General features: G+C 40.5%; 15 protein-coding genes and 1 long non-coding RNA gene across 28 annotated transcripts; 6 read left to right on the plus strand and 10 right to left on the minus strand.

Annotated features, from left to right (window-relative positions):
- Nucleotides 1-14,463: 14,463 nt before the first annotated feature.
- Nucleotides 14,464-22,056, minus strand: LOC120441654. Its single transcript, XR_005614160.1, has 3 exons — nt 21,965-22,056; nt 18,385-18,621; nt 14,464-14,518 (listed from the first exon to the last, which is right to left on the minus strand). It is a non-coding gene; the product is annotated as an uncharacterized LOC120441654 (long non-coding RNA).
- A 13,637-nt stretch (nt 22,057-35,693) lies between these two features.
- LOC116322157 (bucky ball-like) lies at nt 35,694-41,016 on the minus strand. The gene is made up of 5 exons (XM_031742170.2): nt 40,861-41,016; nt 40,522-40,779; nt 36,688-38,787; nt 36,520-36,612; nt 35,694-35,872 (listed from the first exon to the last, which is right to left on the minus strand). Exons 2-5 carry the CDS (start codon nt 40,775-40,777, stop codon nt 35,844-35,846), a joined length of 2,478 nt encoding a protein of 825 aa, XP_031598030.1. The 5' UTR covers nt 40,778-40,779; nt 40,861-41,016; the 3' UTR covers nt 35,694-35,843.
- Nucleotides 41,017-43,010: 1,994 nt separating this feature from the next.
- Nucleotides 43,011-46,158, minus strand: LOC116322156 (bucky ball-like). Of its 2 annotated transcripts, none has more exons than XM_039617050.1 (7): nt 45,922-46,158; nt 45,666-45,818; nt 44,117-45,571; nt 43,975-44,031; nt 43,571-43,657; nt 43,406-43,479; nt 43,011-43,245 (listed from the first exon to the last, which is right to left on the minus strand). In XM_039617050.1, the coding sequence occupies exons 1-6, from the start codon at nt 45,926-45,928 to the stop codon at nt 43,448-43,450; spliced, it is 1,791 nt and encodes a 596-aa protein (XP_039472984.1). In that variant the 5' UTR covers nt 45,929-46,158; the 3' UTR covers nt 43,011-43,245; nt 43,406-43,447. The 2 variants fall into 2 exon arrangements, with proteins under 2 accessions (XP_039472984.1, XP_031598029.1); XM_031742169.2 differs by having other exon boundaries at nt 43,410-43,479; nt 45,922-46,157.
- A 1,320-nt stretch (nt 46,159-47,478) lies between these two features.
- Nucleotides 47,479-59,765, plus strand: kbtbd2 (kelch repeat and BTB (POZ) domain containing 2). 3 transcript variants are annotated; one of them, XM_031742171.2, is made up of 4 exons: nt 47,479-47,735; nt 50,487-51,050; nt 54,795-54,960; nt 55,172-59,765. In XM_031742171.2, exons 2-4 carry the CDS (start codon nt 50,878-50,880, stop codon nt 56,729-56,731), a joined length of 1,899 nt encoding a protein of 632 aa, XP_031598031.1. In that variant the 5' UTR covers nt 47,479-47,735; nt 50,487-50,877; the 3' UTR covers nt 56,732-59,765. The 3 variants fall into 3 exon arrangements, with proteins under 3 accessions (XP_031598031.1, XP_039473580.1, XP_031598032.1); XM_039617646.1 differs by lacking the exon at nt 47,479-47,735 and adding an exon at nt 47,766-48,555; XM_031742172.2 differs by lacking the exon at nt 47,479-47,735 and adding an exon at nt 48,600-48,812.
- A 3,736-nt stretch (nt 59,766-63,501) lies between these two features.
- avl9 (AVL9 homolog (S. cerevisiase)) lies at nt 63,502-90,883 on the minus strand. Of its 2 annotated transcripts, XM_039617253.1 has the most exons (17): nt 90,829-90,883; nt 89,674-90,007; nt 84,689-84,809; nt 78,898-78,983; nt 77,966-78,037; nt 77,176-77,265; nt 77,016-77,082; nt 76,878-76,918; nt 76,741-76,779; nt 75,634-75,703; nt 74,822-75,297; nt 74,348-74,482; nt 74,038-74,257; nt 73,538-73,655; nt 73,281-73,334; nt 65,916-66,004; nt 63,502-64,803 (listed from the first exon to the last, which is right to left on the minus strand). In XM_039617253.1, the coding sequence occupies exons 2-17, from the start codon at nt 89,755-89,757 to the stop codon at nt 64,676-64,678; spliced, it is 1,890 nt and encodes a 629-aa protein (XP_039473187.1). In that variant the 5' UTR covers nt 89,758-90,007; nt 90,829-90,883; the 3' UTR covers nt 63,502-64,675. The 2 variants fall into 2 exon arrangements, with proteins under 2 accessions (XP_039473187.1, XP_031598035.1); XM_031742175.2 differs by lacking the exon at nt 90,829-90,883 and having other exon boundaries at nt 89,674-90,758.
- A 5-nt stretch (nt 90,884-90,888) lies between these two features.
- Nucleotides 90,889-93,432, plus strand: lsm5 (LSM5 homolog, U6 small nuclear RNA and mRNA degradation associated). Of its 2 annotated transcripts, XM_031742162.2 has the most exons (6): nt 90,889-91,010; nt 91,122-91,257; nt 91,965-92,060; nt 92,912-92,939; nt 93,025-93,097; nt 93,192-93,432. In XM_031742162.2, the coding sequence occupies exons 2-6, from the start codon at nt 91,221-91,223 to the stop codon at nt 93,222-93,224; spliced, it is 267 nt and encodes an 88-aa protein (XP_031598022.1). In that variant the 5' UTR covers nt 90,889-91,010; nt 91,122-91,220; the 3' UTR covers nt 93,225-93,432. The 2 variants fall into 2 exon arrangements, with proteins under 2 accessions (XP_031598022.1, XP_039473188.1); XM_039617254.1 differs by lacking the exons at nt 90,889-91,010; nt 91,122-91,257 and adding an exon at nt 91,302-91,415 and having other exon boundaries at nt 93,192-93,426.
- Nucleotide 93,433: 1 nt separating this feature from the next.
- Nucleotides 93,434-98,362, minus strand: psme2 (proteasome activator subunit 2). The gene is made up of 11 exons (XM_031742161.2): nt 98,174-98,362; nt 97,857-97,889; nt 97,625-97,687; nt 97,439-97,525; nt 96,045-96,093; nt 95,846-95,943; nt 95,673-95,741; nt 95,478-95,545; nt 95,317-95,371; nt 93,953-94,039; nt 93,434-93,764 (listed from the first exon to the last, which is right to left on the minus strand). The coding sequence occupies exons 1-11, from the start codon at nt 98,219-98,221 to the stop codon at nt 93,684-93,686; spliced, it is 738 nt and encodes a 245-aa protein (XP_031598021.1). The 5' UTR covers nt 98,222-98,362; the 3' UTR covers nt 93,434-93,683.
- Nucleotides 98,363-100,297: 1,935 nt separating this feature from the next.
- Nucleotides 100,298-122,584, plus strand: LOC116322153 (E3 ubiquitin-protein ligase RNF31). Of its 2 annotated transcripts, none has more exons than XM_031742165.2 (24): nt 100,298-100,492; nt 102,419-102,624; nt 103,364-103,510; nt 103,602-103,757; nt 103,845-103,901; nt 104,065-104,194; nt 105,152-105,313; nt 105,406-105,556; nt 105,838-105,989; nt 106,811-106,947; nt 108,030-108,257; nt 108,382-108,723; nt 109,227-109,412; nt 109,499-109,705; nt 109,816-109,989; nt 111,126-111,224; nt 112,751-112,840; nt 113,011-113,125; nt 113,309-113,421; nt 113,781-113,891; nt 115,827-115,875; nt 117,104-117,200; nt 119,649-119,814; nt 120,852-122,584. In XM_031742165.2, exons 2-24 carry the CDS (start codon nt 102,421-102,423, stop codon nt 120,897-120,899), a joined length of 3,321 nt encoding a protein of 1,106 aa, XP_031598025.1. In that variant the 5' UTR covers nt 100,298-100,492; nt 102,419-102,420; the 3' UTR covers nt 120,900-122,584. The 2 variants fall into 2 exon arrangements, with proteins under 2 accessions (XP_031598025.1, XP_031598026.1); XM_031742166.2 differs by having other exon boundaries at nt 108,033-108,257.
- A 2,484-nt stretch (nt 122,585-125,068) lies between these two features.
- irf9 (interferon regulatory factor 9) lies at nt 125,069-140,373 on the plus strand. Its single transcript, XM_031742159.2, has 10 exons — nt 125,069-125,199; nt 125,640-125,715; nt 127,046-127,168; nt 127,258-127,438; nt 133,117-133,247; nt 133,558-133,624; nt 134,946-135,005; nt 135,146-135,535; nt 136,788-136,903; nt 137,605-140,373. The coding sequence occupies exons 2-10, from the start codon at nt 125,659-125,661 to the stop codon at nt 137,770-137,772; spliced, it is 1,293 nt and encodes a 430-aa protein (XP_031598019.1). The 5' UTR covers nt 125,069-125,199; nt 125,640-125,658; the 3' UTR covers nt 137,773-140,373.
- emc9 (ER membrane protein complex subunit 9) lies at nt 139,755-142,574 on the minus strand. Its single transcript, XM_031742167.2, has 6 exons — nt 142,362-142,574; nt 141,918-142,120; nt 141,605-141,681; nt 141,062-141,131; nt 140,797-140,891; nt 139,755-140,623 (listed from the first exon to the last, which is right to left on the minus strand). Exons 2-6 carry the CDS (start codon nt 142,110-142,112, stop codon nt 140,443-140,445), a joined length of 618 nt encoding a protein of 205 aa, XP_031598027.1. The 5' UTR covers nt 142,113-142,120; nt 142,362-142,574; the 3' UTR covers nt 139,755-140,442.
- On the plus strand, nt 142,116-164,168 carry LOC116322155 (neutral cholesterol ester hydrolase 1-like). Of its 6 annotated transcripts, XM_031742168.2 has the most exons (6): nt 153,339-153,464; nt 154,291-154,535; nt 157,080-157,302; nt 157,941-158,010; nt 159,109-159,280; nt 160,143-164,168. In XM_031742168.2, the coding sequence occupies exons 2-6, from the start codon at nt 154,401-154,403 to the stop codon at nt 160,761-160,763; spliced, it is 1,221 nt and encodes a 406-aa protein (XP_031598028.1). In that variant the 5' UTR covers nt 153,339-153,464; nt 154,291-154,400; the 3' UTR covers nt 160,764-164,168. The 6 variants fall into 6 exon arrangements, with proteins under 6 accessions (XP_039473345.1, XP_039473343.1, XP_031598028.1 ...); XM_039617411.1 differs by lacking the exons at nt 153,339-153,464; nt 154,291-154,535 and adding an exon at nt 142,116-142,173; XM_039617409.1 differs by lacking the exon at nt 154,291-154,535 and having other exon boundaries at nt 153,337-153,464.
- Nucleotides 143,673-145,496, minus strand: LOC116322148 (splicing factor 3A subunit 2). The gene is made up of 3 exons (XM_039617415.1): nt 144,688-145,496; nt 144,573-144,614; nt 143,673-144,503 (listed from the first exon to the last, which is right to left on the minus strand). The coding sequence occupies exons 1-3, from the start codon at nt 145,494-145,496 to the stop codon at nt 144,467-144,469; spliced, it is 888 nt and encodes a 295-aa protein (XP_039473349.1). The 3' UTR covers nt 143,673-144,466.
- Nucleotides 149,438-150,752, minus strand: LOC116322162. Of its 2 annotated transcripts, XM_031742174.2 has the most exons (5): nt 150,628-150,752; nt 150,510-150,556; nt 150,338-150,420; nt 149,745-150,252; nt 149,438-149,625 (listed from the first exon to the last, which is right to left on the minus strand). In XM_031742174.2, exons 1-5 carry the CDS (start codon nt 150,642-150,644, stop codon nt 149,546-149,548), a joined length of 735 nt encoding a protein of 244 aa, XP_031598034.1. In that variant the 5' UTR covers nt 150,645-150,752; the 3' UTR covers nt 149,438-149,545. The 2 variants fall into 2 exon arrangements, with proteins under 2 accessions (XP_031598034.1, XP_039473347.1); XM_039617413.1 differs by having other exon boundaries at nt 149,438-150,252.
- On the minus strand, nt 151,730-153,275 carry LOC116322159 (putative uncharacterized protein DDB_G0294196). The gene is made up of 3 exons (XM_031742173.2): nt 153,134-153,275; nt 152,998-153,044; nt 151,730-152,926 (listed from the first exon to the last, which is right to left on the minus strand). Exons 1-3 carry the CDS (start codon nt 153,148-153,150, stop codon nt 152,073-152,075), a joined length of 918 nt encoding a protein of 305 aa, XP_031598033.1. The 5' UTR covers nt 153,151-153,275; the 3' UTR covers nt 151,730-152,072.
- A 28,568-nt stretch (nt 164,169-192,736) lies between the features above and the next one.
- Nucleotides 192,737-203,858, plus strand: LOC116322151 (tumor necrosis factor ligand superfamily member 10-like). The gene is made up of 6 exons (XM_031742163.2): nt 192,737-192,953; nt 193,964-194,089; nt 198,424-198,493; nt 198,607-198,702; nt 199,207-199,448; nt 201,646-203,858. The coding sequence occupies exons 1-6, from the start codon at nt 192,846-192,848 to the stop codon at nt 201,853-201,855; spliced, it is 852 nt and encodes a 283-aa protein (XP_031598023.1). The 5' UTR covers nt 192,737-192,845; the 3' UTR covers nt 201,856-203,858.
- A 6,097-nt stretch (nt 203,859-209,955) lies between these two features.
- Nucleotides 209,956-217,825, minus strand: msl2b (MSL complex subunit 2b). The gene is made up of 3 exons (XM_031742164.2): nt 216,504-217,825; nt 212,780-214,140; nt 209,956-211,567 (listed from the first exon to the last, which is right to left on the minus strand). Exons 1-3 carry the CDS (start codon nt 216,643-216,645, stop codon nt 211,268-211,270), a joined length of 1,803 nt encoding a protein of 600 aa, XP_031598024.1. The 5' UTR covers nt 216,646-217,825; the 3' UTR covers nt 209,956-211,267.
- Between the last annotated feature and the right edge of the window lie 68,959 nt (nt 217,826-286,784).

A 286,784-nucleotide genomic window follows, 5' to 3' on the forward strand; every position in this document is an offset into this window, starting at 1 on the left:
GAAGTGAGAAGTATGGTTGTTTTCCTTAAGACTTTAATACCATCTTTTTTATGATCAGAGGAGTCGCCCCCTGCTGGACATAAGAAAGAATGCAGGTTTATGGCTCTCACTTTAAACGTTTACTCTTTGGCCGCTCTGCTTCCAGCGTTTTTTTCGGCAAAATTATCCACACCCACCGCCGCGCTATGCAATCTGGGATATGTTGGGCCACGAAGTCTACACCGCCACATCCTTAAAATTCAGGGAAATGAAGGACGCATTTGAGGGCCGCATTTCGAGCAGCCTTCGAATTGGGACAACCTTCGTCGCGATGCTGCCTAAAATGCGGCCTTTAAGGCTGCAGACCCTGAATTGGGATACAGCCCAGGAGTGACATGTTTAGCCACATGTTCTCCTTAAGTTGCTGGCTGTCTGAGTGGTGTCCAAGAAACAATGTGGGCTTCATAGATAATTGGCAAACCTTCTGGAGGAAACCTGGTCTTGTTAGGAAAGACGACATCCATCCCACTTTGGATGGAGCAGCTCTCATTTCTAGAAATATGGACAAATTTATTAAACCCCCTAAAATATGACTATCCAGAGTTGGGACCAGGAAGCAGAGCTGCAGTCTTACACGCCTCTCTGCAGCTTCTCTCCTCCTGAAACGACAGCCTCAACACAGCATTTAATCTGTTATTAGACTATTAAATATTTCACTTTAATGTTGTAACTATGCGGTCACTTCTGTCTTTAAACAAAATAATATTTTCCAGTTACAGAAATCATGAAATCCAAACTAAAGTGTTACTGTTGCTATATGCATTTTATATAAATAATCGATGATGGTACTGACATGAAGGAAGAGAAAGTTACAGGTTGCATCCTTTGAGTTTGTCTCTGTGCCTTTGGGCGATTTTTAGGACAGATGTTTCTGTTCAATTTTTAAATCCATTTTTTCAAACACAAACACTATTTTAAAGCTTCCAAAGAGTAAAATATTAATGATAATTATAATAACAGTAATAAAAACAAAAGCTCTCAGATCCATCAAACAAAGCAGCAGAGAGAACAATAAGTGAAGAGAAAACTTAAACCTGTAGACTTTATTATGTTCCAGCTGCTCTACAGACGCTGTGACCTCGAACTTAAGCAGGTCGTAAAGTATGTGCAGCTCAATAACTTCATAATTACACCCTGTGGTATTTAGGCAGCAGAACAACTAAGAATAACAACTACAAATAATGTTTTTAGGTTTCTGTTGTACTGCAAGGTTCTGTACAGGAGAACCAAACCAAGAGCAAATATTACGTCTCATTTACACCCGAGCACGAAGAGCCATCAAAATTTATCAAGTTGAATCATCTTTGTTTAGATGCAAGAAGAATCATATAGAAATGAAAAAGTATAAATATAAATCCAGAGCAAAGATATCCTCTAAATCAGCGTAGCACATGTGCAGCTGCTGGGATTCACTTAAGCATTCGGCTCGTTGCTGTTGCAGATTTTTCTCTCGCTGTTCTGGCTCACAGCGCTGCAAGCACAAAAATAAATATCCCCAAAGGTGTGAAAGGTAACTAATTAGTAAGAGTATTGTTACTCTCCCCAGGAGTAGTCCAGCAGTAGAAATCAGTCCAATAACAAGGTGTGTAACATCTAGCAGGGTGACAGAAAAACCCAGGGTAACTTCTAAGGACCTCAACGTCTCTCTCACATTACGTTTTTTAAACATGTTTCCATTTGTCACTTCAGTCTTTACTCTGAAATACAGGAAGAGAAATCATGGCTGAAACAATTTCTCATGAAACCAGGGGTGTGGTCCAACAGTCAGTTTTGGTGAGGAAGGTTCCTAACTGAGAGAAGTGACCCAGAAGTATCTGTGTAGCAGCCACAATGAATCAAGACCATGAGCTTTATTAACTGATCAAAGTCTATTCTTTCATCTTCTGTATTATTCAGTTTGCATTGGTAATGCCCATTATTGTAATGCTTTTTTAAGATGATCAAAACTTTATTTTACTTTGGGTTAGCTGGGATCAGTGATGGATGGAGGGAATTTTACTCCAGTCACAGAAATCCTAAACAGGAAGGAGGAGCAGAGTTACAGTGGATCACTATCCAGCAGGGAAACAAGATTTATTTCAATTTCTTGGCCATGAGTGAGATTTACTAAGTGGGCAAATTAGGGTGATGATACCGTTTCAGAGTGATCTATTAGTAGTGCACCAATTTACATTCAGAGATGCATGCAGCCAGTTCATTTCAGTATTAACCGGCTTTCTACCAACAGCAGCACAAAAACAGCAGATTCAATCATGGAGACACTGAATCTGCTAAACTAATTAAAACATTGTAAGTTCAGGTCTTCAGTTTACGTTTCTTTGTGAAAACAGCACAGCAAAGGAGACTCTGATGTTTTGGTATAAGGGATAAATCTTCTGACCGAACCTGCTGGGACTGTGTGAGGTCCTGAGGCTAAGAGTAAGGATTTATCCACAGGAGAGCTGCGTTCTTACAAACCATCCCACTGTGTAAACCTGACATCTGTGGAACAGCTGAGCTGTATGATGTGTACAAGGACACAAAACATTATTTAGCATCAGATCCCGAGCCCTCCATGTGTTAAGAAACTGCTGCTGTGCTACATCCATAAATAATGAATAAATTAGGAGCTAAAGCTAAAAGGACAGTTTATTTGTACCATCTTCATGTGAACACATTCAAGAACATCACAGATGAAAGAAACATTAAAAACTTCCACACTACATAAAGCAAGAAAAATAGTTTCTTCCTTTATGTAGAAAAAACAGAAACATCAAACAGCTCCAAGACTCTCTTTGAAAGAACTAAAAACCTTTATTCTCATGGTCCAATCATGAGTGAACTCCCCGATGAAGCCTTGTGTGCTAAAACATGTCAGAGTTTTAAAGGTTAAACATGAGTTTTATTAAATCCGGTTCTTTAGATTCTTTACGGCGAAAAAGACACAGGGCTCAAAGTGGTCTTATAACTTTAAAAAATGATCTTTATTTTACATATCCGGATATGGAGACCTGAACACACACACAAAACCCCGGGTCTGAAGCACAAACGGAAGCCTAGGTATTTATATACTTGCTCTACGTCACATACACTTTAAGTTTCGATCAAACAGCCTAGTTGGTTTCACTTTGGCCTGCAAAAGCATGCTTCTGCAGAAGCATGTGTTTCCTGTCAGCCTGTCGGCACAAACTGTACTAAGAGTTGGGCCTTTATTATATAAACCAATATAATCAGCGTATTAGCATTTAAGATTATATATTCAAACTCAACAGTTTCCAAAACGTTTTGCTGGAGAACAATGAACTATTTGACTGAGTTTCAATTATTTACAGACGAGCAAAACCAGGACAGAGAAAAAAGGACAAAACTGACTCAGTAAAACGACAGAAAATAAGATCCCATGTAAATCTGTATTATGTCGAAGTTCAGCCCAGCAACCAGTTCAGTTCAACACAAGTTTAAATGATTCTATCTGAACTCTGTGGAGCCTGATCTCAAGCTTTTTGAGTCTGACACTGAAACCAGAGGATCTTTCTGTCTCTTCAGATTCACTGTGATCCAGTGATGGGAGTGATTTCAGCCCTGAGTGATCACGCTGATGTTTGCACAGAGCAGACAATGAGGTGAATGTTTTGGCACATTGGTAACAGTGAAACAGTTTATTAGTAACGTGGGATCGTTTGTGTGTGGAGTATGAACTGAGATTCCTGAAGCTCTTGTCACACTGGTCACAGCTGTAGTTTCCTTCCATGTGTGCACGTTCATGATTGTTACAATTTCTTGACTGTGAGAAGCTTTTGTCACAGTGTCTGCACTTGTATGGTTTCTCTCCTGTGTGGACTCGTTTGTGTGTTTTAAGCTGACTTGCAGTGATGAAGGATGACCCACACTGATCACAGAAGTGCTTTTTAACCCCACTGTGAATCAGTTCATGTTTTTTTAAGTCACTTGATGTGGTGAAGCTTCTCCCACATTCTTTGCAGTATTTCAGTTTGTCTCCAGTGTGTATACGTTGATGTCTTTTTAGGGTCTTTTGCCAACTGAAAGTTTTTCCACAGAGGTCACAACGAAAGTCTTTCCCACCACCACAGTGATGACAGGGTTGAGAACTGGATCCATCTGTGTCGCTCTGCTTCTAAACAAAGACACAAAGACAGTGTAAGTCAGTCCTTCAACATTTTATCCTGAACATCGCCTGAAATAAAGAGCATCTCTGCAGACGTCCAATTACATTTTACTGTTTCAGTTAACACACTCAGTTTACTGGGCTGCAATGACTACAATACTACCACCATAATACTACAGTAATACTAAAATCATAACTGACATGAAAATCTGAATAATCACTCAGAGCTGCTTTTCCATGCAGTAGAATTGCTAACATGCTAACACAGTTTAAGGAGCAGAGTTGTTCCAAACAGTCAGGCTAAAATGACAAGATAACAATATAAATACATACCTCACAGTAACTGCACTTGTAGAGTCTCTTTCTGGTGTGGATCTGTTGGTGTAGTCTCAGGTAATATGGAGATTTAAAAGTCTTCTCACACAGGTCACATTTATAAGGTCGTCCCTCAGTGTGGGTAAACATGTGTCGTTGTAACTGTGCGTCTATAGCAAAGTATTTGCCACACTGTTCACAGCAGTACACATCATGTCTGGTGTGAATGCGTAGGTGTGTATTTCGGTACCATCTATGGCTGAAAGTTTTTCCACAAATGTCACAGCTGTATGCCTTAATTCCAGAGTGGGTAACTAGATGACTCTGTAAGTGGCTACTGCGAGTAAAAGCTCTGCCACACTGATCACAGCTGTACGCTTTAACTCCACTGTGGATGAGTTGGTGTTGTTTTAGGGAACCCTTCAAGGAAAAAGACTTTCCACACAAGTCACAGCTGAACAGTCTCTCTCCAGTGTGGATGACCTGATGATGTTTTAGTGACTTCTTCACAGTAAAATCCTTCCCACACTCGTCACAGCTGTATGTTTTCTCTCTCTTTCTTCTGTGAGGTTTGTCGGCCTCCTGAGAGCGCTGACTTCTCGCTCCATGTTGGTCCTGCAGTGACAGAGATACAAACAGAGGCAGTGAGTGAAATGCAGTCGTAGAACAAACTCAACCTTCAAACTCCCTCCATTAACACCAGTGTTGGGTAAGTTACTTTAAATTAGTAACTTAGTTACATTACTAGTTACTTCTATCAAAAGTAACTCAGTTACTTCAAGTTACTCGTTACTTTCAGAGTAACTAGTTACTAGGGAAAGTAACTTTGGTTTTACTCAGAATTCTCTTGTTAATGTGTTGCTTCCGTAACTGGATACCCAGCAAGATTGCCAGTCTTCTAGCTTGCTTACTTGCCACAAGTGCACTGTGCCACCTACCAATAGAAAGGAAAAAATAATGTGCACATTTCCACGAGAGAAATCCCACGCCTGGACCGTCGTTGACCGCCGCATGATTCTAGCCTGCTTTTTACATCCAACACAAAAACTGCAGTCGTGGTGCTTTCGATTGTACTCAGAACTTGGAAATTCTGCCTTCTGAATAGGAAGATGTAGGTAACACCAGACTGCAGATGAGCTGCATACAGAGCTGGACTGGGACAAGAAAATCGTCCCGGGCATTTTGACTAGAGACCGGCCCACCATTATAGGAAAAATCATAAAGCCTTTGAATGAAAATAAACACTGTTGTGACAGTGATGTACACTGTTCTGATGGTATATACAGTTAAGCCCATAATTATTCATACCCCTGCCAAATATTGACTTAAAGTTACTTTTGTTGAACAAGCAAGTTCTTTTTTGAGCAGAAATGACACAGGTGTCTCCCCAAAGATAATAAGACAATGTACAAGAGAGGCATCATTGTGGAAAAAAATATTTCTCAGGTTTTATTTATATTTTAGCAAAAGTATCATGTCCAGAATTATTCATACCCTTCTCAATAATCAATAGAAAAAAGCCTTTATTGGCTATTACAGCAATCAAACGCTTCCTATAATTGCAGACCAGCTTTCTGCATGTCTCCACAGGCATTTTGCCCATTCATCTTTAGCAATGAGCTCCAAATCTTTCAGGTTGGAGGGTCTTCTTGCCATCACCCTGATCTTTAGCTCCCTCCACAGATTCTCAATTGGATTCAAGTCAGGACTCTGGCTAGCCACTGCAAAACGTTACTGGTGTTGTCTGCTAACCATTTCTTCACCACGTTTGCTGTATGTTTTGGGTTATTGTCGTGCTAAAATGTCCACTGGTTCCCAAGGCCAAGTTTTTCTGCAGACTGCCTGATGTTGTTGTTGAGAATCTTCATGTATTGCTCTTTTTTTCATGGTGCTGTTTACTGTGATTAGGTTCCATGGTCCATTGGCTAAAAAAACACCCCCAAAGCATTAGGTTCCCACCACTATGTTTGACAGTGGGGATGGTGTTCTTTGGGTTGAAGGCTTCTCCATTTTATGCCAAATGATCACAATGATGCCAACATCATTGTGACCAAATAATTCAATTTTTGTTTCATCTGACCATAACACTGAAGACCAGAAACCTTCTTCTTTGTCCAGATGAGCATTTGCAAAGGCCAAATGAGCTTTTGCATGCCTTAGAAGTGCCTGGAGAAGTGACGTTTTCCTTGGTCTGCATCCGTGGAACCCAACATTGTCCGTTGGACTGTCTGGCTTGAGACATTGCCACCAGCAGAGCCCAGATTCACCAGAATGGCCTTGGTGGTGATCCTTGGATTCTTTTTCACCTCTCTCACTATTCTCCTGGCCAGCACAGGTTTCACTTTTGGCTTCCGACAACGTCCTCTGAGATTTTCCACAGTGCGGAACATCTTGTATTTTTAATAATACTTTGCACTGTAGCCACTGGAACTTGAAAACATTTGGATATGGCCTTGTAGCCCATTCCTCACTTGTGAGCAGCCACAATGCGCAGCTGCAGGTCCTCACTCAGTTCCTTTGTCTTAGCCATGAATGTCCACAGACCACCTGCAGAGAGCTGCTGTTTTTCACCTGTTGAGTTGATCAAAACAGCTATTTCCAATTAATCAGGGTAATTAGGATTCTTTAGAACAGCTTTGACTATTTGGAATGGATGGAACTTTGGATTTTCCCAGAGACTGTGACAGTTTGTAAAGGGTATGAATAATTCTGGACATGATACTTTTTGCTCAAATGTAAATAAAAGCTGAGAAATATTTTTTTTCCACAATGATGCGTCTTGTACATCATCTTATTATCTTTTGTGATACGCCTGTGTCATTTCCAGTCAAAAAATAACTTGCTAGTTGAATAAAAGTAACTTTAAGTCAAAATTTGCCAGGGGTATGAATAATTTTGGGCTTAACTGTATGTATCAATCTATCAATTGTTTGTTGTAAGACTCAGATAATTATTTTTTTTTAAAAGCGAGACATTTTAAATGAGAATAATAAAGAAAAGTATTTCCTTGTCCCCCCCTTTCCCTGTTAATGCCCTACCTGGCCCCCTGGCAACACTTTGCTAGACCCGCCCCTGCACAGTTACCAGCTGTCAGCTACGTAGAAAAGGATCCTGGTGTTATTTGTCTCTCAGAAACAGTTCATAACTTCCCTTCAACTCATTCATGTGACCTAAAAGGTAAACCTGTTTCTCCATCACCTGTTCAGCTCTGATGATTCAGTAAGGACATCTCCTGGTTTCATCTGCATGTTTCCCTCTCACCAGATAACCAAACCGATATCACGACCAGCAGCTTTTACAGCTGTGGCTCCAGCAAACATCAGCTGATACTAGAAATTAATATTAAATAAATTCTAACAACAGCTGATCAAGCTTAAACGTGCTGCTGTTGTTTAGCGCGACATCCGCTGGTTTCCTCTTTCTGGCGCAAAGTGGGCGATAAACAAACAAGAGAGAATGATCAGCTGATCATTGATCAGTTTCATGATCGAAGTAGAAACAGGAGAGGGAGGGGGAGAGAATGAGAGAAGAAGAGGCAGCTGTGCAGCTTCAGCTTTGTGTCTTTTTCATTGTAGCTGAAGTCCGGGACAAACTGTGTTCCTTTTCACCTCAGTACGAAACGCGTAATATTTTCTCTGAATACCAGACGATTCTGTTTTTTACAGGACGGTTGGCAACTCTACTAACTAACCTTATGAATAAAATAAAGTTCAACATCAGTAACATAGCACCCACCCAGCTGTATAGAAACTCCGTCATGCTAGCTAGCACGCAGTACGAAAATGTCAGCATACCGAAAATAAACTGCACCTAAACTTGGTTTATATCTGACCCAGATAGACTGCAGGTCATAACTTCTTACCTGAAGTTCAGTTCACCTGACACGCGGACCGCGGCCGCTCGGGTCTCTCCTCTTGCCTCCCTTTTCCTTCATCCACCTGCTGGCTTCCACCACTTGCTAATGTTACTGAATCTGTGGAAGCTCCGCGATAGGCTCGTTATTCGTTACTTCGTGTGGTGGCTATCTAAATCCCAGTAACGAGTAACGCGTTCCTGGTTTTGGCATAATAACTAGTTACCGTGCTCATTACCACAATAATAACGTAGTTACTGTAACGCGTTACTTAATAACGCGTTAGTCCCAACACTGATTAACACTAGTTTTAAACCTGAAGGTGGAGTGTGGCACCAAACACCTTAAAGGTCTCTTATCCCCACCTGCTGGTAGTTCTAACACATTACATCCAACCTGGTGTTAAAAATAATTCATGACTGTTCAAACACTAAAATCATGCCCATCCCTCCTGATTGTACACACACACACACACACACACACACATATTTTTTAATTTAAATTATTATTTTTATAATTTATATTATTTTGTTGTTTCCTATTACATATTTCTATAATTTTTATAGATATATCCATAATTATTCAGTGATAATAAATCCTATGTTTGTTTATTCAAAAGGAACCTCATTAGCTTCCACAACAGATGTTGCTCGTCTTCCGTCAAATACAATCACATAAATTATTACACAATAAAGTGGATTCAAGATATCCACATAATTTGGCTCTTACATCCACAGTGAGGTTTCACAATTGTTAAAATATAAGCAATCAATAATAATAATAATAATAATAATAATAATATCAATAACATTGAGACACATTACACAAATTTCAAAAACAACTAATCTCTTACAATATTTACAACAACTAAAAGCTCTATAAATCGGCTTTTAAGTGTTCATTGAAGTTTTGAATAGTTGCTAATTCTCTAATTTTATAAGGCAATTTATTCCACTTAAAAGATGCTCTAAATATAACAGTTTTACAAAAAGTTACTTTTAACTCGAGCATTTACTAAATTGCAGTTTGTTGAAAACTGTGTAATATGATTATGTATTTCATCAGGATACTGCAGCTGAGCAGAATAAATGTGGTGTGTTTAACAGAATTGCTTTCTTTATAACTACAAGTAAGCCATAGAATATTTTAGCCTGTACAAGAAAGTTGATTATGCATTTTATCGATATTAGTATAGTATGAACATCTTAACACTAATCTGGACGTCTTATTCTGGACTAACTGAAGTCTGTTAAGATCTGTCTTATTAGCTGCTGACCAAATGATTGAACAATACTCCAGATGAGACATTACTAGTGCATTAATGACATCTTTCATAATTGATGGTGCCTGTGTTTGGCTCTGCCGCTGCCGGTTGCTGTGTGTTGCGCTCTACTACTGCTGCGTTGTTTTTTTCTGCTCTACTGTTCTCACTTAGTTTTAATGATGTATTTGCTACCCTGGTGTATGATCGCCTGGCTTTGCTATCCATCCGATCTTCTATGATGCCACACAATGTCTCGTCGTCCTCTGGCACTTTCCATCCTCCTCCATTAGCTGGATCCTCGTCAGGTGTTTTCAGTGGTCCCTCTAGACCACGGAGAAGGAGAGGGAGAAGAGGAGGTATTCAGGTGAAGCTCAGGATGTACTGGTGGCGTGGTTTGGCTGGTAAGCGACGTCGAGCGTGCGTTGTCTCCTGTGTCCAGAAAAGCTCCATGGAGGGGAACTTGTTTTCCACGGCCCTGTTTGGATATGCTGGGCCCGGCTCTTTGAGACCGTGCCACCTTAGGAGGGTTTATCCAGACTCTTCTTCGGGCTGGCTTTTTCTTCCCTCGGTGAGTGGATTCTACGAGCGTGACGGCTCGAACCCTGTGTATTTACGTCCCTTAACTCGAGCCTCTGCAAATAATGAGGCTTCTAGCTCACTGAATATGGCGCTTTTTAACGCTCGATCTCTCTCTAATAAATCATTCTTGTTGAATGATTTTATATTATCTAAAAAACTCAATCTTTTATTCCTGGCTGAGATCTGGCAGCGGGATGTAGACTACTCCTCACTTATTGAACTCTGCCCGGATGGCTATAGTTTTATAACCCAGCCTCGGTTGTCTGGTCGGGGTGGCGGGCTTGCCGTGGCTTTCCAGGACCGTTTCTCCTGCCGCTCCGTGAAAACTGGATTTTTTCGCTCGTTTGAGCTGCAGCTGCTCAAAATTGGTAAAAAGGATCCTTTTTTCTGTGCTGTGTTGTATCGCCCACCTGGATATAACAGGTTATTTTTGTCGGAGCTCAGCGACTTCTTATCCGCTACTATGAAGCTGTCTCGGGTGCTTATAGTTGGGGACTTCAACATTCACGTTGATGATGACTCCGACCCGTTCGCCAGAGACTTTATGAACATTATGGATTCTTTTCATTTTGCTCAGCATGTGTCCGGTCCTACACACAGCAAAGGTCACACACTGGACCTTGTTTTTACTTTGGGTTTAAATATTGATTTTATTTGCTCTGAGGACATTTTTATTTCTGATCATTATGTTATTGTTTTTAACCTGTCTTTTAATGAGCCTTTGTCCCCTGTTAGACGGAGGGTTAAGTCTCGCATCTTAAACTCCTCCACAGTGGAGAAATTTGTGGATGCCTTTAACTTACAGCTATCTCCTCAAAATGGTGTTGACTTCTTAACTAGTCTTTTTAATAATTATTGCCGTTCTATTTTAGACGAAATCTGTCTGGTTAAAACGAGGAGTGTTTCTGCCTCTAAATCTCCTCCTTGGCTAAATGACAGTATTCGCTGTCTAAAACATGATTGTCGTAAAGCGGAGCGCAGGTGGAGAAAAACTCATCTAAATGTTCACCTCCTCTATCTTAAGGACCTTTTAGCTTCTTTTAATAATGTGATCAGAGATGCGAGGGCTGCCCATTTCTCACACTTGGTTACAAAGAGCAGAGGCAATCCTAAGGTGCTATTCAACACCATTAGTGACATTGTTACTCCTCCTCTGCCTGCGGCCACTATTTCATCTAACGAGGACTGTGAAAATTTTCTCTCTTTTTTGCTGGCAAAAATTCACAACGTGAGAATGAGTTTTACATACTCAGCACCTGCTATCTCAATCTCTACCCCATCCCGGCCCATTGTCTTGGATACTTTCTCTCCGGTTTCACTACCTGAGCTGGTGAAATTAGTGAATTCAGTGAAAGCATCCTCCTGCTTACTTGACATTATACCTGCATCATTATTTAAAAATGTCTTCCAGTCTATTGGTTCATGTGTGCTCACTTTAATCAACTCGTCATTGGCATCTGGTATAGTTCCGGTTTATTTTAAAAACACTGCTATCCTCCCACTTTTAAAAAAACCTCAACTTGACCCCTCTCTTTGGAGCAGCTGCCGACCTATTTCTAAATTACCGTTAATTGCTAAGCTTCTAGAAAAGGTTGTGGCTAAGCAGCTTAGGGCAGCTCTAGATAAACATAGCATTTATGATAAGTTTCAGTCTGGTTTTCGTCAATTTCACTCCACGGAGACAGCTCTTCTTAGGGTCTCAAGTGACATCTTGGTGAATAATGATGCAGGAAAATGCTCTGTTCTACTTATGTTGGACCTCACATCAGCTTTCGACACAGTTGACCATCACATCCTCATTGAAAGGCTAAAAAATTGGGTTGGTGTATCTGGAACTGCTTTAGATTGGTTCTCCTCTTATCTCCATCACCGATCCTTTTCTGTGGCAGTTTCCGATTATAGGTCATCCTCTACTTCCCTTGCTTATGGTGTCCCTCAAGGGTCAGTTTTGGGGCCTTTATTGTTTTTAATTTATCTTCTCCCCCTCCAGCATATAATGGGCTCTTTTGAGGATATTTCTTATCATTGTTATACTGATGATATTCAGTTGTACGTTTCTTTTATGCCTGAGGATTTGTCTAAGCTTCAGCGGCTGAATGATTGCTTAGATTCGATCAAACGTTGGATGGCTGCAAATTTCCTCCAACTCAACGAGGGGAAAACCGAAGTCCTCGTATGCGCCCCTGATAGATTTCTATCGCAGATAGTGAAAGCCCTGGGTCCTCTCTCACTCTATGTTAAATCCTCTATCAGGAATCTAGGTGTCACCTTTGACACCAGTCTCACATTGGATGGGCATGTCAATTCTCTGGTTCAGTCTTGTTTTTATCATTTAAGAAATGTGGCTAGGCTAAGCCCGATTTTATCTCGTTCTGAACTGGAGATTGCTATACATGCATTTATTTCGTCACGGTTGGATTATTGTAATTCGCTGTCCATGTGTCTTAGCAAAGGTTCTCTGGATCGTCTGCAGGTTGTGCAAAACGCTGCAGCGAGGCTTTTGACAAAATCCTCCAAGTACTCGCATGTGACACCATTGTTATCTCAGTTACACTGGCTTCCTGTTAAATTTAGAGTTGATTTTAAGATCCTGGTCTTGACCTACAGAGCTGTGCATGGACTAGCACCTGCCTACATCTTTGATCTGCTACAGCCCTATGTCCCTTGCAGGTCTTTGAGGTCATCTGATCAGGGCTTACTTGCTATAAAAAATACTAAGAGGAGGACTAAGGGTGACAGAGCCTTTGCCAATGTGGCCCCGAGACTGTGGAACTCTCTCCCCCAAGCATTAAGAACTGTGGACTCAGTAGCTGTTTTTAAAAAACAACTCAAAACGTACCTTTTTAAAACTGCTTTTGGTTAATTATTTGCCTGTTTTATTTTCTCTTTTTAAATCTTTTTATGACTTTTAATCTTATGTGCAGCACTTTGTGATTCTGTCTTGAAAGGTGCTATATAAATAAAAATTTATTATTATTATTATTATTAATTGAAGAAGTGATACAGAAAGAGCATTTCATAGCCATAGCTATGCCTTGTCCCATTTTCTTAATAACAGAGTCGATGTGCTGAGACCATGAAAGGTGGTGATTTATGATAACGCCGAGTAGTTTAATCTGGGTGACGTGTTCTAACACTGGCTATGGAAAGACTCAGTTGCAGGCTGTTGACTAATCTGCTTCTAATTAACATAGATTTGGATTTAGATACATTTAAAATCATGTTATTTTTACTTATCCAGTCAAACACATTCAGCAAATTTTGTTGTGACATGCTGGTCAATTCAGAGTTGTCACTGGCTGAATAAAACATGGTGGAATCATTGGCATACCCAAGATTAAGCCAAGACATATTGCAGATCGTTTGTGAAAACTGAATAGAGAAGTGAGGCAGCTGCCTTGGGGTAAACCACAGTTCATGTCGCAGCCCTCGGAGAAATAACCAGTTTAATAAACCCTTTGTTATCTTCTGTCCAAATAATTTTTCATCCAGCACAGAGCAGCTGGTGAAAATCAATAACATTTTAGTTTATCAATCAAAAGATCAAAATTTATCAAATCAAATGCAGCACTAAAGTCCAAGAATACCACTTTCCCATCATCTAGATGTTTATACCATATATTATCTGTCATATGAATTAGAGCTGAGCTGGTAAAATGACCAGCTTGGTCCAGTGAAGAAAAATGTCTGATTGTAACCTGAGGGGTTTTTTTACATTAAGAAAAAGGCACCAAACATCAAACCAATTTAAGCCTAAACAGTAACACATGAAAGTAGAGCAGGGCGATATGACCAAAAATATTTATCACGATATACATTTGAAAGTTTGCGATAACGATATAACTGATGATATAATTGAGGCGAGACAAAATTTACAACTCCACAACTTTATTAGTGCAAAAAAGCCATCAATGTATTTTCACTTAAACAAGCAGCTGTTTTTATGTGCATTAAAGTTATATAAAAATTTAACAGTGCAAATGCAAATTGCTTGCTGACAGTTTAACCAAAAGGCATTTCCAGTGGAAACTGGCCAACATTTGCTCCGAGGAATTTGCATTTGCACTGTTAATATTTTTATATAACTTTAATGCACATAAAAAACAGCTTCTTTAGGTGAAAATACATTGATTTTTTTTTTTTTTTGCACTAATAAAGTTGCGGAGCTGTAAAGTATTTTGTCTAGTGTCAATTATATCGTCAGCTATATCGTTATCGCAAATATTTTTGGTCATATCGCCCTGCTCTGTCTGTCACCTTCTGTGTTGAGCTCATTGTTTTCTCTGTAGTGGCTGAGCTGAGTCCAGATGGCTGAAAATGTTCCTCTGCTGCTCCGTCAGACTCTTCTCCTCCTGCTGATCAGCTGGGACACAAAACAGATCTTTGTTAGGCTCCACACTGCACTGAAGAGTCAAAGTGTCTCATATGTTCATCTGACAACAAAAAACAACAAATTTTTGCTTCCCGAGGTGGGCAAACAGACACAAAATGTTTGAACGATGATACCAAATTTAGCAGTATGGCAGACCAGTAGCAGGAGAGACTGAGGCCTGTTATTGGAATCAAATGCCCAGTGGGCCGACACAACGATTTGCACCGATAAGACAAAGACAGCTGTGTTTTATCTTGGAATACATTTTTTTTACATTTCCTTGAAATGTTTTTCATTGTAGCACTTTTACCGTCAACTAGGGGTGCAACGATAAACAAAATTCACAGTTCAGTTCGGTTCGATACTTTGGTGTCACGGTTCGATAGTTTTTTAGATACAAAAAAATGTTCATGCCTTTTTAATTTGTCATTTATTAAAATTATAAATATATATTTTAACTCAAAAGTACAGTTTTTAAAATTAATGTTGCCGAAACAACAAAAAATAAATAAATCTATCGAGAAATCACTGATCTTTGGAAAGGAGAGTTTATTACAGAGAAATGGCTCTTTCCCAAATAAAAGCTATACTATATGCTTCTTCTGGGCTATATTCTCAGCAGCATATTAAACATATCAGGTCCCCATAAGGAGAATCATGTGCTAACGGCTGTCTAATTGACTCGGTAAAGTTTGTGGCATGCGTGCTTGTTGTTTTTGTCTGCTTCCACTTGTCTTTGCACTAGGATGATGTCGGCGTAAATGCGCAGTCATATTCGTTGTGTTCCCACTAGTGCTGTCAGCGTTAATCTCGTTAAAATGACACTAAAGCCATAACGCCGCAAATCTCCGTTAACGAGTTACTGCGGATCGCCCCGTGCATGGGGCTGGACGGCGTCAACACGTTAACAAGCTAACTGCGCTAACGCACTAGTTCCCACCAATTGAACATCCGACATACTGTTTTACTTTTGTCCATGACACGCTTACCATCAGGGTCATGCTTCACATGAAAACCAAGATAGTTCCAAACGCCAGATCTGAATGAGGGTGGGGGAGGTTCAATTTCAGGTAGCGTTGAGGCAGTTGCCGTGTTGCAACGAGCTTAGCTTCTGGCCGTTTCTCAATTCTCAAGTACGCGAGTACGTACTCGCGTTCTCGGTGAGTACGTACTCGCTGAGAACGCACTGGAGTACGTACCCTCCGAGAAGCCGCGAGCACGGACTCGCAATTTGTACAATTGGAACACCTGCATACGTGATGATGTCACAGGTCCGGAGTTTCTACTGCCGTCCCCTCTTAATTTAACTGTGAGTAACATGTTATGAAGCTTAACTTTAATGACAGCCAAACCGGTTTACTCAGGAACAAATAAAACACTGAAATAAACCAAACATTAACATTTAGAAGTGATCTAAGTGACTTATATATCATTTTTAACCTCAGTAGTGAAACCTCTATTAATAAAAATAGTGTACATGTACATACGTGTACATACTAGAGATGGACCGATCTGATATTACGTATCGGTATCGGTCCGATACTGACGTAAATTACTGGATCGGATATCGGAGGGAAATAAAAAATGTAATCGATCCATTAAATATCAAAAAAGCACCTCACAAAACTTGCGACATGGCGTAACTCGGCTCATAACCGTAGCACGTTGGAGCAGTGTGATCACGTGATTGAGCGGCTGTGTGTATTTGTAGCCTCTAGCAATCCGGCATTTCATCTCCGAGGAAGTGATCCCAGAGAGAAGTAAAACAAGTGTGTAAGTTCATCTCTGAATGTTTGTAAAGCGTTCCCACGTTAAGCTTAACAACCGATATATGGAGCGACTGCCTCTCTCTCTCCCTCTCCTGCGGCTACTTCAATCCTGAAACTGATTAATGATCAGCTGATCGGCTTTTCTGTCGCAAGTCCGTCTCTCTTCTTTGTGTTTGGCCCACTTTGCACCAGAAAGAGGAAACCAGCGGCTGAACAACAGCAGCACGTTTAACCTTGATAAGCTGTTGTTAGAATTTATTTAATATTACTTTCTACACCAGGATCTTTTTTGAAGTAGCTGACGGCTGATAACTGTGCAGGGGCGGATCTAGCAAAGTTTAGCCAGGGGGGCCAATAGGGCATGAACAGGGAAAAGGGGGCACAAAGACATACTTTTCTTTCTTATTCTCATTTAAAATGTCTAGCTTTTATTAAATAATTATCTGAATCTTACACCCAAAGTTTTAATCTGATGTAAAATGTATAGAAGTCCATTACTGTATATATTAACTATAAAGTCTAATATACCCTAGTAAGCTATAGTACTTTTTCCTTTGGGAAGGTACCATCTGTGCAGTCTGCAATTCTGTAGAAGAAAGATGTTGAATCTATTTAATTATTCTTGAAAAATAATTTATTTCTGTGCATTTTTTTTTCACACTGCATCAAATTAAAGTTGATTACTTCGATTAAGCATCATGAGGTGGAGGGTGGGGGGTGGTTCCCTATTTTTTTTTGCTAGGAGTTTGCAACCTTATGAGTTAGGTTTTTTCAATATTTCTGCTAAGTACTCTTTAAAATACTAGAATAGGAAGGATGGAGTAGGTTTAAGTTTATTAGATTGATCAGTATTGCTGAACTATGAAATATTTTGGGTGCAGTGTATTTTTTACATACAGGTATAACAGAATAGCTTTAGTGTTGTTGTTTATTTAAACTTGAGTATGAACTTATACAAAATCCAGCAAGATATTAAAAAAACAGTTTTATTGATTAAAAAACACACTATATCGGATTCATATCGGTATTGGCAGATATCCAAATTTATGATATCGGTATCGGTATCGGACATAAAAAAGTGGTATCGTGCCATCTCTAGTACATACCTTAATAAAAACAAGCAGGTGAGATGTTAGAACGCTTTTATTTCTATTCTAGTGGACACTCAATACTATAGACAGCTGCTGGGGTTTCTTTAACCTGAGTAGTGAGAAGACATGAGCGGGGGTTGAAAACGATGTGCCGGGAGTCCGCTGTTGAGTTTTGGACGAAATGCATTCTGGGATATTTAGCTGTACCAAGTCCACACCGATGCATGCTCGATAAAACGGGCGGAGCGAGAACACATCCGGGACTTTTTCGCTCGGCTTGATGCGCATTTCCAATTGGAACAGTACTTGGTCTCCGACTGATGACGATCACACAGTACACGAGAACGCAAATACGCACAAGCACGCATATTGAGAAACGCCTCTGTCTCGCTAGTTTGCGCTGCGTTCAGTGGATCTGCACTCGACAGTGCAGCCTAGGCGGAGTAGTAGAACACAGATCCACTGAGCGCTCAACACAGAGAGCATCGCCGAGCAAAAGTTGATAAAACAAATAAACATTTTTGTATTGTTCGATATATATGCGCATCGAACCGAAAGCACTGTATCGAGCGGTTCAATACGAGTATTGTTGCACCCCTACCGCCAACATACTGTTTTTTTTTTGTTTTGTTTTGTTTTTTTTTTTTTAAAACACACTCCCTTCACCTCTTCTACATTCCTATGTTTCTCCCAGAGCAGATCTGAGGGCAGTCCTCAGTCATACACATATACTTTTAATCTCACCCTTAAGGGGTGGTCCCCAGGAGTTTCACAGCATGGTTTAGAACAGTGGTTCTCAAACTGTGGTACACATACCACTAAACTTAGTCTCTCTCTGGTGGTACATGGAAAATCTAAAAAAAAATTTAAAGACTAAACAATATGTAATTGTGGAGGTATGCAAAGACGACACAAGCGTTCCCGGGGCTCTTCTGGGAGAGAGGGTGGACCAGAAAACTTTTCCCCGAGCATGAGTCCTCTATAAAGAGCAGCTTACTGCCAGTGGTCGCGGCCGCTTCTGCAAGTGAGTAGTAATCCTTTGCAGCCAGCAACAGTGAATTGGCGAAGCCAGCTGTCGGAGGAAGACTTGAGTGAAGAGGAATCCGCCGTCATCCGTCCCTAGCAAGGACAGTGTGCTCTACATGAGCTCAAGAGCAATACCATCACCCAGAGAGAGAGAAGTTTCTCGGTCCAAGGGAGTAGCGCCGTAGACGTGGACAAAATTGTTGGTACCCTTCAGTCAATGAAAGAAGAACTCACAATGGTTACAGAAATAACTTTAATCTGACAAAAGTAATAATAAATAAAATTCTATAAATCTTAACCAATGAAAGTCAGACATTGCTTGTCAACTATGCTTCAACTGAATTATTTAAATAATAGATAGATAGATAGATAGATAGATAGATAGATAGATAGATAGATAGATAGATAGATAGATAGATAGATAGATAGATAGATAGATAGATAGATAGATAGATAGATAGAATTTTTATTTCGAACATGCAAATATAATTGAAATAACAACAGAAAAAAAAACAAACAAACTTAAAAATCATCAAGTTTTCATGTATATATCTTTGTCTACAGAATGCGTGTGCTCGAAACGGCTCGAAACAGGTCTGGACTAAAATGATGGTACCCCTAGAAAAGAATGAAAACAATGTGACAAAAGCGACATGTTAATCCAAGGTGTGTCCACTAATCAGCATCACAGGTGTCAACAATTTTGTAATCAGTCAGTGAGCCTATATATAGGACTCCAGGTGTTCTTTGGTGACATGGTGAGTACCACACTCAACATGGACCAGAGGAAGCAAAGCAAAGAGTTGTCTCAGGAGAGCAGAAAGAAAATCATAGACAAGCATGTTAAAGCTAAAGGCTATAAGACCATCTCCAAGCAGCTAGATGTTCCTGTCACTACAGTTGCACATGTTATTCAGAAGTTTCAGATCCATGGAACTGTAGCCAACCTCCCTGGATGTGGCCACAGGAGGAAAATTGATGACAGATCAAAGAGACGGAAAATCCGAATGGTAACAAAAGAGCCCAGAAAGACTTCTAAAGAGATCCAAGCTGAAGTTCATGCTCAAGGAACATCAGTGTCAGATCGCACGAGCCGTCGTTGTTTCAGCCAAAGTGGGCTACATGGGAGACGACCAAGGAGGACACCACTGTTAAAAACATATCACAAAAAATCCAGACTGGAAAATGCCAAACTACGTGTTGACAAGCCACAAAGCTTCTGGGAGAATGTTGTGTGGACAGATGAGAGTGCAGCCCCCTCTGACTTCTGCTCCGTGGCTACTGAGTGACCCCTCATCTGGGGCTCTCCTCAGGTCTTCCCAGGAGGGTGGCACGGATGCCCCTCCGGTGGTCCTCCTTGGGCTCTCGCACTCTGGGGCCTGGATCTCCTCCATGCCTGCTTCATGCCCTGGGGGACGGGGCTATGGCTCTCTACATCCTCTAGCAGACCGTTACATGGGGAAACCTTTTGAATACAAGCGCGCTGATCCACACAGGTGTGCACACGGATGTTCACTGTTCATAGACAGAAATTATACTTTATTGGCTGCTATTTCCAAGCACAATGTGCGCTATCGGTCCTGCTTGCTACACAACAACATTCAATATTTAGTATTTACTGCTGTTTACACTAAGCTAGATTAACGTGATGGTGTTGTGTTTAGTATGTTGCTTGTTTTCTCTTCTTTTTCTCTCAACAGGTGATCCAGGAGATTTTTTTTCTCATCTTTCTCTTTTTAAGTGCCCTTTCTCACTGTCCCTCTTCCCTTTTGTTTTTCTTTTCCTTCATCTTTCTTTCTTTCTCCCTTTCCTATCCCTCAGTCATGTCTGTCCCGCCTGTAACAACTGAAAATAAAATAAAATAAATAATTACAACAAAGGTTGATCAAATGGAGCAATACGGCAAGGCCGTGATGATCCATTTGGCAAAGTAAATCCATTGGGTATCCTTGTTGGTCTTCAGACAACAATTCTGACGGCTAAAGAACCAAATGGGACAAAAAAAAAAAAAAAAAAAAAAAGAACACTGTCCCAACTGTGAAACATGGGGGAGGCTCAGTTATGTTCTGGGGCTGCTTTGCTGCATCTGGCACAGGGTGTCTTGAGTCTGTGCAGGGTACAATGAAATCTCAAGACTATCAACGGATTCTAGAGAGAAATGTGCCGGGCAGTGTCAGAAAGATAGGTCTCAGTCGCAGGTCATGGGTTTTACAACAGGACAATGAACCAAAATACACAGCTAAAACCCAGGAATGGCTAAGAGGAAAACATTGGACTACGCCAACCCTCCCAATTTTTCTGGGAGAATCCAGAATTTCATTAAACTTTCAATAAACTTTTAAAATATTTTCAGGTCAGATGTAGCTGTGTAAACTTCAAATATCTGAGCCGGCGAGAACAGCGAACTCCTGGCTTCATCGTTTTCAAACCCCCTGTGGTCTTTTGCTACTCAGGTTAAACATGATATATAAGTCACTTAGACAACTTAAAAATATTATTGTTTGGCTTTTTTCAGTGTTTTGTTTGTTCCTGAGTAAATCGGTTAGGCTGAGATCAAAGTTATTAGATTAGATTAAATAAAACATTATTATTCCCTCGGGAGGGTTCCTCCGGGGTTTTCACACAGCTGAAAAGACGTCAAACAGGAAACTGATTAAACAAAAGTGCGAGATGGTCAAGAATTTATGCCAACGTCCTGTTATATTTTAGATAGCAAGGAGCAGACGGCAGAGTTTCACTCCACTGAGAGAGGTCGTGACGTAATTCTGAAGGCTAGACCGTCCAACTTCACAATCGCTCACTTCCAGCCTACCCGACTTTCGAAGGACCCGGGCCACGTGTATACACACACACACACACACACACACACACACACACACACACACACAGAGTGCCCTTTTGAATGTTGGCAAATATGTGTATGTGGTGTCTGTGAAGGTTCTCAGTCATCCAGGTCATCATAGTCTAAGGAGCTTGGAAAGAAAAGCGTCTGGACTTCTTTAAGTAGCTTGAAATACATTTAAATCTGGGACTCTCCACCATCTGACCCTTAGAACGGAAGAAGCTTCTCGGATAAGAGGTGAAACGTCTTCATGTGTATGTGGTGTTAAATAGGCCTATACTACTGCGCTTTGATGTCGCTCGTAAGGGTGAAACTCATTGTGAAACGTTTGAGAACCACTGCTACAGAACAATGGAGATTTCCGTTATATGGTAACACCTGCAACTCACGTGACGCCCAGAATTGTACAATACTGATGCTTGAGAGCGCGCGTGTGATGCAAGTATGTGTAGAGTGTTGAGCGCGTGATCAGTGGTGAGAAAAACAACTCACGAAACTTGACCTTTCTATACTCGTGGCTCACTTGCACTTCTAATCTATTCGTTTGCACACTTACACACACACAGCTGTGGTTTCCTGTTTTGCTACACTCTGGAGAGCCTCGCCTTTAACGGTCTTCTCTCACAGAGAGCAACAGAAAACTTCATTCAGAAAACTTCGAAAAACTCAAGATTGACTGAACTCAGTTCAAAGTTACCTTGGCACTTACCTTTAGATGTGAGAGGTAGTGATGGTCCGCTTGACGCTGACGCTCCGGTGCGTGTGTCAAAAAGATCAACACGCTGCTTCAGAAGCACTGTGTCGAGGCTTGATTCGTTTGGCCAGAGTCACGTGATTAGTGACGTCTGAAGCTTCATTTGGAACATACTTTATTGAACTTTATTGAAACACAATGAGTATACAACATACAAACAGATGAAGTTTACGAAAGAACAGAACATGAACATACAAAACCAGGGGTAAAAAAAATTATTATATGAGTACGCGCAAAAATCAACATATAAATATTGTTCTGAGAGGCTTTTTGTTGGTTGAGTCTGATATTGATTGTATGTATAATTCCATATCCTTATAAAAAAGGCAGAAATATGGTGTTTTATTAATAAACTTACATTTATGGATAGAAAATTTAGCTAAAAGTATTAAGAAATGTATTATAAAAACATTTATCATTCTGGGGAACTTCAAGAAACAGAATAAAACATTTTCCCATCATTAAGAAAACTCCCTTAAAATATGGACAATAACAAAACTGCTAAATTCCTTCCAGAATCTCTGTGTAGAGGAACAGTACCAAAAAAGATGTGCCACAGTTTGTGGATGATCCCCACAGAAAGTGCAATTAGTATTTATGTCTCTTTTAAATGTTACCATATAGTGACTGGCTGGGTAACATTTATGAAGAATTTTATATGAGATTTCCTTCACCTTGTTTACAATTAGATATTTATGGGGGGTCATCCAGACTGTCTTCCAGGTGATATCTGGAACATGTCGGTTCACTGCTGACTCAGCTGGATCAGGGAGAGTGACTGAGGTAGATATTGAACTGTCAGTGTTTTTATATAACATTAAAGTACCTGAGGGTATGGCACTTACGGGAAAATTATATAGTGTAAGGAATTCATTGTAAGTAAGCAGTACTCCCTCTTTATTAACCAGCTGAGCCACCAATAGGATCCCATTTTGGACCCAAGTTTCCAGGAAAAGTGATTTATTTTGAAATAAAATATCTCTGTTGTTCCAGATGAGGTATTTGTGTGGTGAGAAGTTGTGTTTATAAATGAGGGTCCACGCTAAGAGGACCTGCTTATGGTTTCTGCGGTCAATGTCTTTACTAATTTTCTTATCCAGATGTAAGGAGAGAGCAGCATATGCCAGTCGGGATATCCCTTCAGCTTTAGTAATTAACACTCTACCTGTCAGAGATAAATCCCTTTGCAGCCACTGGTTGAACTTTTTTTGTGTTTTTTGTATAAGCGGATTGAAGTTTGACGAGCATCTTGACTTTTGGTCTTTGGATATTAACAGTCCTGGGTATGTGACTTCTTGTTTAACAGAAAAGTTACAGATAGCATTTGCAGTGCAGCCTTTAATTGCTAGCAATTCACATTTTTTTAGATTTAGACATAAATCAGATGCCTCAGAGAAATCACTAATAACACTAAGGGCTGGACGGATTTGATTTGCATTCTTCAAGAAGAGTGGTGTCATCAGCTAGCTGGCTGATGATGAGCTCCTTATCAGCTATGGTGATTCCTTGTATAACAGGTCAAATCTTGGGGTGGAGCCCTTAATCGTTTTAACTGAGCTATTGCCATTCATGTTCAAGGTTTTAACAGCTTTACAGAAAAATTCTCCAAAGCCAAATTTTTCCAAAGAGTGTAAAATAAATTGATGTTCAATTGTATCAAAAGCCTTTTAAAAATCCAGGAAGAGAATGAAGCTATTGTCAGATACCAAATCAGAGTAATCAAGTAGATCCAAAACCAGTCTAATGTTATTAGAAATGTGTCTATTTCTCATTAAGACTGATTGTGTCTCATTGATAATTGTATCCAAGAACTCTTTAATTCTGTTAGCAAGTACTAAAGCCATAATCTCATAGTCATTATTGAGCAGACAGATGGGTCTCCAATTATCAATAAGAAGTAAGTCTTTGTTTGGTTTTGGAATAAGTGTTATGAGACCCTGAGTAAGAGTAGGAGGGAGGGTGTTATTCTCTATACTTTCTATCAAAACCTGCAGTAAGAACGGAGCCAGGAGATTAGAAAATGATTTATAAAACTCTGCAGTTAAACCATCTGTGCCAGGAGATTTGTTGGCCTTAAGTGCAGAAATAGAATTACAAACTTCCTCCACAGTCAGAGGGCTGTCACAGTGACTTCTATCTTCCACAACAATAGCTTTTAGGTTTTTAATATTATTGAGACACAGTGTTGAGACATCCTCATTATATTTTGAGTTGTACAGTTTAGTATAGAATTTGGCACAAAACTTTGAAATTTCTCTAGGATTGTCAGAGACAATGCCATTAATATTTAGTTGATTTTGGATCTGTATTTTCAAGCCTGAAAAGCAGAATTTTGTTCTCCCTCCTCCAGCCACCTCTTCCTGGATCTTACAAAAGCACCCTCAGCCTTGTGTCGATATAAACTGTCCAATTTACTTTGAAGGTCTAATAAAGTTAATTTATCTTCCTCTGAGATTTCTTCTGGGGAATTCTGGTAATAACCCACATAGAAAAGATAAATATAAATCTTATAAAGTTTGTATCTATCTTGTGTGAAACTTGTATGAAAAGCATACAATAGTGAAAACAGATACAAGATCCCTAGAAAAATTATATAAATGAAACTTGTATGTTTTGGATACTTACAAAAACAATATATGAAAGCGGCCACTTTCATGAGTAAATCATATAAGCCTTGTATGATTCACTATAATGAAGTAGGCCACATCTTATGCAAGTCTTTTATAAGTTTTTTCTATTTCTTTTCCATATGGGAAGAGGCAATTTTCCTTATCACTTCTTCCTCTTCAGCTTTCCCTGATTTAGTAATTTGACTCCCATATCTTCTCAAAAATTTGCATGCTTCAAATTTAAAAAGTTCCCAATTGGTACAAAAGGACTTCTCTGTGTTAGCTTTATTCCAATAATGAGCCATTAATTTATTAATCTGCGTGTTAACCATTTTATCTTTTAGTAAGGAGTTATTTAACTTCCAATGAGAATTTATAAGTTATATTATCCAGTGTAAGCATTTGGATGTTAATGTAAATTGCTCTATGATCAGTGAGGGGGTGGTGAGTATATTAACAGTAATATTATCTTTATCAATGCAGTCAGAAACAATCCAGAAGTCAATACGTGATTGCCTGGATCCTGTCTTATTGCTCCAGGTAAAAAGTCTATCATCTGGAAATTTTTCTCACCAAATATCCATAACATTAAATTTTCCCATGAATTTTTTTAAGTTTGCACAGTATGAAGATTGGTGCCCTGGAGGCCATCTATCAACTGCATTATCTAAAGCGATGTTAAAGTCTCCACCAATTAAGAGGATTGAGTTTGGGTATTTGGAGAGACAGAAATTAATTCTTTCTTCTAAGGAGTCAAGTAATTTATCATTTTCAGTTTTATTATTGTAACCATATATATTTGCTGTAATGAAAGTACTGTTATTGTGTCTAATTATTGAACAAAGGTAGTGTCCTAAGGTGTCACAGTCAGAGCACATCTCCAGAAAATAAATTTTTAAGCGTGGCAACTCCAGCAGAACGCTCAGAGCCATGGGACAACCAAAAACTGTATCAGCAGGTGTGGAATGACTCTCTTGGAAAAACAAAAGTCAGTTCTAAATTGTTTGGCAAACAAAAACAAAGCTTTGTGTTTACAGGTTTGTCTAAACCCCCTGGTATTGTTAGAACTTAATATTAGAAAAAGAAACTTATTACAAACTTATTACAAACTTATTAGAAAAAGATAAAGAGAAAAAGTAAGTTCTAAACTTCCACAGCTATAGGATAAGGGGACCGGGTGCTGCACAATTAACGTAATAGAACAGTAAAAACCCTGAGTAACTAAGCTTATAAAAAAGTATAGTATTTAACTGCCTGCTTTGGTTTGGACCTAGCTATTTATAGATTTATAGATAGATAGATAAATACACTCTTCAACACAAAATAATACTTTAACCTGAGGGTGAATAAAAAAAAAAAAACACCCAGCACGCCCCTCACGGGCGGTTTATCCTTCAAGCTCGGGTCCTCTACCAGAGGCCTGGGAGCTTGAGGGTCCTGCGCAGTATCTTAGCTGTTCCCAGGACTGCGCTCCTCTGGACAGAGATCTCCAATGTTGTTCCCATGATCTGCTGGAGCCACTCGCCTAGCTTGGGAGTCACCGCACCTAGTGCTCCGATTACCACGGGGACCACCGTTACCTTCACCCTCCACATCCTCTCGAGCTCTTCTCTGAGCCCTTGGTATTTCTCTAGCTTCTCGTGTTCCTTCTTTCTGATGTTGCTGTCATTCGGAACCGCTACATCGAACATCAGCCACCTCCACTATCTGCCGGTGGTACATACCGTGCAGGGGCCTGTCCTTCCATGATGGTTCCTCGCCTTCCTCCTCTTTCTTGGGTTTCTACTGCCTGAGGTATTCACTGAGCACTCGGTCAGTTGGGGCCATCTTTGTGATGTATTCGTGGATGTTCCTTGTGTCATCCTGGACTGTGGTGCTGACACTCAGCAGTCCCCGGCCTCCTTCCTTCCGCTTAGCGTACAGCCTCAGGATGCTGGACTTGGGGTGAAACCCTCCATGCATGGTAAGGAGCTTTCTTGTCTTTATGTCAGTGGCTTCTATCTCCTCCTTTGGCCAGCCTATTACCCCAGCAGGGTACCTGATCACAGGTAGGGGCGTGGGTGTTGATAGCCCGGATCTTGTTCTTACCGTTCAGCTGACTCCTCAGGACTTGCCTGACCCTCTGCAGGTACTTGGTGGTTGCAGCTTTCCTAGCGGCCTCTTCATGGTTCCCATTCGCCTGCGGGATGCCCAGGTACTTGTAACTGTCCTCTATGTCTGCAATGTTGCCTTCTGGTAGCTCGATCCCCTCAGTTCTGACTACCTTCTCTCTCTTTGTTATCATCTGACTACACTTCTCCAGCCCGAATGACATCCCGATGTCATTGCTGTATATCCTGGTAGTGTGGATCAGTGAATCGATGTCTCGTTCACTCTTGGCATACAGCTTGATGTCATCCATGTACAGGAGGTGGCTGACAACTGCTCCGTTCCGTAGTCGGTATCCGTAGCCAGTCTTGTCAATTATCTCACTGAGGGGGTTCAGGCCTATGCAGAACAGCAGTGGGGACAGAGCATCTCCTTGGTAGATCCTGCACTTGATGGTGACTTGTGCTATGGGCTTGGAGTTGGCCTCCAGTGTTGTCCGCCACATCCCCATTGAGTTCCTGATGAAGGCTCTCAGGGTCCTGTTGATCTTATATAGTTCTAGGCATTCCAGGATCCAGCTGTGGGGCATTGAGTCATAGGCCTTCTTGTAATCAATCCAGGCAGTGCACAGGTTGGTCAGTCTGGTCCTGCAGTCTCGGCTGACTGCTTGGTCTGTATCTGTATCGTCCGTAGTGCTGCATTAACATCATCTAGCAGACCTTCTGAGGGTACTTCACGTAATCTTGGTAACCAGCTACGGGGGGTCCAGGTTTCAAGTTTGGCCATGATCCTATCTTTCAGGTCAGTTCCTCTCGCACTCAACAATCCTTCTCCTATCGTACTTGGGGCTTGGTACCCAATCTCGGGTGGGGGTGATGATATCTCCCTCCTGACCTGGCGTCCTGTACCTCGTCAATCTCTAGCTGTGAGAGCAGTCCCTTCTTTCGAATGTTGGAACACTGAGCTACTAGTTGTTTCGCCGTCATTGTGGATGTTGGGTATCGAAGAATCCATAGGTCCCTCAGCCTATTCATGTAACCCCTTCCGCCAGGGTTACTTGCGTAGTAGCATTCCAACAACGCCCTTCGTCTCTTGCTCACCGATGCCTTCTTGTTCCAGTAGCCCACTTGTCGTCAGGGTGCCCTGGTTCCTCAACACCTGACGCGGACCTTGTTGAACAGCTGGATATATATATATATATATATATATATATATATATATATATATATATATGAAGGAGGAAAACTTTTGATCCACTGATGAATCCTCGAACTCCCATGAAATAAGCCGGCTTACCCTCCTTACGGGCGTTGTCTATCATGGGCCACAGTTTGTCACGACGTTCTCTGTCCTCCCTAGACAGATCTTCAGCGGACCTCAAATGATTGTCCTGCAGGTAAGGGGATGTTTTGGCCGCTTTCCATACAGCATCTCTGTAGATTCGGGAGGTGAACTGCATGATGATGCCTCTGGGTCTGGTGCTACCTTGTCGCTTGGGTCTGAGTCGGTGTACGGTGTCAATGGCGTCAGGCAGCCTGTGATTTTGTTCTGCCAGAACAGATTGGCATATCTCTATCACCTTTCCCCTTACGTCTTCTTTCTCAGTCTCCTTGACTCCATGTAGTCTCAGATTCTACCTCCTGGAATATCTTTCCAGCTCAGATATTCTCTGATGGCCGTTGTCCACCCGGCCTTCCTCTTTAGTTACTTTTTTTTCCAGGTCGCAAACTTTCCCCTTCATGTCTTTCATTTCCGCGCACACAAAATCAATCATGTTTTTGAGACCCTCAATCTTGATCGTATTCTCGAGTTCTCTCTCACCATGCTCTCGATGTTATCAGACCTGGTGTTTATTAGTGCCGATAAACTGGAAATTATCTGGTTTACATCAACTGGGTCAAAGCTGTGTTCGTACATCACCTTCTTCGGAGCTGGTGATTTAAGAGGTTAAGAGGGAGAGGTGGAAACTCATCCATTTCCTCTTCGGCTAACGTGAGTGTTACTGCAGTAGCTGCGTAGTTATGGCAGCTATCCATTAGCACGTTGCTGGGCATAGCATTCTCCTCCTTAGCATTCTCAGGCGTTGTTTTAGACTTGGAACTTTCCAGTCCCCTTTTTGCTTCTTTCTGATTCTGCATTTTGCTGCTTCTTGCCTTATGATTGTTGTATCTTCTCTTGTTTAGTGAATTGTTAGTGTTAGCAGCATAAATTTGAGGTTTTACCATTGCTCACGAACTTTCTGTGCAGAACTCGGTAGAGAGCGTCTATTCACTCCGCCATCTTGGCACGGCCCCCATTTAGAACGTACCTGATTCGGTGGTTTATAAGCAGCTAATGGCATTACTTTTTTCCAGTAACAAGTAATCTAACTAATTACTATCTCTATCGTTACAACGCTGTTACCGTTACTAACAAGAAAATGCGGTGTGGTCACGTTACTATTTTTCAACAAACAGACGGTTGAAGCTGTGTTCAGCTTACCTCATCTGATATCAGTTGCACGGAAGTAGCTGTAAGTAATCTTGGCGCTACAGTTTTAAGCAGCTGCTTGCGCTCCCGCAGAAGGCAATCTATTTCTGTCCGATGTTCACTTTTTGGCACAACACCTGGAGCTAAGGGGGCAAAACAATCACATGAGTGCTGCTGTTTGACTGAGGAAGAATAAAGTAGTCGTGGTAAGCCAATCACATGACCCCTTCAAGATGACAAAGCAACAAGGTGATATATACCAGTTTTTAAATTGTGTTGATAGGCCACGTAAAACCAGAGTCATGATAAACAATATATACGCAGCGTTTTTTCCTCAATAGTTTCCTCACGTTTACTGTCTAAGGACAGCGCTGGGAAGCACTCTCTGCTTATGAACAGCAACAAAAAAACAGCCCGTTCGTGTTGTTGGAAAAATTCCCTGTTCACTTTTCTAAGCAAGGGCTCCCTAGAGCTTCTGCAGATTTAAGTTTGAGAACCACTGCCCTAAACCATGATTAGTGGTGCAACGGATCACGGTTGATCCGAAATCCGAACCGATCCTACTCCACGGTTCAGTACGCATACGATCCGAAGATTCGAAAAAGAAAAAAAAAGTATGTGTATGGTGCGCGTGGTCAGTCTGTCAAGGTATAGTTATGGTCAGCGCTACCGGTCCAAGTGGAGGAGCAGAGGAGTTTGCGGCATTTAAGCTACATTCATCTTTTATTCGTGGTCATCCAGGTCTCTCGTGTTACTGTCAAGAATAGTGCGATTAAACCGATGTTATTGTAAAAAGGAAAAGAACATTTAAATCACCTCTTTTTGATTCTCTTTTATTTGTCACTTCAAAGTTCCTCTTTAATATTAATAACACTCGAGCTGTTTGATTCAATATTAATAATATTTAAGCTTTTTCATCCTTTAGCCTTAGAAATAAAGAATCATTTTCAGATGATAAATCCTGGCTGCTGCATTAAAAAAAACTGTCAGCGCTGACAGTCTTCAGGCTGTGCTTCTATTTACCGATGTATAAATCGCTCACTGTAATTCTCTGCAGGTCTAATTTTATATTTCTCTGTAAACGGAGCAGGGAGCACTTGAGGAAACTCTCCTCAAAGTAATCTCGTGCTCTGATACCACTTAGTCATCTCCGAGCCGTCGGCTGATGATGAACATTTCAAAACACTTGAACCGTGTGACACGTTCTCCGCCGTTCTCGGGGAAAAACCATCTCGACAGCTTGACAGAATCGCTCCAAACCGTTAAGGAGGCTGGATGGATGCTCTTAACCTCCTACAGCTTTTATAGGAATCTAAAGCGGCTATGCACACAGAGGCACTGACATTAAAGCAGGCTGCTTGAACACAGTCAGAGACAGTGTGGAGGGATGTATGCACACATGATAAAAGAACACGGTTCAATCACAGTTTAGATACAAGAATACTTATATACTTATATTTTACCTTTCTTTTTGCAGCCTAAAACATTTGCATTGTGCCATACATGCATATACAAGAGCCAAAAACATAATACACCATCATTTTCAAGCCCCAGTAGTCAAAAAACTTTAAATACTCCCTCATTCTTGGCTCTCGAATGATGATTTGGTTGTTAGCACATTAATGGAAGCAGTGTAGGGGTATTTTAGATAATATTTTGATATTTCAGTCAGTCAAAAATTATTATTCCTAGTCACACCCCTAATGCTGCTGTATGGCAATTACATAGAAAGCCTATGCAATTGTGAAAATTCATGAGCTGGGATTCTCCTGACACTGCCGACAGTCAAAAATCAAGGGCTTGGCTTAGTGATGCCGTTTGAGGGCAGCTGGAACTGTATGATTCAACTTCACTCTTAGACAGAGACAGGGAAGAAAAGTAGTGGGCTAAGAGTAAAGGAAGTCAAATTTCACTGTGGGTTTTACTGCAACTTCATTCAGGGCATCAGATGGATTTCCATTGTCCTGTTACCTGTTACTGGAGGGAAGAAAATTTAATGGTAACCAATGCGGGTACCACCAGGGGAAGCTTAACTTCGCATTTGGTGTAAAAGTCCCCAAACTGCCTTTTTCATGACTTGTAAACCTAATTTAGACACTTCAAGGAACATGTGTCCATCCAGTCAGGCCAGGGCAGCAGACTAAGGATCCTTCATGCCAGCCACACTTTCTACTTCCTCCTGGGGGATTCCAAAGTGATCCCAGGGTGGAGGAGACATACAAAATCTCTCAGCAAGTTCTGTGTCTACAATGGGGCCTCCAACCAGTTAGAAGTGCTTGGAAAATCTCCAAAGTGAGGCGCCCAGGAGAAGTCCTAAGCAGATTGCCAAACCTCCACAACTAGATCCTTTCAACATGCAGTTGAATTCAATTTAATTCAATTCATTTCAGTTTATACAGCACCAAATCACAACTACAGTTGCCTCAAGGTGCAGACAGACGAGTGACTTCATCCCAAGACCCCTCCAGATGTCTGAGCTCCTCACCTTTAAAGGAACATTCAAACAATTTAATTCTCAGTTCTATGCAGTAGTGCAGAGACATAGCTTATCATAAATGCTGCAAATTTTCCTGAAACTGGCATTTTAAAGGGGAGTTGGGAGATGTGACTGTTTCTCACTGCTGAAATAGTCCTTTAAAGAAGCTTTCCTGCCTGGATATAGATTTTAAAACTCTAACAGAAATCTAAGTTATCCCCAGGCTTTAACATGAGTTAGGAGCAGCTGTGGTTCAGAAGGAAGCATGGTCATCAACTGATCTGAAAGTCAGGGGTTCAGTCCCTGAATCTTTTGCCCTACTGAACCCCAAATTAGATGAATGCGTCAGCAGTTAAGGTGTAAAGGGTTCAATAAAGGTTTCTGAGACACCAAGTTTTGCATTAGTACAAAGCTGGGCTAAAACCAAAAGCATGACAACTGGAAGCCAGTAAGAGATATCTGAGAGAGTTATCCTCCACATTCATCCTGAGTAGTGGCTAAACTCACAGCTGCATTTAAATCCTAAAAACCATACATCCCTTAGTATTGGCAAAACCTAAAGCATAGAATAAACTGCTCAATGACCCTTAAAATAATGCATTGCATTATTACAAAGCTGAGCTTGGTATAAAGACTGGAAGATAGAGGAATCCATATTTGAAAAGAACAGGAGTATAATTATTATAATTTTTGTGATAGGAGTCGTGACAATCTTTTAATAAACTGTTGAACTAATCCTTTAAGGGTCTGTTCTTATTTTGCATTTCACATTTTACAAGCCTTCCTATCTGCCACCATCACAGGCGGCAGCTTGTTTCTGATCATCACCTCACTTTTCCTCAATGATAAGAAAGTAATAAGCGACCTTGTAAAGCAATAAATTAATTATAATAATATTTTGTTCACACTTTGTGTACTTAGAAGATCAGAGTTGCAAACTGCAACACAGAGAAGTAAGAGAGAGTAAAAACATGAAGAAATCCTGAAGTGCACTACAATCTAAGAGCAAAAATGATGAATAGAAGCAATAAAAACATGTGAACCAGCGTTAAAATAAGCAAAACTCAAAGCTGGATGAGCAGGTAGGTTTTATGTGCCTTTGGTTTCTGTTGCCAAGTGAACACAATGGACCTAACTTGTTTTATGACCTACCCCGCGACACTGACAAAGGGTTTCTTTAAAAATAAAACACCACCAACTTTAAATTCTCATCAGTTTATCCTTTATTTTCAGATTCTGAAGCTCATAAATGACTGTTTTGCAGCAAGTAGAGAAAGTGAAGAACCGTAAAATGCCCTCACATCAGAGGTTTTCTTCATCGTTCTGTCCTTAAGAGGGCATTTCGGTGCACTTTGTGTACTGGAATACATCAGCTCACACCCGGCCTGTGAAGGGAAATCATCCCTGCATAACGTTTTACCCGCAGAGACCCCAAACATTTACGTGCCTCTTCCGGCTTGATATCAGACACCCTGCCACCACCACCTCATCATGGAAGTACCTCTGGGAGACAGTCACGTCTAAGCCTTTCACATTTACCCATAATGCAGGTGTCATGAAGATGGAACGATGGTACAAAGCAGGAGTCTGCAAGATATGAGCTCTGAGACCAGCCGGGCCGAGCTGTCCATCCCTGCCCTGAAACTGACGAATCTGGGGGGAAATCACGAGTTGCGTTCCACTTACTGCAACTTTCCTCATCCCATCTGGCCTCCCTCACCACGCTGTTAGCTTCAAAGAGCCCCTGCTCCCGGTTAGCCAGAAATCACTTAAGAGGGTTGTTTTAAATTGCGAAAGCTTTCAACCGTCTCTGTTTGAAACAATGCACAAAAGCGGGCCTTTCTCTGCCTTTGAAGACAGCATTGTGTGGGCTTTCTGTGTGCATCTCTCCACGGAGGACGAGCAGAAGAAAGGAAAGCAGTCAGAGGCAAAGCAAGCAGTTACTGGCCTGTTGCAGGACCCTGAAAGTCACAAACACACGTGGACTCCCACAATTCCTTTATATAAAGTGGCTCACAAAAACATGCGCTCTGCATTTCAGTGCTTACCTCCCCTCCAGCAAGGAAAGCTATTATTATGGCACATTACATGTCAGTAAGACTGGTTTCAAAGGCCCACTGAACACTGCATAAATGCTAATGGTCTGTTTCCAACATGATTCATTACTTATTCAGTCCGTTTGAGTACTATTCCTCTTGGGGAGTGACATTGTGTACTAATGGTCAAGAGTGGGCTTCACAGACATATTTTTGTCTCTTGACAGCAAATTCAGCAAAGCATGCAAGTGCTTTTCTCAGAAACAAACCCTTCTGCACCACGTTTTCATGATTTCCCTGAAATAATCATCCACAGGATCAACAGTCAAGCTGGCTGCTCTTTGAGCTAAATGTATCTCCAGACTTTTGAACACCTTTTTACAGTTATCTGCTACTTTCCTTCTCTCTAATTTAGTTCTTCCTGTCGTATATTTCCTGCTAATGTGGCTACTGTGGCTCTGCGGTTAATGCTGGCTTTGCACCACTCCACTGGGAATTCTGGGAAACAAGCAGTTGCATAAAACAGACCAAGATGGTCCTAACAAGGGTTAAAAGTCAAAGTGAGAATGAAAATGAACAGAAATTCGCCACCGCAGGCCTCATCAGGAAGCGTGGCGATGCACTCACTGAAGTACATCGCCATGGTAACTTGTGCTGCAGACTTGTCCAGCTCCAGAGTCGGTTTTGTTTGAGATTAGAGATGAACAGGTATGTAATCACTGCCTACTCTTAACTAATATAATATATAGTACTTTTTATTTTTACTCTGTGAAAAGTTTTCATTTTCTCTTCGCATCTGAAGGTGTAGCTGCTCTGCATTTTTGTTATATACTGTATAAAGACAATTAAAGGCTTCTAATTCTCGTGATCATAAAACCGTTTGTATTTGCAGACCTTATATCAATATGTGTATTCTGTTTTTAGTGTTTTCCTTTACCTGCTCTCAGGTAACCAGGTCTGCAGCTGAAAGAATAAACCTGTCTTACAGACTTTAAATATTCATTAATTGGAATAATAATGACATCTGACATTCTTTCATGTTTAAATGACAGATGTGAGCTATTGCAAGTCCATTGTACACAGCTGGTATTATTGACAGCTTTTTTCCAGTCTTACTGAGCAAACATTCAAACAACACTCTGGTCTGTCTGCTGCAGCTGTGTCACTTTCAGCCTGTACTGGTCTGTTAGCATCTTCATAGTTTAGTTTCAGCTTTGCTGCCTCTACCCACCAATGTTTGTGACTACTGAGATGTGGCCAGCACCCACTTCTTTCATGTGAACATGTTTATAGCTAGTCTAACAAACCCTGTGGGTTTAATTACCTTTATGTGTCCACTTGGCCTGATTCAGGTAAGTGAAGCCAGCTAGTACAGGCCATTCTACTCACTTCATTAAGAGTACTCCATATTCATCCTGATAGCCTAAGCTGGTCACAGTAGCCACATAATAGCCAAAAATGTTATTAGTTCACCTTTGTGCTAATAGCTCATTAGTACAAATGAGAGCCAACTGCTTGCAGTTCAGCTCAAGGTCATTCATTCACCAGGTCATTCATTCACCAGGTCTGTCAAAACAGGTCAGACCTTCATAAAAATTTGCTGTGCTGATCAGAGTAATATTTGTGTTTTTGTAGTATTTGGAAGCTCAGTTATTGAAAGCTAATAGTCTTGCCTGTAAATGCTGACTGCATAACTCAGCAAAAAGTTGCAGGTTTTATTCCCCAGTGACTGCTGAGACAACCAGTACTCATCTGAACACGATATATCAAGTCTCCACTTGATAGATGAAAAAATTCGAATTACCTCAAATCTTTTAAGATGTTGAATCTTTAAATCTGATGAGCAAGTCTACTTTCCAAGAAATTTTAATTTTAAACTGCTGCTCTTTAGAGAAGCGTCATTTCTGATCGAGTGTCAAGGGATTGTGTCGTTAGCATAGAAATGGTTCCATCTAGTGGACACATTCATAACTGCAGCCTGAAAACCACAAAGCAAGCGCAGGACAAAAACTTAATTCTGTGTTTATTCAACAGTAATAAATAGTGAATAATGTGATTATATACAGACAATTAAAGTGGGAAACATTTAAATTAAGTGTACATCAATTTCTAAAAAGTGCTTTTTCACTTTGTGAGATTTGTGCTAGTCGTGCAGATCAGCATCGTGTGTCTCTGGTACGAGTTCCTGCAAAAAAAAAAAAGGACACAAAGTTAACACTTCATTTGTTCATATTTGACCATCTTTCCTTTTCCTAAATAAGGAATAAATGATACTGTTTATATTTAAAGTTCTTATTTTGAGCACTTAAGACTGCTTTTGTAAACCAACACAAATATTCAGAATTAAGGGCTAATCAACTGTCAGACATCCCAGCAAAATAAGTGACCGTTACATCATCCTTGCCATTCATCTGAGCTGCAAAACTCCAAGAGGACATATGGACAAGAGATCCTTCATCTCCTGTTTTCCTGCCGATAACCCTGAAATCACCTGTGCACCATGCTGAAAGATGCCTCAATGCCTACAAAGCATCAGGTGGACAAAGGCTACAAGAGCAGCTATAGTAAAGGATGCACTTCTGTGGAGTGTTTTACCTTCAGGTTAACCGGCTTCGAACACAGCCGAACTCCATACTCCTCTTTAAGTGCACAAATTACTTCAGTTATTTAAGATGATCGTTCTGCCCTTTACAGTTTGTGTGTGTCAAACAAACACCCCACGACCGACATCTTGTCACACTGCAGCCTGTTCCCCGTTTTGAATTTAAAAATCAACCCTGAATGTAAAGGTATGTCAAATAAAACTGAAACATGGTAAAACATGAGGCAAACCTTGTGATTGTGGCTGTGATTTCTTGTGTCTGTTCAAGTGTTGTGATCTGGTTTCATTCTTGGAGCCATCTGTGTCACTGATCCATGATTTCTCTTTTGGAAGAAAACAGTTATTATAAATGTGGACCAGCATGTAAGGAGAGAGTTCTAGATAAATTGTGTGCTCACCAGTTTGCCACCTGTGCATCGGGTATCTCTGGTCCACATTCCTCCACCTGTCCTGAAGAGGCACAGCAGAGTTCTCATCCATTTCCTGGATGGCATTCCCGTGGGTGCAGTGGTGTAGCCTCTCCCAAGCAACAGGCTGATGCTGTAGCTCATTGCACACACAGTTCTTCTCCCTCAGCTTTGGATACATCGCTGCAGGACTCTTCTCCAGGTTCTGCTTACATGCCAGCGGCCTCTTAAGGTCTGCGAGCTTCCTGGGATCGTCACCCGGCCTCCACCTTTGACCTTTGCGACACGAGCTGTTTTCAGAGGATTCTCCCTCAGTGTCATGGCCCCGACGAGGACTGTGCAGATCAGGATTAGAATTTTTCCTCATCAGCCGCCTCTTTGTGTGAGATTTACACGCGTCACATGTCGGTAAGGGGGCGTCATTCCACTGCTGGAAGGGAAGCGCTTTTCTTTTTAAGCTGTGCCCGTCAAGTCCAGGGCTGGCAGACATACAGATTCTACGTTTTGTCAGACATCTGGAGCAGAGTCTTTCCCTCTTTGGCACACGAGTACTGAAAACGTTCTCATTGAAGCTTCTGCTGACGCAGCATTCATGGTCGGAAAGGCTTCTTCGATCCGCTTTGCCTTTGGGTTTGTACTTCTCCTTTGGCTTGCGAATATTTAGTTCTTTGTATTCGAGGTCTAGTTTTCGTCTTCGAGCAGAAACATCTAAACCCTGAGGTCGGGTCTGCTTCTTGGGAGCTTGTGGCAACTTGTTGCAGTAGTAGATATTCTCAAAATCAGCTAGCCAGTTAGTTGAGGGGAGGTAGGCGGGTAATGATTCGAAGGATGTGTCCTGAGAATCCTGGACACTGGTTTCTGTTCTGCATTGGCTTCGATCTGTCTCAAGAGGAGAGCTCTCCAACCGCTGCACATTGGATACAGCCGCCATCTCTGTGTACATTAGATTTGGTTTAGAAGGTTCTTCTGAAACAGGTTCATCCATCATAGGGCAGATATCAGCTTCAACCATCATTTCATCCCCTACATCCTGCTCAGTGGAGACTACTCCCAGGTCATCCTCTTCCAACTGAGGCATGTCAGTCATAGCTGTGCCATCTTCTGCAGGAGCCTCCTCTTCCAGCATCATGTCTGCAGAAGTCACCTCATTAGTAGTCAGCGTTTCCTCGAGAGACTCTGCAGGACCATTTTGGATCAACGACTCTGAGGAAGGAACCAAGGTGTCCTCCACTGACCAAACTGAAGACTCCATCTTCCTCAACTCATCCAGGTAGCTTGTATCAAACGGCAGGTGAACAACTTTGAGTTGGGGATTCTTAGTCATACTCTGCTCTCTCTCGCTCATCACCCCAGCTTCCCCACATTCTGCCTCTTGAGACCCCAAACTGGAAACGACAGGGACCATCTGGTTCCCGGATTCTTCTAGAGCAGGGATATTCTCGCCTGTGCTGGGTGTTCCAACTAACAGGATATCAGGACAAACCTGGAGTGCCTGCTCCGACTGGTCTGCAGGGAGGCAGAGTCCCTCGTCCTGCAGGACGCGACCCTGGAGAATGGAGCTACACTGGACCATGTCTTGGGAAAAACTATGGGATACTTCTGCGGTCTCGTGAGCGTGCAGCAGCTGGAGTCCCACAGGTGTGGTGCAGCATTCAATCCTCACCTCTTCAGTTTGAATCACAAAGCTGCCATTTGATGGCGTCCTAATGGTGGAGGAGGGCACCATGTCATTAGTCTCTGGAGAACTCTGCACAGTCAAGGCTGACGAGAGCACCCGACCGTTGGAGACACTGGTGCTGCTGCTACTAACTGGGAAGACACTGGATGACTCCATGTCTCTGGAATTTGGGGTGCTGGTGTTCTGTGTCACTGAGAGTGGCTCAGTTTGCACCTCAGAGCTGGTCATTTCTCTGGTTGGGGGGTTGTGTTGGTAGCGCAACCTGCGGGCATGATAGGCCATGGTCTGGTAATATTGGGGGTTAAGCATGCGCCTGTAGTCCATGAGATGAAGGTGGGTATGTGGGACAACAAAGCCAGGTGGCTCCATGTATGGATTAGGCTGATAGTGTGGCATCATTGGCATCCCAAAACCTGTAACAAGACACAAGAGGATGATGTGAATACCTCAGATTTTAATTAAAGGCCACCACTACAATGGTTTACTACTGCTCGTGGGGGCCAGTGAGTGCATGGCTACAACATAGAAACCACAGCTGCTGCTGTAGGTGTTAATAAAAATAATTTTTAAAAAAAACTACATTGCTTAAAATACAATACAAACAGAACTACAGCTGTGTAGGGCAATTTATAATGCATACCCTCCTAGTTTAGCATTTTGGCACTTAAATTTTAATGACAAGGCTTTGACTGTAGTAGTAAATACTGGGCTGCTGAACAAATGAGATTGCCTAGTGTCATCCTGTGTGGGACTGCACAGCATTTTACCCTCCTCGTCTCCCCATTCTGCATAAAAATGACCAATATACAGGTGAAGCCACACAAAGGAGAGTGCCAAAGAAATCATCCCATGTGTAAATCTCACAGCTGGCAAAACATTGTTACATTTTTTTAAGATATGATTCAAAAGAGACAGGTCTGACGCAGCCTTCCTGAAACCAAAGATTACCACCAGAAAAAAACTACAGCTCAAAGAGCTACGTTTAATCATCAGTGGGAAAGAAGGTCATTGCTGATTAAGACTGTTGCATAAATCAGACTTCAGACTCCTTTAATGCATATCTACTGAGCAGTTGGAGAAGTTTTCCAAATTAAATAAACTCAACACTTTCAGGTACAGCTGGTCAGCTGCTCGTTAATGCAAATATCTAATGAGCCAATAACAAGCTTCTGAGCAATGTTTAAACACCACAGTCTACCTGAATATTGTTGCTGACCATGTAGAAAAAGAAAAAAAACCTGCACACATCTTCTAATTGATGCTTCCAAAAGGATACCACCACATCAAAGCTCAAATCAACTCAAATTGCCTTCTTGAACATGGCATTGAGTTGCATGTACTTAAATGGCCTCCACATTCCCCAGATCCACATCCAACAGAACCTTTGGGATGCGATGGATCAGGAGATTCTTACCCTGGATGTGCAGCTGTACGATGCCATCATGTTAATGGGCTAAAATCTCTGAGGAGTGTTTCCAGCACTTTAATCTACACATTAGCTATTAATGCAGCACTATATTGTTTTTTTTTTAAGTGACTAAGTACTAGCAAGGTGTACTTAATGAGATGAGTGGATTAGCGATAAATCTAACGCCAGCTTGTGGGGTTGTGTCTTTTGGGGGGCGGGGCAGGGGGCAAGGCGTTCCCTTATAGTTGAGACAAAGGCTCATGTTGGCACTTGAGGGAAAGAAAAGTTCCAGGATTTAGCATTTGAAGATGTTTAAATGCACATTGTGAAAAATAAAGTCTAGACAGCTTGCCAAATACAAATTTCTGAACCCTAAAATATAATTACACACGTTTTGTGCAATAAGCAGTGTTATTTAATGAGGATTTTAAGCAGACAGCTACAGGATTAAGTAAGAAAACAATTTAGATACAGGGGATTAGATTTCACTCCTCTCAATTATTCTCTAACATTTAATTTTTAACTAATTTCACCATATTATATACATCATATCACTTAATTCCACCATATTCAGAAACAAGCAGAAAACCCATTTATTAAACAGGTTCTGAGAAACTGGCAGCATTTAGAAGACCTTCAGTTTCAGTCTTGAATAATGTTCAGCATCTACACAGGACCTTGAGTCCCAAAACTCCCATTAGTCACATTAAAAAGCACTAACAGTTTGAGTTAAGCTTACCTAAACCTGGGTAACCATAGTATGGATTGTAGGACACAGGCATGGGCATCGGTACAGGCCACTGCAGACTCTGCATGGGCATGTATGGCTGCGAGGGCTGTATGTAGAAGAAAGGTTTGTGTTGCTGCTCCTCAGCACGTGGAGCCCCTGGAGCCGGTTGTTGGGGCCCCTGGGATGGCTGAGCTGCATTCAGTGGGTTTGGACCTCGAGGGCCCAAACCGTGCGAATGTTGCATGGTAGACGTTGCTGCCTCCATATCTGAGCAAAGAGAAGAAAGTCAGAAGAATTACTTAATACCTCGTCATTGTTTTTGACAGAATAAAGGTGAATAGTACCTACATGCATAAAGGTTATCCACTAAGAAACCAATACAACTCCTCTGCGGGTTAAATAGGAAATCAAAAGTGTGCAGGGTGCGTGATTAAGGCCAGGCTGGCATGTTAGTGCCAGGTGACATTTGTCCAATTAAAGTTAAGCAATTTGCATTAAAAGCCAATGAGAAATGTTTGTTTCCAACAGATTCCCTCCCACTCTGCATCAGCTCACCTGTGAAAAAGGCAGATAATAGATCAGAGATGTGGAGAAAGTAAGACTGATGACTTCCACTGACTTACAGTGACCCAAAACAGGTGGCAGGGAGGTGAGAAGCTGATTGGCTCTAATGAAACAAAGCTGCTGCTTGTTGACGTGATCTACCTGATGAGAGAAGAATTGATAAAAGACACAAAGCAGCTCGTCTTGTCATTTTTAGCATCTTTGTTAAGCTCCTCCTTATTTGGAGCTGAGCAGAAGTAAAATGCAAAGCACACATCTACAAGCGCTGTGTGATATTCTTGTTTGACCCCTGAAGAGTCAATTATGAGTTTAGATGGGAGCTCATTAAGTAGCCTAGAGCAGTGTTTAAAGATGGCATTATCCATGAAGAATAAACTAACAGACCATTTTGTTGACTTTGCAGTGATTTTAAATCAGCACTGCTGCTGGAAGAGGCGTTCTACGAAGCCCAGAAGGCATTAAAGAAAAAATGTACCCCCTTTTTCTCACATGGGCATGTGGAGACTGAAAAGCTAACTGATAATTCACAGAAGCTGCTTTGTATTGTATTGAAAGGTTGTAAATGTTGACACCGACAGTAGTGTTTTTACACAGTCTTCAAAGGACCAACCAAGACGGGACAAATTCTAAATGCAGTTGATCGCTAAACAGTTGTAGGTTTTGCTGAAACTTTGAACATCTTGTATTGCACAAGATGAATAAAACCCCCAGCAGAGTCTGCTGATTTTAATTTAGATGTACAATATTATTTCCAGTTCACACTCCTGGCCTGGAGAACCCAATACAGCCAGGACCATCACCAAAAAACAGGGAGGCATTCCCGAGGTCACCAGGCTGCACACACTCCAGCTCTCAGCTCTGCATCAATGCCACAGCTACATTCAAATAATTGTTTTTTTTTTTTTTATGAAAGCTTCTGAGTGAAATATGTCTGTGCAGCCATAATGAGAATAAACTCAAGGACAGAGAGCAAAGGGGAACCATCATTTTCTTAAGTCCTTGACTCCTCTTCCCACCACAGGTGCCAGCAGAAGAGGTGAAAAGGGGATACAAGGAAAAAGGAGTCAAAGCAACAGGTGCTTGGTATATTGTCTCATTTTAAAGTGACTTAAATGAAATGACATTTCACACACAGTTTTGGTTGTCTAGACCAAAATACTAAATTTTGCTCTACAATGGCTTGGTATCCACTTACGAGGACATTATACTGCCTCTGTTTTATCAAAATGGAAAACAAATATCCTCATATGTGGCTTTCATTTTTCTTAGAAACAAAAATCAGGTAAAAAAAAAAAAAAAAAAAAAACAGAAAACAGAAAAATCTGTTTATTCTTTGTTTTTACATTCATCGGGTCCCAGTAAGCCCAAATATCAAAGAGAAATTAAAAATGCATGCCGTGGAAGAACTCGGGTCTTAGGTTCAATAACAAACATGAACAGATGAGCTGCTTAAACGGTCCTCCGTCCACCAATGCTTGTATAATCCAGCTGTGTACCGTGTCTCCTTTATCCAGTGAAGGTAAAAACCACTTGCACAACTATACATCCTCCCAATGCTTTTAAGGAATACAGAAATTAATTTCAGGTTCACAGGCAGGACAGAGGAAACAAGGAGGTACAAACTAGTGAATGAGATTTCAGTGATTTCAAGGGTCTGCAAATACAATTTGACATTATTTAGATAATAACAGGTCAATATTAATAGTCTTCAGAACAATACTGAGAAAAATCCAACAATCTTTTGAAAAACCTCAGAAAGAGATTGAGGGGAGCAGAACATCAGCCTCGAACGGATTGGCTGATTGGAAAGTGAAAAGAATATTTTCCATACCAACATAATACAGCCAGCTTTGGTTAAACTTTGTGTTTTGTATGGAGGTAATTCGTTCCTACCTCTATTCACAATATTAAAAACAAAAGAGTCACCACAAAGATTAAATAATGACATTTTATTGGACTGGCCCCAAACAATGGCACACCACCGGGTGTTACAACCTCTGAAATCTGTTAATCATGAATAGTGCAAGACAGTGTCACTGAGGTTTACTTTTTTGATTTTTTTTACTTTTTTCACCAAACATAAATCGGCCTCCTGTGCAGTGCATTTCACCTAGTGCTCTAAATATCTCCAAACACATTATCCTTGAACATTTACACCCTTTGGGGGACCTGAGGGGGGGCAAAAAAAGAAACAAAATTAACACACTTTAATAAATCACATAACCAGTTGTCAGTCACTATAAATATATTAGACCCCCACAGCAGTACAGAGTACTGCAACTGGGTGAAAAAAATATCCCATCAAATGAAGCATTTTCCTGAATTTCACCTACAGATCCACAAACTTTGTTCAAAAGTCGGTCGAGGGACATTAACATCTCGGTTCCCCTCTCACTGTAGAGCCTGAATAAACAACAGGGTAGTTTCTGTCAAATATTCACACGGGAAATCCAAATAAAATAAATAACCACCTACTAAAGAAAAACACATTAACCTCTCTCCCAGTGTGGTGGCAGCTCGTCGTCATCACGGGCCTCATCTCTGGGCCTGTGGTACATCACTTTCCACTGAGCACTTGTTTCTTTTCAACCCATGCAAGCAGGAGACAACAGCGCGAGTGAAAGTTTAGTAAAACAACATGCACACAGTAGAAACGTATGAAAACTGAAACTGCACCACAGTAAAACCACACCTTATTTAGTCAATTAGACTAAAGAGTTTATGGTTTATTTGGTATTTGCATTTTTTTAAATTCTATTTTATTGTTTGGCTCTTCTTAAATCCTAAAATATGACAAACATTGCTCACATCATAAGAAAAACAAACTATGAAAACCTGAACCACTCAGCTGATGCTGGTGAGAATTTAAAACCAAGCAACAATAAAACTTCGGCACACCTTGTCTCCTCCTGGGAATCACATCGCCTTCAGTCAGATCTTCTCTGCAGAGCCTCTCTGTGAGAGATGGTTCAGAGTCACTATAATAAACAGAAACAATTTAAAAATATCACAGGAGAAGATGTTCTTGGCTCAGACTTACCTTGACATGTCCTACACTGCAGCTCACCACTGTCCATCTCTCCAGCCTCACCTTCACCCGGCTCTTGCTTGCAACCATCTCTCTCTTTGTCCTGCTCCACTGCATCCGCGGGCTCTTTGTACAGGCCTCTCTTATACCAAGACTTGGCTGCATGCCTTTGTGGTAAGGGGTGAGACTTCCTCGGTGAAGAATGCTTCCTCACAACCACCCTGATAGGCTGCTCGCACCCTCGTCCATATCTGCCCTCATCCTCCGAGTCTCCAGCTTCGTCCATGTACATCTTTGAGCTGTGAACTTTGCTCCTGCCCGTCCCTTTAGCGAGGCTCTTCCCACAACACGCGCACACATACCTCTTCGTACCTGGCCGCCACACTTCCTCTACATCTTCAGAAGCACGGGGGGATCCACCAATCACCTCGGTGAGCCGCCTTCCTGTGTACATGTGCTGGGGAAAGAGGTCCACGTCGTCCAGATCCGTGGAGAACATTTCATCTCTGGAGGAGAGCTCATCCAGAGACGGACTGAGGACGCTCATGCGCTCGTGTGTTGGTTGCATGGACAGGTAGTTGTAGTAGTAAGGAGCAGTCGGGGAGCAGAGGTGGCCAGGTCCAGCAGACCCAGGTGTTAAAACATCATCGAACGGCAGCTTGAGGATCCGGTAGCTCCGATCAGCTTTGGCTTCATCCAAAGACGCTGCTGGATGTTCCACCTTTGAGACGTGGTCACTGTTTTTAGGCTCCTTTACCGATGGCTGAATGGAGGAAAGGGCAAGTGAAACTGGAGTGGAGTTACGTGGCTCCTCAGCATCACATCTGGGAACACATTGATCAGTCACTGAGACATCTGACTGGATATCCATGACCTCTTCTTTCCCAAGATGGAGGAAGCCTTCATCTGCTGCTGACCGCTTGCCCTCAGGACACTCCTCATGGACAGAGGAGCTATCGAGGGGCAGTTCCTCTTCCAGTCTTCCTGCCCAACATCCCTGAGAGCTCAGGGTGTCTAAGATCATTTGGCTGGACTCATTGGCTGCAGTGGATTCGCCGAAGGTCACAGTAGGGGACTCTGAATGCAAGATGTGAGCCTGCTCTTCATTCTTCTTTTCTTCTTCTGAAGAAAACATTCCTGAGGACTGGGACGCAATTCCGGAGTCGAGTTCTCGTTCGGTGCCATGCAGTTCATTGGCTCGAATTTTATCCAGGCACTCTATGAGCTTGGTTATGGCGTCGCTGGGGTCAGTTTGGGCCTCCGAGCAGGCCGTTTCCCGACGGCCATGAGGCTGTGGATTGTAGTGATGCTGCTGCTGGCGAGGTACGTCGCCCCAGACAGGGCCGTGGAAGCGAGGCTCAAACATTCGCCTGTAATCCATTGGGTAAATTGGAGCATGTGGTAAAACAAAGCCAGGGTATTGCATGTACTGGTAAGGGTGCATGCAGGGGCGGCCAAAGTTAAAAGCTGGGTGGATGGTGAGAAGATAAAGGGAATGAATGGCAATGAAGCTGCACGCACCATCTGCAGGTTTAATGCAACAGTGGATGAGTTTACCTACCTCCAGGCAGACCAAAGTGACTGTATGGGTTGTTGAGCTGCCATTGTGGATAGAGGTAGTAGGGCTGAGATGGTGGCTGGACATAGAAAAAAGGTCTGGGATGGTGATTTCTCTGTTGTCCACTCCCAAATGATTGTGGCTGTTTGCTTGCATCTACAAAAATGTGTTTTAAGATCATTAACAAGTAAATAATCTATTATTAAATTAAAGGTTTCATCAGCATGACATGAGATGAGATATTTAAGGTTGCCTTTACCGTCCATTTTCTTTCTCCTTCGTGCTCAGCCTGTCAGAAATAAAACCTCCAGAGGGATTAAAACAGCCACATAAACATCCCCAAACTTCTGGAAATCAAACTCGTTCGTTTGTTTGCTTTCCCTTCTATAGTTAAAGTTCCTCTAAACAAACAAAGGTAAAGACGCTTCCCTCTCAGGTCCACAAGACGCGACCACAAACCAAAGCTGAAACATCTCCGTTAATCAGTCATATAGGAAACAGCTGAAGCTCCTGCAGGGCTGCCTGCTTCAAGTGCAAACGGAGAAATCAGCATCGCGACCTGCTCGGGTTAAAGTAAAGCGAATAAAAAAATAAAAAAATAAATTGTTAGGAGTTATTTTAGGGGGTTATAACCTAAAACGGACACACAAAATAAAGAGTCGGCATCAGTGAGTAAGTCAGTTAAATTATGTTACACCGGACAGTTACGTCTGAACCTGCCAAATTCAGACCAACACCTGACATCAAAATGACAGTTATTTTATTTTATTTTATTTTATTTTATTTTATTTTATTTTATTTTATTTTATTTTATTTTATGTTATTTTATTTTATTTTATTTTATTTTATTTTATTAGCCGAAGGGAGACATAATTAAACAAAAATCTAACAAAGTCAGTTAAAGAAAATATCGATTTTAAAAAGGGCTCGAATAGTAGGCTACAAAGAGATCATGGCTAATGAATACTAAAACTCACGAATAAATATGGTTAATATGATATCCTTTAAAAACTTAAATACAGGATTTACATCATTTAGATATAAACTCAGCTGTGAATTAATTGAATAATTTTCATGCATGCATGTGTACAATACAATATGAAGTCATTTTGAAATCTAAAAGAAATTTAATAAATCATAAACGTTCCTAGTAATTTCAATAATTATTAAAATCATTACATTTTAAAGTGGCATGTTTGTTAAGTATTATTCATATTTGTTGATTTTTCTTTTTTTGGCTGTATTATTATTTTTTACTACAGAATTATGAACTTCTTATCTTATAATTATTTAGTTTTTAATTTTTAATTAAGAAATCTTTAATTAAAAAAATACTATTCAAAGATGGAAGGGCCGCCCACAGTAAAATGTGCTGAATAATGAATATCAAATATGTATCAAAAAGTAAACAGGTATAAGAAAATATACCCAGTAAGTATGAAAAATATTAAAGGAAGTTCATTTGTTCTATTTATCTATTTATCTATTTTTGTGTTTTGTTTTTTTTGTTTTTGATTCTGTGTATTTATTTGCTTATTTGATTGTTTCTTTGTAGAGCCAAATGTTTGATTAAAAGCTTAATTTTGATGTCACATAATTATTTGCCTACATATTTGAATCTGTAAGATTAATGAAAATTATATTATCTATTATTGTAAATATCAGTAAAATACTAGGGTTTTATTGTTAAGTGTTAGACTTTAATAAAGAAATGTTTTTGGGTTTTTTTTAATAAATAAGAATGCAGGGGACTTTGCTGCTGTCAGTGGTTCTAAAATAATAAATGTCCGTAATTATTTTTCTCGGGTGCAGTGTCTCTCTCAGTCCTGCAGGGGTCGCTGTTTGTCTCGTCACCACAGGACGCGTCTCGCTTGATTCCGGCGCAGGCGCTGTATCCTCTGTTGGCCTCTGGTCTTGGAGGCGCTTATGATGCGTTAAAAGATTGTCCGCTGCTCGGACCTTCCACACAGCTACTCAGCCTCTCAGCTCGGCTCGGGGAGATAACTGCACGCTATCTGCTGCTGGGAAGAGATCCCGTGACGGTTTAGAGTGTGGAGCCTGCTAAGGTTTACAGTAAGCTAAATTTGTGTTATTTTTTAGGCGTTCTGCCCGAGAAGTGGCTCAGCTTATTTAGCTCTTTTAGCAGTTAGCCTAGCAGTTTGTGTTTGTGTGCGTGTTAGCAACATGACCACTCTCGTTAGCTACTGCTATAACGCCCTTTTTTTTTTTTTTTTAATAACAGTTTCTTTGCTGAGTTGATGATATTATATCCGTGATTTTCTAACTATAACTGCCGGCTCATCCTTCTCGCTAGCTAACAGCTAAGGTACACCGGAACTGCGAAGCTAATGGGGAAGCTATAGTTGCTAACTTGCCGCGGGTGACTACTTGAGTCAGTGATATAACGTTACATAGAGGCTAGATGTCTAGGTGCCGTAATCAACAGACTGGGGACCACCTCTGTGTACGTACACGTAAGAAACATAGCCCCAGAGGCGATGGTATTTGCCAACTTCAACATCTGGCTAACGGCTGCGTGTTTTAGACAGCACCGGGGTTTGTTTTGGACGTGGTGGAACGTGCTAACGAAGCTAGCATTCCAGTTTCAGTCTGGTCCGCAAAATGTTTGATCGGACTGAAAAAAAATCTCAGCATTTATCTGCAGGATAACCTGTTAGCAGGCTGTGAGGCTGATTGCGTCCTCGGTGGCTGGCTAGCTGCGTAAAAAGCACGTTTTCCAAGGTGTTGCGTGCAGATTGGGCCCGCATTAGGTGGAAGAAACCCTGTAGACGCATAAATGTGGATGGAGTTGTATCAATCTTGACAGTTGACAGCTGTTAATAAAGATAGATGGATGATCGTCGATCTGGCATCAGCAGAGTGATTTTCCGCGGTATGAGGAAAGTGCTAGTAAATTGCACCGATGCTTAACCCCGAATCTGTTAGCCTGCAGACTGATGTAACACATGATGTTAGGTAAAGATTATTAGCGGGTTGTTTTTTTTCCAAGGGGAGGTATCTTCTGAGCATTTTAGTAACATCACCTTTGCGGCTTATACTCCAGGCTAGATTTTCATAGACCTGGATGAGGTTGAGATTCAAGACAGGTGACTAATTGGAGCTGGAAAACCCCTGCTTCAGTGTGGCTTAGTAAGGCTTTTTTTTCTTTCTTTCTTTTTTTTTTTTGGCAAAATGTGGTGACCCATCTTCCTTGCTTCTTGGCAGTGCTGCTGGTGACGTTACTGCACATAGAACATTTTTTAAAACCCTGTTATTTCCTGAGGATTTTCACTTATTTTTTGTTTAATTGACAGCTGTGAACAAAGGTGAAATGAGATCAGATCAGGCAAAATGTTCCCTCGTTTGATTATTGAGAGTCCTTTAAAATCCAGAATCTCTTTAAGCTATTAGGTAGAGTTGGGATCTGGTGACTGGTGAAGACTGTAACGCATTCATCTAACTCAGGGGTCCCCAATCTCAGTCCACGAGGGCCGGTGTCCCTGCAGGTTTTAGATCTCACCCTGGGTCAACACACCTGAATCACGTGATTAGCTCATTACCAGGCCTCTGGAGAACTTCAAGATATGTTGAGAAGGTAATTTATCCATTTAAATCAGCTGTGATGGATCAAGGACACATCTAAAACCTGTAGGGACACCGGCCCTCGTGGACTGAGATTGGGGACCCCTGATCTAACTATTCGGTGACCCTTGAGGTCTGTTCCGTAAACCAGTTGCTCTTATCCAGGTAACTTCAGAGTACTGCCATGCTGTACACCAGCAAACAACAAAACATGTCTTTTGTGACTGCTACACCTGGAGTTACAAAGGGACTATTAAAAATTGATGCATTGTAGCCTCTGAATAAGAATTTTACAAGACAACCCTGTGAATCCATCTAATTCAGATGCTGTCTTGTTTCATAGAAGGGTTTTGGGTAGTTTCAAGCCAGGCTGTTTTCTGTAGGGATGCAACGGCCCTACTCTTTCCAGTTCCAGTGCGATACAGATGCTTGGCTTTAGGCATCTGTCAATGTTGAGTAGCCATTCGATACCAGTGTTAAATTAAATTGAGTGACTGGGAATCTTTTTGTAAGTTAATATCAGACTCAGTTAAATTGCACTCTCTCTAGTTTTGTAATATAACATGTCTATCCAGCCCAATCTTTTGACTCAGACCAATATTCAATACAAATATTAGATCTATGCATCTCTTGTTGTTTCATCACCTAAGTCACTAAACAGTGATCTGTCTTGCATATTTTTGTGAATTTTGGGGTGTGACGGGTGTAATTATTTACCATCTTCACCATCATCATGTCATGTCACCAAATCGTTTCATACAACAGAATTTAGTTTCGGAAAGAGTCCCTTTGCACAAAAAATAAAAACCCTCACAGATTTTGAAACCTATATGTTCATCGGGTGGGGATATTTTCCACTGTTAACCTTTCCCACCCAGCAGGAAATGGTCTGCTTCAACTGATAATACTCTTTAGTGTGAGATCACACAGGCTGTGCAGGTTAAAGACCAACTAATGTCAGAGTTATTTGCGCTCTCACTGAAGAGCTCCTCAGAATTCAAGGCTGCAGTGCATGTGGGAAAACGGCTGTACTCGCTGACCAGCTGCCAGCGCAGTTTCTGGACGAGAGGGTGAAGTGAGTGCTGAGACTCTGACAGGAAATGCAATTTTTCAGGGTGTTCAATGCTCAGACAACCTGAAGAAAATCAGAGCAATGTAAAGAGTTTGTAGATTTATTTTTCCTCTACTACTGGTTTCTCTGCATGTGAGACTCATGCTTCCTCTTTTTTTCTTTTTTTACAGACAAGCACTGATGTAGCAGCTCGCTCACTCGCTCGCTCTCTACCTCCGCTCCCCAGTGCCTCACTGCATGACCTCAGACAACAAATAGGAAGCCCACAAGGGGGAAACAGCCCCTTCCTCAACCCAGACCCCCTTCCTTTGGAAGCCTCATGGTGATGCTCAACGTTTGGCACATCTCTAGCAGAAGGAGCAACAGATATTTTTTGACATAGGTGTTGTACGCCTCCACTTGGGCTTGGGGAGTCATTAAAGAGTTGGCCCCTGCCCGCCCCCTTCCCCATTTATCCTCTTGAATCTTTAAGATTGTAACTTTTTCTCCTGGTTGGCTGGAGTCCGGTTCTGCCGGCTGCGTTACTTTTCAAAACTGGGGCGGGATTCATGGGATGCGACCATGTCAGATCTCAGTGAGCGCAGGCCGGTCAACACGGACTACGCTGTCTCCCTGCTGGAGCAGCTCAAGTTCTTCTATGAACAGAAGTTACTGACTGACGTTGTGCTGCTGGTGGAGGACACAGAGTTCCCGTGTCACAAGATGGTCCTGGCCACGTGTAGCTCCTATTTCAGGTGAGTGCGCCTCACGGGGATGGAATAACTCACGTTGTGCACTTCTGTTTTTAACAGCCTCGGGCTGCTTGTGACTCTAAATGCGAAGAGATGTATGCATGCTGTCTTTATGTAGCCTGGTGACGCCTGTGGGTGCTCACCTCCCTCGGTTTTAATGAATAATGCATCTTGTAGTAGAGCAAGTGTTACCATCCACTTGTTTTGTATAGAGCAGGTGTTTCCTTGAGTGCTGGAATGTCCTCTACACCAATTGAGGGTTTGACATAACCAGGAAAAAAGTATGTCAAGCAAGCACAAGCTGAAGGAAGTCCAATTCCTTGTTTGTGTGAACGAACTTGGCCAAAAAAAAGATGATTCTGTTAACGAAAATGTGGTAATTAAAATAAAGAGGCTCATCTTGGTGGCATTAAAAATATGAAAGAAGGCATGTTTTTGAGACGCCTTCTTTTTTATTAAAATGCATGCTGTCGTCAGGACTAGACAGCATGCATTTTTAAAATGGGTGATTACGGACTGTAAAATGCATTTCAGTTTCAGCCTGTTCGACAGAAGTGGTCTGTTTTATCAACAAAAAGGTTTTATTTGGCCGCAATTTCTGATTAAAGCCTTCACCAGCAAGACAGAGGTACAAAAGATGGTCTGCTTGAGCACAAACTAAGGAACTGCACTGCTCTGGTCTGCACTATGTACCACGGCCGAGCTGAAAGAGAAGGATCTGACAGGGGAGGGAGCCAACATGTAGCCTGGGACAGACACAGATGGAGGCAGAGAGTTGATGCTGATGAACCAGTAAAGATGATGTAGCTGTCAGCAGAGATGGAGACAATCTACACAATTTCTGGAGTTGACAGTAGCAAAGCTCATGACTGTATTTCAAGTCAAACATTTGAAGGTTAAAAAGTTCGCAAGACCCCATAAATCAAACCACCTGCTCAGCTAACTCAAACACTAGGAGATGCATGTCTTCAATTTCTCACACGGTGACAAACCTGCAGAAGTAGGAACAGGTTAAAATAAAGCTGCAAGCAGTGATGATTGTCGAGGCTTATCCTGCAAGTATGTGGATGTCCTTAGCCATGGATTCTACTTGGATGTTGGACAAACATCACTTCCTAGGTGGTGCTGGTGGATACCCCCTCATTATGTGTTTAACCTGCAGTGGAAGTGTTATGTGCATGTTCGTCATGTTGTCCAGATTTCCTGTTGCTACTAGTAGTAACTGAGAATTATTACTGGCACATAGATAGCTGTTATCACACGTAGTGCCTGTAATGAACAAAATTGCTTAATTTGATAAATCATTTCCTGCTTTTTCTTCTTCTCTTGTCATTTTTTCAAATCAACCGGAAGAGAATGAATTTAAAGAGAAACTCCACTGTGAACCAGGGTTTGAGTGGTGAATTTTTAGAGCAGTGTTGGCCATTTACAGAAGTTGCATCATGAACTCTAGATGGATTCGGTGTAGAAATAGAAATTGAGCTTTTGCCTGATTGTTGATGTTAAGCTAAGTTCAGTGATAAGGTAGCTAGATGCTGGCTTTGAACCTGCTTTGTGGTACGGGCACTGAAATATTTATGCATGAGGGGAAAAAATGAAGCAAACATTATCACTCAAAGCCCCCCCGATGCCTCATTTGTACACACAACATTGGATGATAAAGGGATAAAGGGTGTGCACTGTAGTGAATAAGATTCTGTGCATGATGGGAGCTCCTGCAGCATTTGAACACACCATCTACCTCCTTCCTGTCTCATTGCACGCACTCCTAGAAAAACCTCCCATCAATTCAGCCTCCCGCCGCTGTTTCCTATGCACTCGTTATCTGGTGTGAACATGGGAAATGTTTCCCCTTCAGGGTGTAGAGGTGTCGCAGCACTTTCGCTTTAAAGTGGAGCCTATTCCTCCTTTTTCTCTCCACGCATGCCTCTCTTCAAGGAATGGAGGGTGGCTGTGCAGAGCGCTTGTGTTTATAGGGGGAAAGTCTGGTCACGTAGGTCGTGGTGAGAGATGGAGAGCAAAAAGTGGGAAAACAAGGGAGGTGGGGGTGTGCAGGGGTATGCCTGCAGGATTGCGTAATACAGGCTGGCAGGTTTGGTCGCTGGTGTGATCAGCACACAGACACACAGCCCCCAAAAACCAGTCTTCAGGTGGGTTCTTTCTTTTTCATACAGTGATTGCTTTGAAAAATAAAAATTAGAGCAGCATGTTGTAGTCAACTGTTTATCAGACCTTATCACCCTTGAACATGTCAAAAAGCATTCACCAGTGCTCACCAGAATGTTAAAAAGCTGATATATTCATGTTTTGTTTGTTTGCCCACCCACCCCATTTGATTGGTTTTCTAACTGAAAATCAGTAAGGAAATTAAGTGTTGGTGCTTTTGGTCCCACAAAAATGGTAGTTGTGCAGTAATACACAGTGCCTCTGAACACTCTGTATCTAGCACAGAATCCAAATAAATGTAAATTACCATCTCAAGCCACTAACTGTTCCTCAGATGTGTAAATCTGAAGGAACTGATGCAGTAAAGGAGGCTAAAGAGGCTGAGATTCACACCAGCCGCTGATGAATGGCAGCATGGGCATCCCACCGAGGCTGCTGATGCACTGTGGGCGTTGGAGACTACCAGCCATGTGCTGGGTGTTGCTTGTTGCCGTTTGTCATCCGGTACTAGTGAAACAAGCTTATTGGTGTTCAACAAGACAGCAGTAACATCTGCTTCAGATAAACCAGTGATGATGCAGTGTTTACCACAGATTATGAACTCCAAACTTTGGAGCTGTTTTGTCAAAGGTACTTGGTGAAAATAACTTAAAGCTGGTCTGCTCTTCGGCCTTGGTGACTTCATGTAAAAAAAAAAAAAAAAAAAAAAGTACATGAAGGAGGTTGGAGTGATGCTCCAGAGCAGAGGCAGCCCAAGATGATAAAGTTGGACAGAATCAGCTGACCTGAAATTCTATCATTGTGTTTTTAACATTCTGATGATGTTCTTGTAGGTCATGAGATCTTTAATGTGACTTTTGGATAAGTTATTCTTCATATAATTTTATAATATAAAAATGCATGACATAACACAGCCAGTTGTTAGTTAGTGTTACCCAGCATGCATGTGCCGTTACTGGTGTAAGAAATGGTTTGTTTCACCGATTTTTATGTCTCAAGATGTTTGCCCCGTTAAAGAGGATCAGTTTTGGATTAATAATTGTTTTCGCATTAATGACTCATGATTAGAACCTGACAGATGGATAAAGAATTATCAGTCCTGTGTTTCAATCAGACAGAAATTGAACAGAAATGTTAAAATGAGGTGACAAACATACTTTAAAGTGAAGCCTTTGTGTGGGAAATGCTGAATTTAGCCAAGTTCTGACATTTTATACAGATATTAAGAAGTATTATTAAACTGGTGTTATATCAGTATTTTATCTGGCAGCTATAATGCCAGAGGTACCTCTAAAAAGAGAGGAAAGTACAAATTGGATAAAGTAGGCTACTCGCCATCACAGCTGATTGTATCTGTTATCTTGCTCTGAGTTATGGTTAAGAAGATGTTGTGAAAATGTGTTTTCTTTTTTTTTTTTTTTTTTTTTTTTTTTAAATTGGGTGACGCATATGATTAAAATCTCATATCTTCATGAACACCAGTGAACCTCAGTTGACACGAGATCTCACTGTTTCACTTCCTCTTTCATCGGCTGCTGCGTTGACTGTCGTCTCACTGTTGTTCCGGTCTTTCACTCGCAGGGCAATGTTCATGAGCGGCCTCAGCGAGAGCACGCAAACCCACGTCCACTTGAGGAACGTGGACGCGGCCACCCTGCAGATCATCATCACGTACGCCTACACGGGCAACCTGGCCATCAGCGACAGCACAGTAGAGCCGCTCTACGAGACCGCCTGCTTCCTGCAGGTCAGTGCAGTGAAGGACAAAGAAAAGGAACAACCTGTGCTATTTCTCTGTGCCAAAGAGCTCCGTTGTCGATCTAAATTTGTGTCAATTCGCCACTGAAAGTAGTGCTCTAGTAGTGGCCTCAATAAATTATATCCTTATTTTGTATCTTTGAAGTTAAGAATATGAAGAAGACTAAAACTAAAGACACATCCTTTATTCTCCTATTTAGGTTGAGGATGTCTTGCTGCAGTGCAGAGACTACCTGGTGAAGAAGATCAACGCTGAGAACTGCGTCCGCATGCTGAGCATCGGTGACCTCTACAGCTGTACTGAGCTAAAGCAGAGCGCCAAGCGCATGGTGGAGCACAAGTTCCCCAAAGTGTACCGACAGGAGACCTTCCTTCAGCTGTCCCACGAGCTGCTCATAGACATCCTGAGCAGTGACAACCTCAACGTCGAAAAAGAGGAGACTGTGCGCGAGGCTGCTATGCTGTGGTTGGAGTATAATATGGAGGCACGGTCACAGCACCTGTCCTCGGTTCTGAGTCAGATTCGCATAGATGCACTGTCTGAGGTGACCCAGCGCGCCTGGTTCCAGGGTCTGCCACCTAACGACAAGTCTGTGGTGGTTCAGGGCCTCTACAAATCCATGCCCAAGTTCTTCAAGCCACGGTTAGGCATGACTAAAGAGGAGATGCTGATCTTCGTGGAGGCCATGTCAGAAACCCACAGCGACGGTTATGTATTTTCATCAAACGTGCCTACTACAGTAGTGTGTTACAGCCCGCAGGCGGAGAAAGTGTACAAGCTGTGCAATCCCCCGGGAGACCTGCAAAAGGTGGGCACACTTGTGACTCCTGATAATGACGTGTTCATCGCTGGTGGGCAGATCCCTCTCAAAAACTCAATCTCCAACCATGGCAAGAGTGGCAAGATACAGGCAGTCTTCCGCTCAGTCGATAGTTTCTTCTGGTTTGATGCCCAGCAAAACTCCTGGGTGCCCAAAACCCCTATGCTGTGTGCTCGAATCAAACCCACGCTGGTCTACTGCGACGGCTTCATCTATGCAATCGGAGGTGATAATGTCGGAGGAGAGCTGAATAAACGCACAGTGGAGCGCTACGACTGCGAGAAGGACGAGTGGACCATGATGAGCCCCCTACCCTTCGCCTGGAACTGGAGCACCTCGGTGGTGGCGCATAACTGCATATATGTCATGACCCATGATTTGATGTACTGCTACCTGCCACGAGCCGACACCTGGATGGAGATGGCCATGCGCAAGACGAGCCGCTGTTTTGCATCTGCAGCCGCCTTCGGCGACCTCATTTTCTACATCGGCGGGCTCCACGTCGTCAGCAACTCCGGCATCCGTCTGCCGACGAGCACCATTGACGGCTCCTCAGTTACTGTGGAGATTTATGATGTCAAGAAGAATGAGTGGCGTCTGGCGGCGAATATCCCTGCCAAGCGCTACTCAGACCCATGCGTGCGGGCCGTGGTGCTGCTCAACTCGCTCTGCATTTTCATGCGTGAAACCCACATGAACGAGCGTGCCAAGTATGCCATCTATCAGTATGACGTGGAGCTCGATCGTTGGTTCCTGCGGCAGCCCGTGTCCGAACGTGTGCTCTGGGATCTAGGCAAGGACTTCCGCTGTGCGGTGGGGAAGCTGTATCCCTCCTGTTTGGAGGAGTCCCCCTGGAAACCCCCAACATACCTCTTCTCCCCCGATGGCGCGGAGGAGTTCGAGGTGGACGGTGAGCTGGTGGCCCTCCCTAACGTATAGCTCATAAGCACCCCTCCCCTATCGCTCCATCTAAACCAGGAGACTATATTACCAAGGAATAAACAATAAGGGGAGGGGCTCATTGGAACTCTAGAAAAGAAAAGGGTTTGACTTTCTGTATTGTAGAGGGAGCTCCGGACTTTAGAGGCTGTTGCTGATGAGCAGCCCAGCCCAAAACAAGTTTGGAGCAAAAAAACGCCCCCTCAAAATTACTAGTAATCGAAAATATTTCTTTTTTTCCCCCCGATTCATTGGTTTCTTATTTTTCTTTTTTTGCCGGTGAAATGTGTTTAGATTTTCCTACATTTGTCATACTGTTTCAACTAGAGCCCGACCGATATCAGCTGGTGGCCGATTGGCACGCGTCTTGTCCGATATTTTTCTATGAATGTAACACAAAAAACTAAGTTTGAGGTCATTCAGGCGTCCAAGCAATTCAGACTCCAGTGTTTCCTGCAGATTTCGTTTCTGTTTGTGGTGGTCACGTTCTGAAATGAGTAAAATAAATATTACTGTTTTATAAGGTGCTCCTCTGCAATTTTCAATTGCTGTGGTCTCTGTGATAAATAACAGTGCAATATATTCAGCTGCCTCTCCGGTGAGTCTCTCGTCCCTCAGTTTGGACACCTGCTGGCACTGGTCAGCAGGTGTCCAATCTACCACAGGGGAAAAAGCTGGAGCCACCACCACAACAGTGAGCCAGCCAGTAGGAAACATGAGGTGGGAAGGGAGTGGGCTTTGAAAATAAGAGCATTTGTGGAAGTTATTTTGCCCATGTCTGCATGAGAAACACTGGACTCATGGTTTACATCACACTCAGCACTGTCAGCAGCACATGTAGCAGAGTAGGAATCACAACTTTGAAACATTGTCAGGCAATCGGCGATCTGCCTCCAAAAGTAATTTTAACCATGATAATTAATGAACATTCTGAAATGCTCTAGGTTTGTATTTACACCGATCAGCCACAAGATTAAAGCTGCTCTTTTATTTATTTTTCTTTCCAAGGATGGTTATTTCAAGCCACTGTACACACTGATATTCACTGGGAACGATTCAGTATTATATCACTGTTCATAACAGTTGTAACACAGTTTGTTTTGTTTTAGTTTCACTTGGTGGAGTTTGCACTGCACCTCATTTTTGTTTACTCTTTGGAAGTTTCTGGTCGTTTCAAACCACAATGCACTATTATATTCACTGGGAATTACTCAACAGTTGTGGCACAGTTTGTTTTACCTGGCGGAGTTTGTGTCAAACCTCATTTTCGTTTACGTTGACAGCCATTAAGTCACCACTGGCTTTTCGTGCTTCGTTGTGTGCAGCAGCCTCTAGGTCCATTACTGCCACTCCCTGGTAGTAGACACACATCACATCACTTTAACTGTGGTGTTATAACTTATGCTAAAATCATGATCATAGTTCTCTTTGCAGTACAATGCAGTGGTGTCAAAGCTGTTTGATCTTCAGACAGGTGGTTCAAATGTTGTGGCTGATTAGTGTGTGTGTATACACCAATATACTGAATTTTTAATTAAAAAAAAATCCACACCAAAAAAATCCAGCGTCGTTCAGGCTCTAGTTTCTACAATGTGATAATCTAAACGTCAGCGGATAATGATGCACTTAACTTGTAAACCTACTCATAAATGACAATGGCAACTGTACCAAAATTACCCCCCAAAGCCCCTTATTAGATAGTTGCTTCCCCCTCTCTCCTCTTCTTTTTCTTTTTCACCCTCTTCTCTCATTACTGATGAAGGAATACTCTGCAGAAAATCTGGCTTTACAGCATGAGAACCTCAGTTCGACCACTTTTTCATGTTTCTTTTGCTCCGTGCAAAACGAACTGGTTTCAGACATTAAGTTAACATAGTTAAAGTCAGTCAAAAGTGACTGTAGAGTGCAAAAGTGTAGAAAAGCAGCAGTTCTCTCCATTTGATTCTTAAAACAGAAAATATTTGACTCTTAATTTAAAAAAAAAAAAAAGAGTTGTATTAGATTTTAACTGCGTCATTCTCTGCTTTCAGCTTTTATGATAAGATTTGCTGCTTTTCTTTTTTAACTTTTTTGCAGAGGTAATGAAATAGTTCCTAATCTAAGAGTTTAAGCTTACAGCTTCAAATTTCAGTAACACTGGTTTACTTTTTTCCTCTCTTGCAGTCACAAAGCAGGTGAAGTTTAATTTCCAGCAGAGTTTTCCTTTCTCAAAAAACAGGATCACGTATTTCCTCAAAAGGCCTGCAGACGAGGGAAACGGAGGCTGCGGTTTTTGGGAAAGGCCAGAGAGGCTGTTTTTAAAAGCGAGAGAGAGGGTGACTGCAGGTTCAGCCACCCGTCGCCTCTCCTCCCTCACCTCTCTGTCTTCCGCCCTCACGCCGCCGCTGCCTGTTCCTTGAGTTGGTTTGCGCACCGGTCTTCCACACAGCCAGCAGTCAACGCCTCGCTCGATCTGCCGTGACATGATCGGGACACTTTGTTTTTCTCCAACACACAACTCCATTACAAACAGGTTTCTGACTCATGATCTTTTTAAGTTTTTGTTTCTTATTTCCAAGCTGCTGAAATATATAAAATGTATAATAGAATGTCTATTTTTCATATGTTTAAAAGAAAACTGTTCTAGTGTGGGGAAATAACCAGGTCTATTTTGTATTAGGTTTTTTTTCTTTTAAATTAATATCAGACATTACTGTAGTGTGATTGTGGCTATTTTTTTTTTTTTTTTCTTTTCCCCTATTGAATTACATTTTCCGAAGTAAATATCAAGGAATCTTGCTGCTGATTGGTTGTGAGAGGAGAGGGCTGGCCTTGGGGCTTTTGCTAAGGAAACGGTCCCGCCAACCACTAGCAGAAGTGGAGAGGGGCGGGGTTAGAGGAGGGAAGGGGTCTTCCTCCTACTTTTTTTTTTTTTTTTTTAAAAACATGAGCACAGGTGCTTCATGACGAACCTTACTAGCATGTTTGGCTGCATCATATTCCTTTGGCACTGTATTTTGAATGAACGTTAATTTATTAAAAAACATACCAAAAACGTTCCTGAAAGTAGACTCCCTGTTTGTTTATTTGTTATACAATTTTTGAAAAATGGGTGCTAGATGAAGAAATGCAAAAATAATGCACATTTTTAAAATGGTTTTCTGTGGAGTTTCAGTACCTTCAAAAAATGACTCATTTCATGTAAAATAATACAAAATGCTGTCAAGCAAGTTCATCTTTCATGCCTGGCATTGTTGAGATACTTGCTCAAGAAGTCAAAGTGTATTGCTTACACCCCGACATACTGTTTATTCTGGTTCATGTGACAGACTTCAGTAAAGTTGCAGTCGTTGCTACATACAGAAACTGTGCGAGCAAATACAGAGTTGCTGCCTAGGAAGAAGCAGCGCATTTCACATGCAAAGGTACAGAGGCTCTATCTGGAAAATAAAAGTTGTGTTAATTTTTTTTTTTTTTTTTTTTTTCTTAGCGATGGAAAAAGACATGTAGGTGTGAACAGGAGAGAAAGAAGCGAGTGCTGTTTGGAACTGTACGTGTGGAACATCCTTTGAAACAAATGCTAAACAGTTGAGTGGAGGTCTCAAATTCTCCACTCAATTGTGTAGCATTTGTTTTGAAGGATGTTCCACATGTACAGCTCCAAAAGGTACAATTTATCAAATTCTTTTTATCCTGTGTAGGTGTGAAGGCTGGCATAAGTGTGCATGAAACACATGTTTGTATAGTATATTGGTGAAGCCATCAATACCATGAAATGGAAACAACACCAGGCTGCAGACACGAAATCGAGAAACAAAATAGTTTGTCAAATTGTTCCTCAGATTTACTTTCTCATTAATGTTAGTCACAGTAGAAAAACGGGATGGAGACCAAAAGCAAAATGTTGCAACTTTGTGTGATGAACTTGGAATCTTTTTTTTTTTTCTTTGAAGTTATTGCTTCAAAGACTAGATCTGCAACTAGTTAGTTGCTGCTTCCGAAGCAGTTTTGGTGCTTTGAAGTGGTAATAAAACGGCAACAGACTGAATCAGTCTGCTATCAGTCTGCAACTGAATGCAGTCTCTTTGAGATTATACAGTGTCTGTGATAAATTAACCACAAATCTCTTCCCATCTACTTCACATTAACAACTTACATAGAGTTAAGCCAAAACCTTAGAGATCTGAAAGACATTCTTCCAGATAAAGTGACACAGTTGTTGCAGAACAGAGATTTACCTGCAAAATCACACAGCTCATCAGCAACCTTGCTTTTATGTAGGAGTACAACTAGCTGAGTCAAGTCCCCTATTGCACAGAGATGTGTTGCAGACAGTAATTAACCAATTGGTTGCTAGAATAAAAAAGGAAGGAAGCCCCCATTGAGTCCCATGTTAAAGTGCCCAACTTTGCAGCAGAATAAATATGATTGTAGATATAGGATTATAGGAAACCTTTTCAGCTTCATTACAACTGTAAATTTAATCCATGTGGATGCTGGGGTCAGGGGTGCGGCCACTTTGAAAAGTGAAGCTGGAGCCAAGTGTGCTAGGCTTCACCTCAGCGAACTCGAGTGAATGAGCTGGAATTCTCCCCGTTTGTCCTTTTGATGCCTTAACGCGCCACTCTCGTCCAAAACAGTAATCTTGAGGCTTACGTTCAGGAGTTTAGGACTGGACATCCAAAACATATCTAACAGGACTAAATTTGGACAAATTTGTCATTTGGTTTACTTTTTGAAATTAAGCCATTATGTCACATTAGAACGATTCTAATACACAACCACCACTGAGGATGGTGAGAAATGAGTCTGGAGAAAGGTTTTGAAAGTGGAAACATGCTGTCATTTGTGAAATAGTTAGGTAATAACTGAACTGAAATGTTTATGTTCCAGAAACGGAACTGAGGGTTTTCTCTTTAGATTTCTGCTAATCATTAGGCATCATTTAAAAACATAAATCAGTTCCCCTGAAGGAGGGGTTCACTGGGTGTGAGTTTCCGATTGTCTCTGGGTAAAGCCACATGCGAGGTCGTCAGGTTCATGAGTTCCCGTTATGCTAGCATGCAGGTGTCGGACAACATTGTGCTGTGTTTTTGTCAAGCCATGTGCTGCTGCCACCACAACAGCCCCCCCCCCTCACTCTCACTCACACACACACACACACACACACACACACACACACAAACAAAGCCACTGTTTTGTTTTTTTTTGTGGTGGGGGGACTGACCTACATTTGTTCCCAGACAAAAACCCAAAGGGATAAAGGAAAATAAATGCTCCCGTGTAAGCTAAAAATAAAAGTCTGGTGGGTTTTTGTTTTGATTGTTTAATACAGCAATATAGTTAACCTCACTTCCTTCTCCAATACATTAAAAGCATCTTTCAAGAAAATATTCTGAATCTGAATTCATAATACATTCATATACTTAAATACAAAATGAAAATAAATCATTAGAGGATTTTAAAAAAAAAGCAGCTTTTCTTTACAGTTAGCAATTTAACATACTTAATTCTAAATCAAAACACCAGAAAATGAGTCAATGTCCAAAGAAGCGTGAAGAAAAAAACTGTAAAACTGGACTGGACAGAGCATGCTCACTGGACCACTTTTAATCCAACAGTTGTCGAGTATTTGTAGCATGGAGGGAAAAGATCCTTCAAGCACCTCAAAATTACAGTTATACAAGGTAAAGATCCATAAAAAGAAGATATAACAGCTGCTTTGTGCAAATACACAGTGGTCCACAGCCTGGGACGTTTTCCAGTGTTGTTACAACAAAACATGGATAGTCATGGGATAACAAGTTACACATCAAATAAATAAGTTGTCTGCTTTACCATCTTCAAATATACTTTAAAATATATTTATGCATGTATACTGACAGTAAAGTACAAAAAGGCTTAGGTAAGGGATTATAATACCCTGTCAAACAGCTGGGTTTCATCACAATCAGACAAGGTTCACAAGGATTTCTGTAATAACATTGTGGTGTTATCATAACAGCGTGTTCGGGTTTTGAAATTTGAAATTGTAATGTTTATTTAGGAGTGAATCAAATCTAGAGCTATGACTAATCAAGTAATGTCAACTGAAAAGATAATTATTCAATTTTATACTGTTTTTAATTACATATTTCCACCAAACAGACAAAATGTAAATCAAATAAAAAACATTTACATGTAAAAATACTTGATACTAAACAACACAGTGGACTCAGTAACTTAAGCTAGAAGTTAGTTTAAAAAAAATGTTTCCCATTTTCTCCTTTTTAACTCCTTTCCGTTATTGTATAAAATAACTAATTATTTTATTTTATTTCAGCCAAGTTAAGCCAGTTTAAGTAACATTGGTGGTTTTTTTACATCAGCTTTTCCTTTAGCTAAAGCTAACATTTGCCATGAAAAAAAAAAAAAAAAAAAAAAAATATATATATATATATATATATATTCAGTTTTTCTAGTAACAGCAGCAGAAAAATTCAAACAAAGTTAACTGGTTAACTTCATTTCAATAGTCACATCAACACGACATTTCTCTTTGTAACATTATTAGTGTCTTATGGTCATGTTAATAGTGTTCACATATTAGTTCCTGCATTTGCAAAGATTTTAAAGATTTAAAGGTCGATGACCTTTCAAGTCATAAACACGATGTCGTGATCACAACGACTTGGAAGTCTGAAGTTCCATCTGAAAGGAATGAAATCTGAAATTTAATTTTACCTTCACAATTACATTTTTTACTTGTAAGCTAGTTCAAAAGTAAAGTAACATTTTCTTGTGTGTTTTAGTTTAGGGGGGTACTTTTGCTTAAAAAAAAAAAAAAAAAAAAAAGAAGGTTAAACTAATCTTACTAAATTCTTCTCTTTTTAAAAACAATATTCAAAAAAAAAAAAAGGTAAATCTTTATAACTGCATGTTTTCCATGAAAGCTTGTTTCTGACTTCTTTACTATCCATAAATTACAATTTCAGGTTAGTTTCTAGAGGAGTCGACATTTTAAGTTGGGTATCTTGTAATTTCAACTTAGAAGTAAATCAAAAATTTTAAATAATACAGAAATTTTAACTTGCCTTTCCCTGGCTGTTTGTTTGGTGGTTTTTTGTTTGTTTGTTTGATTCTTTTCAAACAAATAACAATCAGTAATGTTCCTTATAATATTTTTTTTCCTCAAGCTAGCTGAAAAGTACCATTAGCTTGCTAAATTTGATGATGTTAGCAACTATTATACGTTTTTGTTTTGATTTTTTCATTTAAAATCAATCCTATTGAATTAAAAAGGATAATTCTGATTCATTACCACTTGCTTTGCTCTTGTAAGTGATACATTATATTTCACGCTGTTACCGCATTAACCACAATGTTACCACAGAGGACTGGTAAACAGGATCCAGACTGCATTTAAAATGTGTACCATTAAAACTTTCAAGGGACCACAGATCATGCTTTTCCATTCAATCCTGTGACTAATTTACATATATATTTTACTTAATCTCATTTCTCAGCAAAATAGTCACCTTTTTAGACAAACTGTATAAATATGCAGCACAGAGTGAACACCGCAAACCCCAAAACAGCATTTTTAGTGTCTCACAGGAAAGCATCCAGCAATACAAACGGCAGCAATGAGAAAGAGGCGGTCAGACATAATAATGCAACCTGCTGAATTTTCTGGCTTTGATCAAAAGCAGTGGCAGTCTCTGGCTCACAGTGGTTATGGACTGTACAGGTAACACAAAGGCAGTGTCTGCCTCCTTGTCTGGGATGTGCCCCGCAAATATGATGCTGGAAAAAGTGCCAGAAACACCAACTTATGGCTGTATGTTTCAGATGGCTCTCGTTTGATTTTGAATAGAGATTTATTATCCTTCATGAAACTAGCGCTCATGCCGTCGGCCCCCAAGCTTCACAATCAGAAGATGAGACAGAAACAGAGTCAATGAGGATTTTCGGGGCTGCCAGTTGTCACGGTTTGACTGCAGTGCCAGGTTCAGGACAGGCTGGGGTGGACGCTGGTGCCGGCTGAGCCAATGTGGAGAACCAGGTGGACATGGCCGTCTTGGCGCTGGTCAATGCCCCTCCCACTGACTGACCTGAGAGTGGAAAATAGAGAATTTCTCTTTACTTTTTTGTTTTTCCCCACAGTGACACCAGAACGAATTCTTACAGTAGACATATGATTACATAATGTGGGCACAGTCATGGTTACAGTTAGGTCTGCAAGTGTTGCAACAGTTTTTTATAAAACTTCATTCAGTTTTGTATTTAAAGACTTAAAAGCATCCTGTGTTTGACAGAGATCAGGTAACTAAGTCACTGAAGAAAACTCCATTTCTTTACCCTTTACAAACTCTTGGTTTGCTTTTGCGGTTTGCGGTGATGGCAAGCTACATTGTAGCCACAGCTGCCCTGGGGCGCACTGACAGAGGCGAGGCTGCCATACACTGGCGCCACCGGGCCCTCTGACCATCACTAGTAGGCAACGAGTGAAGTGTCTTGCCCAAGGACACAATGACCGAGACTGTCCAAGCCGGGGCTCGAACCGGCAAACTTCCGATTACAAGGCGAACTCCCAACTCTTGAGCCACGATCGCCAATCCAACACAGCTGATTTAAATGGCTAAATTACCTCCTCAACATGTCGTGAAGCTCTCCAGAGGCCTGTTGATGAACTAATCATTTGATTCAGGTGTGTTGACCCAGGGTGATATCTAAAGGACACTGGCCCTTGAAAGCCTGGAGCTCCCCATTCCTGCCATAAGTCGTTCAAGTCCTATATAGTGTTCCTGTTTTTTGAGTGTAACTGGTGTTTCATTTATATTTGCCTTTAACAATGATATGTATACCCCCTCAAAAGTTCTTCAGTTGGTTGTATTTTGTAAAAGGTTTTTCTTAACCATGGAATTCTGTGATCATCCACTTCAGTGGTTTTCCAGGCCTTTTGGTGTTGCTGAGCCAGCCCGTCTGCTTTTTAGGAATGTACCAGATTGTTGGATCTCTCTCATAGATTTGTTTTTTCAGCCTAATGATGGCCTACTTCACTTGTACCGTCATCTCTTTGGGGCTCATACTGAACGCTGAATTCAAGCTGAAAGTTTGCACTTTAATGACATGTTGACTGGTAATGTGCAGAAATTTATTAAAAACAAGCAAAACCCTTGCTGTCTGATGGCCTGATCTGGGTTTAACTGAGCAGCTGCCTTACCGACTGCCTTCCCGGTCTGGACTACACTGCGACTGGTTGTCATCATGGCGTTTCCGATCTTCTTCCCTCGCTCGCTGTTCTGCACCGAGCTGCAAAGAGAAAACAAAAGGTTCACAAACGCCCAGAACAAGCATTCTCTATTGTCTCCCTGTCTACAATCTGACACTAAAGGAATTCTTCCTCCTTTCCAGGAAAGAAACCACATAAACGTGCTGTTGCTAAATGTTGCACCAACCTGTTAAAGGGGATTATGTAACAGCAAAGAGACTGAGCATCAGTCACAGGTGGTGAATGTGATGATCAGAGCTGACCCAACAGCGGAAACAAGACGACTAAGTTTCACAACAAATGTAGGGCTAAATGCAGCCGCACCTAGCTTTATCTGAACAGCAGCTTGGCGCTAATCCAGCACACAACCTTTCACGCGGATCCCCGCTGACCTGACATTCAGCAGGAATCTCACTCCTGCATCATCTGGGCAAACAGCAGCGTTGTTAAAAACGATGGGGATATATGTCAGCAGCTGCAGAGAGCAGACGTCTGTCACTCAAGCCTCTAATCAGCCGTTATTTCATCTGAACATAAACTTACTGTCGAGTTTACTACACGTGAAAATCAAACCAGAGGCCCGCAACGCCGAGGTTTGGGATGCACTTACAAGTGATGTTGGGAAACAAAGCTACCACACGTGAAGATTACATCACTGGATTTCAAAACACTCACATCTGTTCTGTGAGCCAACTAGCAAAAACAAAGATATGTTGTCTGTTTCAGCTGCTAGTCTCAATTTGTCTTATTTTTGTTTATGTTATATTAAATAAAATGCTTTAGGAAAACAAGAAAGTCTTTAAGACAGAGGATTTAATGAATATGAAGGCAGGTTCTTGCTTTCATTCTCCATATTTATGGCCATATTTAACCTAAAAGACTGCAGGGACTCATTAAAAAAGGTTTTTATAAAACTTTTCATCCTCATATAACTGATATTTTTCCCCCAAATGTGTGACTTCTTTCCCCTGACACGACTTTCTTCTTCAATAACTTTTTACTTTTTTATGCTTCTCTTGACTTCTTTCTATTCTATAAAGTTTCAGGGTGTTTCTGTCAATTGTCAATTCATGTCTTAATTATGATAACTTTGCAGGTCTTTTTTAATATATTTGTATTTTTTTCCAGCATAAATGTACATGTATGTCTAGGAATTTTTCTTGTGCATCTTTGGCTAACTCATCTGGATTAACTCATTTTTTAAATTTCAAATATGTGAGTTTCTTTTCCTCATAAATTTGTGACATTTCTCTAATATAACCCATCCTCTCCCGGGAGCTTCCTCCCTTTTTTTGGCCCTATTATGCCATTGTTAATACACATCAAAAGGCAGAAAAAAATTTAATCAATGCAATAGCTGTGAATTTTAAAGTAAACATTCAAGATTTCCACTAAGAAAAACTGCTGCCAAGATTCAGAGTGGCTCTGAGAGGCCTGCAGGATGTAAAGTCTACATATGAAACCTAAAACCAAACAGAAAATGAGACGTGTGCGTAGTGCCATCATTCCTTCAAACCACACAGAGCCAGAGCAGCATCAACATGACACCGCTCTCCGCAGAAGCAGAGCAGAGCAGCGGAGCGTCAACTCTGAGGCGTCTTGGAGTCAGACGGCTGTCCTGCAGTGCCGTCGCCCGCAAGTGGATCCGCCAAACAAGCTGCGGTTGCTAAGCCCATGTTGCTAGGATCAATAATCCAGCTTTGTGGCTGCTCATTTCCTCGGCAGGAATCTCTCCTCGCTGTGCTTCTTTTTGGCTAAAGTAGAGGACCTGCTGACGGACAATCCCAGCAGGGCAGTTGGGTCACGCAAGTTAAAGCAACCGAATATAACCGAGTGTAGAAGTTTCCTAAACGAAGAATAAAACAAAATAAAATTTATTTGTTTTATATTTCCACACAGCACCCCATTTGTTACCGTCACCGACTCAACAGCGCCACCAGTAGTCCAAAAAAAAAAAAAAAAAAAAAAAAAAAAAAAAAAAAAAAAGAAGAAGAAATAATGTTTGGATGGTTGTCTGAAACTTGTTTAATCATCTTTTGTATATGAATGTATTGCAGCACATTGTTCCCAGGGTTTCTTGAAGACCAAATTTAGTATAAATCTAGAAAAATAAAATATATCAAATACTTCAGTAAGTGACAAAAGCACCATTTAATTTTTTTTTTTGGTCTTGCAAACATGTCCCTGTTAACAAAGGCTTATCCTGATGTAAGTGTCTAACATCTGGGTAAAATCTAGTCCATTAGCACTGCTAACAATTACTATCATGTTGGATTTAAGACTATTTTAAACGTTCTGACACTAAACAAAGCTTTTTTTAAACGTAATCCATATAATCTTCTTTATATTAACGTGGGTTAATTTATGATCACAGTCGTCTGTTGACATGTGCCGTTATGACAATTTCTTATCATAAAAATGTGTCCGAACAATAATTTCACAACTGTTACATTAGTTTCATGTAGAGAAATTGTGGAAATATGCTGTTTGTTTGTTTTGATATTATCGGCTTTGATTTTATATTAAGAAGAAAGTATTCCTGTTAAAAAAAAAAAAAAAAAAAGAGATGTAAAAATTGAAAAATCTTTTAAAGCCTTAACCATGAAATTAAAAAAAAAACAAAAGAAAACATTTTTTGAGAATTGTGTGTTTATTGAACCTTCTGATTGGTCTTTAAAATAAAATAAATATTAATTTGCATATATATGAGAGTTCATTTGTATCCTATATGCTACAGCCGGCATTTTTTGTAAGTTAATACACAAAATATATTGTGGTTTTTTTTTTGTTTTTTTTTTTTTTAAGATTTTTAAAATAATTTTAAAACAGAATAAGAAACTTGTGATTTCTTTCCTCATAAATTTGTAACTTTTTCCTTGAAAATTTCTGGCATTTTTCTTCTTTTTTTTCTTTTTTTTTTCCCCCCTTTCGGGAAAATGTTACAATTTTCCAGTAAAAAACAAACAAACAAACAATTTTTTATTTGAGAATTGTACTTATTATATGTTTGTTTGTTCTTGTCTTTTTGTCCCTTGTTTTCCTTGTTTGGTACATGAACAACTGAATTCCTGATATGTCACAAGTGATCCCATCTGGATATTTTTAGCCACTCAAATAGCCTGGTCGCTTGAGGGTTAAGGACGGCTCTTGACACTGGTTTAGTGGTTTATGTTTATTCATTACATGATTAAGTAAACCTACTTAAGATCTTAACGCTCACATATGATCAAAAATACATTAAAATTAGAGGAGTATTCATTAGTATTAAACTAATACTAACGAACGAGATCCAGAATCCTGGTTTTAAATGTTTTGCTCACTGTGTTCTGAGAGAGATGAACTGCAGAACTGGAAAAAATCTTAACTTTGAATGTGTTCAGGGGAAATCGGGGTGAAATAATGGAAACTTTGTGGCTCACATGTAAACCTGCCACCCAGTTTCACAATGGTTTCCAGAAAGCCCAGAGCTTCTGTGTGCACTCTCCATCGAGCTGAGTGACCCAAATAAACAGCTCCTTATGTAGCAGAGTGCGGTACGCCAACAATAAAGAATCAGTGTGTGTGTGCGTGTCTCTGCAGCCATGCAGCTCATCACATGACTGTTTTCTGAGAGCATCTCTGCCACCGGCTGCTTTTTGTCCAATGCTGATGACAAGGGGACATGAAAAGAGTTGGCCTTTAGTAGCCCCCTCCTGGTGCTTCAATAATACACATGCAACACAGCACATTCACAAGGAAGTCAAGCGTAGCACTGAGTCTTTCTCTTTCTTTAATCCAGTGATGAGCTGAGTGGAGTGCACAGACTCAGCCTTCTTTTAAACTTTCCCAAGCAGTGGGATACATCAGGCTCGTCACCATCCGCCCCACTAACCCCAGTCCCCCCCTCTTCCCCAGCCGTGATGTCTCAAGTTGCAGGAAAACAGCTCTGTGTTTACCGATGCAGGGAAACACAGGGGGAGAGTTTTCTGCCGATTCTCCAGCTGATGAGAAGCACCAAGGCAGCTCTTTGAGCTCTTTGGGGTCAAGAGAGTGTCCCGAGACTGACGGGCACCAAATAAATAAATTGAAGGTCACCGATGAGACATGTTACTAAAGAAAACCCAACAAGCTTTCTTGGTATGATAAAACCGCATATAAAATGTTCTATTGACTGGTGTGACTCATAGCTGTCTTGGCCTTACAATGCAGCCTCATGCAGCAGGTTGCAAAACACTCGTGACTTCTAATCTACTGATTCCTGTTTCTCAATACAAATTTTCCTCCTTTTTTTTTTTTTTTTTTTAAATCTCTATATTCCTGCACATGAATTTCCGCTCCTTATTTTCCTGACTGAGCACAATTTTTCAGCTGTACAGTCTCATATGTACTGATATATGTACACAAAATCAATATTTTCTACTTTTAAAAGGAGAAACAGGAAGTTGGAGGGATTGGGTGGTGAAGCGTTCACATGGTTCACACCAAAGACCCGAGTTTGGGTCATTTATGTCAGAGATTTTTGCGTTTCTACTTGAAGTTCTCAATTTAAAATACTAAAATGACTTAACATCTTCATAATGCTATGTTTTCTGTGGAAAAAAAAGAAGATTTTGAAGACTTGGTTATGTTTAGAAAAAAAGTACAGCGCATACTACTCATTTTAAAGCTCTGTTTTCTTGGTTGCCATGGTGATACTAAAGCATCTGGACAACATGTGTCCTGCAGACACCAAATATACTTCCTATTGGAAGACTGTTTTTATTTCGCAATAAATAAATAAACATAATGACACAATCATGTTGTCACAAACAATTATACTGTTTTTTGTGACTATTTTAATTTTTGCTTTGGCTTCTTTATACTTATATTCTATATTGCATGTGTAAAAACACCCGTTCAGTGTTTCTGTTGTGTTTGTTTTTATTTATTTTCTACTAAAAGACAACTCTCACGCGTGCTTGGTTCAATAACTGTAATACACCGGTGACCTTTTTCATCCTATTTAGTGTCACTTGATATTTGATTCCGATGTCTTTATGGAAATAAACAGTTGCAAAGATTTTGTTCATAGTAAACGGAGATGTTCACAGATCTAAATATAGCAGCCGTACTGGAAGCCATCCAGAGGTTAACGGGAACGTGATCCTAATCGGGACATAAGCCAAATTTAAATCAAGTCATTTCTATGGGCCGATTACCAGAACTTCTTACTGCACAGTCACTGCTCCGATTGTCAAAAAGTATTTTAAAAATTATTCAATCATTTATGATTTTTTTAAACTGTAAAATATGTTTTATTATATTTAAAACTATTTAAAACTCTCATAATTTTTCAGACAAAGTAAATGTGCTAAAAGCGCGCAGGGGTGTCTGTTAATCTAGTAGAAGTCTCCTGATTGGACGCTGCGCAGTTACACTAATCTAACCCTGTGCTGTTTGTCTGTGTGTTTGTTTACTAAAGCATTACGACAAATTTCTCAGGGGCCATGTCACCGAACACCAGAGGGTAAAGCGAGAACTTTGGGTATGACAGCCAAGCAGATCTTAGCATGAAGCTAAGTTAGGGATCTAGACACTCTCCACTGTGTGTGTGTGTGTGTGTGTGTGTGTTTGTGGTGGGGAGGCATTTATCTGAAGCGTAACACTAGACGTGGCACTCCAGCTGTGGACGGAGTCGCCTTTCATCCACACTTCCTGGAATGAAACTGGAGCTGAGGCTGAAGAAGTCTCTGGCTCCGTTTTTGAGAATGAAACTCACTCATAATTAATGACTGCGGCTGATATGAGACCCTCGCTGCCACCGCAACCCCCGACCCGAGTCGACACTGACCGCTGAGCTGCTATATCCATCCAAGCGACGCGCTGCCTGCTGCTCCTTGTCATATACTGTATTCATAAAGTATTCACAGCTGGGTGTTTGGGTGCACTGAGCCTGACAGCCATTGAAAATTTAATCATCAGCGGGTCTAAAAAGAGACGCTAAAATTTTAAAAACACATTCTTCAGAGCTGGGAGTCTCAATCTCCCATATTTTGACTTATTTTTACTTCATTTGGCATTTTAAGTAAACACTGTTTTTTCATTTCCAGCTCCATATTTTCATCCTTGGACTTTTTTAGAGTAACAATTGCATGATTCAAAGTTCAAAATAAACTTTATTTATATTTTACTGGGCCTTGGTGCAGACTCTCATATTATTGCCAGTCTGAAAAAAACTGATATCCCCTCATTGTGACATTACACAGAGCCAACAGTAGAAAACACTGTCTGGAACTGTGTTTAGAGGAATCTGAAGCCTTTGGCTCATAGGGTTTACCTGCACAAACACTGGCATCATTATTTGTAACGTTGGCCTTTTTTAAATAAACTGTCAAGATTTTTACAGTATAAATATATCAACTTTTGCATGTGTTAAAAATTAGACCGCTCCTTCAAAGTAAAAGCTAGAGGATTTAGCAAAAGTGGGAAGGATACTTAAAGTTGTACCTTAAGTAAAAATACGTCTGGCAGGGGGAAACAAACAAGGAGAAATTATCTTAAAAATGCTCAGAATGTACTGGGGGGGGGGCCTGAAGCAGGCACAGAAAACTATCGTTCAGGCAGATGTGAAGAGAACCACTCCTAGGCAGACCCTGATACACACACCCAGTATCTCAGCATATATGCATAATGTAACTGTCAACAGTATTGAATACAGAGTTTAGTACCAACAAAACATGTCTGAAGGTTCTCAGTCATGAAGGTCATCGTAGTCTAAGTAGCTTGGAAAGAAAAGCATCTGGACTTGTTCAAGTTTCTTGAAAGCGTTTCACCTCTCATCCGAGAAGCTTCTTCGGTTCAAAGAGGAACTGGTGGAGAGTCTGATTTTTAAGCCCTACTGGGAGTGTCCCTCAGTGGGTCATGGACCCCCCCCCTCCCACTGATCTTGTACCTAATCACACAAGCCAAGGTATGAAAATGGGTGTGGGTCACAATCAGCCAAGGTTTCCTGTGACCACCCTAATTTGTGACAACTACAGTCAAGGTGGGGCAAGGTCTCAGGTGTCACTTTTCACACTGTGTGTTTGGTTTAATAAAAAGGGAAAGTTCTGCAGATGGTCTTTAAGCACGACTTTAAAGACTAGTCTCTCGGACTCTCTCTCCCTCTCTCTGCTGCTGCAGCTTTGACTTCTTCTAACCACCACTAGAGGGCAGCAACATACATGCTCTGAACTGCAGAAAACAAGTGATGGGGTGAAGCTTCACCCTGCATCTTATCTGCTATTAAAACTTTATACAAATTCCTGATTTTGAGAAGAAAAAGAAGATAAGAAGAAGATAACATGAAACAGCACTCACTGTGAGAGTCGTAGCTTTACGTCGGCTACGCTGTACTGACCCTGGAACGGATGTCTACAACGGAGAAGACAAGCAGTAAAAATAAGCTCATTAAAACAAAGATGGGATCATGAATAACAAATATGAAACATTCAAAAGAGCCTGCAATGCAAATTATGGGTCATTATAAACTGTTTCCTTTTTGCTACTGTCAAGTTTTAAATCTGGATATCAACAGCTGCAGGTAACAGAGGTCAGTCGCCCTCCTGTCCACCTACCCTGGGGTGACGGCGGTCATGCCGGGGTGCTTGTTGCTATACCACACCCGGTAGTTGTGGGTGATCTTCCACGCTGTGATGAAAGGTGCCCCATAATCTGCCAGCAGCCGCTCGTTATCTGAAAGGAAGAGATGGGAAATAAAGACAGGCATTCAGTTACATGCAATATGGAACCTGACAAGCAAAGCATCTGAACAGGATGAGAGCTTTATGGGGTTTTTTTTTTTTTTTTAATGTAAGTTGTACTCATTGGAAATAAAGTTAAAACCAATTATCAGATGGAGAAAAGCAGGATAGATTTATTTATCCCGCTCATCTTGTCTCTTTCTGGGGCATTTAGTTAAAGACATTAAACCTAATATAAACGCCCCGTCCATTTCTAAATGCGTACAAGCTCCCAGATGTGTTTTATGGAAACATGTGATTACTTGTACGAGCCTTTCTAGGTGTTTATTTTTTATTTATTTTATAAGTATCGTGAACAGTTTTGATTGTCTTACCTTGCTGTAATGCAGAAGACAGTAAGGAGTGAAGGTAAAGGGTGAACTGGGCTCTGATCCACTCGTCTCCACCCTCCCAGCCCGTCCCGTCCAGAAAGACATCGTCGCGGTTCTCCGTCACGTGTTTGACCAAGTAGTCGGCGAAGCGCAGGTCTGCTGTGGTCAGGCTCAACATCTTTCTGAGCTCGGGGTCTTGGATCTGGATACGAGCTTCTTCCACCTGAAACAGTGTAGTATTAAAAAAAAAAAAAAGATTAAATATTTACATTTTTAAAAGTTAATAAAACAGTTTTACACACACAGGACTTACTTCGACAATGGCGTCACTGAGGTGCCTCTGCTGACGGAAGAGGATGTTGGTTGCTCCGGCGACAAAGCCTCGCACCGTCACGTCTGACAGGAGGTGATGCTGCTGCAGCGCCATGTAGGGCAGGCACAGGTAACCCTGGAAACAAGAAAAGACAAAGGTCGCTGTGTTTATGACAGCCGTACACCTGCTTATCTCCACCCAGCTGTCTGGGCTGAGATTTTAATGGTTAATTATTAACCAATATTGATAAATTATAAAGTCGTGTCAAGAAGACATTTCAAATCAAAAAGGTGAAACGGGAACAGGTGCAATCAGGGTCAGCACATGAAGCTTTGTTTGTCACGCAGAAAACTTCAGGAAACATTCACAAGAAGACGGCAATCTGCAAAAGTCCTCTCGGATTTTGGTCTGAGGGTTGCACCACTGAACCACTTCAAAGGAAACAGAATTCTCAACAGAAAGCATTCATGTTACCTTAGTGAAGATGGCGAGTGGCAGGCCGTACTGATCCTCCTCCAGACCTGACACCAGGCCCTGGGTGACCCCTCCCTGACCGGTGACTGCCTGCGGCTGCACTGTGATCGGCGTTCCGGGTTTGGAGTCAAATGTTTCCGGGAGCTCGGACTCAGTCTCAGAAGGTGCCTCTTGCGGTCCACCTTCGTCCAGCACGCTGGGGTCCAGAGTCTCCCACTCGCTCTCGGAGGATTCGGGAGAGATGCGTGAGGGCGGCTTGAGGTGGTGATTGTCGCCCTCTGAGCTATTCCCAGAGGATTCTGTGGCAGGCTGGGCCGTCTCCACCCCGAGGTCAAGGGCGGTGCTATCGATGTCGGTGACGGACACAGAGACGAACTCTTCGGCACCCGAGACACTCTCCACTAAACTTTGGTCCTCTGACACACTGCTCTTAGGTCTGTAGTGGGACGAGTCCACCAGGCCGTGTTCGATCATACCTGCACGAATGTCACAGGAAACGCGTTCTGTCAATCTACTACTACAATTGCACCACAGGCTGCAAAGCCTTTCACACTGGAAGAGCACAAAGATATTTGCAGGACAGGTTTGCATAGCACGAATGTGTCATATGCCTAACAGTTAGCCAAAAACGAAAATAATCACTAGAATGAGCATAAAGTCAAAACTGGAACAAAAATGAAACAAGAATCCAAAACACAAAAACAACACAAACAGTTTTATCAGAGAGGTCCTGTGCGGGGTGTCACAAAGCCCTGATTCATGGAGGTTCAAAAGATCAGTGCCAGATCGGTCTTCCTTTTGGAGTTACTGACCTGGAAACAGCGATAACACTGTCATCAGAGCTCCTACTAGTCTGTTGACAGGAGACACATAGAACAGGACCTGCAAACATGAGCAAGAAGAAAGAAAGAAAAGAGGTGAACAAAATGGATGAGCACAGAGTAAGAAGTGAGACATGAAGGCAAAACAGAGAAAAACACAGAAAAATGTTTTTAAAAACACAACTAATATAAACACACACACACACACACACACACACACACAAAAGAGTAAATCTTATTCACAGATCAACAATTTAACATTTAATTAAAATTTAACAGGACTTAAATGGCAGTAATGGAATCAGCCTTAAAAATGTATTAAGTCAAATAATGGAGGGTGGACTTCACAGCAACTAAGATCATTAAATATTTAAAAATGGATGAGACACACAGAATTTAACAGGATCTACAAGTGTATAAAAGACTAATACAATGAATAAAGGAGCCAAAGGGTCATCCCATGCCAATTCACAGTGGCTAAAAGCTTCCAGCAGAAATTTCTTAATAGAAACTGTTCAAAACTTCAAGTCCCTACTGTCAAGGCCAACTGGAAAACTACCTGAGCTCGATCCTTTAAATGTTTTAGGACAGATAACCGGTATGATGGTCTATGAATGTGGATGCCTAAAAAGATTTGTATGTCTGATCTCTGACATCAGATTTGGAGACTTTTAGAAAGAAAAATGTTTTGTTTTTTTTTTCAAAAGTCTAAAAATAGAAATAACTACAAATCAGAGATATCAGAGATGCACCAAACTTTTTCCTATGCTGAATCTGTCTCTGTGGTCATCTGCCAATACTGAGCGCCACTCAATTTAAAAAGCATACTGATCAATATCTGAATCCCAAGTATACATTAACATTATATGGTTATATTTAGAGCAAATATGGTGAAAATGTTTTTTTAGCCAGAAAAACTGGGTCAGGACTCTCTTATACCCTGAAAGGGACTGAAAGGAGTCATCGGGAAGATGAGCTAAAGAAAGGCCTAAGAAAGGCCTTGTCTTTTCTTAGAGCCAGGAGTGACAGAACTATACCTCACAATTACCAAACTATATTAAGAAAAGGGGAAGGATGCATTTCAGTTTGAATTCTCACCTTCTTTTCCAGCAAAATGAGCTTAAAGAGGATGAGAGCCTGCAAAGATTAAAAAAAAAAAAAAAAAAAAAAAAAGGGTAAATAAACAGGATATTTTTGATGAATTTTAGTGCTTTAAATAATCAGATGTTCCCCACCTTGTGTCTGAAGTGCAGGATTAGATCTCTCGGTGACAACCCTGATGGGAGAAAAAAAAAAAAAGTTTAGGAAAAGGTTAAATAAAAGCTAAGATTTGTTGTTAAACCCTCCTGTTCTCTGACAGATCTGGGACATACCTAGATAAACCTGTGATCCGTCCAGAGCTGAACCCCTCAGAGAGCTGTTCATGTGGTCGTACAGTTCCTGCAGCGAAAACAGGAGGTGAGCAAGCAGCTGACTGGAAGGTACAAATACTACTACCTCACTCAAACAGGTTTAGTCTGACTGTTTTCTCACCTTCAGGATTGAGATCTGTGAGAAGTCTTTCTCCTCGAAGTAGGCGTGTGTGATGAGCTGAAGTTTGGCTTGGAGCAGACCGTAGAGAGGCTACGAGGAAATTCAAACACACCATATGTGAGTGAGTCATGTACAGTGTGACCCATAAAAATCCTGTGAGGCTAATTTCTGCTTTATATTTATTTAGCATGGGTGGTAACATCCTTTGTCTTGATGCTTTTCCTCCTGCCTCGGTTTTTCTCCCCACTCTACAATTGGCACTGCGAAAAGAGGGTCTGTGGTGCCACGGTCCCCTTCCCAAAACTTGTATTGTCACAGCAACATAACCATGTGCGGAAATCACAATAGGGACAAGGGGATGCTGATATGCTTTTTCTGGTAAAAACACTGTTTTGCCCCCTCAATGAATCACTGTAAATATAACCGTATGATTTATTCATATGTATGGGGAAAAAAGGAATACCCTGGTTTGGCTCTGAATATTACCTCATAAGAAACTGAAGTTTCTTATAAAGCCAAAACATTTAAGGGTAAAACATAAAACATTATGAATCTTAATTCTCAATGGTGACACATATATAACATACAGACACATATAGATCAGCAGACAGTGACTTTAGAGCCTAAATGAGGAGGCCACAGTGCCGGGAAATAAAAACATCCTCTCTACACGATTTCCTTCCACTTCTCCATGTGAGCTCACAGCAACATTTTACGGCCCACTGACTTAATTTAATTTTTAGACTGAAATTAGAGCTTATTAAATTAAGTCATCCAGTGACTGACTCACCACTCGACTGAGGACACAGACGCTCTTCTGAACAGTCTCCCTGGTGACATCAGCCTGCCGGACCTTTAGGGCCTGAAAGACGAGCAAGAAAAAAGAAACGTGAAATAAACTTCCCTCTATATGCTCTGCTTTAATTTGTTGCTGCAGTTACAGCGCAAAAGGTTTGGGTCAGTTTCACTAGACTCAATGCAAACAACAGACACAGCTTTGGATCTGAGAAGTGAAGCAAATGCAGAAACCTAATAATGTACATTTACATCCTATAATAACAATAATAGCCAACAGGCAGCTACTTTTATGGTTCCCAAAAAGAGTGAGAGTGCACTGAAGTAAAAATTATCCTCATGCTAACTTGATCTATGACATATTAAAAACTTTCATGATGAGTTTAGTGAATCAAACGTGGCATTTCTAGTGATCATCACACTTCACGTCACCCTTTTCCTGCAAACTTAGCAGCTCTGTCTCTAGTTTTAGCCACTTTATCACAATGGCATCTTTTTCTCCTGGAACTAAAACAGCTCTTTCTTTCAGGAACTACCCTTGCTTTTGGGATGAGGCAATTCAATCCCATTCAATTGTATACTTTATACTGTAAGGTAAAGCCTTTCAATAATACAAAGAAAACAGAAATAATCAACCTTGATGGCTATTAAAGAAATGAGGAAATTTAAGGCACTTCCATATTGGCTTCACATTTCAAACCTTGCCAACACCTTTTAGCAGTAGCTACAAATGAGATGCTACCAGGCTCTTACAAAATCAGTAAAAACATTTTAAAAAATATATTTACATAAACTGCATGGTTCCCCGCCCATGCCATTTCATCAATCTTTTGTGATGAAATGGCATGGGCGTAGCTTTCTGTCATAGAGCTGCTGCACACAGGTGCCTGGTCATTAAAGTGTGCCTATTGTCCTTCATAAACTGACCTTTGCTTCTATTTGGCGATAACAGGACACTCCATAGACACACTTTGTGTCTCCACTGAGAGGCGGCAGGTGAAAATACACAGTGTCTGCAAACCAAGAAAAAGATACAATCACATTATTATACCACATGCTAAAGGGCAGAAAGACAAAACAATAAACAGCATGAGAAAAATCACTTGTGTGCAGTTAGATTAGACTGATATGCATTCTTTTCTGTGGTAAACAGCAGCTTCAGCAAAGGCAATCAATACAATAAAAACCAGTAAGTTTAGATAGTGTTTGTGGAAGACTGCAGTGGCTGACAGCAGGTTTTCAAACCAGCTGCCAAACTGGATAAACTTAAAGGCAGAAACAAACATTTACAAGTTGCATGATGATAGCTGAAAAAAAGAAAAGAAAAAAAAAAGCCGCTCTTCATGTTCACATTAACTACAGCTCACAAGTCACGAATAAGAGTTTGTGCAGTTTACAGTCTGTTTAAAACTGTTTGCTTTAAGAAGTTTTACTTTTAGTTTATCAGTTGTATTTGTCAGAAGCAACATTTCAGAAATTCAGAACCGGCTTTACAAGACAGACACCTGCACATATCCCATCAGCCAATCACATGGCAGCATGAGGACACAGTTGAGACAACCAGCAGAAGTTCAAACTGAACATCGGAAAGAGGAAGAAAGTTGATTCGAGTGACATTGAATGTGGCATTGTATGCAAAAGAGCATCTCTGATGATGTGCACACAAAAACAGCAGCAGAAGCCCACAGTGGGTGTGACTCCTGTCAGCTAACAACAGGAAACTGAAGCTACGATTCACACAGGCTCACCAAAACTGGACCCCAAGAGATTAGAAAAAACATGGCTGCATCTGATGGGTCTCAATTTCTGCTCCAAAATTCAGATAGTCGTATCAGATGGTACAACAGTCATTTTAGTATTTCAATAATACGTTAACGCCACTCTTGCGAGGGAAAAAAAGCATATTAGACATAAATGCTTATTCATTGTGCTGTTTTGTCTTTTTTTTTTTTCCCAAACATATTTTTTGTTGCAGTATTTTGCAGAGTATATTGTACATTGGATGGATTTCCTGCCATCTAATTGGACACCACAGAATGAAACTCAAGGCAGCAGATTAAGCGTTCCAGCTGATAGAGGCACACGGGTCTAACACTGAATATTCAATCTATTTTACACTGAGAGTAAGTTGATAATTGTTTCATTAAACAACAATAAATAAAAAATTTTAGGGCTACTGAGAGCTGAGTATCAACAAGTTTTGGAATCAGCAATTTTTTAATGGCCAGAAACAATAATGAAGGATGACTGCATTTGAGAGTCATGCTGGACTATTTCGGTGCATTCAGGGACACTCTTGACATTTGAATAACTAAAATCTTTGCTGCACTAGATGTCCAAATTCACATCATCCTTTTAAGCATTTTAAATCTTGTTTACGGAGGCGTCTCAAGCGTTTTGCTTCCCAAAAATGGAGCTAAAAAAATGATTTTCAAAATTAGCATACAAGAGCTTCAAACACACATAAATCCACCCCCTACAAACAAAAAACAAAAAACAACAAAAAACAAGATAAATCATCATGATTATGGATCATGTAAAGTCAAGAACAAGGAATAAGGAATTCAAAAGGAGAAAATCTCATTACTGATTGGTTTGGACTGGGAGTCCAACTTAAGGTTGAAAAATCATGTGCTTTACAACCCAATTCCTCTTTTACACTCACTGGGTGATATTTGCCAATATAGAAACAACGTCAATCATCAATCAACAGCACAAAGATTAGAAACTGCAGCGACACGACAGCTGTCCTCTGTCATTAAGAAGATGATGGGGAAAGGAAGAGACTCGCATAAAACTTCAGGGCTCAACCGTTCATTCAGTCTGAGGAAGGGGGCTGAGGAGGATTTCACAACGTGACTAATATTTCCTCTGAACAAGACGACAGTAGGGTCACAAAGGTTAGACTGTGGACGTCACAGATTAAAGAGGAGGCAACGGCAGGGGCATCTGGGCAGAGGCCACACTCTCAGTACGTCAAACCCAACCAAGCAGCCCTGATATGCCAGGATACAGCTCTCAACTCTCTGCTCAACACAACACACAGATTTTGCTCCACCAGATCACCATTTTTCTTTTTTACTGACTGGATCACCTGTGTGAGGATGCGATAGCTTAAAGAGAGAGCACAAAACGCTGCAGTCATCAATAAACTGCTGCCCGTTTCTGGAAATCTCAACATTTTATAGTTATTTCTCATTATCTGATACAGGGAAAAAAAAAAAAAAAAAAAAATGTGCTTGAGTAAACAAAACCCCAATTAAACTGCTTTAAAATAGTTTTATGAGACTGGTGATTTTCCAGTGCCAAACATATGCAGGAAACACCCCGTTTGCCTTTAGTGTTTCACAGAAGGAGCCACTGTTGTTTCTTAATCAGTTCACAACACGCTGGAGGCAACAAAGGAACCGATCCACAGAGATTTCTCTACAGTGAAAGCTGTGCAAGTGGAGCTCAGGCTGATACGTATTCAGGGGAGACTTTTTAGGCTCACAGGAAGTCAGAATAATTGATCAGACATAGCAACAGTGTAGACTGTCGAGGCTCATGCAGCAATGAGCCCTCCTGCATTATTTACTCATTATGCAGGTCTCAGTGCATAAAATCTGATGGTTTATGTTCTAACTTTCTTACAGTGCACAATGGAGTGCCACAGGGTTCTGTATTAGGTCCACTTCTATTTATTATTTACATAAACAATCTTGGTCTAAATGTGCCAGATGCAAACTTGCACTTCTATGCTGATGATACAGTTATTTACAGCTGTGGTTCAACTCTTGTCCAAGCCATTGACTCTTTGCAGAAAGCCTTTTTTGCTGTCCAGCACTCATTACTTCAGCTGAAACTTGTTCTCAACGCAGACAAAACAAAGCTCATGCTGTTTTCTAAATCAAGGAATTTGGCCCAAATAATCCCATCGGTAACCACTCTTGAAGGTAATAAAATAGAGTTGGTTCACACCTATAAATATCTGGGAATCTTAATTGATGACTCGCTCACCTTCAAACCACATGTAGAGAATCTTGTGAAAACCTGAAGTTAAAACTGAGATTTTATTTTCAAAATAAGCTGTGTTTCTCTTTTAATACAAAGAAGCGGCTTGTTGCTGCAACATTCTTGCCTGTGCTGGATTATGGTGATATTCTATATATGAATGCTTCTGCTCAATGTCTTCGAATGGTTGATTCTGTGTATCATGCTTCTTTGAGGTTCATCACTAACCATAAATTTCAGACTCACCACTGTGAGTTATACTCTCAAGTAGGATGGCCTGCTTTGGTAAGTCGGAGGAACTCTCATTTATACAGTTTTATATATAAGGCAATACTTGGGTTGCTGCCTTCTTATATATGTTCCCTGCTTGCAATGAAACATGCTGGTCGGTATTCTCTTCGTCCGCATGGTTACTTGTTGCTTTCTGTTCCACTTGCCCGAACTGAACTTGGTAAAAGAGCTTTTGTCAATTTAGCACCCTCGGCTTGGAACAAACTGCAGAAGGACTGGAAAATGACTGAATTCGTTTCATTAAGTGCTTTTAAATCTAAACTACGAATCCTTGAGGCCGAGTCCATAATATGCAACTGTTTTAATTAGATTGATTGTCATTTTAACTGCCTTTTTTTTTTTTTTTTTTTTTTTTTTAAATTGAATTTTATTTTATTTGTTTTCTTTCACTTACCTGTGTTTGAGTAATCTCTGTAACTGTGAGACACCTGCTGCTGCCTATCTTGGCCAGGTCTCCCTTGAAAAAGAGGTTTTTAATCTCAATGGGATCTTCCTGGTTAAATAAAGGTTAATAAATAAAATGTACATTATATTACTGGATAATACTTATTGATTCATTAAAGCTGCAGCTGGAGATGATTGTAATTACTTTAGATACTGCTGGGCACTTTAGGAAAGCCAAATTTAATCATACATTCATACATCCTTTATTACATGTCTTTGGACTGCGGGAGGACGTCAGAGTACCTGGAGAAAATATTCAGGTTTCCAGGCAGGAACCTTCTGGCTGTGATGCATCAGTGCTGACTACTGACCACTACACCACTGTGCCAAAAAAACAAACAAACAAACAAACAAACAAAAAAAGGGCTGTAAAATTAATGGTACGGAGTACAAATTACAGTACTTGCCTCAAAAATGCAGTTGGGTAGAAGATGAAAGTATAATAAGAGAAAAACATCAAAAAGTATATTAAAGCTGTACTTCAGTAAAGCAGAAGGTACTTTTGGGCTTAGCAGAGGCCAACATCCACATGTCTGATGAAGCACACATGCACTTTCTGATACAACCCACCCATTTATTTGGGCTTGGGCCTGGCACCAACTTTTGAGCCCTGAGGTTGTGTTTATGTCTCCTCGCAGTCACAAACTGGGGATTTTTCACATGCAAGTCACATGTGTAATAGACTGCATGACAAATCTGAGTAAATTCACTCAGTTATGTTGCAGCAATAGTCCTAGCCCAGTGACATTTGTTGAGGATAGGCCAGTGGCACTCTGCAGATATCTGCATACTACTAAAAATTTTATTTTATTAAACATTTTTCAAAGAGGATGCATCTCCCCAGGCCCTCCTCTTCTGAACACAGCCCTCGACTTGGGAAAAAACAACAATTCTATTTTTATCAAGACCATATTTTAATAAACCTAACAAAGCAGTTTCTAATGATATTTAATATTAAAGTAAAGCAAGTGACCCCAGAATCCAGATCTGGGTTCTTCAGCCCTTTAAAAGTGACCACCTGGATGATAACTGAAGTCCAGAAGCATGACTCACTAAATTAAAAGGTGTATTATTTCAGGCTGTTTCTGAATATCCTGGATACTTTTACTAATCAGTCTCTTCATGTAACAGCAGTCTCTGTTACATGAAGCCCTCGTTTTTTCACTTCTGAATCACCGAGCTGACCAACAAACAGCTGACAGCTCTGAGCAGGAAGTGAGAACTGTCCTCTCCTGGGTCCTGCATGTCAACCCATGCTGATGAGTGTAGTTTTTAAAAGTTGAAACTACAGATATGAACCTTGGCTCAGTTCCTGCTATTTGCCTTCACAGGTCAGCGTGAAGCACGGGCCTGTCACATGACTGCAGCCACAACAGGCGAGTCACTCACTATCGCTCACACCCACCTCTCCGTTTACAGAAGTGACACCAGCCTTTTATCATCAACACCGGAGGACAATCATGATTTTATCACCTCTGTGAGAAGCACCTGCTGACTCATTCCCACACTTTTAAAATTCAATAACAGACTTCAATAATAGTGATTTAAACCCTGTTTTATTGGCAGCCAGGTATCTGAGACCTACAATTATTCACATGTTTTAGCACTTTATTCACACAAAATCTTGTCAGTACTTTGATGCCTTTTCAATTACGCCTATGCCTATTATATTACAGCCTCCTTTGTGGTACAGCCCGTCCAACAAACAGAGGACTGACACAAATTCATGCTCACATTCACATAACTAGTAACTGTAACACACGTCTTTGGGCTGTGGTAGGAAGCTCGAGTACCTAGAGACACGTGGAGAACACACAGGCCACACAGGCCCTAAAGCAAAACTTCAAGCTTCAAAAGCATGTTTGAAGTCTCAGCAGAAAAATGCACCATTTGTAAACAATCTGTCAGCACTCTGCAAATGAAGTAACACTGGGATCTCAGATTTTTAAGACTTCGTAAGACTTAATTACAAAGTGAGTTTGTGCCGTACCCTCCTGGTAGTTGTGTGCTCCGTCAGGAAGAGCCAGGAACGGGAGGTACTTCCACTCTTCTGGGAGCAGGTTGCTGTCATGACCCTCGTCTGGCATCAGCGGCGGGTACGAGAATTCGACCTGAGGAAAGAACAGACAAAGAATAACACCTCATTTAAGCTGTTTTAGCTCATACAGGTAATCTGCGAACAGACTGAATACAAATGAGGACGTTTGCGAGTTTGAAGTCATGGAAAATTTCCATCACTTGCACTGAATGACCTCAAATGTGTTTTCCTAATCATTTTACCCTCACCTCAAATGAAAACTTAATGAATTGCAGGAGGTGCAGTTTGCCACGTCTTCTTACTGTGATGTTTTGTGCTGGACGTTTAGCCTTCTCTGAGGTATTTTAGTGACTGTAATCATAATAAATTTATACAGGGATGCTTTCTCTAATGGCTCTAATTGTGTTTATCATAGTTACACTGTTTCTTGTATCTGGGACACATATTCTAAAATCTAATATCATTAATTATGAGCCATTTGTGTATTGAGTACCTACTTTAAGGCCTCTAAAGTAATAAATCTTCCACGTATGTTTGGAAGGCTAAAGGTGGACAATGTGGTAAAAACAACATTTCTTTACTGCAGCAGTTGGAGTTAAAAAGAAAGACGTGGCTTGCAAAGTGCTTCACAAAAGGCAAATAATTGATAGAAACCAGATTTTCTTGTTGTTGTGTAATATCTGTAGTTTGCATGTGGGCTTAAAATGAAAATCTAAAGTTAAACATCATCTGCCTATTAGAAAATTATGGTATGCAGTGGGAAGACACAGCAGCAGCAATTTACATAATGCTGATCATTAATTTTCCTGTTTAGTTGGACGGTGCATGTTATTACCATCTTTCCTTTCATGAAAGAAAGGAAAGATACCTCCTAAGATACCTAATACCTCCAATGTCCCCTCTGCCACAGGAGGTATTAGTATTGTGAGAATTCAGCCAGCTCCTATAATGGCTTGATCACATCACTCAGACAGGAAACCGTCCTAAGCAAAATTCGACCACAACTGTTGACTCAAAAGCTGCCTAGAACATCATCCCAATGAAACTGATGGTGCAGAGGAATAGCCTAGAAACAGGCCTGCAAAGCAAATACCATGCACATCCTATGATGCAGAGGATTTATGAGCAATCACTCTCCAAAGCCTCAAGCAAACTTGGTGTCACTGGAGTGGCAAAAAGAGATCCAACTACATCAGAGAAGGCTTTGGATTAAGAGAGGAGACTCATGGGGGCAGTCAATAAAAAAACAACATCTCAATGTGAAGAACACCGAAGACCCAATAAATGTAAAAACACACTCTACATTACTGGTCGTTACCTATAATATTCTTCCATTTCTCAGAGACAGACAAGTAGCTTAAACACCAGAAGGGACTGAAAGTTTATATTTAACAATTATTCTGGTTGACTTTCTGCAAAAAAATCATTTTTAAAGTTCGAAACAGATGTTCCCCACACCTTTTCAAATATTTTTGTCCAAACTTTCTGTCCAGTTTTTCCAGAATCTAGGCCAAATGTGGTATTCAGGATAATTGAGTTTATCCGAACAACACTTTCCAGGTGATTTACTGGTCGGTCTACATTCACACCCTCACCAGCAGCCACAAGCTGTGGGTAGAGACCGAAAGAGTAGAGTGTAGAGCTGCTCCTCCACATCAGGAGGATATATGACATTCAGGCATTTAACCCAGATGCCTGCAAGGTGAGCTGTTTCAGGCAAGTCCAGCTGCGAGGAGACCTCGGGGGAGATCCAGGACACAACAGAGATCAAAATCAGTTCCTAACATCACTTCGCACTGCCACACACAGAAACAGCATTACTATCAGGTAATCAAACTTAATTATAATGGCAAGACAAAGAGAACTGCATGTTTCATATCTAGTTTAATCAGCTTTGCTCCTTGCTCCACTGCCATTGATCGTTTCTCTACTGGGTCAGTTCCAAATTAGCAGGAGGTCCCCATATGTGAAAGCACTTGAAATAATTACTAACGCTCAGCAACAGTGACTATAAGTGTACCTTAGAAAGTTTCATATATACATCACATTTCCTGTTTCATGAAGTAGTGAGAGAGAAGTAAAGTAATTTAACTACAAAGAATGCAATGTTACCAATCGATTAATGCATGAATGACTTCATGAGATATACTAAATATACACTACAGAAGGACAGCAAAACTACTAAGAAATATCATAACTAACAATTAAACTTCAAAAACCCTCCAACAAGACTAACTGGAAACCTGCTGGTCCTGAACACCTCGGACACACCCACCAGCAATGATTCAATGTTTGATGGGGAAATCCTCCCTCAGGGCAGAGTGCCACTCCTCACCCCAGAGAAGTGATGCTCTGAACAGAAATGCATCCATTACTGAGCTTATTCACCCTGAATTGAGTTTATTTTTCATTTATATTTTTAGGCAGAGAGCGAGGAGCTGACATTAAACTATTCTTTTGGTCAATACAGACAAAGTAAATTTCAAATGTAGGAAATATTTCTAAAAATCCAGCTTTCAACTTGTTCAGGAAAACCTTTGGAGTTACAGCCTGGACCCCCAAACACTTAAGCCAGTATGCTTAAGTACTTGGGGTGGGTCCAAAACAGCGGACCTACATGGCACAGTGACAGAGGTTCATGAAAGCAACACCCGCACAAGTGGAACAGAAAACTGCTTAAAGATTAAAGTTAGATTAAAGTTATAGTTTTCACACAGCTGAATAATTTCACACAGAAAACTGATTAAACAGAAGTGTGAGATGGTCGAGAATTTACTCCAATGTCCTTTTATATTTTAGAAAGCAAAGAACAGACGGCTGAGTTCATTATTAAACTTCACTGAGACAATCTGCAAATTTCATTAAAAGTTTAATTAAACTATCATCTTGTCTTTGTTTTTAGTTAGCGCATACCTTAAACACTTCAAGCTGTAAGCTAATGATAGTTATATAAGAGCAGATGCATGCTGGTGCAATAAGATGCACGTTTTACGTCCAATGGATGCATGATCTGATTAGTCGACTAATCATGCAGTTACACACTGAATAATCGGTGACTAGTCGACTATCAAAATAATTGTTTGTGGCAGCCCTACCTTACATTAGCCACATCTTTAAAGTGTCTATGGATGTGCATGAAATGTCCAATTTTGTCCCATCTCGCAGTGGACCAAGCTCCACATTTTGTGGCATTTTCATACAAATCTGTCCATGAGTTACTATGTGATCCTCCAAACAAACACACTGAGCCAACTGCAAAACATGTTAGGGTGCAGATTTGTAATGTATGTGCCAATGTTTCTTAATGTACTGTTAAAAATAAACTTTGCAGATGTAAGGAATTAAAAAAACGTGCTTTCAATGTTTTTAATCAGGCTCATTTGTGCATTTTTATTTGTATTTACATGCTTAAAATTAAGTGGGAAAATATAAGTAAACATATTTCTGTGTGATGGATGTTCCTGCTGCATTACTGATTAAGGTTTCCAATAAAAAATACATGTAGAAGTCCTCGAAATCCTGCCAGGCAAGCAGATGGACAGCAGGTGAATAAGAGGAGGGCGGTTGTGAAAGAGAGGCAGAGAAACGGATTAAAGAGCCAGGAACCCAATCTTGCGCCGCCCAGCAGGAGATCGCTGACCCTTATCAGATAACCTCCACCACCTCCATCCCTGAGTGCAGGCCCATTAAAGGCAACAAAGACTGCAAACTGGGTGCTTTGCCAGGGCTTTGGTCTCATCTTTACATCAGGAAAGCTGTTGTTTTATCTTTGGGCTTGAGCAGCAGCTGTTTGCAAAACCGCAGAAAGAAAAACAGATGGAGAGCAGAGACAACAACAACACCACTGAGGAGGAGGAGGAAGTTCAGTGTGTAACTGCACATTTAATGAAATTTGAATCAGCAGCAGAAGAAGAACAAAACAACAATGTGAGGAAAAATTAGAATCAGTAAAGCGGGGGTGTTAAGCTCACTTTACATTAACGGCCACACAGAGTTCAATTTGGTCTTAGGTGATGATTTGTCAGACAAATTATTTTCACAATTAAACAACTGCTACAAATGTGAAATCTTGTAAACCTCCTCGTTGGAGTGCCAAAAAGTTTCATATGCAGTAAAAATCCTTAAAAAGATTTAAAAAAAAATTAAAAGGTAAACACTGAGTGCTCCTGCCCCTCAGCAAGCTTCTGGAAGTTGGCCAATCAAGAGATAGCAAGCTTAAACAGAAGGGGCTCTTTTTAAAGAGAGACTTTGTTTCAAACTGACAAGTCGTGTAAAGGGCCAGTGCAAGATCGAGCAGGAGTTTTTAAAACTTTTTAGTGCAGTCCTAGAATAATGAGTCAGTAATGCCTTCTGTCTGTCTTGTCAGCTGGGCACAAAACATATTTTTCGCTTTTAAACAACAACAACTCCTATAATAGTGACAGTTAAGTGTCTTCTTTTGACCAAAAAGGCCCTAAAATATTAAGTAAACAATGACATGATACCAAGAAAATGTTTCTAAACAGCTCAAAGAAAACCTGAACTGATCGATTAATCGGCTTGTTGCTCCATTTTTGTGCATACCCAGACAAAAGCAGGGTCCAGGAGAAGTGATGATGAGTATGCTGCAGCCTGAGATGAAAACACTGAACTGCTGGCAGCAGACCTCGTGTTATATAACCCTGGGAGCCCACAGCAAACTGCTGTTCTTAACCCCTCTTCACTGACAGGGAAGCCAGGCAGTGAGAAGTCTGTAGTTTTTACTGTTTTTATGTTTATAAATGTCCGCATTACTGCAGGACTGTGCATGCGCTGTTTAAAAAACAAGCGCATATTAGAGATGTAAGGTGACACTCGTACCGTACAGAAGTTTAGTGAAAATGCACCTTTATGTCAACTCAATGTGAGGACTTGGTTAGCAGTTAGCCGATGTTAGCTGGGAGCAGAGGTTCACGTACCTGGCAGCCTTTTTTGTGGTGAAATCCAACCACCACGATGTGCAGCACCGGCCCCTTCCCTTCGTCTCTGCCCTGAGGCTCCATCCCCGCTGCTGTACCCGCAGTCTATCGTTGTTTTAACTCCGGAATTGGATGTAAACACAGATAACCGAGGCCGACTTTTCTGTCTGTATCTCCCTGAATATGTGACACAGACAGACGGCAGCACCGCAGAGATGATTTTCTCTTCCGCTTAGTCCTCACTGGCCAATTGGGCAAGAGCATCCCCCGCAGCGCACTTCCGTTTTCGCTTACCGAAATTTAAGCTTACAGCTAATTGCCCCCCAAGGACAGTCTTCAGTTAAGTAGAGTCAATGGAGCAAATTTACTTAGACAATACTTTCTTAAGTGTGCAGACAAAAGCCAACATTTTATTACAGTTTTCAAAATTTCAGCATCGATATTAAATTCAACTTAAAATAAAATTTAGCTAAGCTGTGCTTACTAGCTTTTAGCTGACTAACTGTTTAGTTGCCTATCTTATTCAATTACTTTTTAGCTAACTATCAAACAATAATTTAGCTAGTCATATTTTAGCAGACTAATTAGCTGTTAGCATACAATTAGCTTTTAACTGGCTAATCAGCATTTATCTAATAACCTTTTAGCTAATCCCGTTTAGGCTAACTAATTGGCATTTAGCTACCCTACCTACCCTACCTACTTTCAGTGTTTTTCGTTATGTAACAAAAGTTGAGTTATAAACATATACAACAGGAAGGCGTGTATAAATTACTAGAGATTTCCAATTGTATAATGTTATTAATATAACGTAATAAAAACATTTAAATGACCGATTAAAGTTTTAATTCACTGTTGACCAATGTAACATAATATAATAAGATAACAGTTAACAATTATATCGAGTGTGTTTTTTGTCTTAAGCAGGACAAAATGAATGTAAAGGCTTTAAATGCAATCAGGCTGAAGTTCTTTTGGAAAAAGTCACGAGTTGACTAACATTTCCTTCATATTTTCCTACATTTCAATCTGGAATTTCCTTGGATGTTATCAGACATCTTGCCCTAGAATAAAGTCCGGATAATCTGCCGTTAAAGACTAGATAATTAGCTTAGTCTCTTGTGTTTCGAGCTCAATAGAAAACGTGCATGTCACCTTAAATTCCACCTGTCACGGTGAAATAAAGCATAACTATCCACGGTCAGATTTTACAGGGGTGAATTATCTTGATCTCTGTTCTGTTCTCTTTTTTAAACACAAAAATGATGTCATGTGTTCCTCGACACAACCTGCGCCATCGTGTGGAGACATACAGAATAATATAATATCGTCCTCAGGTGTGTGTGTGTTTTGTTTGAATTTAAAAAGAAGTGTATTATATTTGGTTGCAACCATGAATGTTTGAATTTCTTTAAAAAGTAGACTGAAGATGTTTTTTGTTTCTCCAGAGACGAAATTGTTCTAGATTGATTGATCTTGTCTGGCTGCCACTTCGGTTCTTCTGTCGATTACTTCTGGCTTTGTAGAGGGAAGTCTCTTGATTGAACATGTCGGCTACAAACCCGTCGCAGCTGCTCCCGCTCGGTTTGTAAAATCTCTATGATGCTGTGTTTTGTTCCTGACGTCTGTGGGTTTAAATGAGGCTGTTCCGAGTCATCGTGCGGCGGCCGCAGTTTAAGCCGCGGCTCACTGAAAATCATTTTCTAGGCAGATGTTTGCTAGTTAGCATTAGCATCACGCCGGTAGGGAGCTAACGTCGCGGCTTTACTCTCTGCAAGCACAAACAAAATGCTTCTTATTTGATTTAGTTTGTTTATTAAAGTGTCAGAGGGGAGTTTCTAGCTGAAAAGTTAAAAAAAAAAAACTATAATTTTTGTAATGGTGATTTAAAGAAATAATACGAAAAAAAAGCTGCTTTTATCTGTGTCAATGTGTTACATTGCACTTACTGAAAACGTAATTCGCAGATTATTGCCCTGGCATGTTCAAAATACATTGTCGTCTTTTTATTTCTATTTAGTTATAGGTGATGCTTTTTAAAATATGTGTTTGCATATTTGTAATCCAGTCAAACTTCTATTTTTTATTTTATTTTAAGGGGATCGGTTTAATGCTATATCCATGTGACTAGGAGGCTATTATTAAATATTTATGGTATTTCAAAGGGTTAACTGTTGAGTCCTTAAGAAAGATAGACACCAGTTAATAAAGCGGTTAAGTGAAGTGTAAGAAGTAGAAACACCCACCTGAATTACAGGATGTGTAATTTCTCTGTATTTTTCCTTTTGCAGAGCTTGTGGACAAATGTATCGGCTCCCGAATTCACATCGTCATGAAAACTGACAAAGAAATTGTCGGCACCTTGCTGGGCTTCGATGACTTCGTCAGTATCTTTTAATTAAAACGTGTCCAAATGAGCGAGTTAGTGCACACCTAAACACCAACAATTTACAAAGTGTTACCGATGTTACTGTATTGTTCTGTACACACCATAAACTGTTTGAAATCATCCATGCTGTGAGGTGGAGCTGATGCAATGAGAAGCAGTGAACTATCGTGCTGCTTTTTGTTTCTGTTTTATTTAGAAATGTGAGAGAGGACAGTTGCAGAATACCATTGGCATAAAAAAAAATGTGTAGATCTGTACAATGGGGGACAAATAGACTGATCAAATAATTTAAGGAAACAGTCAGTCATCACAGTACAACACAGAGTTCAACGTCAGGCATGTCAGTCTGTCCAGGTAGGAGTAATAAACCATCATAAATCTATTTCTGCCAAATTGGTGCAAATTAAAGTAACAACAGGTTGTGAATCTGATAACTTAAGAGGGAAGTCAGCTAGGATTTTCAAATTGATAACATAGGTGCACCTTCTAAAAGTCTTGGAGTTTGAATCTCGGTGACCTTGACTTCAAGGTCAGAGTAAGTTTTGTGAAATTCTTGTGAATGCGATAACTTGAGAATGAGGGGACATAGGATTTTGAATTGATACCACAGTTGTGTCTACTAGGATGAGGAGTACCGCTGGTGGCCGCCAGTTAATTAATGAATTAGTTAATTAATTATTAGGGATTAATAGGAAGTAGAAAGGCTTCTGTAGATGGGCGCTGGTACTGCTCACGTCCACGTCTCCACATCCTCCTGCTCGTTTGTGTAAACCTTCTAGCTTTTAGCTGCACTTTGATGTCTCTTTACTGTTTATTGTTGCACAGTTTGTCTTTAACTGTGTGTGTCAGACATGGTCCTGGAGGATGTGACAGAATTGTAAGTACTCCTGTTACATTTTTACTCTAACTACACCTTTTCACGGGTTCACTGCTGACTATATTTATAAATGAATGTGTTGCAGTGAAATCACACCAGAGGGGAGGAGGATAACCAAGCTGGACCAGATCCTCCTCAATGGGAATAACATCACCATGGTAACCAAACAAACATCTGATCATGTCCTATAATCCCCCCTGTGTTTTAAACCTTGACAGGATGATTTATGGCGGCATATTTTCTCTTCTGCAGCTCATCCCCGGTGGAGAAGGACCAGAAGTATAAATGGCTGGAGGCCGGTTAATCTTCCTGTGTTGCTGTTCCTGACTTCATTATGTAATTATTATTGTTGATGTCTTGTTTTTTCTTTGGGTTTTTCCCTCCTGATCCTGAATGAGAAAGATATTTTTGTAATAAGATTCCTCACTGATGAGAGGTGCACATGCCGAAAAGTTTTTCTTTGTTAAAAATAAATCTGAGGATGTCACACGGTCTGAAAAACACTTTTCTTTATTCATTCTTTACCACACAACTTAAAATTTAGTGCAAATCTTGGTATAAAACCAAAGTGTTACCATGAAACAGCAGAACTAAAAAACCCCCATCCAGTTGTTTATGTATTTATTTTAAATGTTTATCAAACAAAGAGCCGGATACTTGATTGATATTGAGTTTAGCAGGTGATCAATGCAGCTGAAGGTTGTTTAAATTCATCCCAGTGGCTTTTCCCGTTCCCCGGGAGCCTCAGTACATCGAGGGCTTCTCCTCTCCTTTTGGGTTGGTCACCTTCTCCAGGTTTTTGCTGATGATGTCATAAAGCTCGGCCTGAGGAAAACAAGCAGAAATGCAGGTAAATAATCGACTTACAGCAGCTAAAAATACATTGTTAGTGATTAAACTATTTGAAAATCAGTTTTTCAATCTTATAGAAAAACTCAAATATTTTATTTAAGATCCATTTTTTTCCATGGTTTAAGTGTTTGGGGGGGAAAATATAAATCTAGGCTTCTTACGTAGAAGCCGCGGATGTCAAGAACGATCACTCTGATATCCGAGTAGATGGCCTGATCCTTCTCGTGGACGAGTGAGCGGTAGTCCATCTGAGGGCAGAAGAAAAGAGTTAAAGGCATTTTTAAGATTTCCTTTTTGTTTCATAAACTTCAAGGCTCGAGGCTTGTTGGGGTGTTCAATGACGAAAAAGACTAAAACCAGCTAGTGTTCATCTATCTCTGAGATCTCTGTGTCTTCTCTCAGGCTTTAAGCTCATATTCAGCGTATTTAGCTTTGCAGCTCTTTCATCCACACGTATTCAGTCTTGCTTCTACTGACTTTAATCCATTTTGAATGGAGTTATCTGACTAATGTGACTCGCTGTGTGTAACAGACAGGTGATCGGGTTTTGGTGAGTGAAATTCTGGGATCTGATTAGTTTATGTCACAGTAATTAGCAGGTATGTCTGGACAAAAGGGTGGCCAAAAACTAACAGTGGTGGCCAAAATGCTAAAAGTGAGACTTCAAAATGCTGCCATCATCCACCTTTTTTATTGTTCAAATCTGGTACTGACATTAAATCCAGCTGTTCTTTCCACTTCAAAGAAAATTTCCCAAAACTCATCCAGCATCACTTCCTCTGCTCCGTGTGGTGATCAGGATGTACATTATTAGAAAACTTTGGGAACCACTGCTCCAGCTATTGTCTGAGGAAGGTTTTTAAGGGCGTTTTCACACCTATAGTTCGTTAACTCTGGTCCGAATCATTTGATGAGTTTGCAAACTTGTAGCTTTTTTCCTGTGATTTGGATTCTTTTCACACAGAAAAGAATCCAAACAAACCAAAGTGCATGATTACAAAAACGTGAGAACATTCAGTCCCCGTATTGGCCAGATGTGCCTGGGGTGGGAGCGACAAAAGTAAAATCAGGAACAAGGTGCTGAGTTCTGGAGGATTACGTTCATTTCATAGCTAGCTGCTAACTTGTACAGACCTTTGTCTACCTTGTCCACATCCCAGAATGCAAACCATATGTAGGTACAGGGATATGTTTAGCTTATCTAGCAACGTACACTTGGTAGTTGGTTCAGATTAAGGTCAGAGTGCATTCACAACATAAATGAACTGTATGGGAGGTCGTTAGGAACCAGGCCTAGACTACCTCCTCCAAAGGGTCTTGGTACGATTGTTTTGGTCCACACCCAAATGTGATTACAGTGCTCACATGTGCACAAAAGAAACACAATGGGGTGCAAATCAAACCAGAGTTCAATTTGAATGAACTAAACACAGCAGGTACGAAAACACCCTAAGTGTGTTTGAACTCTGTGGCACGATGTTTGCAGTCTGCGTTCAAATGTAGAGAGGCAGAGATCATCACTCACCACATGAGTTTCCTTAGAAGCTTTGGCCACAGCATCCCCCCTCTCTGTGAAGTACCTGAGGATTTAAACAGCAGTGATGAAAGGCTCCACTCTCAGTAAAATTACTCTAAAGTTGACACAAAGGCAGCTGCCGTGCTTTAAAGGATTTACGTCCAACCTACTTGTTGATGTTGGTCTGAAACCCGTCGACTTTGGTTCTCACTGCAGCGATTCTCTCCAAGATTTTCTCCTGTGGTGTAAAAAAAAAAGCCTTAAAGGTCAACGTATTTCTTTATCACATTAATGCACAAGCTGAAATCAGTGGCTTTATATTCAATTAAAATGAAAGAACAGCCAAATAAACAAACGACGTATACCTGGATGGCAACTCCGAAGTCGTTTCCATCCTCTATCTTTGGGATGAGGTGCTGAATCCAGCAGGTGACCTGCAGTTTGAACCCAGAGCATTAATCCTCATTTTAAAATCGTTCTCATATTGGTTCTGTCATAGAGCAACAACCAGCCCTCAGAGCGGCAGTGATTCACTCACAGTGATGATGGTCTCTCTAAAAGCGACTATCTCTGGTTTCACTCTCTCTAGCACCATCATGATCTTCTCGTTCCCCTTGATGAAGCCACACTTCGGGGCTGAAGAGCAGAGAGCACAGATGAAGCCTTTGTTCCCCGTCCCCACAGACATCACATGTTACCCTTCAGTTTTCACACGTGTGACTACAAAAATGCCTTACGCTTCTTCTTCTTCTTCTCGTCGTCTTCATTCTTGTCGGTCTCCATCTCCTGAGAGAGACATTTTTTTACAGAGTGAGAAAAGATCAGCTTTACCGCGCGTCTTAAATCAATTAAAAATGTAAAAATCAGATGTCACAGTTGCAGTTTGTGCACAGCCTTCCTCCTTCTTTTATAATCCTATCTGTGACCCCACAGCAGCATGGCAGGGTGGGGTCATTTTTGTGATATCCATAGCACATGTTTTGTCTCCATAGGTGCTATACCCCTTTTTTCTCCTCCAAGTGAGGAAGCTGAATATTTGCACTCACATTAATCCAGTTAAAATTCATTCAGAGCCAATAAAGACACATTCAAAGGTCAAAACTGTCACAGTGAGATGTGAGTGTGTCGGTCGACTCTGTGTCAATTAATGCACTAGTGAAGAGCACGCCAGAAAAGTAACTTTCAGTATATTAAAAAATATAACTGAGATTTTTGGAAGGGCAAAGCTTGCAAAGCTTCTGGTCTCTAATGTTTTCTCAGAAAATTTGAGCTTAATTTTTGTGAAACTGTTCCCCTGATTTTGACTGTTTTAAGGAATATTATGTGCCTTGTATATGACAAGCTGCAAACCAAACATCAGTCCTCTACCTGCAAAGCGGGGTCCTTACAGGCCTCCAAATCTGCAGTCAGAGATCAGACTTTAAGCTTCTGTCACTATGTTATCCCGAGCTTCACCCCGAGAGTCATGTAGACTCTCAGGGTGTTTTATTTTAATTCGATAAGCAGAGATGAAATGAACCAAAAATTACCGACCTTTACTTATCCCAACTTCTGTCTATAACTGACCTTTTCTTATTCCTTCTGTATGATATTATAAAGAAAAGGTGTTATAATAATATAATTAGTAGCGTTGTCCTGAATCTTATCTGGATGTCCGGCTCATTGTAGTTCATGAGCCACAATTAAAGATGTCCAAACCAACCCAGATTTATTTTAACATGCGTTGGTACAGTCCAAGTTAAATAATATGTCTTATTACATGTGCATTTCAAATCACTGTGACTGTGTAAAGCTCTAGAAATATTAACTTCCACGCCTGTGTAGTAAAGTGAGGATATTAGAAACTCCATGGCACTTTACATAGCTGTGCTGATAGCAGTCTACTAATCAAAAGGTCGGTGGTTCGATACCCGGCTCCTCAAGTCTACATGTTGAAGCGTTCTTGCGTGAGAGGCAATGTATGGGTCAATTACAGTTGCCGAATGACCCAGTTCTTTCAAAGTAAAAGCCTTCTCACTGTTTTAGTGGACTGAAGCACATTCATATGGAATGAGTGATCTCAAACACATTTATGTTGGTCATGTTTAGTGAAAGGTGAAGCTAAAAGCGTCACAGACTGCTGCGCTCTCACCTCGTCCTCGGGGGAAGGAGGGTCTGGTATGGGGATGTCCAGAGGAGCCCTAAGGGAAGCTGTTTCTGTGATGCTGAAGACCTCATCCTGACAAAGTAATCAAATAAAAGACAAACATAAGGACAAGAGTGAAGAGCAGTTTTCCCAGGTCAAAGGTCACAGAGGCTGTCAGTTAAAATGCTTCACCGTGAGCAGAGAGTCCAGCTTTATGATCTTCAGAGGGATGAAGTCAGAGAAGAGATTTTCTGCCTGGAAACACACACACACACACACACACACACACACACAGACACACACACACACACACACACACACACACACACACACACAAAGAGGGGAATCAAGTCATCATTAAGTCATCAAAAGGTGGTTTATTTCAATATTTTACTAATTTAACGCAATCAGTGTGTCAACTGACCTCCCGATACAGAGCCTGGCGGAAGTTGTCCACCTGTGGAGACAAGGTGAGCAGACTAAATAAACCAAATAAAACACGGTTCAAGTGCTGACTCACGTTTGTGAAAAGCTTTACTTTCGTTTTCCTGCCCTCTGCGGGGGACTTTCCGCTGCTTTTCCAACTATAACCGACTGCTTTCAAACACACCGAGGCTCAACACTCACACAAAGTCCGCTTTAAAGTCACTGCAGGCCGCCGGGAAGCCGTTTAGCTCCTTTACCGTGCAACCTGCCCTCAGAGAGCGCTTACTCCCACAAAGCAAAAGCTCACCGACTTACCTTCCCCGCAGTCGTGCTGCTTATTTTCAGAGTCGCTGCCTTTGACATGACTAAAGAAACTTTTTTTCAGGAATATATTATCATAAATATATCCGCTGGAGCGGGTTAAATGAAGTCCAACGGCTGCAGCACAGGACAATATGTCTGTCTGGTGGATTTTTTTATTTCCTCATTCACTTTGCTTTCGATTTGATATCGGATGCGCCTCCTACTGACTCCCTCCTCCTCTCCTGGCACAGCCTCAGTTTTCAAACTTGAATATCCTGTACATGGCAACCCAGTACTTACGGTACAGATATCCAGAGGCGTTTACAGGACTCTTTAAGAAGAAGGGGGTTGTCTGATCAGAAATAAGTACATAGGCTAAATAAATAAATGCAGAGCAAAATAGTGATTTTACAATAAATACATTTTAAAATCAATTTCCAAAGAGTTTAAGAATTTAAATATCTACTGTCAATTTTAAAATGGCCTCTTTTAATCTTCTGTACAGTGTAAGCCTGTAGAATAAAGCTTAAATTGGATCAGGTTCACTGATATAGCCTCACATCGGCTGCAGTATAAAGCTGATTTCACCCTTAATGTTTTCTTTTACACCCCTAAAGGACTTTTGACAAAAGAAACTGAAAAAGAAAATGAAACTGAGCTAATGAAGAAAAGTCATGTGGTTTAAACAAAATGTAATTACTTATTATGATTCTTCATTGCCTCATCCTGTATTTGTATGAAACAGCTTAATCTGCTGATGGAGTTCAACGAGTCAACAAGTCATCAGAGTTAGAGCAAAATTAATGAATGACGTTGGGTGTAATATATATACTTCTTCTAGAAGATTGTGCTAAAGTGAACGTGACTTTGCACAGTAGCTTCTTGTTCGACTGGTCAAAAAACCTGAGAAGCTTTAAATATATAAAACAAAGGTTTTTATGAGCTCACACATTTTTTGAAGTGAAATAAAATAAAACTATACTTTAGAAAAAAGACAAATAAATGGGAAAATTATTTACTCCCTTAAAATGAACCTAAATAAAAATGTGTCTGTACCTAATAAAGTGGCACTCACTGGTAGTACCAAGTTAGACCTTTTGTCTTCAGATCTGTAGCATATCTGCTTCAAGGTTCGATGTGCTGTGCGTTCAGAGATGATCTTCTGCATGCATTGATTTTAATGAGAAGTTATTTGATTTACTGTTGCCTTGTTAGCAACTTTAAGCAGTCTGGCCATTCTTCACTGACCTCTGGCATCAACTCAACATTTTCACCCAGAGAACTGCCTCTCACGGGATGTTTTCTGTTTTCCAGACCGTTCTCTGTAAACCTTAGAGATGATTTTGTAGGGGAATCCCAGTTGATCAGCAGTTTCTTAAACCAGCCTATCTGGCAACAACAACCATGACATAGTCACTGAAATCACCTTTTACACTATTCTCATGCTCAGTTAGAGTTCCTGCCATATGATTGGCTCATTTGATATTAGTATTAACAAGCAGCTGAGCTGGTGTCACTAATAAAGTGGCCAGCGAGAGTGGAGGGTAATGTTTTTTTTGGTTAAGTTTTCTTAATTTGTTCAAATTTATTCACGCAGGAGGATTTGATGAATCTCTGTATCGAGACAGGAGTTTTGTTGTATTTTTACTGTTTCAGAATTCATAAATTTAAAAAAAATAAAGAATTATCACTCAAATGATGAGAAGAAAAAGTAAAACTGAAACTAATGGGGGGTGTCAATGAAAATTAATGCAATAACTAATGCAAAACACAAATTTGCATCACTGATGATTATTTTCCAAAGATAGTAAAGATAATAAAATACCAGACTCAGACACATTTTTTGTCCAAAAAGCTGGTAAAACGTGTCACAACAAACAAAAATGTAAATATAATATGAAATATTTACACAATTAATTAAATAATTAATTAATAATTTGGTCGCTGGTCATAATTAATTAAATATTTAAGAAATGTAGGTATGATACAATTGGGAGCTTAATACATACATACATACATACATACATACATACATACATACATACATACATAGTAAAGTTCATCATTTTCGTGACTACTGTTACTAGTATAGGTATGTAAATTCCGCTTTTATTTTGAAAAGATGACAATCGGACCGGAAGTATGGAGGAGTTCCGCGTTTAAAGCATAAAGCTAGCTTCAGACAGACTGAAGCAGCTTACTGTAGGAGTGGGTCTAACCGCTGGCTTGAAATCTAAAACATGCTGACTTTACTCGCGGAAATGTAAAGACTTTATTCAGAGAAGAAGCGACAGAAATAACCGTTAAAAGAAGGCCAGAGCAGCTGAGGCGGTAAGTTAACTGATCAGATATGAAGCTAAGTTATGGAGCTGTGTTAAAGTTTCTGTTTTTAGAGTTTCGCTTTTAGCTGCTGTGAATTGTTATTGTTGGGACTTCAACACGGTAAAAGTGACAAAAAATCCACCGTCGGGTCCAGTTAATTTGATGTTTTACTGTACAGAAAGCAGCAGGGAGCGGATTTAAAGTGGCGACTGTGATGTGATACTGAACTGTTTACCTCTGAAACTATGATTAGCCTGGACTTTCCCATCAGATCACATGACTGATTAAAAGTGAAATTATCAATTATAAAGGTCACCGATGACTGTTTGATTTACCTGAATGTTGATCCTTCCTGTTGTTATCCTTCCTCTGCCGCTCGTGTCCTTTTCCAGTGTGGCTTGGCCATTTTGTGATTGATTTTTAAAAGAATAAACAAGCTTGCAATTTTTGCACCTAGGTATTTTTTTTTTTATTTAAGTATATGTATTTCTTAAAGTATATTAAGTATTTAACGTGTGAATATGTGGAACAGTTGTGATCAGGCGTTAATACTATGTAGTTGAAGAACGTCTAAAAATCAGGTGGTAACTCAGGTAATCACTGTTATGAAACCATTGTGTTTGACTTTTGTTTATTGGGTCATTTCATCAAATGCCTTCTACCTGACCAGCTCACAAAAAATAAAATAAAAACGATGCCCTTCATAATAGGAGTTATGAGAAAGTTCAGAAAGTTCAGGTCCCTGCTGTTATTAGACTTCTCAAAAATAATTTTTCAAATGAAGACGAGGGCTGGACTTTTTAGGTGTTTTTATAGCATCGTTTTTTGAGAGTCAGTTTTAAAATTTGTTATGTAGAAAACTACTTGACCTCGGTCCTCCAGATGTTTTAGAATAAATACCTGTTTTTGTGGCTCTCAGGTATGGAGTCTTGTTTTACCACCATAATAAAGATTTCTACATACTATCTCAAAATAACTAACCCATACCTTGTATTTTTATTTTTTTTTCACTGGCAACAATTTTCTGCTCTTATTCCAGATTTAGTCTTCTGTGAGGAACCTTTATAGCGCCTTTGTATAATTTCAGTAATCTGCCTCCAGGAATCTGCTGACATTTTTGGGTCCTTATATTGATGCTGTGGGATTAATATATATACATTATCTTTATTTATCCTGATTGTTATTATTAAATACAAATCAATGCCGTCTTTAAAAACTACATGACTGAACTTTGACATAGTAGACACTATGATACAGATAAGCCGGACATCTTTAACCCTGCAGGAAAGCAGGGTAAGATAGACAGAAAACAGCCTGAGGCCTCAAACAGTCCCTGCATACCAACGTGGAATGAGGTGTGACTGGAACCAGCAGGGGACCTGCTTTACACCTGCAGACAGCCACACCTGCAAAGCTTTATTAATTGGTTCAGCTGTAATGGTGTAGTTTACAGATCATATTTAATAATAAACTGGGTGTCTTGGTCATCATAACAAAGTGCCAATCGAAGAGTTATTTTTGTTATTTAGAAATATGACTTCTGAATTTTGAGGCTTAATGTATTTTGAAATTTGGAGGTTACATTGTAAGTTTATCAGCAATGTAAAAGTTCTAATTTCTTAAGAATGTATCAATTAATAGCAGTAAATGGCTGTTATTATTGTTAAATGGTGAATAAGTGACTGATGGAAAGCTTAAAACCAGCAATTTTTTTTTTTAGCTTTTTGAACTCCTCTGGCAGTCTTTGCTAAAACATACTGCACATCAATGTGACTTTATATTTTACACTAATCGGTTATTTCTTTTACAATAACAATCTCACAGACCGAAAATAACAGCAAATTTGCAGTGATTTTTCAAACCAAATAAATCAGCTGATCCTCGATTTTGAAGCCCTGGAACAATTTCTAAAAAGTTCTCTTCTTTTTCTAACAGCAATGAGCAGCAGTCCTGCGTCGGTCCAGATGGACGAGGCCAGGGGAAGAGCCCGGTCTCTCCTCGCATCCTCAGGTTCAGCTCAGGAAGTGAAGGCCGACGTTCAGACGATGGCCACTATCGAGCTGCCTCTGTCGGAGAAGTACCGCCACATCTCAGCGGAGGTTATGCTGAAGGAGAACTCGGCAGGTCGCAACAAACAGGAGGTAATCTTTTCTCTTAAACGATCGTTTTAGTGCAGTTTGATGTAACATTTCTGTCTGTTTGGTCCCCAAAGGTCTACTCAGTGTTTTTATTAAAGAAAAAAAGATTTTGTGACTCTTCTCCTTAATTGATCTCCTTGAGTGAAGAAGTATCTTCAGAACTGTGGCTTCTGTTAATAAATTTGTTCCAAAACATCTTAAACTCTGCTACAGTAGCTTTGCATTATTGATTATTCAACATAATTCTTATGCATCTTACACTGGGACTTTGCACAGCTCTTCAGTTCATCCTCTGTCTGAAACGAGCTGTTAGCCCCTCCCCATTTAAGTCAGCTTGTTTCTGTTTGTGCGCCCCTCTTTAAAAGATTTTGAGAAGCCCAAATAGGGATTTCCCTCTCTATGATGTCACACAGAACCAGGAGCTTAAACGAAAGTCAGTGTTTAGAGCATTTTTTTTCTGTAATCGAGTTTGAGTATCGATATCATGGGATATAGCATAGCTTCAGCAGCAAAACTGCATCACTTCAATGTCTATGACATAGAGAAACAGAAACAAGTATTAGTATCCTGGATGCTTGTATTGTATAGTAATTCACAGGAAACGTGAATAGGATAGGATATGAAAGCTCTTTTGTTAACCTACATTTGATACCAGTCTCATCTTCTATCTGTGATTCCTTAATATATTAAAGTTTTCTCACTGTGTCTTATTTAAAAGGCTACTAATTTTTCTTCTCAAAAGGTCCTGGAGTCATTGAATCGATTCATCAAGGCCTTGAGCATCCTGGAGAAGTATGGCTGTAACCTGACCTCTCCCACCAGACCCAGATACTGGAGGAGTGTCAAGCACAACAATCCTGTTTTCAGGACCACAGTGGACGCCATCAAAGTGAGAAAAAACTCCAGTGCAGAAACGTTGACTGAGAACCTTTCAGCTTTGTTTAAAAGATAAGGATTGAAATGCGGGTTTTGGTCCACAGGGAGGCCGCAGAGTCCTCTATCTCTATGGTTACACAAACCAGCAGGTCGACGGCCTCAGCTTTCCCGACGAGGTCGAGGATCCAGATACTGAAAAAGTCGCAGCGGTGACGCTGGAGGTCATGACGCTACGCACGGAAGTGGATATGATAGTAAAGGTTTGTATCGACTCCTAAGCAGATCTGATCGTTGGTAACATGTGCGTGCACTTTTGATGTTCCATTTTCTTATGTTTGTTTGTTCAGGGCACTCATCCTCACCTAGAACACTTCAAAGAAATCATCCCATTCGTCATCCCAAAGGTGTGTACATGTTTCAAAAGGCTGTCGGCTGAAAAGTTCATTAAAGTTCATTAAAGATAAAAACAGAGGCTGAATTAAGATAATTGGTTTTTTAATATTTATCCTTTCAGACTTCATTCATTTTGCATGTGATGCTGATATTTATTTATTTATTTTTGTTAAGGCTCAGTTGGTGACTGACTCTGTGGCTAAGCTGCCTGGAGAGGAGCAGAAGCAGCAGCAGCAGCAGGGGGACAAACCTCTGATCCTGCCTCTTCCTCCTAAACCTGCTCTGGTGCCAAAACCATCAACAGGTCAGCTACTGCCACACCTGACAGCCTGAAAGTTTTTATTTTATTTATTTTTTATTCCAGCAGGTTTTCTTCTTAACTAGTGTCTTCTTCATTTGATGCCACAAAGTTAAGAAGCTTTTTAGAAACTTTGCTGTGCTCCTGAGCAATTTAGAAACTTTGTATAGCATTTTTGAAGACGCACAGTTATGGTAAAATGAAAGTACACCCTCTTTCAGGTCTAAAGTTTCCGTATCAGAACATACTAAAAAAAGAAATCATCTGGTCCTTGTGCAGTGACGTATTACACTGTGTCATTACGTTAAGAACAAGAACTAGTGTGGCTTATTTAGAAGGGTTGCCAGGAGAAAGCCTCTTCTCTCAAAGAAGAACATGGCAAAGTTGAACAAGTCCAAACAAACCACCAGACTCCTGGAACAATGTCCTTTGGACAGACTGGGCCAAACTCAGCATATCAGCATAAACACCTCATAACAACTACCAGGCACAATGGTGGAGAGGAGATGATTTTGGATCTTGCAGACACTGAGTAAACCATGAACTCTTCAGTATACCAAAGTATTCTAGAGCCAAATGTGAAGCCATCTGTCCGGCAGCTTGGCCCAAACTGGCAATGACCCCAAGCACAGCAGCAAATCTGCTGTTGCAATGGCCCAGTCCACGCCCAGACCTCAACCTGACTAAAACTTGCTGTAATGGGGCCTTAAGAGAGCTGTGGATAAGCAAATGATTGCAAACCTCAATGAGCTCAAGCAACATTGCAAAGTGGATTGGACCAAAATTCCTCCACGATGATGTGAGAGACTGATAAAGTCATACAGAAAACAGTTACTTATTTATTTTAATACACAGTGTAATATGTTGTGGTGTTGTTTATCTGAGGATGTATTTAAATTTAGTGAAAAATGGCAAAGACCTGATACATTTTAAAAATATTGTCTGTTTCCTGTTTGTCTCCAGGCTCTGCTGCAGTGAGTGAGTGCAGTTTGTGCGGTGGAGATGCGTCTCTGTTTTGCTCGTCATGTGACAATCCACATTTCTGCGACGCATGCGATGACCTCTTCCACCGACACCCCAACAGGGCCAATCACAAGAGGGACAAATTACAGCAAACAAAACAAAGTAGGCTGAGTTACAGCTGCAAAACAAAAGTAAAACCTTGGCTGTGCTTGGTTTTTGTTGCTTACTGTTTTAACTCTGTCTTTTTCTTGCAGACACCTGCACCATCTGCGGAATATCTGCTGTCCATGCTCGTTGCGCCACGTGCCTCCAGAGGTTGTGTCTGAAGTGCGACAAGCTGTACCACTCCCACCCTGATCGTAAAGGGCACAACAGGACCATTACTACACCTGCCAAAACATCCAGGTGAGAAAAGAAACCCCAGTCAGCTCTTTATTTGGCAGCAGATCAAACCCAGGAAGGCCACACGCTGGATTTGTTCACCATCTCCTTTGTTACAGTAAAGGATAAACTTTGTTTGATCAAAACTCCAAAAGTTTTTGCTGAGAATCAAACACCAGGGTCTCTAGAGATCCCTGAAATCACATCTGAGGATCTGCAGCTGTGGAGGAAATTAAGATTAGCTGAAGACGTGTCCTTGTTTGGAGCTGAAATAAAATGTCGTGTCCTTCTCTGCTGCTTTTCAGCCCGTCTCTGTCCCCATGGGAGTGCTCTCACTGCACTACAGTGAACGAGATGCGAGCCGTTCTCTGCACGACCTGTGAACGGCCTCGACTCGCCACGGCTGTGTCCACTGTTCAGGAAAGCACTATGTCACTTCCTGCATCACCGAACGCAGGTAAGAGCAAAAGTTTACACACGCAGCAGGTTACAGGGTGTTGTTCTCTGTGGTTAAAACCAACTCCTAGAACTTCCCACTAAAGAAAAGAATCCCTGTTTTGAAGATGGATGAAACTTGAGATATCGCTTAATATAAACATAGCATTTTTTGTCTTATTTGCCCACACACTCAGGCAATATTTTTTTAAAGGTATTTATAGTAAATTTCTGTATTTAAAAAGAGCTGAAACCTTTCAAAATTAACTAAAGCTTTAAGAGAATAACATCAAACATTGTGCATTTGTGTTCAAAGCATTCATGCACTGCACTGCATGTAATACCAGGTTGTATCACTAGGGGAGTGCCAAGAGTCAAGGTCACCTTCCTGTTAAACTAGGGAGGTCATTAAGGTCACATGAGATGAAATCTCTTAAATATGAGTGGGCAGCTGAAAAGAGATGCACACTGGTAACTGGTGCCCCCTGGTGGTGAAAGGAATAGTTCAAGCCTCAGGAAGTTTTGTCTTAAATTTTATTTAAGGTGCCATTAAGATTGACTTAAAGGCTTAAGTTTAATTTTCAGATGCCCTGTTACTAAATCAAGTTAAAGTCATTGAAATGATTGTAATACAACAAAACAAAAACAAAAAAACAATAACATGAATTACAAACAAAGTAGAAATAGAAAACAAGACTTTGGTGCTTTTAATAAGTTAAAAGCACCAACTTTAACTTATTATGGGGGAAACATTTGTTGTTTTACACAAATATTCTGCATAATATATTAAAGTTTGAAGACTATATGATTTGAATATAACTGTGTTGGTGCTCGTTCTCTCAGAGTGGCAGTGTAAGAGCTGCACTGTGGTGAATCAAGGCAGCAGCATCCTCTGCGAGGTGTGTGAGCGCCCCCGTCTGGCCACTCGCCCTCCGGTCTCCTCTGACATGTCCATCCTCAGATCTCTGTCTGACTCAAAGGTTTGTCTCCTGCTGCTGATAACGCTACTAACCTGTTTCTTATTGCGGAGAACACATGTATCTACAGTCACTTGTTGTTGGGTTATTCAGTGAAGTAGAGAATTCATAAGAAGACAGATTAATGAAAAACATTAATTTGCTGTTAAATTATTCTGCTGATTAGATGTTTCTGAGATGTTTTTGGCTAACTCATGTTGTTGTTTCATCGTATGTACAATATATTTAGGTTTTACACTGTTTGTAAAACAGCGGAAACATTTTACATCAGCGGTCCCCAACCCCCGGGCCACAGACCGGTACCAGTCCGTGAGTCGTTTGGTACCGGGCCGCGAGGCTCGGGTGTGAAAGTTATGGTTTTCAGGGATTATATCGTTAACTCAGTTTCCCTGCGTCTTTTCCCGTGTTGTAGTTGTGTGTCTTATTTTGAAAGAAATATTTACGTGTTACCATAGTGACCAGAGAGCATTAAGGGGCAGAGAGGAGGATGTTACTCAATGTTGTTGGCGCATTTCAGGAGGACGCTGCTAATAAAGTTACACAATTACACAGTGAATTTGCGTTTATTATTATCTTTAAATACCACAGTTTTTGTCTTGGTCGTAAATATTGTCTGACATTAAACCGGTCTGTGGCACAGAAAAGGTTGGGGACCGCTGTTTTACATGGTAGCCTCTGTGTTACACCTACTGTTCCTTAAACTTAACAGCTGTACCTATCTCTAGATTTATTCAGCTTTTCTTGTATTAGTCAATAGACCAGGATTCATATTATCATCATTGCGGTCAGGATCATTATGACGTACTGAATCGCCACCTACCAATCAAACTGGCCAATCAGATCTCTAGACCTTGTCCACAGATAGTAGGAGGACCTAAGCCTTTTTATAATAGCATTAAAGTCAACTTTAAGCTAAACATGAAAATATTACAATAATCTCACACATAAATTAAAGCATCAATGCCATTCTCACTTGGTATTACACTCAGGTTAGTTTAAGTGATGATGGAGGTGTCCCAGCAAAGCCTTTGGAGTCATCAGTTTTTGTTAGTGTTTGCTTTACATGCTTTTCTTTCTTCTTCTAGCAGTGGACCTGCCAATTCTGCACCTTCGCTAACACCAAGGCCTCCACAGTGTGTGAGATGTGCAACATGTCCCCTAAAGATTCTGGTGGACTTTCTCTGCCTCAGTCTCTCCAGCAGACGCCGTGCGGACCTAAGGACCGGCCACAGCCGAAGCCCCGAATCAACCTGGAGCTGAAGAGGCAGAAGATGATGAAAGAAGATGGGCTCGCTCTTGTCCATCACATCAAAGTACGGCAAAAGTTTCACACAGACTCGCCTCAAAACATTTAAATTACATTTTTCAAAATAAATTAGAATATTAGAGTATTGAAATGCTGGAAAAGACAAGATGCATTATGTTTCTCATTCACAGGAAGCAGAAAAGCGAGGCATGAGCCCAGAGGAGGTGTACGCCGCTCTGTGCGCATGCGGTGGCAGCAACGTTAACCCCTGCGACTGGCTGACCTCAGAGCTGCCTCACCTGCTGGATGAAATCTGCGCCATGGCCGCCTCCGTCCAACTGAACTACAAAATGGGGAGTGTCGGGACGCAGCCCGTGCTGGAGAGAGACGGAGGCGAGTCCGAGAAGAGCGGTCCGACCTCCATAGGTGACAGCATGAAGCTGTCCAGAGCTGAGGCCAAGCTGGCGTGGCTGAAAACAGGAGGAGACACCGACAAAGCCGTGAGAGAGCTGCTGAGAGACCGCAAAGAAAAGGTGGGGCAATTAAAAGCACGTTAAAGTTTTAAATACATATTTATTGTTAAAAGAAAGTATGAACTTTTCTTTCTTTGTCTTTTTTTGCTTCTACCTCAGAAATGACTTTTTATTTTTAACCTTCATACTGCAAATATTTTGTGAATTACGACAGAAAATTGTTTCTTTTGATTTAAGAAAATCAGTTTGACACACCTCAAAATCCAAAAACGTCGTTTTGCTTTTCTCCACAACATGTGGTAGGTTATAACTCACAGGGATTAAGATGCAAATGTTGAAAATGTTGTTGCTGGAAAGTTCCCAGTTTTCACTACACTGCTGGAACCTCTCACCTGTTGTTTGGTGAGATTCAAACCTCTTTACTGGTGAAAGAGCAAATGCCTGTTTTAGTATTGTTTATCAGCAGTGTAAATACTCTTGATGTGAAACTTACCTTCACTGCAGCCTTTTAAAGCGATTTCTTTGTTTCATTGTTTTGTTTTTGTTGTTCCCGCTGGGTGAAGATGAAGGAGCTTCACTCTCTGGGCTTCCAAGATGTGGCCCAATGTGAGGAGGCCCTGCGGCAGAGTGGAGGTGAGATGCAGGGGGCTTTGTCTCTGCTTCAGCGCCCCCTGCTGGAAGCTTTCCACCAGCGAATCTGGACAGCCCAGCCTGAGCCGCCGATTGATCCCGCACACCCAGACAAACAGGTTTGACTAGAAAGGGATTTAGTTTTTACCTGTATCTTTTTCATTTTAACATAAACCTCTGTGCTGACCTGGCTTGCTTCCTTCAGAGGACGTGCAGGCGGCTGCTGGCATTGTATGACCTGCCCAGCTGGGGGCGCTGCGAGCTTGTCCTGTCGCTGCTCCAAGAGCCAGGTGTCAGCTACTCCCTGGAGGATGTGGTGCAAGCCGTGAAAGAGTCACATGACAAAGATTTTATCAGGCGTCTCCTCAACAACGAGTGCCCCATCTGTCTGAGCATCTTCCCCCGCAGCAAGGTGGGTCATTGGGGAGAGCGATCTGTTTCCGCAGCAACCACAACACAATTCAATAGTTATGTTTAATGCACAGCTCTTAAAGTCTCTTTCTTTTCCCCTTGGTACTCCAGATGCAGTCTCTAACATCCTGTCAGTGCTCCGTGTGCTTCGAATGCTTCAGGGCCCACTTTACCATCGCTGTGAGAGACAAACACATCCGAGACATGGTGTGTCCCAGCTGCTGCGAACCTGACATCAATGACCCAGAGAAGCTGGACAGCTACTTCTCCACGCTGGATATACAGGTGAACTCAAAGGAAATGCGCCAAAAACGTTAACGTGAAAAGTCCTATATAGGAGTTTTAACAAGAGACCCCAGATGCATCTTTTAACAGGTCATTTATTTTGGTTTTACGCAGCCTTGTTACAAATGCATGACACAGAGCATATTTAAGGAAATAAAAGGCATTTCTGAGCAACGCTTTAGCTCAGTGGATGAGCAGGAGACCACGTGCCACATGGCACTGGTGCAGCAGTCCATAATCACCCCCCCACCCCTGTGAAAAGCTGTTTTCACACATTCCACTGAGCCCTGAACTCTTCTAGACATTTCCTGTTGGAGGTGCATGTGATATCATATCACATAATAAACACTTTGACCTGCACTCTCTCTGCTACAAGGCCTGTGCCGTGTCCTTTTGTGTTGATGTGAGAGAGGCACAGGTGATAATGGCGCTTGAATTAAAGTGGTTTTCCTGCCTCTCTCAGCTCCAGCTGCCTTCGCCTAAACCTCAGAGTATTTCCACAGACGACAACATGTCTGATGTGAATTATCTCCTGCTACATGTGAGAAACAACTACAGACAAAGTCTCAATCATATTTCCCAAAGCCTAAACAGATGCAATATAAACAGCTGTATAAACAGATTAAGCGTACTATAATTATTTACTCAAGAACTGCAGCTTGAACATCTTTCCTGACTGTATGCAAGGCTGTGGAGAACACTTCAGGGGCTTTTAGTATCGTCTGCAGATTAAAGGGCCAAGATTTCAGTTTGCATCTGATTCTCCATGTGATCATAATTACTTATGAAGAAATTGTGAAACTGGGGTTATTTGTGGGTTTGATGGGAGAATGGAGCTTTGTTTCAGCTATTAAGACAGAATTTGATCTGCAAACAGATTTTTTAGTTCTTTGAGATATTCTTAGAAGATGCTGTGAATTGTAGTCATGCATGATAATTGTATCTATCTCAACATAGTCATTTTTAACAGGGTGAAGTGCTCAGAGGGGGAAGATGTTTTGTTTAAAGTGCACAAAATTACATTAAACTAGTATCAGAACACATCAAATTGCAGATAGGTGTGAAAATAACCTGCAGCTGTTTTTCGTCTTATAATAACGAAGCGGCGATGCCTCCTGTCGTGTTTTGTTTTCCAGCTGAGGGACTGCCTGGAGCCTGAGGTGTACGACTTGTTCCACAAAAAGCTGACCGAGCACGCTCTCATGAAAGACCCCAAGTTCCTGTGGTGCTATCATGTGAGTTCACTGTAACGCAGTCTGCTTGTTCGTCCCTGTCGTTGAATCTTTTTAACAATCAGATTTCCACACTGTAATTTGCATTCCATAGTTTTCATACAACACATAATTTGGGTTATTTTAAGCTCCGTCTTTGGAGCCTGGATTTTATTGACAGTGTAAGCAGACAAGGACGGACAATCCCTTAACGCACCCCAGAGTCAAAATAATCTAGTTTTATCTTATAGTTGTAGCAGTTGTTTGAAATTCATATATGGAGTTAGATTAAGTAAAGAAACAAAAGAATTTTCTTGAAAACATTAAAAGAATAAGGAATTAGGAACTTTGGATGTTAGTGCTGTAGATTACAGTTGGGGGGTTTTTTGTTGTCGTTTTGTCAAATAATTATTGGCCTGTTAAGTTACATGAAGTGTGGAGGGAAAAGTTGAACATCCACGAACGCTTTGTGTTATTTCAGCCTTTGTAGGTACTTTAGTTTTATGATACAAGTCAAAGAAACGCAGCCTGTCCTGGTACGGTTGTATTCTCTGTTTTCTGGATGAGCACATTATTGAAATGGTAAAACGCCACATATGATTTCATTTAGAAAGAGTCTCCTGAGTCCACTCAGATTGGTGGTCTGGTAATGGACTGACATCAGGTGTATTGGGAGAAAAAACTGAAACCTTATCCTGTTAAGAGTAAATCAATAAAAAATAACGTCAGCTCAGATTTCTGCAAACTGTGGGAGAGAAAATCACAGAGCCACTGCCAGAGTGGGCACGCTGGATAATTTTTTTATTTATTTGTTCTTTTCAGGCAGGTTTGTTACACTGTCTCCGCACTCTTTGACGCCTGTCACGTGTGCTCAGTGTGAACCTGCTCTCATCAGTGAGAAGAACGGGCCGCTAATGGCAGATCTCCTGGTTCTGGTGTTTCCTTGCAAAAACCAGCCAAGCTGCTCGGTTCTCTACTGTGAGCACAGGTCTAAAGGTGTCAGGTCCTTATGTAACGCTTGTTGAGGCGGTTTCTGTGGAACCAGGTCCCCCCTCTACTTTTACTCAACGCCTTCCTTTTTCATAAAGCAAATAGTTAAAGCTGGATCAGGTGTCCAGCTGTCCTCATCCATCCCGGCCGTCTCCTGGTATCTGCTCCACAGTAAACCTTTTTGTGACAGCACATATGGCTCCTGCAGGAGCTAGACCACCTGCCCAACTTGAATGGGCTGCAGGCGAAACTAGAGAAAAGTAATTTGGTATGGAGCAGGAAGAGGCAATGGTCTGTAGCCACAGCCTGCTAAACTATTCCTGTTTCTGGGGAATGGTTTAGCAGGTGCACTCCAGAGCAGCTGTTGTCGCACTGATTTGCACGAAAGCAGGTGAAATGAACCCACAGTGGTTTATGCTTCCTGACTGGACATTAACTGACTTGTGTTATGCTGCGATCCAGTTTTCCCTTCATGTTCTGCAGCCGTGTATTTACTGATTATTTAAAACCAAGCAGAGATCTCTTTTAGCCATTGAACTTCTCTTTTCTGTCTTTCTCAGTGTACGTCTGGGTTCATCAACGAGGGAGACCAGCTGAAGGTCACATGCCTGTCTTGCCATAAGAGTTTTTGTGCTCAGTGCAAGAAACCTGTGAGTATAATCTGAAATATTTTCCGTTGTGCATGGGAGCTGTCTATCTTATCTTACATTTGATTAAAAATAAGGAAGAGGTCTCAGAAGTTTCCACATGCAACCTTGAAACTTTGCCAGCCCTTCAGTACAGGAAGCACTCAAATCATTAACCCCTTCTCTGGTCACAGTGGGAACCTCAGCACCAGGATGTGTCCTGCGAGCAGTTCCAACTGTGGAAGAGGGAGAATGACCCAGAATATCAGAGACAGGGACTGGCTGGCTATCTGAGAGACAACGGAATCAGTAAGGCTTGCCAGAGACTTGACCTAAAACCACAACCACAAGTTTCATTTCAATGTTTGGCTCCTCTGTTTGTACATCAGTCAGCTTCCCTCACCACACACACAGTTTGAATGTGTGCTTTCATCTGTGCCAATTGTTCCTGTTACACTGAAAGGTTTTCGCTCTTCTCTCATCTTCCTGCAGCATGTCCTCACTGCAGGTTCCAGTATGCTCTGACGAAGGGCGGCTGCATGCACTTCAGCTGCTCGCAGTGCAGGTACCAGTTCTGCAGTGGCTGCAACAACCCCTACCACAAGGTGAGGGTGAATTATAGCACAGAGCCAAAGCTTCTGAATGTTTGTATTGGAGACAGCCCCCTTTTTCTTTGTCATATCAGTGTTTGGCATTTAGGCTGTGAGCTCCAATTCACCGTAATATCAAAGCCTGTTGGGAGGATGTGCTTTGTATGAGACAAGCTGCAGGTTGCAGTCTCATTTGTTTCAGGAAACATCCTCTGGTTCATTCTTGATCTTCTAATGTCTGGAAAATTCATACAGTTTGGTTTAAGACTGATTTATTTAGACAAATATTACACATCTTAAAGTGTTGCAATTTTTAGTTAAAAGTGTAACATTTTCTTTAACCTCACTAAAACCTGCTGCTCCTTTTTTTGTAGACTAAATGTAAGCCTGACTGCTCTCTCAATGGCTTGCACGCTCATCACCCTCGAGACTGCCTCTTCTATCTTAGAGACTGGGAGCCTCCCAGACTACAGGCGCTTCTGCAGGTGAGACTGTCATGTATGTATGTTTCTCTGCATTGTTTGCATTGCTGATTGTTGTACAGCAAGCTGCAGTCGACTGATGTGGATTGAAAATCAAATTGTACATATCAGCTGACAGCTGTGCCGCTGAATCCACCTGGCTCCGCTCTCTAAATATCCTGCTCCACCTGTCCTCTCACAGCTGAGCTAAAAACCGCAAACCACACGTGTATTTCCTTCTGCTGTTCACCCAGTAAATTTTTTTTATTTTAAACTGTTGCTTTCCGTGAGGGATGGTTCAGTCACTGTGTTACCTGAAGCAGATGGCAGTAGGCCATGACATGAAGCAGACAGCGAGAAATGTTTGTTTGTACTGACGGGAATCGCAAAGTGCTTTACAGGAAATAATCTGAGACAATGCAGAGTTTAAAGAATTGAAATGCATTGCAGAAACTTATAGTAAGGGAAACAGAATCAAAATGCAGAGTATGAACTGCAGAAAAGCAGAAACTGTCACAAACATGTGACTTGGCTGACCTTTAGGAGCCCTCAGGGTCAGCTGACCTCAGGTGAATGTTTTAAAAGAGCTCAATTTCACTTTTTTAAAGCTGCACTGGAACAGGAAGCCAGCGAAGGGACACAAGTGGTGGATCTGGTGTGAGACTTAGTAGTGAGCCTAGCAACAGCATATTAAATGACCTGCAGGTGATCCAGGGCAGATCAACCAGAAAAAAACTTTGATATTCAAAATGGAATTTAAAAGCCATCTGAAAGCCACAGAGGTGTTCGTTGGCGGGGATGACACGATGCCACTGTTATGAATGAAACTTGTCACAGTCTAATAACTGCAGCCGTACTCATCTTGTCTGTTTAACATTTTATTGCACTTCCATCACTTGTATTTGTTGTTCAACAGTTCTCTTTATCCAACATTATTCATCACAACAGCGCAGCGGTCACAAACTGTTTGCTTCTTCCGACCAATAACACCGGGCGCTAATTACATGTGTCTACCTTAAATACAGTCCCATAAACACACCATACTATAAAACACAAAAAGTGACCTCTAGCAGCACACATAAGGTAACACAATAGCTCCCACAACAGGATTCAAACATTTCTTGTTAGTTTTGATTTTCTCACCTATTTTTTGTTTTGTTACCCTGACTCCGTCTCATATCTCACTACCAGTGGGATTTAAGTCAAGCAGCGTCTTTCATACAGATGCTGGAAGTAAAAAGAAATCATCAGGAGAAGAAGTGAATAAATAAGACAGAGGAGGAAATGCTTCGTCTTAGGCTCCTGCGATGATCAGGAGAAAGAAGTTTTGGAATAGTTACGTTTGTGTTGTTGCGTGACTTTGTGTTGGTCACACAGAATCACAGATTTTCTTTTTAGTGTGCTCTCCCTGCAAACCAGCTTACACCTTTAAATCTTTAATCATTATTAATTGTTTGAGCAGCTCTGTGTACTCTGTCAATGTTATATTATCCAATTTTCTAAATGTATTTTTAATATATTGCACTTTGACAAAATAATGTAATATCAGCTGTGTTTTGTAGAGTTGGAATGAAGATATTTAAGGTCATCTGGAGGATAAACTGACTGGCAGTGAAAAACAGGGAAAAATGATTTGATTGTAAAGGATTAAACAAGATGGCCTTGTGGTTATACAGCCCACTGTGCCAGATATAGTAAATAGAGCCTATGTCCTGTTTTGAATAGAACTTTCTGTGCTTGGTATGTCCCCTCCCCTTTGAGTCACCAGGGAATTGGCCTTTTGACAAATAACAACACAAGTTTTATTTTGTGATTTATCCTCATTAATAACTCGTCTCTTTGTGGCGGTATTATAATTATAAATAAGAGTGGATGGTATGTGAGGGTTTGTTTAAATCTGATGACCCGATCTAAATGTAAACTGACTGCGTGTTTATTGATTTGTTTTCCTGCCCTTAGAGGAGCGGTGTGGAGTTCAACACGGATCCCTCTAATGGAGCTCAGACTGGTAAAACAGTTTTTTGTGTTAATGGGAATCCTGGCATGACTGAACAGTTTCTGAAAATTAAGTGGTCGGATTTGCTTTTCCTGATGTTTAGAGAAGCTAAGTCCAATGCTAAGATGTGATTTCTCATTTGTGCAAAAAAAAAAAACCCAAACAAACTTTGGCAATAACAGCATTAAAAGAAAAATAAATGCATTCACTTTTATTCATGCATATCCAGTTCACAACAATAGTTGTGAGGGAGTGTTTTATATTTTAGCATAGACTTTACGATATTAGAGAGTGAATCCAAACAATCAGAAGATCAGAGAGAATTTCAGTGACATGCTTCTTTAGCAAATACATTCACAGTGCATTGTGGGAAGTCCCTAGCACCCTGAGCCTATAAACAGCCACCTGATTCAGCCCTTATTATAAGCTTTATCATAAAGAAAAGAGTCTAATCTTAAAAGTAGAGAGGGTGTCTGTCTCTTGGATCTTTGAAAAGCTATAGCAGTGTATTTGTTTATGATAGTATCTGAAAATTGAGCTCTGTAAATAAATACTGCACTACATGGATAAAAGTACTGGGCCTGCTACACATCAAAGCTACAGGAGCTGTTATGAAGCTCCTGGTGCACAGCTTGTATGCTGCTGTTAATGCCAGGGGAGGTGTGCAGCTCTGCAGCTATGCCCCAGCACTTGGTGTCACCCACTCTTTAACGGTCTGGCCCGACACCAGGCCGAGTCGCTGTGGCTCCTAAATGCTTCGACTTCAATCTGATTGTGTAATATTTCAGAGGGAAGACATTTCACAAACAGACTTGCTGCTGTGGTGGCATCCTGTTGCATTACCACACTCAAGTTCACTGAGCTCCTCAGAGCAACCCATTCCTTCCTTAGTGTTTGTAAAGGCAAACGTTTGATTTTATACACCTGTGGCTCAATACTTTTGTCCATATGGTTTTTCATCACCCTCACAGTAATGATGATAATGATGCTCATATTCAGTAAATAGGGAGTTTATAATTAAGAAATATATAAATTAATACAAAAAAGGTTACAGCTGATATTTAGGAATAATGAATGATGTAATATGACAGTGATGTTGTTAAGGGGCTGTTAGTTCTAGTGTCCATGCGTAGGAATGCAGGTGGTATTTAATAAATGAGCTCAAGCGTCAATTAAATGACTGTTTTTTTTGTTTTGTTTTTTTTAATATTTTTTTATTGACTTTGTGTTTTTGGTGCAGATGAATGTGGTGTGATGGAGCAGAAGGATGAAGGCGGTCAGCAGGTGGATTCACCGTGTGGCATCAAAACACAGCCAGGACAAGCTGGACTCTGCGAGTGAGTGAATCTGTGTGGCTGTCACGTCCACTTCCTTTTACAGTTTTTCATCCATCTTAATTGCTTCGATGGAAGTTTCAAATTAGAACGCCACTCACAGTGCTCTTAATGGAATATCTTGAAACAGGAATTAGCCTTTCTCATTATGTTTGTACACGCTGCTCTTGTTTCTACACGTGAAGGTGTTTTGTCATTGTTGTGGTTGCAGTTCTCATGTGATTTTCACAGCTTATCAAAACCTGTATACTGTCCTCCATTGAACAGTGGTGACGGTGAAGCTTCCCATCAAATAGAAACACGTGCTCTCAGTCTTGTGTCACATGTGCATGTTATAGCACTGCTAATTACACATAATTGTATACGGTACATTTATGTAGTGTGGTTTTATTGTACTAGGCAGTTTTTGGTGTATATGTTTTCTTTGTCCGTATCCTAAAGCTTATAGCATCAGAGGTCATTTGTGGCACAAGGGGAAGTTTTAGAAGATGGTAGCTAGACCTGCTATGATGTATGTGGCGGTGATAAAAAGAAAGTAGGCCGAGCGTAAGATGTTAAAGTTTTCATTAAGATTGACAGGATTAGAAATGAGTACATCAGAGGGATGTGTCAGGTTGAGAGGAGAGGAACGGTTGAGATGGTTAAGAATGAAGAAGACTGCAGAGAAGATTCATGGGTGTCGTAAAGGAGAACCGTGTTTTTACGCTACATTAGTCCCACATATTTGCTCTGTAATGTTTTCATAAAAATTTGAATCATTTGGGGTTCAAGCCTTAAAACCTTTTGCACAGACTCACCTGAGAAATGCTGTGTTGAGAGCAATGAGAATGACGGTCCTGATGTTAGAACCATGTGAGAGTGATCGAGATACTTAAATGGGAGTTTTGATGACTGAGGTCCAGCATAAACATGCAGGTTTATGCCTTTAAAAGAATCAATAAGCACTAAAGATTTATATATATTTTTTGTCATTTGTAGAGATAAGGATCACATTCACTCGGGTGTATTTTTTCTAACTCCAGCACGAAGGCAACGGCTCTTATTTCCCATCATGCCCAGTTTGCTGTTTGTAAGGATGATGGTTTATGCTATAATTAGCACTTCTGTGCTGGTTTATAGTTTTTAATTTAGCACTGCAGTATATTAGCATGAACTGAACCGAGGCTGAATAAGATGTAGTTTCTTTGTTCGTAGCCAGCAGGGACACACATTGCGAGTTTAATAAAACTTGAAGACTCCGTCGTCGTGTAACCTCTGACACTCTTCAAGACCCAGTTTGTCCAAATTGGGTTTTTTTAGTTGTTGTTTTTTTTTTTTTTTCACTCCTGTCGAATCTTCTTTTTAAACCAGCAATTTGTACGTCCAAATCTTTGGGGCAGGCGAGACACTAGTAATGTTTGCGTTTGCTCCCACTCTGATCTGTCTGATCTCATGATAGAAATATGTGACTCTTCAGTGGCTCCATTATGTTCAGCTGTGTCTCTGTCTGGTGGTGTGTTGTGACATCTTAAAGAATTTCCGCTTGAAACAGCTGCCTGCTGTGAAACATCCCTGCAAGAGTGATGACATAGAGCTAAACAATGAGCTTCAAATTCAACTTCCAGTTCAAGTCGAGGTTCAACCGTAAAAGAAGTTTTAACCTTGATTTATGGAAACGGTCTGCGACATTTGAGACAACGATAAATAATACACACAGGTGCAAAAACTTCTTACCTTCTGGTTCTCTGTCAGAGAGATTATCAGGGTTCATATTCAAGAAATCCAGCAGATCTGGAAAGACAGGATGATGCTGGAATTTCTTTTTTTCATTATACAGTCACTTCAGCCAGTGTCACAAAAAAACCTCTTAAGATAAACAACTACGTATGCAGGTCCTCCCCAACACTTAAACGTTTTACACATTCCAATACATACCAAAGGGAAACAAAATGAGATTTAAAGCTTGGAGCGACTGATTTACTGTAATCTCATCAGAAGACTGTAAATTGAGGCAAGTTCAGGAACAAAAACACTGTATAAGAATTCATCACCACACCAGGTATCTGCTCAGAGCTGCCAGGAACTGCTAACATCAGCTTTTTCCCTTTAAAACCCAGAGTATGATTCAGAGAGTAAATCAGGTCAGGCAGACGCACCAGTTTGAATTTAACTGTTTAGGTTCACTGTCACGGCAACATTTGTGGCAGCAGTTTCCTAAAAGAGCCACTCTGCACTGCCTGCTCAAGCAGACTCAGCTGAATGGCAGCTTGTGAGTAAAGTGGTGGTCAAATAGTTTCCTTACATGTTGGTCGAGACCAAACACAGAGCGAATATTGGGTTTGTTTAGGTTGTAGCTGAGTGAACTCTTTTCCAATACACCGCCTAAAAAGAAAAATCAAATATTGTAGGTGAATCTGTCCCTCCTTTGATAAAGATAACTTCTGAGATTCTGGTGTGTGTTTGTTCCCACAGTAAGCACTACAGGGAGTACCTGGTGAGCCTGATAAACGCTCACTCTCTGGACCCGGCTCTGATCTACGACCTCAACGAGGTGGTTCGCGCCTGTGAGAGGTACCAGGTGGACGTGCAGCGAGGAGAGGGCGAGGAGGACAACGCTTACCAAGCTCGACTGCTCAAGGTGGGACGCTGATGAATGTATTCATGCACACAGACAAAGAGTTCAGTAGGACTGGGCACTTTGGATAATGAAAAAACTAAAATAATAATAAAAATAATGACCAAACCAAACCATAAAATGACATATAATTACTCTGAGAATGTCAATAAATGCAGTAACAACTAAAAGAAAAGAGAGAAATTAGAAACATTATTACAAAGGGGATTCAAAAAATTAATTAAAATAAAAATTCCTACCCTAACCTACGATCATTATCTCTGGAAAATGACTGAAAGAATGAGGGCTCTCTTTTAGAGACGGAATGAGGAGCTCTGTTTGAGCATGCCCTACCAGGAGGAGGCCCCAGGGCCAGACCCAGGACTAGCTGGACAGGTTATCTCTGTTGACGAGCTGGAAGAGAAGGCCAGGGCGAGAGAAGTCTGAATATGAATATGAGTGAATTAGGCTAAAATCAAGAGAAACTAAAAATAAATCAAATTTTAAAAAATTAAAATTGATTAAAACTACAAAACATCACAGTAAAATAAAAAAAAAACAAGAAAAATTAAAAACAGCTACAATAATAAAACATCCAGCATTACTTTATGTATTTAAAACATATTGATTAACCAATTAAAACCACTACAATCGTCTTTAAGTAAACTAAGAGTGTGAAAAAAATTAGGAGCCACTAAAAATATTAAGTCTAAATCTTGAAAAAGTTGATTTAAAAAAAACAAAACATGATAAAATATAGAATTCAAAGGTACAATAAGCTTTATCAAGTAAAAGAAAAAAACACTGCAATAAAAATATGACTCATAAAAATTCAAAACAAATTCCAACACGGACACAAAGTAACTAAAAATATCTGCTCATGGGGAGTCACACGGCATCTGTCCTTAAAAAGAAAGCAGAAATGAATTTAAGGAAACTGCCTGTCAAAGCAAGTCATAGTTTTCTTCTCCTGTTCGACGGCCACTCTTCACAGTTACCTTTACAAATAATCACTCTTTCTTTGGTTGAGATCAAGTAGCTGATTTCTGTTCTCCCCACAGAAACTGATGGAGGTTCCTCTTGGAGAAAAAGTTCCTCGAAACAAATGAAGACTTCCAGACTTTTTTCCAGACAGATCCTCATCAGAGGAGTGTACTATGAAGCAAGCTCAACAAAGCCAGGCTTTCTTTGCTTTAGCTGGCTTGACAGAACTTAAAATCCCAGTCAGACATAACTGCTGCTTCTCAACCTTCTCTGTTAATGGAAGCTTTCTGATCCGGGTTCACATTAAAGGTGGTGTATAACGCATTATTTCACAAAATGATTGAATTCCATTTACGTCAATCAGAGGAGGTCACTGAGAGAGATGAACGATATATTTTAAAAGAAAATGAAGCCAAAGATGAGTGCTGCAGAAAGCTTTTAACCTTGCCTAAAAATCTCAGTTTTAACGTGACAGTAGCAGATGAGAGCTTCTTCTCGATTGATCAAACCAGACAGTTTGTAGCATGTGACCGATCGCAGACTGAAAACTGGCAGCACAGCAGGGGATAATACAAAGGAAACTAAAGCTGTAATCTTAGAGAAATATGAACAGTTTAAACACAGAAAACAGAATCAGCAATGCTCCATCATTGGGATACAGGAGGACCTGACATGATTACAGCTAAATATTCCATTAATTTAACAGGCTTTGTTGTTTAATTTAGACTGAATACAGAAATTCTCCAGGAAACAGAGAAAAAAAAAAAGCTACAAATAAAGTTTCTCCTAAAAATCTGCATTTCATGATTGATGCTTATCATTTAGACTGTCACTACAAACGCTGAGCTCCATGGGGAATGGATGCACTGTTTCAGGTGATTTCATATGTGCTTTGGTGTAGCTGCAGTGTAAATTACCATGGCGATGTAGCCCTGTAAGAAGGAAACCAAGGTTTAAACCTGACGTTAACTCCATAAGCCGAGTCCTGCTTTGATAGAACAGGACCAGGTTGCCTTAAGCATTAGTTATGGTGATCTAGCAGGTTAAACTGAGCCTGTGGTCATCAAGGTAGAGCAGGTGTGTGTGTGTGTGTGTGTGTGTGTGTGTGTGTGTGTGTGTGTGTGTGTGTGTGTGTGTGTGTGTGTGTGTGTGTGTGTGTGTGTGTGTGTGTGTGTGTGTGTGTGTGTGTGTGTGTGTGTGTGTGTGTGTTAGAATAAAAGCGCTGTATGAATGTGTGTGCTTGAAGTGAATGAGGCTTGTAGTAAAAAGCACTTTGAGGGTTCACGTTCATTTAAGAGATCCACCTTCATCGCAGTGAAAACTCTGACTTAAAGCTCGATATGCCCAACTAACTGATTTATCTCTCTTTGTAGTACACCTCTCTAGATTCAGACTGTTTTTAATTAGCATGTTTATTTTATTTTAAATGTATTTGAAATTTGTTGTTTTATTTTGAAGGAGACAAACCTTTGGAATGGGTCTAAAAAATCATTTATTTGTGATTTTCTTTTGCCCTCACGTTTTGTGCCTTTTAGGTAGCAGTGATGCACAAATTTTAAGATTTGAAAGGAAACAATTTGTGGTGTGGAGCTGGCTCTTGACGTAATAAACTCGGTTTGATTTATCCAGTTAAAAAAATGTAAATGTAAAAGTCTGTTTCAGAATAAATGTATGTTTATTAACCAAAATGTAATTTTTTTCAGTCTTTAACATTTTGTCTGAGAGTTTCTAGTTTTTTCTGCTTTATAAAAAGTGGGTGGATATATGAGGTTGAACATCATCTCAATAAATAGAATTATTTTAACGAAAATGGAGTTATTGATGTCTGTTATGTTTTGACAGATTTTGTGGTGTTTTCATTAATACATTCTTCTGAAGTTACTTTAGCCAAATGTGACTTTTAAAGTGTTGTTTTTAATGAGAATTTAAACATTACATTTGTAAACAGCAAGATTACAGTTTACAGTCTGAAGAAATGATACAAACTTGTGTAAGGAGACGAGATTTCCTGTTTCGTGAATGCATCAGCACTGCACATAAGCACATCAGCACATAAGCAAAAGCAAAACTGTTATCAAATAAAACATTTAATGAATTCTGTATCAAAGAAAAAAGTCCAAGCTAAGACTTAAAGTTAACACAAAAATAATTTTTTAAATTTAAAATGTAAAGTACGTCTCATGTTACTTATTATTCTGTGATTGTATATCAGTGAGATTCAGATGCTTTATCTTAAGTAGCCCATAAGGATAACCATTCAGAGGGTTTAAATAACCTTTAATTGAATTTAAACACACTACAGTGAATTGATTGTTTGGAGATTTGGTATTTTCTTATTAAAAGTGCCTGAAAATAAGGAAAAAAGGCACAAGAATAAAGAATAAATGAATCATTCAGTCAAAAAAACATTGAACGTTTATACTATCTCTGCTGTTAGTATATATATATATATGTATTGATCAGGTGTAACATTATGATCACCTACTTAATATTGTGTTGGTCCCCCTGTTGCTGCCAACTGTTCACTCCATGGATCGGACTTGTTTGTCCAGCACGTCCCACGGATAACTGATTGGATCGAGATCCGGGAAATTTGGAAGTCGAGTCAACACTTAAAACTTGTTGCTGTGCTTCTCAAACCATTCCTGAACCATTTTTTGCTTTGTAGCAGGGTGTGTTACAATGCTGAAAGAGACCACAGCCATCGGGGAATACTGTTTCCATGATGATTGTGGATGTACATGACCCTAAATACTGCTTAGCTAGGTGGCAAATGTCAAAATAACATTCACTTTGTTGGCAGGACACAAAGGATTCCCAGCAGAACATTTCCTGAGGAATCGCACTGCCTCTGCCAAAAGATGACTCGTTGGCCTGTAATCTGCCAAAAACATGTCAAACATATGCCTTATGAATATTATCACATCATTTTGACCCAGAAAGAATATTCCTATTACAAGGTGGAAACTTACGCTTATGGTGACTAAAGTTAAAACAAGATCTAAGAACCTTGTATACCTCTTGTATAACTGTTTGACTGTCTGGACAAGTTACACAAAAATCAATCTAAATATACACTCACTGGACATTTTATTAGTTACAACTTGCCAGTAATTTGCTAATACCTAATTTTTCATGGTGTAGATTCAACAAACATGCCTCAGAGACTTTAGTCCTTACAAGATAGCATCACAGCTGCTGCAGCTTTCTCGGTGGCTGTGATGTGAATCTCCTGTTCCACCACATACCAAAGGTGCTCTAATGCAGCGGTCCCCAACCTTTTTTGCGTCACGGACCGGTTTATGCCCGACAATATTTTCATGGACCGGCCTTTAAGGTGTCGCGGATAAATACAACAAAATAAAACTAGTACCGGTACCGAAAAAAACAAGATTTATTCATAACACACGTGAAAAGACCCAGGAAAACCGAGTTAACGATAAAAACGATAACAAAATAACGCTGAAAACCGATAAGAACCCTGAAAAACACAAATTTCACACCTGAGCCTCAACTCTCGTGGCCCGGTACCAAACGACTCATGGACCGGTACCGGTCCGAGGCCCTGGGGTTGGGGACCACTGCTCTAATGGACTGAGGTCTGGTGCATGTGGAGGTCACTGGGTAGAGTGAACTTATTGTCATGTACAAGAAACCAGCTTGAGATGATCTGACATTTGTGACATGGTATGTTACTTAGGTCATAAACATTTTCATCCAGATAACTGCTGCTCACTGGATATTTTCCCTTCTTTGGACCATTATCTGTAAGCACTAGAGATGGTTATGTTATAAAATCCCATCAGATGAGCAGTTTCTGAAATACTCAGATTACCCCCCATACACTAACAATCATGCCACATTCAAAGTCACTTAAATCACCTTTCTTTATTGATCTGATGCTTGGTTTGAACTTCAGCAGGTTGTCTTGGCTGTGTCTACATGCCCAAATGCACTGAGCTGCTGCCACGTGATTGGCTGATTGGATATTTGCGTTACAAAGCAGTTGAACAGGTGTTCCTGGCTGGTTAGTTCATTTCCAGCTCATATATCTGCTTTATTTGTCATGCAATAATGAGGAACAAGGCCTTACCTGGCCATGAAACTGCTTCTCACTTATTGTCCAATTACTTTAGAGCCTTTGAATGTCATTCTTAAACAGATAATGGAATACTTTTTCCCATCCCCTTGAATGAAAGGTGAAAGTCTGCACTTCAGTCACATCTCCACTGTCTCCTCTGTGCACATACTCAGGACCCTGTGTCTCTGTGTGTGCTCACTTTCGCCCCCTGGTGTCAGACCTGCGGAGGGTTTCTCTAAAACCACGTGACTTCGGGGAAAAGGAGCGCCTTCACAGACTGAGCCGCAGAGCTGAAGAGGAGAAGGCAGTCAGTCCGCAGGCACCGCGGAGGAAACACAACCGAGGTAAACGAAACTTAAATCAACTTCCTTAATTTAACACCTTAGCGTCTATATTTGATTTTTTATAAATATAACATGCGGCGGTGGGAGGATGTTTGCAGCTGCTTTGTTGTTTCCAGTCCAGACTCCATTTAAAAAAGACCTAATTTTAGAAAGTTTTTGTCTTTCTTTTCTTTTTTAATGTGTGTCGGCTCTGTTTAAAGACCCGGCTTGAACACGAGGCTTGAACTTGGCTTTTTACACGAAAGCAAATCGACCTTTATTCATATTTTTGCATATTTCTTATGTCTAATATTGGATGTTTTTGATGTGCTCAGAGTGAAGCTGTGCAATTATTAAAAATGTGAGGCGGGGTGGGTGTAGGAGGGCATGTCGGGGCAGTTGATCGAAGTTGTTTGTGTTGATGTTTTGCCGCTGGCCTTGAAACTTTGCGGTGTTTTCAGCATTTTTAAAGAAGCAGCGATGGCAGCTGGGAGAATGCGTTCCACTCGCAGACTGCGCTCCTGGATCGTCGAACAGGTGTGTGGCTGTGTATGTGTGTGTGCATAAGTGTGAGAGGGTAAGGACAAATGAAAGAGTGTGTGTGTGTGTGGGGGGGGGACAGGGAGAGGAAAGGGGTGATTGAGAGGTCACTAACAAACATATATTCATAACTATGGGGCTGAAAATGACACCAGCAAAAGTTTAACTTTTCTCTTGTTAGAAAATCAGCTGCAATTGCATAATCTGCTTAAGCAAATTGTAGGTCAGCTGTGGAAAAATGCACTTTTCTGTTTCTACTATCATATAAATGTGTTATAGGTGGTTATTGCAACTTTTTGTTTTTATGAAACAGTTTGAACCCTGAATTATTAACTAAAGTCATAAACTGAATATCAGGAAATAACTGATTTTGACTTTAGGCCACAAAATTCTGTGTATTGTGTAGAAGTGATATCAGCTGAGGTTGAGCTCAGCTGCACTTTCAACAAGTTTATATTTTTTAGATTAGTTGGTTAAGAAAAAAACAGATATTGCTCCAATTAAGTGAATGTGTTCTGCTTTTTCTTGTTTTCTGACATATATAAGTGAGATCAGTGCAAGTGCAAGCTTCACTGTAGCTCTAAACACTCAGTTTCAGGCAGTTTCTTCCACTCTTGGAGCTTTATGAGGTCACAGAGAGCAAATCAGGAGAGAGTTAGCCTGGAGAGAGCTAAAACAGCTAGTTTCAGACAGGATGAATTAATGGGGCACATCAAGGCCTGATATGAGATAAATAAGGATTATTCTGAACTGTTAATGATGCAAAGCTACTTTAGTAGAGTCCAGTAATAAAAACGCTCAGTTCAATTTTATTTATATAGTGCCAAATCACAACATCAGTCGCCTCATGTTGGTTATATATGGTTGGTATATTGTAAGGTAAAGACCCCACAATAGTACAGAGACAACGACAAATAAATAAATAACTCCTTTTGAGCAAGCACTTGGCAACAGTGGGAAGAAAAAACTCCCTTTTAACAGGAAGAGCCCCCCACCAGAACCAGGCTGAAGAAGGGGCAGGATCTGCTGTGACTGATTGAGGGTGATGAAGAAGAGACAGGGCAAATTCCGTGACACAAAAAAACCAATACAATTGTCAGATTTGATCATTTCAGAACACTAAAGTTTGCATATTTTTGCTTTAAAGGTGGATGATGTTGTGTTTTCTGCAGTATTAGTCAATCTAAAAGTGTTTTTTCTACAAAGACATGCAGAAGAGGTGGCTGGTTAGCAGCCCTGATTTATGTCTGCAGGTATCCAGGTTCAGGTGAAATTCAGGAAATCTATAAGCTTCTTAAACTTTGCCGTGTTTTTTGGTTTGTTTCAGGTCAGCAGTGGGAAATATCCGGGACTGGTGTGGGATGACGAGGCCAAAACCATGTTCCGCATCCCCTGGAAGCATGCGGGGAAACAGGACTTCCGCAAAGACGAAGATGCTGCGATCTTCAAGGTAGCTCTTGAAATTCTCAAGATTTGCTTTAAATGCCACAAATCCAGTCTGCTTTAAATCTCTGAGATCGCCATCGCTGTTCTCCCCAGGCGTGGGCAGAGTTCAAGGGGAAGCTGACAGACGGGGGCCAGGACAACCCGGCCGCTTGGAAGACCCGTCTGCGCTGCGCCCTCAACAAGAGTCCTGAGTTTAAGGAGGTGATGGACCGAGCCCAGCTGGACATCTCAGAACCATACAAGGTGTACCGCCTGGTCCCCATCAGCGAGCAAGGTGAGACTTGAAGTACCTACTCAGCGCGCTCTGGCTAGGTCGTAGTACAACTTAGTTATACCTCAGCAGCAAAGCATTTGACTTACCTCAAACCTGATAACCTCAATGACAAAATCAGTCTCGCGGTCACACGAAGGTGGTTAAGTCAACCTAAAACTTCCCAGTGGGTCACATGAGGGCACACGAGGCAGGACAGACGTGTGACAGCAATTACAAAAACATACATGTGAAGCCTAGGCGAGGCCTGAATATGCAGTGTAAAGACGCTGAATTCATTAATGTAACCATGGATGTTTTTCTGTAAGAGCTCTGATAGTTGTTGTTCACACTTCACTGGCTCAGATGTCCTCCATCTCAAGACATCTGTATTTCATTAAGAATAACTGCTGTTTAAGATTTATTAGCTCACAGTCTAACACGAACAGCCCGGTTTCACTCCTGATGGCAGAACAATGCAGGCACACCAGCGCACAAGGACCCGTTGTGGTGGGAATTCAAAGCAGCACCATAAATTATACCGCTGCCTTGTTTTACGAAACCAGGAACAAAGTACAATATTTGAAAACTCTCAGTAGGTTTAAGACACAATACAGCCTGAGCAACAAAGCAGGCTGGGAGTGTGCATGAGAGGGAGAGTGTAGCGTGAAAAAGTCTTGTATATATGCTTATGAAGGTCAGTAAGACTGGAAAAGCTGGCAAAAATGTTGAATGTTAAAGTTCTTGGTATCCCTGCTCGATGATGAAAATGAATAGACCTAAACTACTCCTAAATCAATGTGAAGGTTTGGTGAAGGTATTTTTGTAGAGCATGTAAGATAGTTTTATAGTTTTTTCAGAATTATTGAAAATTTTATACAAGATCAGCTGGTAAGCAGCTTAGGCTCCCTGTTTTAGTATAAACTTTGCGTATTTGATATAATCTCTGAGCCATCAGAGTCTTAAGAGGGTCTCTAAGACTACAGACTCTCTACCTACATAATGGGGTCGGGAAGTGGTGACCCTTTTTCTGAGAATTGTTAGGTCACTAAGTGGTGGGTGCTGGTATGCGTTGATCTCTTATCTGGAGCAGGTGTGGTTTGCAGCATATGCTAGCATGGCACTGTGGCCTGGTAATGCCAGAGTCCCACAAATAAGAAGGTTGAAGAACGTTGCAGATATGCAATCACACTGCTTTGAAATATCTGCAACCATTTGAGTCAGTGGTTGATCAAGTCAGTCTGCAATCAGTTTACAACTGTATGGGGTCAAGTTGGCAATTGCACACAAATATCTGTGTTATTGTGTGCAATAGTTTTCTCTCTTGCAAAGAGTCATGTAACAAATAATTTGCCCTCATTGGTGCAGACTGACTCAGTCTGATTGCAGCATGTTGGCAGTCTGTCTGTGTTTATACATTAGGACGGTGATTACGTGGAAACAGCTGTTTCACAGTGATTGCAGTCAGTTGGACTGTTTGTTTGGAGACAGGTTGCCTCCCACCAGGTGATCTGTGCAATCGCCTTGTTATTACAGTAATTAAAAACCCAGAGGTTAAGGTTATTGGAACCTCTGGTCAGCCGATGCCAGATGCAAAAAAATTCAATGCAATCGCCTGGCAACCACCGAGTTTTCCTAGCCACGATGTTCCTGTCCAATTTTCATTTAATGTAACTGAGCCAAAAAGACGTGACCCACCCTTAAAAGAATGTACATCCAGGGTTAAACACAAAGTTAGCACGATAAGCCTCAAATCCTGCTACATAGTATCAGCCTGTGATGATCGTGGCTGGTAAACTGATAGCTCAGTTGCAATGTAGGGCAGACCTGCAAACATTCACACAGTCACATGGTCAGCTTCCCTCTGCCAGGTTGGGTTTTTATCTCAAGATAATGAGCCGCAGCCTTTGTGTCACTTTAGCAGCCAAAAAATAAACTTAATCCTGACCTCTCTGAGTCAGACTGGTGAACTCTAGCACATTTAAAGCAGGTAGTATGGGAATACTTGTAGCTCCTCGGGGTTAGTATTTAGTCATGATGGGGGTTAACCAACAAACCCATTCTGTTTGCAATACACTTTCACAACAGTCTGTTGCATTTAATACAACAGTGGATGTTTGCCTGGCTGCCACTTAAAACTATTCCAGTTATTGATTGAGAAGTAAAAACAGTTCACGTGCTTTGCCACGCCTGTGCATCCTCATTAAACTGTAGGGTGAGATGAGCAACTGCAGGCCGGCGATGTCTCAAAATGCAGCAGCTCTTTTTCTAAGAAACAGAAACCTCAGGAAGCACATGACAACAGTGTCTGTCTCTTCAGGCTGCAGACGCACAGATCCAGCGCGTTGATTGGTTGGTTACATCTCAGAGATCGTGCGAAGATTAAGAAAGATGAACTAAAACTCGTTTCCTCTCACTTTTAGTAAATGCAGGTGGTCAGTTTTTTCTGCTCTTAATGTGGAGGAGCTTTGTAGCTTTTATTCTGAAAGCTACAGTTACCAAGCACTTGACTAACAGCTCTGCCATCAATTCTGCTTTTACAAAGACCTACTTTTTCAGCTTTTCTTTATCATCATAACACCACATAAATACTGCATTAAACAATTACTATTGTACATGAACCAGTCAGAATATTAGGAACACCCAGAAGCCCACCATCACTAACTACAAACTCGATAATTAACGTGAACAAACTGAGAAATTGGATCTAAAAGTTTCCCACGGCTGATGGTAACGTGTTTACAGTTTCGCCCGACTGTTAGCAGGGCTGGCATTGCTGCTGTTGAAAGTTGATGTCAGGTTTATAGCTTAATAGTTCCTCTGTTTGACAGAGTTGAATATTTAATCTGTCAGCAGTACGTCACAGACCATCAGAAATAGTCTGATAAGTTTATCAGCGGCAGCCAGCGAACTTAATGTTATATGTGCTGCAAAAACAGCCTTCAGTTTTCAGCTGGTTTTAGTTACTCGTCCCTGCAAGACTTTTTAAAACTAGCAGAAAAAATTTAATATAATATGATTTTAAATGTCAGAATGAGTGACACTGAAGCAAATTTATGCAAGAACTGAAGGAAGGGTAATCAAATATATGTATCTAGGTTTTCTTTGTTGTTGTGGTCGACATTGTTCTCCATTTTTAAAGGTTTGATTCACTAAAATAATTAAAGTAACCTTTATTTACATCAGAGAAATGAATGTAAACATATTACATATAAACGTGGTTTTAATCGGAGTGTTTATCTGCTGTGGGTGCTGGCCCACTCACAGGATTTCTGTTTGACTTCAGATTAACAGTAGATGAGAAAATGGAGGTTTAACTGCGTTGGGTGTTGCAGAGTAAATGTTGCACAATGTGCCTGCAGAAACTGGTGAACTTTCATCTCTATTAGCGCCCTGTTAGTCTGATCACCACTTCCACCTTTTCTGCAGCGTTAAGCCCTCTCGCCGTTTATTTCTCTCACACGTCTCTTTTTTTTTTCTTTAAGTGGCCGTGCTTTTGGACCCTCTGACTGTTGACCTATTTTCTGCTGTTTTGCCTGTTTAATGTCATAAAAATGCCAAACAAATATGTTAAATGTAGGCCGAAGGGAATTTAAAGCTCTGCCGTGCCCTCTGCTCTTGTTGTGTTGCCGATGTTTGTCTGTTTCCAGGGAGAAATACCTGGATTCTTGTGTGGATTTATGACCATCTTTTCTTCTGATAATCTCCTGCACTTTGGTCTTTGCATGAACTTTATCTGTATTTAAGTTATTTTTTAGCTCTGCTGTGCCTTATCGTTTCTTTAAATAAAAAAAATGATAATAAAAAATAAATATATTTTAAAACATCTGCTTTTGATTTTAAGCCCCCCAAAAAATCATCAGTAACTTTCTTTCCAGATGTCTGACTTCTTTTATAAAATTCATACTTGGACCTTAAAGTTATTAGTTATATATTTTAACTGTTTAAACAGTTCCTCTGCTGCTTAACCAGGTTCAGATTAATTACTTTTACTTCCTTTAACCTTCACTTAACAGCAAGTTAAAACACTTTGAATTTACATCTGTTTTGTAAGATTGCTCCGGGTCAGGATAAGGTGCATTAACTTTGCGTATTTCACTTTGATAGCAGGAGAAACCGAAGCGCAGCTGTCAGAAACATGCAAATTCTGCACAGTACCACCGCGCTGCTAAATACTGATTCAGTTACTGCTATCGGGGCTGCTGTTCACAGGTGTTTTCGATAAACGGTCAGTTTGTCAGTCGGGTTGGTCCCCGAGATTTACAAAAAGAGACATGAATGTGGCAGCTGGGGCTCAGGAGGCACAGTGGGTATCTCTGTTATTTGGGAGGTCTGCAATTTGATGCCTGGGTCCTCCAGCCTGCACGTTAAAGTCATCTGGGGTGATATACTGACACTTGATTCCTGAATTATGCTTCAGCGGGAAATCTATGCCACAACTTGATGCACACTTTGATAGGAATGTAACCACATGTCGGGTCGATGCAGCGAAGGATTAAAAGGTGTCTAAATCAAGCTTGAGTTGCCTCTGAGGCATCAAAAAAAGCACTTGTGTGAAAGGGTGTAGTAGAAACGGCACCAATCAATATACCACACAGTCCTCAGGAAATATGTGAGATTGCCAAAATAAAATCCCCCAGTTATTTAATCCCCCAGTTAAGTATCAATCCTTGCAGGATTTAGGCTAAATAACATTTTATGTTAAATGTGCATCCTGGCTATTAAGTAGCTGTACTTTTTTTCATCATTTTCTTCTACAGAGCTACTAATATAAGGCTTCAATTCAATTCAATTCAATTTTATTTATATAGCGCCAAATCACTACAAAAGTCGCCTCAAGGCGCTTCATAGGTAGAACTTAGAACTTCTTTCTAAGTATTTTCCTTCTCCATCCATCTCCATCTCTGTCATGTCTCTGATTTATAAATTAACAGTGACCAGGCCAGGCTTCTACCCTGAAGTGTCTCTTCCTGCAGCCCGTTGTAGCCACAGTTATGTACATTATGCTCATGCGTGCAATGACCAGAGCCAGTGATTTATGACTTAAGAGTAATTAATCATTTGATCATTACACTTTTTCACTTATAAAATTTCTAAATATTCACTTCACGGCACTAGGACCAGTGGAAAAACAAAGCCCGACATTTGGGAAGCTCAAACCATCGAATGCTTCCCCATGAACCAATTAAGGTGGCACCCTGGTGACATAACACGGGGAAGTACTGACAAAAACACAATATAACTGATTTAAATGTCAGTAAATAAAACAGTAAATCTGTTTTGTGTCTTTTCTTCATTTTCTCAGCATGAGACTTTGTAAAACTAGATTTTGTGGTTCGCTTAAAGGTTTGCAGAAGACCAGCGCGACTCACTTTGCATTATTGTCGTATTTTAAAGCTGCTATAAAAATAAACTGTCTGTGCATCACCATTCAGAGGTCAAAGTACGAACATGACGGAGCCTGACGGAGTTTATCTTTGGTTATTATTTTGGTAATTACATGGAAAATAAAATAAACGTCTGCAGAGCTGTTTGTTTGCTAGTTCTAGTGAGGACATTTGCCTTAATCAAAGACTTTTTATTTAACCGAATGAGTAAAATTCTAGCAGAAGCAACGGGACCGAAGAGAACTAAAACGGGTCAAAAGTAAACAGCTGATTGTTTTCAGCTGCTTCACGAGTGTTTCCTCTGTGTGTGTTTAGGTGTGGTGATGCCTGAAAAGAAGAGCAGAGAAAAAGCCTCCAGGAGGTCGAAAAGGAGGAGAAGCGATTCAGACAGCGACGACGCCAGTGACGACAAACAGATAAAGAGGGAAGAAGCCACGTCTCAGCTGGTGAGTTTTTCAGGATGTGGGGCGTATGCCGAGTCATTTCAGCCTCATTATTTGCTCCGAGATAGGAGAGCATCTGATAGCAGCACAAAATCCTGCAGTATCAAACTCTGTTTTCCAATTCTGTGTAGTTTGAATTATAGATGTTGGTATAATGGACTGCTTCCCGCCTGCTGGAGCTCAGCTAATTTGAGCATCTGAGAGGCAAATTAACAGTGACTTAAAAGCTGCAGCAGCATAAACAGCATAATTAAAGTGAAGCGAATTCAAGTTCATAAATACTGATTAAAAAAAAATCTTGTCTGATTCTCAGTCTGTTGAGGAAAGCCCCGTCCAGACGGAGGAGGCCACTCGGTGCACCACCTTCATTCAGACGGACTGTGAGTTTAACTGTCTTTGTAATCTGAGTATTTCTTCGTAATCTGTAGTTTTTCTTGTGAATAGAGTTAGCGATGGGAGGGGGAGTATCCTGTGATTTTTCCCTCACATTTGTTCTCTTTTCCATCTAAAAGAAGTTGAATCGTGATCTCCAGCTTCCTCAAACATGAACAATGAGCTAATTCTTCATTTGACACTGCCGAAGAGTTCGCCTCTAGCCCACACTTTTAAAATATTTTCTTGGAAACTTGTTTACACCACTGAAAAAAGGCATTTTTTGTCATTCGTAAATCAAAATTTTAGGTTATTGATTCCAAATTTGGACTTAATGACCTGAAATGCCCTCTGCAGCACGGTGGCACGGTGGTTAACACTGTTGCCGCATAGCAAGAAGGTCCTCAGTTCAATTCAGGCCGGGGTCTTTCTGTGAGGAGTTTGCATGGGTTCTCCCCGGGTACTCCGGCTTCCTCCCACAGTCCAAAGACATGCATTTAGTGGGGATAGGTTATTTGATCAGTCTAAATTGCCCATAGGTGTGAATGTGAGTGCGGATGGTTGTTTGTCTCTGTGTGTTAGCCCTGCGACAGACTGGCGACCTGTCCTCTCGCCCTATGACAGCTGGGATAGGCTCCAGCACCCCCCGCGACCCGGAAAAGGTTAAGCGCAAGCGAATTGATGGATAACCTGAAATTTCAAGTTCTTTCTTAATTTTATCAGTAGTTTGAGAGACACGAAACTTTGACTTACGACTGGCAAAAAATTGCTTTAAAGTTTTTTTTCACAGGTGGAAATAAGTTTCCATATTTCACACTTTAAGAAAACATTGCTTTGAGTTTGGCGGAGGATCTAAAAGTTAAGACAAAGTGACAAATTTCCTTTCTGTTTGAGTCCGTTTTTTCCTGTGATCCTGCGAGGCTGCAGTCACTGGTCAGTCTTTGCTTTGTAAAAATCATGTTTGCACTTCGAGGACGAGCAGGTCTGTCGCTGCCTCTGAAATCAGGTCATGTCCGAGGAGAAATCTGATCGCTGACCTTGGGTCGGGTAATTTTATTTATATGCCACATGTCAAAGCACGTATACAGGTGTCAGTGTGCTTAAAACTAAAAGCATAAAAACCTGTGTAGGTCTGCTGTGCCTTAAGGCAATAAAAACTAAACAAACTTTACAAAGAAGTAAAATACAAGCCTGCACACACACATTGAGAAGCAAATGGATTACTGCAGTGTAACCTTGTGTTCTTATTTCATCATGTGTTTACATTTCAACTAACAAATCAAAGCGACCAAAAGAAGCTGCTGATGTAATTGTTTTGTGTCCCTTCAGCGGTCGATGAGATCAGGTTGGACGTGCGGATTGAGGAGAGTGTGACCGCTCCTGTAGGAGGTAATAAAGCATTTACAGCTGAGCAGGCTGTGATATGCAGGGTTCACAGTCATGAACCCAGACGTGACCTGCTGTGAAAACACTGAGTGTGTTTTTGTTGGCTCGAGAAGATAACGACTCCTCTGTCTCCATCTCTACAGCCCAGGACTCCTTCAATGTGGCAGTTTACTATTTAGGACAGGAGGTGCTCAAACGTCAGATTCAGGGCACTGATGTGCGGGTAACGTACCTGCCCTCCTCGCTTATTCCCCCCACGCCAGCCGTCCTCAAAGGCAGGTTCCCACGCATCCTGCTACCTGAGCCGCCCTCCACGTTGCCAGCCGGTCCGGAGCTGCAGGCCCTCTTCACCCTGCTCCCCTTCATGGAGAAAGGGGTGGTGCTGACCTCCACTCCGCAGGGAGTTTACGGCAAGAGGTTCTGCCAGGGGCGGGTGTTCTGGACGGGGCCACACACGACCATGCCGGACCTACACAAGATGGAGAGGAACACGGAGCCGGTGCTCCTTTTCAATAAAGAAATCTTCAAGCAACGTAAGTCAGAAATGAGCACGCTGATATTTGTTAACAGCACTGCCAGATGCTGTAGAACAAATTATCACACAGATGTTGTCACAGCAAGAGCTTGAATGTCTGCGCAGTGTAGCTAATATGTACTCTGCAGGAAAAAAGGAACTTACCAGGACTTTAGTCAAAATATGTCATTAGTTTTTTGAATTAGGGTTTATAAACTGAAGTATCACAGACTCATTGCCATCACTGTTTTATGAACTAAGTGTGTTTTTGCCACCAAAACATCGTTTGGCGCCAGTCTGCAGCTGTGATTGAATAACTGACGGCATAGCCAGGATCATTTTGCTCTAATGCACTGCTGACATGGTTAGCTCACGGTAGATAATAACACTGCTATCAAATTGCCTGCCATATTTCTTGTTAATGGACAAAACCGTTGCCTGGTGCTTGTCTGGGCAGCAGTCTAACCAGAGATGCCTGCATCTTCCTCTTCCTGTCCAGCTCTCCTTTGAGGAAATGCAGAAGCCTTTCAAACACAGCAGATGCACATAATCTCTGCAGCATGTCATCCTCCCATTTGGACACATGCCATACCCAGCAGCAGCTTTAGTCTGACCCCGGGAGAACACAGTTTACGTGTCTCCAACACAGCTTTGTTATTAAACTAGGAGTCTTCAGGATGTTTTATTTTGAAAAGTTGCTGATTCAGTTCTGGGTTTGACTTGTCGTACTACTTACCTGCTCTGTGCAGCTTGACCTGACTACAGGAAAAAATAAAAAACATTTAAAAAAGTGAAGTGGAGGGCTGCTCCTGAACGGTGTTACAGGCTGGTAGGTCCATGGGAATAAGTGTCTCCCAAATAACTCAGATGAAGCCAGCTCATAGCGATAGGTGAGGGTAGGAATGCAGGTCGAGCAGTAAATCAGCAGCTTTCCCTTCATTCTCAGCTCTTTCTTTATCGTAGCAGGCCATCAATCCTTCCACACTTGGAAACACAATACGCATGTTCATTATACATCTGGCAGCGCTGTTTAAGACTGAAAAATCAATGTTAAGTTGTTAAGTACATATTATTTTTTAATTTTAGTTTTAGTGATAATAAGGTCTAATCTTCAGAAAAAATCTTGTTTTTGGTTGAAATTGTCCATCTGGAATTTTGATTTTAAATGTCATGTGCAAAGATTCAGTCATTCACTGTAGGGCTGTTTTTTGCCCTGAGCTGATCACTTACATGAAGTGCTAATAACCCCCCCTTCCCTCCTCAATCGTCAGAGTTGGACCACTTCCGTTCAAATGGCGGCGAGCCTCCCCAGTGTGGCTTCACCCTGTGTTTTGGAGAAGAGCTGAGTAACTCAGAGGACCCTTCCAAAAAGCTGATCATTGTTCAGGTAAACCACGCAAACTCAGCAGTACTTTTTTCTGTGGTGGGGATTTACCAGGGAATTTCTGGTAAACCACACACTGCCTGGATTATTGAAAACTGTAACTAGAGAAAAGTTTCTATTCTTTGTCCTTTAATTGTCGCCAGTATTCATTTTTCTACATGAGTTTCCTTTAAATCATCCTTCAGGTGCTGGGATTGTTACTCACATGTGAATTTAGTGACACCTAACTTATTTATTCTTCTGTAACAACCTGTGCTTAACTGGTGCCCTCTTCCCTGCTCTCCTTTTTGTGATTTGTTAAAGTGGACTTGCACACTCCTCATCCAAAAGCTCAGGGTTCACACTGCTCTGAATGCCCCACTTTTGGCTCTTTGTGATGTCAGAGAGGGGCTAGCCCTCATAACTGATTATATCAGGCACAGAAATCCCACCCACATGCTGTTCAAACCTTCTGCTTGTGAGGGGAAGCTAATCCGCTGAAAGGGAAGCGTTAAAACTAGTTTTCAAATTCATTTTAGGGACCTTTAAATGTGGAGAAATCCGCAGCTCCAACGCAGGAGATCTGAGTAACTAACAAAAACTACCTTCACTACTCTCTCCTCTACAGATTACTTTACGATGGGAACAACGGCAGGTCCAGAACGCTCAGTCCGTCTGATTTCAGTAAATGGTAAAAACTGCCTTTACTGCTCTTTCCTCTGCAGATCACTCTACCGTGGGAAGAACAGCAGGTACAGAACGCTCAGTCCATCTTTGAATCCATCACCATCCTCCAGTCTCTGGCCAGCCAGTCCCCACTGGGAGAAATAACCCTGAACCTCGTCACGGTGCCTTCGCCAACCAACGAGAGCATCGGCTGTGGGACTTTCTAAGCACTTTGATGGGTGGCATTTGAAAAATAAGACACATTTTCCCCCTTATTATAAATCCAACAGCTAGAAGGAGTTTTTTCTTTTATTATTCTAATTAAGACAGATTATAATAAGATATCAAAACAGGAACCTCCAGTTATTTTCTGTGGCAATTGTTTTTTTTTTTTTTCATATTGCCCAAACACGTTGCACAGAAACGGATGCATAGCATTTAAGAGAAATAGGAAATCAAATGGTGAACTAATATAAAGGGGACCTATTCTGCTTTTCCTTATTTTTTGCCACAGTGGTCAAAACCCATATGAAACATGTTTGACAACTCTGTTTCAAACAAGAGTAGATTTACCCAATACTGTCATATTGCACACATAGTTCTGACTGTGAGCACAGAAACGCCACTCACTGGAAACAGGAACTGCAGGTTCCTGTTTCCAAAAGTTTAAGAGGGGCAGCCAATCAGAAAAAAAGCTGGCTTAAAGAGGGAGGAGCATTTGGATAAGAGGGTGTAGTGACTAAAACTGTAGCACAGACTTGTGGCTCACAGCAGGCTGTATTCTTTATCAGACAATATCATCAACAATGCTAAAAATGCTAAGAGCACAAAAGATGGTGTTTACAGGAGAAACATTCCATTCAGGCCAAAATACTTTTTGTCTCAGGCTGTTTTTATGCTTTTAGGTGCTATAAAGCTGAGAATTTTAACACAGGGATTGACTCCCTTTTGGAACTAGCAGCCTCAAGTGGCCATTAAAGAAACTGCACCTTTTGACGCTGCTGCAGGGCGACCTGAAAAACAAATAGGACTTATTTTGAACTGTGAATCATGCAAAGCTCCCAGAGTAAAAACACAGAGTTGGAAAGAAGCATTAATAGGTCCCCTTTAATATCAGTTTTGGGGTGCACCTTCTTTTTCATTTTAGATATTAGTTAGTGTACTGGAAACACTACATGTAAGCCAACACTTGGAAGCTTTTTATGCTCATCGTGCATCTCAGAATGTGATGTAAGCAGCATGCCGATCAGAGCTGAGTAATCATCTTCCTGTAAATTCCTCTCATTAACTACTGGGTCATTTTACATATTATAAGTCTATTGTTTTGGTTAGGAATTGGGGGTGGGGGGTCATTTGGAGCCATTTAGTACTGTAGACGCCGCTTAAGTTGTGTTGATGAAAATTGTTTATACCACAGGACTAGATAGAAGTTTCACTGTACAATCAAAGGGAAAAAAAGCATCATAATAGCCTGTAGTAGTTTAATAGACTATTTTGTAAAGCACCTTTATCTTTACTATATTGCCGTCAAGTCTTTTCAGATCCAGTGCAGATGTGTCATTTATACCATTAGGGTTTTGTAGTTAAAAATATGAGTACTCTTTTTTTTTTCTTTTTTTACAAATGTGTCTTAAATGGTCATCTTTTAATAGACAAAAACTGAAACTGGAGATGAGAAAGGAGGAGTGTGTCACCCTGGAGCAGGTCAGTCAGGAATATCACATTCAGCGCGTTTATTTTTCAACCATTTACTGTGAGAAACTTGCCTGATTTACATGAGTGTGCGCTGTTAGACAGCTGCACCGTTTTAATCATTTTAAATGCCTGTTAAAAGTTAAACTTTCAGACTCTATTGCAGCTTTTCTTTGGGGGTTTGTGAAGGACGAACAAAACACACATTTCAATACAAAAGTTCTGCAGTGAACACAGGGAGGAGAAGCTCTGAATATTTGGCTTATTGAGAGTGTAAGGCAGCCTCAGTTTGACACGTTGTAAGGCAGGTTTCCCGAACTTGCAACATATTGTTCCTCTTTCCTGAAGTTAACATGATTTAGAAGAAATTTCCTCTAGACACAAGTTATTTTTGTAGCGCCTTCTGCAGAAGTTTGGCAGGTATTTGCTGAACAGCAAATAAAAAGAACAGCTGCAAAAACACACTTTAATCGAGGATTTAAGGTAACACAAGACAGAATAAAGACACTAAACAGTATAAACTTTGACAGAGAGTTTATTTGAACTGTTATATTTGTAATTTCATTCAAGTTCACAACTCTGTTTAACCAGTTCTTTACAGTATAAGTGCCCACACGAGGCATTAAAGTCTTGACAAACACATCTGCACAGTGTTAAATAAAGGGTGGATGTATCCCCCCCCTCCCCCCCATTTTATTTTTAATATATTACTTTAAATCTTCCCAAAGTCAAAAACACAAACTTGAGAGTTCATTTTAAAGTTAACCTAATGCAAAACAAATATTTTGAGCTTCATGTAACTTGATATTTACTGCAGGATTTTAGTATTATAACGCATTTTTGTCCTTTTGTCCATCCTGTTTCATGTATTGTTTGCTGGAATCATACTAATGCATAAACTAAGGGAAAGAGGGGGAACATATATATATATATATATATATATATATATATATATATAGTAGTAGTGTTAGAGGAGGACTTTAAGGTGGAAGTGTCCTTTAAATGAGCAGGGTATTGGGATGGACCACAAGGCACACTCTGGGGTTGGGCGGGAAACTAGTGAGATGTAAATATTGTTATTTATGCATATATGTCCTTGTTCACTCGGAAAAAAATAAACGTCTCCTTAAACTCGGTGTCGAGTGTGCATTGTTCTGTAAAAATCACATTTGCGCAGGAAAAACAAAGTGATGCTACTCTTCAGTCTAGATATTTCCATTGGCCGGCGAGGCGAGCTCCTCGATCTTGGTGTTAAGTTTCTGATTGGTCCAGTCTTTTGTGATGTCGTCCAGGTGGCTGTCGAAATCCACCAATAGCGTGTGGTCACCTGACTCCATCATCTGGCTCGCTATGGCCCGAGTCTCCTCCCACTGTCTCAGCATTATCCTGAACAGGACAGAGGAAAAAAGGAACAGGTGAGTGTGGTTTTCAGACAAAATTCAGGCGCAAAACAAAAGAGAAGATTTCGTGAGGCTTAAAAACAGACGTGCTGCTCAGCTTTCACAGCGTGTACCACATAAACGTGCAGTTTGCTGGGATCTGGTCACTCGTGCTCTTACGTGTGTTTGTCTTTGAGTATCCATCTTGAGTCTTTGCGCTCGTACATCACGATGGGAGGAACCCGATAGTCTGGAGACATCTTACTGCCATCGAGCTGTCAGAAAAAAGTTTTTTTATTGTTGGTAAGCAGGTATTCAGAAATAAGTTAAGCTTAGCTGTGCTGTCTGTTTAATAAAGTAGTTCAGGATGATTTATTTATATGTCCAGGTTAAATCAGCAGGTAAGAGAAAGCCGATAAAACTATTTTACTTCTGTTTTTCTTACCATTAATAAAACTGCATTGTCAAACTGCTCTGCAATCTTATCGGCGATCTTCAGCGCACACGGCGTCGGGCTGCCGAGTAGAAAACATAAAATCGTGTTAAACAAACTCCTGAGACCACATGCCTCCGCCAAAGCTGCAAAGTTACAGAAGGATGCCATATTTTTCTTGAGAATATCATAGTGTCTCTCAGCTGTTCTTATTTTTATCTGATATGTATGAAGATCCACTTTATTCATTCCAAAGCTGACTTTACTGCTTGAAAGCTGACAAAAGGTAACCCTTTAATCTCTTTTCTGAACTGAGAGGTTTCTGTATGATTTCAGATTTTTTAAATTTTAACTAAAATGTCTTTTTACATCTTGTTTTAATTATTATTTAATAACCTTTTCATGCTGGGTTTCCCATCTAGACAGATGTGCTGAGCTGTAAAGTGTTACTGCATGAGGTACGAAAGGGCAAATGTCCAGCTTTGCCGCATCTCAAAACAAAAAACAGGGTTCAAATGAAAACCTCTTTAGTGACCCGAAGCTCTGGAAACTTACCTGTTATCAGATATGCAGGCGTTGGCTTGGTAGTATCCCACTATCCTCTGCTGAGTCTGTGAACACCAAACATCCACCTGGAAGGAGGAGAGCACCCACCCGCCACTTTTAAACTTCACTTAACGCTGATGCAAGTTATAAATTCTCAATAACTTGGTAGCTTGGTCCAGAATATCTGACTGCAGGGTTTTAATGCCTTCACAATAAACAATGACGAGGAGTCTTTAAGGTCTTTTTGCTTCTCCAGGATCAGAGCTCCAGACTGTGGTGCTATTAAACAAAATTGTGAGGGCAGAAAAAAACCTGTGAGCACCTGTGTAAGGGCCAGCTGGGTGATAGGAGCCAGGGGCAGGTGGGAGTGGAGCAGCGGGACACAGTCAGTCACGCAAACAGCGCCACCTGTTGGGCTGGACGACAACAGCAGGCCATTGATGCTACAGCGCGGAAAGAGGCAGGCGTGCAGGTACATCTTCACGTAAGCGCGACAGGACAGCTCCACCTCACCCATGGTATCCGCTGCGGGGAGATAAGAGCACAGAAGGACTGAAAACTGGACTCAGAGGACCGAGGTTAGCGGGAGAAGCACTGATGAGACACATAACAAAGGGCTGTCGCTAATAATGTCGCTGAATTTATCGAAAATCAGGAGGAAAAACGTCCGCAAGCGGCTTGTTGCTCAATGAGCTGCCAACCGGCTACACTGTGAATGAGCATTAGCATCCAAGCTAACCAAGCAGAGAAATTAATTCCGCCTTACCTGAGTGGGAATATCAGTAAACACCAAAATCTGCAGCTTCTAACGCAAATATTAAATTAAGCTTTGCACGCAACGGTTTACACGGGCTTTTAAAAAACAGACCCAATTCACTTGACAGACACATGAAGAGCGTCTGAACGGCCGCTTTTGGTCCCGCCTACATGTCTTAAATGTAATTATCTGATTGGCTAAGAGATGAAGGCTTTGTAATCCGGTTCGAGATAGAAGATGCTAATCATTTCGTCAGGAGTTCAACGTAAACACGACTGTGTATACGCTTTACGGTAGTGCGCCCTCTAGTGAAGAGGATGACCGAGGGGATAAAAAAAAAAAAAATAGGTGTGTGTAAAGAAAAGTAAAGCTATATCAAGTACAATAGAATAAAATATACATGAATTAATTTGTGTGACTGACTTCTTTTGCACTGACAGAACTGCACCTCTATTTACTCTATTAAAACTACTTTGTCATTGTAGTTTCATTGCTACAATGACAAAGATTCTGGTTATGAGAAAACAACCTAACATGAAACAAACCCACTCTGAAAACTCAAATTTGAATTAAATATTTTAAATAAATGTTACATATATAACCCAGCCTTTTCCTGTCAACAATGACTTATTGACAGATGCTCTTCCACTGAGACCATTCGTGATAAGGTCTTATTGAACAGTAGATGGATCAAGTGAAAGGCCAGATGCTGGCTAATAGCTCTTTAGGAATCACTTTCACTTGTCAAACAGTTTTGAACAAAAATATGAACAAGTTGTGTTTTTGCAAAGGTTGCTGGTAAAGTGTCTAAAGACGAATGTAAAATGGGTTCTTTGCCAAACAACCAGTGTTCCCCAAAAAAAAAAAAAAAAAAAAAAGCCTGGTGAACTATTGCTCAGTATGTGTGTATATTCTTGAAATATGTATATTATTTTGTTTTTTTCTTCAAGAAAGTTTCAAGTGGCTTCAGATTTTCTTGTGATTGTATGGCTAGATAAAATGCAAGACAGAACTAGAGAACTCCTTGATACAAATTTCAGCATATTTCCCAGAAGTGCAGAGTGTACAAATGTTTGAGTGCGAGAATCCATTTCCTTCAACCTCTTATCCAACTAATAGAAACCCTAACTTTATCAGTAAAGGGGTATCGGCACAAGATGCAACTTATATTTGTTTGTCCTTTCTAAAGTAATTAACGCAATAAGAATTCAAATTAGGTTTAAACAGCCTGAATCCCTGGGTGTCAGTTATATTTAGGTAGAAACCTCACAGCAGCTTCACTGCAGTGCAGCTAGCATGCATGTTATTTCTAAAAATAGATTAAGTGTCAAGATGGCAGAAAGTACCTTTTATATTAATTTAATATGACAAATTCAGATGACAATGGTTCAAATGACAGAAACTAGGCATGTTCAGTGTTACAGTGAGAATACAGGGATTAAAAATAATCTGCAAAGTTTAATCACACACACTCCCATCTTTGTCCAGTGCTCTTTCAGATTTGGTTAGTATTTAAGCTGTACCTGGAAAGCAGACACCAGCAGCTTTGCAGCTTGAGCAAAAATTGAGAGATTGCAGTAGCTTCTTGTGCACGTGCTGCCTCCCAGCTTGGTATACTTGCATTTTAAATGTTTGGCTGCTTCATGGGGAAACTGGGCACCTGGTCCCACTTACCCCACCAAGCTTATACTAAACAGGTGCACTAATTTAAGACCTTTATAAATCTAAAGAACCTCTAAGAACCATTAATCACAATCATAAAATAGAGAAAAATCTTAAATAGATTGGATGTGGGTACCATAAACCCCCGTGTCACAACAGTTATGATGCAACATCCGTTTCTCAAAGAATGCAGAGACTGTTTTGGTATCAGCTTTTCACCATTTACCAAAGAATATCTACAAATCTGAGAAAAGCACTGGTGTGTTGGTTGAATGTGGATTATTTTTTGCACAGGCTTAACAAAAACAACAACAACAAAAACATGAGCTAAACCAAACCTCAAGATTCATGTTTAAAACATTCAAAGGTTCTCAGAAACTTGGCATCAAACAGATCATACAAAACATCAGGTATTCAAGACTAAAGCACAAACTAAACGTTCATTTGAAAGGTCAGTCCAATAGTCCAGCGGGTTCCACACTGCAGTGCCTAAAATAAAAGGCATAGATTTAATATAGTGTTTGAAAACTTAGATTGCCTTATTGTTTTTATACATACCCTGCTCCCCTCAGGTTCTTCTTCAACACAAGGATGATGTGCCTGAAAGAAACTCACATTAAACTCATTGATTTTGCCCATTTCATTTTCTGATGTGCCAGTGTGGTTGGCTTACCGACATGAAGCTCTGAAATCGTTAAGGTTGGTATCTGATCTGCGGGGGTGCTGAAGCTTCTTGGCCTGGTACAGTGGCACCTTGGGACTGTAGCTTGGCAATCGGGATTGGTAGTGTGACATGAAAGGCTGGTGGCGTGGCTGCTTGGCCTGGAGCTGGTAGAGTGGCCGTTGGGGCCATTGGGCTTCCAGAAGCTGCTTGAATTGGTAATATGTCTGCTGAGGCATGGGCTGAGGGTACAGGGGCAGAACGGCAGCCTGCTGGGGCACCTGCGGATGGAGGTACAGGGGCGGGAAGACTGCCTGCTGGGGCACCTGCGGATGGAGGTACAGGGGCGGGAAGACTGCCTGCTGGGGCACCTGCGGATGGAGGTACAGGGGCGGGAAGACTGCCTGCTGGGGCACCTGCGGATGGAGGTACAGGGGCGGGAAGACTGCCTGCTGGGGCACCTGCGGATGGAGGTACAGGGGCGGGAAGACTGCCTGCTGGGGCACCTGCGGATGGAGGTACAGGGGCGGGAAGACTGCCTGCTGGGGCACCTGCGGATGGAGGTACAGGGGCGGGAAGACTGCCTGCTGGGGCACCTGCGGATGGAGGTACAGGGGCGGGAAGACTGCCTGCTGGGGCACCTGCGGATGGAGGTACAGGGGCGGGAAGACTGCCTGCTGGGGCACCTGCGGATGGGGGTGCAGGGATGGAAAGACAGCCTGCTGGGGAACCTGTGGATGGGGGTGCTGGGGCAGAAAGGCAGCCTGCTGAGGGCCCTGTGGTGGCTGAGGATGCAGGGGTGGGAAGCCTTTCTGCTGCATTGCCAGAGGCAGAGAGTGTGAATGCAAACCAGTTTGCTGGGGTACCTGATGTGGATGCTGTGGATGTAAACCAGTCTGCTTTGTCACCTGAAGTTGAAAGTGTGGATGCAAACTGGTCTGCTGGGTCACCTGAAATAGACTGGGTAGATGGTGTGGATGTAAACCAGTCTGCTGGGTCACCTGAAATAGACTGGGTAGATGGTGTGGATGTAAACCAGTCTGCCGGGTCACCTGAGATAGACTGGGTGGATGCAAATGAGACTGCTGGGTCACCTGAGATAGACTGGGTGAATGGTGTGGATGCAAACCAGTCTGCTGTGGTAAGTGAGGCAGATGAGGTGGATGCAAACCAGTCTGCTGGGTCACCTGAGATAGAGTGGGTAGATGGTGTGGATGTAAACCAGTCTGCCGGGTCACCTGAGATAGACTGGGTGAATGGATGCAAACCAGTCTGCTGTGGTAAGTGAGGCAGATGAGGTGGATGCAAACCATTCTGCTGGGTCACCTGAGGCGTAATGAGTGGAGGCACACCAGTCTGCTGGCTCTCCTCAGGGTCGCTGGGTGGATGCAAAACAGGCTGCCGGCTCTCCTCAGGGTCGCTGGGTGGATGCAAAACAGGCTGCCGGCTCTCCTCAGGGTCGCTGGGTGGATGCACAACAGGCTGCCGGCTCTCCTGAGGGACGCTGGGTGGATGCACAACAGGCTGCCGGCTCTCCTGAGGGACGCTGGGTGGATCCACACCAGGCTGCCGGCTCACCTGAGAGGGACTGGGTGGATGGTGTGGCTGCAAACCAGTCTGCTGGGTCACCTGATGTAGACTGGGTGGCTGCAAACCAGTCTGCTGGGTCACCTGATGTAGACTGGGTGGATGCAAACCAGTCTGCTGGGTCACCTGAGGCTGATACAGTGCTGGGTCACCAACATGCTCAGACAACTCTGGCTTTTGGGGCTGCTTTAGCTGGCAGCTCAAGGTTGGGCAAGGCCGGCAGACAGACTGCTCCTTGTGTGGGCAGGGCCAGCAGCTAGACCCCTGGGGCGGACAGGGTCGGCATGAAGGCTGCTTCTTGGGTGGGCAGGAAGCTTTTAGTTGTTGCTGGGGCACCTGTGACTGTTTGGGTTTGCACTGACGTGGTTGAGATGCCCGTGGATTTGGTAGGGGCTGAACACCAGACTTTGGTTCTTTGGACACAGAGCCATTCTGTTTTAGGGTTTCAGATTCAGAGTGATACTGGTTAGTGGAGGACATAGTTGTGTTGTGGTTATTTGTATTCAAGGGCGATGTATGATTTCCAAATGTCTCACTGCCATACAAAGTGTCATTCCCAGAGTTAAGACTACTTAAATCCAATCGATCATCTGCAACAAGCACCTTCTGATCTGCAGGTTTTTTAAAAGAGACAGTGTTTTAGGCTTTTAAGCAAAAAGTAGTCTACAAGTCTGCAAAATGCAATGGTGTGTTTGCTTACCATTTATTTGAGGTCCTCCCATAACTAACAAGAACAGCATGCACCATCTAGACAAAATACCAAAATGACTCCAAGCTTTAATAACACAACTTAAGAGATGGTTTGATTCAGCTATCAGTAAAAACACTTTCAAAAGCTTACATTACTAGAAAACCCATGGCTTCAGCTGTAGGAAGCAGCAAACTCTGCACCTTCTGTCACCTGCTACCAAATCAAGTACCTGAAAAACACAGCAAGGCCAGTGCAGCCCTTTTAAAAAGTTTCCCTCTCCATCATGGTTGGTTAATGGGACTCAGGTGTGATTGCTTGTATGCAGGTGTAGCTAATTAGGAAACCAGAAAAGGATTTTGGGGGTACAGGTCCCACACTGGCGACGTTCTAGTTCAAACCCCATACCAGTTGGTGGTGGTAGTGCACCAATTCTTTGTTTGCCAACAGCCAATTAAAAACCAAGAAAAAGAAGATGTCAGGCTGGTTGTGCTACTAATGAAAGCAATATATTCTACTGTTATACACATTGCTGTATGGAATACTTTTTTTTTTCTGTAAAGCATGATAGGTCAGGCTGGGCTAGTTTCTATGTATTTAACAGTTCTATCACTGATACTTTATTCTGTTTATTTATAGTCAATTACTAGTTTTTGGTCACTATTATTGAAGTATTTTTTATTATAAACTGTGTTTTAACTACTTCAAATATCATATATACAAGGTTCTATACAGAAACCCAAACACCCCTTTCCTACAATACTGCTCAAAGAAGTCCTTCCATTAATTAATGCTTCAGTCTTAAATATGTCAACCTATCTCTAATAATAGGCCACATGTACCATAGGTCTTCAAGCTGGCAGTTGTTAAACCATTATTTAAAAAGCCATCTCTTGACCTATCTGAATCAGCTGTCTTAGGACCAATTCTGTTTACGTTTTATGTGCTTCCTTTAGGCAGTATTATGAGGCGGCATAGTATACATTTTCACTGCTATGCAGATGATACCCAACTTTATCTATCCACGAAGCCAGATAACACAAACCATTTAGTTAAGCTGCAGGATTGTCTTAAAGACAAAGACCTCGATGACATCTAACTTTCTGCTTCTTAATTCAGATAAAACTGAGGTTATTTTACTCGGCCCTAAAAATCTTAGAAACATGGTATCTAACCAGATTCTTACTCTGGATGGCATTACCTTGGCCTCCAGTAACACTGTGAGGAACCTTGGAGTCATTTTTGACCAGGATATGTCCTTCAATGCACATATTAAACAAATATGTAGGACTACTTTCTCCCATTTACACATCTCTCTACAATGAGAAATATCCCATCTCAGAGTGACGCTGAAAAACTAGTTCATACACTTCTTACTTCTGGGCTGGACTACTGAAATTTATTATCAGGATGTCAAAAAAACTCCCTGAAAAGCCTTCAGTCTATACAAAACGCACAGCAAGAGTACTGATACGGTCTAGAAAGAGCAAATTTTTCTCTTCTCTTTAAAATCCTGCTCACATACAAGGTCTTGAATAATCAGGCCCCATCTTATCTTAATGACCTTATAGTACTGCATCACCCCATTAGAGCACTTCGCTCTAAGACTACTGACTTACTTGCAGAAGGTTCCCCACTATCAGGGAGCTTCTATCCTCAGGCCATCCAAGTCCTAGGACCTTATGACCTATTGTCATATTCCATATCTGATTTATTATTACATCACATGCTGCTACACCAATCATGGTGCTACACTGTTTATATTACGCTGGTCACTGTTGTACATTGCACTCTGTTACTCCGGTCACTACTTGCATTGCTCGGTCAATAAATTGCTGTGCAAATAAGGCACAAAGCACTTTAACATTCCATTTGCACAATATACATTCTCAGATTTTTAATTTAAAATTACTTCTTTATGATGTCTTGATCAAAGGAGCAGTTCAGAACATTTCATTGTGTGTTGTACTTGTATGACTATGCATGGGACAAAGAATCTTGTGGTTCCTAGAATATTTAGAAGTAGAACGGGAGGCAGAGTCTTCAGCTGTCAGGCCCATCTTCCGTGGAACCACCTTCAAATTTGGATTTGGGAGACAGACACCATCTCTACTTTTAAGGTTAGGCTTAAAACTTTTGTTAAAGCATATAGTTAGGGCTGGATCAGGGGAACCCAAATCCTCCCTTAGTTACGCTGCAGTAGTTGCTGGGGGATTCCCATGATGCACCGAGTTTTTTTTTTTGGTTTTTTTTACCTCACCTTTCTCACTGTGTTTATAAAGCACTCTGCATTTAATCATTAGTAATTAATCTCTGGGAGAGCTATTCCACAGCATCTCTTTTATCTGCAGTGTAAAATTTCAATCTGCTTTGTATACAAGTTTCTACAAATTTTAACTCTTAACAGAAGGAAAGCATTATGTGTTGGCATCATACACACACCTTATCAAACTTTATTACCAAATCATTCAATTAATGCTTACAGAGTCAAGATGAAAGTTATTTTAATTGGAAAGGTCAGTACAATGATTCAGAAGGCTCAACATTGCTGTGCCTAACAGAAAGCATTCATGAATAAAGGCCATTGAAAACCAGTTATCTCATTAATCGTTTTCCTACATACCATGCCCATTGGTCCCTTTGTGTGGCTATTACATTAGCACCACCTTCTGTGCCTGAAAGAAATAAATCCCACTCAAAATTCACTCCTGTTACTCAGCCAGTAATGAGAGCTTACCCATATGAAGGTTGAGCAGAAATTGGACTGAACTTGAACTTTCTAGAAGTAACTGACCTGCTGGGGATACTGAAGTTGCTTTGCTGGGTAGACCAATAACTTTCCCCCTGTAGATAGGCAACACAGTCATGTAGTGTGGACTCTTGGACTGGTAGTAAGGCAGGAAGTGTGGCCATTTTGCATGGTACTGAGGCATCTGGAGTGAGTATAGTGGCCACTTGGCCGGATAGTGGGGTCTCTGGAGCTGGTAAAGTGGACGGTCAGGCCACTGGGGCCACTGGGACAGGAAACCAGGCAGCCTGAGTGGAGAACCAGGCTGATGGGACACCCGAGGCTCCTTGGATTGGCAGAAGTGCTTGGGCAGGCAGGAAGGCTTCCACTTTGGCTGGGTTCCCCAAGATAGGGAGTCAACCTGCTGTCTGGGCAGCTGGAGTGGACTGGTGAACTGCTGGGGCTTCTTAGGAAGGCATAAAGTCTTTGAGCTGAGCCGGCATATACGCTGAATGGGTGCCTGAGGTTGATGCTGCTGCCGGGGGACCCGTGACTGCAAACCGGACTTTGCTACCTGTGACATTTGAGGATGTGCATAAAACTAGTTATCAGGCAGAGATTTGCATGGTTAGATTTACTGTTGAGCCAGGATTACTTGCCTTTGCATTCAAGGTTAAAGTATGAGTAGCAAGTGATTCACTGCGCCATGAAGCATTCCCCCTGAGGTAACGACTACTTGAATCTGGTTGGTATCCAGCAAAGAGCAGTTCGTTAACCTTTAAGAATATTTAATCTATGCAATTAAACAGTGATGCAATTTAACTTGCTTACCGTTTGCTTGATGACTTCCAACAGTTAGTAGTAACAACAACAGCCATCTAAAGAAAACAAGTGTCTGTAAGCTCTAACTTAAAACTTTTAGCTTCATAGAAACCCATTTAGTACTTGCCTTAATAAAAACCTCATGGCTTCAGCAGCAAGAACCCACAAACCCAGCAGCTACTGCTATCAGCTGCTACCAAACCAGGAAACTAGCAAAAGAAACTGAGCTCTTGAAAATCTTTTAAAAGTTTACCCTTCATCTCGTTGATTAAGTGACCACAGGTGTAACTACTTCAGAGCAGATTATGCTCACTAGGACAGCAGGAAGGGACCTTGAGGTATTTTGCAACTCTTTGCAAATCATTTTTCAGCAGCTCCCATTTTGCAGATCCTGTTCAGATGACTCAAATGTGAAAAACCTGCAGCTGCATTTTCTGGAGCTGCTGATTGGTTTAGATGTTTGTTCTTAAAGAAGCCTAAATATTTTCACTGGATTTCCAGATAGTATGATTTTAAATTATGAAGGTTAATTCTGCTAAAAGAATACATGTGTGGTTGACAGAAGTATTCCTCCATTGGCTTTATGTATATATACTAACATGATTTATATTAATAAAATCATTGCAAAGTTTGGAAATTCCTTTGCTACAAACATTAAAAATTAGGTTTAGCTTAACAAACATAAAAAACACATTAAATAAGTGTACTAGTCTAAAAATCTCCTTTATTTCATTTATTGCAAAAGTTTAAGAATCTCATATAGCTTAAAGACAGCCTCCATTTCACCCTACCCTTACTATTCCCTTCTGTCCCACCAATGTTACCCTTCACTACATCTATGAACCTATGCATAATTAGAAGTAGGAATAAACATCAGAAACATAGAAACACAAAGGTCTGCCAGGTGAACAGCATCTACTTTCTACAATGTTTTAAAGACAACCAGTCATGTCCTGTTAGAAGCAGTTCTTAGACTTCTGAGTGTAATGGAGTAGATGTGCTGTGGAATGGAATTTTTAAGATATTTTCATTGGTAATGTTGCAAAACCCCCTTGGGCACACATTATGCTGGCAGCCTTTATCAAAGATGGTGTAATACTATAGGTTTATTTACAACCTCAGGTTTTAGGTTAAACAGTACAAACCTGTTCTGAAACAGGTATGCTCTTGTAGCTTAATGCTAAACTAGATATTGAGCTTTTCAACAAATAAATAGACACATAGCAAAATAATTATAGCAGTAGTTGTATTTTACTTTGAAAGGTCAGAACAGTGTTTCAATGTTGCAGTGCTAAAACAGAAATCGTGAGTTCAGGAAAGTAACATCTGAACTCTTGGATGATCTTAGAGGCTTTACTAGATACCATGCCCATTGCTTCTCTTAGTGTGGCTGCCACATGCTTATTAGCTGCTGTGCCTGAAAGAAATTCATGTCAAATACAAAGGTCCCCTGATGTTCCCCACCTTCTTTTATAACATCCCAGTGAAGATAGTTTGATTACAAAATTTGAGGGAAAAAAAGAAAAAGATTTGGATCATAATTTTAATGAGGCTGCTTGAAAAACTTATTTGCTAACGTGTATATCTGATCTGCTGGGGGTGTCGAAGATGCTTGATCCGAAAGAGCGGAGTCTTGGGTCGGTGTCCTAGCAGCCTTTCCTGGTAACGGGATATCATAGGCTGGTAGTGCGAGTACTTGGCCTGGTAGCGAGGGATCAGGAGCTGGTAGAGTGGCCGTTGGGGCCACTGGGCCATTTGCAGCTGTTGGAGCCGGATACTTGGCTGCTGGGGTACCTGAGCCATCTGTGCCCGTCTGAGTTCAGCTCTAGGCTGCTGGCGCACCTCTGCAAATTGTAGCCGTTGGAGAGGGGATTCATGCATTTGGATTAAATCCAGCCGCTGGTGTGATGAACCAGGCTCATCTGGCACCCACAGCTGTTTAGATGGGGAGTAGAACTCTGGGGAGACCTGGGACACCTTAGCCACCCCCAGCCGATGGAGTGGAGAACGGGGCTGCTGTGGTACCTCCAGCTGCCAAAGTGGAGGACTGCGCGGCATTGGCACCTGCAAGAGCACCTGTGATGGGCAGGTAGTCTCACTGGGTGGGGAGGTAGGTGGCGGCACCTGGGGCTCTTGTGACTGCCTGGATGAGAAAGTACGCTGCTGTTGGAGCACCTGTACCTGAAAACCAGACTCTGCTTCTTTTAGTGGAGGTTCAGTATGACTTAATGAATACTGGAGATCTGGCAAAGACCTGTTTTGTGCCAGTGTTTCGGCTTCAGGCTGATAATCCACTGTTAATGTTGTGTTGTAGTTACTCTCATTCAAGGTTGAATTATCAAGTATCCCACTGCTCCATAAAGTCTCATTTCCAAAGTAAATGCTGCTTAAATCCAGTTGATCATCCGTATGGGGCACTTCTTGATCTGTGAGAGAACATTGGAGTATGTTAGGCAAAAATGTTGGTGGATAAAATTATCAAATTTCATTTGCTTACCATTTTCTTGATGACTTTTGACAGCTAGCAAGAACAACAGCAACCATCTAGACATGACATAAAAGAGACTATAAGCTTTAATAGTGACATTAAAAATGTTTTTGATTCATCTTTAAAAAACTGCTTTAAAGCTTGCCTTAATATAAACATCATAGCTTCAGCTACAGGAAGCAGCAAATTCAGCCACTTCTGTCAGCTGCTACCAAACTACGGACCTAGAAACTAATGAACAGACAGTGAGTCAGCTAAACTCTTTGCAAAACTTTATTTTCTTACCTTCTTGCTTAATTGGCCAGCTGTGTGACTACTTGAAGGCAGGTGTAGCTAATTAGGAAACCAGCGAAGGACAAGGAAGTACTGCAGTCAGATTTGAGCAACACTGCCAACCTTTAGTTCAGTTTTCTTCAAATGTTTTATCAGGCTTGTTTGGAACGAAGCAGACCAGCATCGGATTTCTGCAAGAACATGTAACAGTTACGCTTAATATTTATATTTAATATCTTTTAAGATTTGGTGTTCGTTTTTTAAATCAGTATTTTAATGAATCAACATTAGTTTTTAATGCATATTTAAGTTTTTTTAATTTGATATTTTAAATATTTTATTTACCATTGTGCACAAATAAAAGAAACAAAAACAACAACATTTAAATTCCAGTATTTAGACTCATTACTTAATTATGAAAACAAACTTTTAATGTTTAGATTTATGTAATATTTTAACATTTACATTATTTTTAACACATAAACATGTTAAATTTAAAATATGCATTTAATATTTACATTTAACTATAAAATGTATATTTGTAAAATGTATGCATGAATTTCAAATTTTAATTTCAAATTTATATTTAAGAATTCAAATTGTTTATTTATACTAAGCATATATGATTTTTATTTACATTTCACAGTTTTGTAATTTTTTTTGCAATTTCCTAAATATTTTACATAAATATTTAGAATTTGGTATTTGGATTTACCATTTTAATTTATATTCATACTTAATAAATTGACATTTCTATTTAACGTTTAGATTAAAATGTTTGCAAATAGAGCTATAAATCTGATCAAAACTGACACGAAAAGAAAATATTTGAATTTAAATTTGTCAAAATGTCGCAGTTTTATTTCAGCATGCTTCGGTTTACGATCGGAGCTCAAAAGGACTACATTTCCCAAATGCAACAATGTTACGAAATTCTTAAGCTACTTCCTTATGAAGCATTTCAAAATAAGACGAATGTTTCCAGCGCAACGTCCTATCTTTGTGAAAAGGTCCATGGTTTCTACATAGGGCTTTTATTTTGAAGCCGGGGTCATTCCTCCCAGTCTCGTCGATCTCTGGTGGAGGCAGCGACCGCTCAGGACCGTGGGAGGGTTAGTCTCGTTTCAACCGTGGACGCGATGAGGCTCCGTTTGGCCGGAGCCGTGCTGCTGTCGGCGGCCGCCTACTACGTCTACCTGCCGCTACCGAGCGGCGTGAGCGAGCCGTGGAAACTGATGATGCTGGACGCGCTCTTCCGGAGCTTCATGCAGGCGGTGAGAGCTGATTGATGACACTGACAGGAGGGCAGAAGAGGGCAGGTTGATGTGAGGAAAGGCAGGGCTGTCAGGATTACAACACCTGAGGCACAAAACCGTGCAAGTGAACAGGTGATATGAGAATCAGGTTTTATTTTATTGCAGATCAGAGCTAGTGCAGAGAGAAGGAAGTTACTGGTTAAAATGAAAGCCTGCTTTAGTATGACGAATGAGCCAAAATAAAAATGTCTATAAAAATAAAATCTAAACAAGAATAAAAATATGCGTTTAGTCTCAGCCAGTATCTATTCTCAACTTCTAAAATCTCGCCTTTGACCAACGCCTACTATAATCTAATGATTAAAAAGATCTAACTCAACACTGAAACTGATAAAGGCGAGTCTTAAACGTGGAAAACAACAACAACAACCACAACCAAAAAAAAAAAAAAAAAAAAAAAACAGAAAAAGGAATAAAAGGTATCTAAAAAATACAAAACTACTTTAAGTCTGTTCATAAGTTCGACAGGTTAACTGAGAGGATAAATCCAGAGGTTTTAGAAAGTCTTGGGGTTATTTTACAGCTTGTTTTCATCACTAAGATGGCCTTCTCTCTTCTTGTTCTGGCTATCCTGCAGAATCCTTGTATATAACACTTTAAATAGATTTGCTCCGTCTGTCCTGATTGCAGTCTTAAATCTGAACTGGATCCAGAGGGAAAAACTCTTAATGCAGTTTTAGCAATTTCTGTTCCCAAACTTTGTAAAAATCCCAACAGGTGGCTGGACTTGACTGCAGCGGTTATTAAAACAAAATATTGATTATTGTGCTGCATTTTGTTTTGAAACTATCCTCGTTTTGCGTTTCAGCGCATCCCCTTTCACTCATATTTAAATACACTCCTTATGTATTTATTTAGTCATTACTATTTTACCCAAATTTGTAATTTTGTTTACTAAATATCGGCCAGAATAATTATAGTGAGCATTATTGCAATAATGTACAGCAACAACTTAGTTTTTTTTTTTGTTGTTGTTGTTGTTCTTTACACAGAACAACACATTTTTTTTGGTTTAATTTTTGATTAAACTATGTGAAAATTTTGGTTTAGCTTGCTTAGCATTCATATTTTATTATTATTATTATTGTTATTATTTAATTATAAGTGGTTTGTAAGGGGAAATTTTGGGAATTTTAGATTCCAACTAAACACAGCACTTTTTCGAGGCTGGTGACTCACAGACACGGAGCATCAATAACACCTCCTCAGGCTGGTTGTCGTCACCATTTTAACACATTGGCAAAGACTAAATCTGAAGACTTTCACCTCACATCATCTGGGAAACTTTGTCCTACACTTGAGTAAACCAGAACTTCCACAGCAGAATCAGAAATATCGACTGAAGCTTTTGCATATTGGATTTGGCAGATTTTAACCTGATCCTGACAGTTTTTCCAGGGATATTAATTATAAACTATATTTTATATATATATATATATATAGAGAGAGAGAGAGAGAGAGAGAGAGAGAGAGAGAGAGAGAGAGAGAGAGTTTTCCCTCCATACAGAAAATATTGGCACCGACCAAACAGGTTTTGGCTTTCCATCAATGAAAAATTACAAACCTGCCCCAACCACCACCCAAAAAATCTGGAAAAAATTGTGTGGATGTGGATATTGGAGAATAAAACTGAATGCACATGGGGAGGTAAAAGGGGGGGGGCTCTACTTTAACTGTAAAATCAGTAGCAGCCACAGTCCTCCAATCTGTATTCAGGGAATAACATAAAAAGGACCTTTAACTAGGCAGGCGGATGGGCTTGAACCTGTTGCATGTCACAGATCTGTAGCTCACCTGAAATGCTTCACATTTAATTGAACACCACACAGTTTACACACCCACATCTTGAGTGACGAGTTTCCATGTGTGTTCCCCACATTGAACAGGTTTTCACGCCCTGCTGGTTTCTTACCTTCAGGTCCGGTCACTTTGAGCACAAAGAGACTGCAACACCAAACCTGTGGCATTCCAGTTCAAACTAAATCAGTTCCTTTAGAAAGACTAATATTATGCATATTATTTCAACCATGCATTATTAACTCGCTTTGCAACCGCACAAAAAGTCCAGATTAAAATTTGCTGGATGTGTAGTTTGAGGACAATCGTTGTGCCTGATCGTGGGAATTATTATCGGGTTACACTGTAAACTGATTTCAGGGAATAGGCGAATGGTGCCACACAAGCTTAACTAATGATCTGCTCTGCTTCAGAACAGAGCTGTAGCTAAACCTAAAAAATCTTTTAAGACTGGTGAAAGTGTCAGATGAGGTCGTGTAGGCAAACCATGTGCTAACCCCCTGCATGCTCAGTCCATGTGTGACAATCTAAAGCCAAAATCTTGGTTCTGTAACCAGCTTTGAGCATCAGTATTATGGGATTTATCATAGTTTCAACTGCAAACCTGCAATATTTCAATGTTTGTGATGGAGAACTGCAAAAAGTACTTGAAAATTTTTTCTTGAGCACAAAATATAAAAGTTATGTCTTTTTAAAAATTTCCAGAGTGACGTAGCTCATGCAATGGGCGTGTGCCACCGCGTCCACCTGTTGAACCGGGTGGTGTCCTGGGTGGAGGTGATTGAGGCTCGCTCCAGCCCCGCCGTGAACGTCACAGACTCCGCGCTGGGAGGCATCCCCACCCGGGTGTTTCATCCCATCAGAGGGGAGAGGCTGAAAAGAGGAGTTATTTATTTCCACGGTGGCGGCTGGGCCCTCGGCAGCGGACGTGAGTGCGGTGCATAAGAGGCTTTAAACAACCGTAAAGCTGCTGACGGTTAAACAAATCCAATCAACTTAAGTCTATTTTAAAGCCTATTTTTCTGCTGGCTTCAGTGTTTAGATCTCACTGTGACAACATGAGCTTGTTAAACACAATCTTATATGAAGGGTGAACTTTTTTCTCACATTCGGAGCAAACACTGCTTTTCTTTTTGTATGAAGATGCTATCATCTTCATAGCTGTGTCATCAACACTGAGCCTCACATATTCGGTGTGTGGTGCTTTCATTGCCTAAAGACTTGCTGTATTTAGTTTGTGAGCATATTGTAGCTTGGTCATCTTTCTGCCTCCAGTATTTTACAGAAATAACTTAAGTTTTTATTCGTTATGAGTCGAAACAAACAACTGAATCCATAAAGTCATAAAGTCACAGGTCAAATGATCTGAAAGTCATATTCCCAAAGACTTTACTACTGCAGGAAGTTATATGAGCAGCCATATGAGTCATCCTCTGCTGCCCAGGAATGCTGAGACTTCTAAATCTCTTGGTATCCAGTATAATGTAATACCAACTAAGCCTAAAGTATTACAATATATTACTGTAGCCTTACTGTAACTTCAGCATCGGTTTATGTGCTTCACAGGAATGCGCTCCTATGACCATCTTTGCCGGAAGATGGCGGAGGACCTGGATGCTGTCGTTATGTCAGTTGAGTAAGTTTTGGGCGTCGATCACATTTAAGCTGCAGGTCGTGGATTTTGTCAATGTAAAAGGTTTGAAGAAAACAAGTAATGCTTTTCTCTTGTTTTTTAGCCAATCATAGCAATGACAGCTGATTGTTTCGTGTCATTTTGATGTGAAAGTATTATTGACGTTTTCAGACAGCATGTTTCAAACTCTTCCCCAAGGAGGAAAACTGGGTGAAAGTTTTCAGGAGTTTTTTTTTTCATGTTTAGCATCACGGTCCGTTTGTGACCTTGGAAACAGTCTGCAGCAGTCTGCCGCACAGACTCGGGTCTGTTCATTTATCATGGACGTGGTTTAGCTGAAGGCCATGTGATGTGGCTGAATGTGCTCAAAACATCAGTGAAACTTGTGATGAGATTATGGTTAGAGATGTACCGATTGTGCCATTCTAGGTTGATGTCAATATTTGAAAGACAGATATTTTGTGTGTGTGTGTGTGTGTGTGTGTGTGTGTGTAAATTTAGTTTTTCTGTTATTTTAGTTTACCCTCTTGGTTAAAAAAAAAAAAAAAAAAAAAAAACCCTGAAGTTTCTGTCCTGTCTTGACATGAGAAAGATTACACAGGAAAAGATTGCTCTTTCAAATCAGTTTGCCCCCGCTGGTGACTCTCTCCTCTTAATGGAGAGTTTCTGGACTTGGATTCTTCCTTTTGTTTTTCTTCTTTATCCAAATCCATCTTCATATACTCCTCTCTTCAGCACTGCCAGAAAGGCTGCTTACTGCAGAACCCCTGGTCTAGTTCAGCTCTGCCTTTAAACCCATCTACATCCCTGCCATAGCCTTTAACCAGGCCCAGCTCAGCCTGTTTGGCTCTGCAGTAAGCACCTACTGAAATCACTGTTCACCCCAGCTGCTAGCTCGGGAATATCATCACAGATGAAGGATTTAAAACTCTAATATTCTGTGAAATACAGAGAAAGTCAACATTTAATATTACAGATGTTCATTTTTACCTCCCGGTTTAGCTTTTTCTTTCTATTTTTCACTTAAACTGATTTTAATTATAGTCATTATAACACCTGAGTATAATATTGTTGTCATGTTAAATTGTCCGTTTGCTGTAGCTACCGTCTTGCTCCAGAGGCCGTGTTCCCAGATCAGTACCATGATGCAATAGCGGCGTCACGGGCCTTCCTGTCCACTGAGGTTTTAGAGCACTACAGCATCGATCCAGAGAGGGTGTGTGTGTCGGGAGACAGCGCTGGGGGAAACCTGGCTGCCGCTGTGGCACAAAAGGTAGAAAAACAAATGCATACAGAGAAGGAGAAGCAGTTTTGGGGTAGTTTGCTACTGTTTCTACTTTCTGTTTATGCAGAATACACACGTTTCTGTTTGTTTATCTCTTGAAATGATTACCTGGTGGTAGCGACCCTGTATGTAAAGTGCAGCAATGGGAACATCTTCGTGTTCTTCTATTTTTGGCTGCTCCCTTGAGTGGGTGCCACAGTGGGTCATCCGCCTCTATCACATCCAGTTCTGTCCCACCAACCCTCTGCATGTCCTCCTTCACTCCTTGACATCATAACAACCTGGTTTAACCAGCCTATCACAGCGGAGACAGTGGAAACTGTCAGAAGACACCAGCTGTGCTCAGACACGGGTCAGAAACTAACCTCATCAGCTTGAGTTATTACACAGGTGACACAAGGCAGCATGTGGACAGTTTTAATCAGGTTTGTCCTAAAGTACCTAAAGCTAAAAGAAAAGCATTTACAGTGTTGCTGTTGGACTCTGCAGCTTTCCTGTTGGCAACACGTCTTTGGTACCCCACAAATATAACAAGCAGCTGATCAGAGCAGGGTCGGGAAGAGCGTAAGGGAGTAAGCTGCGACTTTATTTTAAACATGCATTGTCATATTATCTTAGGCACACATAAAAATCAATGTTTATGTTTCCCATTTCTAAAAGGACAAAAAAATATTGGCCTATATTGTCGTCAAATATCGATATTGGTGTCAGTCAAAAAAAAGAAAATTGGTCGGGCTTTAAATATCAGGCAAAAAGCAGCAACCGAATATTTTATGTAAATTTTATGAAATCTGGTGTTTCTGAGAGTTTTTCCTCTGAACTGAAATCTAAAGCTTGCGTGTGTCCACAGCTCAGCTCAGACGACACCCTGAAGGTGAAGTTCAAGGCCCAGGCGCTGATCTACCCCGTGCTGCAGGCGCTCGACTTCCACACCCCATCCTACCAGCAGAACCAGGCCGTGCCCATCCTCTACAGGCCCGTCATGGCTCGCTTCTGGTTGCAGTACCTGGGTGGCAACACCTCCCTGGAGCCTCTCCTGCTCGCCAACAACCACAGCTCTCTGGACGAGTCGGGCATCAGCGCAGAGACTCGCTCGAAGCTGAACTGGACCGCTTTGCTGCCGGCTGAGCGGAGGAAGCACTTCCGGCCGGTGCTTAAAGAAACCGGGTCACCTGGTGTGGTGGGCGAGGTGCCGGGGCTCACAGACGTGAGGGCGTCGCCGCTGCTGGCGGAGCAGGGCGTTCTGGGTAGGACGCCTAAGGCGTACGTGATGACTTGTGAGTTTGACGTGCTCAGGGATGACGGGTTAATGTACGCCAGACGTTTGCAGGACGCTGGCGTCACGGTGACCAGTGACCACTATGAGGACGGCTTTCACGGCTGCATGGTGTTTGCGTATCTGCCGATGATGTCGAGCGTGGGACGGAGGAGCATGAACAACTACATCCGCTGGCTGGACCAAAATCTGTAGGAAAAAACCCCCCATAGTTTCCACTTTGTGGTATGAAAGACGTACTGGGGCAGAAATCTGGGATGACTAGAGGAAAAAAAACGTGATCATAGCTGTTAAAACATCCCAGCTTTAGCCAAGAAGGTCAAAGGTTGGAACCACTGTGTCGATGCTGCTTTGGACCGGAGGCGTCTGTTTAGCACATTAAAGTTTAAAACCACTGGACCTATAAATCTACAATCAAACACGCCACCGCACATCCTCAGTGTGTCCTGACACCAAAACGTCTTCAAACAACTGTGACCAAAGAAAGTTTTTATATAGAAATATCTATATAATTAATGGCAAACTTATAAAGACAGGTTTTATACTTATTACTTTTATTTATTAGTTTTAAAAGAGTAGAAAACTACAAACATAAATATATAAGAAACTTCTTTATACAAAAATAATTGCTGAAAACCCCTAAAGCTTAAAACATGGTGCCATAGCAGCATAAAACACTCTTGTGATTAGCTGGCAGGTGATTCATTAAAACAAATGGCTAACCCTGCAGCATTTTGGGCCCACAGTATAATTACTGCTGTGATGCACATCATCACTGCCAGATGCACAGCTACACGGCGGTATTTTTGCTCCATAGCTCCGCCCATAAAAGTCAAAAGTCAAACCTGGTTTAAATTGGGCTGATCTAACCCTTCAAGGTCGCCTCCTCAGGCAGCGATTGGTTAGATTGCTCCCCAGGAGTCCAATTTTGACCATTTGGACTTTTCTGCAATGCTCTCTGGATCTCCTCCACTATGTTAAAATGGGGATCTTAGAACTTGAATGGTGTTGTGTAGGGTGGCTGATGATTAAAAAACCCCAAACCATGTGGCTACTCAAAAAATGGTTTTAAATGCTTTGAGTCAGCACAGTTGTAACCCTCAGATACCTCAGGAGATTATCGTAGAGTTTGCTTGATTACAGTCTGCCACGGGGGAGAGATTCATGGTGTATAACCCTGTGAGTGTTGTAAAAAATGATAAGCTTGCTCCTGTGTGTGGTTTCAACTTCCACTAAAACCGTTTAATTTCTGAGTCGTAGCTTAAAACCTTGTCGTACGCCACTTTGTAGCTGATGGTTGGTGATTAGGGGATATTTCAGGCTTAATTTATCCTTCTAATGTCAGCCGCAGTCAGCTGTATCGTTAGTAACCACTTTAGTCACTCACCTCAAACTAAAGATGCATTTAAATCTAGACCTGCTAATGTGCAAACTTGTGAATTTCACTGACATTTTCTCATCTCTGGTCACCGCATCCCTGCTAGTTCTCATCTTAATACCTGATCTCAGTGATGAGCCTCGCTAAGAAGTACAAATCAGTTAAATGTGAATCAAAGGTTTGATATTTATCATAATCAGGTATGCTTTTTGATTTTTATTAGCAAAGTTCCTCTGAAAACAATTTTTTTCTGTGTTTCTCTGGAAATATAAAATATACATATTAACACTCAGATTTGAGAAAACACTGGATACTAAATAATGAATTATTATTATTGTTGTTGTTATTTTTTTAAACACAGCCAAGGTGGGAAAAAAGACAAATCTACATACTGGAGAAAAAACGTTTTATTTAGTGTAAGAAGAAGTGCAAGAAGAAACGACGCAGCCACAGCTTAACTGTGCTGAAGGATAATCTGTGGCTTACTTCTAAAATTTTCTGCCATCAGAAGCATTTTCTCTGGGTCGTTTTAACCCTCAGAGGTCTAAATATTCTAGCTGCCCTGCTCCCAATCTAAACCCTGTATTTTGCAGAATAAACAAACAGGACTTCTGTGAAAAGAAATGAAACAGTTTTTCTTGAATGTCAGACCGTTTACTGCGTTTTTCTCCCTTGATTGCCGTGACTTAGTCATTTTTAAAAGCAAAAATCACATGTTCTGATGGCTGATAACTTAAACCTCGCAGGTTTGATTACAAAGTGACGTCATTTGCTGCAAATTGTTGTTTTGCAGCAGGAAGTTTGACTTTTGGGTGACATTCAGGACTGAAATTACTGAAAACATTCGATTTTAAATCCCCATTTTCAGCATAATTATGAAGAGAAATGACAACAGGCCCAGCTGGCCCGTAGTATGGCTCAAAGTTCCTCAGATATGATGTTTTATGATGTAACGAGACACTGAAGACACACACACACAAAACCAGACAGTCGGGCTCAGTGTGTGTGTTGTAAAAGTATGTCAGAGTTCACAGCTGTGTATACTCACTGGGTTGTGCAATAATGTATGTCTCAAACTGTCTCTCAATCTCTGTAACTTCACTCTCAGATGACCACTGGACCACGGGGCCAATGCAATGATGAACGCTGTGAATTATTATTTTTTAAACAAGAGTAAAATTACTCTATCGCCACGAGAGAATCGGTCCCAAGCGGAATATCACGTTTCCTGCTCGCCCGGTGCTGCTGGCTCAAAACAAATATAATGAACTGACGGCGGTGAATGACTCGCTGTTGGCGTTCAGCCAGACTGTAGCAGGAACGCCGAGCTGAGGGTGGTCATTACACCCCTCGCATTATTCCACAAAAATGTAATTTTCTTTCTCTCCTTTAAAGGAAATGATTCCAGACGTCTTATTTCTAACATGTGGCTTTTATTCACGTACATGTATAATGGTATAACTCATCTATAAATTAGACATGCGGGCTTGCAGAAAAGTAAGTCTGAGTGCTGTCATTTTAATTCTGTATGTGAAATTATGCGTTTAATGGGTTCACATTGTATAAATAAGGTTTTAATGCGAGTCGGGTTATGCAACAGGTTGTTTCAGGCGAGCAGATATGGAAAACTGGGCCCAGATGTGCTCCTGCAGTGCTGGTAAATCTCGCAAAGGAGCTGTTTTATTGGCTGCTGTCACAACTGTGCAGGGAGGATGAAGATGTTTCCTTTTATGTTATCTATGTTTTTATTTCCATTCTGCGCTGTATGTTTGTTGTAATCTGGGTTTTAATTTTCTGTCCGTGCACGTGTCAGTGTGGGAGACCCGTGACATTCCTGGATAAGTTTTTAAGCTGTGATTACAAGGACAAAGGAACTGCAGGCGGTACTCAGCAGCACCGGGTAGAAGAGCAACATAATGGTTTATCTACATCTGCTGTTATTCAAAAAAAGCCAAGATCCAGACCCATAAATCATTTATAACTGTACTGATGTTGATATGACTGCAGCTGAAACGAGGTTCAGGTTTTGGTAACACTGTGCTTTAATTAAAAGTCCTGCTGAGCATGTAAAAGCAGCATAAAGATGATATCAAACATACTCCAGTATTACTGTCAGAGTGCTTTTTAAACTGTTTTTTTCTGGTATATCCCTCTTCAGGTGCTGTATCAAGTTCACAACCCATAAATTCTTTTGACCATTAAAGGTACTGTACTGTGCAAAAGTCTCGAGCCATTTCTTTGTAGTTTGCTAGGAAAAAAGTGGAAAAATGTGCAGTGATTTATTGAAAAATGTGGTGCAAACATATGTGGGAATACAGTATATCAGGGAAAAACTGAGTATACAATTTGATATCTTGGTGTGACCACTTTATTCTTCAACACAGCCTGAACTTTCTGACCAGCCTGAGCGCCTCCGCACACGCTGACGATGATTTGAATCAAAATGTACAATTTGGATTCCCTCCATTAGACCTGTTGCCCGGATTTTAAGTTCAGTTCTTGTGTAATTTGGCTTACCACAGCCCTTTCTCCTGTTTCCCCTCCTTAAGAATGGCTTCTTGACAGCCACCCTTCCACTGAGACCATTTCTGATGGAGCTTCAGTGATTGAAGGGCCAGATGCCGATCTCAGGTCCTCTGCTGGACTTGTTTTACCTACTCCTTAAGGACATGATTCCACACACTGTTCATCTCCTGTAGATAATTTATTAAGCCTGTAAGTGCTTCTTTTGTCCTCCACTGTCCAGTTTTCTTTCTTTAAGGACACTGCACAGAATGCTGAGATATGCCGAGTTTTCAGCTAATAGCTCTTTGGGATCTCTGCATCACCTTGTTGCTGCAAAATTGCAGTTTTTTTTTCCAACCAAACTGTTTTATCTTTGACATTTTTGTAGACTCAGCTGAAAAATTTGGAACAAATCCTGTTTTTGTGACCTTAAAGATACAGTTCACAATTGATTCTTTGCCAAGTTATCTGCTATGTGTAGACACAACACTGATTCATCCCTTGAGCTGGGTGTCTTTGTTTTGCTTAAGTGATAAGGGGCTGAACAAACAGTTCAAGTACAGACACTGGACTGAAGGTGTGTGAAAAAGCAGTTAGTGTCCAGAGAAAAAATGTGAAAGACTACCAGAAAGTGTGGAGAACTTCAACTTAAGACCACTTTAAAAATTTCAAGAAAGTCTGACACCTTGGAAGCAAAATATAAAGACACGAGGGGTAGCTGGAGACATTTGCACAGCACTTCATACATAGATTTTTTTTAAAATTTTAAATCTCCTGCAACATTCACTAAAACTCATCAGAATGTGAAGCAATAACTGCTGTGACTTTGTAAAAAAAATATATAGGTACTAAACTGAAGAAATGTCAAGTCACGCTGAACTTGGGCTGCAGTTTACTTTTTGTGTAATACCAGTTTTTACCACAAGATGGTGCAGTGAGTCAGTATAACCTTTTTTTAACCAGGCAAGTAATTAAAAACATGTTTTTATTTACCATGGCAGCAAAAGAAGAAACATCAAGACCAAAAACTTTACACTTCTGAAAACATGTCACACACCTGCTGGTTGAATACTGCCACCTGGTGGTCAAAGTTACGGTTAAACGTACTGTCGACGGTATTGGCAAAAACAAACGCAACACTTCAATTCCTCGGTGCTGGTGCTGCTCCTGCCTTTCTCCGATCCTGCTTTTCATTACCATCGACTGGTTGAAGCGTGAAACAACATGTGATCGTCCACGATGCGTCCAACGGAGCATGTCTGCACAAATGGAAGATCTTAACTGTGCAGATGATCTGGCAGTAATTTCAACAACAAGTAACTCATCTCCAAGTGAAGACTGACAGACTCTTCGACTACGCCAAGAAAACAGAAGAATGAAGTGATGTTAATTTTCTTTTTCAAACTGCTTTATTTCCTCACAATTGAGTCAGACAAAATAGGACAAGACAAGCAGAAAAAATGCAAAAAAAAGGAAAACTAAAACAATTTTGCTAAGACCGTCATCGTCATCATCATCATCATCATCTCAACAGCAAATCATCATCACCACTACCAATCCCAGCACTAACATTTGCATCTTTGTCTTTATTATTATACATACAGGTATTTATATATATAAAGAGTTCATATATATTAAGTTATAGTAAATAATGTATGTCATTGTAAACTACAGCTTAGATAGATCTTGTCAAGAGATTTATTCTAAAGACACTTCTTCAGCTAAGAGTCTAAGGGTAGAAACACACACAGACGCTGTGGTTTTCACTTGTATACAAGGGCGGTCACAGAACGCTCACACCAGAGTGGGGGCCCTGTGCTGCGCGCTCTGTTACCGCTCTGGTCTTTATTTATATACAAAGCAATACAACAGTGAATATGTCTATTCATAGGCAGAGGAATGTTAGTGCGTAGGGAGTGAAGATAAGAGTGGTTCAGGTGTATGTGTGTGTGTTGTGAGATTCAGAAGGACGCGGCCCTTCTTCTTGTTAGAGAGCGCAGATAAAAGTGTCCAGCTCTCCTCTTCCTGCTTGTTCAGCTAATATCGCTGTGAGAAAGAATTTATAAAACAGTCTTGTAGTGGACAACAGTCTAAGTCATCAGAGGTCAACATACAGTATTCTATCATATGCAAACTTATATCATTAAAAGCTTATACTGACTACTAAGTACAATTTTCCATTGACAGATCTATAAAACTGTAAGGATAATAATAAGAAAAAAAGAACAAATGTCCAGTCAAAGGTCAGGCCTCTGCAGTTTTAAAGTCACTATTACTTTGCTGGTACTTATCTCACAGTTGCACAGCTCTGAGTCACCTCTAGACCTGATCGGAGGGGCTAGCACAGCGCCGACACCGCTTCATGGAGGGAGCCTGTTACTGAGTAGTCACCAGTGTTGGGAATGACACTGAGGAAGACTTTGGACCTGCAGTTTTAACTATGGGGTACAGACACAACACAAACACATGCAGTAAGAGAGGGGGGTGGGCAACGAACTGCTGCCAAGGTGTGAAATGATGATGAAGTGTGATTAAAAAAACCTCCCTAACTGTTTTTTAACAATTAAAAATAATTTTAAAAAGAATGTATATATATAAATTAACAATAAAAATATTGGATTAGTTAATGTAATAATATTCTTATTTTAATGTTTTTATTCTGCTATTATGAACTAATTAATTAACATTTGTTATATATATTAATTAATATTTGTTAATATGACCAAATAATATTAAATATAAATATAATTATATATTAATATGTATTATATAATGTAAGTATTGTTTATAATTTGATTTTATAATTATAAGAATAATCATAAGTATTATTATTATTATAATATATAACAACTGATCCATAAATACTCTTACACATAATATAAATACATATATACACATATTTATTGAGCTCAAAGTTCTTAGAACTGAAGAAGCTTCTCAGATGAGAGGTGAAACGTCTTCAAGCAACTTAAAGAAGTCCAGACGCTTTTCTTTGCAAGCTCCTTTGACTACGATGACCTGGATGACTGAGAACCTTCACAGACATTTATTGAGCTCATATGATTATATGTTAGAAGACGGATGCTTTACATGCTCTAACTGTGTGCCAACCTTGGAAGTTTCTACAAATAAATTCATGATAAAGGTAACACTAGTGATAAAACAGGGATCACAGCTGTAATGGTGGAAGTATATGTTTCAATCATTACTTAAACAAAATAACTCGTGATGGAAGTTCTTCTACAGCTTCTGTATTTGGGGTCAGCTTTTGTGAAATACAGATATTCTATAATCTTATCATATATACATATTATGTTACGTTGTTATATTCATCTGATGTTTTATAAAAAAGAAAACTGTGCAGAAAAATTATAAATTGGTAAATAAATAAATGTATCTATTTAGATTTAAAATAACGGAAATGTTTGCAGCGGTAATAACTAACATATACATTTACACAAACATATTTTTCGACATCTTACATCCCCCAAAAAAAAAAAGTGCGTTTGGTTGTTTTGGAACTCATTTTCAAAGTCAACAGATTTCAGGGCTCTAAATTAAATTCTGCTGTTTTGCTATTATTATTCTTTTGCACTCGATGTAAATCAAAGTTATACGACAATCATGAGAATATTGTGTGATGAACCATATTTTCCCATCCTGTTCACCCTTATGATGTTTTATTTACGTCTGCTGAACATGCTTTCATATAACATAAAACCTGCTGTGAATGTGACTCATTCATATCGCCAGCTGTGCACCAAAACGGTGCCACATGTAGCTGTTTGACATCACATCTGCAGCAGCGGTAATTATAATTATAATTGTGATATGTCAGCAGGTCGAGGGAACCTTTTGAACTTTAATTCACTTAGAGCGCCTGCTATCACATCTTAATAAGTTCACAACGTATTATTATAATAAGTTTTAATAAACAAATTGTGCCAGTAAAGATGTTTTTCTTCCTGTTGTGAGCTAACCTCACCATTTATACATGTTTAAAAAATGAAATATAATAATTTAATGAGATCCAGACACTGTTATTTTGTGCATTTAAAATGTGGTAAAAGTGTCAGCAGTTCTTATAAGTGATAAATATTAGTTAATATATTAGGAGTAGGCAACATTTTGTTTTTCCAGAGGTACAACTGGTCCTACGCCGGTTAGCTGGACTTTAAACCTAATGGACATAGTGAGGAATTACAGAATTACTCTACGATGGTCATTGTAGATAAATGAAATAAACAGACTTAAATAAAACCACTGCACTCTTAACTGAAGAAGCACTTTGCTTTATACACGCTCACTGGACACTTCATTAGTTACACCTTGCTGTTATGACATTGGACCCGCTTTTGCCTTCAGAGCTGCTTTAACTCTTCATGGCAACGATTCAACGAGGTCTAGAGGTTTTGTTTCATGTTGGTCACACAGTTGCTGCAGATTTGCTTCACATCCTTGACGTGTTTCCCAAAGGTGCTCTACTGGATTAAGGTCTGGTGACTGTTCAGGTCATTTGGGTACAGTGAATTCATTGTCATGGTCAAGAAACCAGTTTGAGAGGATTTAAGTTTTGCAACATGGAGCATTAACCAGAATTATCTATCATGATGGCCAATTCCGGATAGCCAACTTTGGAAAACAGTTCTTACTTGAGGGAAATGGAATCTAGTGTGGTCTTCTGCTGCTGCAGCTCATCTGCCTCACAGTTCAATGCGTTGTCTGTTCATAGATGCTCTTTTGCATAACTTCATGTAACAAAGGGTTACTTGAGTTGCTGTTGCGTCCCTGTCAGTTCAAAGCTGTCTGGTTATCCTCCTCCGACCTCTGCCATCAACAGAGTACTGCCCCTCATTGCATATGTCATCGTCATTAAATAAGCTCTGTTATGCGATTCTAAAGACGACATTCATGTTGCATTTTTGGGATAGACTTCAGACTATCTGGAAAAGACCTTATAGCCCTTCCCAGATTGATGGGCAGCTTTTCTAAGATCATTGCTGATGTCTTTTCTCCGTGGCATACCTGAATGGTCCTGACCAGCAAAACTGCCCAAACTGCTGCTTTTATAGAGGTTTTCACATTTGCTGATGATCAGATAATCAGGTGCATTTAATTAGCAGGACCCAGCTTCTACTTACCTTACTACTTTTTTATGGTAACAGTGAGGGTGCACTTCATTTTTCACATCTGCATGTGTGTTGCTTTTCCCCCTAAATGTCCATCATGAGCCAAGAATAAGTCTGATATTCACATTTAATTATTGTTATTAGGAGCCTAGATTACACTCATTAGTGATGTGTAATTATTTTATTTATTATTATTGGAATATTTGAAATAACAAAACAAATATTCCATAGTGATTTAATTATACTTTACATAATTATTTATTCAGTTAATTCGCTATGGATCACACATTCATAAATTATATTATAGTCACTAAATTGGCATTTATTATAATTGCCTGTAATGTACTTACTATTTTATTCTTTATCCCACTGCTGTAATTTCTAAGTAAGGAAGCGTGTATGTCTGTTACACGTATTCTAAATCTTTCAAATATAAAGCATGCACGTGCTATCACTTATTTTTTAGCAGCGTTTAATGAATTGGTATTGAAGTTCACAATAAAAGTCTACCACAGGAGATGGCGCCAAATCCTCCAATGCACACAAACCTTCAGCCAGTAAATCCACCATTATGCATATGTGTTGATGTTATTTATCACTACCATATTTTATGTTCTAGAAACAATGTAAAACCAAATGGTTCTGTTGTGAATGTGATAGATTTACACTTCAATATTTTTTAATCCCTTGACTTAGTGTTTAAGACTGTGATTTTGATCAGTGTCTCTTATTTGATATTTTGGAGAGTAAAAACATGTGCAGAGCGAGAGACTTGTGCCAGACTTTCTCCATCTGTCATCCGGGTGAAAAACTGGCTTCAGTCTGAGCCGATCTTGCACTGGATATCAAAGGAATAGGTTGGCTTCCCATCCTCGGTCGTTTTTTTTCTGTTCCTCTCAAATTAGCTTTTGTTCTTGAAGTCAAAGCTTGCAGGGAACCGGAAACTCATCAGGTGCTTGCGTGACAGTAAACAACATGCCTGCCTGGTCATGTGATCAAGAAATGGCAAAAATATGCTTCCCCTGACAGACAGGTCTTTCTGTCTTTGCATGCTATGAACAACCAAACCTGCATCATCAAGCCTGCAATGAGCACAGCTGAGGAGGGATTCAGGACATCCCCTCTGTTGAAAACCATGAAAGAATCAGAGGGGAAAAGATTATATAACATTACACTGCAAGGCAGCAATGTCTCTAACACGGGTGGGTCTATTTTCTTTGAAGATTTATCATTTTTCACTGCCAAAATATGAATTATGACTCTTTCCTGTTGTCTTTTCTGGACACATTGTTATAATTTCAGTTAGCTGCTATTCAATTCAATTCAGTTTTATTTATCTAGCACCAAATCAGAACAACTATCATCCCAAAGGTGCTTCATATTGCAAGGTAAAGACCCTCCTGCTGCACAGGATCTTGTGTAAAACCATGAACACATGTATGTTCACAACTATGGAGAGCTAGAAAGCAGAAAAGTTTAGAAAGCTTTAAAAAGGAAACCGAGCACATCTTAAGTTTAGATGTGGTCGGTTTCCTTCAAGTGACCCAGCGGTGTAATTTATGATACCAGCTATATTTTTATATGTATCATTGTGATATTCCCACACAGTCTCACAGCAGGTTGCGCAATAGTTATAACCTTTAATTTATAGATGTCAATTTTACAGTTTTTCGTGTCCCTGAATATGATTTTTGTTCTGCCAGCTGACATTAACATGAAATAAATCATTTCATTGCTCACACCAGGGACCCGAGATTGGGCCACACATCATTTTTATTATTTTTAATAAATAATCCATTGAAAATACATTACTTGGTTTGGTTTAGATATCAAAAGTGTCTCTGTTAGACTTAAAAAAGATATTTGCTTGTGTTAAAATGCAATGGTTGCTGCTTCTTCCAAACTTCGGTTTTCTTGGTGGCGCGTCCCCGCTTTGTCTGCACCACATATGTGCTGCAGACATGAAATATACTTCCTTTTGAAAATACGTGAGATTGAAAATCTTGCTGATCGTCACACAACAGTTAATGATGGTTCGTGCTCATGAATACAAATGGATGAATTACGTTTCGTTTCACATTTTGCCATCTGACTAGGATGGGTATTTTAGTTTAATAATAAATACATTTCCCATCATGAGTCTGCCTCTACAGCGTTTCAGGGTTCACAGGAATTGGCACATTGGTGCAAGAAGGATAATAACTTGATGAGAACCTCAACTCTAACCACATGTCTTGGAAAAATGTAAATATATTTGATATATGTCAGGATGTTTATTTCTTTTTGTCCCCGAGTTGCCAAAAAATGTAAAAACAGTAATGCATATTCTGATAGTGTAGAGTTAATGTCATCATATGATGACTTAGATCTCACAAGGTTAAGATTATATGCTTTGATTTGATTGCAATCTTTCACTTCTAATAACTACATTTTAAAAGGAAACATACTGAACATGGAGACAAGCAGACCCCAACTAAACCTAAAGACGAAGAAGGGGGAAACTGGAGGAGAAGGAGGGATGAACTTAAACTTCCATGACACAAACCAAAAACTATTGATGCAACACTGAAACTCATCACTATGACTAACATGAATCAAATATTCAAAGATGTCACAGGAAATAAAGCTGTTAAAATAAAAGAGCAAAGAAAACAGAACTTGTAACAGGCCCCCAACTCAAACCTGATTTGATTCAATCACACTAGAATAAAAACAGGACTGCAGCCTCTTTAAGGCTAAGAAAAATTGGTGGGTGCAAGCTGTTTGTTTGTTTTTTTCACCTTTAGTGATTCATTGGAAATAGTAGCAGTGACCAACTACTTGCTCAGAGGTTTAGCACATAACAGCCTCAACCTCTTGGTGAGCACTTGCAACTTAAAGGTGACTGCACAGCAGGGGCGGATCTAGAGAAATTTTTTAGGTTGGCACTGGAATCAAACAGGGTGGCAAAATCAGCCATTTCTTTACCCTTGTCCAGGTTTTACATTCTGTAATATGTATTATATATCGTTAAAATACATCAAATGCAGTAAGTATACACCTTTCATATAAACATAGCCTGTAACTTTCTTATTGGCTTTAGCCCAAATAACTACAATTACATTTTTGATTTTATGTACTGTATAGCCTATATAATAAACCAGCATGTAGCCCAAAAATATAAAACCCAGAAGGCTACACAAGATGAGGTCGATCAGTTAGAAATACAAGTCTAATTTTGTTTCACACTCTTTTTATTAGAAATAATCAAATTGTTAGTGGCTTAAATTTACAAAAGATTTCTGAAATCTGGACTGTTGTGAAGAATTTTTTTCATGATTTATTGGGTTAATAACTCTCACGGTCTTTCCATTTCCAAAGTTTAAGAGTTAAACACCTTTGTTGAAATTTGAAATGCCCATGGTGTTGATTCAAAATGTGCTCTGGTGAAATCATAGGCTTTGGTTGCTACTGGCAGCAAGAAATAAAGCTGTTTCGATGCTATTGGCGGAACCATTTTTAGGGTGGCACACACCACCCCACGCCACCACAGTAGAGCCGCCCCTGTTGCACAGATCATCTAGTGAGGGCGACCTGTCCCCAAACAGTCAGTCTGACTTGGACTGACTGCAGTCACTTAGACAGATTCCAGAAGATTTGCAAACTATTATTCATTATTGTAGGCAGACAACTCACAGTTCTTCACAGTATTTTGGCTATGCTTGGATATAAAAGCAATGTCATGGAGAAACAATGTCACTCTAAACACTTTAAATTGCTGTCCTGCAGCATCACTCGCTGTGGTTCTGGCTAGACTCTGAATATAAGTCGTTAATGTGAATTCCTGTGTATGTAGACAGCAACAGCATTGCAGTATTTGCTGATGTATCACAGTTAATTGCTCTAGTACCCCAAAATAACTTCATATACACTATCAACAAAACAAAAAAGCCAACAAAAACAATACTTTCCCATATTATATTTTTCTGAGTGTTTTTTCCAGCATTTTTTAATCACACATCGAATTTGACCATTTCCATTTATGTAAACTTGTGGAAAAACAGGCAATTTATTACAGTTTAACACAGCCTGTTTTTAAAGCAACCATTTGAAAGGCAATGAGACGGCAAGTTCAGTTGTAGTAATTTTGCTTGTGCTGCGGTCTCCAACCACTGTTTTCTGTAGTGTAGCATGAAATAGCATGGTTACTTGAGGGTTCAGATGATCTTGCCTATCCTCTTTGCATTGAGTAACTCTCCGTAACATAACTGTGTAATCTTCCTCGTCATAAACACAGGCGTGCAAGAGAAGAGTAAGCCTACGTCTGTGCTGACTCAGAAGAGTACATTTTAAATGGGAAAATATGAAAATAATATTTGCAATTAACAGCACCTGATTTTTCTTGTGTTTTCCTTCATATAAAATAAAGACACACGATGTGTTGATGCAGAAGTAAAAATAGAGTAAAAAAAAAAATCACCAGAATGCACAAACTGAAGAGACTGATCCTAAATATTTCCCAGGGGATTACTTCTTAATGCACACTCCCCCACATGTTCAAAGGAAACCTATTCTCTTGGCCACGGGGCATGCTCAGTGTTTGATTGCACACTTGATTAGCGCGTAATTGCCCATAAGGACTTCATTACCCCACACTCTTTTTCTGAGTGAGTGGGTGGTGGGTCAGTGACACAGCTGCAGCCTGACGCCAAACAAGCCACACGAGTGAGTGCAAGTACTGCATGAATATTCTCTCAGCTATTGTTTTTCCACAACCGCTTAATCCCATTTAGAGCCACTGCAGAGCCAAGAGCTTATCCCAGCATGCATTCTGTCTGCAGATCAGAGGCTGGATCCTTCAAAGTCTGCAATTCAACAGGGAATAAATTACAGGCTCACGAGAACTGCCACATGTCAAAGACTCTGGGAAATGTAGAAAAAATCTATAGACTAATCCCCAAATGTAACCCTGTGAAGTCTAAGTAATCAGCGATGATGACAACTACATTAACCCTTAACCTTTAGCAGTGCACTATCAGATATGTGATTTTTGGCTTTTGTAAACTGGCCTCCTAAGTTTATGTAACCAGAGAACAAAAATAAACATTCTAACAAGGGGTGTTGTGATCTATTTATGTTGCCACGACCCTTGCTATTTAAAAATTACATATCTATATTATGTTTATAATACCCAAGTGGTAATCCCCAAATAACTGTGTAGTTGTTCTTTTTGTATACTTTTGCACAAACAATACAGTAAATTAAGATAAGATGAGATTCAGTAAAATTATTATATTTCTACAGATATCCTGAAAGTTTTGTTATTGTTACAAACTGGGTTATAAAAATTAGGTAGTAAAAAATCAACAATCTGCCTTAATTTTAACAAACACACCATCCATGTATTTTCTCATCTCGCTTATGGTTGCAGCTGTTGCAGGGTGCCGACTCGACAGGTTGCCAGCCTATGACAGGACACAGGGTGACTAACACATATCAGTTTTTTTTTCTACCACAATAATAAGGCTGCAAATTCCATGGGTTCAGCAAATTTAACAACAGGACTTTAGTCTGATGATTCTCGATTTCTGCTGCAACATTCAGATGGTCAGAAACTGGAACAAACAGCATGAAAACACAGATCCATCCTGCCTTGACGGTTCAGTGTAGTGCCAGCTGAGCATTGTTTAAACACCACAGCCTTTGTCCATCCCTTTATGACCACAGTGTACCCATCTTCTGAGGATCATGTCACCATCTCAGTGCAGGAGGTTTGCATCATCAATCAACATGTGATGCTATCCTGGCAATATGGACTAAAGTCTCCAAGTTTCCAGCATCTTGTTGAAACTATTCTATGAAGAATTAAGGCAGCTCTAGAAAGAAAAAGGGTCCAATCCAGTACTAGCAAAGTGTACCTGATGAAGTAGTTGGTAAGTGTAATTTTTCAGTTAATAATTTGAATACAGGACAAATGTATCTCTGTTGGCCGGCTTTGAAACCAGACATGGCTGAGAAACCGAGAACACTGCCCACTCATATCAATTTGTCAATAACACAATAGTACTGACCTAAGGCATACCCTACTTTAATGTCTTTTCTGCTCTAAAGTTAATCAGAACTCACAAAATGGACATTGCATTACATTAAACCAGGCTTGAAAGTAGCATTTAATAACTTAAACTCATTAAAAGAGTGTTTACAGAAGGCAGCAGTGTGATCATTCTCCCCTGGGTTTTTAAATGTTTTCTTTTAAAGATAGAAGAGCCGCCCTTGCTGTTCATTAGAAAGAATGCAATCCTGATTTTGGTTGATTTTTCACTTTAACTTTAAGACTTTGAAAATTAAGAATATTGTGATCATTTATTGAACAGGAAGAAGGTTTAGAATCATATAAGTTTACGCTTCTTAATTCCTTTCAAACATACATTTTGAATTATTTATACAACAGCAATTAATATGTTGTGATGTTATTACTTTGAATGTCCATATGTGTCATTTGTACTTAATTCTTGTAAATGTTCAAAATGAACGTATTTATCTTAAGCAGGGTTATATCTTTAGGAAAGTCCTGTATTATTACCAAATTTTCCAAAGAAGCCCCAAGTCGAAATCATCTGCTGCCATATAAACATTACTCCGTACAGGTGTCCTGACTGACGTAAGAGACGCTCCAGACAAAACATAATAATGTAGCCGTGTGTAGTCAGCTGTATCTACTGTAGTTAGCTGTTACTTAAAAGTGACAGAATAGGTTGAAGTGTGGTTTTAATGGGGGGTTCCCAGCAGCTCAAATTGTGCTCCAGGGACCCAGTTTGGCTTAAGTCATCCCTGCCTCTGGGTCTCATTTGCAAACATTTCCATTCGCCCCACATGGAGATTTAAAACATGCAGCTCTTACCGTTCACACCACTTTGAAAACCTCCCACTTCATTTATGAGTGGGACATATGTGAGACGATAAGAACAGAGATGAGACACTCTATACCGTGGAAGTATATTTAGCGCCTGTGCCATTTGCCTGTGTGTGACCCTGCAGAGGCCCGACTTGCTCCCTGCCCCCTTGTGCTGCTCGTTAATCACCGGGTGCCTGGATGATCATTTCTTGGGAAAACAGAACTGCCAGGAGCGAAAACAAACTGGTGAGAATGTGAAATGAAAGCCGGAGCAGTTGGGAATTCATGAGGGAGAATGTTATCGCTGCGACTAAAGGTCATATTGTTCACTTCTTCCTGACCGGCAAAGAGAGAAAAGGGAGTGTAAGGCAATTTGAAAAGAGGTGGAGGGAGGGTGAAACTGCAGAAAGAGAGGGAGAGAAAGGCAGAGGGAGGACAGAGAAAGATTGGTAGGGAGGAACAGAAAACCACAATGTGGGCCTCAGACTGCACAAGGACACGTTCGACATGCAAACACGCATACAAATCTGGCCAAAAGTATGCGGACACCATAAAATCTCAACCTTGAGCCTTAGCTGGAGAAAACGTTTGTGGAATTATTTCTGCACTGATTACTCATAAATACATAAATCTTAGTTACAGACAAAAACAATTTGACCAAACTAATGACACACACACACAAATAAATGCAGTTTTCATGCCTGAAAACAAGCTGAGTAATAACTTACAGTTAAGACTGGAAAAACTAAGTGGACCTCTGTGCTCATGACTTTCTCAAAAACTACACGGAGTCAAGTATTTAATTACAAGGGGTGAGAGTCAAAACTTGGGTTGCAAAGGTGCCCATCCCTACAAATAAAGACATACAAAGGCTATCTGAAGAAAGATTGGCTGGTTTAAATCATGTCATGACATTTATAAGAAGCATAAAACATCACCAAACCCTGGAAAGGCCATAAAAGCTTATCAAATGTCTTGGGAGTTCATTAATCCACAATAGGGCAAACTATTTTCAAATGGAGGAAATTTAGTACTAACCGTTCCTGAAAGAGGTAAAAAAACAAACAAAAGGGGGAACAACAAAACACCTGCAGACCCAAACATGTCTACAATGTGCTAAAATCTGTTTCCATCTGTCCGCTATAAAAATGTGAGCAAACAGAGACAGCATACCTCCAGTTAGCCTGAACATTCTCTCTGCACCATGCATGCATCAAGGCCCTGGGTATGATCAAGACAATGTCTCCCACTTGTTTTAATCTGATGTGTATTTATGAAGATTTGACATGAAATATCGAGTTTTACACTTTCTCAAAACCCGTAAAGAAACTTCCAAACAAATTCTGGATCCAGCTCTGGATGTCATAAAGGGAATGGTTTCTAAGTTGACCCACATAAAATGTGAATCCACCTTAACTTTTTGGATAATCCTACTTACAAACAGATGATCTTCCTTGGTGATGGTAAATACTATAATGGATAAGAACAGTGTATATAGAAGCACATGGCTTTTCCGCAGTACTTCTAGAGCAATGTTGTCTGTGCACATGAGACAAAAAAATCTGCCTTTCTGGTAAAATACACAATGCTACATTTAGTGGAAAGAATAATACTGCAAACCAGCATCAAAACCTGGATGGCTTAGCACTGTCAGCACTGCGGTTTGACACTGACAGGATCCTTTTCTGTGGAGTTGGAATTTTCTCTGATGTTTGTGTGGGTTTTCTTTTGTAACTGTTGTTTCCCTCTTCAAAAACATGCAAATAATTCTGTTTATCATGGCCAAGAAAAAATCTTGCAAAAGAGATTTAAAATCTGAAGAGTTTCACTCCTTAATTAAAGATGTCTTTAAAAGAAATACCTCATTCCTGCTGTAAAGCATGGTGGAGGTATCATGACTTGGGGCTGCTATGCTATCCCAGTGACAGAATGGTAACAATGAATTCAAAGTTCCTTTAAATAAATGTTGCAGGGTGGCTCTGCATGACCTGAAGCTTGAAACCTGAAACCCGACAGGTTTAGCTAATCAAACAAACAATAACGCAAAGCAAAAAGAACGCTAACACAGGAGGAGACGAATATTCATGTTTTGTAAAAGTCACCCTGAAATCCTGACAGTAAGCACAGTGAGATGCAGTGGCATGAACCTGACACAGCTGTGCAGTCAAGACATGTCTGGAAATCCTGAACTGTCTGGTAAGGAGGAGTTCATCCTAGAAGTGGTAATCATGTTCTTTCCATGCGGGACTAGCGATATGAATTGATAAGAATTTAGCAATTCTGATTCCTGATATCACTTATTGCTTCAATTCCTTATTGATTCTCTTCAAATCAAATCAAATCACTTTTATTGTCACATCACATGTGCTGGTACACTGGTACAGCACATGCGAGTGAAATTCTTGTGTGCAAGCTTCACAAGCAACAGAGTTGTGCAAAATACAAGTAACTTATGGATTGTCATTGTGTTCTCCATTTGTGGCTCCATTTTGAGAGTCACCACTGCTAAGGAGCAATAAAGAAATTCCATTCATGCAAATTAGTTGCGTGCTGTGGATCAAATGTTTGTGCACGTTTGTTGAAGTATTTCCCCTCTTTATTGTGATCAGTGTCAGAGTCGTTGCGGGATCTATAGGCAGACTGATAAGTTCAAGGAATTGCACTGCTAGGAACCAGGTTTTTCCCTCTAACTATAATCACAGTACTTGTCATCCACACTGTAGCCAAACATATGCAGACATTAGGGAAGGCCCACATACTGACATCTATAACTGATAAAGCCAAAACATACATACATTGAGAGAGACAAGTCTCTCTTTACAGTAACCTGAACCATAACTTGCTCCTGCTTAACCCTGCGTCTAAATGCACAATTTACTTTACTGTTAAAATACTTAAAATACAATGATTAACATTTAACCTGCTTTTTGCACCCGCCATGAAATCATGTCATCTTTATTTATATAGCACATTTAAAAGACATCAAGTGTCGGCCAAAGTGCTGAGCAGAGGGATAATATGATAAAAAGAATTAAAATAGATAAAATGAAAACATTATAGAAACATGTAAGACATCCATATATGTTTATAAAAAGTATATGTGTACATGCAAATATGCAACTACATATACAAAAATGTACACATTCACACGCAAGCACACATACGTAAACATAAAATACATGAATACATGTATACACATGCAAACATCATCCAGTGAGATAAAAGACCAGAACAGTTAAAACAGAATAAAAAGAGGTGTCACAGAGATCCGAAAGCCTTGGAAAATAGGTAGGTCTTCAGATTTGATTTGAAGACTTCCAAGGATGAAGAGGATTTTATGAAAGGGGGAAAGACTGTTCCCAATAGTTTGTTACAATCATGTTACAATAATGGGTCTTAGATGTAATTTGAGCATGTAATCTGATGACCTAATGAAACCATGCACTGTAACCTGTGTAGTAACTGCACATCACACCAATGCATCTAGTAAGGATGGTGTCTGTCCTATTTGGTATTGTTGATTTCTCCTCCTTCATCTTTATTTCTCTGGAGGAGAATAACATAGGAAGAGAGATCAACTCCACCATCGACTAACATTTCCCCAATTAAAACGGACCAGTACTTTTATACTCTGAGCCTCATTCACACTTTTTTCTATACCTAAGCACCTTGTCTAACTCCAACTAATGTATCGGGGCAACTCAGGGTATAGGTAGGTAATAGGTGTTATCTTGCCCAAAACTGGAGGAGCTGAGAGCGAATCGCCAACATGCTGAATAGTGGGGCCCAGTACGTCCCGAGCCACAGCCGCCCTGTGCTTGCATTACTGTATAATGGTGTTGGCCACTCAACTAGGCTACAAATATTGGATGATCTGATATCGTCGTGTTGGTGTTGTTCCCAGATCATCATGAAAATGTTGTTCCAGGTTCAACATTGCAAGTGACCAATCACATTGTTGTGACGTTATTCTTTTGCGCGCCAAGCCATTCGTGCATTTATGAAATTCCAATGTTGCAAGGACAATATCAATTGTGCTTAGCGTTTATTAAAGGGTTAGGATTAGGGTCAGGGTCCGTTGATCGGCGGACAGAGGCGGTTTCTCGCAGCTTAAGTACAGTTTTTTGTTTTACGGCGGTTTTTCCCGAAGTCGCAAAAGTATGACGTCACAACATTCTGATTGGTCACTTGCAATGTTGATCCTGGAACAACATTTAGTATGATGATCTGGGAACAACACCAACACGACGATATCAGATCGTGCACAAATATTAACCTTTAGGTCTCCACAATGAGATTCATCACGCGCACATTTAACTCGGCTCTAACCTGCATCTAATTCTAGCCCTAATCTTAAAACCAAAAGTCTTAATTCTCAGTGACTCTGCGATTGTGCCATAATGTGCTCACACTTCCAAAATGTCCTCAATCTGATTGTGAAGAAGTCAGACTGATCCTCACAATGATAGTTGTACAAGCGCACACAAACACACTCAAACCTCGAGAAAAACAGCACACGTTCAAAAACTACTTACAGGCGCAGGCATGTTTTCCATCAGGACTTAAATTCATTCAGAGACTCGCTTTAACTATAACTATGACTTCCCTAAACCTTACCTTAAACCGAGACTGCATACTAAAATTTAAACATTTATATTATGAGGACCTACTTGAGGTTGATCCACTATAAATGTCCCCACAGCATCAGTAATACAAGTACACCCATTGTTGTTAATTGTATATGTGTGTGTGTGTGTGTGTGTGCGTATGTGTGTGGGTGGGGGGGTGTCTCTCTCTCCTTCTCTGGGGAGTAGTGGACTCCTCGAATGTCCGTTCTGAACTCCTGATTCCTGAAATGAAACGAAGCACGGAGCCAGCAGCAATGACGTTAGAGCATTTACACACATGGCAAAGTGGAGCCTACACACACACACACACACACACACACACACACACGTACAAACACACACACGTACAAACACGTACATACAAGTAAGGGAGTAAGAGTCAGGGCCTGTTGCATGCAGAACAGTCCACACAGCAACATAAAAATATCTGACAAATAGAAGTGGAGACAGAAACTTTGGAAAGTCCCCAAAAGTTTCCTGTTTGCTCATTGGTCAGATCTCAGCTTTCCGGTGTGCCTATTGGCAGCCTCGATTGTCCCACCTCTCTTTTTCTGAGGTGTGCATGTGCATGTGCCAGATATCAGTGATATTGTTCAGCTCTGGGTCCTGTTCTTCCCAATGGCATGGATAAAACGAATGCAGTGTGTGAGTGTTTGTGGTAGGAGGGTGTTTTCTTTGGCAAGCACTCAATACAAGAAAGAGAGAAAAAGGGAGAGAGGAAGTGATTGTTTTTCTTTTCTAATAACATGTATGTTTATAATAATAGGCTTTAGGTTTTAATAGGCTTCCAATAGCTTTAGAATTAAGTTCACACTCGCTTGCTTTAATTCCATTAATTTCCCACAGACGTAAACTTGTCAACGCAAATCAAAACCTTAATTTTAAATCCTCAAATTAATGGTTGTTCTTGTGTGAACAGCTCTTTGCTCCCCTAATGTGATTATCTGAATGGATTTCTACCCCTGAAAATATATCGATCTGAACTGACTGCCTGGGGTAAGCACAGCTGATCTGAATCATGGGAAGAATTCTGAATTGAGAAAATATTGCCAGCACGTCATTAAACATTACAGTTACAAACAGCAGAAAGCACCAGCATCTGGCATGGAAACTTAGTCAGTTCAAAACAATCAAAGTCCATCCTGATGCACGCTGTGAGCTGCCCACACGACACCATTTTCTTGTTCTGTGCCTCCAAAATTGGATGATTTTATCTTTACACTGTGTGCCAGATAAGCGCTTGTTTTGTGCTTATAGTGTCATTTGTTTCATGCAGACAGTCACACCTAGATATTTAAACAAGGCCAGTTTGAAACAATGAGGTCAGTGCATGTGAAACAAATGCGAGGGAGAAGTTGGTATTCTTTGACTGGTTTGCAGATGGTTCCTGGAGGTGAAATTAGCTGCAAAAAGGGCGCTGCACCAAAACCTCCTTTTGAGTGATTTGTTCCCTCTTGCACTGCAGCAGTCACCTGTAGTTTGCAGTGAAGATGCTAACTTGTCTGCAAAAACTTGCTAACCAATATCTGAGCTGGAGTAAAATCAAAGTACAAAGTGCAAAACAAAGTGGAAAGGGAGAATGTTCACTTTCAAAGTAAAAGTTGTGCAAGGTGCAGCTTTTATTTTGAAGGCAAACCTCTCTTTTTCCAATGGTTTACTTCCTTGCCTGTAGGCCTGTTTGACTGGGGCTTTATAATCAGTTTCACAGTGACTGCCATCACCCTCCAATAACCACTTACTAATCGGTCAGGGAATACTCATTTTCCTATTTGGACCAGTGGTTGTCAGATGATTGCCAACCAGTCTTTAAGGCATTGTGACTGGGCCCTTATTGTTTTGACACTACAGTGTCATGTGTCCATAATGGCATGGCAAGTTAACATTATGTAACATCATGTGCAAGCCTGAAAAGGCCTGAATACAGCCTTTTCAGATCTTCTATTTATGAGGGGTATTCAATCAGAATCAATCAGAATCAGAATCGTCTTCAGTCAGAAGAAAGTTGGCTCAAAGTCAGAGGAGATAAAAAAAAAATCTTCTCTGAGACACATGATGAACTTAGGGCCTACAACAACCAAGGTCATTATAGTAAACAAAAAACTCAAACTATGTGTGCTTACAGAACTAAGTGAACTAGAACAAGGAAACAGACAAAACATCTTTACTTTTAATCTTTGCCAGTTTGGTAGGATTTTTCAACACAACCAGCCTGAGGAGATCTGGGATGTCTACAGGACTGTTGCTCAACCAGCTTCACAGACTGTTGTGGTTATATTGAAATCTCACTTGCCGTTTAACATAGTTCCAATACGGAGCTGAGAATGACACTGATGTGCTGCACATAGAGTTTATAGCTGTTGCTAATTTCCAACCCTTGTCCCTTGTGGGGTTTTTACATTCACTATGCACAAATAAAATTTACAACATTCAATCACATAAGACCATAACACAAAACTACAAGAAATACACAGTATAATATAAAATAAAGCAGACTCTCCAGTAGAGTCCAAGTATAAAAAATACATTCAGAGCTGTAAATGAACAGAACAGATCAAAAACATAATTTTGTTCTGGCCTATTTAGACGTCAAAACCCAATTTCAAAACTGGACTGGTCTTCTTTTAAGAGCTTCAGGGTAGTATCAGAAGTACTTACTCTAACATGGAGAAAATTAGACTAAAACATATACAGAGAAGCCTCATCAGCTGTGTGTAGGGGAGCTAAAACATGTTGTTTCAGACAGAAGATGAACCGAAGGGCTGCACTGAGGCCCAGCAACGGAAAGATACGGATCGTTTTAAACTGTGAATCATACAAAGCTACTCTAGTCTACTCGAGTCCATGGATAGAAATAAGGAGCAGTAAATGAGCTGAATAGAGCCACTTTAAAAACCACTTCATGCTGGCAGTAATACAGAAAACATTGTTTTCTTTTCTTTTTTACAAGGTGTCTCACTCTTGGTTGGCATTTTCTGTTCTTCCTTTGGTTTTGGTGTGCCAAACATCCAGTTGTAGGCAAAGCCCCTTTTGTTTAGCCCTTACATTCAGATTTATTACATGTAAATTGTAAACCTTGTACAGCCAAGTGATTAAAGTGAAAGGTTTGCAGTTCTGGCTGCTGGTTTTATTGGTAAGTCCAGGATGTCCAACAAAGTAATTTCTGAAATCTCAGACAATAAAGCAACAGAATAACTATATAGCAGTAGTTTATAATAAGCTTCAATGGGCCATTTTTTTACGGGAGGACAGTCTCTTCCTGTAATGGTAATAACAATAAGAATATATTTTTAAACTAAATCAGAACTTTGGACTGAGGGACAATGGGAGAAAGAAACAGAGGCGAAGAGACAAAGAGAGTGAGGAAAATGAGGCCAGAAGGGAGTGAAAGACGAAGTTTGGAAGGCGACTGAGGCAGGAGGGAGTAACTTTGTGGGGGAGTCGGTCAGCTCTCCCCTTCGTATCCCTATCAAAACTTGGCTGCCATTCAGAACTACACTCAGACCGTGAGCTTGGGCCTGTATTAATCATAATGTGGGGATTAAATCCTCTATACCACGCTATGGGGCCTTGAAGGTTGTTCTTTAAAGGTAAAGATTTATTTTAGGGCTGAGACGTATTTTTTTGCTTAAGGTTAGCAATAAGGTCGGGGTCAGACATCCATCCCTCTGGTGAAATTTCAAGAGGCTGAATATGAGTCAATCTAACCTCCTCTTTAGTGACTAAGTTGTGTCTCTGTGTCAACATTTATGTCTTTGTCTCACCTACAGCCTTGATGGACCTTTTCTCTGCACTCTCTATCACGCCACACGGCTTACAGACGCCATTACCCCCAGCAGACCCTGCAGACTTAGCCACGGAGCTGAGTGAAACCTAACCGGGGAGCACGTCTCCCAAGGGGGCGGTGGGGCGTGAAGTCAGATTGAGGCCAGATGTTGCAGATGCAGAAACGAGCCAGCAGGACCAGGATCCATTTATAGGCTCAGCCCGCCTTATTGCACAACAATGTATTGATAATTACATCACCAGAGCTGCTCTCTGACTGCGACATTAGAGCGAGAACAACCCCAGTGATTCCACTGTGTAAGCTTTCTAACGCAGGTATTTTCATTCTCTATCTTTATAAATACTTTAGCAAAGCCTCTCCTTGAGCTCGAAGATGCCTGGGCGGTCAGTCTAAAAATACGTTGACATTTTTTCAGTCACAAGGGACAAGCAACATGTTTATAGCTCCAGAATGATGATGAAATGTCCAAATACTGGAAATATTTGGCGATGTAGGCGTTGGGGATTTTTATTCTCTAAAGTCTAAAGTCTATTGAATGGTAAAGATATTTTTTATCTACTTTAGAAGTTGTAACTCTGATTGATACGACACCACAGAGAGATGGTTTCAAATATTTCGTGAAAAAGTGTTTTTTTGCTTGTTTGTTTGTTTGTTTTTTAAGCTAGTTGCAGAGATTTTAAATGTTTCCATAAAAAACTGAGTGCAAAAAATTAAAAACCGTAGTCAAAATATCACCTTTAAAGCTGGCAGAAAGGGAAAAGTTGGTTTTTTATACAAGCAGATAAAGTGGACACAGTACTTTGTACACATCTAATCATAACATACTTAAAGCATTTGACCCACTCATTCTTCCACATATCTACAAGGAGTCTGTAACCTTCCTCAAACTGAAGCTTGGGCGAGGATAAATGTTATATTTACATAATGTTTTCCAAATGGTTTCCATTGTTTGAGGTTTAACTGGCATTCTTTCAATTTTGAGTCCTTGTTTCAACTTGTTCAACTTCTTCCTCTGCAGTGATTTGAGAGCACTGCCAAAGTCATTATCCCAAAGAACCAACTGCTAATATTTGAAGAAAAGAAACCTGCAGTGATTAGCGTTTTAGTTTGTCAGATTTTCAGAAAATATTTTTACCACGTGTGTCACATTTTGAGAGAAACATGACTACTGATGTTGGGCAAAGGCCTGTATGGGTAAAATGTGTGAGATGCATTTCTGCTGCAGCTGTCCTGCTCGGGGGTCTAACTAAGGCTTTCTGTCTGATTCCTGCACAAAAATAATTTCTAATGAATGAAATGTCAAAACTTTGAAAGATGGAATAAGGCTTCATATGTGATAAACTCTTTTACGATACTGTTTTACTATTCTGATTATTTTTAATTTGATATATTAGACTTAACAGCAATGTGACATCTATGCGCAGATATCAGTGGGGTAAAACCCTCGTGCATGCCTGCAGTGATGTGAAGGTTATGGGCTGCTGGGTTACTGTTATATACTGGTAGTGTAATGACACAAATCATCACACTACAGCATAACAGTCATTCTGCTTTAAAAACAAAGTTTTGTGATTTTAGAAAAATTTAAAAAATAGGTTTTCACACAGTTACATTATTACATTAAAGCTGTTGTCAAAATCAAGAACGCCGAGACATTTACTGATATTAGACTTCTCATTTACCTCTGGCAAAAGGTCAGACACTGTTTAATGTTATGCTGTGATATCAAAGTATGATTTCCTTACAGAACCAGCAAATTGAACAACTGACAACTCACGAACATGAATCAAACTAATTCAAAAATATCGTATGCATTATAATAATAAAGTTTATTTGTATGCTTTTGTACACTTTTTAAAACCAGTGTAACAAAGCGCTTCATAGAAATAATTTATAAAAGAACAAACTAAGAGGAAATTATAAAGAAAATTATAAATCAATTAAACTAGGCTGAGTAGACTGTGCAAGAGTCAAGTGTAACGTCACAGTCAGAGTCAAGTTCAATGTGATTGCAAAACTTTATTGAAAAACTTAGGAGTGACATAAAATGTAATCTCTAAAAGAATAAGATGGAGGTAAAGTTTAGTTTTATAAGTAATAACCCCAAAGATAAGCTGATGAGTTATAAGTTTATTCTGTTGTGTGTGGAAGTTATTTTGACCCAGAAGAAATTGAATAGAAGGTGGAATCAAAAGTCAAAATAAAAGGAGACCTCTCATGTGCGATAACGTCCTTTGACCCTCCACTTATCCTACATGATGATATTCCCCTTAACAGTGGACCCATAATGTTGTAGAAGTTTGTCAGTCAGTGGGCCCAATGCTTCTGTCTTTTGTACCATTTTGCTTGCTTTCTATAGAAACTAGTATATCTGCTGTGATTCTGATGCTTGAAGCTGGTGATAGGAAAAAAATCCCCTGACTAAAAACAGATTTTGGCTTAGATTGTGACACTTGGAGTTGATGTACAACCGATTTGGTTTCAGTTTTTAACAGACCTCAGTGTTTTTTACAGTCTTGAAAAATTCATGTGGATATGTCCTGTAGTTAGGAAGTTATGAGGGCTCAAATATTGTGGAAAAAAATATGAATTAAACATTTCAACCCACTGCTCTGTACTTTGAAGGCTGAAACTCTGAAAACATTAATTTCTTCAAAGTTAAAGTTGATTCGAAGGGGTTCAGGTGGGAATTTATTCCAGATTTGGTTCAATACATATCTGTGAATGGCCTTGTATATGCAACACATTATAATGTACTGGGTTATACAAGTTTTAATGTATTTTATTCATAGCCAACACATGATACATTATGCTATAAGTGTGGTGTATTGCCCACAGATGAGAAACACATTAAAAATCAACCTTCACATTGATTTTCCAAGACTCTGAAACTCCGTTGAAGGGTTTGGAACGCCATTCCTCCAAAAGATATTCCCTCACTTGGTGTTTTGATGTTGGTGTTGATCCAAGATCTCCCATAGGTGTTAAATTTGGTTGAGATCTATTAACTGTGAAAGCCGTAGCAGATGATTCACATCATTTTTCATAATAATCAAATCATCGACTGACCCCATGTGCCCTATAAAAACGAACACTGTCATGCTGGAAGAGACCACTCCCAGCAGGATCGAAATGTGTCATCATAGGATAAAAATGATCATCCCAATCGAGTTTGTAATTGCAGAAAAACCTTTCCTCTGAGGGGACAACTAGACCAAGTGAGCAAAATGACCATCACAAAAACACCAGATCCCCTCTCTGCATTTTCAAGGTTGAACATTAAAGCTTTTCCTTTGATTCATCCCTGCATCACAGCATCGCAGCACATCCCACAGCTATTTACAATTTAAACTCAAGCCAGGAAGAGAAAAATGAACTCTATCACTGAAACGCCCAAAACTTGGCTTTTAGCCACCATTGTTTGAAGGTTAAATGTCAGTGCAGCTATTTTTTCTGTAAAGTTGGGCAGCAGCTGTCTTTCTTTCATACCGACTTCATCATTTAACCTCAAATTCCTTCCATCCGACTTTATCCTTCAACGCAGAGGCATGTTCAACGCATGAACATCAAAACCGTGTACACTTCCAAGAAAGTGCAATCATTCAAAGTGTTCTCATCAATTATTTACTCCCAAGGAGAAAATATGTCCAAAAATAGGCAATAAGGTTCAACACCTTCAGTGAGAAATATAAGGTACCAGGCAATTATATTTTCAGATCATTTTTCACCTGGTGTAGCTCTAAAAAGCCCTTTTTTCAATCCTCAACTCCAACAGAAACAAGATGGATTTATGGTCCATGACAATATGTAGAGACATTTTGAACTAAAACAGAGAATGCTGGGAAAGTCTGCTAATCTATACAACCTGACACATATCTTCAGGTGGTCGGAGTCTTTGAAGTAAACTCTAAGTTATGATTTTCTCCTGAGAATACCCTTTTGTAACTGAAATCAGAAGGCTGTTGTTCATTGATGCAAAACATATCTGTTGCTCAGGCTGCAAGCAGCGATCATGGGCCCTAGCACCTTGTTGCATGTCGGGGCACGCTGCAGTCGATGGGCTTTATTGCAGGCATGTATTCAGGTCTGGACTCTTACAGGATGTTGCAAAGGAATTACAAATCTCTTAGAAAACACCTAGTTAAAATTACGCTTCATGTTGCTGCATATCATGTGTAAAACAAGAATTAATTTTATCCTGTCCACCAAAGGCTGTCTTTCATGTTGCCAGAATACTCATGCTGCCAGGACTTTCATCAAGCATGAGAATATTGGGATAGACTGAGTGATACTTCCAATTTCAGGGAAAATTCCCCTTGAAATTTACTGTGGCACCACAGACCAAACACGGCATTCAAAAAGTCTAAAGGTTTGCAATTTAGATTATGGTGAGACTGAACATATTTGATGTTGACGCGGTTGATTCTCCGGGATTTCTCCAGGAATCTGTTGGAGCACAAAGTCTACAAACAGCTGGGATGGTGCCACAGTTGCACAACAAAGTCAGAACTGCAGTTTTTGCAGAATTTTGCATATTGAGCTCCCTGCAGGGCAGAATTCTTTTAAAACACAAGATGTTTTTGAGCTTTTGAGAGAGTCTCTTCTTCTTTCACCTTGACTCTGGTTTCAGTCTTACATTGCTGGCAGAACACAATATGTCACCTAGAAAGGCTTTTGTTCCTCTGTTTCAGTCAACCAAGGAGTTCTTCAAGGATCTATTGGGACCTCTTCCTTTCATCACTTTCAGTTTCCACTGCTATGCTGATGACATACAGTTGTCATTACTCCCATTTGTTCCTTACCAGCTCCTTGGGAGAAATCAAAAACAGAATCTCAACCAGTTTTCTAAAACTGATCAACAATAAAACTGAACTCCTGGTTATGACTCTCAAATCAGTGCTTCAAAAAGTGGCCCATCTGTACGTTAACGTTGATGGATGATATATTTCACCATCTCCAGAGGTCCGCAACCTGGGTGTCATATCCTGGATTCCACCCAGTTATTCTCATCCCATATTAAATCCATCTGTAACTCTGCCTTCTACCAACTAAAGAACATCTCCAGACTCCAGCCAAAGCTTTCAGACTCTGCAGCTGAAACCCTTGTTCCTGCTTGTTTGGTCTTCCTATTAAACCCTGCATATAAAAGATGTTTCTCATATAAAATCCTTCTCCTCACCTATAAATCCCTACATGCATGTGCTCCACAGTATTTATCTGACCTTCTCCTCCCTTACTCCCCATTTTAAATTCTGTATTTCACAGATAAAGGCTTACTCTCCGTCTCTCACACCAGACTGCAGTCCTTTGGGGACAGAGCCTTTACTACCGCTGCTTCCACTTTCTGAAGACAGCCTAGTCTGTGAGATCTGCAATGACCTATTGTGGATCTCACAGACTAGGCTGTGTTCAGAGTGTGGACATTTTTCTGGACATTTTTAAAAACAATTAAAATGCTACCTATTTACTGAGGCCTTTGAGTATGTGCTATGTACATATGAGTTATTAAGTTTTTAGGGTGGTTGATGTTTCATAGCAAAACATATAAAATTACAAATTACATGCCCTTCAATAAAAACTCAAAGGCTTGAAACAAAAGCATCACAAACATCCTAAGAATAAACTGACCAAATATGGTAATGTGATAAATTTTCTGTGAGGAGTCGCTAAAAGTAAAAAGCCTGTAAATACTAAAAATGGCACCATAATCGCACAGTAAATTTAAAATGACTGACATCATGTTAGGTTTATGTTGTGGTCCCTCATCCTCCTTGGCTTCTGCTCCAGCTTCTATCTACGTGTGTTTTTGCTCTGCTCCTGGCTTTGTGGATTTTGACCCTCTGTTCCCTGTGCACAGGTTCCTGGATTTCCTCCATTGTGGTGGGTGTGACCTTGAGCGTGAGAGTGAGAAAACTGCACATAGTGGATATTTGGACCCCTTTCCATTGGACCCCCCTCCCTGGAGCACCATTCCCTGTTTGCACATTTGCAATAGCTTCTTCACTGTAAATAAATGCACTGAACTGAGCTCTCCTGAGTGTGCACCCGACTCTACCAGTCCATTAGTCTTGACAGTTCAAGGTGATGATACAAGAGTCCTTTTTCACATGTGTGGCTACAGAATTTCATACATGCAACTTATCAGGAATAATAAATAGAGTAGTAGAGTAGACTGGACAGTGCCAACATTAAAACCTGCACCACGGAGTCTTTGGTCAATAAAAAGACAAAAGCTTGCTTTAAACTTTTCCTATATGATGACCTGATCAACCTTCTGCACAGAGCTTTTCGTTTGTTTTTACGTATAAGGCCTGTAAATATCAGTAATTACACAGTAAATTCAGTTTTCTGTTGGATTTCGGGTATGTCTGCAAGAAGTTGTTTTGTTCATCTTGGGATATTATATGCAGCCAAAGAATTTCATGCACGCTGATCCCTTCAGATGGAACTCCTAAGCATGTGCTTTGGAGTTAAAACTTCGGTATTGTTTTCATGAAACTCTCTGAAATTTGCTACAGCACCCTGGATCCTGTAGCAAAAGTTTCAACTTTTAGAATATTAAAGATAAGAATGACAAAATATTATCTAAATCTGACCATTTTCCAAGAAGGAGTTCATTGAAGGACAAAGCCTAAAAGTGCCAAAAATGATGCCAAAAAGTGACACTTGGATCAGGTATCAATCTAAATCTTCCTCAACGACCCGAATCTCAAAAAAGTCTCAAAATGTCTAAAAATCTTAACAAATGACAAAATGACAAATAGACAATTTATTCATTCTACTCTGGTGTTGTTCTATGTTTACAGCATTAACATAGCACGGAGGAAGCTAACTACAAAGGACCAGCAGTTTGGAGGCATTTTCCTTCTTCTGTAAAGAGTTTTGACCTTAACACAAACTGTGGTCAAGCACACTGAAATGACTGAAAACCTCCTACAATTGTTTTCCCTGTTGGCTTCTTTGTCTCTCTTGCTCTCACTCGTTCAGTGTAATACTTGTTGGAAGAGATATTACATTACATTGTTGTTGTCAACTCAATTAATATGATTTCACCTCACCTCTTGCCAAGTGTGATGCTTGTGCGTGTCTGAGCAGTAAAAGGAGGAGCCACAGAGAAACCAGTTCAAGTGTAAAATGACAGCAGCAAGTAGTAAAGACTCAGAAGGAGCTGAAATGACACAGCAGGTGAATAACAAACATGCTTATTTTAGTTTGTATTTGTTATTGTACTAATTAATACACTTTATTCATTCCTACAGTTAGATACCATTTGTTATGTAAGGCATGACTGCTGAATTAATGCTCTTCCTCTTCCTTATGGAAAGGAACACAGCTTATTAACTTGACACCAGGCAGCAGGAAAAACTTGAAACTAGAAAAAGTTAATCCCCAAATCAAAATAGTCGAGTGGCCAATACACACATGACCCCTTACATCTGAACTCCTGCTCTTTAAAAAAAGAAGAAGATACAATTCATTTAGGATACTAATGATAAACACAGCTGTTCCATTGTTGCCCTGGACCCCAAAATCATAAAGATTTAATACAAGTGGTGAAATCATTCGTTTAGATTAGCCTCCACAAACTCTCTATGAAAGTCCTGTGCATTCCAAAATCCAACTGCTGAGCTATTCTGAGCATGTTTCAGAACATGATCTCTGGTCATGTCAAAGGCATTTTTCTCACAGTAAAACTCGGAGTAGAGATCTATAGCAACGATATGAGAGTTCACAATAAACTAGAAGGCTATCTGTGTTTTTTCAGCGCAGAAATGAAACAATAATCCCTGCAGCACAAATCTCAAAGAGGGAAAAGCTCTTGTTCTTCAGGCCCGGCCCCGCCTCCTCCTCCTCCTCCTGCTTGCAGGGGACAGAGAGGGTAGAAGTTAAGCAGTCAGCTCTCTGCCATTGTTCTTGTTCTGGACGTCTGCGAACGGGACGGGTGGCGCTGGTCGGGTACCGGACCGCAGTCTGTCGTTATGACGGGCTCCGGTCCGAAGCTCGGGGTCCTGCTGCTGGTGGCGGTTCTGCTGCAGACTGTGGTCGTCACCATCACCGTGCTGCACTTCACAACGGCTCTCAACTCGGTAAGGAACAATTTAAAGTTCGGAGAGAAGAGTCAGGGACGCGCGGACGCTTTTACGCATGGCCGTGCTTTGCGCACAGCGAGGCGGGGGCAAAGTTGATGCAGCCGCGTGTTACTTCATTTTGCTGCTGACTTAATTATCGCAGAGTTTTAATGCGCAGTTGAGCAGTGACAAGTTCTGGAGCAAACCACTTTCATTAGTTTTGCGCTCTGGAGTTGCTGCTGCGCTCCAAAGAACATATAGTCCACTTTTAATTTCTTTGTCTGTTTTTTCTTTTCTTTCACACATTGTAATGCAGGTCACTTATGCTGCTCTGGAGTTAGGTTTGCACAATGCAGTGTCACGCAAACATACACACCTTGTTTTTCTCTGCAGCTGCAAACGTAGAACAGAGAACAAGGAAGTTAAAACGAAAAGCAGCAGGAGAGGTGGCCTGCAGATAATTTTATGATCATCTGTGACAGTCAGGAAGAGTTTCTACAGACCTGTGCGCCTGCTTTTTTGTCAGTGTGATTGTGCTGCCCCGACTGTACTTTTGATGAAGTACTTTTGATGAAGTACATTTGAGAGTCCTCTGCTCAGATGGATTCAGTCCAGTACAACTCTCAGCCTTTGTTTACAGTAATCAATCATTAACCCAGAGATGAGATGCAGCAGCGATATGTGGAAAATGAAACTTAAACACATGACAAGGAAGGAAAGGGATGCATGCCAGGAAATTATGATGACTCAGGTTCTAAAGCCAACTCTTTAGACAGTAATTGTTTTAGTGTGGACAATGGGCATTTTTCTACAAAAAAAGAGCAAGAAAAATTGGTGTAATAAAGTTAACATCAGCATGTAAAATTATGTTTTTAAAGCGAACAGACCTTGAAAACAACTTTTGGTTTTGCTGGCAAACATCATGAAACCAGAGAGACCGTCAGGTGTGTCAGGAATGTTTGATGGGAAAATAAAGAGACATTGCTCCACTTGTTCCATGCTATCCTTCATACCTTCACTATTCGCAGATAAAGGAGACTTTTTCCAGGAGCAGTGTCTCCTGTCTGACGGGCACTGACCTGCAGAGCATCACGGATGCGCGAGGGGATCTGTGCTGGCAGGTCACTCAGCAGGTTCACCTCCTCATCGAGAAGGTACAGTATCACGTGGAATTATTGCTTATTTTTACCCCTCAGAACTTAACTGACCTATAAAATCCACAAACTGTATGTAAACAATGGATGCAGCCGCTGTGGCATTACTTTGAAATTAAATTCAAACTGTGAAACAAGTCAGGGTTCTTATTTTAAAGCTACAGTCTAAATTAATAGGGAGAAAGCGTCTTAACTTTAAGCTGTCAGTGGGATGTAAAAACATGTAGAGAATAAGCAGCAAATCTGATAGAACCCTCTTAAAATGTTTGGCTACTTTGCCCCGAAATGAGGTTTAAGACTAAAACCTCTTAGGGTATCATTTTGACCTCATCCTGCAGGAATACCAGTGATGGCAAATAAGGATTTCTTAAGTTAATTTTAAAATTTCTATGAAAATTATGTTACAGATTTGACAAAACCAGTCTTTAAGATGAAGTTGTGAGAGTTTTGCTAGTTTTACAAATAACTAACTTCACTAATAAACAAGGAACACAACAGCTAACACATCTAAATAATTTCATTATTGTAGAAGAAGAACATCACTGAAACATCTAAGAGAAATGGTGTTAGTTATCCTAAAGTAAACAGGGTATAAACACAATGTGTTCATTGTAAAAAAAATTTAAAACTAAACCTCAAAGTTGGTTACAAAGTAATATAAACATTTTAACAGATTCATTATTGTAGACGTTTGACACACACTCCAGATCCCCACACTGACTACACGATGAATAAACCCGTATTAGGAAAAGTAAAAAATGAAATGTTATCATTCGTTCATTAGAGTGCCGACACAAACAGCAACTCAACATATGCTGAATATGCGCCATGTTTATGCACACTATGGATACAGGAAGCCAAGAAAAAGTAAGAAGACACTTAAATACATCTTTATATTTAACCAATAGAGAGCTGTGTCTGCTACCACACAGCAGAAACCACCTCTCCTATTCACATGCACAGCAACTTGATTGGCTTTTAACTTGCTGCTCTGAATATAATGCCTCTGACGTCACCTGCTTCTTTCTAAAACCCTCTTCTGAAGTCTCAGTGATAGCATTTTGGCTGATGCCATGCTGTTGTTGTTGTTGTTGTTGCATCCATAGACTGTTTAGTTGTAACCTACAGAAACGTATATCAGATAATTAGTACTTAGAAACAGTGATAAAATACCAAAGAAGAGACAAAGACTTACTGGAAAAGCTGTTGGTATCCAGAATCCACATATTAGCAGAGAGCTACAGGCTACCTGTCACTCATCAGATGCACACCTCTAACTTTAAGCCTTAATAAACTTCAAATAATTCAGGTCTCATACAGCTGCTATGAAGGGTTCAATTAGTCACTAGAATAAAACCAGCTTTCAGTAAACCTGTTTATTTCTGCTGTGAAGGTGTACATCTTAAACCTGGGCGTCACTGGGGGGGATTGACTCACTTTAGGAGCCTCAAGTGGTCATTAGAGGATCTGCAGCTTCTGGCAGCTCAGAGTTGCTTTCATGTTTCAGCTGCAGAGTTTTTCCGCTTGGTAAAATCTGAAAATGAGCTGTGCATATCGGTTTCAGCCGATCTCTATTAATGACTCGAATGATTTGGCCAGCTGCTGAGATTTCAAAACTTAATTTCTTCTCCTTCACTGCACTGCATCAAAAACTCCCCACCCACAGGGCTTTGGAGACATTGCTAACCTCCTACACTCCTCCCAGCTGCAATGGCTGAAAAATGCTTACAAAGCAAATGCTGAAGAAGGTTTATTGTTATTTTGTATTCCGCTGTCCCTTATTTAATGGAACTCCGCACAGCTGGGAGTTTTACTCTTGATGATAAACACAAGAGGGGCGCCACGGGAGAGCAGGAGTACGACTAAAAAATAAGGCTTCTGTTTAACAGGGCTCCATTGTTATCCTAAAACTATTAACTTATTGTTTTCCATGGGATTCATTGGCAGAAAGAAAAATGTAGAATAAAGGCAGCTTTATCTCTTAAACTCAAACAGGGGTCATTATTATTATCATTATTAGGGGCTTCCTGTGGATATTCGCTGAAGAAAGAAAAACTGAAATGATCCAAATCACTGCCTGCGGATGCACAATGAACTCCTTCATAGCTGGAGATGTGATGTGATCCTGTGTGGTTTAATCAGCACAGGAATGCATTCACCTGCCCTGCACTGACACACACACAAGCCCGCCTGCACACACACACACACACACACACACACACACACACACACACACACACACACACACACACACACACACACACACACACACACACACACACACACACACACACAGAGCAAACATATTCATTTTCTTTTGCTTGCTATTTGTGCACATTGTTTGTTTTTCTTCCCTTCTCTCCTCCTCTGACTTTGCTGCTCTGCTAAATACTTCAACTTGGGTTTTTTCCGATTCTGCTGGTTGATTAAATTTAGTTCAGAACATAAACAACACAGAGACGGTCGGATCCAGGACGTTGGTTTGGGTTTTTAAACTCAGAAGGAATCTGAATTTACAGTAGCATTTCCTCTAAAAACACATTCAACAGGCAGGTGAAAGGTAGAAACCTAAAAAACGCCCATAGCTGCAGATGTGTTGGTGTTATAGCACATTAGCCATATTAGCACAGAGATTTTGACCAGAAGGTATTACGCAGTAAAATTTTACAGCGTCAGTTAAACCTAATTTAATCATTTTATTATACTCACTGGCCACTTTGTTAGGTACACCTGTTGAGCTGCTTGTTAACAAAGATATCTAGTCAGCCAATCACATGGCAGCAAGTCAGTGCATTTAGACACACAGACAAAGTTCAACCTGATCATCAGAATGGGGAAAAAAGGTGATTTAAGTAACTTAGAAAGGTTGTTGGTGCCAGACAGGCTGATCTGAGTGTCTCAGAAACTGCTGACCTGCTGGGATTTTTCCACACAGTCATCTCTGTGGTTTACAGACGCTTGTCTGAAAAAGAGGAAATATCCAGTGACCGGGATGAAAATGCCTTATTGATGCCAGATTGAGCTGAGCTGATAGGAAGGCGATAGTAACAAACCACTCGTTACAACCAAGGTATGAAGAAGAGCTTCTCCGAACACGGAACATGTCAAAACTTGAAGCAGATGAGCTACAGCAGCAGACGACTCTCCTGTCTCCAGTCTTAATTTCTGGTGCAACGTTCAGATTGAAGGGTCAGAGTTTAACGTAAACAACATAAAACTATGGCTCCGTCATGCCTGATGGTGTGGGGGATATTTTTTTAGCACACTGTGGGCCTCTTTGCACCAACTGAGCACCATTTAAACACCACAGTCTGCCTGAATATTGTTGCTCATGTCTTTATGACCACAGCGTACCCATCTTCTGACGGCTCCTTCCAGCAGAACAATGCGCTACGTCACAACGCTCAAATCGTGTCTGACTGGTTTCTTGAACACGACAGATCTCAATCCAGAGCGCCTTTGGCACGCTGTGGGAGATTCACATCACGGATGTGCAGCCGAAAAATCGGCAGCAACTGTGTCAATAGGGACCAAAATCCCTGAGGAATGTCTCCATCATCTCATTGAATCTCATTGCAAAGAAGCTACAAATGTGCTAGCACCAATATCGGCAGGATTTTCCCTCTAAGAAGCATTATTTGCGTAAAATAGACATTTTAAGACAATTGATCCTGTAGGAGAAAATATTTCCATTTGAACCAAAGCAATGAACCAGCTGACCAGCAGTTTGTCAGCCTGACAACCCGCTATTAGTATTCCCATGCTGAAACTATCCAGTGACATCTTGTTTTTAAAGTATGCATGAATCTCTAATCTCTGACGCTTATCTCATCTTTTTTAGGAATATTTAAATAAGTTGCCTGTTGTTATGTTCTGATCATCTCTTTAACCATTAAATAATCATTAAATTATGTCTTATCTCTTTTCTCAGATTCTTTCAGAAAGCCTCTTCTTTTTTCTTTTAAAACACATTTCTGCAGCTGAACTAAACTGTCCAGAACCATTATTTAGAAAATGGTTTTAGTTGGTTTGGCAGTAGTTTCCAATTAATTGGCAAAAGAAATGAAAAACACAAGGAAATTGGAGACGGGTCGTTTCCAGGAAAGAATCCGTTGCCAACGTTAACATGAAGACTCCTTTTTATTCAAAGGAGCAAGTCTCCTGATCTGATGTCAGCTTTTACAGGGTCAAAGTTAGATAAGACGCTGCTTGGCATGTCTGCGGTACGAGCTGATGGCCCCGCTCGGCAGATAAAGTGGCGAAAGGTTATTACTATGTTTAATGTTACAGACATGTTACTCAAAAATCTTACTTTACCACTGTTTTTCCTACAGTCATTGTCTCAGCAGAGCCAGAGACAGAGGCAGAGGCAGCGGCAGAGGCAGAATTCGTCGGAAGTGAAAGGTGAGAAAGCAAAACCAAAACATGCAAACATCTGACCTATGACCTACTAAATACTGATCTATCCTCTGATCGGACTTTTCTGGGTGTATTTTCCATCCTTTCCTTCACGTTAGATGAAGTCTCCCAGGTGCTGCTCTCTCTCTCTCGCCCCAAAGTTGCCGCTCATGTCACGGGCAGCTTTGTCCCCAAACTGGAGCGAGCAGGAGGAGGTGAGTGCTGCTGAAAGTGGCCGCTAGGCGGATTGTGTTAGAGCAAAATTTAAACAGCGTGCACAGGGCAACCTTTCAATTTAAAGGCAACGTCTGTATTTTTATTCTTGGACTCTACTAGTGTAGCTTTGCATGAGTTACACTTCAAAATAATCCAGACCCCTGTCTTAAACAAGGTGTTTGCCCCTTTAAGCCAACTTTCTTCTGATTGAATGCCCCTCATTAACAACATTTGGACAGCAGTTGGGTGCGGCTTCTGGGCCTAAGATGACCACATTAGGGATATCCCCTCTCACTGACATCATAGAGATTTATGAGTAGAACAAACTCTCAAAACTGAGAGTTTTTGGCTCAGAATGATTACTTTCACATATCCTGACCTCATTATTAGGAGTCTTTAAAACAAACTGTTGAACTCCACCACCCTTGAAATGAAGTTTTAGCTGTCATCACATTTGATTGCATAACAGAATCTGATGTTGTCCACTTGCCTTACTTCCTCAGCTCCAGTCTTTGCTGGGCGGCGCGTTTATGGCCAGAAGATCTCATGGTGGGAGGGCCGTAAGGGGCTGGCCTTCCTCCAGGACGTCCAGCTGGTGGATGGGGAGCTGGTGGTGTCACAGCCGGGCCTCTACTATGTCTACGCCCAGACTTACTTCAGACACAGCCACCTGGGGGAGGATGGAGAGGACAGCGAGGAGGTGGAGGATAGGGGGAAACCTCTGCTGCAGTACATCTATAAGAAGGTGAGAGACACATTCATAAACTAACTTATCACTTATGGTTCTTTCACTCGTCTGGTGTTGTAAATATTTGGTTTGACCTGTACTCATACATCAGTCAAATTATTCATTTTGGCAATAAAACAAAACTCCTCCTGCCTGAATTAAATCCAGCTTGTCTTGACCTATCTGCACATTTATTTGTAATCTTTTAGTGTTTGTTGCACAGAACATCGCAGACTGTTGAGTCACTGGGGTGGGGGTGTGTTAGGATGGTGTCTGACTAGTAAAATATGATGACTAATAAGCATTCAGACAGAATTGCTGTAAATATCGAATAACCTTTGGCTTCTGCTTTGTCAGCTAAAACTTCAATTAAAGGGGACATATTTTACCCATAAAAATGAAAAAGAGCCATTTTCTAGCATTATGCTTGTGGATTAAGGGGCATTCAAATCCACCGTGCTTTTTATTTTTTGGCTTAATTAATTAAAATCATAGATGTCGAAGACGGGGCCCACTGGGGCATCCAGTCTGGCGAAGGAGGATGTAATAGTTGGGCTTTGTGTGAGGATTGTGTCGCAAGTTTTAAATCTGATGAGGTCATGAGAGTGTTTGTTCAAACTGTTAATTTCTGCCAATTCAGACGGCTGAATCATTGTTCGGAGTCTTTAGAGTCCTTCTGAAAAAGACATTACAGATGGCCTGTCATAACAAACCAAATTAAGGAGGTTGAGCCGAGGATCTGCGCTGATGCTTCTCCTTTATTTATGACAACAGTCTTTCTTGTAGTGACAGGCTGACTGTGGAGACTGTGGAAGTGGAAAAACATACTGAACTTATTGTCACAATTTCTTAAGACATCCCGGGCCGTGTGTCATCTGTTTGTAAATGGATGTTTTCTTAAATGTGAATGTTGGACTTCACTAGTTTAAAAGTGGTCATGCTTGATGTTTGCTGGTATGTGACAGTAACCAGTCACTCATCAGGCAAGCTGCAGCTGATTAGGATTAGCCAAATTAGCTGCCTCAACTATCAACTGACCAACTTCCACTTGATTTTTTTGCTAAACGACCAAGCGAAAACCAAACGAAAGCCAAATCAAACACGAGTGAGATTTACATACTAGATCGGTAGGGTCCCAGTTTAACCTTGATTGGCTCCAGTGTTCTCAGACAACAGCTACTGCCTGCCGAGGACAGAGAAATAGGAAAGGGGGAAGGAGTGTTAGCAGGCAGTGAGAGAGAAAAAAGGCAGGAGTGTGCACAAAGTTAGAGACGCAAAGTTGAGATGCTTTGTTAGAGGGCCAGTGGATACTGAATGTGGAGCTAGAAGGAAAAGGGAAGACCACAAAAAAGGTTCAAGGATCTAGTGAGACGGATATGCAGTGGGTTTCATGTGACAGGGCAGGATGCTAGGGATAGGCTGAGCTGGAGGCAGATGATCTGCTGTGGCGTCCGTTTAAAGGACAAAAGAAGAAGATTTAATTAGCAGGTATATGTGTGATGCACCAGTACAATTTATTTGTAATTGTAATTTGTATACAGTCTGCACAAGTGTCCATCTTGCACAACTTTTGATATGATTCACAGGCAGTAGCGCTGGCACTTTAACAGTTGAACTTTTCTCAGCTCTTTAAACAAATGGTTTTAGTTTGACATCCTCATATTACACCTTTCAAAGTGAATGAGAACTGAAATGTGTACGTGTGAAAACTGTATAAGACCAAAAGAAATTATTGATGTGTTTATTAGTTTATGTGAAATGGATTTAGTGATGGGTAAACATTTCCAGATATCACTGACAGCACATAAGCAGATGTATGAAAAAAAACCTGTTATGAATAAGTAAAATCCTGCCAAACATTTTAAGGTCAGTGCTCATGGAGCACATGGATTGGGTTCTTCTTTGTGTTTTGCTTTGTTTTTCTGAGCCGAGATTATAATTGAAATTGATTTGTTTTGTCCTGCAAAAGACAGATTCTTGGACCAGAGTATGATTGAGAAACTTGTAAACATCTCCCAAGAAAGCTTTAGTTTAAGACAAAATCTAGGAGTGTTTTGATCATAAGCAATGACAGCTCGCTGACAGCTGATTGGTTGCTTCTCGTCTCTGTGGTTGAGACTCAAACATGAAACATCAAACATTCCTGCCTTTACGCCACCTTTGAAGCACTCATTCTAACATATCGCATTTCTCTCACCTGCTCTTCTCCCAACAGATGAGCTCATACCCGGCTCCCATCCTGCTGATGAAAACAAGCCGCACTTCCTGCTGGTCCCAAGGTTCCCAGTACTCTCTTCACTCCGCCCACCAGGGGGGGCTGTTCCCACTTACTACCGGCGACCGCCTGTTCGTCACGGTGACAAATGCATCTGCTGTGGACATGGACGAGGAGACCAGCTTCTTTGGTGCATTTCTGATCAGCTAGAGTAGCAGGTCCTGGACTGGGCATCTCGGGTTTTGCCTAATGAAATAGCTTAATGATGCTACCGTGCTGTAATGATGAGCGTGGTAGCGTCTAGACTTCTCCTAGAGTTTAAAACTATAAAAGTCAAGGAGAAGTCGAACAACTTTTACGACACTGGTTCTCTGGGGGGAGAAGACACTGATGTGGCTGTGCATGAGTGCTTATCAAACCAAACAAACTTTTGTATTCGAGTGTTCCTTAAAGTAAGTGTGGACTGGACTTTACAGGGGTGTAGTTTTTTACAAACATCTCTTTAAGACGGAAGTACAGTTTTTTTAAGGATATGTAGGCCCAAAAGCAATTTTAATATCCAGCTAGGCATCTAATGCCTAATTTATAGCTCTGGACCCAATATCCAAGCTAGACCTTCAGCAAAATATAGACTACTTGTTGCACAAAAAGTTTAATTCCTTGTTGCGTCATCTACAATCTGTGTGGAGAGCAAAAGGAGGATTCAATTTGCTAAAATCTCGAAAAGAGTTCCTAAACTAATTCACGGGCTACACCGGAATACCCCCAAAATTACACGTGTCTCCAGAGGCTTAAACAACAGACTAGCTGAAATCTTGGATAGGTAGGTCTCAAAGTCACACTGGGATGCGAACCTGCAGATCAACCAGTACAGCTTACTATGCATCCTGAGGCAAATGTAATGTAGGGCGTGCTTTTTAAACTGCTTCAGCCTAGCTACAGTTGCCCGACACCTGCAAGCCACTTTGTAGCCCACCTTCACCTGCCGCCTCTTTTTCTTTTTTTCTCTGCAGGGTGTTGCTGCTGCTGCAGCGGTCCCAGAGCAGAGTCATGTAGCCAAATGTAAATTAGTGCAGATGGAAGTAATGTTTTGCCATAGTGGTCTTGCCTGGAGTAGATTTAACTGATAGACAATTTGGCTGTGAAGTGGCTGTGCAACACAAATATCCACAGGAAGGTTTGCCAAAGACCGAGAATTTGTCAAACTTTTATTCTTTGTTCTTATTCTTGTTTAACCCCTGTAGCAGTCGTGCCTAAAACCACCAAAAGTTGGAACCATTGAAACTGCCTGTGTTGCCTGAACAGGCTGCCAGTCCATCAGGGGGCTAACACAAAGAATCAGACCTTTAACGCTTGTATCCAAGCCTATGACTAATTTAGAAACAGTAAGAAACCTGTACGTGTTTGGACTGAGGGAGCAAACTGGACCACCTGGAGAAAAGCCCATGGAGGCACAGGAAGAACACAAAAGCTCCACATAAAAGGCCCACCTGACCACAAAGTTTAAACCAAGGAACCATCTTGCTTTGCGGGGACAGTGCTCACCACCAGGCTTGGATACACCAGTCACAAATAAACAAAAGCAATACCAGCTGCAGTTTTTTTCAGTTCTGCCATTAAGAAATGTTTGTATAAAAGTCATATGAGTCCACACAGAAATTTTAGGTGTATTCCTGTTTAGAGATGTAAATGCTGTGCTATATTTTTTTATTTTTATAATAATCATTTAAGTATTGAGTTCGTGAAATCTTTGTTCTTGACATTCCCCCAGTCAGAGGACAAACATGTGGGTAAAAGTATAAACCTTAGAGACAATTTACTGCCTTTCAGATACACTTAATATACCCACCCATCATGTTGACAACCATATTGGGACTATGAAATAGGGTTGTGTACAGACTATACTTTGTGGTGCATCTGTCTGCACCAGGACCGCAGTCTCGCTTTCTTCTGTCAGACTTCCAGCATTTTGGCTCGTCCACTCCAACCTTTCTCCAAGAGGTGCATTAAATGCTCCCTTGCAGTTGGTATTCATGCTATGTTGGATTAACTGCAGATGTGACTTTCAGACTCGGGAAAATGGTCTGCATCTAAACAGCAGAAATATGTTGTTTTCTTTCTGTGTAGCTCTGCTGCTTTCCACATTGTTGTAGTGAACAACACAGCAGATGCCTTCCAAGGTAATTCAAATTAAAAAGCTGTTTTCACACATGCTCTGCAGCCCTGAACCTTAGTAGACATGACCAGACAGAGGTGCATGATGGAAAACAAATGTTTGAGGCAATCAAATAGGACCGTAGCCTGATTTAACCTTCCAGATCTCTCGTATTAGGTCCCAGTGATTTGTGAGAGCAGAGCAGCTATTGTTTGGTACAGCACTAATGATTGGGTGTCAGAAAGGAAGAAATTCAATTGTTGAAAAAGGTCTTTAGTCTTTCAAAAGTCTTAAAAATAATAAAGTGTGAGAACAGAATATTTAACAAATAAGGTGACCAGGTTTTTCCTGTCTGCTAGCTGTCAGTAAAAACTGGCGGCCAAGTGGTTTCAAACTTTATGTGATGGGAATCACACCAGTGCACTGCCTCACAAGTTCCAGGTCACGTCTACTGTCCTGCCAAGGAAATGTTTGTTTTCATGTGCAACTAGAGCATCAAACAAACCACACAAACAGCTTTTTTCCTCCAGTTTTTGCTTGTTTAAAGCAGCTGGCCTCAAATTTCATTCTGAGTGTAATAAAATATAAAATCTTAATTCTAACTTTTCGTAAGGTGCAGAAAACCTGGAGAAGTTGCTATAATTAACATCATCATCATCTGCTGATGGAGTGAATGTAAACCCCCTCCAAATATTTACAATTACCACAAAAATGATCAGCTCGATGCTGCTGAACACTCCAGACTACTCCTGGTAATGTAACTTTAAGCAACCAATACTTTTAATCTGGTTATAAATTCAATCTCAAGTATCCCCATTAAAGGTATTTTGTTATATTCACTGATGGATGCAGCAAAATTTCGTTGAGACATGACATAAAAAGACATGAATGCAACATTCACTGTATTACTTATGTAAATAAAACGAAGCACAATCATTTCAAATCAAATCAAATCAAATCAAATCACTTTTATTGTCACGTCACATGTGCAGGTACACTGGTACAGTACATGTGAGTGAAATTCTTGTGTGCGAGCTTCACAAGCAACAGAGGTGTGCAAAAATACAATAACATGAAACAAGCAAAATATAAGGATGGCTAAATCTGAGAGTAATAAATATATGTACAATATAAGAGTGTATGCATTACTGGATGTGTATACTAAATATGTTTTTCTACGTGTGTGTGTGTGTGTGTGTGTGTGTGTGTGTGTGTATACATATTTTACAGATTAAATAGAGTAAACAATAAAATAAAATATGTAAAATATACAGAGGTTGGTAGTTGGACATGTGCAAAACAGTGGCATTAATGTACAGTGTGGAGTGCATAATGTTGAAGTTCCAGTAGTGAGGGTGAGGTGTCTATGACGTGTTCACCAGTCTGATGGCCTGATGGAAAAAGCTGTCTCTCAGTCTGCTGGTTCGGGACCGGATGCTGCAGAACCTCCTTCCTGATGGAAGTAGTCTGAAGAGTTTGTGGCTGGGGTGACTGGAGTCCTTGATGATCCTCCCCGCTTTCCTCAGGCACCGCTTCCTGTAGATCAAATCAAAATCAAATCAAAATCAAATCAAATCAAATCACCTTTATTGTCACGTCACATGTGCAGGTACACTGGTACAGTACATGCGAGTGAAATTCTTGTGTGCAAGCTTCACAAGCAACAGAGTTGTGCAAAATACAATAACGTGCAACAAGCAAAATATAAAAATGGTTAATCTAAAAAGTAATAAATATATGTACCATATATAAAGGTATATACATTACTGAATGTGTGTACTAAATATGTTTTTCTACGTGTGTGTGTGTGCACACACACGTAGGCTGTGTTTAAGAACGCGTGTTCAAACTTTTGTTAAGGTGGTTGTTTAAGTTTTGTTAAGTCATGTTATGCTCTGGACCAACTTTGATGTAAAAATCTGTTTTCACGTTTGTGTTTTGGGGTTAATTATTTGTGAAGTGGATCTACTACAAAACAGTCCATGCTATTTTTCTCCTTTTCACTCCGGATCAGACTGGGACGTTGATGTGAATTAAGCCAGTACCTTAAATTCAGCCTCCATGTAGAAACATCTGCCTGCACTCAGCCCTCTTTGTCCACTTCAGTTTATTTGCATCAAAAACGGACATTCATGAGGTTATTAAGAATTAAATTCTTTGCCAGACAATTAAATGTGAATGTAAATAATCCAATTTTTGTGGGTGTAAATATGTGAAATAAAGACTCAATAAAAAAGCTCTTTGGATTTTTGTCCATTGTCTTATGCGAGAGACAGGGCACTGGAGACGAGGGTGAAGTCCAAGCTCTAAGCAAAAGCTGAGGCTGGCAAACTGTATGAGTCCAGAAAGTCAGCTCTTAAGGATATAATAAGAAATTCTAGGAAACATCTGCTGAATGGACCAGTATTTATATTGTGTCTTTCTTCTTTGAGCAGTCAAAGTGCTTTCAAAAAACAAAACAGTGTTTGAGTTTTTATTCGGAAAATTTTGAAGATGATTTATTGATTATGAATCATAAATTAATACCACCACGTTTGTGGAAAACTACACAAGCACACTCAGTAACGCGATGTCAGGCTGCAGCAGCACAGCATGTTCTCTGGTAGCACGAGCAAGCAAGCGGGTCGCAGAAGTCATGGAGGAAGAAGCCTGGGATTAGGAGATTTTTCTTTCTCTAAATGTCTTAAAACCAAATAAGCTGAGTCACTTTCATCCTCCTCAAAGTTTGAAGGGTTGTTGTTTGTTTGTGGTTATAAATTAAGAGCATTAAATGCTGAAGAGAACAGAAAATTAATGCAGTTTAACAAAGAAATGTGAATGCATTAAAGCAGACATCGTGAAAAAAGAAAATACCATTAGCATTTAACAATTATACTAAAAAAGAAAAATATATGTAATAATACACTATGTGTAATTAAGGAATTAATTTTTAGGGGAAAAACAAATAAGCATCTGAATAAGTAAGAAAAAGGTGTCAGTGTGTATTATTTGTGATCTTAAATCAGTTAAATCAAACATGACTCCTTAAAATCACAGATCTATATGTCATGATTTAAATTTGCAAAACTTTTTTAAACGTGTGCACAAATCGTACGTCATGTGAAATACCTTGGGTTATAAATTACATTTTAAATTTAAACAGATGACAACTGCACGTGTAACCAGGTTTTTTCTCCAAATAAGAAACACGAAAGCAACATCGAAGAGCCCGATATCAGAGTCATCAAATCATGCCTCGGGTCTGAAAGCAGGCAAGCATAAGAGAACAGAACAATGTGTCGGGGTTTCTGAATAGAATAGAATAGAATAGAATAGAATAGAATAGCCCTTTATTGTCATTGTACATGTACAACAAAATTATGGGTGTTTAAAACCAACTGTGCAGGAGTAAATTATCAATAGTAAGATAGCAGGAATAAATAGCAAACAGAAGAAATATGTACAATCAAGAGGAATATATACAAAACAAGAGAGGGGGGTGGGGGTGTGGGGTCAGACTGATGGTGCAATTTGATGGTGAGGATGTCTGGAATGATGGTGTTGAACGGTATGCCGTAGTCCACGAAGAGCATCCTCACGTAGCTCTTCCTGTTCTCCAGATGGATCTGCGCTCTGTGAAGGGTGATGTGATGGCATCCTCTGTGGACTGATTTGCTCTGTAAGCAAACTGGTGGGGGTCGAGGGACGTGGTAGACAGTCTCTGATGTGCTGAGACACTTTGTGCTCGAAAGGCTTCATCACTACAGACGCGAGGGCTATAGTGCTGTAGATAATAAGGCTGTCTATGCCATTTTTGGGGGGGATGGGAATGATGGTGGAGGCCTTCCGAAAGGTGGGAATGGTGCCATAAGTCAGGGAGAGGTTGAACAGTCTGGTGAGCATGACTGCCAGTTGATCGGCGCAAGCTTTTACCACAGCCTCGGGGATGCTATCAGAGCTGGCTCGTGGGGTTTACCGTTCTCAGTCTCCTCCTGACCCCATGATCCTGGAGGGAGATGGGGGTGTGCTGGGTGAGGGGGAGGTGAAGGGCTCAACCTGAGCAAAGACGGTGTTGAGCTCCCCTTCGAGTTTGAGGCTGCTGTCTGGGGTTGGGGGTTCAGTGAGAGCTTGGATGCAGCTTGGATGTAAAGCACTTCATTTATATTCAGTTGTTCAATATCAGTAAATGAATAGAGACCAAATCATTAAGGAATCTCAGAATTTAAGGAACAAGACACATGAATTTACAAATAAAATGTAAATCTATAAAGTCAGTGGGTCTTTTGAAATACATTCATTTAATATGAATATATAAGATTTTGATGTTTGTCAGTAGTTTCACCAATTACATTATTAATACAGATTTTAATTTGAAATCTATGTAATTTCGCTTTTTGATTGCTGCCATGTCATCCGTGTCTGTTTTGTCTTATTTTTGTAAATGTTTTATTATTAGGAAGAAAGAAATTTATACTGATTATCATTATTATAATTTTTCCTTTTTACAAGACATATTCAGAAGAGGCATGGCACAAAAAAGTCTGAAAAAGAATTAATACAATCATTGAGTTTAAATAAAGGTAAGATAAATAACTATTCTGTTACAAATAGAATTAAAAACATGGAGACAGATTTTTTAAGTAATGCAGGAGAAGATGAAACAATTTTGGAAATTTCAGAAGACCAAGATTTTAAACCAAATATATCAGACATGATGTTTAATAATGAAGCTAAAAAATGATTGGTAATATTTTTGGCAAATGAGATGGATTCTTCTGACAATATTTATAACTATTTTAACATTTTGCACAAACTTATTTGCCTTAGAAAATAAATAATTAGAAAGTACCCCAGAAATTACTTGTATTTGTAATAATATAGAAGGAACTGGGGCAAAATCTACTGATTACTTGTATTTTTATTCCTGCCAATTTTAAAAGAAATTAAATCTAATGAAATGTTTCCATTTTGTAGAGTTTTTAGGTTTGTAGTAGAAGTATTTAAAAAACTTTGGTAAATAGCAGAACATATTATATTGGAGACTTGTTCTCACTACACTGACTGTAATCTGTACAGTTGTAATAATAATAGTACAATTTGCAGAAAAGATGATCCACAAAATGTGAATATTGAGATAGGAAAGAATACTGAGAAAGGATTTAAACATCTGGATAAAGAACAGAAATTGCAATTGATCATTTATAGACACACAGACGCATATGTAGTGTCTGATCTGTGTGATTGTTTAACTTCCAGGCAATAAAGTGTTTTAAAATCACATTTTGGGGATACGTTGATAACTTTTTTAAATTCTCTTTTAAACTATATTTACTAGTGATTCTATGAATGCATTTGTTCAGCAAATTTGAGGAATGATATTTCACTTTATTTAGAAAATGCTTTAAACTAATGTAATAATAAGAATGCTACCAAGCAACAACACTTGCTTCTAAACTAGACTTTGTGGATGCCAGTTAAATTGTTTTTAAACTTTTAAATTAAATTAAGGTCCTCCATTTAAGAGTTCCTGATATCCAGTCAATTCTTTATGAAGTGTGTAGAATATAAACCTTGACATCAATAAAATCTGTGATTTTATTTATTTTTCACAACTTTTTTATCAGGAAGTTTTACGACTTTGTAAACGTTTGTTTGCATTCAAGCTGATTTTTGACAGTTGTAACAAAAGAATATCCAAAACTTTGGACAAGTTGATCTTATCTTACTTAGAATTGATACTTGATACAAATCACGTAGCAGAATAAACCACTGGTAACCTAAACATTACTGATATAAAATTGCAAAAGTGAAGAGAGCATTGTCACGTTTTAGAGAACTGGATTGTCCCCACAGTCAAGATTAAAGCCATGTTTCATTGAATCAAAATCATTCCTGTGTCTAAATTTTTAAAATGTATTGGCTATTTTAGCCTTTACATCATAAAGATAGGTTTATTAATAAAAAGGCATTTACAGTTACATCTGTAGTCCTGTTAAAGTGGCTCAAAACTGCTTAATACCGAAGGCATGTTGCTGGTGCCAAATAATTACTGCAGCATTAAGTCCAACACTGCCCTCTAGTGCCTAACTTTAGCAGTGCAGACAGATCAATAAATACTTTCAACATGATTAATCTCGGTGATAAAGGGTAGAAACAAATAACCACACAACACTTTGTAAGTTTCTTATTTTCTTTCTTTTTTGTGGAAATATGTTACAGTTATATTACAGGTCTTTAAATGCCCAGAGGGAGAACAAAAACCTTTTTGGAGACACCAGAAACTGACGCTAAGACGACGACGACAGGAACTTAACCGGAAACAAACTGGTGCCCAACACGTAACCTCTACGTTAGGAGACGTCCAATAAATACTGCAAATGTTGTTAACGCATTTTTATTTAAAAGAAAACAAAACAAGACAAGGAAAACAGGTGTGCTCTCCTCCTTTTGAGTCCTTTGTAGTATTTAGCAGCAAGTGTGTAGCTTCCAGAAACCAAAAAACTTGTGGAAAAGCAGTGCACAGGGCCTGCAATCAACCAGAGTTTTTATACACGAGTAAGAACAACAACAACAACAAAAACATGAAAAAAGAAAAGTGGGATAAGTGCTGAAGTTTTACCATCATCTTGCCTCAAAACTCACCAAATCACCCAACCTTCCCCAAGCTTCAGGATCTTTAAACATTCAAAAGACATAATCAAAACTCGGCTGGTGGTTTTAATCATTTTTATTCCTTACGTATAAGAGCTTTTATTTCTGGTGGTTTACAAAATCTACTTTTACCAGTGCGAAAACATTCTGGTTGAATGCAGACATCTCCCCGCTTTGCATCGGCTTCCATTGATTTTAAAGTAACTTATAAAATATATCATAAAACGTCTTCTGAAATGGAAACCGATAAGTCCATGTACAAAAGGTTCTCTCTTATATATAAATTACACCAGTCTCTGATGAAGGTGGTGGTGACGATGTCTCCGTTCCTGCTAGTAAAATTCCTCTTCAAACAAAACCCTCCCATACACACTCACATGCTCAACGCACACACACACAGACATGGACACACAGACACATACACACACGCTGAGAGCCGTGTGACCGTGGTCAGCACGCCCGACTTAGCTACACAACATGCTCTACATATTACCCATAGTAGAGAAGAAAACAACAACAAAATAAACCCCTCTATACCCACTGAAATGAAATCTCTGCACATACAGTAACGCTACATCTCCTCTTTCTTTTTCTCTTCTCTGTATGCAAGACCACAAGCATGGTGCAGTTTCGGGCGTTTGGACGGAGGGCGCCTCCTCAGCTTCAGCTGGTGACCCTCGCTGCCGCCTGTCACTGTAGCTGCCTTTGTTCTGGCTCCGCCGCTGCACGAACCGATGGGTGACGCCACCCAGCAGGGTGGGGGAGGGGCGGCGGTGGTGGGAGGGGCGGGGGAATGTGTGTGACTACTGACCGCGGAAGGGGAGGGGGGGCCGGACCTCAACAGTCAAACCGCATCTCCAGCGAATCGTCATAGCCCCGGTTGTCGTGCCCTGCCCCAGACAGGAAGGCGGCCGTGACGGGCGCCCCCGTGGCTGTGGTGACGTTAAGGAGGGTGTTGCCCGGGGAGCTGGTGGCCGGACTGCGGAGGGCCGCTGCGGCGATACTGGTGAGGTTGATGCCCAGCGTGAGCCGGGTCTGCTCCAGAGCTTTCTCTGGCACGGCGAAGGCCTCCAGCTTCTTCTCGCCATTGGCCATGTATGAGTTCTGGCAGCCGCGGCAGATGCAGTCCAGGCAAGCCTGAGAACAACAAATGGGATCAATACCATTTAACAAAGAACAACAACATAATAGATGATGTTTGGGTTATAGTTGTGCCTTTTATTGGTCTTCTAAAAATAAATAAATAAAATAAATCTTTCTGGCCCAGTCTTCTGGTTCACTTTGACATTATGCTTTTGTTTCTTTGGAAATCGCTTTTAAAGGTTTCAAATATAAACAAAGTTATTATTAGAAAGTAAATATTAAGTTTAATTTGCCTTCTAACAGTTTTCAAGACATCTCATCACTTCTACACACTTCAAAATGAATGCCTGTTGAAAGTGTAAACTGTATATAAAAGATGGATGTAGCCACTGTGATGTCATCCATTGGTGGATAAAGTCCTGTAATGAAGCCTCAAGTTGAGCATTTATGGGATAATGGTCAGTTGGTGACATTCGAGTACATGCCTATTGACCGATAGCATGTCAACATACCCTAGATAAGCCTACTTTCTGATTGTAACAATGATTATAATTTACAATACGGACTTAATGTTTTATTCAATACGACCATAAACTAGTGACCAAGCCGATAAAGTCATCTAGAAAGTGTTTACTGAAGTCACAGAAAAGGAGAACTGAGGGCTGGAGTCACTCCCTCTTCTCCATTAAGAAAAGAGGACAGTTTGAGGCAGTTTGCAGTGGCTATGTCCACCTTTTATACAGTTGATCTATGGCTAAGAGGGGCGATCGTGGCTCAAGAGTTGGGAGTTCGCCTTGTAATCGGAAGGTTGCCGGTTCGAGCCCTGGCTTGGACAGTCTCGGTCGTTGTGTCCTTGGGCAAGACACTTCACCCGTTGCCTACTGGTGGTGGTCAGAGGGCCCGGTGGCGCCAGTGTCCGGCAGCCTCGCCTCTGTCAGTGCGCCCCAGGGTGGCTGTGGCTACAATGTAGCTTGCCATCACCAGTGTGTGAATGAATGGGTGGATGACTGGATATGTAAAGCGCTTTGGGGTCCTTAGGGACTAGTAAAGCGCTATACAAATACAGGCCATTTAAGAGGAGCTACTACCACTCAACACACAACTTACAGAAAACCAAAATCTGTCCTTTGATTTGAATTTACAATTTAATACAATTATTTTTTTACAGAGATGCCAGTTTCTTACAATGCAATTAGTTTCAATTTAATGTGATAACAAACAGAAGCGATTTTATTAGCGTATGGGTAGTGTGTGGAGCATTCTCACCTTGCGGTTTGAGTAACAGGGGCAGCGTTGCCCCCTACAGGTCAACACTGAGGGGTTCTGGGTAGCCCGGCCACACTTGCAGCCCTTCTTCTCCACAGGCTTCTTGTACAGTGGCTTCGAGGGGCTGGGTGGGTGTGTGAGGGGGTGAGGGTGAGGGGGTACTCTGTCACGGGGCTGCGTGCGGGGTTTGGGGGCCCCTTGCCTGGCCTTGGTGTACGACTTCTTGGCGGCACCATGGTGCTCCACAGTCTTTTTCAGAGCCTTGTTGGGGACAAGTACAGTCTTACCCACCTTAGGGGTGCTGCCATTAGGTACCGGGGCTAGGTGCGGGTGAGGCATTGCTGCAGGGAACTTAGGTTCCTGTTTGGTGGTGGCACCAGGGTTGGGGTGGTGGGGGGAACTGTTGGCACCAACGGGGGGCCCTCGTAGGAGGCTGGAAATAGGAAGGGGCTGCACCTTCTCGCTGTCGCTCTCTGAGCGGGAGCGTTTGCGGTGGCAGCGAAGAAGAATACGTGGGGTGACTGCAGAGGGTTGAGGAGGGGGCTGCAGTGAGGGCTGTGGGTGAGGTTGGAGGGGACGGGAGCTGTTCTCTGAAGGGAGGGAGGTGATGAGGCGGGATGAGTCTGGGCCTGATGGGCAATGAGGCCCGTTTAGGCTAGACTGAGGTACCGAGGGGAGGCAGCCTGGCTGAGAGTTGGGCTCAGGTGAAGGGTCAGGGTCAGACTCCGTCTCTAAAGTCCTGAGCACCTCCTCTACACTCAACAGTAGCGGCCCCCCGCCATGTTTCAGGTCGTCCCCGAAAGCGCCGATGTCACAAAGTCCCGTCTCTGAAGTGCCTGTGACACTCACACACTCCGGGATCTCCTCTGAGAAGCTCTCCTGCTTTGTGGTGATGGGGTGCAGTCTGTCTGAACTGACCAGACCGTTACAGTCATGCAGTCCGTTAAAGCCCACGGGGCTCGGTTCTTCCACCTTGAGTTCCTTTGTAGCTGGACCGCCATCGGGCTGCCCCACCTCAGAGGTCGACACCGTCTGTGACAACCGAACAGAGTCTGAGACATCCTCCACTTCTGGCTCACGCTCCGCCAATGTCAGGCCCTCATTGAGGATAGCCTGCAGGTCAGGTGAGTCACTGGCAGCGCTGGCTATGTGTGGTGCAAGCGGCGACTGTGTGATGTAGAGACAGAGCTTCCTGTAACAGTGGACGAGCAAAGAAAGCTGCCGGTTTTCCTCGAAGCGGGAATAGTCCTTGCACCAGCTGCAGGACGGCTTCAGCTGCATTCTCTGACCCTTACAGCCTCGACAGACGTAATGCTGACATGACGAGTTGGTGGGAGCGATGGGGTCCTGCAGCAGGTTGCCTGAGCATGAGAGGACAGGGACAAAAGGTAAAAAACATTAATGAAATTGCAAATATCACAGGAACAGGCAGAACAGCACACATAGATGATTAAGTGGCCATTGCAGGATCCAGAAAAGACAGCATGAATTTTTATTTCTGGTGTAAAATAGGCCTTTGGGGTGTGACTGGGTCAGTAATGATGTCTACTGGGGGTGGGTTTTTTTCATGTTAGGGATCACTCTGCCTCTCAGCTTTGGACACTGGTGGGGCACTAGAAAAAGATAACTGATGGGTTCTCTTCCTTTTATATGGCTGTGCAAACACTAAAAAAATGCATAAACTAAATTAGCTAATAAAATTCAGGCAAATTGATGCCTATTTGCACACTTCCGCAAATAACAATAGATACAATAATCAGCATTTATCATAACTTACAAGTTCACAGTGAGGTGGCAGTTTTTTGTATGTGTGTGTGTTTTTTTTTTAACAAATAACAGAGCATGTGGTCTGCATATATTTAAGGTAATGAGTTTGCATTACCCTAGTTAATGTTTATGGCCTTTTGATAAAGGTTAAAAGTGTATATTTTCCTTTGGGGATAGCAAAAATGTTTTATATGCATGTAAAATCATGAACATAGAAACAAGCCTGGCAATAAAATCCTTAACAAGCCAGCAATCATCATTAACATGCGATAAATTATGGCTTTATTTACAGACTATTGGTTCCTTTTTTGCCACAGCTTCCTAAACTGACATGTATTTGTAAACCTGAGCTGTGCTTGGAAGCTTTCCAGAGTGAAAGACAGCCTCTCTTTGAGGGGAGCTTCCTGCTAGAGAGTGCAGCTGCAAAAAGAAGGGGAAGGGATGAAGTTCCATTCACAAGAAACAACCAGGCCTACACATACGGCTCTGCCTGTCTGACAAATCAAGCATAACTCTATATTTAACATGTCATAAGGACTATTATAGCCATCCATCACAGAGGAGATGGAAGTTTCTCAGTCCTCTTGCAATCACAGAACCATAAATATCACCTTTACGTAAATAAACGCATAAATAATTCATCAAACCATCCATTTACTGAGAACCTGCAAAAACAGCAGCCACGGCTTCCTCTCTATATTGGAAATGGTATATACACTCACTCTGGTTGAAAGGAAATGCAATGCATTTTGTATGGGCGGTGAAAACCCGGTATTAAATATACATTAAAAGGTTGAATTTAATATGCAGCCGAAGAAATGCTCCCTATAATTTTATTAAAGTTCGTTTTAGTTCAGTGAAGTAAACACTGTAAGCGAGCTGTCTCCTTAAATGACTCCCTCTGCTTTCCTTTCCTAGATAGATTTTAACATTTCTGTATCTGAGGAGGAGGAGGGTGAGAAAGCAGATTAGGTGCTCAGCATCCAGCATAGGAAGGGGCTGTTATTCAACAGGATGAACTAGAGAAACGCCCAGATGCTGCCAAACATCACCCAGAAGGGGGTGTGTCAAGATGGGTGTAGCTGTGACTTGAGATGCGTTCATGGCACCTCGGAATTTACACAATAAACAACCTTTCTATGTCATTTGGGGAATACAGCAGAGTTTAACAACGCAGTTTGATTTAAAAAAAATTACACATTTAAAACAGAACCTGTTAGTTATAACAATAACTAAATGTATAAACAAAAAATTGTTTTGCCAGTATTGAGGTCACACTCATAAAGTTAAAAAGAAAAAGGGGCGGAAAAGTGTCTTTAATTCAAAGGATTTCCTTTAAATGTAAGCAACTGCAAATAAATAAATAGCTAAATGTGAACTAAAATATATCTATAAAATGTTCTTAATGTGTTTATATGCAAAGAAGCACTTAATTTTAACATAATTTTTAAAGCACTCGGTGGGGGCGGACTGGATTTACTAAACTTGCTTAAAAATAAGAACATGTTTTTAAGTTATGCAGATTTCCTAAAACTACAACCCAACAACAACAACAACCCCCAAACAGTAGGGCATTACTGCCAAATATGTCAGACATAATACTGGCTATAGTTTGATTACCTGGTTTTCATGATCCACAGGGGCCAAAATCGTAAATGCAATTAAATTTGATTGATTGCACAGCTCTGAATTTAAATAAAGTACAAGCACTTCAAGACATATTCAAGTACAACACTTCATATGTGCGACAACTCAGTTTCCACCATGCTGCTGAGTTTTTTTGTAAAGTACTCAGACATTTCCGTCAGTGCTTGAACGCAGCACCATTTAAAGGCTCGCTCCCACTGTTAAGACAGCTGACAACGTTACCTATAAAACATCCCCTCGATAATAAACACACACACACATATACACTGGCTTGCTGTTACATTAAATTATAATATAACCTCACACTTACCGCAGACCAAGCAGGAGAGGGACTGGCGGAAAAACGGCAGGAGCTTGCAGAGCTCCGCAAGAGCCCGGGGGTCTCGGGGGTCGCACTGCAGCACCGACCGGCTCGCAGACACGAAGAGAGAGGTCGCATTCACCGGGTTCATCTCAGCTGTCTGGGCCCGGCGCTCCCGATGTATTAATACGTTAATAAAAACACACCAAAGTCACACAAGAGCACAAACAAACTACCCGCAGCTCCTGTTTCCCGTGCGATAAAATTACTGTTTTTATCAAGGGAGTCCGGTGGGGTCTTTGAAGGGGGCATATAGGTGGATGTCACGGCTTCAGTTCCCGGTTGCTAGATAAATCCCACATGAAGAGCGAAGATCCAGGTTTAGTCATCCCCCGGTCACATCCAATCCATCTTCAATGCGCTGTCTTAGCTTTGAAATCACCGCAGCCTCCGATCGGAGATTTTTTTGCACTAAAATGCAGCTTCATGCGCACCGGTTCGGTTCGTTTACTTCCCATACGTGATTTAAATTAAGACAAAGCATCGTGAGGCACTCCTTCCGTCGCCAGTGGCCTTTTTAACGCTTCCTCACAGACACAGCTGGCTAGCTAACTAGCTAGCAGCTCCGAGATTCAAGCAGGCTACTCCGTGACAAAGTGGCCCGGTTTGCAATCGTACTCCCATGATATCCCCATAGTCCACATGCATGCCTGTCCCGAGTTGAGCTGGTGTCACACAGAGCATCAATTACCCCACACCGGGGCGTCAGCGGCTCCTATTTCCCCACTCGGTGCAGCCCCAGCAGGCTCGTTATGGTTGTGTTATTGTTCGCAGAGATTCATGGCGGCTCGAAAACAAAACAGGCCGCCCCGGCTTCAAAAGCTCCTCCTCGGAGAGAAACGCCGACAGCCGCGCCTCGACAGGGGAGATAGCGTGCGGACGAGCAGATGGTGGCGTCCGAAACAAAAATAATATCGAAGCCGCCGCGGTTCTATCTGTGTGGAGCCGAATAAGCTAGCGGAAGCACCGGGCTCTGGTGACAGTGCTAGCCGTCAGAGCTGCGCCGGGAAGCCGGCTAAAAAAGCAAGGCCGCTCCCCTCTTCGCGGGATTAGCGGGAGTCTTTCGTTCTAGTTTTCCTCCTTGGTGGGAATGTAGTGGGGAAAGGGGAGTTTATCAATCCTTTTGGAGCTTTCTTTATACCTCCCGAATATCAAAGGAAACAAAAATGATGAATTTCCCTGTTTGTGTACCTTGCTATCGTTAGCCACGGAGTAGTCCTCGCACATCCCATCGCGTTTCCCACACATAAACAAGGGGGCGCTGTTTCTCACATCTCGCGAGAACTCGGATAACGCGGTTCAATTAAAAAAAGGAAGCGTGGTAGATCTAACATATTGAGATGATTTATTTCACTTTTTAAGCATAATAAACGAAAATCAAACTTCTAGATAGATAGATTTTTTAAAGGCCATGTTGTTGAAAAAAGCACAACCTATTCTTGGTTTTGATTTAGGAATAGTGACTGATATTTCTGATATTTGCATTACTTTTTCATTTCTTCTTTATATCTAAGGAGGCAGTAAGAAAGTCATTTGATGACATTCATTTTTTTAAACATCACGATGGCAGTGAAAGTGCCCACTTTAAGACTTCACAACTAAACTTAAAATCCAGTGGGCTACTTTCATCTTCTGTACTCTCTTTGGTACAATTGGTACACTGGTATATATAATGTATGTCACATGTGGAAAAAATGTGCCATTAAAAGACAAAAATCTGAAAGACAATCCTTCCATTGTAAGTGTAAGGCACAGTTTCACTACCGCTGTTAGTGCAGTGACTTCCTATTGAGAAATACTATTATCCTTAGTTACATTCAACTGATGACTTCTTCAGTTTCACACTGGGGTCAAACTCTAAATGGACTGGTGACCTGCCCAACGCCTATGCCCTATTATAACTGGGGTAGGCTAGTTTAAAAGATGAATAGATTATATTTTTCTACACACACACAAAAAAGGAATTTAGCCTAAAATGACTATTTTTCTATTATTGTTCAAAATGACATACTATGCTCATTTGAAGCTCCATATCAAATTCTCTATATCTAGATCATTGTACTTTATTGCAATTTTGACTTTTAATTTTACTTTGGTATCCACAGTGGTAGCTACGTCACACTTTATTCCTTTGAATTTCCGTGCGTGGTGAGATCTCGGTGCAGTTCAGAGATAAAACCACGGTGTGGTGGTGTTTGAGAACCAGAAGGTTGACCAAAGACGGGGGAACTCGGAAAGAGAGGATATAAATACATACTCACGGAAAAGTCAAACTAGTGTTTAAAAAAATGGCAGCCTGTCTGATTGAAACAAGCTGATATCTATCAATGAACTATCCCAGAAATTACCTTCTGTTTCCTCTCTCTTTTTTTTCTTTGTCTACAAGGCTGCTGACCACCAGGGACTTTCCGTTTGGTCTCATTGAGTTATGCGGAAGATAAAAATACATTTTCAACAGCATGCTACCTTACCATCCAGTTACAGTGCAAACAGTTGGTCAGCTTTGATAACTGATGAAATTAAAATTTTTAATTATTTCAGAGATTTTCCCAGACATTATCAAATAAGTTTTCAGCTTTTTAAATGTAATCACTTTCTGCTCTTGTTCGTTAAGCCTAATAGTGAGCTACAAATCTTCATTCATTTGACAGCTGGTTAGACAAAACAAAAAATTTGAAATCTTTAATAATTAATAATTGAATAATTAATCATGTAATAAAAAAGAATCGACGAATCAGTGATGAAAATAATTGCTGTAGCCCGTCTGTAAGTTTCAAAGTTCTAGTATTCCCATTTTACATTGACAAAGAGTGTGAATTTCAGTTTCACTAAGAAGGCCAAACTTAGCATATAGTTTACTGACATGCTCTGACACACTTTTCACATATGAATAGATCTAAACACGAAGCTGCCAATCAGCCACCGAAAACTTTTATTTTCCTTTATAACAGTAAGGTCAGCCAGCATAAGACATTCTGCTCATAGCTGTATATTACCTTTGACTACACTTGACAGTGTTGACTGTGAGTATGGCTGCACACTCACACCCTGCTCAGAATCCATGACATCTAGGCCTCAGTAGGGCCTCAGAACACAGCTAGAGCCAGGGTAGACCCAGATGTGTCTGTTTTTTGTTTTTTTTAAATTTGTAAGTTTTGATTTTGACATAGTTAATGAAGTTTAGTAATTACTCTGTGCAGTAGAACAACACGTTGTAGTTGCACATAAAAGATTTCAAAGCCACAATACCTGAAGCTTTTTCAGTCAAAGTCTCATCTTATAGGAACCTTTTAGTTTGTACATACACGGGGTAAAAAGTAAAAGCAGAGTACTTGTAAAGCGCTTTTCTACTCAGTCTGAGCACTCAGAGCACGTTATGTACTACAGTTTTTAAATTCGTTCAACTTGTGTGGGTTTTATTAAGCAATATAAAGGTCAATAAAAGGTGAAGTTTTAACAGCTGTTCAATGACTTTGCCTGGCCACACAATACATACTCGAACTGCTGTTCCTGCAGTTTCTCAGGCAGAAACCTGTTAAATGTTCCCAGCTCATTCAAAAAGACAAAAGGCGACTGAGCCTTTGCTGTTAGTGCTCCTCGGTTGTGGAATGACCTCAACGGTGTCTTCTTTTTTAGTCACCGCTAAAGACTCGTTTATGTCATGAGGCTTTTTTGTAAATCTATTTTTTATTTTCAACATTCTCAACCGAAGTCCATCTTATTCTTTTAATGTACAGTTTTAAAATGTAGTTTTAAGTTATTAATCACAGTGGAGTCAAACTGTGGTTTTGTTCTTTGTCTTATTTTGACCTTACACCTGTGTCTTGTGTGTCCTATCTTTACCTGTATGTAAACTGTTCTAGTTTGTTCTTTTGTTCTCCGTTTCTGGGAAGCACTTTGTACTGCTGGTTCTTTTAATTGTTATATAAATAATTTTGCTATTGGTGTTCAGAAGTGCAAATATATACAAAAGCCTGCTGATAAAGACCATGAGATGTGGAAAAAGCATGAAAATTAAAGCTATAACTGACACAAGTATAGTTTGAATGTTTCTGATATACACGTGCATTCCATGTGCATGAGTAATTCCTCTTTTAAGGTTAAACAGTGTCTCATGGAACCATGACTGTTTCCTTTTTTGTTTATTATGGCAACCGTGGGTGCTAAAAATAGTTGGTTAGTCAGACTCTGAGGGCTATTCTTAGTGTGTCTCTGATCATGCCCATGAGTTTGGGTGATTCCCCTGCTGTTTCTCACATGTGGCACCAAGAATAGTTTGTCTATGCTGAAATAATTAATCGAGCATTCATTAAGATAATTTGTGTTGTATTGTTGTATTATTTAAGTCTTTTTGTTTTAACATCACAAACTTGTGCAGCAGCTTTTATGACTCCACATTCTGTGTCTACTTGTACAGTTAATAATATCAGCACATGCCTTACAGACACGTTTGTGACCACTTGCATCTACTCAGTTTCAGTTCCTTCAACTTCAAGTGGAGGATCGTCACTGGTGACTGGGCCGTAACCACAGACTCAGCTGTGGTTACGGCCAAGAGACCAAACAGCAGTCTTCAGAGGAAGAGCCCTCAGTTGTAATGTCAGTTTTATGAATGAGTTCAAAACGACCAATAAAAACTATAATGTGGTGGCTGTCAGATGAAAGCAAAAGAGGTAACAGAGTTCCGATTACAGACAGCAAATCATCAAAAGGCCATAATGAATGAAGCTGTTATTAAAGGTTGAGCGATTTTGCTTTATATTGGTGAACTTATATTCTCTTGTCATTGCACATTTTTCATCAGTCTGCCTGTGATTTTTTAGCTACTTACCTATGTCACCTATGTCTGCTGTGCAGGTTCCACCTCCTCCCTTCATTATTACCTGCTCTACTATATTGTGTTTCACCTACATCTATTAATCTGTGAATTAACTCACCGAATTGTCTATAATATTCATAGCAGTCTAGCATTCCTCTTGTGACAGTCGTCTCACAAATTCGACACAGATCAGTTTCCTGGTTTTTGCATCTTCCTGCTGTTTGTGTGATTGGATTATTTTCCCGTTACTTCTAATTTGGGGTGTTATCATAAGATTTGACCTTTTATTACAGTGCTTTCCATTAAATAGCTCTATGGGCTAATTACCGCTGCCCCAAGGAGGTTTTTGGTAGTATTTGAATGTGTGCGTGACGTTCTGTCTGTAAACACAATCGTGTAAAAAGTTTTAAAGGAATTCTTTGTAGGTGTTTAGAGTGGGGTCATGTTAACAAGCCGTTACAATCTGTCTGCGTCTTCAAGGACAGCTCACTGTTTTATTGGTCGAAAATTGACAGAAAGCCTTATAACTTAGAAACTACGATTCTTACAAGTGTGGCGGTTATTGTCAACTTATAGAAAGTACCATATAAAGATTAAAAACATCATATCCAATCTGACCTCTGACCTTTCCTTCAAGGTCATTAGATTCATCTGAATGTTAAAGTGATAATTATACTAAATAGAGCTATTTAAAATTATGTTTCTCGCTGCCACTGTTTGTACTGACAACATATAAGCATATAAGGAGGTCAAAGGTCATGGGGATTCTAAAAATCACGCTACTGTGGATGTCTGGATCTCTTTGTCAAGGACAAATGAGGCCAAACTTTTATAAAATGTCTTCCTCCATCTCTAAATCTGTACAGTTTGATTTTTTCTGCCTTTATTTGTACAGGTAACATTGAAAAACACAAAACTGGTATATGAGGATTTTAAATGTCACATTATAGTTTGCATGCAAATGTTATGTCACATTTGCCCTCTGACCTAACTGTTACATGTCATATCTGCCCTTCCTTCACATTGTCCCCAAATTGTGTTATATCTCTAAATATTGTATTGTTAAGGTCAGAAATACACCACAGGAAAATATTAAAGCCTATTCATGATTTCTTATTTATATTCCTATTCTTACTACTAACCTCTTAAATTACATAAAAAACAAACATATATACAAATATATATACAAATATATATATAAATATATATATATATAAAAAAACACCCAGCACGCCCCTGCGGGCAGTCTATCCTTCAAGCTCGGGTCCTCTACCAGAGGCCTGGGAGCTTGAGGGTCCTGCGCAGTATCTTAGCTGTTCCCAGGACTGCGCTCTTCTGGACAGAGATCTCCGATGTTGTTCCGGGATCTGCTGGAGCCACTCGCCTAGCTTGGGAGTCACCGCACCTAGTGGTCCGATTACCACGGGGACCACCGTTACCTTCACCCTCCACATCCTCTCGAGCTCTTCTCTGAGCCCTTGGTATTTCTCCAGCTTCTCGTGTTCCTTCTTTCTGATGTTGCTGTCATTCGGAACCGCTACATCGATCACTACGGCCGTCTTCTTCTGTTTGTCTAACACCACTATGTCCGGTTGGTTAGCCACCACCATTTTGTCCGTCTGTATCTGGAAGTCCCACAGGATCTTAGCTCGGTCATTCTCCATCACCCTTGGGGGCATCTCCCATTTTGACCTCGGAACTTCCAGGTTATACTCGGCACAGATGTTCCTGTACACTATGCCGGCCACTTGGTTATGGCGTTCCATGTATGCCTTGCCTGCTAGCATCTTGCACCCTGCTGTTATGTGCTGGATTGTCTCAGGGGCATCTTTACACAGCCTGCACCTGGGGTCTTGCCTGGTGTGATAGACCCCAGCCTCTATGGATCTTGTATTCAGAGCTTGTTCTTGTGCTGCCATGATTAGTGCCTCTGTGCTGTCTTTCAGTCCAGCTTTGTCCAGCCACTGGTAGGATTTCTGGATATCAGCCACCTCCGCTATCTGCCGGTGGTACATACCGTGCAGGGGCCTGTCCTTCCATGATGGTTCCTCGCCTTCCTCCTCTTTCTTGGGTTTCTGCTGCCTGAGGTATTCACTGAGCACGCTGTCAGTTGGGGCCATCTTCGTGATGTATTCGTGGATGTTTCTTGTCTCATCCTGGACTGTGGTGCTGACACTCACCAGTCCTCGGCCTCCTTCCTTCCGCTTAGCGTACAGCCTCAGGGTGCTGGACTTGGGGTGAAACCCTCCATGCATGGTAAGGAGCTTTCTTGTCTTTATGTCAGTGGCTTCTATCTCCTCCTTTGGTCAACTTATTATACCAGCTGGGTACCTGATCACGGGCAGGGCGTAGGTGTTGATAGCCCGGATCTTGTTCTTACCGTTCAGCTGACTCCTCAGGACTTGCCTGACCCTCTGTAGGTACTTGGTGGTTGCAGCTTTCCTAGCTGCCTCTTCATGGTTCCCATTCGCCTGCGGGATCCCCAGGTACTTGTAACTGTCCTCTATGTCTGCAATGTTGCCTTCTGGTAGCTCGATCCCCTCAGTTCTGACTACCTTCCCTCTCTTTGTTACCATCCGACTACACTTCTCCAGCCCGAATGACATCCCGATGTCATTGCTGTATATCCTGGTAGTGTGTATCAGTGAATCGATGTCTCGTTCACTCTTGGCATACAGCTTGATGTCATCCATGTACAGGAGGTGGCTGAAAACTGCTCCGTTCCATAGTCGGTATCCGTAGCCAGTCTTGTTAATGATCTCTAACCCTAACCACTGAGGGGGTTCAGGCCTATGCAGAACAGTAGTGGGGACAGAGCATCTCCTTGGTAGATCCCGCACTTGATGGTGACTTGTGCTATGGGCTTGGAGTTGGCCTCTAGTGTTGTACGCCACATCCCCATTGAGTTCCTGATGAAGGCTCTTAGGGTCCTGTTGATCTTGTACAATTCTAGGCATTCCAGTATCCAGCTGTGGGGCATTGAGTCATAGGCCTTCTTGTAATCAATCCAGGCAGTGCACAGGTTGGTCAGCCTGGTCTTGCAGTCTCGGCTGACTGTCCTGTCTACCAGTAGCTGGTGTTTTGCGCCTCTGGTATTCTTGCCAATTCCTTTCTGTGCCCCGCTCATGTATTGACCCATGTGCCGGTTCATCTTAGCCGCTATGATGCCTGACAGGAGCTTCCACGTGGTGCTGAGGCAGGTGATTGGTCGGTAGTTGGATGGGACTGGTCCCTTCTTGGGGTCCTTGAGGATCAGGACCGTCCGACCTTTGGTTAGCCATTCCAGGTGTCTCTCGTCAACTAGCAGCTGGTTCATTTGTGCTGCCAGACGCTCGTGGAGTGCAGTCAGCTTCTTCAGCCAGTAGGCATGAACCATGTCGGGCCCTGGTGCTGTCCAACTCTTCATACTGGAGACCCTTTCTTGGATGTCTGCCACCATGATGGTTACTGGACCCTGTTTAGGGAGGTTGCTATGGTCTGTCCTTAGATCCACTAGCCACTGAGCATTGCCATTATGGGTTGCGTCCTTCTCCCATATGCTCTTCCAGTATTGCTCCGTCTCCAGCCTTGGTGGTGCTGTTCTCTTATTGTTCCCTTGCCACTGAGAGTACACTTTTGCTGGTTCTGTGGAGAACAGCTGGTTTATTCTCCTGCCTTCTATCTCTCTGGTGTACCTCCTCAAGTGGCTGGCCAAGGCTGTGAGTCTTTGCTTGGCAGTTTCCAAGGCCTCAGGCATGGACAGCTTGCTGTATTTTTTATGCACCTTCTTTGTCGCACCTTTCTGCAACTCCGTTAGTTGGCTAACCTCCCTCCGTGCTACTTTGATCTTGCCCTCTAGCCTCCTTCTCCATGGAGGGTACTGCTCCTTGTGGCTGTTCAACTTATAGCCAAGCATCTCACTGATCACTGCTGCCGTATTGTAGATCAGCTTGTTAGTCTCGGTAAGCGTGGCTGTAGGTATCATCCGTAGTGCTGCATATATGTGGCAGTTATGTGTATACATCCAGCTGCTATATATATATATATATATATATAGCAGCTGGATGTATACACATAACTGCCACATTTAAAGAAGTAAATCTAACCAAGCAGTCATACCTGAGTATGACAACTCTATACTTATATGTATTCTGGAGTCAACTTAGACATAAAAATGAGGTCAAAGGTCAGATGTTACATAATATTTAGATGCAAACTATAATGTGATATTTAAAACCTTCATATATAACCATCATTTCTTAAATGCTGCCAATTACTTCTGGAACTTTGACTTTAGTCCATTCAAAACTCTTTTGAGCTTTTTTGTTTACAGATAAAATGACACATATGTTTGCAGATGCAAAAAAACAAACAAACAAAAAAACATGTCCAATTTGCACCAAGTTTATGTACCTACATTATGCATGAAATGGAAATTATCTGCATATATTTTGACTTTTTCAGCCAAAAACATTTGGCTCTAAACTGGAATTTTAAATGAAGTTGTGCAAACTGTATAAAAGATTACAAACTAAATGGGAAAAACTGATACTCTCAGAGAGACATATATTCATCTGCATCTATACTTTCCTGGAGGATTTTATTAAAAGTTTAATCCCGATTATGTGCTTTTATTTGGGGATAGAAATCAAAGGGTTTCTCTTAGTTCTCAGCAGTATTTTCTGTTCCAGCAGAAAGTTGGGAAACGTTCTCCTGGTCACAGATATCACCATAAAAGGACAGGAAATTGGAGACTTAGTGATACAAATGGATTATGCTGCCTTGTGTATTTTGGGATAAACCCAATGAAATGAACATATTCTATAAACAAATACAGCAGTTTCTGTTTAACCTCACTGATTCATCTGTTTATTTGTTTTGGGCAGGATTCAAGAAGTTCAGAAAAGTTAATAGAATATAGAAACAACACTAAGAACAGTTACAGTGTGTTCTTATGTCTCTAAAGTTCTTTCAAGTTGATTTTCAAGTCTAGCTTGTGTTTTTAATGGTTTTTCATCAAAACTCTCATCACCCGAAAGAGCCATTAAGCCGTCTCTCTTCACAGGCCACTTCATTAGGTACACGTGTTAAACTTCTTGTTAATTTCTAATCAGCTCATTATATGGCAAAGACTACATTTAGGTATCTAGACATGGTCAGAATTATCTAACATTTAAACTGAACATCAAAATGACGGTGAAAAGGGAAAGGCGTGTCTGACTACTTCAGAAACTTTTGATCTGTTGGGATTTTCCTACACAATCATCTCTAGTGTTTACAGAGAACCGTCTAAAAAAGAGAAAATATCCAGTCAGTGGCAGTTCTCTAGGTGAACAGCTTCAAGCTGATGGGCAACATTAACTCAAAAACCAACTCATTAAGCTAATGCTTAAGTTCTGCAGAAGAACATCTCTCAATGGATACAAATCTGACCTTGAAGCAGATGAGCTACAGCAGTTGCTCCTGTCTGCAAAGAACAGGAAAATGAGCATCTATGTTGCATCAAAGTTGGACAATAACAGACTGTAAAAATATTTCCTGGTTTGATGAGATGGTAGGGTCACAATTTTGCAAAAGCAGCATGAAAGCATGGATCCATCATGCCTTCTATCAGCAGGTCAGGCAGTGAAGTTATAGCATGGGGGCTTAGTATCAGTGGAGCATAATTCACTATTCACTACCTGAATAGTGAATAGGAGTACTGTTTTTTTTTCTTTTCTTTTTGCCAGTCCCTTTTGGTTCTTTTGCCATCAGAATTATTGTCTAAAGGCGAAGAAAGATGCCCAACGGATTTATTTTACAGAATGGACCATCCCAGCCTTGCCATATTGTCTATTTGATTCACCTTTGCTTTTATTGTTTATTTTATTTTATTTTCACTTGCTAAATATGGCACAGACTTGACTGGGGAAAAGAAAAGGGAGAAAGAGAGAGGGAAAGAAAAACAGTGAGGAAGAGGAACGGTGATAAAGGGCAAAAAACAAAGAACAACAAAACAAACAGACAACAAATACATATATCAATCACCTGGATCACCTGTTGAGAAAGAAAAAAGAGAAAACAAGCAAAAAAAAGAGCAATATAATAAACAACATCATCACGGTGATCTATGGGAATATAACAGTAAATACTAAATATTGAATATTATTGTGCAGCATGTAAGATCGACAGCGCACAGTGTGCTTTGAGGTAGGAGCAAAAAAGGGTGTAGTTTGTGTCTGTGAGCACCCGTGTGTACACCTGTGAGCATGAGCGCGCTTGTATTTAAAAGGTTCCTTCAAGCCACAGCCCCGTCCTCCAGGGCATGAAGCAGGTATGGAGGAGATCAAGCCTCCAGACATCCAGAGGCCCTCAAAACACAAGAGACCAAGGAAGACCAACAGAGGTGCAGCCGCGCCACTATCCCAGAAAGAGCTGAGGAGAGCCCCAGATGAGGGGTCACTCAGCACCCGCGGAGCAGAAGCCGGGGGGGTTGCAATGATGTGCCCGTGAGCTCCGCCAGCAGCCAGCTGTGCCAGAGTGACCGAGCCCCAGGCCGAGAGGCTGAGGGCACCCCATCCCCGAAGGGGCCCAAACGAGCCCCAGGCTCCAGGCCCCGACAAGCAGCCCCCAGGAGTGAGCCGGTGCGCACCTGGATGCCCATCCCCGGACACAAAGAACCACCACTAAACCGATGTCTGAGGGCGTCTGCCACTGGCAGGGGAAGTGGTGGGGGGAGATAGGCCTCCATACCTTGGAGGGCCTGAGATGTCCCCAGAGAGGTGGTGTCTGATACCCAACCTGACATATAGACACAGACATACAGGCACACACAGATACAAACATCCATTCCCACCCTCATGCTCTCAAATGCAATTACTCCACACTCAACCAACGTGGAGACAGACATAAATAGACACTGTACACACAATCACACTCCCCAAGCGTACTCTAAACCCCAGGTCTAGGTGAATAGGAGTACTGTTGCTGACCATCTCTTTATGACCACATTGTGTTGGCTGTAGCTCAGGTGGTAGACCAGGCTGTAGGTTGGTGGTTCAATGGTGTATAAAACGATTTGAGTGCTCAGGTAAAGTAGAAATGTGTTACTTAAGAACCAGCCCTTTACCATTACATTGGACATCTTCTGATGGCTACTTTCAGCAGGATAACACACCATATCACAAAGCTCAAATCACTTCATGAGGTCACTGTCCTCCACAATCACCAGATTTCAATCCAATCGAGCACCTTTGGGATTGCTGTGCTGATTCACATAACGGATGTGCAGCTGACAAATCTGCAGAAACTTTGTGATACTCACACAACATGTGAATGTTATGAGAAATAAAAATGGACCAAATTCTCTGAGGAACGTTTCAGGCACCATGTTGAATATGTGACATGAAGAATTAAGACAGCTCTGAAGGCAAAATCTTGAAAATGAAGTCACTTTGCATGGGAGAAATAGTACAAGGTGGACACCAGAGTTCTCAAAAACGATGAGCTCTTGTCTGAGATACTGAAATGGATCTGCACATATATGGATATGATCCAGTCTTTTCTGAGTGCATGAGTCTTTGTCCTCTGTCTCGTCATTTTTGCTGCATGAGTATTTCCATTCAAAAAATGTTGCGTGACATATATAGTTCCTATATTGTTCCTCTTTTTGTGTGCAGCTACAGTATAAAAGATCACCTTCCTCTGGCTCATTTATCCTCAGACTTTTGCAAATACTGCACAAAGTAACAGAAAGAACAGGAAGCTGTTTACTGCTGGGACTCTGTCAGTATGAAGATGTGGACGGCCCTCTCTGTCAGCCGCTGGATTTTTCTCCTCAGCCTGTCTGTTGTGATGTTCTTCTCAGCGTCTCAAGGTAAGACTGAACTCATGATTGAATGCAGTCTTATGTGTCATGTTAAACCTGTGCAGGTCTCACTGTGCAATGCAAAACAAAAAAAGGAAACATGCAGAGAAACAGTCAAAAGTTGTGTTTGTGACCAAAAGAGAGAAGGGTTAAAACTCCTACATTTGAGGTTATTAACAGGAGATCAGTAAATAGTCAGTAAACTGGTCGTAAATAAATACTGAGAGTAGGAATGAAACCAAAGTAAAAATCCCCAAACAGGCAAAATCAAACAGAGAACATTAGTGGTTTTAAAAATAAGAAAATGGTTGTAAAACCGAGCAGGCTCTGACTGAACACACTCATGACTCACTCAATAGTAAGTTCAGCATTTTGTAGTGCTTTTTAAATTCATACTGAAATCAATGTATCCCACAACACCTCTTAAAAAAGCAGTGTACAAGGGGTAAGTACCCAAGCACTCCAAACCATCATGCAATGTGCTGAAAAAACACAGCTGCATGAGAGGAACGAAAACAGAGCATCACAACATAAACCACTACAAAGCCTTTTTATGTGATTTGAAAAACATGCTCGGCTGGCTTGTTTATCACAAAATAGCTTCTCACAGCTTGTTTATCTCAGCAAAAATATTTGTCAGTATGTAACTGTGGGATAAAATAATAAGAGTAAAGACTTCCCTCTACAGTAACAAGTAAATAGTGAATGAATGCTTAATTTTGGATGTAATAATCTGTGGGTAGGATGACAAATCTGGCAGGGAACAAAGAACAGTGTGGATAATAGGAAACACGTGCTACTGCTCAGGGTGGGGTAGGCAATAACAGAAGGCTGGAAATCAAACGAAGACTGAAAGCAGAACAAACAGGGATAACAGTATGTCGCAATGTAGATACTTGTGTTACCATATTTATATGTAGTCTTCTTCAGTATTCAACGTATTTACTTGTATGGCACAGTCATTTTTCTCGAATCAAACACAGTTAACTGTAATTATTTTGCTAGTTGCTCTATTTTGTGAACATTTGTTACCTGCTGAGCCTATGACAACCCTTACAACACTAAACACTGAGGATTTAACATACACAGACATCAAACAATACAACAAAACATGTTATGTGCAGCTTTGCCAAGCAGCTGTGTCTGGGCCTAAAAATAAGGCCAATTTAGAAGTGCCTAAGTGGCTCGTGAAGACAGTCAAAATTCTAGTACAAGGTCATTTAGCATTATTTAGCAAATATCTGTGTCTGTGCATTGCACTCAAAATGTCTATGACAGCAGCCACCAAACAACAAAACACCGAGATGAAGGCTGCAAAAATGTTAATGCTGAGGTTTCAAAATCCTAAAATTGGATGAACCAACAGTGGGTATGGTCAGGTTTTATATATATTCCATTAGTTTTACCTCTTAAAAACCGCTGCCATTAGTAAGCACGTTAGCAGTAGCATCAACAACAGTGTCTGTGGCGTAAACTTGCTCTAGTGGCTGTAAATTATTTGGTGGTCCCTCCCTTAATGCCATGTAGCCAAGATTGCAGCCACTGTGAGTAAAATGTGTGGAGTTATTAACACTTCACAGTTTGACCATCAGAAGTATGCAATCATGCACCTGCACTTGTTAGCATAAGCGCTATTAAAATAGAGTTAGAAATCTGAGACACAGCAATGGTGACTGATTTTAAAATAAAACTAGTGACCCAAACTGAGACAATATTTCATGATTTTAGGAAAATTAACTACTGAATGAGTGCCAAATGAAAGTGTTCGTAGATTAGCCGTCATTTCATACATTTCTAGTGTAGCTGGTTCGATCAGTACAACAGGAAGCCATCTAACCATCAACCACAGTGAAATGGCTTTACATAAGTGCTTCTACTTTTTAGCGCCTCATTCTCGCCACATCTGACCAAAGAAGAATTCTTGTAATATTGACTAATCTCATTATTTTTCTCTTTTCCTCTCTTTTCGTCTGTACAGCGGATTCGGTTGTAGGTCTGTCCTGCTGCCGTAACGTCAGCACCAGGAAGATAGCACGAATCAAATGGTGCTATGAGCAGAAACCACGCGAGGGCTGCAACCACCATGCTTTCTTGTAAGATCATCATAATTTAAACACGCTCACGCCACTCACAATGTTTCCATACGTGTTAATATTAAATACCTGTCTCTGGAGTTTTTCTCGCCCAACATTTACCACCGTGGGCTTCACCGTAAATATAAATAATGTATGAACTTTTTCTAAAGTTTAATGTGGTGGGAAGATCTGTTAGTGTGATTCCCACTGTTGATCTTAAATCTAGATAAGAACAGGGGGAAATAAAGATACAATATTGCTGGGGCAGAGGTGTTACATTCAGTTTCACTGGTCGCTACACTGAGAAATGACAATGACATCAAGGTCTACCATAGTTTTCCAGTGTATTTTCATGTAATTGAAAATATATGGCATTCTTCTGTACAATTTGGTTCAGATATTCGCCCTCAGCAAGTCCACAAAACTTTTATAACATGCACCAAGGCAGTTTACCAGTACAGCTTAGCAATGTAAGGAAATGAAACCTAAAGTTTTCAAACTTTGGTTGAACAAACATGCTCTTTCCAGTTCTGTAACTTTCTGAAGCTTCTGATTCACATGTATGACTGTGTGTTTGCTGGTAAGTGGAATTAAACCTCAAAAGAAGAGCACAGTAAAAATGAAACTGTTGCGGGCAAGGTAGACATGCAAGCCTCTCTTCACATTCAGTAAAGATGAAGGCTGCACAGTCTGTCACCTCACCTGAAGCTGTCTGTTAGCTAGATTGTTAGCTGCCTTTGCTGCCTACAGCTAAGCAGGCCAAAATTGTAAAGAGGTAATATATCTATTACCTGGAGGACCAGAGTTAACATTCATATCACAATTTTTTTAAACTGACTTTAACTGATGTTTCTGCTCCTAGGATTGCAACCCAGCGCCATAGAGATAAACCATGGTGTGTCAACCCAAATTCTAAGTGGCTCAAGGACAAAATACAGAAGGTAACATGAAGCCAGACTGTAGATCTGTGTCTGAACTACCAAAAAAGTGTAAATTAGTGGTTCACCATGTCATACCACATCAAATTGCTTGTGATTTTATTTAATTTCAGATAATTATTTGGGTTGAAATCTGAACCAAAGAAAGTCAATTCAGACCAAGAATAGAGGATTAAGGAAAAATGGAACTTTGTCTTAATCTACTCATCTACTCATGTAATTTATGTACATTATTTATCAGCTCTATTAGTAATGTAAATTAGTACAGCCCTGAAATAGCTGAACATTTCTTTTTTCTGCCTCATTTGTACATGTTATCTAGTTATCGCACAGTTTCAGATGCTAGTCACACTGCAGATTTATATTTTACCACTATACAGTTTGTGGTTTGCCTTTTATCTGAGATAGTGTCATCAGTGTACTGCTGTGTGGAGAGTGGGCAATCTTCAGTTCTTTCACCAAAGTTCAGCTGCTTGTAACAAGCTGGCTCGTGTCCTTCCAATCTAGTGTTTCCATTTAGCTCATCGACTGTTTTTATGATGTCCTTTAGCTGTTTTGAATATCTTAAACCTGCACTCTTTCTAATGGCCAGCAGGGGAGACTCATCTGATTGCAAAAAGACTTCTTGTTGTATAAAAGTTGCTCGTTTCAGGTCATATTAGATAGAACAGCAAGCTCAGTTGGTAAATTGTGATATTGCTCAGAATTAGAAAGATGGATATTCAAAATATGCTCTTTGGTTAACAGCTTTACTCATCATGTCCCATTCCAAAACACCACAATCACCATCGTAGCGATGAATCTAAAACCAATGGGAGACATCACTGTCACAGCTACCATTTAATAATTTAATTCTCCTGTATTTAAACAATATTTTGATAAAATTTGGAAGTAGATCATCTCCTTTTTACATGATCAGCGCCATGTGAAAGATTACTAAATGTAATCTTTAGCCTCTAGTCTACATCTGTTGTCAACCACTCAGGTTAAAGGTGTAGAGGTGTTTGTGAAGACCACTCATTAAAAGTTGTCAAAGATGAAAGTCACAGGGGAAAGTACTTTTAGGAAAGTACTTTCAGATTCGGCCACAAAAGCTGGTCAACCAATAATGTCATCGTTTTAATTAGAGATGCCTGTTGAAAGGAAACCCCCATAAAGTGAAATGTAGGAGGTGCAAACCACTTGTTAATAAGCTCAGCACCCACATGTTATCAGGTATGAAGCTGGTGGAAGATCTCACCACACTGAGTCCCCCTGCTTGATCCGTGGAAAGCTAGTTCCACAGACCGAGGGAACGTATTAAAATACTTCTCTGTATGTAATAAACTCGTCTAACTGTATCTTTCCTTTTTCTACATTTGCAGGGAGAATTAAACTGCCCTCAAGATCTGTCATTACTAAATGAAGTTCCCAACAAGCCAACAACAGCATGAAGCAAAGCAGCAATGTTTTATTCTGAAATACTATTTATTTCTTTTACATACATATCTATTTAAAATACAAGATATTTTTTTAAAGTAACTGGAAAAATGAAATTGTGGTGGCATTATTTTATTAAGTTGTTGTAAATTTCAACAATAAAAGTGTCTTTTTGCATGTTAAAAGGAAAATGTGTCTGTTTGGCATCTCTTGGTTGTCTGTGATGGCTGTGCTGACAGAACTTCTGGGTCGATTCAGTTTGATGTGTAAAACAGTAGCATTTAGAACAAATATATGATAAGCAGACACATTAATTTAAACAGGTGCAAATTTATTGTCCATGTATCTAACTGGGATGTGCATAACTTGTTGATTATACATAAACATGTTGCTGCCCTTACTAGTCGAGATTCATCAACCCAGGCAATGTTACTGCCATCTCCAGTTATACAGTTTTGGAGCCTGTGAGTGTTTATACACATGAGTGGAGTAAACTCCTAATGTCCACACAGGATCATTTGCTTGATGATGAATGATGCCCTGTACTCTTTAGTGAGCTGTCATTTCATCCAGATGCCGAAGTTCATTGAAGGTAGCATGTTTTCGACAGCACACCCTGACAACTTTTATTTTATTAAGATTAATAATACCAAACAAGCAAATCATAGAGAGCAAAAGTCAATGAAAGAAGAAAAAACATCTGACTTGACTCATCAGTGACAGTTACATCTTCTGTTTTAGTCTTGTATATGAAGTAGGCCATTTTCTTCTCAGAAGGGAAGTTTGATTTCCCAGCATCTGTGCAGCTTTCTTGGTATATTAGCAGCAGCCAGCGTCTCCTCACAGATGGTACATTTGCGCTGAGGTCTGCTGACGTCCTCAGTGCTGAAGCCTTAAGATAGTCTGCTGTCACGATTCTGTCTACTTATTCCTCTTACCTTTAGGTGAGAAGTTTCATATTATAATATTAGTCACCATCCAATAACTGCACTTTGATGCCATTTGACAGACGGTTGACAAAATCACTTAGGATGCAGAATTTGCCTCCATACTGGGAAATAAATGCACACAAAATACTTCATCACTTTATCACAGTGAAGCCTGATATTGCAATAATAAATATGTTATTAAACAACACATATGCAATTGCTTCACAGCAGCTTACTTTGGAACTACCACTCTAAAATGTCCCTTTTGTGTGACGACATATAGTCCATTTGGGTTTATAATAGGTATAAATTCATAACAGAAACTTATTAACCTGGAATAAACTATACGGCAAACCTCAACATAGTAGGAAGGAAGCTACCCACCACACAACTCTGTGGGAGTTTATTTTTGTGTAAATACATCATCAAACAGCCCCTAATTCAGTCCCAAGCTACAGTATATAAGATGAGCCGCTGCCACACTTTGACAAGTTCATCAGCTGGTAACAAACCTGCTCACAGCTCAGATCTAGACTCAGATTTGGTGCCTTTCAGCGTCTCAACATGTGTTCGAGTCTCTCCACCAGCCGCCTGATTCTTCTGATCTCCCTGAGTGTGATGATGCTCATCTTTGTATCAGGTACAGTTTTTATTTCTGGAGTTTGTTTTGTTGTGAGAGTTCAGTAATAACAGCTAAAAGTCTGTTTCTCAACATGGTTATAAATCTATCTGGTCTTAATGCAACTTACTACCTGATAACTAATGGTGTCTAAAGAGACTAAAGCTAGCACAGACTGTAGCAGAGCAGGTGTTTCTGGACAAATTATATCTGACTAAAAGAGGGTTTTGTTTTGTTTTTTGGCTACATGGAGCAACTCTGGACAAATATAAAACACAACTTCAAGATCTTTACCACTGATAAAAGACAGGTGTATTTTTTCAGTAATGTGATTTTTCATATTGCACATAAAAACTGGATCAGTAAATTATTTATACAACATCTGAGAGATCAGTTTATTTCATTCTCCATGATATCTGAAAGGCTCTGAAGAATAATGACAATGTGTGTGATGATGTGCTGCAGGAGCTGCCCATGTGGAGAAAAACTGCTATAAAACATATTCTAACCAAAATGTAACAACCACAAAGGCTACACCTAAATGGGCAAAAAACATCATCAGCTGCTTTGAACAAAACAGACATGGCTGCCTTCATGGCTATGAGTAAGTAGAACTTCTTCTAAATACACTGAAACCAAATAAAATGTAGAAATTAATTTTTGATTAAAAAACCACAAACACAACAATGAAAATGAGATTTGCACTGAAACCTTGATGTAGCAGATAAATGTTCCCCTCTCTAACATACAGCACTACTGTTTGCTCTGTGATTGTTTCTAATTTGGTGACGTTGGGGAATCTGTGAGTTTGTGCTTATGAGCTTGGAGGAAACCTGAGCTGTTCTCTCACAGCGTAATGCAAAATGGACACTGCACATGTTCAGTTAACAATAAAATGAAAATGTGTAATCCTTCAATTTATTTCTTCCTCTCTCTAAACTTCTTTCTTTATTCTTCTGTTTTTTTTCTTCCAGGGTCAAAACAAGTGGAGGAAGAACATTGTTCCTCAAACCAAACACCGAGTGGCTTAAAAAGAAAATAAATGAGGTGAGAAATAAAATATTTATAAAAATGTGGTCACAAAGTTTAGAAAAACCAACAGTGACTTTCTAGCAAAAGTGTGAAGATTATACTATAGGTAATAAAAAGACACTGTGTATATCTGTCTAATGGTACTTCTTTTTCTTTTCATGTCACCTTCTCTCTTTCACCACCACAGAAAACTCTGCTGTGTCCTCCAGTGTTTTCTAAATGATGATGATGGAAATGATGAAGCAAAGTTGAAGTAAAGCAGCAACTGGAACCATTTCTGCTGATTTATGATTTCACACTTTTACAGAAACATTTGTTAAGAAATGTTGATTATTTTTTGTAAATTATAAATAGAATTTAAAAAACAGTTTTATGGTCACATTTAGTAAAAATGTCATTAAAAATAAATGAATTTTTCTTATTCTATCTTCAAGCTGTGAACAAAGACAAAATCAATAAAAGCCTTTGAAACTGCATTCTTTAATGGTCTCTGTGTGATCATTTACACTGTAACAAAGTGTAACTAATGAGAGTATCACAGCTGTGAGGTGCTGCATGTGAGATGTGTGAATAAAATGTAGATGCATATAAAATTAAAATGATGAAAATGAACACATCAGATACGCCCATTCCTTACGCTGCACATGATAAACCCCACTCCTCACACTTTAGTGCCTCTCAGATGCCAGAGAGAAAGAGATATAAGGGGAGATGAAACAGGAAGTGAACACACCGAGACATCCTCACCTTGTTTTAAAACATAAAAAGACGTTAAGAAAAGTACACGCCTTCTTGATTACAGCTCCTGCTGCAGCCTCCTCACTCTGTCCACTAAATAAATATTAGAAGTTGTGACATCTTTCAACTTGGAGTGGGAACAGGCACGAATCAGAGAAAGGAGAACAGTGACTTGTCTTTTATTGCTATAGTGATTGTGGATTCTTGTAGTTACACTTCCTTTGTTCTTCTTTAATTCCATATTACTGTTGCGTAGAGTTCTATCTTTATGTCTTTTTGTATTCTTTGTTTTCTCCTATTTTTGAAAATAAATCTGGGAAATAAAATTAATAATCTCTTCAAAGTGGTAGAGCAGCTCACTCAGAGGGTGTACTCGTTAGAAGCAGTGGCGGGGGGGGGGGCACTTACTGGGCTTAAGCCCGGGTTGTTTTTATGACTGTGCGTACATCCCCCCTAATATTGGTATGATCCGATATCAGACACTAAGACTGAGCGAGGGGTCGGGGGCAGCTGCTGCCTGCGAGTGCGCTGTTGGAGAAACGGAGCCAGGCAGACAGTGTTAGGATGCCTGGGTCGTTGACCCAGGGCTTTTGAGTTTATTATAATATTTATCATTTCTAGTCTTTGGTTTCTTTCTTAGAGTTCCATCTTATGGTTTATGTCTCTGTGTTCTATAGTTGCTGTCTCCCCTGTCGGCTGTATCCCCTTGTTAAGTTCGCGTCTCTGTGTTATGTTTCCTGTTTTACTTTGAAAGTCCGTGTTCCATGTTAGTGTATCTGGTTTTGCTTTCCTTGTCTCGTTAGTCCTGATTTGCCCCAGCTGTGTTTCCCTCCTGTTGCCCATTCCCTGATTGCTCCCTCTATGTATTTAAGCCCTGTGTTTCAGTTTGTCATTGTTGCGATCTACCCTTATCTAGCTGTGTGTTTTGTCTGCCCGTGTAAGTTATTTGGATTCTTACTTTTGTTCTGTTTGAATTCAGCATTAAAGCTGTTTGAGTTTATGTTTGTCTCTGGAGTCTGCACTTTGGGTCCTTTTCCTGTCTGCACACAGCCTACACCTAACAGACAGAGGAAAACTGAAGTTTGACCAGGTACAATTCGTACTGTACAAATAATGTAAATATGACGGTGAATCACGAAAGATTGATATCAAACTGATCACTTGTTACTTGTTACGTGTTCTTCAAGTGAATCAACAAATGGCGAAATGAAAAGCCGAACAACAACAACCCCGTTTCTTTAGAGAGTCTTAGCTTACATGTGTGTTTATTTCATATTTTCAGTTGTTTCCCTCCACGGCTAAATAAATCGGTTTCAGTAATGCACTGATATACAAGAATGGACATAAGGCGCTTCCTTCAAAGAAAAAACTCTGGTAGATGTTATTTTATATATTATGCTTTCTATGTCGTTCAGTATATTTCTATGCAAAACAAGAGGAATTTCAATACACAGCAGTATATTCACAGTTTAAACCAGATATTTACATTCACTTTATGGAAAACACAAGAACATTTTTTTTTTACTACACAACATCAATTTAGAGTAAACTTGTTTTGTTTTGGATAAATAAATATTGAAATATCTTTGAATTAAATGTCAGAATAAAGAGAGACAGAGCTGTCTATTTTTTTTTTTATCGCTTTCATCAAATTTAGGAGTACATATACACTAAGTTTATTGCTAATTAATCAGTGACTTCTACAGTCATTGTAATTAATAAGAAAACTCCAGACGATTCCATTCTGAGCTTAAGAAGCGTCTGATAGGTTAGTAGAGTCCATGTGAGTAAATTGGTGACACACCTGTGGATGCATATAAGGCAAAACACAGAGCCTGTTTCTTTATAATGGGAAAATCAAGAGATGTCAACCAAAACACCAGGAAAAGAATTGTGGAGCTCCATAAGTGTGGCTCAATTTTGAATACAATTTGGTGCCATTTGCAATTAAGAAATACAGAAAGTTTCTCTCTTTACTCTTAAAGTTAACAAATATGTTTTTTATATTTATCAATCTGAAAAATAAACATTTAGTCTGATTTGATGTTACAATTAAAAATGTGTTTGTGTTTTGATCTGAAGAGTATGTAAATATCTGGTTTCCACTGTATATTTGATGATTGTCAGCACAGAGAGGGAGAGAGAGGAACAGAGAGGGAGATGGAGAATGAGGACAGAACAGAGATGGAACAAGAGCAGGTGAGACACATGTTAGTCAAACGGTTGTTTATCAAAAGTATCACCGTATCATAGGTACTCATGTTTCTTTTTAGGTTTGTTATTTTTCAATAATTAATTGAAAGGAAGGTTGTGTATGGGAAATGAATTACTGCTGTACCATGTGTGAAACAAAAAAAATTAAATAAAAAAAAATAAATCTATATTTATTAAGTTATGCAGGCTTATGAAGGCTAAATAATTATATAGACTTTTCTGAATCTAAATAGTGTACTTTGGTAGAATTAAAAAATAAGTGTAGTGCAGGTATATGATGATTTTTAGTGCTACTACCATCTAGTTCTGATTCTGGTTCTGTCTTGGTCAGTGTTGGGCAAGTTACTTTGAAATAGTAATTCAATTATAGTTACTTCTTCAAAAAAGTAACTGAGTTAGTAACTCAGTTACAATATTCTAAAAGTAATTAATTACTTGGAAAAGTAACTATTGCGTTACTTTAAAAAAAACAAAGAACGTTTAACCCCCTGGGGTCCAGGGTATAATTGGCCATTTTTTTACTATTCTTGATTTTCTCTCCACATTTTACCTGTAAAAACTATTTGCTTTGCCTTGTTTGGTATCATTCTTTTTAGCGCAACCTCACGTGCCTGAATTTACAGTTATGTTCTCATTTTGTCATACTGTATAACCAGAATTGATCTAAAATCAGACAAAAAACATAAAATCAGAGTAGAAAAAGTTATATTTTTACTGTAACAACCATAAACATGTTTAATGAATCATATTTCATAACTTTAAATGCAAATATTAATAGTCAATTTTAAAATCCTATGCACAAGTTTTGCAAACAACAAAGTTATTTGCATCCATTTACCTTTTACCCTTTTTTAAAATAACCATTTCAAATTATTTAAAGAACAATCAGCTGTTCTTCAATAAGATGCCACACAAATTATTTGTGCCACTCCAAAAAAATAATTTCTGTCCACTATAAAGGAGAACATCACAACCTGATACCTGCAGGTCTGACAGCAGCAGGTGTATCACTGCTGTTTCTACCTGGAGACAGCAGTCGCCTCATTGTTCTAACACACAACACAAAACTATCCACAACACTACACACTAACTACACAAGACAACACATTAACTACACAGTCCAAACACACTAAATGTCACAAATTTCACATCTCAAAACTCGCTCTCTCTTTTCCTGCTCTCTCTCTCTCTCTCTTGCCGTCACTCCTAAAACTTTTTTTTGTTTTGTTTTTTTGCTCATAAGCAGAGAGTGCGTGCTAGCACTAACATGGCGAAACTATTGAGGAAAAAACGCTGCGTATATATTGTTTATATGACTCTGGTTTTACGTGGCCTATCAACACAATTTATAAACTGGTATATATCACCTTGTTGCTTTGTCGTTAAGTGGTCACGTGATTGACTTACCACGACTACTTTATTCTTCCTCAGTCATACAGCAGCACTCATGCGATTGTTTTGCCTCCTTAGCTCCAGGTGTTGTGCTAGACAGTGATCGTGATTAGCGTCCGCGGGAGCGCGCAGCTGCTTAAAGCTGTAGCGTCCAGAAGATGCGGTAAGCTGAACACAGCTTCAACCGTCTGTTTGTTGAAAAATAGTAACGGACCGCGTTTTCTTGTTAGTAACTGTAACGCCGTTGTAACGATAGGAATAGTAATTAGTTAGATTACTCGTTACTGAAAAAAGTAATGCCGTTAGTAATGCCGTTACTTGTAACGCCGTTATTCCCATCACTGGTCTTGGTTAAGTCCAAAGTAGTCCTGATTTTGAACTGTTGTAGTCCTGTTTTAATTCTGGATCAGTTCTGGGTCTGGTTGAATTGGGGTTTAGTCCCTGTGTCTTGATACAGCCCTGATTTTGTTCTGCTGCTTAATTAAAAAACTAGTTTAAGGTGTCCTGCAGATGTGATATATATTTTTACCTATATGAAGTCATTCTTTTTTGAACAAAACTCAAAACAGAGCCAATTAATTAATCTTTCAGTCATTTCTACCCCCCCCCCCAAAAAAAAATCCCACATGCATACTACCCTTTAGGGCTAAGCCCCGGGGGTTTCAAATGTCTGCCTCCACCTCTGGTTAGAAGCCCAAAATACTGGAGCTCTACTCTGAGCGCCTTCTCAATGATTTCTGAGACTGAGGCCAGAAACCCTTTAGAGAAAGTTTATTTCCACTGCTTAAATCAATGATCTTAATAATTTTGTCTGTATCCAACAACATGTGGCCATATGTGAAGGTAGTGACTTCGATCAATCCATACATTATGCTAACATGACAATTAAACTAAGATCCATGTAGCTTGGATACATAAACCCACAGTTTATCCATCCAGCTATGAGTGCAAGAGGTAAGAGGTGATGTTGATGATGGCAGCACGTGACCAATCAGAGACAGGGATATGTAGATAACCTGGACAAGAAAACTGAACATATTTTGCTGGAAAGGCTTTAGGACCCAGGGGATTAAAGGGAGAGAGTGTAAAGCAGTGGGTGCTCACTGAAAACCAACAGTAACATTTTAGCTAAAGTGTGAAGATTATAAATGAAAAAAAAAAGGTTATAAAAAGACCTTTTTTATATCTGTCCAATGGTGCTTCTTATTTTTTTTTCATGTCACCTTCTCTCTAAGCAAGACAGCTACTGGAAACAGTTCTGCTTATTTATTAGTTCAAATATTTTACATAAATATTTGTTATGAAATGTATATTGTTTTCATGTAAATTATTGACAGCTTTAAAAACTGTTTTGTGGTCATATTTATCTTTTAGTGCTTTTCTAAATGATATTTCTCATGTTGGATAAGATTAATTACAAAACTTGAAACATTCCAGTGATTTCCACTGTTTGCTCTGATGTAGCTGAGGTGTTAACATAGTTTAACAAACACAATGAGGTTAATGAGTAAATAGAGATCATACTTTCAACACATAATGATTGCAGGGTGGCTGTAGCTCAGGCAGTAGTGTGGGTCACCTACTAAACGGAAGATTGGGGGTTCAATCCCGGTCTGTATACCAACCCATGTTGCTCTCAGATGCATCCATCAGAGTGTGAATGCGTGTATGGAGGTAGGAATGGAAGCATTTAACAACATCTTAGAAAAAGCGATAGGTGAATGAACAAGTTGTGTAAAGGGCTAGAAAAGTGCTAAATAAGAACAAGTCCATTTACCATAATGTTTCTGCCTGAATTATACTCAAAATTCATTTTACATTAGTGATCAACTTACATACAAGACTGTGCCACACTAGTGGCCCAGATCACACAGAGTGTCTGGGGGGTGCCATATGATTGTTGACATTTTCTTGTATTCTTGTAAGGTCTTTTCTTTAAAATATAATAAAAATATATAAAAACTATGAATAAAACTGAATTCAATTGAACTGAATTGAAGATGTGATGAATCCAGGGATTCTGAAACTCACTTTTCACAGACAGGAAGAACCTCCAGGGGGAGCAATATTTACAGAATTAATTTATGGGACACTGAATATCTGGTTTTGGTTTAGAATTAATTCACATATCCACGTAACACTGCATTCTAAAATACGTGTGCACATATTAGTTTACATTGTTATGTATGATTAATCTTTGTTTTCTGAGTTACCTTTGTTGCAGCTTCTTCAGTCCCTTGATTGAACAGCCAAGAGGTGGAAAAGGGGAGGAGCGAGCCTTGGTGGAAAACTGCAAATTGGCTCGTTCCATAACTTGGGACCATCGGGGGTAATTGGAGTTCATTATGTTAGTTTCAGTTAGGTCAGTTTGTTTGAGTTATCAGTATGTTTGTTAACTTTGAGTAGAGTTCTGTTATTTTGACCTCTTTTATGGGCCCAAGATTTTGATTCTTTTTGCCTGATTTAACCAATTATGTTTTGGGTTCACATAAAAATTCCATTTTATCCTTTTTTTGGACTTAAACCTGTGTCTAAGTTTCCTTTGCTGCTCGGTCATCACACAGCCAAACAACTACAAGTGAAATGAACATGGTCCACAGGTGCCAGGCAGAAAAGGAATCATCAAATGTGACCCAACAGCTGCATGAACTCTACATGTCTGTGACCAAGATGAACTTAACATGCCAGCTGACCCTGAACAGTGGGTGGAATTCACAAGTGTAATATTTTCCACAAAGAAGTCCCTACTATGCCAACATAAAGGGGATTTGTTTGACAGTCTTCATTGGATTGACTGAACGACAGGAACTCACTGTATATTTATACTAGCCCAGAGAATCCACAACCACTTCAAGGACAGCGGCGACACACGGTGCATGTGGCAGGGCTTACAAGCCATCACTAACTACAGGACGACATCACCTGCCTGTGACGGTGACGGCTCCCTCCCAGATGCGCTGAACAACTTCTACGCTCGGTTCGACAGGCAGAACGACGTGGCGGCGAGGAAGACCACCCCTTCTCCGAACGACCAGGTGCTGTGTCTCACTACAGCTGAGGTGAGGAAAACTCTACGCAGAGTCAACCCACATAAAGCTGCTGGACCAGACAACATCCCAGGCAGAGTGCTCAGAGAATGTGCTGAACAGCTGGCAGATGTTCTCACCGACATCTTCAACATCTCTCTGAGCAGTGCCGTCGTTCCCACGTGCTTCAAGGCCACCACCATCGTCCCCGTGCCCAAGAAGTCTTCTGTGTCCTGTCTCAACGACTACCGTCCTGTTGCACTTACACCCACCATCATGAAGTGCTTCGAGCGGCTTGTCATGAGACACATCAAGACCCTGCTGCCCCCCTCACTGGACCCACTGCAATTTGCGTACCGCCATAACCGCTCAACGGACGACGCCATCTCCACTGCACTCCATCTTGCCCTCACACACTAGGACAAGAAGGACACACACGTTCGAATGCTGTACATAGATTTCAGCTCAGCATTCAACACGATCATCCCCCAACAACTGATCCGAAAGCTGAGCCTGTTGGGCCTGAACACCTCCCTCTGCAACTGTATCCTGGACTTTCTGACTGGAAGGCCTCAGTCAGTACGGATGGGGAACTGCACCTCCAGCACCACCACACTGAGCACTGGGGCCCCACAAGGCTGTGTGCTCAGTCCTCTGCTGTTCACACTGCTGACTCATGACTGTGTAGCAACACACAGTTCAAATCACATCATTAAGTTCGCTGATGACACGACCGTGGTGGGTCTCATTAGCAAGAACGACGAGTCAGCGTACAGAGAGGAAGTGCAGAGGCTAACGGACTGGTGTAAAGACAACAACCTGTCTCTGAATGTTGACAAGACAAAAGAGATGGTTGTCGACTTTAGGAGGACACGAGGCAACCATTCACCGCTGAGCATCAACGGCTCCTCTGTGGAGATCGTCGACAGCACCAAATTCCTGGGCGTCCACCTGGAGAAGGACCTCGGCTGGTCCCTCAACACCAGCTTCCTGCACAAGAAAGCCCAACAGCGTCTCTTCTTTCTGAGAAGACTGAAAAAGGCCCAGCTTCCACCACCGATCCTGACCACCTTCTATAGAGGAACTATCGAGAGCATCCTGAGCGGCTGCATCACTGTCTGGTTTGGGAACTGTGCCGCAAGACCCTACAGCGGATAGTGGGAACAGCAGAGAAAATCATCGGGGTCTCTCTCCCCTCTATTGAGGACATCTACACCACACGCTGCATTCGCAAAGCCACCAGCATTGTGGCTGATCGGACACACCCCTCTCACACACTCTTCACACCCCTGCCATCTGGAAAAAGGTACCGAAGCATTCGGGCACACACATCCAGACTGTGCAACAGCTTTTTTCCACAAGCCATCCGTCTCCTCAACAAAAAGGGACTGGACTGATAAACACACACACACACACAGCACACACACACACACACACACACACACACACACACACACACACACACACACACACACACACACACACACACACATTATCACTCAGCTTAACTCAACTACCTCAAAACATTGAGACTGGACTGACTAATCAACACAAGTGCAAACACACTGACCTACACCACCAAACTATCGTACACACCAACCTGTAAATGCTCTTTTGCACAATATTATTACTGGACTTTTTGCACTAACTTCTTTACTTCCTAATTTTTGCTGCTACACTGAGGAATGTTTACTGTTCCTCCACTACCTCAACTCATCACCACAAAACCTTATTATTGTGTTACGTTGTGTTTTTTTGTCACACTGTCACTTTGTTGCTCTTGTTTGCACATTTGCACGTGCACTTTGTTGTCTGCTGTCTGTTAACAAAAAAAAAGAAAAAAAAGTCTTCCTTAGATAGTTAGATAGTTAGTTTTTGTTCATTTATGTTGTAATTTATGTTAGGTCAGTCTGTCTTGTCTCTGCTAGCCAGCTAACTAGGCCTCTTAGTTAGCTAGTTTAGTGTTTTCTGTTAATTTATGTTGTAAATTTATGTTGCATGTAGCACCTTGGTCCTGGAGGAACGTTGTTTCGTTTCACTGTGTACTAACTGTATATGGTTGAAGTGACAATAAAGCCAACTTGACTTGACTTGACTTGACTTGAGAATGACTTGTGGAGCCATCTAAATGGTAAATGGCCTGGTTCTTATATAGCACTTTTCTACTCTTCTGAGCACTCAAAGCGCTTTATACAACTGTGCATTCACCCATTCACACTCATTCGCACAAGCACATTTTTCTAAGTGCTTTCTAACTAACATTCACACACATTCATACTCCGATGAATGCATCGGAGAGCATCACGGTCATGGCTACCTCTGTCTTAATGTCTATGGCAGGGGTCTCAAACTCAAATGAGCCGAAGGCCACTTCTGGCACCGTCATCTCATTGGAGGGCTACTTTAGTGTTCAAGTAGTACAAAAAAAAAAGAAAGAAAAGAAAACACCCACTAATATTTCCAAAAATGTAATGTTTTGTTTGTTTTAACACGAACACAGTGTAGAGTCGAGTCTTAACAGCTTACTTAGAACTGGGCTCATCAGGCACTCTTTTTGGCTGCAGTGGCTATTATTATAATATATACATGCTTCCATCTCCCGTTTGTGGTCGCTAGCACCTCACACTTTTCGACTTTGCTTTTTCTCCCTCCCTCGTGCTCGCACACACACAGTGGGAGGGGCGGTCCCAAACGTTCTCCCTGCAGCACGGACTACACCGCCCATGAGGCTACAGTCATAAAGGGCCATGCCTGTAACACTCTGCTCCTATTGCCTTCATATTAAATCATTTTTACGAATAATAGTTTTAAAAAAATATTTCTTCACATCAATATGCGGGTCACAAGTAGAGATGATGTGGGCCGCAAATGGCCCGCGAGCCGCGAGTTTGAGACCCCTGGTCTGTGCTCTTCCACCTTCTTTTTTAAACATATTTTTTCCCCTGAGCTCAAACACTTTATTAATACAGTTTGGAAATAGATCATCACGTACCTTGTGTTAAAGATCACTAAATGGTAATCTTAAGCCTCTAATTTAAGGTCTGTACCTGTTGACAATTATTAAGTGTAGAAGCAGTTTCTGTGAAGCCCCTCACTAAACGCTATTAAAGACAAAGTCACAGGGAAAGTCCTCTTAAATGTGGCCACAGAAGCTGGTCACCAGTAATGTCACTGTTTTATTCTGAGTTGTCTTTGAAAGGAAACCACCATGAATTTAGATGAAGAAGGTGCAAACCACTAATAAAATCAACACCCACAGATTAACAGGAACGAAACTGGTGAAAGATCACGTCACAGAGAGTCCCCGTGCTCAGCCAATGGAAAGCCTTTCCACAGACCGAGGGAACATTTATCAATAAAACATGTTAAAATACTTCTTTGTATGTAATAAAATAACTAACTTTACCTTTCCTGCTCTCCCTTTTCTTTTCTCTACATTTCAGAGAGGATTAAACTAAAGATTTGTCATTAATAAACTAAGTTGTGCAAGTTTCCAACAAGTCAACAAAAGAGTGAAACAAAAACATTCATTCTCCATGTGTTTATTAGAGATGCGCTGGACTACTCAACAATCCATTTAAACCAGAGCTTCCCAAAGTGTTCCCTGTGTGTGTGTGTGTGTGGGGGGGGCAGAGCCATTGCAGGGGGTGCTCGGTATGAAAAGGGGAAAAAAACAAGGAACGCTTGGACACTGCTGGCATAATGGACAGGTTTTTGACGGACGTCCCACACAAACGCAAAGCAGGAGATGAACCATAGCAGGATATTTTGCACAGAGAAGCATTTTTTGAGAAATGTATTGATAGCAATGTTGAATATTATTACACAGGAGAAAACCAACTACACATAAAATAATTACACCGTGATGCCTCTGCCTTTCTAAATGGAGGGACAGTAACTGCGTGTGTATATGTAAGCGTGTAAAAACTGAAGATAGTCAGATTAACAGTATTTTGTCTCTATCTGCCATTCTGCAATTCATCACATGTAAACAATAGACTGTGTGCACCTTAGCATATGCTAATTCCGGTGGGGAAACTGCTAACTGCTTAATTTAAGCTTAATGCACCTTATAATCCGGTGCGTGGTATGGTAAAAAAAACAACAACAAAAAAATGGTACCTTCTACCTTCCTTTAGCATGTCCATAAGTCCGACTTTTTGTGCGACGGTTAGCATCTTCCTCTGCCTTTTGGGTGCTACCGCAGGTGCCTTTGATGGTGCAAAATGTGTCATTGATATTGTTGTTTGTTGGGGAGAAAACTTACAAACATCCAGTGCAGCACTTCAGAGTCACACTGCTAGTGATCGATGTAGCGATTCTGTGCTGATAAGTCACAACATACCCTTCATAAATACTAACATATAGAGACCCTTGCCCGCAATCATTCATGTATTTTTTTATGTCCTGTGGCTTTTTTTCACAGTTTGTTGACATGCTGTGTAGGTGTGTACTGATATCGACATAATGGGGAAACATCTGGCTTTGACTATTGTTCACCTGTAGTTTGAATAATGGACATTGGCCTGTTAAATCATAAGAACTGTCACTATTCAGAGATGTGCTTCTGAATGTGGACGATGTGTATTCTGCATGCAGTAATGCAGTTCTGCTTATGTTGAGTGATGTAAACAAACAATCGATCTACGCACTTCGAACATCAAAATTGATCATTTGATTTTATATGACACAGCAGTGGTGAGTGTTCCCACCCTCTGCTCTTTGTAACCTAACGTAATCTTTCCGTTTTTGTATTTTGGTCATGATTTTTGAGTCCACCTTCGCAGTAGCAGTTGACTGCAAAATAAAGCAACCGGAACTGTACAACCCTACATCTGGTCTTAAAACAGGAAGTTAGCATTTTCTCGTGCACAGGGTCTATAACGGGGCGCACAGCGTGACATGAAAAAAGGCACATACCTTTGACATTGTAGTTGGGGGGGGCTAGCAAAAAAAGTTTGGGAACCACTGATTTAAACACTGCTGCCCTCAGCTATCAGCTCTGGAAATACCGCTTGCAATAATACACAAAACTGTGTTATTGAAAAACTGTGAAAAATCAGAATCAGAATCAGAATCAGAATCGTGTTTATTGGCCAAGTATATGTGCAGACAAATACAAGGAATTTGGTTCCGGTAGATGGTGGCTCTCGAGCACAGCAATGTAAATCTCACACACACACACACACACACACACACACACACACACACACACACACACACACACACACACACACACACACGCACCCACACACACACACGTATCTATGTATACATTACACATGCATACACATACATACACAAAGCTGTGTAAACCAACTATAAATAACTAATCTAAACTTATATACATAAAATACAGAAATGAAATGAGGTGGAATGAATACTGCAGAATGTACATAAGGTGCGGTTGCAGTCTGGCAGTGGGAGCAGTGTGACAGGTCAACTGTTTAGAAGGGAGATGGCGAGGGGAAAGAAACTGTTCCTGTGTCGGGTGGTCCTGGTCTGCAGGCTTCTGTACCATCTGCCAGAGGGCAGCGGGTCAAAAAGTCTGTGTCCAGGGTGTGAGGGGTCTGTGATGATTTTCCCTGCCCGTTTCCTGGTTCTTGAGAGGTACAGATCCTGGATGGAGGGCAGGGGGGCGCCGATGATCCTTTCTGCTGCCCGTACAGTCCGCTGCAGTCTGCACCTGTCCTGTTTAGTGGCTGCACCATACCAGACTGTGATGGAGGAGCACAGGACAGACTCAATGACTGCAGTGTAGAACTGGATCAGCAGCTCCTGTGGAAGACTGTACTTCCCCAGTTGTCTCAGGAAGTACATCCTCTGCTGGGTCTTTTTGAGGATGGAGTTGATGTTGGTCTCCCACTTCAGGTCCTGGGAGATGGTGGTACCCAGCAACTTGAAGATCTCCACAGTCGACACAGGGCTGTCTGATATGATGAGGGGGGGCAGAGTTGAGGGATGTCTCCTGAAGTCCACTGTCATCTCTACAGTTTTAAGAGTGTTCAGCTCCAGATTGTGCTGACTGCACCAGAGTACCAGCCGCTCAACTTCCTGCCGGTATGCAGACTCATCACCATCCTGAATGAGGCCAATGACGGTGGTGTCATCTGCAAACTTTAGGAGTTTTACAGCTGAGTTGTAAAAAGTATCAAACATTAAAATAATAATTAGTAAAATGTTTCCCTTCAGTGTTAAATGGATTGATATTACAGTAGCTTATGTTTAAGGTTAAACTCATACACTTGTGTTTCATGTCCAACATTATATTTAATAAATCATTTGTTTGTACTGGCTGTCGTCTGAGGATCTACGATCTCTAAAAGGGAAAGATTAAAAAAGAAACAGTTGTTCATGAGCCCAGAAATGCGAAACCTACATCTTGATTTTATTTATTACCATTGGATAAATAATATATGTTGTCTGACAGCAGAACAACACTTGTTTCACAGCAGCTTACTTCTGCTCCTACTGCTACTGCTGTTAGTAATGTTACTACTACTACTATAAAATGTCGATGCTTGTGGGATGACTGTTCACATATTTCCAGTTTATAGTACATATTATCAGGTTTAAACCCATTACAGACACATTAAACTGTTCAACAAACTTCAGCATGAGGAAGGAAGCTGCACGCCACAGCAGTCTGTGGTCGTCGTGTTTCCATCAGTGTTTATTTTTGTGTAAATACATCACCAAACAGCCCCTAATTCAGTCACAAGCTACAGTATATAAGATGAGCCGCTGTCCCACTTTGACAAGTTCATCAGCTGGTTCACAGCTCAGATCCAGACTCAGATTTGGTGCCTTTCAGCGTCTGAAGATGTGTTCGAGTCTCTCCACCAGCCGCCTGATTCTTCTGGTCTCCCTGAGTGTGGTGATGCTCATCTCTGTATCAGGTACAGTTTTTATTTCTGGAGTTTGCTCTGTTGTCAGTAACACCAGCTAAAAGTCTGTTTCTTAACACGGTTATAAATCTATCTGGTCTTAATGCAACTTGCCCACTGACAACTAACTGTGCGAAAAGAGACTAAAGCTAGCAAGACTGTAACAGAGCAGCTGTTTCTGGACAAATTACTGTCAATTATAAAATCTATATGATTGATTAAATCCAGTTGTATTGTTGTCAGCTATGTAATTTTTGAAATTAACATAATAACTGAATTAAATTAGTTATACAACATCTGAGAGTTCAGTTTATTTCAGTCTCCATGATATCTGAAAGGCTCTGAAGAATAATGACAATGTGTGTGATGATGTGCTGCAGGGGCTGCCCACGTGGAGAAAAACTGCTATAAAACATATTCTAACAGTGGTGTAATAAACACGTCTACACCTAAATGGGCCAAAAACATCATCAGCTGCTTTGAACAAAACAGTCCAGACTGCCTTCATGGCTATGAGTAAGTAGAACTTCTTCTAAATACATTGAAACCAAATAAAATGTAGAAACTAATTTTTGATTAAAACTCCACAAACACAACAATGAAAATGAGATTTGCACTGAAACCTTGATGTAGCAGATAAATGTTCCCCTCTCTAACATACAGCACTACTGTTTGCTCTGTGATTGTTTCTAATTTGGTGACGTTGGGGAATCTGTGAGTTTGTGCTTATGAGCTTGGAGGAAACCTGAGCTGTTCTCTCACAGTGTAATGCAAAATGGACACTGCACATGTTCAGTTAACAAACAAATAAAAATGTCTAATCCTTTAATTTATTTCTTCCTCTCTCTAAACTTCTTTCTTTATTCTTCTGTTTTTTTCTTCCAGGGTCAAAACAAGCAGAGGAAGAACATTGTTCCTCAGACCAAACACCGAGTGGCTTAAAAGGAAAATAAATGAGGTGAGAAACAAAATATTTATAAAATGTGGACACAAAGTTTAGAAAAACCAAAAGTGACTTTCTAGCAAAAGTGTGAGGATTATAATACAGGTAATAAAAAGACACTGTGTATATCTGTCTAATGGTGCTTCTTCTTTTTCTTTTAATGTCACCTTCTGTCTTTCACCTCCACAGGGAACTCTGCTGTGTCCTCCAGTGTTTTCTAAATGATGATGATGGAAACGATGAAACAGAAATATTTGTTAAGAAATTTTGATTATTTTTGTAAATTGTTTCTGGAGCTTAAAAATAGTCTTGTAGTAATATTTATTAAAAATGTCATTAAATATGAATGTTTGAAGTTTTTTTAATTCTGTCTTCAATCTGAGAACAAAGATAAATCAATAAAAGCCTTTAAAATCAGATTTATAATGATGTGTGTGATTATTTAGTATTTGCTGTGACAACATATTCTCATGATGATGTCATGATCTCAGGACACCAGGAGGCACAGATGGCAGAAATCACTTGGAAAGTTTTTCACGAATACATAAACTATCAACACAAGGACACATAAATGGATGCTCTACAAACTAGAAACACAAAGATGTTCAACTAGAGGAAAAAACACAAAGATCATGAATTAAACTTGATGAAAAGATTAAAGTGAGAGAAAGTCACAAAACTGTGAGGTGCTGTGTGTGAGATGTGCATAAAATGTAGCTGTATACAAAATAAAATAACTAATATGAAAATGAACACATCAAATACCCCCATGACTCTAACATAGGAGACACATTAGAGACTGCAGGTGGCCTGTTTATGTAATTATACTTACACATTAGACTTAGACTGCAAATGACTGACTCCACTCCTCACACCTTAGTGCCCCCCCACTACAGAAGAAAAAGAGGAGATAACAGGATGTTAACACACATCTTTGAAACATTAGTTTAATGTTGTGTCAGTTAAATGTAGAAAAGAATAATGTGACGTCAGGCCTTTTTTAGTCACAGGCACAGAAACGGTGAACTGTAGAAAGTCTGATCAGCTTAAATAACTGAAGCTGTTGATCTTTAAAGAGTCCTCCCACTATAGTTTGTGTATCCCAGCTGTGCTACAGTGTTTAGAAGATGTGACTCTCTGTCCTCTTACATGCCTCGTAGATTTCTTCATTCACACGATTTCACAGGCAGCTGCTTTTGAAAAATCATCAGTCCTGCGACTGTGTGTGGCTCAGTGTTGTCTAACAAACTGAAATTGAAGGCCTGATTTTCTCTTTAAAATCCTTTTAAATCATCTGTAGAGAAAATTTGTAAAAGCAGTGGGTGTTCACTGAAAACCAGCATTAACATTTTAGCTAAAGTGTAGATTACAAATGAATTAAAAGGTTATAAAAAGACACTGTGTATATCTGTCCAGTGGTGTTTCTTATATATCTTTTGATGTCACCTTCTCTCTAAGCAACACAACTACTGGAAACAGTTCTGTTTATTTATTAATTCACACTTTTACAGAAATATTTGTCAGGAAATTTAGATTTTTATGTAAATAGAGCTTTATAAATAGTCTAAATAGTATAAAATATGACCATATTTTATAAAAAGCTATTGAATATAAATGTTTGAAGTTTTCTTATTCTGCCTTTATTCATACTTTCATTAATGTTGGGTTGCAGGAGCAGCAGACTGAGCACAGACACTCATACCTCCCTCTCCTCAGCTTCCTTCAGCTCCTTTAGGGAAACACTGAGGCGTTCCGAAGTCTGCCAAGAAACACACATCTTTGTCATTCCTTAAACTGCATATGATTAACTCCACTGCTCCCATCATAATCCCTCTCACTGCAGATGGCAGGAGAGGAAGTGAGGATATAACAGATATAACAGGACATGAGACATCTTTGTCTGTTAACGTCCTGTTATATCCAACCCATGTCCAAACATGATTTGGTGCTTGCACATTGCACTAAGTACAGGGTACTTGCATCGTATTTACCAGTCATGTTATAAAATGATACCAATATTTCAAATAATCGTGCAAACACTGTATGAGAACAAAATCTTTTAGTGCATTTCTAAATGATATTTCTCATGTTTGATAAGATTCATTACAAAACTTGAAACATTCCAGTGCTTTCCAGTGTTTGCTGACGCAGGAAATTGTTCTGTGATCATCTTGCTTGATCTTAGTGCAGCCTTTGACACCATCGATCACAAAATCCTACTTAACAGGCTCAAGGTTTTGGCTGGTATGTCTGGCTCTGCCCTAGACTGGTTTTCTTCCTACTTATCAGACAGGACCTTTTCTGTTAGGACTGATAGGTTCACCTCTGACATTGCTGCCCTGACCTGTGGTGTCCCACAGGGTTCAGTTTTAGGTCCATTATTATTTCCTTTTTATATGCTTCCTTTAGCTGGTATCATTCAATCTTTTAGCGACCTGTCTTATCATTTTTATGCTGATGACATTCAGCTCCATATGTCCTTTAAGCCTCATCAGCTGGATAGGCTGTCCACCCTAGTCCAGTGCTTAACCCAGGTTTCTGATTGGCTTTCAAGCAACTACCTTGTTCTAAATACTAACAAAACCGAGACCATGATCATAGCTCCTCCTGAGCTACATTCTAAAATCAGTCAGGTTCTTGCCTCCTTCTGTCCATCTGTCAAGTCAAATATTCGAAATCTCGGAGTAATATTTGACTCTTCTCTGGGCCTCGACATGTAAAATCTTTGTCTCGTTCCTGTTTCTATCATTTAAGAAACATCTAAACTGCGACATATGGTTTCCTCAGCTGAACTGCAAAAACTAATTCATGCATTTGTGTCATCACGCCTAGATTATTGTAATTCCCTGTTTACTAGCTTGGATAAATCATCTCTCTCTCGCCTCCAGGCAACACAAAACGCAGCAGCCAGACTATTAACTCGTTCTACCAAGCGTGTTCACATCACTCCCATCTTATATTCTTTACATTGGCTCCCAATAGAGTTTAGAATTGGCTTTAAAATTCTTGTTTTAACATATAGAGCACTAAATGGCCAGGCCCCAGATTATTTATCCAAGCTTCTTATAAAATACACTGCTGCTCGTCATCTCCGCTCACAGACTCAGAGTCTCTTAGTTGTTCCCCGTACACGACTGAAGACAAAAGGGGACAGAGCCTTTCAGTCTGTTGCACCAAGGCTGTGGAACAATTTACCACTACAGTTACGTTTGCTTGACTCTGTGGATTGTTTCAAAAAACAGTTAAAAACTTTTCTGTTTAAACAAGCCTTTTGTTGATCTACATATTTTAGACTTTTTACATTAGTTACATTTGATCTTATATATTCGGTACATTGTCTATTGATTTTATTGTTTATTTTAATATTTGTGTACAGCGCTTTGTGATTATCTGTCTGTGAAAAGCGCTTAATAAATAAAGTTTACTTACTTACTTTGCTCTGATGTAGCTGAGGTGTTAACATAGTTTAACAAAGACACAGATTAATTAAAGGTTAATGAGTAAATAAAGATCAAACTTTCAACACATAAGTATTTTGGGGTGGCTGTAGCTCAGGCGGTAGTGTGGGTCACCTACTAAATCCCAGTCTGCTACAGTCTGTATACCAACCCAGTGGTGCTCTCTGACGCATCCATCAGAGTGTGTGTGAATGTTAGACAGGAAACATTTAATAACATCTTAGAAAAAGTGCTTCTGTGATTGGGTGAATGAACAATTTGTGTAAAGGGCTTTGAGTACTCAGAGTAGAAAAGCACTACATAAGAACCAGTCCATTTACCATATTGTTTCCTGGTGGGGGAATCTGTCCATAGGACAACTATTAGTCGTACACTGCACAAAGTTGGCCTTTATGGAAGAGTGGCAAGAAGAAAGTCATTGTTAACAGAAAACCATAAGAAGTCCTGTTTGCAGTTTGCAACAAGCCATGTGGGGGACACAGCAAACATGTGGAAGAAGGTGCTCTGGTCAGATGAGACCAAAATGGAACTTTTTGGCCAAAATGCAAAACGCTATGTGTGAAGGAAAAATAACACTGCACATCACTCTGAACACACCATCCCCACTGTCAAATATGGTGGTGGCAGCATCATGTTCTGGGGGTGCTTCTCTTCAGCAGGGACAGGGAAGCTGGTCAGAGTTGATGGAAAGATGGATGGAGCCAAATACAGGGCAATCTTGGAAGAAAACCTCTTGGAGTCTGCAAAAGACTTGAGACTGGGGCGGAGGTTCACCTTCCAGCAGGACAACGACCCTAAACTGGCAGCTGTAATTGCAGCAAAAGGTGGTTCTACAAAGGATTGACACAGGGGGCTGAATAATTACGCACACCACACTTTTCAGTTATTTATTCGTAAAAAAATCTTTGGAGTAATGTATGATTTTCGTTCCACTTCTCACGTGAACACCACTTTGTTTTGGTCTTTCATGTGGAATTCTAAAGAAATTGATTCATGTTTGTGGCTGTAATGTGACAAAATGTGGAAAAGTTCAAGGGGGGCGAATACTTTTGCAAGCCACTGTATATCACAATGTCACCTGTACAGGCTCTTGGTAAATGCATTGAGGAAATTAATGACGGGTTGTGCCACAATTCTCTCCAGCTAAACAAAAACAAAACTGAAGTAATAGTCGTTGGAGCCAAAGAAAACAATTATAGGTCACCAGAGAACTTCAATCTATACACCTATAAACCACCAACCAGGCGAGAAATTTGGGTGTAGTGATGGATGCAGACCTAAACTTAGAAAAACACATTAAGACAATAACAAAATCAGCTTACTATCAACTCAAGAATATTTCAAGGATCAAAGATCTGATGTCTCAACAGGACCTGGAAAAACTAGTCCAAGCATTCATTTTTAGTAGGCTTGATTACTGTAACAGCGTCTTTACAGGTTTACCTAAAAATCAGTCAGACAACTACAGCTCATTCAGAACTCTGCTGCTCGAGTCCTCACTAAGACCAAAAAAGTGGACCACATCAGTCCAGCTCTGAGGTCTTTAGTCAGGCTGCCTGTCCGTCAGAGGATAGACTTTAAAGTTTTGATGCTGGTCTATAAAGCTCTGAATGGTTTAGGACCAAAATACTTTAGTATTTCATACCCAGTATGAACCTTCCAGATCCCTCAGGTCACCTGGATCCGTTTTTTATCAGTTCCCAGAGTCAGAACCAGACACGGAGAAGCTGCATTCAGCTTTTATTCTCCATATATCTGGAACAAACTCTCAGAAAGCCTCAGATCAGCTGAAACACTCAGTTTATTTAAATCCAGGTTGAAGACTCACCTGTTCTCAGCTGCATTTGAATAAAGCACCAAATCCACACTGTTTTACTTTTAAGCTTATATTTCAAAACTTACATTTTAACTACTGATTTTATCTACTGTTCCTTATTTTCTTCTTTTTTTCATTTTAAATCATGCTTTTTATTTGTTTTTGCTTTTTAATGTCTCTGTAAAGCACTTTGAATTACCTTGTTGCGTGCTATACAAATAAACTTGCCTTGCCATGAATTCAAACACTTTATTAATAAAGTTTGGAAATAAATCATCATGTACTTTGTACATGATCAGTGTTGTAGTAAAGATTACTAAATGGTAATCTTAAGTGTGTAATTTAAGGTCTGTACCTGTTGACAATTACTAAGTGTAGAAGCAGTTTCTGTGAAGCCCACTCATTAAATGCTATTAAAGACAAAGTCACAGGGAAAGTCCTCTTAAATGTGGCCACAGAAGCTGGTCACCAGTAATGTCACTGTTTTATTCTGAGATGTCTTTGAAAGGAAACCACCACGAATTTAGATGTGGGAGGTGCAAACCGCTAATAAAATCAACACCCACAGGTCAACAGGAATGAAACTGGTGGAAGATCACGTCACAGAGAGTCCCCATGCTCAGCCAATGGAAAGCCTTTCCACAGACCGAGGGAACATTTATCAATAAAACATATTAAAATACTTCTTTGTATGTAATAAAATAACTAACTTTACCTTTCCTGTCACTATTAAACAAAGTAATGCAAGTTTCCAACAAGTCAACAAAAGAGTGAAATAAAAACATTCATTCAAACAGATGCATTTAATTCTCCATGTGTTTATTAGAGATGTGCAGGACTACTCAACAATCCATTTGAACACTGCTGCCCTCAGCTGTCAGCTCTGGAAATATTGCTTCCAATAATACACAAAACTGTGTTATTGGAAAACTGTGAAAAAGTATCAAACATTAAAATAATGATTAGTAAAATGTTTCCCTTCAGTGTTAAATGAATTGATATTACAGCAGCTTATGTTTAAGGTTAAACTCATACACTTGTGTTTCATGTCAAACATCATATTTAATAAATCATCTGTTTGTACTGGCTGTGGTCTGAGGATCTACATTCCTACTACCACTACTACTGCTGTTAGTAATGTTAATACTGCTACTATAAAATGTCGATGCCTGTGGGATGACTGTTCATATATTTCCAGTTTATAGTACATATTATCAGGTTTAAACCCATTACAGACACATTAAGCTGTTCAACAAACTTCAGCATGAGGAAGGAAGCTGCACTCCACAGCAGTCTGTGGTCGTCGTGTTTCCATCAGTGTTTATTTTTGTGTAAATACATCATCAAACAGCCCCTAATTCAGAGACAAGCTACAGTATATAAGATGAGCCGCTGCCACACTTTGACAAGTTCATCAGCTGGTAACAAACCTGTTCACAGCTCAGATCCAGACTCAGATTTGGTGCCTTTCAGCGTCTCAACATGTGTTCGAGTCTCTCCACCAGCCGCCTGATTCTTCTGATCTCCCTGAGTGTGGTGATGCTCATCTCTGTATCAGGTACAGTTTTTATTTCTGGAGTTTGCTCTGTTGTCAAAGCTCAGTAACACCAGCTAAAAGTCTGTTTCTTAACATGGTTCTAAATCTATCTGGTCTTAATGCAACTTTCTTACAAACGGCAACAGAGCAGCTGTTTCTGGACAAAATACAGTCGATTACATTTAATAAAATCTATATGATTGATTAAAGCCAGCTGTAGTTTTTTGTCAGTTTTGTGATTTTTGGTATTACACATAATAACAGATCAGTAAATTATTTATACAACATCTGAGAGTTCAGTTTATTTCAGTCTCCATGATATCTGAAAGGGTCTGAAGAATAATGACAATGTGTGTGATGATGTGCTGCAGGGGCTGAACACGTGGGACAAACCTGCTATAAAACATATTCTAACAGGGGTGTAATAAACACGTCTACACCTAAATGGGCAAAAAACATCATCGGCTGCTTTAAAGACGACAGACGTGGCTGCCTGCCTGGCTATGAGTAAGTAGAACTTCTAAATACATTGAAACCAAATAAGATGTAGAAATAAATTTTTAATTAAAAATCCACAAACACAACAATGAAAATGAGATTTGCACTGAAACCTTGATGTAGCAGATAAATGTTCCCCTCTCTAACATACAGCACTACTGTTTGCTCTGTGATTGTTTCTAATTTGGTGACGTTGGGGAATCTGTGAGTTTGTGCTTATGAGCTTGGAGGAAACCTGAGCTGTTCTCTCACAGCGTAATGCAAAATGGAGACTGCACATGTTCAGTTAACAATAAAGTGAAAATGTCGAATCCTTTGATTTATTTCCCTCTCACTATAAACTTCTTTTTTCTTCCAGGGTCAAAACACATGCAGGAAGAACATTTTTCCTCAAACCAAACACCGAGTGGCTTAAAAGGAAAATAAATGAGGTGAGAAACAAAATCTTTATAAAATGTGGACACAAAGTTTAGAAAAACCAACAGTGACTTTTTAGCAAAAGTCAGAAGATTATAATACAGATTATAAAACGACACTGTGTATATCTGTCTAATGGTGCTTTATGTCACCTTCTCTCTTTCACCACCACAGAAAACTCTGCTGTGTCCTCCAATGATTTCTAAATGATGATGATGGAAACGATGAAGCAAAGTTGAAGTAAAGCAGCAACTGGAACCATTTCTGCTGTTTTATTTGTTCAAACTTTTACAGAAATATTTGTTAAGAAATGTTGATTATTTTTGTAAATTGTTCATATGACTTAAAAACAGTCTTATATATTATATTTATTAAAAATGTCATTAAATATGAATGTTTGACCTTTTTATTCTGTCTTCAATCTGAGAACAAAGATAAACAATAAATCCTTTAAAATCAGATTTATAATGGTGTGTGTGATTATTTAGTATTTGCTGTAACAACATATTCTCATGATGATGTCACAATCACACAACACCAGGAGGCTGTGTTTAACACAGATGGCAGAAGTAAAAGTAAATATTCAGAAATCACTTGGAAAGTTCTTCACAAATACATAAACCATCAACACAAAGACACGTGATCTGAAATCTAGAAACACAAAGATGTTCAGCTACAAGATGAACAAAAGATTAAAGTGATGAGAAAGTTGCAAAACTGAGGTGCTGCGTGTGAGATATGTATAAAATGTAGCTGTATACAAAATAAAATAACTAATAGAAGATGAAACCTACAACATCATCTTGCAGCAGATGGTGTCACTGTGTTCAACAATTCAGCGCAACAAGGAGATGCTGAATAGGAGAGTAATGCAGAAGAAGCCTTTTCAAGCACATGCCACAAACAGAGTCGCCTTAGCTATGCTAAAGCACATTTGGACAAGCCAGCTTCATTTTGGAATAAGGTGCTGTGGACTGATGAAACTAAAATTGAGTTATTTGGACATAACAAGAGGCGGTATGCATGGAGGAAGCAGACGTTAAGTAAGTAAAAAGATCACAAAGTACTTCACAAAGCGATGACAGAGTATAAAATGTTAAAAGTTAACAAAATGCAATTATAAAAGATGTGTTTTAGTTGTTTTTAGAAGAGATCACTGACTGCACAGATCTTAAACTCCGAGGAAGAGTTTCACAGTCAAAAGCTCTGTCTCCCTTGGTTCTCAGCTTTGTATGTTGAATAACAAGTAGGCCCTGATCACATGATCGCAGGGACCTCCTAGTGAATGAAATGAATGCATGAATAACAATCTCCAGTTCAGAACGAGATACAATAGGGCTTGATTTAGAAATGTTTCTTAAATAATAGAAGCAGGACTGAACCAGAGATTTGATATGAACATCCAAAGTAAGAGCAGAGTCACAAATTGAAGAATGGTCCAAAATACCTTCAACCAGAATCCAAACTGTCATTGGAAGCGATAGGAATCAATTAGAGGCTGTTATTTCTGCAAAAGGAGGATCTACTAAATATTGATGTAAATTTTCTGTTTGGGTGCCCAAATTTATACAGCTGGCTAATTTAGTTTAAATAACTATTGCTAGAAACTTCATTTCACTGTGTTGAGGTTTGTTTTAAAGATTACAAAATGGTAATCTTAAACCTCTAGTTTAAGGTCTGATGACAACTAGGGATGGGTACAGGTATCCGGTGCCATGATTGCACCGGTTCTGACATAAACGGTAGTAACCAGACCGAAAAACAGCGCACATTTCAGTGCTTTTTTTCTGTGCTTTTTTTCCTGAGATGTCATACACTTTGGATTCCAGCCAATCATTTTACCTTTGCAAGCGTAGTAGCCAGGCCCAGGTACGTACAATCTTTTAGAGCAGAGCTACAGATTAAAAACGCCCAAGGTGGAGTGGTCAAAAGTCTGGCTGTACTTCACAGCAAAAGATGCAAACTCAGCAGCCTGCAACAAGTGCTTTAAGGTGATACTGTGCAAAGGAGGTAACACCTCAAATCTGATGAAACACCTGGCGACGCATAGCGTTTTTTTTAAAAGCCGAGCAATACATCAGATTTGATAGCTTGCTGCGAGACCTCACATCAAGCACATCTACTGCGGGTTAATTAAGGATTTAAAACAAGATAAAACCCTACCTTTGAGACCAACGTGTTCCAATCTTGACAGAAGAATGTTGTGGTTAACCGTGTCAAAAGCAGCAGTCAAGTCAAGTAAAACTAAAACCACGGAATAGCCAGAGTCAACAGTTAAAAGAAGATCATTAAAAACTCTAAGTAAGGCTATCTCTGTGCTGTGGTGAGGTTTAAACCCAGACTGAAACTTTTCATTAATACCATTGGCATCTAAAAAGGCCTGAAGTTGTTTTAGAACTACCTTTTCCAATATTTTGGAAATAAAAGGGAGTTTGGAGATCGGCCTGTAGTTAGTGAGACCATTAGGGTCAAGATTTTTCTTTTTGATAATTGGTTGCACAACAGCATGCTAAAAGTCAAGATGCTCGTCAAACTTCACTCCGATTATACAAAAAACATGAAAAAAGTTCAACAAGTGGCTGCAAAGGGATTTATTTCTCAAAGGTAGAGTGTTAATTACTAAAGCTGAAGGGATATCCCGACTGGCACATGCTGCTCTCTCCTTACATGTGGATAAGAAGATTAGTAAAGACACTGACCGCATGCTCTTTAATTTTATATGGAAAAACCATAAGCAACCATAAGCAGGTCCTCTTAGCGTGGACCCTCATTTATAAACACAACTTCTCACCACACAAATACCTCATCTGGAACAACAGAGATATTTTATTTCAAAATAAATCACTTTTCCTGGAAACTTGGGTCCAAAATGGGATCCTATTGGTGGCTCAGCTGGTTAATAAAGAGGAGTACTGCTTACTTACAATGAATTCCTTACACTATATAATTTTCCGTCAGCGTTTGGGAATTCTCAGTGGTGCTTGGTGCCATACCCTCAGGTACTTTAATCTTATATAAAAACACTGACAGTTCAATATCTACCTCAGTCACTCTCCCTGATCCAGCTGAGTCAGCAGTGGGAAAAATCTGCTTTTCACAGGAACTTGGTAAAAGCAATATGAGAATACGTAGTTTATTCCAAGAAGATATCGTGTCTCTCCCATATATATAATATCTTACTGGAACCAATATGTTCCAGATATCACCTGGAAGACAGTCTGGACGATCCCCATAAATATCTAATTCCAGAAGCCTCGCAGTTTTGAACAAAGTGAAACCATACCTTGATAAAGATGCACTTCGTACTCTGTACTGTACCCTGGTCCTTCCATATTTTACATATTGTGTGGAAGTGTGGGGAAACACATATAAAAATACAACCAATCCATTAGTCACAGTACAGAAACGAGCACTGCGTATTATTCACAAGGCTGGTTATCTAGATCATACTCACAAACTCTTTCTTCAGGCAAAGTTACTTAAATTCCAGGATCTGGTTAATTACAATACATCCATAATCTTATACAAAGCCTTTAATAAACTTCTACCTGCAAATTTACAAACTATATTTGAAATTCGAGAAAGGGCTTATAATGTGAGAGGCTTGGAGAATTTAAATTACCCAGAACTTTCGAACAACCCGTAAAGGTTTTTGTGTGTCTGTATGTGGTGTGAAAATCTGGAACAGTCTGAGTTTACAACTGAAACAATGCAAAAATATTCATAAATTTAAATTCCTCTACAAACAGTTGGTCTGGTCACAGTATACTCAATGATGGTTTTGGTGTGCTCTGTAATGTCTGTTCTCTTACCATTGCTGGTATGGATTCCAAAAAAAAAAAAAAAAAAATAAAAGTGTATGTATGTACATATATGTACGTGTGTGTAGATGTGTGTTTGTTATTATGTAATTATTATTGCCTGTTACCTGTGGTAACGCAATTTATAATTAATATATTTTGTATTCAGTTTGCGAGCTGCCGTTGAGATGCCCGGGGCTGTTGATGTGTTGTTTGGTTTGCAATGATGGGCGTAGCTGTGGGAAGCTATTGTTTTTTGTTGATGAGTGAGTATAGGGGTGGGATTTAATAAGTTTTCTTCGTCCCACTCCTTTTCAGGTAAATTTTGTTTTTTGTTTTTGTGCACTTTATGTTTAATATATGTATTTTGTTGTGCCTGAAATGAACAAATAAAAAAAACAAAAACAAAAACAAAAAAACAAGGTGAAGGAAATCTCATAAAAAATTCTTCATAAATGTTACCCAGCCAGTCACTATATGGTAACATTTAAAAGAGACATAAATACTAATTAAACTTTCTGTGGGGATCATCCAGAAACTGTGGCACATCTTTTTTCGTACTGTTCCTCTACACAGAGATTCTGGAAGGAATTTAGCAGTTTTGTTATTGTCCATATTTTAAAGGAGTTTTCTTAATGATGGGAAAATGTTTTATTCTGTTTCTTTAAGTTCTCCAGGAAGAATGATAAATGTTTTTTTATAATACATTTCTTAATATTTTAGCTTAATTTTTTATCCATAAATGTAAGTTTATTAATAAAACACCATATTTCTGCGTTTTTATGAGGATATGGAATTGTACATACAATCAATATCAGACTCAACCAACAAAAAGGCTCTCAGAACAATATATACAGTGGCTTGCAAAAGTATTCGCCCCCTTGAACTTTTCCACATTTTGTCACATTACAGCCACAAACATGAATCAATTTTATTGGAATTCCAGGTGAAAGACCAATACAAAGTGGTGTACACGTGAGAAGTGGAACGAAAATCATACATGACTCCAAACATGTTTTACAAATAAATAACTGCAAAGTGGGATGTGCGTAATTATTCAGCCCCCTGAGTCAATACTTTGTAGAACCACCTTTTGCTGCAATTACAGCTGCCAGTCTTTTAGGGTATGTCTCTACCAGCGTTGCACATCTACAGACTGAAATCCTTGCCCATTCTTCTTTGCAAAACAGCTCCAGCTCAGTCAGATTAGATGGACAGCGTTTGTGAACAGCAGTTTTCAGATCTTGCCACAGATTCTCGATTGGATTTAGATCTGGACTTTGACTGGGCCATTCTAACACATGGATATGTTTTGTTTTAAACCATTCCATTGTTGCCCTGCCTTTATGTTTAGGGTCGTTGTCCTGGTAGAAGGTGAACCTCCGCCCCAGTCTCAAGTCTTTTGCAGACTCCAAGAGGTTTTCTTCCAAGATTGCCCTGTATTTGGCTCCATCCATCTTCCCATCAACTCCGACCAGCTTCCCTGTCCCTGTTGAAGAGAAGCATCCCCAGAGCATGATGCTGCCACCACCATATTTGATAGTGGGGATGGTGTGTTCAGAGTGATGTGCAGTGTTAGTTTTCCGCCACACATAGCGTTTTGTATTTTGGCCAAAAAGTTCCATTTTGGTCTCATCTGACCAGAGCACCTTCTTCCACATGTTTGCTGTGTTCCCACATGGCTTGTGGCAAACTGCAAACGGGACTTCTTATGGTTTTCTGTTAACAATGGCTTTCTTCTTGCCACTCTTCCATAAAGGCCAACTTTGTGCAGTGCACAACTAATAGTTGTCCTATGGACAGATTCCCCCACCTGAGCTGTAGATCTCTGCAGCTCGTCCAGAGTCACCATGGGCCTCTTGGCTGCATTTCTGATCAGCGCTCTCCTTGTTCGGCCTGTGAGTTTAGGTGGATGGCCTTGTCTTGGTAGGTTTACAGTTGTGCCATACTCCTTCCATTTCTGAATGATCACTTGAACAGTGCTCCGTGGGATGTTCAAGGTTTGGGAAATCTTTTTGTAGCCTAAGCCTGCTTTAAATTTCTCAATAACTTTATCCCTGACCTGTCTGGTGTCTAAATCCAATCGAGAATATGTGGCAAGATCTGAAAACTGCTGTTCACAAATGCTGTCCATCTAATCTGACTGAGCTGGAGCTGTTTTGCAAAGAAGAATGGGCAAGGATTTCAGTCTCTAGATATGCAAAGCTGGTAGAGACATACCCTAAAAGACTGGCAGCTGTAATTGCAGCAAAAGGTGGTTCTACAAAGTATTGACTCAGGGGGCTGAATAATTACGCACACCCCACTTTGCAGTTATTTATTTGTAAAAAATGTTTGGAGTCATGTATGATTTTCGTTCCACTTCTCACGTGTACACCACTTTGTATTGGTCTTTCACCTGGAATTCCAATAAAATTGATTCATGTTTGTGGCTGTAATGTGACAAAATGTGGAAAAGTTCAAGGGGGCCGAATACTTTTGCAAGCCACTGTATATGTTGATTTTTTTCGCGTACTCATAAGATAATTTTTTTTTACCCCTGGTTTTGTATGTTCATGTTCTGTTCTTTCGCAAACTTCATCTGTTTGTATGTAGTATACTCATTGTGTGTTCAATAAAGTTCAATAAAAAAAGTACGTTCTAAATGAAGCTTCAGACGTCACTAATCACGTGACTCTGGCCAAACGAATCAAGCCTCGACACAGTGCTTCTGAAGCAGCGTGTTGATCTTTTTGACAAATGCACCGGAGCGTCAGCTTCAAGCGGACCATCACTACCTCTTACATCTAAAGGTAAGTGCCAAGGTAACTTTGAACTGAGTTCAGTCAATCTTGAGTTTTTCGAAGTTTTCTGAATGAATTTTTCTGCTGCTCTCTGTGAGAGAAGACCGTTAAAGGCGAGGCTCTCCAAAGTGTAGCAAAACAGGAAACCACAGCTGTGTGTGTGTAAGTGTGCAAATGAACAGATTAGAAGTGGAAGTGAACCACGAGTATAGAAAGTCACTCTACACACACTTGCATCACACGCGCGCTCTCAAGCATCAGTATAGAGATTGAAAATGTGACGTCATTCAGGGGTAAAACCGCAAAGGATTCTGGGAACTGGTGGCAAGAGGTACTAGCGCACGCAGGCTTTCAATTGAAATCAGTTACACAGCGATAAAAAGAAACACAAAAAATGGCAAGAAGCTGTTGTATTATTAACTGCAATGGCCGGTCGCATGACAGCCACAGGAAGCCGACGGGTAAAGAGATCGGTTTTTATCGAATTAAGTCATAGAAAAGGAATTGTTTAAGCCATGTTTCCGAAGTAACAAAGAGGCGACGGATGGCCTGGATATACCAAATATAACGTCCCAGAACACTCCAGCTCACATGTTAGTCTGCTCCAAGCATTCCCACAAAGGTCAGTGTTTGGTAGTAGTTAATAGTCATTTTTCATAACATAATTGGTGATATAGGTTACAAGCAAGTCTGGCGCTGAACAGAAATGGTCGCGCTATGCTCCTTTATTTATTGTGCATAAATAGTGAATTGTGTATTTATTGACGACGATTTGTGAGACAGGTAAATTTACCTTTGTTTGTACAATGGTCTTTCGTTCTACACAGTGCATTTCAAGGTCCTGTACCCATCCGTCGGTAAACTGTACGTGGGCTTGTTGCAGTGACCTGAAGTTACTAAACTTCATGAGTGTATGTACTCACTCCAAGTTTTATATAATTATAAATCTGAGCGTGGTGAAAGTTGGGCAGCACGTCCACTCTGTGTGCTCTTAAGGGTCTGACCATTTCACTCCTTTGATTTTTTCCTCATACCTTTTCTTTGCCTTTTTGTCGAGTCTGTCTTTGTATGGACCGGCATTGTTCGCCTTCGTTTTCTACATTCCTTTTTTGGTGAGGAAAGAAAAACCAAGAAGGTATTGGAACTGGAGAATAAACGTTTTGCGGTGCTGCAAATGCTTGCATTTGATGCGGTACTTGGATAGTTTTGCCACCAGTTGCCGGCATGCAATGCGCGAAAGTCACGTGGTCTGTCAATCTCTATCCGGTTGTTCAGTCTGACGTCACTGGCCGTGTCTGGGCCTAAACTCCGCTGCAGGTCCATATATCAAATGATCACTGTGGCATTACTGAGAGTTGAAAAACTGTCTAAAGTCTTTCATCTTTAATAAAATGATCAGTGTTCTGCTCTACCAGGTGTAACAATTGAGTTTAACATCCAGACATCCATGAAAATGGAATTTATGACATTTAACGGCGTTAGAAGTTAGCAGGAAATTAGCTCGCTAGCTTCTATCTAAATACAATATAGCATGTCCTGACTGCGGGGTTTTGGAAAAAAATTCAAACGTACAGCTCTGCTATAACTTCCAACATAAATGAAGACAGAAAACTAAACAGCAGTGACGTTTGTAGGGTTACTGAAGTTTGGCTAGCTGGTATATAATGATGTGCTACGTGACCACTAGCGACACAGCTATGTTAGCATAACATAAACAAGCTAACTTTTTTTCCACTCGATAAAAGTTAACGTGAGTGTTCTCGGTGGTCAGGAACAAATGTAATCGCATGGCAGGATGCTGTAAAAGGACTAAACTTCAGCCAGGAGAACAAGTGAGATAATCCATCCACAATACGAGGTTAGTCATTCATATACTGCTGCATGGGCTGTGCTGTAGTTACATCGTAAGGTTTTAAAAACTGAGCTTAAATAAATGATTAGCAGTAATAAAAGCCGAGGGAGGTCAACAGTGGTCACTGACTGTTTTAGGAGCTTTTTGAGATTAAATAGAAGAAAATACAAAACATTAAACATGCTAACAACACAAAAGCCATATTAAACGCAGACTACTTTAGGCCCGGAAGTAGGATTCATCACGTCATCACTGAACAACCGGATAGGGCTTTGGAGCGTGATGTCACGGGAGCGGGGCCACGCCCCCTCCCGCCATGACAGTAGGCCAAACAAAGCACACGGAAGCGTCAGCTATGGTTCGTACGTGCTGTGTCAACGTTAGATCACACGATAGGGAAGGCAAGAAGCTGGACAATGGGCTCTCTTTTCATCGTCTCCCCTCCTGGAGGCAACGGGAGGGATCTCATGTATCCGATATTACTAAACGAAGACGTCAGGCTTGGATCGCCGCGGTCAGACGAGCGGATATCGAGTTCTCTGCCATCCCCAATTTTTTGTTGGTTTGCTCGCAGCATTTTCTTTCCGGTGAGTTCTAAATAAATTCATATCTCTCTTAATAGGATTTTAGTGTTATTTTGAATGCGCTGAGGTCATAGATCATTAGATAAAACATTGTAATGTGTGATGCTGCAGAACCACATGTTGACGGAGTAGCTTATTATTTGTCATTATTGCAGGCAAACCAGCATATGAAATATGAAACAGAAAAGAAAAGTATGTTTCTTTTTTTTATTCAAGATCTGTTCACATGTACTTAGCAAGTACATACGCATGAAATGCAAACTATTTACATGGTAACGCACAGCCTGCAACCTCTGGCTGTATCTTGGTCATATGGTCAACGTACTCACAACATGGAGGCTTAAAAACGGCCAAATCTTGTACCCAACCGTTTGTGAATTAGATGTGCGCCTCCAGGAATTTATAATTCCGAAAATGATTCGTCGTGTATGCGCTGACTCCACAGACAAGGTACGCAAAGATATCGGTATAGGACAACGGCGGTAGGCTGTCTGGGTTTCCACTCCACTGCCTTTTTTCATACGGGTCCACATTACCGATGCACGCTGTTTTTTCCAAGTACCGTCTCTTGGTGTGTGGGCGCAATCGGTCACGATACAGCCCTTTGTCTTTTGCGCTGATTTTAAGCATGGTTCTGGCAGTCCTGCTTCCAACACAGTGTGTTTGTTTTGATTTGTGCCCTTCTGACATGGCGCCGCGATCCCACAATGCACGTGACGTCAACTCCAAAGCCCTATCGCACGATTCTGGGCGTCAAGTGAGTTGCAGGTGTTACCATATAACGAAAATCTCCATTGTTCTGTAGCAGTGGTTCTCAAATGTTTCACAATGAGTTTCACCCTTACGAGCGACATCAAAGCGCAGTAGTATAGGCCTATTTAACACCACATACACATGAACACGTTTCACCTCTCATCCGAGAAGCTTCTTCCGTTCTAAGGGTCAAATGGTGGAGAGTCCCAGATTTAAATGTATTTCAAGCTACTTGAAGAAGTCCAGACGCTTTTCTTTCCAAGCTCCTTAGACTACGATGACCTGGATGACTGAGAACCTTCACAGACACCACATATACATATTTGCCAACATTCAAAAGTGCACTGTGTGTGTGTGTGTTTGTTTGTACACGTGGCCCGGGTCCTTCGAAAGTCAGGTAGGCTGGAAGTGAGCGATTGTGAAGTTGGACGGTCTAGCCTTCAAAATTACGTCACGACCTCTCTCAGTGGAGTGAAACTCTGCCGTCTGCTCCCTGCTATCTAAAATATAACTGGACGCTGGCGTAAATTCTTGACCATCTCGCACTTTTGTTTAATCAGTTTTCTGTTTGACCTGTTTTCAGCTGTGTGAAAACCCCGGAGGAACCCTCCCGAGGGAATAATAATGTTTTTTTAATCTAATAACTTTGATCTCAGCCAAACTGATTTACTCGGGAACAAATAAAACACTGAAAAAAGCCAAACAATAATAATAAGTTGTCTAAGTGACTTATATATCATGTTTAACCTGAGTAGCAAAAGACCACAGGGGATTTGAAAACAATAAAGCCAGGAGTTCGCTGTTCTGGCCGGCTCAGATATTTGAAGTTTACACAGCTACATTCTGACCTGAAAATATTTTAAAAGTTTATTTTGCAACCCAGAAAGAGTAATAAGAGTAATATTAAAACTAAGTTGCTGCCGCCATTGTTGGAAACTGGAAAGGTAGGAATTCTTTGATATGATTTTTCAATTTTGTTGTTGTTTATTTTGGGTCATTGTCCTTTTGTAAGACCCATGACCTGTGACTGAGAACTGTCTTTCTTACACTGGCCGGCACATTTCTCTCTAGAATCCATTGATAGTCTTCAGATTTCATTGTACCCTGCACAGATTTAAGACACCCTGTGTCAGATGCCATTGAGGTTTGTTTCATTAATATTGTCCTCTCACAAAGAAAGATGACTTGTTTTAGTTCACCTACTTCCTGTATTAAATAGTGATGTGCAAGCATGAACTTCAGCTTGGATCTCTTTAGAAGTCTTTCTGGGCTCTTTTGTTACCATTCGGATTTTCCGTCTCTTTGATCTGTCATCAATTGTCCTCCTGTGGCCACATCCAGGGAGGTTGGCTACAGTTCCATGGATCTTAAATTTCTGAATAACATGTGCAACAGTAGTCACAGGGACATCTAGCTGCTTGGAGATGGTGTTACAGCCTTTAGCTTTAACATGCTAGTCTATGATTTTCTTTCTGATCTCCTGAGACAACTCTTTGCTTTGCTTCCTCTGGTCCATGTTGAGTGTGGTACTCACCATGTCACCAAACAACACCTGGAGTTTTATATATAGGCCCACTGACTGATTACAAGATTGTTGACACTAGAGCTGGGCGATATGACCCAAAATTCATATCTCGATATTTTTTAGCTGGATGGCAATATACGATATATATCTCGATATTTTTTTTAAGCCATAAGGTAAGAACAAAAAGAGAGTTTAGTCAAAGCCGTGTCCCAGATGTCACACAGGCACTTTTATTAACATACAGCGTAGATGTACATGAAGAATTTACTCAAAAATAAATTATCAGCATTTATTAAATAATAATGCTCCATAAATAAAAGAACACAATGTTGTTTTTGTGCATAACAAAAAGCTCACAATTATGCATTCAAAATGTAAACTAAAAGATGCTGAGCATAATAACAAAGAGACAGATTTCACAGCTGCTCTATTCCCAAGTTCTACTGCGTGACTGACAGCCTTGAGTTTGAAATCCTCTTAACCGTGTCTCTTAACAGGTGCCATTTATGGCCCTTATACACACACAGTACGGTAATATTACGTTGAAGCACAGTACGTATCACTCCGCGAGGCTCCACTACGGTAGCGGTAATGCTCCGACAATCCATGAAGTGGTGCAGCTCCGTAGCTTACCAAAGTCCTACTAAAACATTTTTTGAAAGATTGCTGAGCGCCGTGTACCACATAAAAAACGGTTCGCGGTCATCAAGCACAACCAGAATTCATACACAAGGCGCACAGTCAACTTTTGAGAGAATGAAAGGATTTTAGGGGGCTGCATGTCGTTAGCGCGGTTAGCTCGCTAACACGTTGACGCCGTCCAGCCCCACGCACGGGGCAATCCGCAGTAACTCATTACCGGAGATTTGCTGTGTTCATCTTGTCGTTGCCTGCAGGTGAAGCTATGGGGGAGGGGGAGTTGTTCAGTGAAGGAGAGGCGAGGCCCAGTAACGCAGCGTAGAGACAAAAATGGACAGAAAAGAGGCAAACTTACGGCTCCACAAGTATAGTTATAACGTAACATAGACTATATCGATATAAACGATATTGTCACATCTTATATCTCGTATGAAAATATATCGATATTTTTAAAAATCTCGATATATCGCCCAGCTCTAGTAGACACCTGTGATGCTGATTAGTGGACACACCTTGGATTAACATGTCGCTTTGGTCACATTATTTTCATTCTTTTCTAGGGGTACCATCATTTTAGTCCAGCCCTGTTTCATCCATTTATTATTTAAATAATGCAGTTGAAGCATGGTTGAAAAGCAATGTCTGACTTTCATTGGTTAAGATTTATAGAATTTTATTTATTATTACTTTTGTCAGATTAAAGTTATTTCTGTGACCATTGTGAGTTCTTCTTTCATTGACTGAAGGGTACCAACAATTTTGCCCACGTCTACGGCGCTACTCCCTCGGACCGAGAAACTCCTCTCTCTCTTGGGCCTGGGTGATGATATTGCTCTTGAGCTCATGTAGAGCACACTGTCCTTGCTAGGGACGGATGACGGCGGATTCCTCTTCACTCAAGTCTTCCTCCGACAGCTGGCTTCGCCAATTCACTGTTGCTGGCTGCAAAGGATTACTACTCACTTGCAGAAGCGGCCATGACCACTGGCAATAAGGAAGGGCTGCTCTTTATAGAGGACTCATGCTCGGGGAGACGTTTTCTGGTCCACCCTCTCTCCCAGAAGAGCCCCGGGAACGCTTGTGTCGTCTTTGCATACCTCCACAATTACATATTGTTTAATCTTTAAAAAAAATAGAGATTTTCCGTGTACCACCAGAGAGAGACTAAGTACCACTAGTGGTATGTGTACCACAGTTTGAGAACCACTGTTATAAACCATGCTGTGAAACTCCTGGGGACCACCCCTTAAGGGTAAGATTAAAAGTATATGTGTATGACTGAGGGACTGCCCCTCAGATCTGCTCTGGGAGAAACATAGGAATGCAGAAGAGGTGAAGGAAGTGTGTGTTCTTTAAAAAAAACAAAAAAAACAAAAAAACAAACGGCATGTTGGCGGTAGTGGTGCAACAATACTCGTATCGATATTGACCCGTTCGATACAGTGCTTTCGGTTTGGAACGCATATGTATAAAATGATACAAAATTTTTTATTTGTTTTATCAACTTTTCTTCCGACGATGCTCTCTGTGTTGAGAGCTCAGTGGATCTGCGTTCAACTACTCCGCCTAGGCTGCACTGTCGAGTGCAGATCCACTGAGCGCAGCGCAAGCTAGCAAGACAAAAGCTAAGCTTGTTGCAACATGGCAACTGCCTCAACGCTACCCGAAATTGAACCTCCCCCACCCTCATTCAGATCTGACGTTTGGAACTGTCTTGATTTTCATGTGAAGCATGACCCTGATGGTAAGCGCATCATGGACAAAAGTAAAACAGTATGTCGGATGTGCCACGCAATACTCAATTGGTGGGAACTAGTGCGTTAGTGCAGTTAGCTTGTTAACGTGTTGACGCCGTCCAGCACCACGCACGGGGCGATCCGCAGTAACTCGTTAATGGAGATTTGCGGCGTTATGGCGTTAATGTCATTTTAACGAGATTAACGCTGACAGCACTAGTGGGAACACAACGAATATGACTGCGCATTTACGCCGACATCATCCTAGTGCAAAGACAAGTGGAAGCAGACAAAAACAACAAGCACGCACAGTGTTGGGAAGGTTACTTTTAAAATGTATTCCATTACAGAATACTGAATACATGCCCCAAGATGTATTCTGTAACGTATTCCGTTACATTACTCAATGAGAGTAGCGTATTCTGAATACTTTGGAATACTTAATATATTATCATGCTGTTTACAACTACGTGAATGTACTATTGCTGTGATTTATTACTGTTACTGAAGGTCCGCGGCTCCGAAACGTAGTAAAGGGACCTCTGGCTAATACATCCGGTTCCCTGTCGGGCTGGTAGCCGAAAACTAGCTTTACTTTGTTGTCTGGGTCACTTTGCTTGCGGGAGACAGAGAGAGGCGTTGAAAGGCTGCTCCAACGGAACTTATTTTTTCCGGAGGAAAACACGAACACAGTGTACAGTTGAGTTTTAATAGGGCTTTGGAGCGTGATGTCACGGGAGGTGGGCCACGCCCCCTTCCGCCATGACAGTAGGCTAGACACAGGATACAGCTTCAGCTATGGTTCGTGTTGTGTTGTCAGTTGCAACGTTAGATCACACGATCGTGAAGGCAAGAACCTGGATAATGGGCTCTCTTTTCATCATTTTCCATCCTGGAGGCAACGTGAGGGATCCCATGTATCCGATATTACTAAACAAAGACGTCAGGCTTGCATTGCAGCGGTGAGACGAGCGGATATCGAGCTCTGTGCAATCCCAGCTTTTTGTTGGTTCGCTCTCCACATTTTCTTTCCGGTGAGTTCTAAATTAATTCATATCACTCTTAAAAGGCTTTTAGTGTTATTTTCAATGCGCTGAGGTCATAGATAATGAGATAAAACATGCTAATGTGTGATGCTGCAGAACCACGTCATGTCATCATGTCGACTGAGTAGCTTATGATTTAGCATTATTGCAGGCAAACCAGTATATATGAAATGGATGTAACAAATCCAGACTGGGCACCAACACTGCACATGGGCCTCTAAAAACATACTAAATTGCTATCACTGTACACTAATCTTTACATAACTTCCAGATGAATCACACACCTGTCATTGGAATATTGGTGTACATTTACCTTATGTGTATGCACTAATTTTTATCTTACAGGCTTTTGTTATGCAGCTGCAGAGTCTGAAGGTGTGCCCCGTGCAGAAGTAATCGATGAAGACCAACAACAAAATCACCATGTCATGGAGGCAGTGGACAGCAGTTGTGTTGGACAAGTGGAGGTTGAGGTACCAGCTGTAAATGTGGACAGTGGTGATCGGACAGACAGCATCACGGAAGCTAAAGGGCAGACGAAGTACTGTGTGTGCAATGAACAGGGCAGAAATAAACACAACACTGCTTGATAAGATTGTTAAGGTTTGCTGTGTTTTGGTGAATATGTGCCCCAGTGCGGTTGTCAAACCAGCGCCAAATGAAACTTGCTCTTGTTGAGTATTCATAAAGCTGTTGTGTTGCATGTGTAGTTTATTATAAATAATTGTACTTTGTGTGAAGTAGTTTCAATAAAACAGAAAAGAATAGTATCTTTGTTTGTTTTTTATTCTTGATCTGTTCACAAGTACATAAAAATGAAATGCAAACTATTTACATGGCAACACACAGCTGGCATCAATCTTGAACCACAAAATGAAACATTACAGGCTATTTAGAGCAGCACATTGTTTGGAGAAGTATTTCCCAACAAGTTCAGGAAGACACACTTTAAGAAAGAAGTCTTGTTCTTGCTTTAAACGTGGTTCCCAGAAATCCACTTCAGGGAAGATGCGTATCACAGCAAGGTCTCTCTGTGTCCACACAACGAGGTCACAGTGGTTGGCACCAGTAACAAAGATTTGTGTTTGTACCTGACAGTAGTGTATCCAGTAATGGTGACAAATTCTCCAGCGTTGCAACAGGAATCTGCCTTTTTTGCGATCGCCTCCTTTTGCCTCTCAAAGGCAAAAGGAGGGTGTGTTTATGTTTTCATCAAGACCACGTTTTTGGGCAGCTGCTGAGGAGAAGTCAATGTTATGTGCAACCTCGGGCTGTATCTTGGTCATATTTCCGGGCAGTACCCAATATGCTGGCTCGTCTTTTACAGTTCTGGTGCCTCTGATACGCACTGTAGCCTCGACTTTAAACAAAAGAGCAGTGACATGGGTGCAGGTCTCTGCAACTCCGGCCATGCATGTGCAGTGAGCAGCCTCAACCCTCTCATTGGTGCTCACAATGACCCATGGCTGTAATGCAGTTTCATTCAGTCGTTGTGAGTGCAGTACCTGAAACACACAAAAACCACTTTTAATAAAAGGTCTGTAATGAACCAAGGCTAATATAGATGGGTTGGCTGTACGTGCAAATCAAAAACTGTAACAAGGAAGTTGTTTAGAAAGTTATCAAGTTCAAACCGACTTACCTTTGTCTTAATGACAACGTACTCGCAGCGTGGAGGCTTAAAGACGGACAAATCTTGCACCCAGCCGTTCGTGAATTGGATGTGGGCCTCCAGGGATTTATAATTCTTAAACTGGTTTGCTGTGTATGCGCTGACTCCACAGACAAGGTATGTGAAGATCGGGATAGGACAAAGGCGGTAGGTCGTCTGGGTTTCCACTCCGCTTCCTTATTTCATACGGGTCCACATTACCGATGCACGCAATTTTTTCAAAGTACCGTCTCTTGGCGTCTGGGCGCAATCGGTCGCGATACAGCCCTTTGTCTTTTGCGCTGATTTTGAGCATGGTTCTGGCAGTCCCGATTCCAATAATCCAACACTGTGCACTTGTTTTGCTTTCTAGCCTACTGACATGGCGCCGCGATCCCACAATGCACTGCGGCGTGACGTCAACTCCAAAGCCCTATAGCTTACTTACAGCTGGGCTCGTCAGGCACTCTTCTTGGCTGCTGTGGTTATTATTATATTTACATGCTTCCAGCTCCCGTTTTTGCTCCGTGACAGCTCGGACTTTTCCTTTCTCTCCCTCCCTCGCTCACAGACACATAACGTGTATGGCAGTCCATTCTCGCTGCAGCACGGACTACACTGCCCATCAGGCTACATGCTTTAGAGCTATGCCTGTAGCATTCTGCCTTTTAGCTTAGCACAACAACAACAACAAAAAAGCGCTCTCTCACCCAGGAAACACGCAGAGAGAGAGCGCGTCACCCTGTAACCATGACAACCGTAACGCTGCCGCCTGGAACAACAGAACGTAGCTGTCAAACAAACCCAAATAATCCTGACCCGCGACAATATGAAACAGGGAAGTACCGCCGTGTAATCCATTTATTTCACCAAAGTAACTGTATTCTGAATACCACCTTTTTAAACGGTAACTGTAACGGAATACAGTTACTCATATTTTGTATTCTGAATACGTAACGGAGGTACATGTATTCCGTTACTCCCCAACACTGAGCACGCACGCCACAAACTTTACAGAGTCATTTAGGCAGGTGTCAGCACATGATTCTCCTTATGAGGACCTGATATGTTTAATATGCTGCTGAGAATATCCCCCAGAAGAAACGTATAGTATAGCTTTTATTTGGGAAAAAGCCATTTCTCTGTAATAAACTCTCTTTTCCAAAGATGAGTGATTTCTCTATCAGATAGATTTATTTATTTTTTGTTGTTTCAGCAACATTAAATTTAAAAACTGTACTTTTGAGTTTTTAATAAATGACAAATTAAAAAGGAATGAACATTTTTGTCTCTATAAAAATATTGAACCGTGACACCAAAGTATCGAACCGAACTGAACTGTGAATTTTGTGTATCGTTGCACCCCTAGTTGGAGGTAAAAGTGCTACAATGAAAAACATTTCAAGAAAATGTAAAAGAAATGTATTCCAGGATAAAACACAGCTGTTGTTGTCTTATCGGTACAAATCGTTGTGTCGGCCCACTGGGCCTTAGATTCTAATAACAGGCCTCAGTCTCTCCTGCTACTGGTCTGCCATACTGCTAAATTTGGTATCAGTGCTCAAACCTTTTGTGTCTGTTTGCCCACCTCGGGAAGCAAAAATTTGTTGTTTTTTGTTGTCAGATGAACATATGAGACACTTTGACTCTTCAGTGCAGTGTGGAGCCTAACAAAGATCTGTTTTGTGTCCCAGCTGATCAGCAGGAGGAGAAGAGTCTGACGGAGCAGCAGAGGAACATTTTCAGCTACTTGGACTCAGCTCAGCCACTACAGAGAAAACAATGAGCTCAACACAGAAGGTGACAGACAGAGCAGGGCGATATGACCAAAAATATTTATCACGATATACATTTGAAAATTTGAGATAACGATATAGCTGACGATATAATTGACACTAGACAAAATACTTTACAACTCCACAACTTTATTAGTGCAAAAAAAAAAAAACCCCATCAATGTATTTTCACCTAAAGAAGCTGTTTTTTATGTGTATTAAAGTTATATAAAAATATTAACAGTGCAAATGCAAATTCCTCGGAGCAAATGTCGGCCAATTTCCACTGGAAATGCCTTTTGGTTAAACTATCAGCAAGCAATTTGCATTTGCACTGTTAAATTTTTATATAACTTTAATGCACATAAAAACAGCTTCTTTAGGTGAAAATACATTGGTTTGTTTTTTGGGTTTTTTTGCACTAATAAAGTTTTTAATAAAGTATTTTGTCTCGCCTCAATCATATCGTCAGTTATATCGTTATCGCAAATTTTCAAATGTATATCGTGATAAATATTTTTGGTCATATCGCCCTGCTCTACTTTCATGTGTTACTGTTTAGGCTTAAATTGATGTGATGTTTGGTGCCTTTTTCTTAATGTAAAAAAACCCCTCAGGTTACAATCAGACATTTTTCTTCACTGGACCAAGCTGGTCATTTTACCAGCTCAGCTCTAATTCATATGACAGATAATATATGGTATAAACATCTAGATGATGGGGAAAGTGGTATTCCTGGACTTTAGTGCTGCATTTGATTTGATAAATTTTGATCTTTTGATTGATAAACTAAAATGTTACTGATTTTCACCAGATGCTCTGTGCTGGATGAAAAATTATTTGGACAGAAGATAACAAAGGGTTTATTATACTGGTTATTTCTCCGAGGGCTGCGACATGAACTGCGGTTTACCCCAAGGCAGCTGCCTCACTTCTCTATTCAGTTTTCACAAACGATCTGCAATATGTCTTGGCTTAATCTTGGGTATGCCAATGATTCCACCAAGTTTTATTCAGCCCGTGACAACTCTGAATTGATCAGTGGATAAGTAAAACAGGGTTCGTACGAGTGCTTGTAATCCTTGAAAATGCTTGAATTCTAATGTCGTCTTTTCAAGGTTTGAAAAGTGCTTGAATTTCAAATATGGTGCTTGAAAGTGCTTGAAAATGTAACTATATTTCATTTACAATAAATAGCTATCTGATTGAATTGTTTTCTTATCAGATAGAGGAAAAACATGAGATGCAAAAGCAAAATTTCCCCGCCCGGGCTGCCTTGCGTCTGTTTCAATATGTGACCCCGCCCCTCCCTCGGACAGTCGGGGATGAGTGCGCTAACATACCTGTAGGTTGCTGTTTTAATGAGTGTTTGATGGAAAACAACAATGGCGGAGTTTGCGTTCTCCAGTCGCATGATAGGTGAGTCCTAGTAAATAATTTTCCAGTACGCGTATGTTACACATGCTATTTTTTTAAATTATTTTTAATTTTATAATTTTATTATTTTGCTAGCTTTCAAACTCGCTGGAGAAATGATTGAAATGCACTGAGAGTGATGCAGTATGGCAGCGCTATTACGGAATATCCTGTGAACTTAGCTAACATTACTTAGTAAGATGATTTAATTTACTCAAGTGAAAGCTTTAAACATTAACCCGACACATAACTAGCCAACTTAAGGCTTTCTGATTAACCCTCTGGGATCGACGGACCCAGAGTCTCCATTTCAACTTGGGTCGGCTTCAAACTATATACCAGTTTTTAAATTGTGTTGATTGGTCACGTAAAACCGATGTTTTTTGGGGGGTTTCTTAATAAAACAGTGGCGTTTACTCCGGGAAGAAATGGTAAAAACTGCGTTTTTTACGGAGAGCGCTAGCTAACACGCTTTGCTTGTGAGTGAAAAAAGAAAAAACACTCCTTCCCTATTGGTGGAAAAATGTACCATGTCGACCAATCAAAAAAAATGATACGGCAACATGTGGTATTTGGTTGTTGGGAAGAGAGGGAAGAGTATGGAGGACCACAAGAGCCACGCGCATCGAAATAAAAATTTCTGTGCTTTAATAATGAATTGTAGAATAAATTCTGCAATTGTAAATTCATTTTTGAATTCCAATTTAATAAACTGCATTTCAAAATCCTTTTTCCAATTGCATTTCAAAATCCTTTTTCCAATTGCACTTTAATAAACTGCAGTTCAAAATCCTTTTTCCACCTGCAATTTAATAAACTGCAGTTCAAAATCCGTTTTCCACTTGCAATTTAATAAACTGCAGTTCAAAATCCTTTTTCCACCTGCAATTTAATAAACTGCAGTTCAAAATCCTTTTTCCACTTGCAATTTAATAAACTGCAGTTCAAAATCCTTTTTCCACTTGCAATTTAATAAACTGCAGTTCAAAATCCATTTCCCTTTCCTGTTCGCTCCGGGATTAGCTGCTGGATTAGCTCCTGGATTAGCTGCTGGATTAGCTCTTCGATTAACAATTTGCTGGAGGCTATTCAAATTAGCCACACCGTGGGATGTAAGGAGCTCTCTGATTGGTTGGTCAGACACAGGCTGTCTGCCAGCCTGGATTTTTCTAGCTCATAGCTTCGCCCTGCTACGAAGCGTGTGTGCTTGTACAAAGGCCGTTCAGCGTCGGGATTTACACTCGGCTCGACACGGATATGTGAAGAATGAAGGGACCCTGCAGCGAAACGGAGAGCCAACCTCTGACTGAGTGCCTGTCTACACAGTCTGACCACCTGTTGAAGGTAAGGTGCTAACATGGCTAACGCTAGCATCACCGCACGTAGCCCCGTTATTTTAAGGTCATCTTAGCTAATGAAAGTTTTACGTCGCAGCTGTACGAGCTCGCTACGTGTTTTGTAAGCTGCTGTACTCTTCACAAATAAAGCTGGAAGCAGCTCAGACTGTTAGAACCAGCACTGAGCCCTGTTACATTTATACGGTGTTAGAGCAATGGCTGCAACCTACAGCCTTTAAACTAGCGATTACAATGCTGACAGTAAACTCGTCAGTCCAGGTGTTACCACATTACTCTATGGTACTTAGAGTTAAAACAACTGAGACAGGCTGATTAAAATAACAGCTGTCAGTTCTCTCATTCCTTATAGCAGGACTGGAGATCACACTACTGATTTCAGTTCATTTAATATGTGAGTGCACAGATTCATTCTCAACTGGACATAAATGATGATCAAAGGTTGTATACATGATGAATTCATCAAATCCCAGCCTCTAACACAGTGCGCTGAATCTTAGCTTTGAATGTCCAGTATATTCTAATCAGTGGAATGTAAGCATTCACTGAACCTACCTACAGTATCTACACCTGTGTGGTAAATGTGTGGTAAAGATACAGATAATGAAATTTAATTATTAATACAATATACATCATGAAAAATGAAAGCTGAAATTGATTCAGTTTAGTACTTTTCTCTGTATGCTCTGTGATTATAAAGGCCTTAAATTCTGTGATATATACTGTAAATGATTTTCACAGAGGTCTTAAAGTACTTAAATCACTGCTGATAGTCTGGTTGTTTATATTTTCACATGTTTGTGTGTCTGTAGGGCTGTTTGATGACGATTTGGACTCCTCTGGGAGATGAGGACACACCCACATCTGTTCCATACTGCAGCCATTGATGGTGTTACGGCTCTGAGTCAGCTTTGGGCCATCAGACGCACACACTGGAAAACCAGCACCTGGACTTCATGCAGGAGAGACTGCCTCAGTGATGATGGACTCTGCATCCTCTACTTTACCTCTAATCTCTTTCTTCTTTAACACACAATTAAAATCACTCCAAAAGAGTGTAAACTTACTGAGGAAGTCTCTGACTTGTACACATTTGTACTTTTACTTGTTCTATGAGTTATTTTTAAGAAGAGTAAAGTTATTCACATAAAGTTGTTATTCTTCTGTATTTATTCTTTTGTATCATGTACCACAGTCATACTGAACTTTACAGACCTGGTGAATTGGAGAAAACAAAGATCTCTCTCACACACACACACACACACACATATATATCATTCAGCTTCAGCAGTATTTCTATTCATCTTATGAATTCCAGTCTAATGTCAATTCACTGAGTTCAGTTTTGGTCTTAAAGTCCAGAGAATACCACCTGGTTCAACAATCTTTTTATCTGATTATTGGCAAAATGTTTTCTTCTTTCAGAAGAAAACATTCTTCTGAAAGAAGAAAACATTTTGAAAGAAGAAAACATTTTGGGCTCAATTTCAGCCTCAGGCAAAATTGAGCCCAAAGAAACAACAACAAAGTTTAGTTCCTCTGGATTTTCCATGGAAAATTGTTTTATCACTCATCCAGGTGACTTCTCCAGTGTCACGGATGAGTGATGAATGTATCTCCCACTGGAAACCATTGTGTCCAGTTAAAGTCAATCGACTTTTTTTAAGGAGAGTTGTTAGATGCTGTGCTCATAAGGACAATGGGTTTTAACTTGCAGCACAACACAAAGCTGCCATATTGGATCAATGATCAAAACACTTAATTGAGCAGAATTAAGGCAAAATGTAATATCCTCATATGACACATCACACATGACCCAGCATTGTTCTAAGAATGCAAACTTTCTTATTGGAAGTTTCCACAGCTGCCAGAAAGGGACAGATTTCTGGCTGGTCTTAATGAGTGGTCGTTGCCCTCTCGTTTTCTCTGGAATTGCTGCACAGAGGATGTAACACCCATGATAAGCACTGAGGTTTGTGTCCTTGTCAGAAATCAGCAATACTCAGCTTCCAGGTTAGGAAAAGTGGAACCAGAAGATATTCAAATGCATCTCTCCACAGCTGCTGATGAATTCTACAAAAAACAAAGTTTGTTAAAAACATTTGCAGGTGAATCACCACTGATTTATCACTGACATCCATTTACTCAAAAATTACTGACAAGTGGATAACTAGGATATATAATATATATATATACATAATTTCAAAAATGTCCTGTACAAAATGGAACTGTATATGACAAATGTGGTGTGGTGCTTGTGGAATTTTTAACAAGGACCCTACAAAACTTTACAGTACTCATGCTGCCAAACTTTTGACAGCTAGGTGTGCAGTAGGGCTGGGTATCGTCACTGATTTCTAGAATCGATTCATTTCCAATTCACAAGGTCCCGAATCGATTCGATCCACGATTCGATTCCATTCGATTCGATTAAATTCGATTTGAATCTGGGAAATTTTGACAGTCAGAAATATTATAATTCAGATCAGTACATTGACATATTTTTGTATCTATAAAAAGGAAGCTGACACACGCAAGACTTTATCAAAGGTGTGAGCGTCACAGCAGATGCCTTTGTGTCAAAGTAGCTGAAAATAAAACAGAAAAACATGAAGTTGGTTTTCCTGGCCTGGGATTTTATAAAAATATGTATCTGCAGTACATCAAAAACGAAAGAAAACCATTAATCAACATATGAACGTTACCTCCGACGTTACAGCGGTTTTATTAGAGACACGGCTAAGCGTTTTAAAAAGTTTAAATTTGTTCAGTATTGAACGGCAGAAATTAGGTTTTCTTTTCAGAAGTATGTAAAACAAAAAAAACAAACAAAAAAAAACAAAAAACAGCGGCCGACAGCGCTGTAAACAACAGTAGAGTTGTGCGTAACAAGCAAGCGAATAATGCAGAAAACAGTACAGAGAGAGAGAGAGAGCTGTGCATGAAGTGTGATTTTATCGTGGGTGAAGCAAAACAGTAAAAGTCAGAGGGAATTCATGACGATGTTTACGTGAAGCGTAGTTTGGATCTTCTTTTGCTGCTGGTTCAGTCAATAGTTTTATCTCTCTCCAAACAATAACAGCTTTAGAATCAGCGCAAAAAGGGCGTGAACACAAAGCGCTACCCGCCGAAACATCAGAATCAGCGAGCTGTCGGCTTTCAGCACCAACCGTGTCCGTGCAGTTGTTGTGCCAGAAAGTGATTGCCGTCCGCGGGAACGTGCGCAGACGCTTAAAGCTGCAGCGCCCGTCAGGTGAGAAAGGCGACATCTCACTGATTCTGATCCGCGGGTCCGCACTGTGTGTTTACATCCTTGTGCAGAATCCGTGTACCTGCTCTCATTTACTGTCTTAGCTGTTTGGTGGTTGTTGAAATTTTGTGAGGTTTCACCTGAGATTCTGGCGTTTCGGACAAAATAAATTTACATTAAAAAAATCGATTCAGGATTTTAATGAATCGATTTCACGTTATCCAAGCCAGAATCGATTTTAGTCGATGAATCGATTATTAAAACCCACCCCTAGTGTGCAGTTCCTGCTTTAAATGCATTCAAAATCTAAGTGATAAGAGGCCAGAAATGTTTGAACTCGCTTATGAACCTACATCACTGAGGCCGTCTCTCCTGCATGAAGTCCAGGTGCTGGTTTTCCAGTGTGTGCGTCTGATGGCCCAAAGCTGACTCAGAGCCGTAACACCATCAATGGCTGCAGTATGGAACAGATGTGGGTGTGTCCTCATCTCCCAGAGGAGTCCAAATCGTCATCAAACAGCCCTACAGACACACAAACATGTGAAAATATAAACAACCAGACTATCAGCAGTGATTTAAGTACTTTAAGACCTCTGTGAAAATCATTTACAGTATATATCACAGAATTTAAGGCCTTTATAATCACAGAGCATACAGAGAAAAGTACTAAACTGAATCAATTTCAGCTTTCATTTTTCATGATGTATATTGTATTAATAATTAAATTTCATTATCTGTATCTTTACCACACATTTACCACACAGGTGTAGATACTGTAGGTAGGTTCAGTGAATGCTTACATTCCACTGATTAGAATATACTGGACATTCAAAGCTAAGATTCAGCGCACTGTGTTAGAGGCTGGGATTTGATGAATTCATCATATATACAACCTTTGATCATCATTTATGTCCAGTTGAGAATGAATCTGTGCACTCACATATTAAATGAACTGAAATCAGTAGTGTGATCTCCAGTCTTGCTATAAGGAATGAGAGAACTGACAGCTGTTATTTTAATCAGCCTGTCTCAGTTGTTTTAACTCTAAGTACCATAGAGTAATGTGGTAACATCTGGACTGACGAGTTTACTGTCAGCATTGTAATCGCTAGTTTAAAGGCTGTAGGTTGCAGCCATTGCTCTAACACCGTATAAATGTAACAGGCCTCAGTGCTGGTTCTAACAGTCTGAGCTGCTTCCAGCTTTATTTGTGAAGAGTACAGCAGCTTACAAAACACGTAGCGAGCTCGTACAGCTGCGACGTAAAACTTTCATTAGCTAAGATGACCTTAAAATAACGGGCTACGCGGCGGTGATGCTAGCGTTAGCCATGTTAGCACCTTACCTTCAACAGGTGGTCAGACTGTGTAGACAGGCACTCAGTCAGAGGTTGGCTCTCCGTTTCGCTGCAGGGTCCCTTCATTCTTCACATATCCGTGTCGAGCCGAGTGTAAATCCCGACGCTGAACGGCCTTTGTACAAGCACACACGCCGTAGCAGGGCGAAGCTATGAGCTAGAAAAATCCAGGCTGGCAGACAGCCTGTGTCTGACCAACCAATCAGAGAGCTCCTTACATCCCACGGTGTGGCTAATTTGAATAGCCTCCAGCAAATTGTTAATCGAAGAGCTAATCCAGCAGCTAATCCAGGAGCTAATCCAGCAGCTAATCCCGGAGCGAACAGGAAAGGGAAATGGATTTTGAACTGCAGTTTATTAAATTGCAAGTGGAAAAAGGATTTTGAACTGCAGTTTATTAAATTGCAAGTGGAAAAAGGATTTTGAACTGCAGTTTATTAAATTGCAGGTGGAAAAAGGATTTTGAACTGCAGTTTATTAAATTGCAGGTGGAAAAAGGATTTTGAACTGCAGTTTATTAAATTGCAAGTGGAAAAAGGATTTTGAACTGCAGTTTATTAAATTGCAAGTAGAAAAAGGATTTTGAACTGCAGTTTATTAAATTGCAGGTGGAAAAAGGATTTTGAACTGCAGTTTATTAAATTGCAAGTGGAAAAAGGATTTTGAACTGCAGTTTATTAAATTGCAGGTGGAAAAAGGATTTTGAACTGCAGTTTATTAAATTGCAAGTGGAAAAAGGATTTTGAACTGCAGTTTATTAAAGTGCAATTGGAAAAAGGATTTTGAAATGCAATTGGAAAAAGGATTTTGAAATGCAGTTTATTAAATTGGAATTCAAAAATGAATTTACAATTGCAGAATTTATTCTACAATTCATTATTAAAGCACAGAAATTTTTATTTCGATGCGCGTGGCTCTTGTGGTCCTCCATAGAAGAGAGAGAGAGTAAGTGAGCGAAAAAGAGAGTTTTGATACTTGAGAGATTTGTGACGTTTATCGTGTTTGGAGTCTCAAGTTAGTGTGTTGTCTTGTGTAGTTAGTGTGTAGTGTAGTCGTTTTGTTTTGTGTGTCAGTTCTACTAGTCAACATCACAGTTGCTGCAAAAAAGCCACCAAAGGCAGATTGCAGTGTAAACGCTGAGTGACACACCTGCTGTCAGACCTGCGGGATTGATCCCTGTGCTGTTCTAATCTGTTATAGTGGACACAAACTATTTTTTGGAGTTGTATAAATAATTTGTGTGTCTTCATATTTGATGCAGAACACCTGATTGTTCTGTAAATAGTTTTGAATGGTTATATAAAAAAAACGTCTGAGCCTTGGCTGCATTTTTAGGTAAATAGTACCATATAACTTTGTTGTTTGCAAAACTTGTTCATATTTTTTAAAAATGTACAATTTCTATTTGCATTTCAAGTTATGAAAATGATTCCTTAAACATGCTTGTGGCTTTTACAGTCAAAAATATCACTTTCTACTCGTATTTTAAATTTCGTCTGAATTTAGATAAATTGTGCTGACACATTATGTCAAAATGAGTAAATAACAGATTGGCAAGATAAACAGTTTTTAAAGGCGAAATATAGAGGCCAAATCAAAAGTAGTCAAAAACGGCCAATTATACCCTGGACTACAGAGGGTTAGCGGCTAAAAGCAAAGTTGTCACCAAGTACTGTTTATATTTGTGTGTATTGCTGCAGCTTTTTTGAGTATTAATTTTGTGCCTTTGGGTGAAATAATAGTAATATGAGTGATCCATATGGTCACAAAGAATAGCCACTTGTTTCTGTGCTACCAAAGTTCCCCGGCTTTCATTCAAAATGTGTTTATCGCCACCTACACATTAAACTACTTAAACAGTCAGTGCTGTTCTCCATGCCTGTCTGACTTGATGTTATTAGCACAAACACTTTAAAGGTGATCATTTAGGACTTCAGGAATAATACAGACAACAATGTAGTTAGCAACAAAACAGTTTTTATTGGGAAATAACTTAAAAAACAAACAAACATCTGTCTCCTATTTTTTGTCACACAGAAAAGAAGCATCAATATCTGATGAGAAGACTTTCTTTATTTTTTGTTTTTGTTTTTTTCAACAGGAGAAGAATATCTCTAACAAATTGA

The sequence above is a fragment of the Oreochromis aureus genome, linkage group 9, assembly GCF_013358895.1.
Source record: "Oreochromis aureus strain Israel breed Guangdong linkage group 9, ZZ_aureus, whole genome shotgun sequence".
Classification (NCBI taxonomy): Eukaryota; Metazoa; Chordata; class Actinopteri; order Cichliformes; family Cichlidae; genus Oreochromis; species Oreochromis aureus.

Excerpts from the sequence above, each read along its gene's own strand:
- psme2 (XM_031742161.2), bottom strand. The coding sequence starts at position 98,221 with ATGTCAAAGGCAGCGACTCTGAAAATAAGCAGCACGACTGCGGGGAAG. Across the intron at positions 97,526-97,624 it reads AGCTGGACTCTCTGCTCACG|GATGAGGTCTTCAGCATCAC; the intron begins GTGAAGCATTTT and ends TTACTTTGTCAG. Across the intron at positions 96,094-97,438 it reads CTCCTTCCCCCGAGGACGAG|GAGATGGAGACCGACAAGAA; the intron begins GTGAGAGCGCAG and ends TGTCTCTCTCAG.
- LOC116322156 (XM_039617050.1), bottom strand. Across the intron at positions 45,572-45,665 it reads TCACTTTGGTCTGCCTGGAG|CTTTTAACTTTGGCCGCCCC; the intron begins GTAGGTAAACTC and ends CCATCCACCCAG. Across the intron at positions 44,032-44,116 it reads GCAGTGTAGGACATGTCAAG|AGAGGCTCTGCAGAGAAGAT; the intron begins GTAAGTCTGAGC and ends CATCTCTCACAG.
- emc9 (XM_031742167.2), bottom strand. The coding sequence starts at position 142,112 with ATGGGTGAGGTGGAGCTGTCCTGTCGCGCTTACGTGAAGATGTACCTG. Across the intron at positions 141,682-141,917 it reads CCCAGCTGGCCCTTACACAG|GTGGATGTTTGGTGTTCACA; the intron begins GTGCTCACAGGT and ends TCCTCCTTCCAG. Across the intron at positions 140,892-141,061 it reads ACAATGCAGTTTTATTAATG|CTCGATGGCAGTAAGATGTC; the intron begins GTAAGAAAAACA and ends TTTTTCTGACAG.
- kbtbd2 (XM_031742171.2), top strand. The coding sequence starts at position 50,878 with ATGTCAGATCTCAGTGAGCGCAGGCCGGTCAACACGGACTACGCTGTC. Across the intron at positions 51,051-54,794 it reads ACGTGTAGCTCCTATTTCAG|GGCAATGTTCATGAGCGGCC; the intron begins GTGAGTGCGCCT and ends TTTCACTCGCAG. Across the intron at positions 54,961-55,171 it reads AGACCGCCTGCTTCCTGCAG|GTTGAGGATGTCTTGCTGCA; the intron begins GTCAGTGCAGTG and ends TCTCCTATTTAG.
- LOC116322159 (XM_031742173.2), bottom strand. Across the intron at positions 152,927-152,997 it reads CAAAAGTCATCAAGAAAATG|ATCAAGAAGTGCCCCATACG; the intron begins GTAAGCAAATGA and ends GTTCTCTCACAG.
- LOC116322162 (XM_039617413.1), bottom strand. Across the intron at positions 150,421-150,509 it reads TGGAAGTCATCAAGCAAACG|ATTCAAGTAGTCGTTACCTC; the intron begins GTAAGCAAGTTA and ends GATACCAACCAG. Across the intron at positions 150,253-150,337 it reads CTTTAACCTTGAATGCAAAG|GTAGCAAAGTCCGGTTTGCA; the intron begins GCAAGTAATCCT and ends CAAATGTCACAG.
- LOC116322155 (XM_031742168.2), top strand. The coding sequence starts at position 154,401 with ATGAGGCTCCGTTTGGCCGGAGCCGTGCTGCTGTCGGCGGCCGCCTAC. Across the intron at positions 154,536-157,079 it reads TCCGGAGCTTCATGCAGGCG|AGTGACGTAGCTCATGCAAT; the intron begins GTGAGAGCTGAT and ends AAAAATTTCCAG. Across the intron at positions 158,011-159,108 it reads GCTGTCGTTATGTCAGTTGA|CTACCGTCTTGCTCCAGAGG; the intron begins GTAAGTTTTGGG and ends CGTTTGCTGTAG.
- LOC116322148 (XM_039617415.1), bottom strand. The coding sequence starts at position 145,496 with ATGCAGCAGAAAGGCTTCCCACCCCTGCATCCTCAGCCACCACAGGGC. Across the intron at positions 144,615-144,687 it reads GATTTCAGAGCTTCATGTCG|GCACATCATCCTTGTGTTGA; the intron begins GTAAGCCAACCA and ends AGTTTCTTTCAG. Across the intron at positions 144,504-144,572 it reads AAGAACCTGAGGGGAGCAGG|GCACTGCAGTGTGGAACCCG; the intron begins GTATGTATAAAA and ends CTTTTATTTTAG.
- irf9 (XM_031742159.2), top strand. The coding sequence starts at position 125,659 with ATGGCAGCTGGGAGAATGCGTTCCACTCGCAGACTGCGCTCCTGGATC. Across the intron at positions 125,716-127,045 it reads GCTCCTGGATCGTCGAACAG|GTCAGCAGTGGGAAATATCC; the intron begins GTGTGTGGCTGT and ends GGTTTGTTTCAG. Across the intron at positions 133,248-133,557 it reads AAGAAGCCACGTCTCAGCTG|TCTGTTGAGGAAAGCCCCGT; the intron begins GTGAGTTTTTCA and ends TCTGATTCTCAG.
- LOC116322151 (XM_031742163.2), top strand. The coding sequence starts at position 192,846 with ATGACGGGCTCCGGTCCGAAGCTCGGGGTCCTGCTGCTGGTGGCGGTT. Across the intron at positions 198,494-198,606 it reads GAATTCGTCGGAAGTGAAAG|ATGAAGTCTCCCAGGTGCTG; the intron begins GTGAGAAAGCAA and ends CCTTCACGTTAG. Across the intron at positions 199,449-201,645 it reads TGCAGTACATCTATAAGAAG|ATGAGCTCATACCCGGCTCC; the intron begins GTGAGAGACACA and ends TTCTCCCAACAG.
- msl2b (XM_031742164.2), bottom strand. The coding sequence starts at position 216,645 with ATGAACCCGGTGAATGCGACCTCTCTCTTCGTGTCTGCGAGCCGGTCG. Across the intron at positions 214,141-216,503 it reads CCTCTCCTGCTTGGTCTGCG|GCAACCTGCTGCAGGACCCC; the intron begins GTAAGTGTGAGG and ends TCTCATGCTCAG. Across the intron at positions 211,568-212,779 it reads CCTGTTACTCAAACCGCAAG|GCTTGCCTGGACTGCATCTG; the intron begins GTGAGAATGCTC and ends TGTTGTTCTCAG.
- avl9 (XM_039617253.1), bottom strand. The coding sequence starts at position 89,757 with ATGGAGCCTCAGGGCAGAGACGAAGGGAAGGGGCCGGTGCTGCACATC. Across the intron at positions 78,038-78,897 it reads ATCGCCAAATAGAAGCAAAG|GCCCTAAAGGTCCGGCAGGC; the intron begins GTCAGTTTATGA and ends CTCGTCTTTCAG. Across the intron at positions 77,083-77,175 it reads CACAGATCTCAATCCTGAAG|GAACTGTACGACCACATGAA; the intron begins GTGAGAAAACAG and ends TTTTCGCTGCAG.
- LOC116322153 (XM_031742165.2), top strand. The coding sequence starts at position 102,421 with ATGAGCAGCAGTCCTGCGTCGGTCCAGATGGACGAGGCCAGGGGAAGA. Across the intron at positions 113,892-115,826 it reads GACTACAGGCGCTTCTGCAG|AGGAGCGGTGTGGAGTTCAA; the intron begins GTGAGACTGTCA and ends TCCTGCCCTTAG. Across the intron at positions 117,201-119,648 it reads GGACAAGCTGGACTCTGCGA|TAAGCACTACAGGGAGTACC; the intron begins GTGAGTGAATCT and ends TTGTTCCCACAG.
- LOC116322157 (XM_031742170.2), bottom strand. The coding sequence starts at position 40,777 with ATGGAGGCAGCAACGTCTACCATGCAACATTCGCACGGTTTGGGCCCT. Across the intron at positions 36,613-36,687 it reads GATGCACAGGTGGCAAACTG|AGAAATCATGGATCAGTGAC; the intron begins GTGAGCACACAA and ends TTCTTCCAAAAG. Across the intron at positions 35,873-36,519 it reads ATCACAGCCACAATCACAAG|GAACTCGTACCAGAGACACA; the intron begins GTTTGCCTCATG and ends TTTTTTTTGCAG.
- lsm5 (XM_031742162.2), top strand. The coding sequence starts at position 91,221 with ATGTCGGCTACAAACCCGTCGCAGCTGCTCCCGCTCG. Across the intron at positions 91,258-91,964 it reads GTCGCAGCTGCTCCCGCTCG|AGCTTGTGGACAAATGTATC; the intron begins GTTTGTAAAATC and ends TTCCTTTTGCAG. Across the intron at positions 92,940-93,024 it reads CTGGAGGATGTGACAGAATT|TGAAATCACACCAGAGGGGA; the intron begins GTAAGTACTCCT and ends AATGTGTTGCAG.